This window comes from Ceratotherium simum, chromosome 27 (assembly GCF_057802395.1).
Source record: "Ceratotherium simum simum isolate JZ-2026a chromosome 27, ASM5780239v1, whole genome shotgun sequence".
Lineage (NCBI taxonomy): Eukaryota > Metazoa > Chordata > Mammalia > Perissodactyla > Rhinocerotidae > Ceratotherium > Ceratotherium simum.
In genome coordinates, this window is record NC_141926.1 from 18,594,654 (window position 1) to 18,883,011 (window position 288,358).

At 38.1% G+C, this 288,358-nt stretch overlaps 1 protein-coding gene across 1 annotated transcript; it reads left to right on the forward strand.

Moving 5' to 3' along the window:
• Positions 1-102,657: 102,657 nt before the first annotated feature.
• Positions 102,658-211,774, forward strand: CYYR1 (cysteine and tyrosine rich 1). Its single transcript, XM_004429525.3, is given in 5 exon segments — positions 102,658-102,787; positions 102,790-103,041; positions 108,460-108,562; positions 195,841-195,998; positions 209,316-211,774. Coding segments are annotated over 5 exon segments (828 nt in total). The 3' UTR covers positions 209,501-211,774.
• Positions 211,775-288,358: the final 76,584 nt, after the last annotated feature.

Here is a 288,358-nt window from a genome sequence, read left to right on the forward strand (position 1 = left end):
GTGTATATACACAATGGAATACTACTCAGCCATAAGAAACAATGAAATCCAGCCATTTGTGACAACATGGATGGACATTGAGGGTATTATGCAAAGTGAAATAAGTCAGAGGTAGAAGGTCAAATACCGTATGATCTCCCTCATTAAGTAGTAGATAATAACAACAACAAACAAACACATAGAGACAGAGATTTGATTGGTGGTTACCATAGGGAAAGGGGGGAGGGGGGAGGGCGAAAGGGATAATTCGGCACATGTGTGTGGTGATGGGTTGTAATTAGTATTTGTGTGGTGAACATGATGTAATCTATGCAGAAATAGAAGTATAATGATGTACACCTGAAATTTATACAATGTTATAAACCAATGTTATTGCAATAAACAAAAAATTTAAAAAAAAAGTTATGCAGGTGGTCAGGCAGGTGGCGTCATGGTTGGGTTCACAGGTTTGGATCCCGAGGAGTGCAGACCTACACACCACACATCAGACCATGTTGTGCTGGTGTCCCACATGCAAAATAGAGGAAGATTGGCATAGATGTTAGCTCAGAGACAATCTTCCTCATCAAAAAAAAAAATGGAAAGAAAAAGTTATGGAGAAAATATTTTGGAATATTAAGATCTGACAAAATAGGTGGGAAGTACATTGAGTATTCGTTATATTATTCTCTATATTTTTATTATTGCCTAAAAGATGTACTGCCAGCAACAAAGAAAGTCTGAAGGGGGCAAAGGAGTAGAGACAGTGAGCGCAGACAACACTTGGATAGTGTTTGGCTCTAAAGGAGTAGAGAGAATTTGCATTGGGAAGATAGGCATCAAGGGAAAGTTTATTTTAAATTAGTTTTGGTTTTTTAATACCAATGATACTACAGGGTATTTCTCTGCTGAAGGAAATTATCCTTCAGAGAGGGAGAATTTAAGGATGCATGACCAAGACACGATAGTGCAAATAGTGATGTTCTTGAGGATGTAAGAAGAGATGGAACCCAGAGCACATGTGAACGAGTAGCCTTTACAGGAGGAGAAAAAGTTTAATTAACCTGGGTGAGCCACAGTAATAATTACTTAAACATATAAAGATATCTTTGCAACTCAGATCAGAAAAAAAAGATTAAAAATTAGTTGTTTTAATACAAAATGTAAACATGAGAACTATTTGCAGATACTAAAACTAGATCTTGTTTAAAATGATTTTCACTAGAACATGAAATTTGGGGAATACAGGTTCATGTACTGATTTCTTTCTTTCACAAAACCAGCCTTAAGTAGGCAAACTTCATTATATCATTGGTTTAGCTACCCTGAAGGCGCAGACATGAGTACTTAGAATTTCATTCTAAGTGAAAAGTCGGTGTACACAAGATTATAGAAAATGAGACCAAAAAAAAAAAGATCCTAAGTAATTTTCCTGTTAGTTTCTTTCCCCCAAAAAAGAAATAAACTCCTGTCTCTGTCGAAGTCAAAGCACAGTCCCATCACCAATGTAAGATGGTTGGCAGGATAGTGAAAGACATCGTCCTGCATGATTCCCCTGCACTTGCACTGGATGATCTTTCTCCGCAGAGATAATTCAGTAATTACAACCCCATTGCTCCTTAAGTAGGAGTATATTCTCCCAAAGTAATCATAATTTTATTACTTTGCATGCGAATCAATTCTCCAATTTCCCTTGTTCTCTCAGAAATGTTGCCTAACAATCCCACCATTTCACAGCTCATTTGCACCTTTGCAAGAAACAAGCATATTGGAATTGAGCAGAAAAGGAAATTACAATCAGATCCTTTTATATTGGAATCAATTTTGCTGTATGTTAGATATGTTGAGGAAAGGTTTGTGTGGACGGAGTTTGAAAATCTTAATAAAATGATGTCATTCCAGTTCCCTGCATAGCCAGTAATAGAGTTGGCCTATTTCCTTCTCCCCTAGTATGGAAAATGAGCTTCAAAGCAATAGATAATAAAGGTCAACGAGTAGATATATGGTAGGGCCAGAAATGATTAAAACATTTCTGTAATATCCGTGTGTGGTAGGCTAAATAATGGTCCCCAAATATGCCCATGTCATAACACCTGGACTTGCGAATTTGTTACCTTACATAGAAAAAGGGACTTTGCAGATGTGATTAAGTTAAGGATCTTGAGATGGAGAAAGTATCCTTTCTTTCTTGAGATGGATTATCTGAGTGAACCCAATGGAATCACAAGGGTCCTTTCATATGAGAGTGAGGCAGGAGGGTCAAATTCAGAGAAGGAGATGTAATGACGAAAGCAGAGGTTGGAATGATACGCTAGGCCGTGAGCCAAGGAATGCAGGCAGCTTCTAGGAGCTAGAAAAGGCAGGAAACAGACTCCCTCTAGCGCCTCTGGAAGGAACACAGCTGTATGACCCATTTCAGACTCGAGAACTGTAAGATGATAAATTTGTGTTGTTTAAGCCACAAATTTGTGTAATTTGTTACAGCAGCAAGGGGAAACTAATAGAACATGTAAAAAGATCTTAACACAATGCCTGCCACAATAGCGGATATTATTATCATCTAATATTTTTCTTATTCTACCCTGGCTTTGCTTTATATATTTTGTGAGCTTGCCATTGTTTAATTCTAGGTAGTGTGTAAAAATAAACTTTCTATTCCTGTTCGTATCATTTTCAGTTATGAAATCTAAAAAGAAAACCCAGAAAACGCTACCCTGTTTTGGGAATTATTAGAAATAGAATGGGACTGCACTGCTTTGACAATTGTCCTTCTGTTGGAAGTGACATTTTTCACTGATGAACTAAAAAGAATCACTAAATTATAGTATCCGTTCATATAGAAAGTTGGACTGCTCATTTTGTGATGTATTTGGAAGCTTATGGGAGTATTGTACTTCTCAGGAGCTGAGCTGATCATGTGCATATGAGTTCCTCTTTCCTTTCCTTTTGACCCCTAAAAAGGCCAGGATACTATAATGAATTTTCTTTTTTTGAAATAGAAGCTATCCAAGGCTTTATTTCATTATTTTTCTTCTGAAGAATGCTAACTTAAACTTGTATTATAAAAATCGTAATATTGCATTTTTAACTGCTACAGCCTATTCAGAACACCATACCTATTTTTTCCACGGAATTTCTCTAGTGTTTTCAACTTGAAGTAAAGCCGTGAAAAGAAACTGAAACTAGTCCCTTAAAAGAGAATTTTGCTTTGAAAATGGCCAGGCCATTGCTCAGGTATCGTTTTTGAAACCCACGCTATCCATTTCCCTGTTGATTTAAGCCACGGGAGCTCCTGTTATCGTATAAAGTTGATTCTCCTCCCATGTCAGAATGTCCTGACTGTCCTACATGAAACTCTGCAAATATAAAAATGTGGGGCTTGGAAAATTCCTAAGAGCCTTCCCTGTCGATTCTCGAGTTTGTAGAGCCACACTCAGAAAAATCAAGCCAAATTTCACTCAGTTGGGTGGAGAGATGATTTTTTTGTGTGTGTGCAGCTAAATGCTGCATATTATATACTTTTAGACAATTTCCCAGGAAGAGATTGCCACCCATCTGAAAAATGTATTCTCAGCTACATTTATCTAGCAGGCTGCTCTTTGCTTTTTACCTATACATATATACTGCTTATATTGAGAAAAGAAAGCCTACCTTCTGTGAATAGAAAACAAGGTACACAATAAAATATTCACAATGCCAAACTTGCAGGCTTCAAGACATGCACTTTCCAGAATACCAAATATAATGAACACTCCAATTAGAACTGAGTTTTTTATCCATTCATATTTTACATCACCTGTGTGTGTGCATGCTATATATAGCTGCCCTTTCCTCATGTAACCTTCAACTGTCTTGGATGAATTTTAAAACTCCCTTTGCAAATTCTTATAGCCTTTTACTGTTAAATAAGTCCTCGCTGACATTTACAAGTCATACCATTTACAAGAGTGCACTGTGGTCTTCATGTTTATTCCCCATTCATTGCAATAAAATGTGACGTTTAATGCTCTATTGATTATTGCTGCAGTAACAAGTGACACTTTTAATGAGTGATTTTCTTTTCTAGGTTTCGTCTTGGATGCAAGTTACACGGTAAACTCTTCTGTGTTAAAAAAAAAACATTTGCTTGCATCCCATAATAAGCTTAAGTAAGCCACTCTCTTCGGTTTATGAACAAAGATAACAATAGTGCAAATAATACTACCAATATTGACATGTAAAGTGAATTGTTTTTCCAATGACACCAATTTTATGTTGGTTAAGACATTTCGTCCCTCGTGTGGAAATCATTAAAAGCTTATCATTTACTTGGTGAATCGATGAGTAGAAATTTGACATATATTCTCTATTTTTGTGCAGGTTGTGTGAGCTGTGGGGGTGGATATATTGTGTTTAGTTTTAAATAACTCCTAGCAGCAGGAATGAGGGAGAAAAGAAGGGGAAATATTTTACTGCTAATTTAGAAGTTTGTAAATTGGACATGTGCCCTTTAATTATAAGATGTTTAATTTTTTGCTAGAAGATGATTTCTTTATTATGATGATAGAAGAGGGGGAAAGGCCCTTCTAAAATAAAGGCCTTTTAGGAGTATTGTATTCATGTTTAATTAAATTTAAAATTCCCAAGAAAGAACTGAAGCTGTATCCACATGCGCAACTAATGTGACTACGGTTGTCCATTCACTAAAAAAATATAAATTGAGTCAAATAATCTTTCTGAAATGTTCACTCATTTTTATTTTATTTTTTCGTTTTGACTGGATTGTCATAAAAATTCATGGATGGGCCTAAACGGTAAAGCAGTTTAGATGTGGCCTTCTTGACATCAGGAAGCTACATTTGTTTCCAAAATCTTTACTATCCTACACCCGAGACCTTAAATACTATCATTCATTTTGTTTTGTTTTGTTTTGTTTTTCATATAACCGTTCCCAAAAGAAAACGCAAGCACTATTGTAAAGGCTGCCACATTAAGTCTTATCAGATATTTATTTTTCAGCTAATGATTCATTATTTCCTTTCTAACTTGACAGCTTGCTGAGAGCAGCTTTCTGTAGAATAGGGCCTCTGGAGAGCAGCGAGAGGCATTCAGCACAAGAGCTCTATCCATGGATGCCAAATACTATAGGAAGGTCAACAGGAGGGTTCTGCATAGCCGCCGATATGGCTATCCATATCCGTAAGCCAGCGGCGTATGGCTAGGTCTTTGGGATGGTAAGAGAGAGATGAGGAATATGAGCAAAGAGAGTGCAGAGGGCGAGGTCAGTGTGAAGGCACCCCATCAGCAGACGTCGTACACTTCAAATTTAGTGCTAGTGCTGAGGTCACAACAGAAGAGCTTAGTGCCACAGGCTAAGAAATGAGTTAAGGAGAAAAGTCATGCTGTCACAGATAGGGGGCAACAACGAACTCAGAGGAAAAGACTTAATGATTTGGTTAATTTGATTCACTCTTGTTCTGCTTTCTCTACCCACTCCCCCTAAATCATCTAAACCAATCCAAGCCAGGTTTATACTGCCCATCACTAACGTCCTGGCATCCTTGATCTGGAGGCTGTAAATAACATACAGGAATAGAGAAGCGTCTTTAAGACTTTTTGAGTGAATTATAATGATCCAAAATATGTTAGGTTCTGATTTAAGAATTCACTCAATTTTTCTATTTAAATGTAGAGTTCCTGCGTTGCTTATAAAACGAACAATGTGAAAAACAGTTGCTTAAAATCCTGTTTTTTAAGGAAAATTGGCAACCATTATATGTTCTTTGTCATCCTAGGGCTCTCTGAGATGGTATGAATATATTCATATAATAGGTGTGCATGTGAATCTCGCTCCAGAAGAGGATTGAATAAATAAATTTTCAGAAACCAAACCACATAATGGAAAATTAGATCTGCTCTAACCACATGAATGTCTGTAATAACTACGTCTTTCATCATTTCTTCAATTTGTTATAAGTACGGTAGTGCCTATAGAAAATGATTTTATGCATTTGTTCAACAAATGTGCACTGAATGCATAACAAGCACCAGGATTTGTGCTGGGTGCTGTATACAACAGTAAGCCAGACACACAATTCCTGCCTTCAAAGGGATGACAGTCTAGTGGGACATAAACACAGTCAAGGGCAGGATACCAACGAGACATGAAACCTCACTGGAAGAAAGCAAGTGAACCAGAGGCTTAAAGGATGAACAGGAATTACCTAAGCAGGTCAACTGCAGCTGGTGACAAGGACTTTGGAAAACCCAAAGTCTTTGAGAACAAGAGGTAAGAAGAATGATTCTCCTCGATAGCTTTGGCTGGTAATGATCCCATAATATTGTCAATTTTAGTTTCTACCCAGAAATCTCATATCATAAAAGAATAGAACACCTGAGTTGGTGTAAAACATTCCATTCTTTTTTTTAATTGAGACATAATTGATATTTATCATTATATTAGTTTCAAGCGTACAACATAATGATTCAATATGTGTATATGTTGCAAAATGATCACCACAATAGTGATGAGAACTTTTAAGATCTACTCTCTTAGCAACTTTCAAATATACAATACAGTATTATTAACTATAGTCATGATGCTGTATATTACCTCCCCAGGACTTATTTATTTTATAACTGGACGTTTGTACCTTTCGACCATCTTCACCCATTTTGCCCACCCCCTACCTACCGCCTCTGGCAATCTGTTCTCCGTATCTATAAAACATTTCATTCTTTGAATTACGATTTGAGGTTGTTTGGAATTGATGTACTTTCTCTATAAACATTAATTTGTTCAAGAAATATTTATTGAGGCCACACCTTTAGTCACTGAGGATGCAGTGCTGATGAGGATAGAGATGACACCCAAATCTAGTGGACATTTGTCATGCATTTTGACTAGCCAACAACTGAACATCTATCTTTCTTTGAAGAATTTTCCGGTTTTTGAGTCTTGGTGGGGCACAGACTGTCTCCCCCTAGAAGTGCTGAGAATGTTCAGTACTTTTCCAGCCTCCCTTGCAGCTAGCCACAGGCGTGTAAGTTAGGGTCTGCCAACTGAAGCTAGTAACACAAAAAGAAAGAAGAGGGAGGTCGCCTTTTGTCTCTGGCAGTGATGGCAGCACCAGTGGCTGTAGGACTGGGCTCCATGTAGAAGTAAAGGCTGCTCAGTTGGCTGCAGTGCTGACAGGAGCATCTAGAGCCCAGTGGCAGCTGGAGTGGTTTCTCAGCACAGTAGCAGAGTTTAAGGGAGCATTCCAGGGCCTTAAACCTAACTTTCCAACTTATTCAATGATTCGGTGAGCTAAATCTTCTTAATAAACATTTTTTTTTTGCTTATTCTGACCCCGTAGACTTCTGTGGCTTGCAACAAAAAACCCTGATCGACAGATCAACTTCAGAGCCAGTCAGCCATCAGAAGCAGCAATTAGAACACGGAACATATTAAGACCTAAGGGAGCAGCCTTCAGCATGCTGATTTCTCAGAAGCATTTCGCTATAAAATCTTAAGTGCACTCGTTTTGGCTTTCAGCTTTCTGTATTAAATATTTGTATTAGTCTGGTTAGGCTGCTGTAACAAAATGCCGTGGACGGGGTGGCTTAAACAACAGACATTTATTTCTCACAGTTCTGGAGGCTGGAAAGTCAAGATCAAGGTGCTGGCAGATTCAGTTACTGGTGAGACCCCACTTCCTGCCTTGTAGATAGCCACATTCTCACTTGTAGTAATATTACTTTTATATATATTTTTAGTCCTAAATGATGAACATGACATGTCTTCATCAAATTGTCTAATTCATTGCAGGCCCTTTCTCCATCAGGGAATCTTCAAGTCGTACTTTGATAAAGAACCAAACAACAACTCCCAAGATCTGCACTTGACTCTAACTTTCCTTCTGAACCTACTATTTTTACTCAAATGGACCCTCTCCCAGTATCACATATGTATGCAGCAGCCCTGGTGCTGCCCTCCATCCACAGGAATCAATACCCATGACATTTCTTGAAATTGTGTTTTGATATCCACACAGCACCTTTTTTTATGACAATGCACTTGTATTGCCTGTGTGGCTTTCCAGAGATTGGACCTCCCAGCTCTACACTGCAGGAGTCTGATTGACCAAGGGCCCCAGCTACTGTGCTCTGAATCCATCATTGTGTTTGCACTTACACTTTCCACCAGCTGCTCCCAGCCGATGACTGAGCACAACTGCTTTGCTAAGGCAGGCCCGTTCCCAGGAGACGGGAGACTCTTCTGATGGTGAGTTTGAATCGGGGACTCTGTAGAACTGTGCTGCAGTCTAAGATGCTTCCATCTCACTTCCTTTCCTTTCTTCCTTTTCTCCCTCCTTTACTGGGGGTCAGATTTGCATCATAACCTGACAGCTCTCCCACCCTCTCCCTGTTGCCTCACCATCTTCTCCCACAGACATTTCCTCTAATACATTTGTTGCACCTCTAATCCCTTCTTGGTGTCTGCTTCTCAGAAGACCCTCCACTAACACAGCCTGTATCCTAGTGCTGTTGCTCATGGTTCTGGCCATCAGCACTCATGCATTTCATCTGATTGGACCAGAAAACCAACTGAGATTGGGTTGTCTCTGATTTCAGGTTGAGTAGAGGACAGGTTTCTTATCTCCCTGCCCCTGCCTGCCATAACTTCCAAAATGTTTGTCTGAGAATCCTATCTACAAGCTCAGAGCTACCCACCCACTCTTATAAATCAAAACAGAATAAAAGTCTGAAATATTTTGAGTAACAATGCCCTCATCTTGACACTGAGCCTCAGATGTCACTCTCCTTGGTAGGCTGCTGTGCCCTTAGAATTGTGCCCTGAGCTTCAGCTCCCTCCCCAATGTCATTCTGATGACAAGACACTATGTAGAAATGCCCTGTCTCCCCACCCAGAGGCTGCACACACTTGACCCCATTGGGCCCCTTATGTGCTCCATTGTAGAGTCCTAAGCTTCCGGTTTAATCTTCATCCCAAATCCGTTTCCAATAATGTTTAATCCCAACATTTCCTCAAGAAGCCTGGAACTCATTATTTGTCTTTCCAGAGTTCCCCTAAATCTATGGCCCCTGATCCCACCAAGATGAAGTCCTTCTACCCTCAGAGAGACTTTCCAAATATAATTATCTGTGTAAGCTTTTGAATAGTGTCTCTCTACTCTACCTGTTGGGAGATCTTCTACTTGATCCTGGATTGCACATTGGCCTGATGGAACAGTGGTCACAGCTGTAACGTCGGATATTAGTCTTAATTTGCCATGCTGACCTACCTCTATCTAATGGGCTAATCTAACCCCAAACCTGCCCAGCTCTAGGGAATAATACTAATGTTAGGTCCCTGTTCCTCCTTCTGCCTGCTTTAGCAATACCTCATGGACAAATCCCAAGATATAAAACAGGAAAATGGAGTAAAGAAGTCAATTTTCTTGCTCCAAAATCTTTCTTCCTAAAGTAAATGGTATCAGGCAGAACTAAATATTCGAGACATAAACTCTGCTAGTTCATGGCAGAAAATGAAAAGAACATAAAAGAATACTACATACAGTATTTTTATTCAAAAAGTCAGAGAATAGACAAATCCATAGCAATAATTCTGGAATAAGCAGTTTCAGAATTCAAGTTCAATAAATGTATCACTAAGTATCTTTTTTGTACTTGCATAATTATGTGTTTGAATGGTGTGAAGCCCCAGAAGCATAAAACATGATGCTGCCTACAAGGCACTTACAGTCTTCTTAAGGAGACAAGACCAATACTTAAGAAAAATTGAAGAACAATACAAGATAGTTCAATAATGGCACACGTTGGTCTATAACAGGACTTTGGAGAATAGGTAACTTTCTGAAGGCAGGAGTGTTCTGAAAAGGCCCCATGGAAGAGAAGAGACTTGAGGCTGAGTCTTGATGAGGCCATATTTACAAGATGCCCACAGGACTTGGAGAGAGACAGTCTCTGCAAGAACAGAGAGTGACTTCTAATCATTTAGAACTACAGAAAATATGAGGATGCTTTGACACCCCAAGCTCAGAGCATCTGGGTGGTGATATCCAAGGGCATCGGGTGCTTAAGGTTGGCAGTGCCCAATACAGAATATTCAAGTGCTGCCCATAGAGGCAGTGAGAAGTTCTCCTGAGCTCTAGTCTGGGGTGTGGAGTCAGCTGCCTCAAGACAGAGTTTGCAGATGCTGAGAGCCTAGCTAACTGCCCTCTCAGTAATCATCTCCTTTGGAACTTTTCTTCCTCCAAACATGTATAACTTTATCTTGTCATCTTGCCTCCTCCCAACTGGATTGTAGGTGGAGATGCTTGAAGTCCTTGGGTCCCATGTTTGCCTGTCGGCCAGACTGGCTACAGCCAGAGCACTTGCTCCTTGGAAAGCTCTCTCTAGCTTATCTCATCCCACTCTTGCTCACCACGTGCTCTGCCATGATATCAGTAGTCAGCCATGGCCAGTTGAATCCTGACAACTATAGAAAACAATGTCAAGAGCTCTAAAGTATGATTTGGGGTTCTTTTATCAACCAGTCTTTATGAAATATAAAGGATATTACTAATTTAAAAAGCCAATTCAAATGCAAGCTCAAGTTGGGCATTTCCAGAACTTTCTTATAGTCCTGAAATATTGGAAACCAGTAGCCTACGACATTGGCATTCTGCCAAGGGTTGCCTTGCTAGGTAACATGTTACATGAGTAGAGAAGAGAGTGAAGGGACAGAAATATCACTGTAATTGATGGATTACTCAGTGCTTTTCTTTTACCACAACTTAAGAAAATAGGAATGCCATCCCCATTTTACAGATGAGGAAAAGGGTGTTCAGAAAGATAAAAGAATTTTCCCAAGTTCCAAAAGCCGGAATACAGCGGAGCCAGTTCCACCTCTGACAAGATGATGCCACTGTGTTGAGCTTTTGATTTTCAGTTGCCTAACAATGCACCGTTTCACAAAATGCCAATGCATGTTCCAGGCTTCTCCTCAGCGATCTTAAGTGTTTCCAGGCAGCTGCTCTGAATGAAAAGCTTCCCAGAATGTGAACATTTTTCATAAATGCATTAAATAGGAGATTGAAGGCCTTATCTTCATGCATATTTATGAGTAAAGATCATATAAGCCCAAATAGATCATGGGTCATTTTCCATAATAGATGTAGAAGAAAATACATTGCAATATGACCACCTGGTTTTCCATCTTAGATACATTTCTGCAAAACCAAGCATAAAGTGGAAAAGTGCAGATTTTATACCAAGGCATCTTTCACATATGAGGTCAAAAAACCCTGACTAAAAGGAAAAACCCATTTTTGTTTCTAAGGTAAATCCACTAAGTTATAGGCTAGTTTACAAATAAATCAAATTCTAAATATCTGTGCAAACTTTTGCACTCACGGTTTTGTATCAGAATATAGTAACCTCAATTTTGGAGTACAGCATCACTAAACCACAAGGTAGTACCTCTTCCAATGAAACATATGGAGGCCTCTGCTCCTAAAGATTCTACTGACTCACTTCCAAAGACTTTTTTGTTGTGCTTTTATCTTCCTTCAGCATTTCCAGCCCAGTTATCTCTCACCTGGAATACTGCAACCACCTTCTGGATGGTCTTCTTTTTTGTTTGGCTAACATCTGTGCCAATCTCCCTCTATTTTGTATGTGAGATGCCTCCACAGCGTGGCTGATGAGTGGAGTAGGTCCACGTCTGGTATCTGAACCCGCGAACCCAGGCTGCCAAAGCAGAGTGTGCAGAACTTTAACAACTGGGCCACGGGGCCAACCCCCTGGATGGTCTCTTTATCAGAAAGATATCATAGGTATTCTATTTCAATCTCCTCATGGCTACAAAGTCAACCCTTGCTTAAAATGCCCCATCTGTCACTACCAATTTTCAGAAGTCCAGATTTCTTAGGTTGACACTGAAGCCCTTTCCTAATATGGTCCCAGCTTGGCTGCACTCAACTTCTCTCCATTTCCAAGGTTGGCATCTCCTCGCACGCCTCCTTCCTTGGGTCATGAGTTCTCACTTCAAGGATGCCTTTCCTTGTTTATCTGCCTATCCAAATCCAATTCTTGAATTAAAATCCAGCATTGGGTTTATGCTTCCAATGTAGCACATGTTGCTTCAATTAATTGTAATTTATCTTTACACATGTTATTACACCATGAGATCTCCAGTTTCTTGAAGTCAGAGATGGTATGTGATTTCGTCCTTGTGTTCTCAGCTCTGAGCATTGGTCTGAGATGTGGTAAGTATGAAATAAGCAACTGCTTAGTGGATAAATGAATGAATGGAGGCAAGATGAACTGGTATTAATCCAGACTCCCTTAATTGGTATTTTTATTTTTTCCTTAGTTTCTGTTGCTTTTATTCTCCCAGCCCCAGTTCTGAAAAGGAACTGAATTACATGACAAAGAGATTAATTGGTATTAATCCAGACTCTCTTGTGAAAAAAAGACATATCCTTACAAAACAGCCGGCTGATTTAGAGAGGTTGAGGCAATTGTCTGGTACGGTGCAATCCAGCACATATTAGGAAAAAAAGCATTCCTTTTCTGTATTTCATTTTTTAATTCATCATCCTTTATGGTCTTATTTTTGAAGGCACAGCATACATCTTTATTGAATACCTTCCCATTTTATAATTCAGAAATTCCAGAGATGAAGGTAAAGCATTTACGAGGATAGACAGAGCTAATATTTACCAAGAATTTACTATGTGCCTGACACTGCTAGGCATTTTGTATGACTTTATCTCATTTAAATCTCACAAAAGCATTTTATGCTAGATACTAGTCACATTCCCATTTTACAGATGAAAAAAAATGAAACAGAGTAATAACAGACCCAGGAACTAAACACAGGCAGTGTCATGCCAAATGCCCGATTCCCAACTTTGGTGCTCCCTTGTTCTTTGGGGAGGAACGTATTGAATGTAAACATTTCAGTTTCCTTTCCCTAGTTGCAGGATTTGCCTCTGTAAAATCCTGTAGTTTCTGGGGGCACGTGTCAACTGTAAAGCTTATGCAATACGGAGTCTTCTACAGCTAGAATCTCATTGGCAAGTTTCTATCTCACAGTGCATTAAGCCAAGCTTAGTTATTTCTGCATCAGACCCTTTATATTGTCTCTCCTTTTATTTTTTTCCTTAGTTTCTGTTGCCTTGATTCTCCCAGCCCCAGTTCTGAAAAGGAACTGAATTACATGACAAAGAGAAAGTATTTCTTTTCTCTACTGAGCGAATAAATTGGGGCATAGCTTACTTTTTGTGTGTGTGTGTGTGGAGAAAAAATTATTTTCTAGAGAAATGCCAGGAGCTCATTTTAAAGTAAGTTGTTCATGACAACAAATGAATGCTTTACTACGGCTATCTGAGTGAAATACCTCATCGGAGGAAGGAGAGATTGGCAAGTTCGTGAACACTAAGAAAGCCTTTGGCCAAGTAAAGTCTGTTAGTTCTTTTAATCTATAATTCAATTGCTCTCCTGGCTCAGCAAAACCCTTGAGAAGGTTCTGAGACCCTTTCCTGAAGTGTTCTTTATGAGCGTGGTCTAAAAGGTGGTGAGCCGCACTGGAAAACCATTGAGTGATGCCATTCAATGACTTGTCTCAAGAATATACAGAAGCGGATACAGGATTCCTGTAGCCTGACAAAATTCCTGACAAAATCAGGAATAAACAACAAGATAGTTCACTCCTATGCAACTGTGTTTTCACAGGACTGTACAATTCTGATTTGCTCAGCAAAGGAAAAGATTCCACATTAATATGCTTGTCTTAAAAAGAATAATTTGTAAGTTTCTACTTCACAGGTTAGGAGCATGAGATGATGGGAAAAACATACGCAATTTCTGCTTAGAATGGCCATTTACGGTTGATCTAATATAACTAATATCATAGGCAGTTGTTGCATGAGAAAGAACAAACTTGGCTATATCAGTTTTACAAGGCTTTCAATATTCCCTTAATTTCATAAGCATGATTACAATAGGAATATATGCCAAACTACTTAAGTGAATATTCTGAAATATTATGAATCATTAAATTGTAAGTGATTAAGCTATAGAAATGGAAAGGAAAGCTTTTAGCAAGAATTCAAATGACTTCCAAGGATCATAAATAAAAGAGAGAAAAAACGTAAAGAAATTTTAATCACAACATGTTAAAGCTCTATAAAGTTTCTTTCTAAAAAGATTATTTTAGCTCTCTAGTTTCTAAAATATAATTTGGATTAACCAAATTGATTTTGAGCTGGCCTTCTAAATTTGGATAACTTATACAAGATAAGATGGTGTTTGATAGCATTTTTAAATCACTAATTAGCTTTGAGGGATGGAAGACTCATTTGTGTAGAAATGTAACTAAGTTTTATAAGTTGGTTTTCAGCCATATATTAATTTATATGCTACGATAGCTTATCATACGTAAGAAGCAATATTATAATATTAAGTATGTCACAAATGTAGAGTGTCTTTTGTAAGATTTCTCATTTTTATATCTACAAATTCATGCAGTGTTAAAAAATTAAATTAGGAAAACCATTTTAGCAAAGCATGCTAAAGAGCATAATGCTCTACGAAGTGGATCTTTTATAGTTTCCTTTAAAAATTTCCCTAACTGTGTAATGGAACTAGTCATGGTGCTCTTGAGTAAGTGAGATTATTAATCCCAACAGTATAGCAAGAATATCTGGATCTGAAAAATATTCCACTATGTTTTATCACAAAATTATTCTACTCTGACAGTGTCACTATTGAGGAATAGGTTATTAATTCTTCTTAAGAATAAGATTACAACTATTGAGAAGACAAACAATACGAACAGTTATACTACTATCTTAAATCTCTCTAAAAACTTTAAGTTTTTTTAATATTCACAATGAAATTTTTATTGGTAAAATATGCAACTGGTTCATAAAGTCGTTTATATCAACTGGAGTTTATGAACGTGGCTCATTATTAGAAAGGTAATAAAAAAGTAGTTTTTACTTAATACAGTATTGATTGGAGAACAAACAAGCAGAATATTGGTTCTTTCTGAAAGAAAAAAATAGTAAAAACAATATGGTTGAAAGAAATCTTTTAAGATTGGGGAGAATTTTTTACAAACAGAATTATGCTGGGATGAAGATGTCCTAAGCAACTATATCTTATCTGTGTTTTATTTGTTTTTTTGAGAATGGGTGATACTGGGTTTGGAGGATACTGAAATCTTCATAAATATCTTCAGCCTTTGACAAACAAAAATACTAAACAAAAGCAGCCACATCCTAGAGCTATCCTAGAATCATCTAGAATTTTTGAGAAGCTCTCAGTGTTGCTGACCAGCCTTCTTACTTCCTCACATCTCACAGTGGTCCTAGCTCCTGTGATTATCAGGGCTGACATGGCGAACAGAAAGTTTAATATGATTCAAAGGATCTTAGTAGGTATTCTTGAATTCAGGATCTCCAGGGGATCCTAGCATAAATTACTCTGTTCAAGCCTGACTTTAAACAAACAAAAAATTGTGACCATTTTATACATGAGTCCTGCCCAAAAGTTCTCCATTCTCTTCTCAAGATTTTTCCACATCCTCCCCGATCCATTAGCAAAACAACTTGTATGCTACCATAAACTAGAAAAATATTTTTTCTGACATTCCGTGCTCTTGATTAACTGTTCATTAATTAATTTTGGATGCAGACATTTCCCACTCCAATTTTAAACCCATACAACGCCTCCAAGATTTTATGTTAACTAAATTTTATTTATAAGCCAGGAAAATTAGATTTCTATCATAGAACAATGAAATAACGCAGATAAGAAAATGGCTGATACAATAGTCTAAAGCAATTCACTGGGAATAAAGGAATAAACAAGCTATTATGTAAAAGTTGTTTCGTGTAGATTCTTGTTTAGCGGTGACACATAGAAGGAAACAGAATTACAGCTCCAAATATTTTTAGATCTTGAACATAATTTAATCCACTTCCACATCATGGGAACATGATCCTTCCAGTAACATGGAAGCATGATCCTTCCAATGCTTAATGTCCTTCACCATTTACTCCTAATTAAACCTTTTTCTTTTTTATACCCTTAAACTGCTCACTCATTAGTTACAACAACCTACTTCCAAAAGCATCGCTCAGGAGGACACTGGATGAGCCCACCTGCCTTGTTCTATGTAGCGTTGCTCATAACCCAACGCCCTGATGTTTCGTGGAGCTTAGTATAAGACATTTCTTTAAGTTACATTTGTAATTATCTTACCTTGGTGAGGGTGGAAGGGAAACAAGCAATGCATTGATTGTGTACTCTATGGATTTGATAAGATAGCCAAAGGGGTGAGCTCACACTTGTCATAGTTCATCTCAAAAGTATTTCAATTCCTCCTGCTATTTTACTTTTATTTTCAAATAAGATAAAGACATTGAGAACACACACATGCACACACACAAACACTTGAGTATTTCTTACAAATAAAAAGGATAATGAGAAACAAAACTTTGCCTTGTTAAGATTAGCGGAGAGCACATCCTACTTCTCATTCAAGAATGTGAAGGTTGCATCAAAAAGAGGCCTGAGATATAGCCACAGCATGAGGCACCACCGGTGTGCAAACCACATTGTTCTGTCGAAATGACAGTCTGAGATCTAATTCTATTCTTTGGGATGGGGTATTTGGCAGAAACCCAATCTAACCTTGCCACAGTCTTAAACAAGATATTATTATCATTTTTCACCAGTCATGTTCTCTTTGATGGAGACCCTCCAAACCATGATAATGTCCTGGAACCAAGATAGGGCAATATGAGTTTGGGGAGAATGGGTATTTGGCACCATTGATTCTTACTTTGTTCACTACACCTGGTAAACCAGCCCTTTTTTCATTTTTAGACTTTGTTTCTGAGGATGAAATTTTATCTGCCCATGTGCATGGGTTTGAAAGGATTGGAATAAACCCTTCCTCCTTTGTCCTTGTTACTTTGCAAATATAAAAGCCATCTCACAGCAGGTCCAGATCTGGCCTAGAAGACTGAGGGCCACATGATCCCTTATCACCATGGGTAATGATTTTTGCGCTCTTACAGTCTTAGGAAGCCATTCTATCTGTGTGGGTACTTGCTGGTGGAAGGCTCAACATCCCAGCCGTGCTGAATTCACTTCTAAGGTGAGGTCAGTGTCCCAGGCTATGTTGTTGGCTTACCACACCTAACTACTACAAAGAGGCAATTTAAATCAGTTTGAGAAATTCTGCGTATTAAATCCCACTCCACAGCCACCTCAGTCCCAGCCTTCGTGCCAGGATATTCACCATACATATTAGTATATTAAGGCTTTCGGACATTTGGGCAAAGATTGCTAAATGTCTTCCAATGCCCATTTTCCCCTTCCTCATTGTAATTATAGAATCCTCTGTCACCACCTTTGCCGGAGCCTTTGTCAGTGCCTCCCACCTCTACTGCCCCACCCAGAGACTACAATTCCCAGTTTCCCTTGCATCTGGTTGTGATCGTGTGACTAATGGGATGTGAGGGGAAGTGATGTGTGCACCTTCTAGATCACTAGGAAGAAACCTGCATCCCTTCACTTCACTTTCCCCTTTTCTTAAGTCAGGGAGGAAGTAACAATTAAGCAGCTAATCTAGACTCAGAGATGAAATCCAGAACCTCCTACCTTCCCTGGATCTTCTGCGCAACTCTGAAACCAAATATGAGACAGAAATACACTCATATTTTGTTTAAGCCACTGTAGTTTTGCAGGTTAGCCTGGACCTTAAATAATATATCAAGCTGTAAAGAAAGCTGTTTAACTATTAATAGCCTGGTACGACCAAAATTTATGGTGATAGAACTAAAAGTCTGGCAAAAAACTAGCGTTCCAACAACACAATGATTTAAGGAATAAGAAAAAGTAACTAAACTGTATCTTAGAATTTGTATATTTTCAAATATATGCTAAGGTTATCATCCAATTTTATTGTTTATTCTACCCATATCTTTAAACAGACATTTTGTGTTGTTTTGTTGTTGTTTTCCTTTGCTTGTTTTAATTGGTATATATAGTATTATAAGTGATATCTATGTTGGTTATAAGCATAACAAGATAATGAACACTCATGAGCATTTTGTCCAAGCTAACAACTAGATCCTTACTGATAACTTGCTTCTACTTAAGTGTTCCTGATCATCCAACACCTCTCTCACCAGCCCAGAAGTGCTCAGGACCCTACATTTTTAAGAATATGAATCAAAAGCATGTTACTATCACTTGTAAATCACACAGAGACGTTAACTATGATACAGACCTTTGGGGTTCGTTCTGAACCTTTAAACATCCTAAGTTTTTTCTGTAAAATGCTATATTAATTCCTCCCTCACAGATCTGCTGCAAAGTTTATAAGAGAATAATGAAGGTGAAAGGTCACTGCTTGGAGCCTCATATATAGGCTATTGATTAGAAAAGAAGAGAACCAGAAGGAAAGAGGGAGGAGTAGAGATGGTGGAAAAGAGGTCAAGTCCTTCCAGCACAGCCAAAGCAGAAGGAATGTTGGGTCAAATAACCAGGGCTGTGGCCAGCATTCCTGGCTGTAAGAACTGAGTTGTGGGTGAAGAGGGTGGGGAAGACAGATTATATTATTCTATGATCTTTTTATCTGCTATAATATAATGTAATTAAATACCTTGATGCATATAAATGCTTGGAATAGTGCTGAGCACACAGTCAGCATTATTTAACTGTTTGCTGAAACTGTTACACTTGAGTAAGGTCATAGAAAAGCTACTCTGCCATATACACAAGTTATTTCTTTAGATAAGGGCCACTAAAATGTAAAGCTATCTCTTTATTTATTTACACGGAGCCATTAGGATTTAAGCCACTAGAATGTGCTTACATTATCGTAATTTACATTCTGGTGACTCAGTTTAAGTAAAGTAATCAGTGTTACTTATGTTTAACTAGTTTGTTGATGTATCCCTGGTGCCTGTGACAATGTCTGACACATAGTGGATGCATAACAATATGTGCTGAATAAATGTGTAAGAAATCAAAATCTTCTAAAAAGTCTCCCTATTAAAAGCATGCAAATTGCTCTCTGGCTCTGGAATAACAAATATACCAGTTGGCTGAAGACAGCAGATTCCTAAATAAATTATTGTGAGCCAGAAACTGTTGAATTTGACCAATGGTTCCAAAACCCGGCTGCTGAACAGAATTATCTGAAGAAAATTTATAAATGCAGATTCCTGGGCCAAACACAAGAGACTCTCAATCAGTAGATCTATATTTTATTTGTTTGTTTTACTTAGTTGGGGTCAAATCTTATCTGCAGTTTAGTAACCTGCTGTATAGATGAAATCATAAGCAATTATTAAAATATCAAGTTCACAAAAGTATACTTTTTCATGAATAAATAACACTTCATTGAGTGAATATGCCGCAATGTACATTACTTTTTATTTTCATTGAACTCTTAGGTTGCTTGCATTCTTTCTATCACTATAATATATTTAAAAGTTAACTTGTGAGGGCCAGCCCCATGGCTTAGCGGTTAAGTGCACGCGCTCCGCTACTGGCGGCCCGGGTTTGGATCCTGGGCGCGCACCAATGCACCGCTTCTCCGGCCATGCTGAGGCCATGTCCCACATACAGCAACTAGAAGGATGTGCAACTATGACATACAACTATCTACTGGGGCTTTGGGGAAAAAAACGAGGTGGATTGGCAATAGATGTTAGCTCAGAGCCGGTCTTCCTCAGCAAAAAGAGGAGGATTAGCATGGATGTTAGCTCAGGGTTGATCTTCCTCACAAAAAAAAAAAAAGTTAACTTGTGTATTTATAGATATATTTGTTGACAAGGGGTAAATAGAGTTCTTTAAAACATATTTTGTTGGGTATTTTTTTCCTGGCTTGCTTTTTGCTGAGTTTTTCTCCAGGTTTGTTTATGAATATCTGTCTCTTCATTTGTAAACTATCCAAGCAACGGTCGAGAGCTGGGCAGATTTCTCCCCAGCACAATGCGATGGGAGGGCTATGCCCAGAGGAAAGAGACTAGTGAAACAAGTAACTTAAATCTTCATTTCATCCAGTAAGTATCATAGGGTAAGTATCCTTTAACTCCTCTGTAGATATCCCAGCAAGTCCTGTTCTACTTTTGTTTTCAAAATGTCTCAGATTTTTCTACTCTTCCAAAATACTGTGGTTACCCAAATCTAGGACCTCAACCTCATACTTTGAGTACTGAGGGCAATAATTCCTTATATTAGTCTTTACTTTTCTCTAGACTTTAAACTTCTACCCCAAACATCCACCCTGCTGCTAATGTAAAATTTTCAAAAAGGCAAAATCATGACTGTCATTCAAATATAAAATGAACAAGTATCAAAGTGAGGAAATTAATGACTAAGGAAATCAGTAAGATGTTAAAAGTAGCTCAAAGGAGAACAGAATATATATATGTACACATATACATATATGTATAGGCACATATGCACACACACACATGTATATGTGTGTATATAAAATGAGGAATGCTAAACTAAAGTTGCTAGTAAATACAAAACTGCTTAATATCCTGTAAGACAGTAAAATGTAATGCTTAGGCTCATCTTTTCTACAAAGCAGAAATCAATTTTATCAAAATTTATTTGCATCACCATCAGTTTTCTACAACCTGACTTCTACCCCTTTTGAGTTACAACACAGCTTAGTCAATAGGAAAACAATCAAAGGCACACATTCCTACACAACCAGATAGACCCACATTTCACTGAAACAAAATCCAGTATTCACTTCTGCATCGAGTCACTTATAATTACTCTCTATTGCTGTTTCAGCGTTTATAATAGTCTGTATCACGCCCCTCTCCCTGACTCCAAATTAATCATTCCAGAATATACTCTCCACTCAATACAGGTCAACTTTTGCCATTTGCTGTACACTCCATAAGTTTCTTCCTGCCCTACCCAAACTTCCTTCCAAATAATTCAGCCAACCTGTGTGGAAGGTGCTTGGCACATAATAGTGAACAGATATATTTTCTACCATTATGGAATTTACAGTCTAAAATAACCTTTCTCTTTTTCTCTATGAACTTAACTACTCTTTTATCTTTCAATACTCAAAGTTCTCTCTACTCTCATAAGAAGCCTTCTTCAACTGCACCAGCCAACACTAAGCCCTTTTAGATAACTGTACCACAGATGGAACGTGTCACGTGGGCTTTTAAAATCCTGATTGGTTTACAAAGTCATTTAGGTGAGGGATTCTGCTTTAGCCTTTTATTTTGAGTAATTTCTACAACATCTGCTGCTTTTTGGTTTAAAACAGATAACTGTTCCTTAAGATGCAGGGACTATGTGTAAGGACTCAATGACTTCTCCCGTCTTTGTGTCTAAGAGTTTCTGAGCACTTTTGCTATCAAACCTTCTCGATGTAGCTAATTGAGTTTGTCCCAATTTATGATTCAAAAAGCTTTGATTTCAGAATGATAGCTGTCATATAAATATAGATTAAAATGAACATAAATATGCAGGTGCTGATCTATAAGAACATCTGTACTGTGAAGCAAACCATTTATAAAACATCAACAGAGAAAAATTTCTGGCAGAGAGGGGAGGAGTGGTTACAATCCTAGTGTTTGTTAAAGAGACTACTATCCCCTTAATTCCTTAATTTAATAAAAGCTTCCCACCATGTTGGCAATCTCATTCTCTTTTGCTAAGAATGAGTAGGTAAAAGTTATGCATCTTTATGAGGCTGTACATTTCAAAGCCAGAGGAAGAGAGAGTATAGTTCCACAAGGTTCAAATATTAGCATAAAGCAATTTCAAGTCCTTGGTTTTATTATTATAGGTCTCTACTTGTAATAGTCACAGAAAAGTGCCTCATAAACCAGATCCTGAATGCTTGAAATATTTTCAAATAGAAATAGAAGATATGATCAGAATGCAAAATCAAACGACCATCCAGCATAGCAATTTGATGTCGACATTTGTTATCATTTTCTTAATAACTCCTGACAATGAACGTGGTGCAAAGCTATGGTAAAGAAGCTACTTTTTAAGAGTTTATTTATTTATTTTTCCCCCAAAGCCCCAGTACATAGTTGTCTGTCATAGCTGCACATCCTTCTAGTTGCTGTATGTGGGACGCGGCCTCAGCATGGCCGGAGGAGCGGTGCCTCGGTGCGCACCCGGGATCCGAACCCGGGCCGCCGGCAGCGGAGAGCACGCACTTAACCGCTAAGCCACGGGGCCGGCCCAAGAAGCTACTTTTTAAATTAAAATCTCTTTCTCTATTGTAAAAGTTTCATATGAGGCATGTGCGTCCCATTACTTTCCAGTAGAAGCACACTAGTAAGTTTAGGTAGAGTCAAATTGCTTGCTTCATCAGTTAAAGGTAGATGATTAGAAATAAAATGATGATGAATTTGCACTTAGGACTGAATGGACTAGATAATCATCTAATGATGGTATTAGAGTAAGGAAGAGCTTCATTTGCATCTGTCCTTAGTTGACTAAACACCATAAAGGCTGAGTCACAATGGCTTACAGGCAAAATAGAACATATACCCAAAATGAATTCTTTTTTTTGTGAGGAAATCGGCCCTGAGCTAACATCTGCCAATCCTTCTCTTTTTTTGCTGAGGAAGACTAGCCCTGAGCTAACACCCGTGCCCATCTTCCTCCACTTTATATGGGATGCCGCCCCAGTATGGCTTGCCAAGCAGTGAGTCGGTGAGCGCCGGGGATCCAAATCGGCGAACGCCGGGCCGCCGCAGCGGAGCGCGCACACTTAACCGCTTGCGCCACTGGGCCAGCCCCCTCAAAGTGAATTCTTAAAAAATTATCTTGCTGTCTTTCTGAGCTCTCTTCCTCCCCCTCCTTGTCCTTGTTGTGAGAAATGAAAATAAATTCAGGCAAAAACAAACAATACAATTTGAAGTAATGAAAAGTAAAATTTATTTCATTTTCTGCTATTTACTGTGAAATTACAGAAATTAAAGTGTTACACTAGTAGCACTTTAATGCTTCTTATGAAAATAAAAGACCAATACTTTGAAGTAAGTTTCTGAAAGTAAAATAAAATTATAGCTGCTAAAAACAATTCCTGAAACCAAAGACTTTATGACTGACTGACATAGGTGACCAAAGAATTAGAAGATTTAACCCCAAGAAGAAACATTAAAAGGCTATGCATTTTCTGTAAGTGCAACAGCAACAAGTTGGATGGGAAAAATAGCATGGGGGGCCAGCCCGGTGGCACAAGCGGTTTGGTGCACGTGCTCCGCTGCGGAGGCCCTGGGTTCAGCGGTTCGGATCCCGGGCGCGCACCAATGCACCGCTTGTCAGGCCATGCTGTGGCGGCGTCCCATATAAAGTGGAGAAAGATGGGCACGGATGTTAGCCCAGGGCCAGTCTTCCTCAGTAAAAAGAGGAGGATTGGCAGATGTTAGCTCAGGGATGATCTTCCTCACAAAAAAAAAAAAAAAAATAGCATGGGCTTGGAAGAACACGTCATGCTAGAAAAATAACTAACATGATTTTAACAGAATTAATGTACAAGTGTATTCAGAAGCCAATAGTAAGCTATTTTTATAGAACTTACTCCACATGGAGGAGTAATCATTTTGAATTTCAAATTAAACCAATTTTTCCCTGGCACCATTTCAATGGGAAAAGTTGCTTATGTAACTACAAAAATTTAATATTCACTAGATGTATTGCAACCCATAAGGCAAAAGCATGGGTCTGTCTTCCATCACAGTCAGTGTCCTTTCTAACACACACATAAAATACAAATTAACAAGTTTTGGTGCCCCGTGATGTTCATATATTTCAGGAATGTCTGTTTCTTTATATGGCTACTTACTGGTTACATGCTGGACCAAAAGTAATTTAGAGTATTTAAACACCTTTCTTGTCTACTTAACAGAATTCCAGAATTGGTGACCAGGAAATGACGTCTTCTTAAAAGTACCCAGATAATTCTGATGAAGGCAGGCCAAGATCACACTTTAAGAAAAAGTGCTTTAAAGAATCATCACTTCATGGAAGCTGGTATTAATCTTTTTTATAAATTATTTTTTGGTGTAAGTATGATGACATTCCTCTCTCAAGTATCCATGGTAATGGAAGGAAGGGACACAACATAGCTTATCTAGAAGAGTAGATAACATAAGTGTTGATAGTTGACTCTCCAATACATTATTCAATTTCTTAACTTTGCCTATTGTAATTTTAATGTGAGATAACTACATTCTGGATAGGTTGTGAGAAAAGATGGCCCAATGATATGCTGAATCATCGAGAAGAACTCAAACGATGGTTCTCCATTATAAGCTTTTGAAATGTGGTAGATTACTGTAATATTGTAAAATATGGGATCTTGGCCTCGTGATGCCAATGTTGGATGATGCCATATTGAGAGGAATTTTCCAAACAGGAGAAAGATTCAAAATGACAGTGGAGGGAAAAACAAATGATCTCATAATTGACTAAAACCTCAGCCAGCTATGATACTTGATCCACTCTCCAAACAAAAGAATGCAAAAAAAGCATAAAAATATAGATTAGACATGGATGACCAAAATGCTTGGTGCACATGACAATGCCTCAGAAGAACCATTGTTGGTCATACACCCACATTGTCAGAACGATCCTCAAAATTATAAATTTTCAAAAATGACCCCAAGACCAGAAGCTTTTGTTTGCAGTGGAAACTATTCACCCTTTAATTTTCAAACAGGTGTTTTCTTCCATTTGTACTTCGAGGTCCCAAATAGACACTGCTATTGTACCTTTAAAAAAAAATCAGAATTTTGAAGTAGTGCATAAAACTGTAAGATCAGTTCATTAAATGTGCATCATTGGTATTGGTTTTTATTCTTAGCTTCCTTCTCCCTTCACTGGTTACACACCACCTTCATTAACATTCAGGGACTTGCACACACGCGTTAAGAAAAAGAAAGTTCTTCTGGAGTAATGAGCCCAGAAGTATATGACATGATTGCCTCTCCCTCTTGCTTTGTACTTAAATTCAATACCACTCTGCTACCCCTACGTATGCTTTCTCCGCCTTATTTTCTAAACACAGATATATAAAGTCATTCTTTGTTATTTCATAACCATTGCTACTGTAATTTTACAGAAAGCTAAACATACTGGAATGTGTATTTTCGTAACGAGAGGAAGGATTTAGACGATTTTTTTTAACATCTGCTAACTTCCATGACTGGAAATTTATCACGTTCTGCCCATGAATCTGCTAGGGGCCATTAGAGAACTAACAGAAAAAGGTCCCTGTTGTGTTTGCATTTACAATTGAAAGAAACATTACAAATGATAAAACAAGCATAATAACTTGTATTTGTATAACTTTTATGATTAACAAATTGCTTTCCCATGCCTTATTTCAGTCAATACTCAAAACTACTTTAAAAGACAAGCAATATGACATTATTATCCCAATGTTATGTATGGACTAGCTGAAATTTGTAGTTTTTAAGTTGCTCGGGGTCACAGAGTCAGGGAAGTAACAGCCTGGGCTGTGTCCATGTTTGCTGTCTCCTACACCAATGCTCTTTCCATACACCAAGTTAATGTGACTTTTGATAGTTGCTTGAATGTCCCATAGGTGGAAAGATTGCATTGCTGTCCCTTTGTGAGTTAACAGTAAAAGCCTATCTTGTACTATTTGCATAGTTTTCTGTCAGTTGATGGAGTTGAGTTGAGCCTTATATGCAGAAAGGGACAGAGAAAAACCTATTTTTAACATGACTTAAGGGAAAGTAGAAGTGGCGTGGGAATGGGAAGGCAGAGCAAAGCAAAGACTAGGTTCCCTTGAAGGGGCATGAAAGACTGTAGAGGGGACAAAAATCTGGAGGTGATTCCGCATGAAACAAAGTCACACGGAATGGTTTAGAGAGGATGATGTTTGCCATTTCTGAACTGTAAGGCAGGGCACCTTGGAGTTCTCTTTGGAGATGTGGCTTAGAAGTTAAAGTAAAAAGAAAAACCATGGCTCACAGTAAAATCTTCCCAAATCCTCTTTATATCTGAACTGAACCCAAAATGACTTGAGGTAGAAATTGAGAAATACAACTTGGCTATTGAGAAGAGAAAATGGTGAATACTTGATCTAAAGTGAAATAACGGAGAGACGAGCTAGGGAGGGAGGAAGTGAATCAACAATCAAAGATCTTACCTTTTTTTTTTTTTTTTTTGCTGAGGAAGATTGGCCCTGAGCTAACATCCATACCCATCTTCCTCTATTTTGTATGTGTGATGCCACCACAGCATGGCTTGATGAGGGATGTGTAGGTCGGCACCCAGGATCCAAACCTGCAAACCCCCCAGGCTGCCAAAGTGGAGCACACAAACCCAACCACTATGCCACAGGCAGGCATCCAAAGATCTTACCTTTTAAAGCCTGAACACAAGGATAAATAATACAATTTATCCCATGAGTTTGGAAAATGGTGGAAATAAAGCAAGAAATTTAGTGTTTCCTGAAGTCCTATGATTCTGAAGATTAGGATTTCAAATTGCTGAAGATAAAAACACAGGAGGTAGTTAATCCACATTAATTAAAATAAGACTTAGTTAAGGATAATACGTTCTGGCTCGTATGTTGATGAACCGTCATTGTTTAGTCGATATCAACCGGCACTCTGTATGCTGCCTATGTTAATGAGTGCATTCCATTTAGCTGATGTTTGGATAACAATTTACTGAAACATCTTCAGATTCTTAAAATGGAAACAATGTCTAAGTTATGATGGGAATAATAGCTCATTTTTCAAACTAGATAGGATGCTTGTCTCACCTTTCCTTAGGTTTCGCTCTTTCATTCAAGTTTATAATATTGGGGAAGAAATATTGAGATGGGTTTCATGTTCTCTTAATTATGTTGGCCTTCAGGTCAGGAGAAACCAGTCAAGCACATGTGCTCATTGAACTTCTAAGCCTGGTTATGCTCAAGAGGTTAACTTTTAAGATTAGTGAAGCAGAAACTTAACTCATTTTTACTTCTTTTTATTTAACTTAATTGGATGTGTAATTTTCTATTAGGCAAGGGAAAGAGTTTTGAAACAGCTTACTTTTTGGCTTAATTTGGGAAAACCTTTCTGTTTCACATTTCGGGTTATTAAGACAATTTTTAAATGATGTTCCTAATTATTTCGGATTCTTCCTAATCACAAAATATGCTAATTATTGGAGTTACATAGACTCTAGTTTTATGCCATAGCAGACCAACCTTCTAAGTTCTGAAGACTTCTCTTTAGCCTATTCAATGGAGAAAGTTTAGAAACGCCTAACAAAATGGTTAATACAAATGAACCGGAACAAATTTGAATAAATGTTTTCTTTTGGTTTCATATTATTTTAATATAGTGTATGCTGACAATTTTAAAGGAAAATTTTCACAGGCCTAGAGTTCTTTTTGTATATAAATAAAGTATCTATATAAGTAACATTAATTATTTTTTAGTTCTAAGGTCAGGAAAGAGGATGACATTTTTAAAAATAATATTTATTGCCAAGATTTCTTTCTGTTTATGGCATCATCTAGGAAGATCAAAAGGATGTCTTTACTGATATTTCCATTCTATTTGTGATGGGAAGAGAAAACACTATTCTGACCTTTATAGTGATATGGTTTATGATCACTACTATTAAATCTATTTTCCTACTGGATCATGTGCTTCTCTGCTCCATTTGCAGCACAAAGTGAAGTTTTCCCCCTGCCTTATTAATTTAAATTATCTGTCAAATATGCTTATGAGAACTAAGTAAAGAAATATAATTTTCATCCTGACATTAGCTTCACTGGGCTTTTCTCCCCAAGGGAGAGTGTGCCCAGCTTTATCATGAATGTTTTAAAATATTAAGTTCTTGCAATTTAGGGTTGAATGATTCCTCTACACTTTTATGCTCTCATTTTGGTGGTTTTTAAACTGTTTTAACCTACTTTCATTTATGCCACTTTTAACATGTAGAAAAATGATACAGTTGTCAGGGCCCTCTTTCAAGCTGAGGGAGAAAAACTATATTCCTTAGAGATTTAAGCAGCAATAGGCTTAAATATCTGGATAGCTGTACACTCACCCAGGTAATCCTCCAATAAAATGCTGTTCAGCGCTTGTGTGTTTGGAATAGTTTTCACCTTAGCCACCCTGTGACTTAGGGGAATAACATTCCATCATCCTCTGATTGCCCAACTGTGACAGTGTGAATGTTCTCATGACATTTGCTGGCAAACAGGAGCATTGAAACAGCAAAACAATGCAATCAACAACAGTGTGTAATAGCCAAGCTTCCTGGGCATTTGGATCTTACAAACTGAAGCCCAGAACAGATGTGCAGTAGCTGTGAGCTCAGTAATTACTGAGAGTGTTTTCTAGATAGAGCCTGCCAAGGCTTAAGTGCCCCTACTTTGAGAACATTAGGTTGAAGAAAGATATAAAATGGAGGTTTGTGGGACTGGTGAGGATGCTGAGGGATCCTAAGAGGTACTACAGGACATGTAGACTTAGCTGGTCTAGTTCCTGAATATACTTCACAAAAACACACGCATCCTTCTAGTCTCACAACCAGAACCGAGCCAGCAGTCTATACCTCAAAAGTCAGTGATGATTCCACAATCCCTACAGCTGACTTTTTGGGCAGTTTTCCAACCTACTAAGTTGGAAAAGCCACATGAGATTTTTGAAGTGGTATCCACATAGGTGAAGTTTCTATTTTCCTGGTTTCTTTGAGTGGTTTTCCACACAACCTGGAGGGAGCTGAGAATTCTTTTCTTGATATTTCACGTTGGGAATGAGGTCATCCAGTCAAAGGTAGCGGGCCTGCTAGGAACTGTTGTGAAATATCTACTTAAACCCCCAAAATATGGTTAATTTCCACAATTTTTATGGAACTGGTAATTTTATTTCAAAAGAAAAGCAAAGAATGAGAGAAAACGCCTTGACACTGGTTTTATGATGTTTTTTTCTTGGTTTATCACTGGTGATCGTATAAATACTATTCAACCTCAACAATATCTAAATAGTCACACGTTTTAAAACCTAGCAAAAAGAGCAGAACGTAGCATGGCAGAGAATGGGATGGGAGTGAAAAACAAAGAAGTAAATCTTGACGTGTAGAGGGATTTTCAAATGCTGTTTTCTCTGTCAATGAAGCAAACACCCTAACACATTTTAATGGATTTTAATAGGTAACAGTTTTATAACATTCTTTTTTAATTTCCTGGAATTCTTAGTCCTCATGAGCTCTATACCTTAAAACAGGAAATGCCTAAGGATATTGTTTTTTTTGCAGAATCACTCTAATCCTTTTTTTTTTTTCACTTCACTTACAAGTGTACTTCTTAAATAAAATCTAATATTTAACTTGATAGGAACCTTAGGGGAGGCTAGCTGGTAAGAAGAAAGGGCAAAATTTATTTTCTTTGGTGGAAGAAGCAGTAGCATCTTCCTGGTTATCTGTCGATGCTCAGAATGCTAAGCATTTATTATAATTTAGACTGACTCGTTCAATTCCACGTAATGCTGGAATCCTATATAAAACAGCAAACGTGCTAGGTATGTTTTCATGTTAATTGGGAAAAACGTTTATGGTTTTTATTAGCTACAGTATTTACTCAAGAAAATTAGAATTTGAATATTGTGAGCTAGCTAACTTATTTTAAATAAATTCTCCCTCATTAGAACATGCAATTGTACATAGAGACTCTTCGCCCACATATCCAAAGAAAGGAGGGAAAGGGAGGGAGAGAGGAAGGAAGAAAGAAAGAGGAGGGAAGGAAAGAAGGAAGAAGGGAAAGGAGAAAGGAAAGAAGGAACGAGGGAAGGAAAAAAGGTAGGAAGGAAGGAAGGAAGAAAGGAAGAAGAGTGGGGAGGGAAGAAGGCAGGGAAGTAGGGGGGAGAAAGGAAGAGTATCACAGCTAACACATATATTGCTTTCTTCCTCCAGGCAAGTGTTTCATATATTTTACCTTAATTAATCACTGCCACAACCCTATGAGATGGCCCAATTATTTTCTTTATTTTTCAGATGGGAAAACTAAAGAACAGAAGTTTAAATAATTTTTCTAGCTAGTAAGTGGAGCTAGTAACAGGACCATTTTACCTGGGTAAAGAACATGTCATGCTAATCTTGTTCAACACTGACAAAGGTAAATATGGGTTAATATTTACTAAGTGGGATATTAGAAGCTTGATAAAATTGACCCCTTCTCCTCTTCTCATTATTGTTTAAAAATTTATTGCATTTCAGATAGAAAAGTGTGACTTAGGAGAAATGGATCAAAATATTGACTGATAAAATCGACAGACACATTGATTACAAAAGCTGTCAACACTGCTGTAGTTTAATATTTCTTCCTTCATTTGTTCAGAACATCAGTCTCTAAAAAAATTTGCAACAAGAGAAATCATTTTACACGTTTCCTTAATATGTTGAATATTATTTGACTTCCTTGCATCAACATTAAAGAAGTAGACTTATTTTGACCAACAAAATCCTGAGATTGAAGAACTCTTTGACTGGTAAGTCAGCATCATGCTCTTTGAGATTGCAAATAAAGCTGAATGCGTGAAAGCAAGTACAGTAAATCCACACAAAAGACTTAAATATCCTATGATTTGCACATACTTACAAATGTTCAAGGACTGTTAGAAGTTGTCTTAGTCCACTTGGGCTGCTGTAACAAAAGACCCTTGAGGGGCTTATAAACAATAGAAATTTATTTCTCACAGTTCTGGAGGCTGGAAGCCTGAGATCAGGGTGCCAACATGATTGAGTTCTGATGAGAACCCTCTTCCAGATTGCAGACTGCCATCTTCTCTGTGTCCTCACCTGACAGAAGGGGCAAGGGAGCTCTCTGGGGTCACTTTTATAAGGGCACTAATGCTGTTCATGAGGGCTCCTCCCAAAGGCCCCACCTCCTAATACCACCACATCGGAGGTTAGGATTTCAATGTATGAATTTGGGGGGGGACACAAACATTCAGTCCATAACAGATGGATATCAGAAAAATGACACTTAAGAAGAACATGATGTGCCCTAATACATAGACTAGAGTATGAATTCTGATACCCAATTGCCTAGGTTCAAAGTCCAGCTCTGTCACTTACTAACCGTATGATCTTAGTCACATTACTTAACTTCTTTGTGCCTCAGTTTCCACATCTATAAAATGAGTGCCTCACACGTTGGTTTTAAAGATTAAATGAGTTAACTTTTGTAAATTTCCTCGTTTATAGTGAGTAGTATATAAATATTAGCTACTGTATTAGTCAGGATCCAGTTGGAAAAAGAGAAAACTACTCTAGGTATTTCAAATAGTGGGGATTTAATAAAAGAAATTGTTCACAATGATGTTGAAAAGGCTAGAGGACCAAAAAGAGTGGGAATTGTTAGAAGAGCAACAAAGAAAAAAAAGAGAGTTAGCCCAAAATGAGGAAATTGCTCAAGCCCATTTGCCCAATTGCTCAGGCTGCTAGAAGCTCTCCCCCTGCTGGGGCTGCCAGACTCTTTATTTGTCCTGGTCCTGCTGCCACTACAGCAAATGCCAGTAAGTGCAGCAGCTGTTGGAGCCAGCAGCAAAACGCTTCATCTTTCCCCTTTCCTTTCAACACGCCAGCAGTGCCTCCTGCTGGCTGAACTTAACAGGCACACAGCTGGCAATGTAGTCTGGGAAATGCAGTTTGCAGGCCCCCAGCCCCAGCAGTCTAGAAGATAATTCACTTGAAGTCCAAGTGAGCCTGACCCTGTGAGGAGCTCCGGAGCATGAATGGCACCACAGGCTTATCCCTTTGGGAGACAAAGAGGCTGGCTTTTTGTATCTTCCCATCTTGGCTGGCTGCTCCCCCTGGGGTAGGGCCTAACCTCTCAGATATTTCCCAGATAGATGAGGTGGCTCCTATCAACCTAGGGCAATTCTCAGAAGGGTGCAGCAGAGCTGTTAGGAGCCAACACTCACAAATGGGATATGGGTGCACTGGCTCCTTAAAACAAAACCCGTCCATTACCTTTCGATCCTAAAGTGGCCTTGGAAGCTTTGGCCTAAGAATTTACAGAGGGGAACATAGATAAGGGCACCTGCAGGTATCTGTGAATTCCTTAGTCTTGAAGTTTCTATAGAAAAGGGGGAAAATTCACCAAATCGTAAGAAAACTTTAAATATGGAAATTTACATTAAACACTTGCATATTAAAATTGCTTATATTGTAGAGAAATGACCAAAACTTTTATTAAAAGTACTCTTTAGAGATAATTAGCTGCTTATAAAATTTTTGTATCGTTTCTGTGGGATTTCATCATTGATCCGTCACCAACCTCCTCATACCTGGAGTAGCTTAAAATTGAACTGAAGACTCAACTCCACCCTTAGTCCTAAGACTTTGATAAGACCGTTCAGACTAATGTTCTGGAGTTCTACAAGAGGCATTCTTATTGCTCATCTGATAACTCTAGCCTCCACCTAAGAAAATTTCTTCATTGCACAAAGAAAATAGTGACAATTTTTACATGGTAGTAATTATCAGTGGCATGCTTCTGCATGAGAACTTTCTACAAGCTTCTGCTAGTGGTATTTTTCAGTCTCATATATTATGAAGGTTGGAATGGATTTTACACATCATCCAATCACTCTCCCTACTGATAAATAAGAACATTGAGTCTTATAGAAACATAATGACTTTTTCAAATTATCAAGGCTACTTAATGGTGAAACAGGAACCGAACATCAGTCCTCCTGTGAAGTAGTTTGGTAGCTTTTCCACCGCACCACACTTCTTTGCCGTTGTGCTATTTAATATAGACTAACTTCTAGATGATCTATTATCTATCGATTCCCCTATTTATCATCTATCTGTCTAACATATTTATACACCAGCCTGCTTCAGAAAGGATTTAAGTGGCTTACAAAAATAGACACAACACAATGAGATTTTAAACATTTAATATAAAAAGTAAAAGGAACATGAATTAGGGGAAAATAAGCGGAAACCGAGGTTGAGGATCAAGCATGTTGAGGGATTTTCCACTGGCTAAAGACGGGACATTAATTAGGACCTGAGATTTCTACTCTGCAAAGGAAGAAACATGGATCACGTGATCACATCAGTGTGGATCAGGTAATTGGATCATTGGTTACATGGATCACAGTAAACATAAAATAAGAATAAGCCAGTTGCTCAAGAGAACAGTCAATACTTTCTGATAAAATTGATAAACTGTTTTCTTGAAGAAAATGGCACCTCTCCAAAGATATAAATCACAAATAAAATCAGCTTGCTGGCATTGCTCTTTTCTAACCGTATGTTCTGTCAGAACCTAAAAAGAAACTAAAAGTAGAACATTTTTTCATTATAGTTTTGCAAAAGTATAAATTGATCTTTTGTAATATTACAACTTAAAACACAAATATAATTAAACTCCTGCCTATATATAATTATATCAGTATATTTAAGGGTAGTTTTATGTAAAGTCACAGTAGGTAGTAAAATTGCTTCCCTACAGTATCATTTTCCTACTGCAGCTTGAAACTCTGCCATTGTAAGGTGAGAAGTCGGAGGTATGTGTGATGTTCTGAAGGTGTGAAAGGCATTAAAAGTCTGAAAGTTTAGTGATTTAATCTGTGGTCACAGATAACAGTCATCTAAAGATTATACATTTTAGAAATAAGCCCAATTAATTTATTCAAACTCTACATAGTTGCTTTAGCCATTCTTTGAATATAGCTTACTATAGCTCCAAAAATGATTAAGAAATTTATAAAAAGGGAGATACATCTCCAATTAGATCCTTACCATCTCTAGGTCAAGCTCACTAATGTCACAGAGCTGGAGAGAAGGTTGCCTAGTTACTTATGGTGAAAACATCACTGGTTGATGAAAGCAAAAAGCCTGTAACTTTGATCACTCAGAAGCTCAATATTATCATTCCACCAAAAGATTGATTCAAATCAATCATATTGTTACTTTTTTGTGTATTAGCTGTGGCTCTCCATAGGATCCAGACTCATGTTTGGGGTTTTTTTAATGATGTTTATTTTGTGTCATAATTCATTTCAATGGTCCTTTTGGTCAGGTAAGCAAATTTCCTGTCAAACACATTCTCCTCAGAACTCATGAGATGGACTACCCCATCCAAAAGACACTCATGTTAGAATCATAAATCATAGGCCAGAAAATCAAATTCTATTTTTTACATCAACTTGGTGAAAAATTTTTCATTTTTCAAGAGAGAAAAAGTACAGGTAAAAGATTTCCTTGTGGCCTCAGTCATCAATTGTCTTCCCAAGATTTCAATTTCTTTAATATTTCCCGTTCCTCTTGAAAATAGAATTTGATTCTACGTAAACCAGTAGACATGGGGGTTTCAGTGAGTTTGTTAGTTCTCAGAAGTTTCTTTGCTGCATATCGTATTTATAGTGAGGAGACGGGTGATCTGTTAAAATGCTTTGCCATTTCTCTACCATTCCTCAGAAAATTATCACTTACCATAGTCTTCTCTTTCGTGAGAGACCAGAACCATCCTTCCTCCACCTATCAAATTGTCCTTTTTGTTCCATATGTCGTCGGGGACTACTGCTTAAGCAGCTCTGGCAACACTCTCCTTGAAAAAAAGTTCTACTCATTGCCTTACCTAGGAGTGGTATAGAACTGATAATAATTCTTCTTTTAAGCATCTCATTTTTCTACTTACTGACTTCTCGATATTGCTTTACTTTTTCAAAAATTGCCTCTTTTTGCCTTCTTTCTTGGATTATTTTTTTCTTTCTATCTAGCAACTTATCATTTTTACTAATGAGTTAGAAAGAAGAGAAGTGATCCTTGAACTCTTTCACCTTGTGCTCAAACAGATGGTCCAATCTGTTCTCATCACACCAGTAATTGGAAGCTATTTTAGTCAAGATGTCAGACAACCTAGCATATATCTGCATGTTACTAGAATAGTTCTTCATGTTTCCATACCAACAACTGGGACTCACATAAACTATAATCCTCTTTGCCTACCCTGTGTACACAGACACACAGATTTCTCAACTCCTATCTTTAAAACCCAGACAGTCATTACAAATTTACTTGACAAACCATCTATTTTTAACACTTATCCTACTGTGGTTGCATAAACCAGGAAGCATTCCTAGAAAGGAACTACGACGTTAACCTGTCAGCCCAGTCTCTTTCTGATGAACCTCTGCTAATTAGGAAAAATGTGAATAATGTCAGCCTAGCTCTTTAAGCAATCATCGAGTACTCAAAGATCTGTGAAGCAAGCATCTCAAATCACACAGTCACATTTCTGCATCTTCTTTATCATGGAATCCTTGGGCTTATAATAATACAAAACAAATCTACTAACTTGCAAGTGTGGACTTTGTAGACACATATCAAACCATAGATTTAGTTGTATCAGCTAGAGTCCTGGTGAGAAAATATGCCACGTTCAATCTGAGTAATCTAAAGAGAGTTCAATAAAGGGGTGATTTACAAAAGTGTGGACAGGGTTTAGGGAAACTTAGCAAGGGATAGAGTTGAATCTGAGGCTAGCAACTGAGAGAGCTGTTATCCCTAGGTCAGAGGGAGAAGAGTGGGAAGCAGTGACTTGAACTTGAAAAGGGCATTGGTTTGGAGAGGGATTCCTGAGAGAATCTCTGGCCTCCAGTAGAGGGAGGCAGCCAACACTTAGAGAGGGATCCTGAGGAATATGTATGCAAACCTCACTCTCCTACCTGTGCTTCCCATTGGCTGAATCCAACCTGAATCCAGAAAACAGAGAACCTATGGTCTAGATCACCATCCTGGGGCATAGAATAGGGTGGAAAAGAGTGGAAAGTGGAACTTGAGGGAATAAATGGAAAATATTCAACAGAGTTGCTACACTTGAAAATGGAAATCATGTGAGGCAACACGGCAGGCACCACATCTTTCAGTCCAAAGCAGAAAATTTGAGCTCTAGAGTGGCATTCTAGAAGTGGGATGTTACAAGTAGTCTCATTGGGATTCAAAGTGCACAATCCATCATCATATCTTTATATCAATTTCTGAAATAAGTTATCTTTGTATTTCTCATATGGCCTTATGTAGTTGTGCACATAGTAAATTCTCAGGAAGCTCATGTAGAGTCACTGAATAACTTTCCTCTTACATTCCCTACCAGTGCTGTTAGCCTTTTTATCTTGTATGTGTTTCCATCAAGTTCCAAGAACAGTCATGGATCCACATGCAATGGTATGGCAGATTTGGACAAATAATACAGAATGCTGTATTATTTATTTATTTATTTATTTATTTTTTGTGAGGAAGATCAGCCCTGAGCTAACATCCGTGCTAATCCTCCTCTTTTTGCTGAGGAAGACCGGCTCTGAGCTAACATCTATTGCCAATCCTCCTCTTTGTTTTTTTCCCCAAAGCCCCAGTAGATAGTTGTATGTCATAGTTGCACATCCTTCTAGTTGCTGTATGTGGGACGTGGCCGGAGAAGTGGTGCGTTGTTGCACGCCCAGGATCCGAACCCGGGTCGCCAGCAGCGGAGCGCACGCACTTAACCGCTAAGCCAGGGGGCTGGCCCCCCAAATGCTGTATTTTAACAGTTGGGGTCAAAGCAGTGCAATTGCCGCCATATCCAAGAGAAGTGAGATCAGCAGCAACTCCCATATGTCAAGTGAATTCATTTAGAAAAGTCTCGTGGAATAGTTTGTAGTTTTACCACGACACTGTCTCACAGAGGCAAAATGACATGGACGGAGACGTTCGGAAGAAATTCAGAGACTCCTCTTCTTCTCCATTTCACAATGAAAAAAAAAAAAGGAGTAGTGCCAGCCAGTTTCAGGGGCAAATAGATGCAAGAACATTTTTTTCTGCCCCACAAAGATGAATTGCCTGTAATGATCGCCATTTGAAAATTACGGTCTCAAATTTTAAGCATCTATCTGGTATTTTTAAAAGCAGGTAAGTCGTCTTCTGATGGAAATGCACATGCTTTGCTCTTCTGCAAAATATATTGCATCCAAGAAAAGGGTTAATTTTTCTCCTCTAAAATTTCAGTATCTTGGGTAACCTATGGAAAAAAATCTGTATTGGGTAGTGCAATCAAGGCTACACATAAGTATGTAGCTATATTACTTTTTAGGCACAGAAGCAAAGTCTTTATGTTCTAGGAGCTAATTAAGATAAAGATTTGCTTGGCATGCAATTTTCCTTCCTTAACATCTTTTATATTGAAGTCACTCTGACTTACAGAGCATCCTACATTTTAGTCACTGACCCATAAAGTACAAACGAAAGCTGGTAAAAGAATAGCAATGTGCATTCTGAATAACTTGCTGGGAAATGCCTCAAACTTGAAAGACATTTTAATAATAATTCACCAGCCAATTCCATTAGTCTTAAAGACCAGAGAAGCACAAAGAGAAAATCTGAATTACACAGCTCCTCCTGCTATAATTTAAAGATATTTCAAGCTAAATTTAAACCTTTTGGATGTGGCATCTTGCTGTTTTTGAGCCAGGAAAATGCAAGATACTAATAGTAAAACCCAATTAATGATAAACGATATTTCTGTACTTCACACTTTGCTCCTAGTGAGTGCCATTTATATTTCAACACCATATTTTAAAAACTTTCTTCCTTTAAAGAAACATACCAAGCAGGGGTATTTAAACTGGTTTTATGATATAATTGTGACATCTATTTTTTTAAATAAGGATTTTTTTCCTTTGTGTGGACTTCAGCCTTTTTGTCAATATCTCCTGTATCGTACATTTTTGTTCCAACTGTGCTATATGCATAATGCTAGCAGCATCCTCTGTGAATGAATCTGTTTTTTTCTGAACACTTTCTCAAATTACTGCTTTGTTTTTTATTTTTTTACATGTATATTAATTTCTTGGGGCTGCTGTAACAAAGCGCCACAAACTGGGTGGCTTAAACATTAGAAATGTGTTGTGTCACAATAAATTCTGGAGGCTAGAAGTCCAAGATCAAGGCGTCTGCAGAGTTGGTTCCTTCTGAAGGCTGTGAGGAAGAATCTGTTCCATTGCTCTCTCTGGGCTTCCGGTGATCTGCTGGCGATCTGGCATTCCTTGGCTTGTAGATGCATCACCTCGATCTCTGCCTTCATCTTCACAGGGCGTTCTCCGTGTGTGTCTGTGCCCAAATTTCCCTTTTTGATAAGGACCTCAGTCCTATTGGATTGGAGACTCTCTCTAAATCCAGTATGACCTTATCTCAGCTTAACTAGTTACATCTGCAGGACCCTATTTCCAAATGAGGTCATTCTGAGATACTGGAGGTTAGTAGCTCAACATATGAATTTGTGTGTGTGGGAGGGGGGTGTGCAGGACACAATCAACTTATGACAACAAGTAACATATTACAAAAGGAAGGCAGAACTTTTTAATGCTGTGTTTGAGTGGTTTCCTCCATCTTGAGAGATAGATTGTGTTTACTGGTTAAGTCTTAGGATCTTTTAATCAGCCTTCTTGATGGTCTGCTTGCCATTACATCCAACGGAGATATGCCCTTGGATACTAATTGTGTTTGTGAAACAATGCATAGTTCTAATACATTAACAAAAAAGTAGAATCACACCAAAGTGAAGGCCCCCAAACAGAGGTGTACAAAGCAACCTTTCTCATTGCTGGCTTTCGTCTTTTGTAGTAGCCTCCTTGATCAGGATAGTCTTATAAAAATATTAAAAAGATGACTTGACTGTAATCCCAGCTTCCCATCAGAGATTCAAGTGATAACTGAAGTCATTCCAATAGGTAAGTAAAAACCGTGGGTCTGTTCCTACTCTCTTCTAGCCAATAGTCTATAGTCTGCTGAAACAGCTGTTTACCGTAAAGGGTTCTGATTTAACCAACCTGAACCTAGTTTGCCTAAGATAATATAAATATGTTTTCACTCAGAAATTCACAAAGAAAACATATAAACAAACAAAAACCATATGAAAGAAATGGTAAACCAAGTAATTAGAGAAACACAAATTAAACCAAGATAACATTATTCTTTAGTAAATCAGCATAAGTGTTATTTATGATAAATAAACTTGTATGTGTGTCCTACAAGTCATTGAGGCTCTGGTCATTAATTTCAGTCATTTTTTTCTTTTAGTGCTTGAGTTTCCATCGTTTCAATTACTTCACTTTCAAGTTTACTAGTGAACTTCTACAATATCTATTCTGGTTTTAAGCCCATTCAGTGAGTTTTTTCTTGCTCTTTGTTTTATATGTTCTTTGCTCTATATGTTCTTTATCTTTTATTTCTATTCTCATTATGTTCATTTCCCTTTAATACTTGAACATATTGACTATATTTATGTAAGCTCTTTTAAAGTTCTTGTCTTCTAATTCCACAATTTTTGCTTTTTATATATCTTTTTCTATTGCCTATTTTTTCTCCTGTTAATGGATAACATTTTTCTTTTTTGCATGTCTTTGCATGTCCAGTAATTTTGGATATGGTGAATATATGTTGAAGAGGACTGGATTTTGTAGTCTTCCTTTCAAGAGTGTTAAAGTTTGCTCTGTCATGTATTTGAGTTAATTGCAAAGCAACTTGATCTTTTCATAGCTTGTGTTTCAGCTTTGTTAGAGTGACTGTAGAGTAGCCTTTATTGTAAGGTTTAGCCACATTACAGAGTCATGGCCTTTCTATCATCCTCACTAGATGCCCAGGTGCTCAACGATGACTCTCAGTCTATCTGGTTGAAACATAAAATATCTTCCAGCCCTTTGTGAGGTCTGAAAACTATTCAGATTACATCTTGCCGGTTGTTCTTTTCCCAATCCCATGTCATTTCCCCCTACACATATGAGGCTTGGTATTCATCAACAGAACCAAGGGCGTCCCTATGTGGATTTCTAGAGCTCTTTCTCCAGCAGTTCTCTCTGACCTGGTACTCTTCCTTGCAAATTGCAGCTGCCGAATTCTTCCAAAATTAGGCTCCATCTCCTCAAATCCAGGGGACCCCCATGCTTTCCTTGAGGTCCCACTCCCTGAACCATGATCCAGAAAGTGTTTCCATACAGATAGCCAGGATGTTCCTCCAACTCCCCTCTTTAGTTTCCCTTGTCTCATGGATCACAGTTCTGACTGTTCTGTTTTCTAATATCTGAAAACTATTTCAATTTTTGTCCAGTATTCTAGTTGTTTGTGGCAGGAGAAAAAACCTGGATTCAATTACTCTACCAAAACCATGGCAGGATACAATACACATTCGATAAACAATTTTTAATAGAATTTTTTCTTTAATGGTTAGTGCTGTTTTTGTCCTATTTAATCAAAATCATGAAAATAATCACTTAGGTTTCCTCTAATACTTTTATTGTTTTGCTTTTAGCAATTAGATCTGCAATTCATCTGAAAAATATTTTTTCTGTGTGGTGAGTTAGGGTCAAGATCATTTTTTTCCATGTGAATATCCAAATAGCCTAGGACTATTTATTAAAAGCATTTGCCTTTTATTAATGAACTGCTGTGTATGCTTTCACAAAAAATGTGACTGTATATGTCAGTTTATCTGGAGACTCTCTATTCTTTTCCATTGATCTGTTTGTCTATTTTTGCATCACCTCCACAGTCTTGATTACTGTAGCTCTAGAATAATCTAGATAAACAGTTTAAGTCTTCCAGCTTTGTTTTTCACAAAGTTACCTTGGCCATCCTTGGCCTTTCGCATTTCCTAATGCATTTTAAATTCAGCTTGATAATTTCTTAAATAAACAAAGAAAAAACAAAGAAAAAACAAAGAAACCCTGATGCGTTTTTTTATTGTGATCTTCTTGGAACTAAGATTAATGTAAGAATTATTTAAGTCCTTAGCTAATGAGGTTTCTAAAACCTCATGAAATATCTTTCCATTTATATAGGCTTCATTTAATTTCTGTCAATTGGTTCTTGGATTTTAGTAAAGAGATTTTGCACATCATTATTTAGATTTATTCCCATGTATAAGATGTTTTTGATGTTACTATAAGTAGTATCTTTCTTGCAACTTTTTTTTCTATTCATTTGTTGTTGGTATATAAACATACAATTGTTTTTTGTTTATAATCATCAATATAGTGACATTGCTTGATATACTATTAATTTAATGGTTTTTAAATTATTTTGGAATTTCTATGTACAAAATTGCCTTGATCTACAAGTATTGACATCTTTATTTCCCTCTTAACTATTCTTACACTTCTCTATTCTTTTTTTTCTTGTCTTGTTTTATTGGCTAGGAACTGAATTAAAATATAGGGTAAAAGAGGTGTCATCATCTTGTTCTTAATCCTGAGGGGATATTTTCAATATTTCACCATAGTGTATGACTTTTCCTATAGGTTCTTTATTGATACTCTCTGTCAGATTAAGAAAATTCTTTTCTATTTCTAATTTGCAAGCTTTGTCTGTGTGTTTTAGTCACAAATGAGTGTTGAATTTAACCAAATGCTTTTTCTATCAATATAATCATATGACCTTTACTTTTTATTCAATAATGTAGCAAATTATGTTGATTGATTTTTTTCTAATCTGTATTTATCTACCTGGAATAAACCCCACTCAGTCTTGTAGATCGAACTTTCTGATGTCTGTTAAAGAACCTTCTCAGATAAATTGATTATGAACACATGTAGGCGTTTTTCTGAAAATTTGGCACAAAAGAAGGAGCTTATAAACATGACAATTCAGATAATTCCTCTGGGAGGGACATTTTATGGAGGAAAATGGCTGCATAATAGTCATTAGATTGGATAAAATATAATGCAATGGCTGGTGAAACATAGACTATTTGGGAGATTGGGTAAAAGATGGTAGGCTCTTCTTAAGGTTGAATACTGTTAGGATTTGGGAAGGGGCTCTTAAGTTTATTAATGTCTATCAGAAAATTGCTGAAGAATTTTATCGGGAATGGTAAATACTTCCAGAAGGAACACCTAATCATGTTAGACCATAAAATTCTTCCAGTTTTTGGACAATACTTTTTTATGTCAAACAAAGGATCTATTTGTTAATTAAGAGGGTCATTAAAAGCTATGAAACCTGCCTAAGATTTCATCCAGTTGTAGAACAAAAGAAATAGTTCATAATGGAAGTTTAGAGAGATAGTGGTGGAAAGAATGAAGATATTGTTTGCTTGTGCCCTATTGAGTCCAGCTGGTCTCTATACCATATACCCTTGATTCATCACTTACGTTTCTAGTTATTCTACATAAGAGGATAATCATGTATGGATCACATATACAGCTATTAATATTTTCATCGTAACATGACTTATACCAAAAATAAATAAGAAAACTAGAGAAGGTGGGAGGAGGGGTAGAAAAAAAAGAAAATACTTCAATGCTTACTATCAAAGGAATGATTATATAATTAGGATCCATCAGTAAAACTAAATAATTCTCAGCAACCATTCAAATGACTATTATAGAATGTTTTCATTAACATTAACGTTAATCATCCATTTTAAATGAACAACAAAAATGGTAGATTACAATACAGTATGTTCTCATTAAAAATAATGTCTATACAAAGAATATATATAATAATCATGTCTGTAATAACATGGAAAGGCTATGTTAAATTATTTCTGGGATAATAGATTATTTTTATTTTCTTCTTTTTGATTGTTTTATATCTTTATTAAATGTGTTTTGCTTTTATAATAAGAAAAAATGAATCTTGTAATAATATATTTTCTTGTAGTTAGACACAAATACAACCTTTCCATATTGTCTTATAAAAGCCTCCAAAACCCTTTTAATAAGAAGCTTTCCTCTGTGTGAAGCAATTCTTTAATATACTTTACTGAATGTATATTAAAAGGTCAAGAGAGGTACTGCATTTAGCTTCTGTCTTATTTCCTGCACTGCCATATTGAGAATACAGCTTAGTATGTTTTTATGCCAAGCATGCCTGCCACAAGGAGAGCACATTATTTCACCACAGCCCATGGCATCCTTTGTGCAAATTGGCTGTCAAGTAACCCACCAAATGCAATTTATCCAGTGCTCCTTACAGTTACTGGAGGTTCTGGAATTACGTCACTGGCCATTTCATCGACAGCAATACTTTGTTACTTCATCAAGCATGAGAATTTGCCTGTACAAAAGGGACAGGCAGAAGAATGCAGTGGACCTAAGTGTCTTCTAGTCAATGATGACAACAGTCTTGAAAGCAGAGTAATAATGAGTAGGCAAGCCCTTGAGTGAGTCAGATTCCCATTATACGTTTGAAGAATGTGGTGCCAAAATACAGTAGCCAGCCGCCCATCTGCAAGCCACAGCTTCTACAGAGCCAGGCATGAGTACAGGGTGCTGGATGTAATCAGCTTCCTTTATTCTGGCAGGACTCTGATTGGAAAAATTATTGCTGCAGTGTTCCAAGCCCAGTGTGAGTCCTATTGGTTCTTGTTATCACTGCATATAATGTCTCAGAGATAATAGACAGCTGAGAAAAAGAGTAGATACTTAACCCATATGCAAGGTGGAAATCAGTTCCCAATTGTCTGTATATATCTTTTGTTTATAAATAACATATTAAATTTGGTGGTAATGCATCTCCTGACTGTTAGCCATTATTGTTTGCAATAAAATAAATCAACAGAAAATTTTCTTTCCAGATATTTCGTAATACCGCAATGCCATATACAAATACTTGCCACCAAATGATAAAATAATTATTGAATGCAATTAAAACCCCAAATATCCAATTCTCTAAGGGAATGCATTATTCTAAATAAGTTAATTGTGCAAATGATTGGGATCTCACCCTTTTTGTACTTAATTTTTCTTCGATAGCTTTTAAAAATGATTGTATATTTCTCCAACTTTCTAAGCCATCATATGAAATAGAATGTAAACATTGTTGATGTATAGTCCTAAATTTTACGATGTTCTATAGATGTGGAAATTTAGGCCATTGGACAGAATACATATGGGCCCTAGACACCTGCTTTCTTAGGGGAAAAATTTATGATTTCATTGTTTCTGTTTATTATTTGTAGCTTTGTTTTAAAAATGCAGAACTGGATCTGAATAATCTCCATAACACAGATAGTTTTCTGCATATACACACAATTTTAAAAACTGTCTTCTTGACTGGTACCGTTAATAATCTTTATAGTATTATAGTCTTCATCATATTGTTTACAATATATTTATCATCAGAACAATGTACCATAGCCTCTTTCTTATTAATTTAATCTCATTTTCTTTCTCATTGTGCCTCATTTGTAGATAGGCACTTAATTATTAGTATTTGTGAATTGTTACTTAGTGGATGGATTACAATTTTTTTCATGTAAAACATAGCATATTGCCACACATTTTTTCCAATCTAATTTCTTTTTTGTTTACCTTTCAATGGGCTTCTAGTTGCTAGCAAGGACCTTCAAATGTAACTAGAAGAAGAAAACTTCACATTCTCTTCGAGCAATAGAAGACAAGCTTGTTTCTGGTCAATACTTACACTGAGATCAACTAGAAAAACTGAAGAAGATTTAGGTAGAAATATATATACTCAAAGACCTTAGAAAGTTACCAAGCCAGTAAGGAATTATGGGACTGAGAAAATGTCCAGAGAGGTAAGCCTAATATTTAATACCTCTTTGTCCCTTGAATATTTACCTTTTGGAAAATAGTAGTTGAGGGAGTAAGAAGCTGAGCAGAGATGTTTACAGCCTCATAGATATATGGGTACTAAAGTTAGAATTCTTGTCAAGGAAAAAGAACCCTGGTAAACACCCAAGGTTTTCAGCTGGAACACCAAAGGACCACAGCCCGGGAGTATGTATATCAGAAATAGAACAGCCCTTGTAAGAACTGAAGCCCGGATTCTAACTTGTTCAATCTCTACTTAGACTGATTAGATTATAGTAACCAACAAATAGCTCAACAACTTGCCAGTAGCAAAATTAAATTCTCTCTAGAGGAAAATAAGAAATCAGAGATTCAAATTATGTTTACATTTTTATGCACTGTATTTGGCATCAATCAAAAATAACTAGGACTACAAAGACATGAAATATTTCATAAAACCAAGAAGAAAATACAATCATAACCAGAAGTGATCCAGCTATTACAATTATCTGGTATGGATTTTCGAATAACTCTTATCATTTTATTATATATTATTTATCTTTTAAAATAACTGTTATATCAAACCAAAATTCTACATCTAACAAAATTACTATAAAATTAAAAGACGTAAAGTAGAATTTCAGAGAACTGTAAACTACTTTAAAAAAGAAATGGAAATGGAAATAAAATGGAAAATGAAAGTAAAAAGTACTACTGAAATTAGTAATTCAATGGAAAAATTTAACAGCAGGTTAAACATTGCTGATATATGAAGTTAACCGGGAAGCTGAGGAAAAGAAATATCTATACTGAAGCACAGAGAGAAAAGGAATGAAAAACACACCAAAAAGAGCATAAAAGACAAATGGGATTCAAAGGAAAGGTCAACTATATACGGAGGTTAGGGTCAGAAAAAGAGGGAAGGGGAGGTGGAGAGAGCTAATGACCAAGAATATACCAAAACTCGAAAGATACATGAAGTTACAGGTTCAAGAAGTTCTGTGAACCCCGAAGAGAATAAATATAGAGAAAACAACACCTACACACATCATAGTGAAAGTGCATAAAATGAAAGTAAATATTAAAAACAGCCAGAAAAAAAAGACATATTGACATCAAACAAGAAAACAAGACTGACAACTGACTTCTTAAAATTAGCAAAAGAAGCCAGAAAACAAATGAATGACATCTTCATATTGAGCAAAAATAATTTCAAACCAAAATTCTACAGCCAACAGAAATATTCTCCAAAAATTAAGGCAAGGGACCTTCACTGCTGGCCACAATTAAGTATTATACGTGCAGGAAATCCAATATAATCTACAGATAAACTATTAGAATTAATAAAGGAACTTATTAAGATCCCTCTATACAAGGTCAACACACAAGAAGAATTTACATTTTTGTATATAGGTGACAAATAATTAGAAAAAGAAACTCTTAAAATATATTAATAATGATAGCATCAAAACCACAAATAGCTAGGCATAGCTCTTTTTAAAATGTATAAAAAATTATGAAATTATGAAACATTATTAACAAAATTACAGGTGACCTAAACAAATAGAGGGATGTACTGTGTTCATGGAATGAAAGACTAAATATTTAAAAATGCAGTTATCACCAAATGATTTATAAATCAGTACAATTCCCATCAAAGCCCCAGCAGGTAACTTTTGGAAAGTGACAAGCTGATTTTAAAACTTATATGAAACTGAAAACTGTTAAAAATAGCCAAGAAAATCTTGAAAGAACAGAAAGAACAAAACTGGGGGACTTTTACTCCCAGTTATCAAGATTTGCAAATCTGGAGAAGTCAAGACCTGAGATATTGGCACAATGAGATGCAAATAAGCAAGTAAAACAGGATAGAAGATCTAGAAACAGACACAAACATGTACGGACACGTGGATACGACAAAGACAACATTAAAGAGCACTGGGGAAAATACTGGTATTTCCGTAAATTGAATTTGATCAATGGGATATCTACACAGAAAGAAATAATCCTTGCCCTCTACCAATACCAATCTAAGGATTATAGATTTAAGTATAAAAGGTAAAACAATAAATCTTCTGGCTGGCAAAAATTTCTTATCAAGTTAGCACTAACCATTAAAGTTTAATAAAAATGGACTACAGTAAAATAAGGAGGTATGTTAACAAAAAGACATCATTAACAGAGTGAAAATATAAATTGCAGATGGCAAAAGATATTTCTAATATCTACAACCAACAAAGGGCTTGTACCTGGAGTACATTTCTTTTTTTAATTTTAAAAATCAGTAAGAGAAAGATTGAGAATACAATAAAAAATAAATGAGCAAAAGACTCAAGAAGAGACTTCTCAAATGGTCTGTAAAAATGTAAAAAGTTTCCTGGCCTCACAAATAACAAGGAAATTAAAAAGACTAGCAATACCAAGTGTTGGCTAGGATGAGGAGCGACAGCAATCATCATACTCTACTGATGGAAATGAAAATTGACACATCCACTTTGGAAAACTGGTGGTGGCTACTCAAGCTCAACAAATCCATGCCTTACGACCCAGCAGTTAACCCAACTCAGTATATAACCAACAGAATTCTATACTTCTGCGCACCAAAAGACCTGTGCAAGAATGTTCATCACAGCATTGCTGAAGGCCCTATTCTCACTCCTAAATATTCATTGCAGCACTATTTGCAATAGCCCAAACTAAATGTCTATGCATTTTGGTATATTCACAGAATGTAATACCATTCAGCAATGAAATATAAATGAATTACTGCAACATTCATCAACAAGGATGAATCTCGCAAACACAAGGTTGAGTAAAAGAAGCCAAACACAAAATAGGACATACAGTATAATTCCATTTATATACAACTCAAAAACAAGTAATATTCAATTATGGTATGAGAAATAAGGATAATAGGTAACTTGTGGTTGGGGGTAGAATTTCTGGAGGGAGTCATGTGGGGCATCTGGGATGCTTTTTCCATAGATTTGGTCACTTTATGAAAGTTTTTAATTTGTACACTTTTCTGAATGTATGTCTTAAGTCAGTAAAAGTTTATTTAAAACATTTTTAAACATGCAAAATTAATATGTGGTATTAAAAATCAGAATAGTAATTACCTTTGGGAGCAAGTCTGAAAGGGGCATCTAGGTTGCTGGTAATGTTCTGTTTGAGGACCTCAATCATGTTTACATTAGTGTTTTCACTACGATTTGTGAAATTTTTTTATATTTCAATAAAAATATTTGTTAATAATTGTTTAAGATAAATATTTGTATTTTTTGAATCTTTCTTTATGTGATATATTTCACATTTTTTAAGTATTTAAAAACAATACCACCTTCATCCAATTTTTTGCACTGATAGGCAAGAACATGTCAACTGTATAATCAATACTAAAAACTATTTCTTCTTAATATGTATTGCAATAGAATGAGGTTCTCTATAGTAAAATATATGCGTCTTTAGGCAAATAATAACGCGGTTGTGATCTGATATAGAAATCTCTGGCATCTGAAATAAGAGATGAAATTTGAGTCCAAGAAACTGATCTATTTAAATTTCAATGGCTTGAAAATAAGTTTTGCACTCTGCAACTCTGGAAGAAGGAAAAGAATCTTAATTTTAAAAACAATATGTATGTAAAAGGATAGGCATAATTAACAGCTTAAATCTAACTTGTGGGTACTACTGGAATTTAAATCTATCTTGATCTGCCTGGAATACTGGTGAGTGAGGCCAACAGAGGGCCAGAGGAATCTCCCTGGATATAACAGTTTAACTGAAGAGACCACTAGCACAAATGTTACGGATAACTCAGATTCACATTTTCTTTTGACCCAATGCCCTGCACTCTTCAGATAACTAGCTGAGCCCTGAGAGAGATGGGATAGAAGCAAAAACTGAATAAATACTCAAACTCAAACACAAAGTGTAACAGAGGTACAAACTTGCCCTCTTTCTGGAGCAACATGACTCTGATGTTGGTGGAAAAAATTTCTACTGCTTTGGAATAGAGGCACTGGCACACTGCACCATTGTCAGATGAGGACAGAAGGAAACAGCACCATGACAAGCATGGCTGACGTTCCATTATTTGCACTAGTGGCCAAAGGTGATAGCACCAGCCAATGAGGGACACTGCTGTAGTTGGACATCTCTCTTGATCTTGGAGGGTGGCCACAGCCTCAGCCACCATCAGAGACAATAGCAGCCACTGAAAGTGACTCAACAATGGGCTCTTGGGTCAAGGGTGAAGCCCCTTGTGCATTTTGACAGACTATAGGAGACACATACAATTTTTATAGAGCCTGAGAGAACTTGAGTTTATGAAGCCCACATGGGTCAGTTTGAAAAAGAAAAACTATTGAAAGAAAGTCTCTCATGAAGATAACTCTAGAGTCTCTCAGAAGTAGGTGAGGGAGGGTGGAGGGACAGAGAGGACTTTGGGGATTTCTTAATTGTGGAGAGTTGGAAGGAAGTCAAGATTATTAATTTAACCTTATTGAATCCTAAGGTCAGGGTTAAAAAAGACAGATTATATTACTAATGAAAATTAGCAACTTGATTTTACAGATTTTTCCTATTATTATCTAAACTTTGCCAATATTCTAATTGTCTAAATAAAAGTTATGATTCATCATTTTCTTACATGTTACACATAATAAAGTAGAATTCTTAAGCTGAAGCTTTTTAGATCTTTCCTCATTGAAATTCTTGTCAATTTTTTAAAGCCGAACAGCACAAAATGACATCAAATGCCCCATGCAAAGCATGATATAGCAAAGGAAGGGATTGTGTAATCCCTTCTCAAATGTTTTGCTCAGATTGAACCAGAGTCAGAAATTCGTAACATAGTGGCATTTTGGAACAAGGCTATTACTCCAGAATTTGAAAAAACACAAAATCTAATTAATATCTTGGCTCTTTTGCTTTCATTCTTTGTTACCTTGGAAATATGAATGCCTAAATTCTAAACTTCCAAAGAAATAGTAAAGAAAAAAAATTCAGAGTAAAGAGTACATCAGGGTAAGACCATGACTAGAATACTGGCATTCAACTCTTCCATCTCAGAACCTAAATGAAAGGGCTAAAAGAATGTAAAAATAAGGGAAAAATCTACATCGGCATCAGAGATGGCAGAAGTATACCAATGACATGCTATGAAATTAGTGTTATTTCTAACAGAAATAATCCTATTGGGGCTAGAATAAAAGATTTGCCTAAGATCCAACTTATAAAGCCCTTTCCCAAGAGAGCAAGGGAGTGAGCCTGGAGGAAATCCTGGCAGAACTGCAGCAACTTCCTAAAACATGGAGGAGAAAAGGCTGGAGAGGAGGATCGGCTGACAGGTTAGTGGAAGAGAATACCTCCAGGATCTTCTTCTCGTTGTGGATCGAAGCAATCGGAAAGGGATGCCATGGGAGGGCCAGTGTGGCCACAGCGATCAGAGTCAATGGCAGCAGAGCTGCCTCTTGATGCAGCAGGGCCTCACCCGACAGAGCAAGGGTCACATTTGATTGCCCCAGGAAGGGAGAAGACAGAGCTTGAGTGGAAGATAATGACGTTCCCTGGTGTAGAGCCAGATGCCCAAATTGCCCACACTCCCAGCTTCCTCTCTACTTCCTTCAGGTTAAAGACTCACAGAACTGGTCATATAAACTTGTATTAATATATGTCCACAAAAAAACTTACACCAGAATATAGCAGTCTTATTCATAATAGTCCCAAACAAGGAACGACATAAAACGCCCATCAAAAGAAAATGGATAAACAAATGGTGTTATACTCATCCAATAAAATGATGCTCATGGATACAAAAAGCATGACTATTGATACAAGCAGCAAAATAAATAAATGTAAAAACTTTATCTTACAAAAAGGTACACACCAAAGAATGCATTTTAATAAAGATATCTATATTTGTGAGGTTCAAGAGCAGGCAAAACTAACTATGGTGATGGAAATCAAAACAAGGATTGTCTCTGGGGAATTGCCTGAATGGGGGCATGAGAGAATTTTAGGGGTGATGGTAACGTTTTATGTCATGTTATTTACATGGGTATGTCTATTTGTCAAAACTCATTGAACTTAATCCCTAATATCTGTGCATTTCACAATATGTAAATTTTACCTCAATTTAAAGAAAAGGGGGGCCGGCCCGGTGGTGCAAGCGGTTAAGTGCCGTGCTCTACTGCGGCGGCCCAGGGTTTGCCGGTTCGGATCTCCGGAGCACACCCGACGCACTCCTTGGCAAGCCATGCTGTGGCAGCGTCCCCTATAAAGTGGAGGAAGATGGGCACCGATCTTAGCCCAGGGCCAGTCTTCCTCAGCAAAAAAAAATAGGAGGAGGATTGGCAGATGTTAGCACAGGGCTGATCTCTTCACGAAAGAAAGAGAGAGAGAAAGAGAGAGAGGGAGGGAGGGAGGAAAGGAAGGAAGGGAGGAAGGCGGGAAGGGAGGAAGGGAGGAAAGGAGGAAAGAAGGAAAGAAAGAGAAAGAAAGAGAGATAGAAAGAAAGAGAAAGAAAGAAAGGAAGGAAGGAAGGAAGGAAGGAAGGAAGGAAGGAAGGAAGGAAGGAAGGAAGGAAGGAAAGAGAGAGAGAGAGAGAAAGAAAGAAAGAAAGAAAGAAAGAAAGAAAGAAAGAAAGAAAGAAAGAAAGAAAGAAAGAAAGAAAGAAAGAAAGAGAGAAAGAAAGAAAGAAAGACAGAAAGAAAAGAAGAGAGAAAGAAAGAAAGAAAGAAAGAAAGAAAGAAAGAAAGAAAGAAAGAAAGAAAGAAAGAAAGAAAGAAAGAAAGAAAGAAAGAAAGAAAGAAAGAAAGAAAGAAAGAAAGAAAGAAAGAAAGAAAGAAAGAAAGACAAAGAAAGGAAGAAAAAGGAAGAAAGAAAGGAAGAAAAAAGAAATTATCTGAATACTATGACTCAATTATATGCCCTTTATTGCTTTGCAAATCCATGGGACTTCTCTAACATGGTAAAGTGATGTATAGCACGCATTTTCCTGTGTGCTTACTTTAAAGTTGGCTTAATTATTTCCATCTCCTTATTTTTTATTGGACTAATTTCTTCTTTTATTCTGCTGTGTGGTATGTGTGTGTGTGTGTGTGTGTGTGTGTGTGTGTGTAGAACTAAACGGATAATTCTGGATCCATTGTATGATGAGAGACTTTCTTTTCCATTTTGTTTTTCCAAAAGCAACTCTTTTATCCTTCAATCTCAGTTAAAACACACTACAGGGAAATTACCAAATATGAACAAAACTAGCTTTTCTGTTGACTGCACCCATCCAAAATAAAGCTGCTTCCTTTGGGCTAGACTAAAATCGCAAGATAAGAATTGTGAATTTAACTGCTCCAGTGACTTTCTATGAACTGAATGCTTAATAAACTTAGAAGGAAAAAGAACTTCTATTTTATTTTGTTATCTTATTCTTGATGTTCTAAGAAATCCATTTATATAGTGACTTTATATAAAAAAAAAGAGTAAGGTAATCATTTCAACTCTATCAACCTCAAGATAAATGAAAAAAATTCCTTACTCCTTGCTCTCATTTTATGATATTAAAAGTTTTACTCATTTTGATATTACTCTGTAACAAGTCCTGCAAGATACACATCTTCTGAAAGTAGATATCAAAAGAAAAAAATTTATGAAAAGAAATATGAGTCATGCTTATTGAGTTTTTATGTTTAAAGAAAAAGATGTCAATAAAAACTGCTTAAAAGACCTAACATGATAAGACTAAAATAAATTCCAGGAAAGTTATTCTGACTTTTATCTAGCCTTGCTAAGTCCACTTCTAAAGTGTCTATAAGGTGTAAGGTACAGTCACCATTGACTTGTTCCTGTCTGTCACCCCATCATTCAATCAGTTGTTATTTCCTATGCTCATATTTTCAACACCTTCCAGTATTTATTCCCTTTGTCCATTCCTAAAGTTGTCATCTAGGTCAGGTACATTTTTCATCTCCCCTGGATTATTCAAAAACCTTCTAGCTCATCTCCACAGTTCTAATTCTCCTAGGACTGCAGCATTAATCTTGCTAAACACTATGTCTTAGTCCATTTGGACTGAGATAACAAAATAACAAACTGGGTGGCTTATAAACAACAGAAATTTATTTCTGACAGTTCTGGAGGCTGGGAAGTTTAAGATCAAGGACAGGCAGATTCATTGTCTGATGGGAGCCCGATCCTGGTTCATAGACAGCGGTCTCTCAGAGCAACCAGGGCGAGGGATCTCTCTGGCATCTCTTCTATAAGGGCACCAACCCCATTAATGAGAGCTCAGCTCTCAAGACCTAATCACCTCCCAAAGATCCCACCTCTAAATACCATAACACTGGGGATCTGGTTTCAACATATGAATTTTGGAGGGACACAAACATTCAATCCAGGGCACACCAACACGACAATGTTTAGCCCACAACTTTCCTGTTCAAAAACCTTCATTATGTTCCCCTATTGCCCAAAACTCCATCTAGTCTCCTAATACAGATGCACAGCTGGTCCAAACTTACCCAACCACCTTTGCTTTGCCTTAATCTTCCATACATCCATAATTCCATACATTCCATACATTCCATACATCCACTTTCAAAACTTGTAATTAGAAAAGTAATCTATTCTAGCCATCAAAAAATCAAACCGTAGAGCTGTATGAGAAAAAATATGGTAAAGTGACTGTTTTCCTATGTCCCTCGCCCCATTTCTAAGCAGTAAGTGCTGTTAACATTTTGGTGTGTATTCTTCCTCCCTCAAACAAAATACACTGTATATTGTATAGGGATAGAAATATGAAAGCAGATGTATGTTTGGGGGCTTGCCTTTTTCCCATGTAATTTTTTACGTGAATATTTTTTCAACTCATTTATGACATTCATTTTATGATGTCTTTATTAATAGGCTATAGCATAATTTATTTAATTGTTCCATATTAGTGGACATTTAGACTACTTCCATTTTTAATAATTATATGCAATATTTGATTGAATATCTTTGTATCTATATCTTAGATGTACCTTTGCAAAAGGAGCTATAGAGTAGTTTTCTCAAAGTGAAATAACTGAATCAAATGCCTTGCTCATATTTATTTTGAAAAACATCACCCAATTTTCCTTTAAGAAGCCTGCACCAATTTATGCCCATTTCCCACCTTCCTGCTTGACAACAGTAAGTAATATAAACTACTTTAAACTCTCCACTTTAATGGATGAGGAATGGGATATGTCCTTTTTAAATTTCCATTTTAAAAATCATGAATGAGTTTGAACATCTTTGCTAGTATCAAGAAGTCATTATATGTCTCTTTTTGAACTGTTTATTTATACTCTACCAGAATTTATGGAATTGTTGGTCTTTTTCATATTGATTTCTATGAGTTCTTTGAGTGTTAATCAATGGCATCATTTCTCTGCTGTGTTAGATACAAATAATTTCCCTATTTTGTTGTTTGTAGTTATACTCAAATATTTTTTTGCCTGTTTTTGCCATGAAAAAATGATTTTTTTTTGTCATCAAATGTATCAATCTATAGTTTATGGAAGCAGTTCTCAAATTAGTGTGAAAAAGAAGCAGATAGAATGTCTGTAATAAACATAGATTCCAGGAAAAGAAGAAATCAAGGTTACGCCGCTTACATGAAAGAATTGGAAAGCTTTTCTTCTTTCGCTATGCTCTGGAATAGTTTAAATAGATTTAAAAGGATCTTTTCTTTAATACTAAGAAAGAATTGTCTTATAAAACCATCTGGTCTTGTTATTTTCTCATTGTGTATACCAGCTCTTTAACAAGTATCTCATTTTCTTCTATTTCTTCTCATTTTCTTTTATTTCTTCTCATTTTTTTCTCCCTTCTGATTTCAATATTGATAATTTGAATTTTTCTTAAAAAGTATACATTTCATATGAGTTTTAAATTTACTTTCAAAGGCTTGTGTAAATTAATTTGTTTTATATTTTTTATTTTTATATGTGTGTATGTATGTGTTTATTTTCCTTGTTCTCATGTCTATTCTGACTATAACTGGACTATAATACCACCAATTCATATCTCCACACTTAAGAGATGAAAGTCCCAAAAGTTAGAGATGAAAATTGACCTATATAATATGGAGATGAAAATGGCCCCACAAAAGTAGAGAGAGTTTTTCAGAATTAAATCATTTTAAGGTACTTGAATTCTTCAGGACAAAGGTACAGATGATAATAAATTTTATAATTTTTAAGCCAAATATGTGTTAAAATTTCAAGACTTACTCCTAAAATTTAGAAATGTATATAAGTTTCACACCAAAAAAACAGGAAAAGAAAGAGATAAAGAAATTTCACTAATCCAATTGAAGACTAGGAAAAGAATTACATAAGCTTGGAAAATCCAGGTAAATAGAAAGAACAAAGTAAGACAGTAGAAATAAATTCAAATATATGAATAATTACAATACTATCAATGGGCTAAATGGGCTTTAAAAGACATAGTTATAAATATAATTTAAAAACCCAGCTATACACTATTTATGAAGTTCACATCTAAAATTTAATGACACAGAAAAGTTAAAAAGAATCATGATTCACCTTTAATATCAGACAAGCTAGAATATGTGACAAAATAAATCAATAGAGTAACAATTTACTTCACAACAGTAAAAATAATATATCCAAGAATAAATAGCAGCTATAAACTTATGTACACATACTAAAGTACCCTTTATCTTTTTTTATCTATCACTCAGATTTAATAGTTTACAATATTTTATCATACCTTCATCAATTTTTTTCTGAAATATTTTAAAGCGAATCCAAGACATTCTGTTGTTTCACCCCTCCATACTTCAGTATTAACCTCTAAAAATTGTGGACATTTTCTTATATAACCACAATGCCCTTATTACCCCTTACAAAAATAACACTAATGCCTTAGTATCCTCTAATGTCCAGTCTATATTTAAATTTACCCAATTGGGGGTCTCAAGAATGTCTCACAGTTGATTTGTTAAAATCAGGATCAAAACAAGCTCTACACATAATTGATTCTTATATCTCACTCTTTTTTAGTCTAGACCCATTTTCTCCCTGTCCTTTTTTATACTATTGAGTTTTTGAAGAAACTAGTTAATTGTCCTGTAAAATATCTCATAATCTGATTTGTCTGATTATGTTCTTGTGGTGTTTAACTTTTCTATACGCCATATTTCTGGAAAATAGAAGTTGGTTCTAAAGACTTGTTTAGATTCAGATTCTGTCATTTTTACAAGAATACTTCATAGTTAGTGCCATGTATTTCATATTGCACTCCATTAGGAGAACTGTACTATCTGTTCTTCCACTTTTATCAATGCCACAGCTGATCACTGGGTTCAAGTAGTGTCAGTCTGATCCCTCCAATATACAGTCTCCCATCAACTTTCACCTGTCGGATTTTGCAGCCATTGATGATCATCACCTAGAATCCATTATTTCATCAGGAGTTGCAAAATTGTGATTTTTCTAATTTTAGCATCCTTTTTGAATTTATTAGCTGAAATTATTCTATAAGAGAAGTTTTCTCTTGTCAACTATTTGGTTACCCTGAAATACAATTTGTTCAAGAAAGGCAGAATAAGTGTTTGATTCTTTCCATTTATAAATTTTCAGAGAGTAATGAGTTGAAATCTAGCAGCTTTCAACAATGACCAATAATTTTTTGATTTTTTTTATATTTTTATTTTTATTTATTTATTTTTTAATTTTTTGTTTATTGCAGTAACATTGGCTTATAACATTGTAAAAATTTCAGGTGTACATCATTATACTTCTATTTCTGCATAGATTACGTCATGTTCTCATGTTCACCACCCAAATACTAATTACAACCCATCACCACACACATGTACCGAATTATCCCTTTCACCCTCCTCCCTCCTCCCTTCCCCTCTGTAACCACCAATCCAACCTCTGTCCCTATGTGTTTGTTTATTGTTGTTATTATCTACTACTTAATGAAGGAAATCATATGGTATTTGACCTTCTCCCTCTGACTTATTTCACTTTGCATTATACCCTCAATGTCCATCCATGTTGTCACAAATGGCTGGATTTCATCGTTTCTTATGGCTGAGTAGTATTCCATTGTGTATATATACCACATCTTCTTTATCCATTCGTCCCTTGATGGGCACTTAGGTTGCTTCCAAGTCTTGGCTATTGTGAATAACCCTGCAATGAACACAGGGGTGCATGTACCTTTACAAATTGGTGTTTTCAAGTTCTTTGGATAAATACCCAACAGTGGAATAGCTGGATCATATGGTAGTTCTATCCTTGATTTTTTGAGGAATCTCCATACTGTTTTCCATAGTGGCTGCACCAGTTTGCACTCCCACCAGCAGTGTATGAGAGTTCCCTTCTCTCCACATCCTCTCCAACACTTGTTGTTTCCTGTCTTGTTAATTATAGCCATTCTGATGGGCGTGAGGTGATATCTCATTGTAGTTTTGATTTGCATTTCCCTGATAGTGATTTTGAACATCTTTTCATGCGTCTGTTGGCCATCTGTATATCTTCTTTGGAGAAATGTCTGTTCAGGTCTTTTGCCCATTTTTTAATTGGGTTGGTAGTTTTTTTGTTGTTGAGATGCATGAGTTCTTTATATATTTTGGAGATTAAGCCCTTATCAGATGTATGGTTTGCAAATATCTTCTCCCAATTGTTCGGTTGTCTTTTCGTTTCGTTGATGGTTTCCTTTGCTGTGCAGAAGCTTTTTAGTTTGATGTAGTCCCATTTGTTTATTTTTTCTATTGTTTCTCTTGCCCGGTCAGACATGGTGTTTGAACAGATGTTGCTAAGACTGATGTCGAAGAGCATACTGCCTATGTTTTCTTCTAGAAGTTTCACAGTTTCAGGTCTTACATTCAAGTCTTTAATCCATTTGGAGTTAATTTTTGTGTATGGTGTATGGTAAGGGTCTACTTTCATTTTTTTGCATGTGGCTATCCAGTTTTCCCAACATCATTTGTTGAAGAGACTTTCTTTTCCCCATTGTATGTTCTTGGCTCCTTTGTCAAAGATTAGCTGTCCATAGATGTGTGGGTTTATTTCTGGGCTTTTGATTCTATTCCATTGATCTGTGTGTCTGTTTTTGTGCCAGTACCATGCTGTTTTGGTTACTATAGCTTTGTAGTATATTTTGAAATCAGGGAGTGTGATACCTCCAGCTTTGTTCTTTTTTCTCAGGATTCCTTTAGCTATTCGGGGTCTTTTGTTGTTCCATATAAATTTTAGGATTCTTTGTTCTATTTCTATGAAAAATGTTGTTGGAACTTTGATAGGCATTGCATTGAATCTATAGATGGCTTTAGGAAGTATGGACATCTTAACTATGTTAATTCTTCCAATCCAAGAGCACGGAATATCTTTCCATTTCCTTGTGTCTTCTTCAATTTCTTTCAGAAATGTTTTATAGTTTTCAGTGTACAGATCTTTCACCTCTTTGGTTAAGTTTATTCCTCGGTATTTTATTCTTTTTGTTGCAATTGTAAATGGGATGGTATTCTTAATTTAAAGTAGCCTTTAAAATGTAGAAAAGTCTTACAGAATTAGCAAGAATATAATGACAATCCACATAATGGAAGTTTTACACAAGTCTCCTAACAATTAATAAGTAAAGCAGACAAAATACTAGTAAAGACACAGAAGATTTAATAAAAGTATAATTAACAAACTTTATCTATTGGTCTATATACATGGTTACATCTTATAATTACAGAATACACATAAAATTTAAAAAGTGACCACATTTTAGAATTAAAAACATTTAAACAAAGGAAAAACATTGTTAGCACATAGAACATGATATTAAATTAAAAATTCATAATAAAAAAGGTAATGTGAGAAAATGCAAACATTTTGAAATAACATAACACAAATATACATAACTTTTGAGTTGAAGAAGAATTATAGTGGCAATTATAAAATCCTTCACACTGAAAAAATGGTTTCATCAAAATTAGTGGAATTTAGGGGCCGGCCCCAAGGCCTAGTGGTTAAGTTCAGCATGCTCCACCTCAGTGGCCCAGCTTTGGTTCCCAGGGGTGGACCTACACCACTTGTCAGTGGCCGTGCTGTTGCAGTGACCCACATACAAAATAGAGGAAGACTGGCACAGATGTTAGCTCAGGGTGAATCCTCCTCAAGCAAAAAGAGGAAGACTGGCAACAGATGTTAGCTCAGGGTGAATCTTTTTCAGCAAAAAAAAGAAAAAAAAATTAATGGAATTAGGTAACTCAGTTCTTAAAAATTTATAGAAATAAATTCTTGTAGAAACATGGAAAACTATCTGCAAAGCATACAACTGAGAGGTTAGAAAAAGAACAATATGGAAATCCTAAAAGAATAAGAGCATAAACTTAAAAAAAAATACAGAGAAAAAATAAAATAAACTCAATACACATACCCAAAAGCTATTGGTTTGAAAAGGCTACTTAAGTAGATAAACTTCTACCAAAACAAAAGCAAGGTCACAAATAAACAATATACAGGTGGAAATACACTCTGACAAAATAATACATTGAGCAATTTTACAACAAGAAATTTTAAAATTTAAATGAATTGCAAGATTTCTTAGAAAAATAAAATGTCAAATCTGACTGAATACTTTTAACATTCTACCGGTTATAAATTACATTTTATCAATGTCAGCTAGACTCATAAGACCAGATGAAGAAATGAGGATTAGACAGGAAGAAACCAATCTCACAAATAACACGATTAGGTACATAGAAAATCTAAGACAAACAGAAACATTATTAGAAGTAATAAGAATAGTGAGTTTGTTGAAATTAAGAATCTAACATAAAAATGACTCATCTCTCAATAATCAATTAAAAAAATTTAAAGATACTTTTTATAATTACAACACATAATATGTTTTCTATAAATAAGTGTACCAAAATCTGTAGAAGAACTATATTGAAACACTACAAAACTTCATTAAAAACATTTTTAAAACGTACATTAAATGGAAATATATAGTCATGGATAAAAAGGTATAATATTATAAAGATGCCAAGTCAATAAATTATGGACAAACTGGATGTAATTACAATAAAAATTCTAACAAGACTTTAGGTGAATTTAACAAACATTTTAAAATGTATGTAGAAGAGCAAAGGGTCAAATATATCCAAGACAATTTTTAAGAAATACTAATTTTGACCGGTGGAGAGGGTGCTTCCCTACTGAATACCAAGCTTCATGATGAAACTATTGTAATAAAGACAGTATAGTCTTGACATAGGAATAAACAAATAGACCAATTACACAAAATAGAAAATAAAAAAGAGAGATTCACATGAACATTATAACTTGACGTAAGCCGGAGATGGCATTAAAATTACAAATGAGGAGGAAATAATGGGAGCAAGCAATAAATAGTGCTAAGACAATTGATTATTCAAATTGACCAAAATAAATCCCCATAACACTTTACACAAATGCATGCACGTGCACATACACACACACACACACACACACACCCTTCCAGATGGATTAAGACTTAAAGTGAAAAAGCAAGATATAAAAAATTTTTAAGGAATATATATGTTTGAAACCAAGGTTTGGGTGGATTTTTGTGTGTGTGAGGAAGATCAGCCCTGTGCTAACATCTGCCAATCCTCCTCTTTTTTTTTCTTTGCTGAGGAAGACTGGCCCTGGGCTAATATTGGTGCCCATCCTCCACTTTATATGTGACACCGCCACAGCATGGCTTGACAAGCGTCAGTGTGCGCCCGGGATCCAAACCGGCAACCCCCGGGCCACCACAGCGGAGCGTGCACACTTAACCACCTGTGCCACCGGGCCAGCCCTGGATTTTTTTATTTTAAAAAAAGAAAAGACAAATTAAGAATCATAAAGGGATAAATTAAACTACATTAAAATTAAAAGCTTCTATATATCACAAGATACTATTTAAAAAGCAAAACTGAGGGCCAGCCCGGTGGCACAAGCGGTTAAGCGTACGTGCTCTGCTTCAGTGGCCCGGGGTTCACAGGTTCGGATCCTGGGTGCCCACCGATGCACTGTTTGTCAAGCCATGCTGTGGCCGCATCCCATACAAAGTAGAGGAAGATGGGCATTGATGTTAGCCCAGGGCCAATCTTCCTCAGTAAAAGAAAAAAAAAGAGGAGGATTGGCATCAGATGTTAGCTCAGGGCTGATCTTCCACACACACACACACAAAAAAGGCAAAACTGGGGGTCAGTCCAGTGGCATAGTGGTTAAGTTCGCTTGCTCTGCTTCAGTGGTCTGTGGTTTGCAGGTTTGGATCCTGGGTACAGACCTATGCACCTCTTATCAACCCGTGCTGTGGTAGCATCCCACATATAAAGTGGAGGAAGATGGGCACAGATGTTAGCCCAGGGCCAATCTTCCTCAGCAAAAACAGAAGGATTGGCAACGGATGTTAGCTCAGGGCTGATCTTCCCACACACACACACAAAAAGCAGAACGGCAAGCTGTAGGCATAAAGAGGATATTTGCGACAAAAATATTTGAGTACAGAATGCATCAAAAAATTAGATAAATTGATGAGAAAAGTACTAACAAACCAACAGAAAAATAGTTAATGGATATGAAAAGAAAATCCCAAAGTGCATGTGTGAAAATATCCTCAATTTTATAAAATTGAGATATACAGATTTGAGCAACATTGAGATAAGATTTAACCCGGTCAGATGCGCAAAATGAAAAAGAAAAAAAAATCTTGCCATCACAGGTGGGCAAGACTGTGGAGCACTTGGAACCCACATATATTGTTGATGGGAATACAAACAGCCTCAGCCAACTTGGAAAGCAATTTGGCAATATCTTGTAATAATGAACATGCACGTACTCTGTCCAACGACCTTAGCAATTCTACTTCAAGGTATCTGACATAGAGGAACCGTGACACTCTGCATAAGGAAAGACACAGCAGATGATGAGTTGTTCATTGCATCATAGTTTCTAGCAGGCATAAACAAACACAAACAACAAAACTGAATATTTCACCAGCAGATGAATGAATAAAGAAGTTATGGAATGTTCACACACTGAAATAATGTAAAACAGCAGTTAAAAAAGCATGAACTAGAGCTATACGTATCGACATGAATAATTGTCAAAATGTAATCACACTCTCCTAAAGTTAATAATCATCATTGCAAAGTCAGTATTTTGTGAGATAAAGCATTTTGATTTTATCTTACCACTTCAGAACAGCATGGCCCCCTGGGCAGCCACTCACCAAATTTATTGGAGTGGCGCCTTACCTCTAAGATTGAGGCAGAAAAGAGATTTTCACATTCATACATTCTACTTTTCAGTTTTATTTTGAAGTCTTAAAAATCAAAGTCCCCAAACATAGAGCATCACCAAAATTTGGCATTCAGTTGAATGCTTACTGATAAAATTTTAACAGGAGATGATCTGATTTACTTCCAAAGTCATTAGCATTCCATTTGCTTCTATTGTGATTTCTGCATCATTTTCTATGCAGTAGCACAATTGCATGGAATATAAACACAAAATTGATGAGAAAATGTACTATAGAAAAAGTCTGTTATTTCCAATAGACAAGACTATGATTATTTTTCAAAATGAAAATACACTTTTCAAAAGTATAGCATATAAAATAATGATTATTCTTTTCTATTATACATTATTCTATAGAGAGACAATGAAAAGTTAAAATATTTATTTAAACTGGAAAAAGCAGGATAATTGACACAGTGTCTTCTTCTTTCTAGAATTTTCCAGGTTGCAAAACTGCCAGAGACATTTTTAGGCTGGGCCTTTAACAAGCATAAAAGGCCATTAATCCATGATTATTATAGCCAACTTCCATGGGACAATAACCAGTCCTATAGAAATTATTTAAGTGACCACAGAAACACATGCTAATTTAGGTTGGTGTTTTACACGGTCCCTGCTGACCACTTTTCTACACATTACAGCAATATTTCAGAAAGCTCACCTTTGGAGGAGAGGTGATACATTTTAATTTTCAAACTCTCTTAAGTAAAGAAAGAAAAAAGGAACCATCACCATTACCACAAATCACACACACACACATGCACACACACAGCTCCTGGAAGATGCGTGCCTACCTTAGTTTAAAGCTTGAGCACAAGATTCTGTTACTCCATTTGAGGCCATATGGGCGAAAATTTATCTCTCTATATATTTCAAAGTCACATCCTTATTAAGTGTGTGACATTACACTTCTTTTCCCCCTCAGCTCTAACTGATAGCAAAGATGACAACCTCTCCCAGGTTTGTGATGGGGATAAAAACATGTGTCGCATTTTATGTGTGGCATCTCATAAGTGGCAAATAGTATTACATGCCCCCAAAATAGTAGCTTTTTTTGTTAGGGATTGCACAAAACACTAACATATGATGATATATACTAACCGAACATTTTTTTTCCTTCTTTAAACACAGTTCACTTAAAAAACAGTTATTTAACTCCTACGATGTATTAGGGAGTGTGATAAGTAAATAAGAATTAGTTTTGGCCCTCAAGAAATTCAATATCTGGTAGGGAAGACACAAGTAAATATAATTGCAATATAATACAATAAGTGATAAGATATAGAAATTCCCAAGAACAGGGAAACTTAATCCAATGAAGTTATAAATGGAAGATTTCAGAAAGAAAGTAACACCTTAGTTGAGTATTGAAGGATAAATTAGATTTTTTTTTTTAAACTGAGAAAAATATTCCAGGCAGAGAGAATGGGCTGAGCATATATGTCTGAGAAATATAAACTCTTTAGTTGGGTAATAAATGCAAGGAGTAAAATGCCAGGCACAAATTAAGGAAATGAAGCTCTTGAGGTGGGCAAGGGCCAGGTCACAGAGCTCTTATATGATAAGGGCAGAGAAAAGCATCCTTAGATGGATTTTTTTAAAGGTCAGATTGATTTGGGGTCACTTTTTCTGGTTGGCGGATGGATTTCAAAAAGGTCAAGCCTGGAAAATGGGAGACCAATTAAGGAGTTATTATAAAAGTTCAGGTGAGAGAGACAATGAGAGTCTCAAAGACATGGTGAGTAAGGACAAGATTCTAGAAACATCTAGGAAGTAAAATTGGGAGGACTTAGAGGAGTAGGGGAAGAGAGAAGGCTAAGGCTAAGAAGACTCTTGGATTTCAGGCTGGGGTGGCTGGGTGGAGGGAGATTCCCTAAACACAGATCTCGAGGGCAGATACAGAGAGAGAAAGATTTGGGCAGAGAGGATGATGAGTTCGGTTTTAGGAGCCTAGGGAGACTCAGGATGGCCGATTTTGAGGGTATCAGCATGTGTGCGGTAAAAAGACAAACCAAAAAAACAGAACGGTGAATGCAATACTTACGAAGAGAATTCAGAGTTAGAAGGGAAATGGATTTGAGCAGAACTCTGGGGAAATTCTGTGCTGAGAAAAATAGAACATGAAAATGGTTGAAGAAAGAAGAGAAGTCCTCTTCTAAACCCTGAGGAAGAGGAATTTTAAGAAATTAACAGCCATATATTTAATGACGCTCCACAGTAAAACAATTCACATTCCCCCCCACCTTTGCATATTTTCTGAAGTCATTTTACTTTATCTGTCCTTTAATGCGTATCTCCCAGAGCATGTATAATGCCGTATTAAAACTACAAAGGAAATTTTCTGTACTCCCAACATAATTATTTGCTTATTTGTTTGGGTTTTTTTTTTTTTTTTACTACTTTTAAATTTCTTATTGAAGTAAAACTTAAGTGAAACATTCTAATATCTATCCAGTCCCTGAAATTTTGTAGGAAATTATATGCGGTCTCACTGGAATATAAATTCATTCTATGAATAAGGAAAGAACCCGTGAGTTTAAAGTGTACATTCAACTGAACACCAGAAAAAAAACATTTTAAAGAGACCTTTCAAAAAAGAGATGGGAAGAATTCATCAAGTATTTAGTAAGGACTTGATTCGTGTTTGTTCAATAAAGACTGAGCACCTCACATTTTCCAGGCACTATGCAGTGTGCTGGGGACAGAAAGACAATGAGAACACAGGTCTAGCATCCAACATCTCACGGTCTATGGATGACATTGATAAGGAAGCAAATTATTTCCATAATGGGCCAGCATTCTAAGAAATATACAAGATGCTGAGAGAACTTAGAGGAGAAAGTGCTCAAAGTGATATTTTTATATTATTCAAATCACCAGCTTTAAAAGGGACAATATATTAAAAAATGGATGCTTCATAAATTAAAGTTGTATGCTATATTAAAACTCCAAATCAAGGAAAGATATTTTGCTCTTTCTCAGCTTGATCATTAGTGTCTTTACATTGAAGAAACAGGTTTTCATTTTGGTTTGGTTTGGGTAGGTGTGGTTTTGAGTTTTGCTCTCATCTTCCTAAACAATACAACCTGGACTGCAGTAACATTTAGAAAGAGAAGTTGGTGATTGTTTCTGGAAGCAAATAACAGGACATCTGTTATTATTGTAAAATTTAAAGAAAAAAATGTTATTGAGAGTATTTAACTCAGTGTATGCTATATTTCTTTTACATCAGTAGATCAAATTAACATGTTTAAATATTATTTATGCAATATCTCCACATAAAAAGCTGTAAAAAACACAGAAAAATAATTTTCAACTTCTTATGCTTTTTATCTTTTACTCCACATGCTATTTTTATGAATATTCTCCATATAATGTGTAAGTGCATCCTTTTCCTTGAAAATGCCAATGTCTTATCTCCATATTTTAACTTTGTTACGGAAAAGATGACTGTCCTACAGATTTACATGCCCCGCTCTGCTGCCCTAGAGATGCATATTCAACAAAGAAAAAAAAAGGTTTAAAGAATGAGAAGCAGTCTTAACTCATGGGCAGTCAAAATCAGAGTGCTACTAACATCAATTTCATTGGGATTCATAAAGGCAGTCTCCATAGCAACACCATTCTCACAAGGCACAGAAATGCTGCATTTTATTTTATTTTTTAATGGAAAAGCCGAGGATCAGATTATCATTTTTTTCCCGTAGCCCATTTATCCTCTACCCTCACATGGGTCTGAGTGCATTCAAAAGGAGCTTTATGGACATAAAAGATAGCTCCATATTTAAGCAGAATAATACTCTTAACCGAGTTTCTTATAGAAATACACAATGTTAGAGGATTTGGGATAAATCTGGGGGGAACTCCTCCTGAAATTAGAAACATATTACTTGACCCTCACTTTGAGAACTTGGGAGCTAGTTATTTAAATATGACTGTGTAAATCCAAGAGGAACTCCTTTAAGAGTCAAGTAAAATCCAATTTGTATGACCAAAAAGCTTAGGGAAACATTTGGCCTTTTTCTGTTTTTCGACTTGCTTTGAGGATTAAATTTAGAGAGAGAATGGTTATAGTTTTAATAATTTTTTCATTAATAAAATGCCTTTATATTATCCCTTCAGGTATTGTTGTTTTTAAAATGCACATTTTTTTTTCTTTCATAAAAGATAATGGTAGAAGAAATGGAGGGAGCAATTGACAATAGTTCCTTACTTACTAGGTTATTCAAGGAATTATCTCTAGAAAAAGTAAAATTCCTTATTAATTTTAAATTATCTCTTTTCAGTATTCAAGCACTGAATATCTAATACCTCTTTGATTTTAATGCCAACCTCTTTTTTCAGATTATAATAATATTACCGTTATATAAAGGCATTTAAAAAATATTTTGGAAAAATTCTAAAATAAATTTTCACCCAAGAGACTGGAATCACGCTATCACGAATAAATACCTATTTATTCAATAAACTAGAACGAGCCTCTTTGGAGCTTTCACAGTCCATCAACTAAATGCATAATTAGGTGAGAGGTTTTCTGATGTTTTTAAACCAATCACTCCACGCATCAGGCAAATCACAGTGATGGTAATGAAAATATTTTATGCTATCAGTCAAACAAATAATTCTTTTGTAGATAAAAGATTTCTAAAATTAATTTGTATCAATTACAATTAAAAAAATGAAAAGAAGGTACAATAGATAGTATAGATCTTAACAGCCCTTCCAATACTATATGTTTTTCTTTTTGTTATTTGCTTGAAAATACTGGAACTAATGCTGTTAGAAGGAAACTAATTTTTATCTCTTCCACCTATCCACCTTAGTCTCCCTCTGAACCCCATATCACTTAAACAGCTTTTTTCATCCTGCCTGCCATCTTGCATCCCTCTCTTCCTTGAAACAGATCTTATACCTCCTGAAAAACCTTTCCCAAACAACCTCATTCTTTCTTAAGCCCACCAGCAGAGTATCCATCTATGGAACTTCTTGTACTTCTATGTTTCTTTAGGCTACACGCATGCCTCCTCTCTCCCTTTATATTGTTAATTCTAAAGACAGAGGGAGCAAATATATCTGGGACAGGATACGACTTCTGACGAATTTAATGTATGTGTGTCCCTGTGGAACTTCTAATGTATAAAGTATTTTTAAATTTACCCAAAATGGCTTAATACTGTTCTTTATATACTAAGTAATTTTATAAATGAATTTTATCTTGAAGTTATATCCAATGAACAATGTGATTATGCAAACATTATCACTGGTAAAAGATCACGTTTCTGTTTACCTGGCACATGTTCCCTCATCAATAAAGGCCCAGTGGATTCAAGGGGCCGTGGTCACTGAGCATACTCCAACCTAATAGCCACTCTTATGCTTTGCTGCAAATTTTGTCTTTGAACTTATCAGACAAAACTGTAACTTCTATCAAATCTATGTGCCAGAGTTATCATTTTCACCAAACCTAATCATCTGCAGCATCTCTGGGATGTTGCAGTCTTTCTCTAGTTCAGTCACAGTTTTCTTCTGGGATTCCTTGATGTATGGCCTAAATTACATTTTAACCACAAAGGAGGGGGGTTATACATAAAATAATATACAAATACACATTACAAAACAAGTAAATAAATATGGATGCATATTACAATCCTCTTACCCTTTGATAAGATAAATCACCTTAGAAAATACTACCATTTCTTTTATTTTATTTTCTTCTTTTTCTTTTTTTGGATGTTCATCCTGTAGCTGAAAAGCTTGAAATGACCAGTCTCAATTTGAAGAAACTATTGTGTTCCATGATTTGGGCATTTATTCCTTGTTCTCTAAAATCTCCAGACCAATATATCCCAGAGTCAGGGGAGACCAGCAACGTTTTGCATGCGTGTGTAAATACGGGAATTTCCGCCTTCACTTCTACACCCTGCTCTCAGAATCAATATATTCTGGCAACGGGACAATCAGCAGTACATATTGGCTTCTGGTGCATACTGTATCTTGCAAAAATACTCTCCCAGCTGGGCTATAACTAGGTCACAATAATTCTTTTCTTTATTCTGGAAGACTGAAAGCTTCCAACTTACAGGGGACATGATAAGACTAGTGAATCCTGTGAGCCATAGCCCCATCTTCTTCTTCTTCTTCTTCTTTTTTTTTTTTTTTTACTATAAAATGAGTTCTTTGTCAGAAGCAATGCTGCATTTAGTGCTATGATGAAGCTTGTAGACATTCATTAATTTCAAGGATGAAGGTATTTATGGCATGGTAGGAAGTGATAGAAAATCCAAATCTAGGATAAGGACATAAGTCAGGGAGGATAAATTTCCTTCCATGTTGGAAGGAGCCCAAAGTAATCAACCTGGAGCCTGGGAAATTGCTGGTACCCTCCATGTACAGTTCTATATTAAATGGAGTACCCGTTAGAAAGCTTTCAAATGCAAGTGACAGGGCGCCCAAGATGATAGGCTGAATAACGGCCCCCAAAGATATCTAGATACTAATCCCTAGAACCTGCAAATGTTACCTTTTATGGTGAAAAGGGACTTTGCACATGTGATTAAGTTTAGGATCTTGACTTGGGAGATTATTGTGGTTTATCCAAGTGGGCTCTAACTGTAATCATCAGGTGTCCTTATAAGAGGGAGGCAGAGGGAGATGTGGGTACAGAGACAGAAGAAAACATGAGAAAGCAGAGAGAGATTTGAAGATGCTATCCTGCTAGCTTTGAAGATGGAGGAAGGGACCACAAGCCAAGGAATGCAAGGAAGGCAGCTCTAGAAGCTGGAAAACAAAAGAAGACTGATTTTCCCCTAGATCATCTGGAGAAAATGTGACCCTGCCTATATCTTGATTTCAGCCCAGTAAAACTGATTTTAGAATTCTGACCTCCAGAAGTGTAAGAGAATAAATGCTTGTGTTTTTAAACCACTAAGTTTGTGGCCATTTGTTACAGCAGCCATATGAAACTAACACACTCAATAAAAAGTGGCTTAAACAATAAAGATTTATCCTCTTGTGCCACAACAATCCAGGGTTGATTAATTCAGCAGCTCAAAGATGTCTAGGTCTCTGAGTCAAATTTTTCTATGACTTTCTTGGCTCTCCTCTCCAGGTGGTAACATGGCTGCCACAGTTCTGAGCTTCACGCTGTGCTGCAACAATAACCAAAGGCAGAAAGAAAGGGCAGATATTTATTTCTTACTTATATCTCTCTTCTCTCAAGGTATAACTATTGAGTAGGCAGTCAGTAACATCTGCCACATGGGCTCAGGTTTTATTTTCTGCTGATGGCAAATTGGGCCTCCAATGGTCGGATAAGCCTTGCTAAGGGGAAGTCCATATTATTAAATTTATGCATTTCTGCTGCTGTGGCCCCTTTAACACCATTGAGGAAGTGTTGGGGTTGCTGGAGAAGGAGGCTGACTGACATCCGCAGAACAGATAATCTTTTCCACCTGATTATTAAGAGCTGTCTCTTCAGACAGACCCCTTGAATGGGTGTCTTAGTCAGCTTGGGCTGCTATAACAAATTACCACAGGCTGAGGGGCTTGAACAGCAAACGTTTGTTTCTTACAGTTCTGGAGTCTGGGAAGTCCAAGATCAAGTCTCCGGCAGATCCCATGTCTAGTGAGAGCACTCTTCTTAATTTGCAGATGGCTGTCTTCTTGCTGTGTCCTCACATGGCAGAAGGCAGAGGGAGGACTGGCTCTCTTCCTCTTCTTATAAGGACACTAATTCTATCATGAGGGCTCCACTCTCATGACCTAATTACCTCCCAAAGTCCTCATCCTCCATTACATCACATTAGGGCTTCAACATATGAATTCTGGGGGGACGTAAACATTCAGTCCATAGCAGCGAGCATTTACATGGAACACAAATAACCTCATGCTCTAGGCTCATCCACGTACCTCTTCCCCAACTTTCTTTGTCCCCAATCTTCATATCCCAGACCAACCAGCAAGACCAAGGAAATAATGCTAACCTTTACTTCAGACCTTTTTCCAGGCAAAATGGACAATCCAGTGGAAAGCTCTGACTACTTTCCTTTCTCTGGAAAGAATTTCATTCACCACTGTCTATCAGAGTTACACCTGGTGAGGTTGTAAAGTTGCACACCTACTTACAGCCAATTTTAGAATTTTGGGAGCAACCATCTGTAAACTAGGATTTATTCTCTCTTTTTTCCTCAGTCAGTAGATCAAACGGAACTCCCCACGAGATGCTAGCAGTGCGTAATGCGACAGGTGGCACTTGTGCAGTGGGATGCATGCTGGGGGTGAGAACAATCTATTTCCATGGCTAAGTTGTGTGCTGTGGATCAGAGAGTGCCTGATCCTATATAGGCCACTTCCATTTTATGACACAGCGGTGCTGGGCAGGCCCTATTTTGTGGACTGGTGGATCAGATAACACCCAATTCATGAAGAGCGATATGATCCACTAGTGTTACCATCAGGGACCCAGTCTCTATCTTGCAGTTCCCAGTAGCAAGCCAAGAGCTCTTTCTTGAAAGGAAATAAGTTATTTGATCATGCAGGCACGACTTTGCTCAAATATCCTCAAGAAGTGGCTTTCAAAAATTGTGGCCTCAGGACTCTGTAAGAAATGCATTTTAATTTGTAATCCAGTACGATGCACTCAGAAGATCTTGAGCACAATAAACAAGTTTCAATAAATGTTGCCCTTACTAAAGGCAATGTACTCTGACATTTTTCTTTCTACTGTATCCTCCTTCATATTTTTTTAAATGTTGCTCAAGACTTATTAAATGGATTTCACAACTCACTAATGGGTCACAATGAGTTTGAAACATGCTGCCCTGGAGGCCCCGCAGTAATTCTTCCACTGGGATTTGCTAGAGGAACCACAGAACAATCCAATCAGCTGCAGAAAGTTCAAGCAAAATTGATTCTGTTGGTTCAAAAGGTCCAAATGGCAGAGCTGCTTGCCCTACAGGACCTGCTGAAGAAGCTTCTCTGGGCCACACTTAAGCCCAGCAGTTTACAGGGTCACCCAGGAAGTGGTCAGAGCAGCATCCCCAGTGTGATGTACATTGCCATCAAAATTAACGGGGCCCATGAAGCATTTTTCCTTCTCCTTAATATAAGATGCAGCAACTTGTCTTTCAGTTTTAAGAGGATTTAGCTACATGCTTTAGTACTGGGAATACGTTTCAAATACTACCCAAAGTATCTTTCTTATTAATAACCATCATGCCTCCAGGGAAGGTAGAAGATGAATGCCACTTTGGGAAGTGGGAGGACAGCATCAACATAGGAGAAGTTCCTGCCAGACCAAAAGGGAAGCGGGAGAGATCTTCTAGGTCCCAGGTGAAGCCTGAGGGAAGAGGAGGGAAAAAGAAGGTACAGAAGGTCAAACATTCATGTTCAGGCTTGTGCAATGGATGACTTTGCTAAAAACAACCAGACCAGTTGAGGAAGCCCAAGGCAGTAGAGATTTGTCCCCACTGAGGCCTGGAGTATGTTTATGGCACCTTAGATGAGGGCCTTAGATGACAATGTGCCCTGCAGGCTGGAAATAGCTGATTGGCATAATGAGTTGGAAGAATAAAAAGATTATCCTACTGATTTCTCTTAGACTTGAGATCAGCGTAGTGGAAATTTCTAGTTCTACATGTGCCTAGAAAAGGAAGCAGATGATTGTTCACAGCATGGGCCAACTCTCCAGACTCTTGAAAAAAATCATCCAGGACGGCAAGAGAATCCCACAGAGGGGCAGTGTTTGGATCAGTTGCAAATGATTGGGAGGTAGAGGTGGCAATCAAGACTCCGTTAAATCCCCATCTCCAGGAAGCTTTGGAGGAGATACCCAGCTAGTACCTGAAGACAATCAATATGCCTCACAAGGAACCAGCAGCCAGAAGTCACAGTTCCAGAGACCAGAACAGTGGAGCCTACAAAGTAGTTTCTCAATCCTCAGACTTCAGCAGGGGAGGAAACACAGACCGCAACACAACCAGAGCAACCGGCCATACGGCAGGAGACACCAAAGTGGGTGGCCAGCTAGATGAGAGACCCATGAGAGTCCTGAGGACACACAACAATCTCACTTAGATCTGGGCCCCTCCTCTTATCCCCATGGAAACATGTAAACTGTCTTCTCACTTGGAACGTAGGATGGGGACAGAGAAACGGACCTGAAACGGAGTTTGAATTTTTCTTGCCCTCGGAGGCAACGGAGGGTTGTTAGGAATTCTTGATCAATTATGGAAAATAATGAAACTACTAGATTTTATGACATATGAGTTTATAGGTGTACATAATTGATCCTACTACAGCTTTGAACTGGTTTTAAGTTATGAAACCAAACAAAAGTGCAATGTTTGAAACTTTGTTGAGCACCAAAGTCATCTGTGTATGCTAAACTATGGTCAATAAGGAAAAATCCATTTTCCTTGAGAAAAGGTTTTCTTTCAAAATTTCTATCTATTCATTCAGCAGACAATGAAATGGGGGCCTGGCAGTGTCATTATAAATCATGCAATCCAAAGCTACATTTTACAAATAATAAATGAGACCAAGAGAGATAAAACTTCTTGATCAATGTCCCACACAAAGTTAATAGCAGGGCAAGGACTGGAATCCAGTCTAATACACTATTTATTCCAAAAATTAACTAACATCCTTAAACTCTCTTTTATACGTATGCAACCTAGATTTCCAATTGGGGCATAAACGTGGAAGAAAACACCTGTATATTTAATTTCTACTTACTACACATCAGCTGAAAAGGTGATACAGGAGACAAGTGAAATACTTCAATAACCTACTTCTGTAATATTCATGTATTATGTATGAGCAAGAAGGATGTATAATTGCTATTATTACCTCCAAGAGGAGATTAGGGGGTAAAGAAAATTTTTCATTAAGAACTTGTGCTACACAAGTAAAACATGCATCAGGGAGATAGATAATTATCATAACAAGAGCAAATATTTAGCCACAGATCTAAAGGCAGAAAGTTACACTAGATTTTATATTAAATGGCATTTATTTCAAAAATAATAATAAATTGTGCTTGTAACATATACTTAACCATGTTCAGGTAAACCAGAGTTCCTAGACTAATATCACAACTTTAAATACAGACATGTGTATAAACTCTCATTTGGGCAAACTTCTTTTCAGACTCAGAAATATAGTTCTAGGTTCCAACCCACATCTTTTGTTCTTCAAAAGGGCAACATTACTACCTACCTCCTGTTCGTCCATTTCCCTCTTTCCTATCTCATTTTCTGCATCCCTTTAACCTCTCAATAGCCTGTCTTCACTTCTCTCAACCCCCGCTAGTGGATTCTACGATTTGGTTCATGGATCCCCTTCTGGACTGATGTGCGCCTTTCCCAGGACTGAGCATCCCCTCCCCACCTCCAAGATCTCCCATCTCACCAGCCTCCATGTAGTTACCTTCCACAGAAGAGATCAAAGTCATGTCCCAAAGGCTGCCAGCATCCAATGACTGGTGGATGTAAGGTAATGGAGGCCTGATCTCTTGGCCCTATTTGGGTCAGCCCTGATGGGCGATCTGGCTCTGGCTACCTGCCAAGTTGGCAGAGGCCTGGTTGTGGTTGCAAGAGAACTTGGCTTCTCTCTCTGCCCCATTCTACTTCCTTCCCTCTCCCACAGTGTTGATCCTAAGAGCACTCCTCGCAGCAGCTTCCCGAACTCTGAAGTCAGTCTGCCTGGGGAACCTGTCTGTGACACATCCTTCTTGCCCTGAAATCCCAAACTCTGCTGAAGCTACCCCTACTAAGGTACTACTAAGGTAGCTACTAAGGGGTTTGCTCCCTCACAGCTATTAAAACTCATATAGACAACCACCTACAAATAATGAACACAAAATGGTATTTAATACATATATTTAGCATTTTTCATTGTGGTAAAAAAAAACACACAATATGAAATCTACCATATTAACAAAGTTTTAAGTGAACAGTACAGTATTGTTAACTATATGAGCATTGATGTATAGCAGATTTCTAGAACTTTTTCATCTTGCATGACTCATTGCATAGCAACTCCCTGCTTCCCCCTCCCCCAGCCCCTGGTAACCACCATTCTACTTTCTACTTCTATGAGTTTAACTCATACTTTGACCCTCTCTTATAAGTAGAATCATACAGATTCATCATTCTGTGATTAGCATCTTTCACTAGCGCAATGTCCTCCAAAGTCATCTGTGTTGTCACATATGACAGGAATTCCATCTTTTTGAAGGCTGAATAATATTCCACTATATGTATCTACCACATTTTCTTTATCCATTCATCCATTGATGGACATTTAGGTTGTTTTCACCTCTTGGCTGTCATGAATAATGCTGCAATGAACATGGAAGCGCAAACATCTCTTTGAAATCCTGTTTTCAGTTATTTTGGATAAATACCCAGAAGTGCGTTTTATTATGAATTGTCTTGCTCACTGATTAGCCTCATATACGTGCCTTAATGTCCTTATTGATCAATTGGAAAATACATAAATATACTCATTTGGATTATGTCTACCATGTCATGATCTTTGCACATTATGCTTATATATCTTAGGAAATTTGGGTAGGGAATATGTTATTTACAGGGCTGATTTTATCTTGCCCAAGATCAAGAGCATGAACTAGATAACTTTTTACAAACTGTGACTTATGAGTGACCAGCAGCAGTGTGTCAAAGCATTCCAGAAAGTTCATGACTGTTTCCATTTCTGCCTTGTTAATTAATTCATAAAACAAAATTTAAACAGTTTATCTTTACAACAGAACATGGAGTGAGCTGATAGAGATCAGGTGAGTGATCTGTTATGCCCCTGAGCATCGCTCATGGATTTATGACTCAATTGTACCTGACTGAACACCATAGTAGTTTTGAAGGGTGTGATGGCTTCATTTTTTTTTACTACTTTTAACTTTGATCATATCCTGTGTAAGGTATACTCATATTACACCATTCATTAAAAGCAGGAAGCATAAGGAACCATGATTTTGAATTAAAGATAAGGAAAGGCATGCAAAGGACAAATATCTAAAATTTTATTTCAGGGTAATAGTTACTGGAACCAGCTGATCAAAATTCTTAGTAGCATTTTAAAATGATTCTTTGAGGTTAAAAAATCAATAATAAAAAGACAAAACACAGGGATGGAATACCTCTAATCTGACCTTTACCTTTTTGGAAATAATGATTACCGAAGCTCACAGAGCATATTTACAAAGCATGATGGGAATAATCTTAAATGACCTCTCCTGTTCATCTAAAAACAAAACAGAAAATTATGAAAAAAAATTACAAATTGCAAGATTTCCCAATAGCAGATAATGAAAGTTGCTTTTGTATATTTTCAATACCGTAGTACTTAATATTCCACATAAATATTATTTCCAAAATAAAATACATCATTATTTATTATTTATTTTGAAATCGCACTTTTTCGGTATAATTAATTTCAAATAAATTAACCACTGGATGTCACTTATCATTTGAAAAAAGGCTACAACATGTGTTATGTGTCTTAAGAATAGTCATAAAAATGTACTAAAATTTAACATATCACACTAGTTGGTCTCTGGAGACACTGTTTCCTGGTCTATTTCAGCAGAGAGAATACATTTAGATGAAGCACAGTGTGACACCCAAAAGAGACTGGAAGGCAATTTAAATTTTTACTGCTGCTTTTGGAAAACATTAAAGAGGGACTATATTTTTAACTCTGAGCAAAATGTGTTAAAATCTCTTTATCTCTGACTGTCTTTCAATATCTTACACAACGTGGTAAGGGAGTTGCCCCCAATCTCCCTTCTCTCTCCACCCAGCTCCTCCCCAATTTTTTCTCCCTAAATCTTTGCAGTTGCGTCCATTGTTCTGATCAACATATATTTTAATAAGAATAATAAAATAAAAAGGCAACTCTGGGAGTTGCTCAAGTAATAAACGACTCTTTTTCTTTATGTGGAGGTGGGGAAAAGGTTGTGGATATTCATATTCAATACTTTCTCTTTTATCTACACTGTTATTGTCTTCCAATACTCTTTTAAAAAATGGATGTATAATTTATAGTCTATAAAATGTACAGATCTTAAATGGACAGTTCAATGAGTTTTGACAAATGTATATATCTGTGTAACCAACTCCCAATGTTCAAACCATATAGAATATTTCCATTAGCCCAGAAAGCTTCTTCGCAGCCTTGTCAGGCAGTTTTCTGCACTTAAAAGAGCTGACCAGTGTGATAATTTCTATGACCTTTTTGTGATTTACCCATATTTTTATGTAACAGTACTTCATTTCTTTTTATTGCTAAGTGGTATCTATTTATCATTGCTAAGGGGTACGTATCCTCTTGTATGAGCACATTGTTGTTTGTTTATCCATTCTCTTGTGGCAGTACCTTTGGGTTTTTCCAGTTTGGGGGCTCCGCTACTACTTTGTGTGGATCTAATATGTTTTTACTTAAAACCACTTTGTTAATTTCCCATCCATCATACCACCCAAAATTTAAATGTAATGGCAGCACATGTAAGGAAAATTATGTAGCAACCAGAACTCTTATATTCTGCTGGATGGAAAGTCAATTATTGTAATCACTATGGAGAGCAATTTGGCAATATTTAAGAAAGTTGTAGAGGCACATTCTCCAATATCCAGTAATTCCACCCCTAGTGATATATTTTAAAGAAATTCTCAGATATGTGCATAAGGAGACATCTACAAAAATGATCATAGCAGCACTTTTTATAAAAACAAAAAGTCAAAACAGCATAAATGTGTTGTCAATAGAAGAATGGATGAATTGTGATATATATCCTTAAACTGAACATTATATAGCATGAAAATAACTAAATATTAGCTGCTTTATCTACTTGGATAATTCTTACAAATAAAATATTGAGGAAAAAAGTTTAAAAGAATGTTACGATACTTTTTATTTAAATATTTAAAGCAATAAAGGAAGAGCACATATTATATAGAAAAAGTATCAAGAAATATATAGAAATGATAAATATCATATGGAGGATAATAGTTACTTCCACAGAAATGAAAGGAGGATAAGAGACAGGAAGCTTCAACTAATTTGTTTAAGCTGGGCTACCAACACATAAGCAGTCATTATAATATCACTGTGTCTTGTATTACATGTGAAATATTTCATAATATAGTAGTCCTCCCTTATCAGCAGGGGATATGTCAGGGCATATGTTCCAAGAACCCCAGTGGATGCCTGAAAATCACAGTATGGTTAGTATGGAACTCTGTATATACTATATTTTTTCCCATACATACTTACCTATGGTAAAGTTTAATTTATAAATTAGGTATAGTAAGAAATTAACGACAGTTACTTCTTTTTGGCATATCCAAATTGCCAGCATCACTACTTTGTGCTTTGGGCCCATTATTAAGTAAAATAAGGGTTACTTGAACACAAAAACTGCGATACTGCTACAGTTATCTGATAACCAAAATGGCTACTAAGTGACTACCAGGTAAGTACTGTATACACTGGACAAAGGGATGATTCACATCCCTGGCAGGATGAGCAGGACGGCGCAAGATTTCATCACACTACTTAGAACAGCGTGCAATTTAGAACATGAATTGTTTATTTCTGGAATTTTCCATTTAATACTTGGACCACAGTTGACTGTGGGTAACTGAAACCATGGAAAGTGAGACAATGAATAAGGGGGACTACTGTAATAAGAAATTTTCTTTCTTGGTAGTAAACCACTCAAAAGGGAACATGATTCAACAAGTTCCTAAGAGGATCTTTCAGAAAGTATATTAGAGTAAAAAGAATTTAAGCCAGAATGTTTGGGAGACACTGAAGCAGCTGAATTTCCAGATTCTTAATTCTGTGAATTAACATCACAAACAGTTAAGCATGTTGAGTGAAGGACCAGGCAACCATTGGAGAGTGCGCGTATCTGATCTTTTCTCAGGACGAGAGAAGTTGCTTTGAAAAAATATTTTCAGTTTGATCCTTTTTACTATTTATGCTAAAGGATAACATTTAAATAGATCAGAATGTGTATGAACATATAGATAATTCGAGGACAGTGGTATGCTGGTAAATGTTTAATAACCTGCTTAGGGAGAGGAGGGCAATAAAAGCCTGATTTGTAACAATGGTCAATTACAATGGTGTAAATATTCCCATTGTGGTTGATTTATGCTACCAACTTGCCTTTGATGAATGCAAAGTTGGGAAGAGATGCACACAATCGGCTGGTACAAGTGAGCTCTGACACTTCACTGTGGGAGAGAGGTGTCACAGAAGAATTCCCCTAGAAACTGGAGAGGTCTGACACAGTGGAAGTCACCCACTGCCCAAGGTAATAATATCTTTCTTGTGTGTGTGTGTGAGGGAGATCAGCCCTGAGCTAACATCCATGCTAATCCTCCTCTTTTTGCTGAAGAAGACCGGCTCTGAGCTAACATCTATTGCCAATCCTCCTCCTTTTTGTCTCCAAAGCCCCGGTAGATAGTTGTACGTCATAGTTGCACATCCTTTTAGTTGCTGTATGTGGGACGTGGCCTCAGCATGGTCGGACAAGCGGTGGGTCGGTGCGCGCCCGGGATCCAAACTGGGCCACCAGTAGCGGAGCGCGAGCACTTAACTGCTAAGCCAGGGGCCGGCCCTAATAATATCTTTTTTTTTTTTAATAGGTTTCTTTTTTTTTTTTAATTTTTTTTTCCCCAAAGCCCCAGTAGATAGTTGTACGTCATAGTTGCACATCCTTCTAGTTGCTGTACGTGGGACATGGCCTCAGCATGGCCAGAGAAGCGGTGCGTCAGTGCATGCCCAGGATCCGAACCCAAGCCGCCACTTGCGGAGCGCGAGCACTTAACCGCTAAGCCACGGGCCGGCCCCTAATAATATCTTAATACCGGGATTTTCCCAATGATCAAACTAATTCAGAGTGATTCAATAGATCTTCTGAAGAAAGGATAGAAGAGCAGGATCTTAACAGAAAAAGTTAACAGTATTTCCCATGTTGATCTAAAAGTACAAGTTTGCAAACTTTCCTGCCATTTCAGAGGCTAAATTTTATCCTTCCAGAAAGCAGATCTGTTTCCAATAAAATGCTCCAATGTCTTGAATGCTCTGTTAGCAGTAGTGCGTTGTTATCACATGAAATGGTGATGTCCTTGATAGAAAGAAGTCAATACGTACACTTAAAAGGGCTAAGCTGACAGCAAAAGATATGGAAATACATGGACCTGGTTCCATCTGGACAAGATTACACAGAGGTACAGTTTCTCAATTCCCAGGACTATCATGGAAAGAGCTGGGGATGCACAGCTGTGCATGATTCCATCTGCAAGGAGAAGGAATACAATCAGGTTGGAAATTTTCTCATGCATTCTTTTTTTTTTTTTTTTATAATTTTATTTATTTATTTTTCCCCCAAAGCCCCAGTAGATAGTTGTATGTCATAGCTGCACATCCTTCTAGTTGCTGTATGTGGGACGCGGCCTCAGCATGGCCGGAGAAGTGGTGTGTGGGTGTGCGCCCGGATCCGAACCCGGGGCGCCAGCAGCCGAGCGCACACTTAACCGCTAAGCCACGGGGCCGGCCCTCTCATGCATTCAATTAGAGGTATCAGGCCCTCTTCTCCCTCCTTCTCCCCACTGAATTGTTGGGGAGACTCAGACTACGGCTCTGCCTGCTGAACAGGTGCAGGAATCCAGTGTAAAGCAACCCCCACCATGTTTCTAAACATTTCCTGAGAGGCAAGAGTCAATTTTCCAGACTTCAGGCCTGCTTGAGGTTTACTCCTGAAGGCAGATAAGGAATACTTTGTGATAAGATTAAAAAATCTCAAATAATGTGGGAAATTCTGCGACTAAATCAGAATTTTTGTTTTGTGTCTCATTGTCTTCAGCTCAGCACTCCAGACACAGTTATTAAATGATGGTATTCAATAAGCAAGCTTTTTATTTAACCCTAGATCAAAACTAGAAAGGTGATCTAACCTAAGAAGTTTCTCTTTTAAGGTAAAACAGGATAAAAGCCTGAACACTGTGATTTTCCTAAGAGGATTTAAGAATATTACTATGTCAGCTTCTTTGTTAAAGATTTAACATTAGATAAAATTTCCAAAATTTTCATTTGGGAATGTTCTGTACATGGAGCTGGCTTATAGTAAATATTGCTGCATATATAGCTTTAAAAATCATTTTCATTATTTCCAGAGAGCCATAAAAATAAATTTTACTCTTCTCACTGTTTAATAATAGATTTTTAATTACTGCTTATTTTTTCTTTGGGATTTGGGAGGTTTGTTTCATTTTCTGTCTACTTTATGAAGAAATAATACACTCAAAAATTTATTTTTTCAAGGATTTATGAACACATTCAAGAACTTTTTCTTATGTTGGTTTCAGGGTCTCTCCAGCTATCAGAGCTTTAAGGCATATAAAACACAAATAGTAATTCAAAAGAGAGCTGCTTTAGTTATTTTTCTCAGAGATCTCACACAATTGACTATCAAGTTATTTTCTTAACCCATCTCTACGCCCTCAACTGAAATGCTTTTAAAAATGTATTTTTTCTTAAATTTGAACTGATACTTGGAAGTTTTGAAAAACACATTTCTTTCCCTAATCTTTTGGAGTATAAACACTACTTAGAAATGTCACTCAGGCTAATCAATTAAAAGTAGCCCCAGCGTAAAAGATACTGACTTGGTGGAAAAAAGATGTGCTTCGTTATTTAATCCCTTTTTGGTTCACCCAGTTGTTGATCTACAATGGGAAACTTTTGGTTAATAACAGACCAGCTGCTTGAATCTCAGAGAGGAGTAGGTTGTCTGAATTGATCCAGGTTAATCAGATTAGATTGGAGATAATCTTCTATCCCTAAGCAATTGGCTCAGCCTGAAATTTCAATTAAGATTTATTTATTTCTTGGTGGTCTGAATGTCTTTTTGGTCTTTTAGACTCTCATTTAAAAGAAATTCTGCTATTCCTTTGTATATTTTTGTATCATTTTTCTTGCTGCCAAGACAATGTATTCCTTCCAGAGTACGAAAAAAATATATGAAATGTTCCTACATAGGCTAATTCTTTAAGCTGCTATCAACTAATGCCTTGGAGATGAACTGACAGCTGGTTAAGAAATTCATAGGTACCTTTCAAGGCACAAGTGAGACGGAAATAAAGGAGAGCGATTGCAGAGAAAGAGACAAAGAGCAAAGACTTATTTTCCTCTCGTTCAAAATACTGTCTCAGAGACATCTGTCTAAGAGTGGGGGCTTGCACAGATGCATTCTCTCATGCTGCCTTCAGGAATCTAACCAAAATGACAGTAAAGAGATAAAAAAGGGTAGAAGTCATAATCCTACAAGTATAAAGAGGGTAGTAGAAGAGACAAGAGCAGAGAGGTCAACAAACTTTTGAAATTGGGAAACAGACAAATGAGTGATAAAAGATTTAGCTGGCTGGATAAAGCCAAGAGCTACCCACTTTCCCAAAAAAGCAAATCTGCTAGGCCTACAGAACTACAAAAAGGCTGATGAACTGAATGTGGTAGGCAGATGGGTCTCAAAACACGAATAATGTGGGGCCAGCCCAGTGGCATAGTAGGTTCATGCGCTACGCTTTGGTGGCCCCGGGGTTCACGGGTTCAGATCCTGGGCACAGACCTACACACTGCTCATCAAGCCATGCCGTGGCAGTGTCCTACATACAAAATAGAGGAAGATTGGCACCGATGTTAGCTCAGTGCATATCTTCCTCAAGCGAAAAGAAGAAGATTGGCAACAGATGTTAGCTCAGGGCCAATTGTCTTCATCAGGAAAAGACAAAAAAATAAAAACAAAAAAACAGGAGCAATGTTTGAGATTCCCTATAAGAATAGGGAGTTCAGTTCAATAATAGATCCTTCCCCCACCAATGCCCCAGAATTGAGCACACTCTTGAGAAGAGGAATGTACGTTGGATTGAGAATAGTGGGGGCCATGTTCTTACCATACTCTATCCTCAGGCCTGGGCAAGTATAAAGGGGGGAGAGGAAGGAGAAGGGTAATCCTACTTTCTTTTACCCTACCCCTGGTGTCATAGTGAAGTGCTGAGGTCAGTCCTTGGATTTAAACAGACATCTCTCTTGGGAAGCTGTGGCACATAATTCAAATGAGCATATAATTAAAAAATCATTTCTATTTAGCTTTGAACTGTATTATGAGGATTGCAGCTTTTTAATTTTTTACACATTTTCTTAATTATGTTTTGCTTTGTATAATATTAAAGTGAGTTTTAATTCCCTATTCACTTGCTGACAGAGAGTGGAGAGATATAGTCTGAAAGTGGAGTGGGTGCTTAAAAATGTAGTAACCACAGGATGGATACGTGGTAAACACATTCCTGGATAAAATGTCAATGAAGTTGAATTTATACTGGATCTCTAAGACTAGCTAATAAAATTCCACGCATCTTAAGAATCAATAAAAATCACTAACGATTCTAGGAATCAAGATGATCCTTCAGTGTATATTTATTCCAAGTGAATAAAAGGCATATGACTTGGATTCACAGCAAAATAGTCACAGAGAAACTTAACTACAAGGAATGATATCATCCAAATCAGCTTCGTCTCCCAAAATAGTGGCAAAGCTCCAGAGTGTAGTCAGTAATGCATGTGAAATGCTTTATCTCTAGTTTTATTACTTGACAGATTAAAGATGCTCATTCCCACACATTAATATTGCACCATAGGTTTGATGTCAGCCTTCTTTATTAAAAAACAAAACAAAACAAAAAAGCAGGCCACAAAATTTTACCGAATTAGCAGTAATGGTTATTTGTCCCAAGTGGATTTTCATCAGTTCTTGTGGACTACTGTCTATGGCTGGCCATCTGCATGTTTCCATGAGCTATATATATCCCCACAAAGATTTCTAAAATATATGATATTACGAAATATTTTTTATCCCAAAAGAGCTTATGTCCAAAGAGACATTTTTATTTTGGTCAGAAGATGTTGATATTATGATGGAAATAGTTATAACTACCATGGAAATAGATGAACTTTCTATAACGCAGGGTTCCATTCTTTTATCTTTCTCTTGTATATCCTCCTTTCAACTTAATTCTTTAAGTTATAGGTAATTAAAAGAGGAATTAAGTATTTTATGCAGAAAGATATTATGAAATTTTTCAAATAAAATAAAGTTAATATGCTTTTCTTGACATCATTTTAATGTTCAACATGTCAATGATTTAGAGTACGATCATTATTTTTTCATTGCATATTTTCAGGGTTAGAGGAGAGAGATATTTTTTCTTGTGAAACAGGAGGGGAAATGAAGCAGTATTGAAGATAGTGCTGTATTGAGCAGGCTTAAAGGACACATGTCTATGTATGCCCCAAAGTGCCATGACTCTGAGCTCATATCTACCCTCCTAGAGACTTAATAACATTATATCTATGTTTCCTATGGTCCTTTCTAAATATACTGGCCTTCTCATGGAGCTGGCCACTGCTGCTTCAGCATAAGGTTGCCACTCTGCCAGGTTCAGCCATCCTGGCCTGGTGCCCACCACTGCTATCACCATGCTAAGTCTGTCTGACCACATCCTAAACCATACAGCCAAGACAAGGCTGGATCTTTTAACGCCTTACTAAAGATTCAGTGATAATGGGGAAATTACAACACAGAGAGTAACTATCAACCTCTGCTGTATATACATGGTCTCAGAGCCTCCAGATTCATGCCCATTCTCAGAGTCATGCAGTATTCCCAGCTGCTGACCACACTCAAAGTGCCAACTCACACCTCTACATGTGTCCTGACTACTGTCACATCGCTGAATATAGTTTCTCTTGCCCTAAGACCCTGAAAGAAAATCCTCCCTTTCTCCCTATCATGAACTGTGCTTTCTTGTCACAAGATCTCCATTTTTCCTAGTTGATTAACTGAGGGATTATCTTCTCCCATAAGGAGAGACTTCTACTCTGGCAGAGATGTAGTCTTTTCCTCTGGCCCCAACAGGACAATCGTATCTGAATTTCTAGCCCTTCATGTAGTCATTTCTCAGCATCCAAGTCATTCACTCTTAGACAACACCATTGCTAAGAAATCAAAGTTCCACACAAATGTTCAGACACAAAAACAAATGGCCTTCCTTTTCTGGTTTCTTTCCATTGTAAGTTTAAAATTATGTCTCTGTCTCTTTCCCGAAGTCCTCTTCATCTGAGATCCTCATTCCAAAAAACAGCTGCTCAAGCAAGAATACATGCAATCTAAATTACAGTATACAAGCAGGCTACATTATAAATATATTCATAAAGCCGAAACACATCTCTCAAAGAAGCAACAAAATCTGTAGAGACATAGCTTTGCCAAAAACTTATGCACAACAGTGAAAATTACCAAAGAGACTACATAGTTTCTCAGTTTATAACATCTGCAGTCATGTTTACAAACTGAGGAAAAGAGCCAGAGAAAAAAGAAAGAGATGCTAAAATGCAGAATAAGAGATACAGACAGAAAAAAAATTCTCTCAGGAGGACTATAATTAGGAGATAGGAGACAGAAGTCAGAACATAAGCAGGAGGAATAACCTTGGATAGAAGGAAAAGCTGGTTGAAGCTTGGGAGTAGAGGTCTGAGAAAAGATTCTAAACTAAAACTGAACGCTCTAAAATGATCTGGAGAATAGGTAGGATAAAACAGTAGATTTATGTCAGTTCCACAATTAACTCCTCTTCACCTTCCTAAGGTTGAATTAACTTTATAAAAGAGAAGCATTACTGCATTCCTGCTTACTTTTCACATTAGAAATAGACATAGAAAATGTGTGGTCATGGAGAAATGGGAGATGGCAAACCTGCAGTAAAGTATATAATATTTTGTTCATAATCAAAGGGAATATCTAAGCGAGGCCTTGTATACTTGCTGGATAACTGCAGAGCAGAGGCATTAATTCCAGGAGACAGAAGGTGAGACTTCCTCCTTGTCAGCTTAACTGTTCCATATTGAAGGTAGATAATCATTAGGTCTATGATATGGAGCATGGATTGCATCAGATGTTGTGAAGGAGGGTCCATGAGTGCACTAAAGCAGAAAGAATATCACCGTATTCATAACGTTGCAAAAGCTTCCTCTCTCAGAATTGTCATAATAGGTTCTAGTAGAAAGAGAATGAGTTTTGAAATCCTCTGATCTTAATATTCTAGCTCCCATTGCTTGTTAGCTGTGAATTAGACACATCTTTAACAGATGGTAATAAAAGCGGTACCTCACAGGGTTGCCAACCTTTCTCTCTTGTCTTGGTAAGGCAGCACTGGGATGAGTCGCTGTAAAAGACAGAAGCGTGAGGACAACACCAGAGGAAACCACGGTCAAGATATCTGGAGGGTCTAGGTCAGGTATCATAAGCTCGTCTATGTGGGAGGAAGCACTGAGTTATCACTGGGGTCAGAAACCAGTCAGAAATTTGAGCAACCAACATTGCTTATTTCTTGGCCCTCTTCTCTGTATATATTCTCTCCTTGAATGCTTTCACCCAGGTTCTTGCCCCTAAATAGCATCTTATAATTTCCTGGGGCTGCCATAGCCTAGTACCACAAACTAGGTGGCTTAACACAACAAAAATTTACTGTCTTACAGTTCTGGAGACTAGAAGTCCAAAATCAAGGCATTAGCAGGGCCGTGTTCCCTCTGGAACCTGGAGGGGAGAATCCTTTCTTACTTCTTCCTAGCTTCTGGTGGTTTGCTGGCAATCCTTGGCTTTCCTTGGTTTGCAGCTTCATCACTCCAGTTTCTTCCTCTGTCATCATATGGTGTTCTCTCTTATGTGTCTGTATCTCTGTCTCTTTTCTTCTTATAAGGACATCAGTTGTATTAGATTTAGGGCTCACCACACTCCAGTATGACCTCATCTTAACTTGACTAATTGCAACTGCAATGACCATATTTCCAAAAAAGTTTACATTCTAAGGTATGAAGGTGGTTAGGACTTCAACATATCTTTGGGTGTGAGGTGGGGGGAGAACAATTTAACCCCTAACACCATCGATATACTGATGATTCCCAAATTTATATCTTTAGTCTTGATCCTGAGTGATATCCCAATTGCTTACCTGGCATCTCCCCTTGGATACATGAATAAGCATCTCAACATGTGCAAAATTTGTCAACTGTTCCAATCCCCCACCTCCAAACCTTTCCTTCCTCAGCCTTCTTCATCTCAGTGAATGAGGCTAACATCTACCTCATTATTCAACTTAAAAATCTAAAAGTCATCTATTGTTTCTCCCTGTGAGATAATAGAAAATTTACATTGGTCTCTACCCCTGTTTTGGCATAGAGTTTCTAAAACCCTTGAAATTTCCTAAGTGATGAGAGCAGCAAAGGTGTCTTTTATTATGTTAATGAGGTGACTTTGGGACCACACCTAAGGATGGAGGCTGGTTGCCAGGGAAACCAACCTTGTGATTAGAGGGTTGGAACTTCCAGTCTCACCCCCCAGACCTCTGGGGTGGAGAGAGGGGCTGAAGGTTGAATCGATCGCCAACGGCCAATGAATTAATCAATCATACCTATATAATGAAGCCCTCATAAAAATTCAAAAGGGCAGGGTTCAGAGAGCTTCCAGGTTGGTGAACATGTGGAGGTGCTGGGAGAGTGGCATCCTTGGACAGGACATGGAAACTTCACGCCCTTTCCACGTACCTTGCCCTCTGCATCTCTTCCATCTGGCTGTTCCTGAGTTATAGCCTTTTACAATAAACTGGTGATCTAGTGAGTAGCATATTTCTCTGAGTTCCATGAGTCACTCTAGCATATTAATCAAACCCAAGGAGGGGGTCGTAGGAACTTCTAATTTATAGCCAGTTGGTTAGAAGTACAGGTAACAACCTGGATTTGCAACTGGCTTCTGAAGTTCAAGGGGGAGGTCTTGGGAACCCCCAATCTACAGCCAGTTGGTCAGAAGCACAGGTGATAATCTGGGCTTGACACTAGCATCTGAAGTGGGAGGTGGAGGGGGGCAGTCTCATAGGACTGAGCCCTTAACCTGTGGGATTTGACGATATCTCCAGGTAGATAGTGTCAGAATTGAATTGAATTTTAGGACACCTTGCTGCTGTCCAGAGAATTGCTTGTTGATGTGGGGGCAACCTCCCTCCCACATTGAAAATTGAGTCTCAGAATACCAAAACACTCCTTTACCCTCATCTCCCATATATATTCCATCAACACCTTTTTCTTGTTCTTTGACCTCCATCACGGGAGCTGAATCTTCTGTTCTCTCATCTGTTCTGCCGCCACACAGTTCCAAATCACCATGAAATACAAAAAAGAGCCTCAAAAATTATCTCATTGCTCATATCATTGTTTCCTTTTAATCCATTTTCTGTATAGTAATCAGAGTAATTTTTAAAAATATAAATCAAATCATGGCTTTTCTCTTCTTGAAACTCTCAAAGTCTTCCTGCTATATTTATAATGAATTTTGAACTTCTCACCATGGTCTACAAGGACTAACAGGCTGAGTCCAACACCACCATCTCATACCACTACCCCCTCACTTATATGTGCCCAGTCATGCTTGGGGTCACTGAATCCAGAAACTTGTTCACATTTTCCAGAGTCGAAATATGAGGTGCTCATGAGAGTGGGGGAAGAAGGAGTGGAGGAGGATGGAAAGGAGAAGGGAGCGTAGCAACTGGGATTTCATGGTTGCTGAGGAGACCCAGAGTCCACCCACTCCTATATACCCACTTTAAATCAATCCTTCTCATTTCACTCCTGCTTCCCACCTCTGCCTCCCATTTTGCCTGATACCTCCAAGTCCTGAGCATTGCAATTGGATTACCTTTTGCAGATTCTTAAGTTGAAGCGTCTCTTCCCTCTGCTACGACAGGTACTTGTTCTTAACTGACTTTCTTTTTTTTTTTTTTTTTTTTTATTTTATTTTTTCCCCCCAAAGCCCCAGTGGATAGTTGTATGTCATAGCTGCACATCCTTCTAGTTGCTGTATGCGGGACTCGGCCTCAGGATGAACGGAGAAGTGGTGCCTCGATGCGCACCCGGGATCCGAACCCGGGCCACCAGCATCGCAGCGCGCGCACTTAACCACCAAGCCACAGGGCCGGCCCATTAACTGACTTTCTAACTTCCAAAATTCATGGCAATTTCTTGTCCACAGATATCTTCTCTCCTATTCTCTTTGACTTTATGAATTGATACACTTCTAATCTTAATTCTTCTTTAGTGAAGTTTGAGAGGGAGATTAGATACATGCATGTAATCAATCTGTCTGGTTAATGGGAAGCACCCCTAGCATTAACTTGATTTCTCTAAGTGGCAGAAAACCCTTGGATTTGAGGCAAACACTGTACCATCTGTATAAGAACAATGAATGGGGTGATAGGTTAGAGCAGCATCTCTGAACCTTGACACTATTGACATTTGGGACTGGATAACTCTTTGTTGTGGAGAGCTGTCCTGTGCATTGTAGGATGTTTAGCAGCATCGCTGGTCACTACCCATCCTCCCAGTTATGACAAACAAAATGTCTCCAGGTATTATCAGATGTCTCCTGGGAGAGAAATTTCCCCTAGTTGAGAACCACTGATATAGAGAGAAATTGCAATACTGTTACCAGAGTAAAAAAGAGAGAGTGACAAACACAAGAAAATTCCCCTACTCCTTAATTTAGTCAACAAAAACATGACTTGAAAAACCTTGCAGCGAGATATCCTAATACTTGTTCCTCTGAATTACTGTACGATCTCAAGAAAAAGAAATCAGACCCCAGGACAAGTGACAAATGGAAGGAGCCAAGGTGGTTCTGAACTCAGCAGTAGGATCCTTTGATCTTCACTCAGGTATTTCACTATTTACAGTGTTCAGTGTCTCTGCAGTTCTCAGTATTTCTTTTCTGTGTACCAATCTTCCATTATATGTGTCATATATAAATATATACCTATCATATAGTCTTTTAACAAGCATTTGTTTCCCACCCACAGTATGTCAGGGACCATTGGGGGCACTGCACATACAGCAGTGTATGTGATATTTAGGGCCCCTATTTTGGTGGTGTTTATATTCATGTGGGGCAATTGACAGTAAGTAGCAAACTGATCAATAAATAAGTTAGTTCAGGTGGTGATAAGTGCTATGTAGAAAAGAAAAGAGTGCAATGTGTTAGAAATGAATGGTGGTGAGGGAAGAAGCAGAGAAGGCAAGATTAAACTGGGAAGTCAGAGAAGACCCACTAAAGAGATGACATCTGACTCAAAACCCAAAAGACAATTGGAGGAGATAATTAAAGGTTTCCCATACAGAGACCTAGAAAGAGGACTCCAGGAGGAGGAATGAGCTAAAGCCTTATATATATGTGGGTGTGTGTATGTGTGTGTGTGTGTATGTGGTATGGTCTGAATGTTTGTGTCCCCCCAGTATTCATATGTTGAAATCTTAACTCCCAAAGTTGATGGTATTAGGAGGTGGGTCCTTTGGGGGGTGATTTGGTCATGAGGATGGAAGCTTCATGAATGGGATCAGTGCCCTTATAAAAGGGACACCACAGAGCTCCCTAGGCCCTTCCGCCATGTGAGTACACAGTGAAAAGACAGCCGACTAAGCAGCAGGTGCTCACCAGGTACGGAATCTGCCAGCACCTTGATCTTGGATTTCCCAGCCTCTTGAACTGTGAGAAATAAATTTCTGTTGTTTATAAGCCACCCAGTCTATGGTATTTTTATTATAGCAGCATGAACAAACTGAGATAGTATGTTTACATATATACGTTTAAATTGTTTTTCTCTACTTCCTTGCTTCTGTTTATTCAGAGTTGCTCCCCCCTCATTAACCTAGGCCAGCAAATGATCCAGAAGAGTTGCCTGCTCTTTCCTAATATCACCCTTCTCCATTTTCAGCTCCCACCCTTACCTTTCTTCTTATTTTGGTATTTCCTAATGTGAATCCATCCGATGGGCCGAACTCATCTTTTTGTTCTAGGTAATGGCAGAAACTGCTTGCCAGTCTAAGGATTGACTACTCTTGGATCAGATGCCCTTTCCTAACCTAATCAACAAGTCTATGATGGGAAAGCATCAGTGAACGCCAAAATACCTGCCTGCAGTTTCCCTTGAGTGGGAGCACAGTCAAGTCAGTGTATCTTTAAAGAGTCTGTGGGTAAGCAAGCTTCCTGACTGACAGATCTCCTGAAATCTCCCTTTGCTGTGTACTCAAGGTCATTCTACCCTTCAGCTCTGCTGTCATTCATGCTCCATTTTTAATTTATCACCCAGAGCAACCCCTGGAAGATATCACAAAAATCATCCCAGCAGCAGCAGAGGTTAGAAGCAAATAGATAAGTAGATGTCTTCCTCACAACAGTGTAAGACTGAGAGTGATTTTCCCCAGAGACTGAAACGAACATATGTTTTATATTTCTTAGTTCACATTCTCTGGTGTGAATCATAAAATCATTTATTAGACCAAAAATTATTGCACAGCCCTTTGAGCGAAGCCATGTTGAAAGCTGATGCAATCCCTGCCTTTGGGAGCTCACATTGTAGTGGGGACATGCAGTGGCTATTTACCATAACTCTCTGACTGCCCAGCACTCTTGGAGTGCAAATTTTCCACCTCAGGAGGCCTGCTTCACCAAGGAAGATTCCAGAAACTCAATATTCCGGCCTGTCTGGCAACTAGAGTACAGGCATACGTCTATGGCCCTTTTAATCACATGCACTGTTAAGAGATTAAATACAGAAGAAAGTACCATGAAGAGGAAGGCACACACAGAATCCACTTTTTGTAAGGGTGGCGTGGTGTTGCAAAGTCACCCAGGCCAGAGAGGGACCAGTAACAGGGGTTCTTGTAATAGGGTTTGGTGCCCAAGATGTGGAGTCCTCAAGTAAGCAGCCTCATGGTATAATTTGGATATTTTCTAGATTTGTGCCATTTAATATGCTAGCTAATAACCATATGCATCTCTCGGGCCCTCAGAATATGACCAACACAACTGATGAACTAAATTTTTAAATTAAATTAAAATTTAGAACAGCTGCTTTATTCAGTTATTGGAAAACTTTTAAGTATATTTGGAAACACTTTGGTATGTATATCTACTCTTTCAACTGTAAATTATACGAAGTCAAAATCCAGATCAGATTTTCTCATGGAAATTTAGTATCCACATCAAGATAGACTGTTCAGTGTAAAATACATTTTGAAGACTTAATGTAAAATATCTCATTAATAATTGTTTATATTGATTACATGTTTTAACAATATTTTGGATTGATCAAGATAAGTAAAATATGTCTTTAAATTAATTTCACCTCTTTCATTTTACTTTTTTAACATAGCTATGGAAAACTTTAAATTATGTATGTGACTCATGTTGTATTTTTTTTTGATGGCAATTTTCTAAACCAATGGTTCTCAAATTTTAATATGCTTCAGAATTACCTGGAAGGCATGTTAAACTAATACAGTGTTTTAATTGCAAATAACAGAAGGTGATCAAGAAAGGAATCTGAAGATGTGACCTTTCAGGTGAGGTCTGAAGGTGAAGATTTGGAGAGAGGACTACTACAGAGAGCTGCAATAGTGTGAGCTAGAGGCAAGAAAATGATTGGTACTGCTGAGAAGCTCCAAGAGGGTCTTGTGGCCAGATCACAAAGGGGAAGGATGAAAATGAAGTAAAGAAGTCAGAAAGGCAGATGGGAACCAAATTGTGCTTGGTTCTGTATGTCTTGGTAAGGAGGTTGAATTTTATTCAAAGGGCAAAGGAAATATATGAAAGAATTTCAATCAGTGGAATATGGGGATCTGATATAATTTCTAAATGATTACTCAGGCTAATGCCTGGAAAACTGAATAGGAGCAAAATGGAAATGGGCAGAACAATAAAGAGAGGGCTAAGTAAAATATGCGAAAACAATCTAATGGAATTCTAAGCAGCTACTGACAACAATGATTATGAAGACTGTACAAATACTGAAAATGCTTAAGATACAATGTTAACTGAAAAAGAAAGCAGAATATAAAATCAAATAGATATTATTCTTCAAGTCTATGAAGTTATGTATGCATACAGACAAAGACTAAACGAGAATATGCCCTATCTACCTCAAAAAAGAAAAAAGTGGGAATATGGATGATACTTTTCCATTTTCAAAATTTAAATTAGTATAATATTACTTTAGAACAACATAAATTGGGAAACTTTCTTTAGTTAATTGAAAGATTTCTCTTGCCGATTTTCTTAGTAGGGTAAAGTATTTTTATCAGCCCAGAAAATAAAATGTTGATAATATGAGCCACATTTGCATTTGTGTGTATCACAGCAGAGTGAGTTTCAGTTTATTTTTTTAATACAAAGGGGCCTTCCATTCATTTTTCTATATCATTCTCTGCACTACAACCACAAAGAAGATATTATCCACTTGAAGAATTCCTAATTCCATTAAAAATAAATGCATCAGATCTCCAACTGGAAAACAATGGAGGCCATATGATTTCAAATCTCCCCATATAACCTCTCACCTACAAAACAAACATAATATCTTCTAACTAGTTATGATTTGTATACTTAAATGCTTAATGGTTGTTACATGCTAATTTAATATCCTGCTACTCTACCGAATCGTGCATCTAACAACAAAAAGAAGTAAATGTGTAAAATGAAACTATACACATTATTTATTGAACATGAGTTCCTCTATAACCTGGGAGTATAAAAGGCTTTCTACCCATGACTTCAAAATCCAGAAGCCAAGAATATAAAATTTAAAAATTTTACCTCTTAAAAATTAAATAATCTGCATGGCATAGGCAGCAAAAGCAAAGACAAATGACAAAAGAAAAACTTAGAGAAAATAATTGTAACATATATCACTTTAAAAGATCTAATATCCCTAATATACAAAAAATTTTTTAATTGAAGAAAAAACACCAAAATCCTACCAAAAACTGGGCAAAGATTTGAATATATAATTCACAAAAAGATTCAAAAGAACAGCCTATCAGAAGATGTTCAGTTTCACTCATAATAAGAGAAATGCAAGAGATACCACCTATCCCATCAAACTGGCAAAACAGAAAAAAATCAAAAGTCAATATATTGTCTTCTAGTAGGAAGTGCAATATATGCACTTCTAGTAGGAATGCAAAGTGGTATTGTTCCTCTACTGGAGAATTTGGCAATATTTAACAAAACTTATCATATCCGTTTATCCTTCAACCAGAAATCTCAATTCTGTGAATTTACCCAGAAGATATAGCTTCAACAACAAGAAAATACATATTCTCAAGGTTATTCATTGCAGCATTACTTATAATTTCAAAATATTGGAAACTGTCTACACATACAAACATATGAGAAAACTATAGTACACATATACAATGGAATACTATGGAGCAATAAAAAATGAATGAAAACAATCTGTATGAACTGATATGGAATAACTTCCAAGATGTACCATTCAGTGAAAAAAAACAGCGTAAAAGAGTATGCAGAGTATGCTACTTTTTGTATAAGAGAGAAAGAGAACAAACTTCCAGTTATAAAATAAATAAATCATGGGGATGTAATGTATAGCGTGGTGACTATAGTTAATAATACTGTATTGCATGTTTGAAAATTGCTAAGAGAGTGGGTCTTAAAAGTTCTCATCAAAAGAAAAAAACTTGGTAACTGAGTATGGTGACAAGTGTTAATAGACTTACTGTGGTGATCATTTCACACTACATACAAAAATTGAATGATTATGTTGTATACCTGAAACTAATACAATGCTATACGTCAGTTATATATCAATAAAGAAATTTTTTTAAAGAAAGGGAAATAATGACATCGTAACAATAACTCCAATCTCACCCCATCACTACCGTTCTTTTTTTCTGTTCCCAATTTCACAATCCTGTCATATACCTAAAATAGTTTCAGAATTGCTTTGTGCATATCACTACAAAAAAAGAAGATACTAAAAATCTGCTCGTCTTTACCAAAAAAAGAAACACATGAGAGAGAAACTAGAAAACAATGAAGCTAGTTACATTCAAGAAGGGGAGAGAATGGGATAGAAGGCATATGGCAAGGATTGACACTTCTCTGAACATATCTTTCTGTATGTTTTTGACTTTTAGAAGATCTACATATTCAAAAAACATGGTTAAATCAACAAGGATGGAAGAAAACAAAACAAACAACAGCAACAATCTCAAAACTGAAAACTGAAAGCAAATGGAAATAAATGAACCCAACTGCATTTCAATTGAATAAAATTGAGGCCGGGGAGGGGGGCGTTGACTAATTCAAGTAAATGATGAACACCATAAGCAACTATATACCCTTAGTCTTGGGTCAAGTAGGGTGGAGTATACAATGAACACAAATCCTAAACTCTTTTTAGTATTTTTTGTGTTGTTATTATTTTTGGCAGAGGTACGGACAAAGTAACTCTGAAACAATTTTAGATGTATTACAAGAGTGAGTGAACAAACAAGTTAATGTAAAAAGAGAGTTACAGATATAGAGTGGGGAAAATGAAGGAAGAACTTTATGCTGATGGATTGGAATTGGAGGTATTACTGTAGACTAATGATTTCTAGGATAGGTATCTGTATGTCTAGTGCTGAGATATTGATTTCTAATGCCCTTATCTATTGAAAGGAACCAGGACTCCTCAGAGGAAAGACTGATTCCAGAGGAAGATTCAATATGAACCTGGAACATCTTTTATATCAGAAAGCTAAGAAGTGACCAAAACAATTGTGGGGATATGTCACAAGGACACAGGAGCTATCTTGAAGGGACTCCACTAGCCAAATATGGGATATTTTGAGATTAATGAATTATAAATCCTTGAAAAAATAGGAATTCATGAGTCCTTACTGATGATCAATCAATCAACGAGAGAAGGCATTCTTGCATCAAATGCCAAGTGCCAATTGTCAAACACAGAGGCAGAGTTGAAGACATCATTTTGCAACCATCACAGTTAAGACTGCTTCAAGAAAAATCATTAATACTAAATCTAAAGAAAGAGGGGAAATGTCTTGAAGACCAGGATATTTGCACAGATTAATATATTCCCATAGATTGCATATTCCTAGGAAAAGAAAAGGCAGCAACTATTTAGCAGAAATTTCCACAAATCAACGTGCACACTGAAGTGTTTAGTGGAAAGAGCTATAATATGTGCAACTCACCCTCAAATGGTTTGGAAAAACAATAACATCTGCACATACATAGAGAAAGAGCAAATGATAAAACAAATGGGGCAAAATGTTAACAATAGGTGAATTTAGGTAAAGGATATGTGGTTGTCTTTGTACTAGTCTCACAAATTTTCTGTTTGACATTATTGCCAAATAAAAACTTAAAAAACAAGGGGCCAGCCGGTGCCATAGCGGTTAAGTTCGCATGCTCTGCTTGGTGGCCAGGGGTCCACGGGTTTGGATCCCGGGCATGGATCTATGCACTGCTCATCAAGCCATGCTCTGGCAGACATCCCACATATAAAGTAGAGGAAGGTAGGCACAGATGTTAGCCCAGGGCCAATCTTCCCCAGCAAAAAAAAAAAAAAAAAAGAGGAGGATTGGCAACAGATGTTAGCTCAGGGCTAATCTTCCTCACCAAAAAAAAAAGAGTAAAAAAACAAAACAAAAAATAAGTTTACCCAAATGCCACTCTTTCATTATTCTCTGAGTAAACACAAGTGCCACAAGTGACAGGAAGAACAAGGAAATAACCAAAAAGTAAAATTTCCATCTTGTCCTTTGTCTTTCTTTGAATTAGGGATGATTGGAGTGTTTTCCACAAACTTAAAGAAATGATGAAGAATCTGATTAAAATAGTTAAATAAAACAAGCTGCATCCCATACTTAGTAATTGTAGTATATTTTCTCAAAAACATGAAGTTCTTACACTGCACTCTTAAGAGCCAAACACTTAATGCCACATAAGATGGAATACAAGAACAAAATTACTTCCCTATAGGTGGACTTTTTAAACTAAATTAATATTTCAAAGCATATAGTTATTACATGAATCTCTCCCAAATTTCCTTTGAAAAGTTAACAGAGCCATATTGAGTGGGAAAACATGTCCACAAACTCAAATCCCGCTTTCAATTATGAGAGGCTCATCAGAAACGCTTGTGAGACATAAAACAGAGGACTTCGGAGGGCGATTTAGGGGACTGTTCTAGGTCGACCACGGTGAAAGGAGAGGAGGAGAAACAGCGGTAGACCCGAATGGGCGTGAGATCCGGAAACAGAGACCTGGATGCAAAACCTGCTTCTTCCTCTTAGAAGGAGCTCGAGGCGAGGGGCAAGAATTCCTAAGTCAGAATTTTCTAAACCAGCAGCAACAGCATCTACCGAGAACTTTCTAGAAATGCAAATTCTCAGATGCTACCCCAAACCTACACAATTGGGAATAGGTGCAGGGATCTGTGTGATAACAGTCCCTGCAGGTGCACCTGATGCGTGCTGAACCTTTGGAACCGTACTTCTAAACTATAACATAACAAGAGTAATAAAAAATAGTAATAGTAATACAATCCATTTTAGGATTGTTAGGACGATTAAATATCACACATGTGGAGATGATTTTCTAAACTGCAATAAAGATGTTCATCATTAATGGTAGATTATTATTGTGTGACATAGAATTGTGGGAGAAAACAATCCTAAAACCAATAGTACTTTGTGTTTTTATCACACTGCTCTTCCAAAAACCTTTCAAGAAGGTTATTTCCTTAAACCTTCCCACACCCACACGTGGTGCTAGGTCTTGCGCACAGGAGATGCTCATTAAGCTTTATGGATGCTAACTGAAATAATTACTGTTGAGAAAGGTCATTGGCCAGTATTTGATCTCTTGTTTTTGATGTGCCCCAACAGGGAAGCTTAAACTTGACCAAAATCAAACGAGCTATAGTTTTGAAAGACAGTTTAGCGTTTATGAGTAAGGGAGTTACTCGGCTCTGGAGTGATATGATTAGGGTACCACTCATTGCTGTGTGGCCTTGGGCAAAGTTATTTACCCATGCTAGGCCTCAATGACTTTGCTCATACAACAAGGGTGATAATATTAGTAGCCATCTCCCTGGGATGTTGAGAGTATTAATCAAAGTTTTGAAGACCTTAAAAATGGTCCTGGCACTCTCATACACTGCTGGTGGGAGTGCAAATTGGTGCAGCCACTATGGAAAACAGTATGGAGATTCCTCAAAAAATCAACGATAGAACTACCATATGATCCAGCTATTCCACTGTTGGGTATTTATCCAAAGAACTTGAAAACACCAATTTGCAAAGGTACATGCACCCCTGTGTTCATTGCAGCCTTATTCACGATAGCCAAGACTTGGAAGCAACCTAAGTCCCCATCAAGGGACGAATGGATAAAGAAGCTGTGGTATATATACACAATGGAATACTACTCAGCCATAAGAAACGACGAAATCCAGCCATTTGTGACAACATGGATGGACATTAAGGGTATAATGCAAAGTGAAATAAGTCAGAGGGAGAAGGTCAAATACCGTATGATTTCCTTCATTAAGTAGTAGATAATAACAACAATAAACAAACACATAGGGACAGAGATTGGATTGGTGGTTACCAGAGGGGAAGGGGGGAGGGAGGAGGGTGAAAGGGATAATTCGGTACATGTGTGTGGTGATGGGTTGTAATTAGTATTTTGGTGGTGAACATGATGTAGCCCATGCAGAAATAGAAGTACAATGATGTACACCTGAAATTTTTACAATGTTATAAACCAACGTTACCGCAATAAACAAAAAATTTAAAAAAAAAAATGGTCCTGGCACATAATAAGCATTCAATATTCTTTCTATGCTCTGAAAGCCACATTTAGGCCATTTCCCTTTTTCTTCATTTTTTTTCTCCTTGCTTTCTTGTGGGTTTTTTGCCTGTGTCTGTATGAACACTTTTTCTCTTGACATCCACACATCTTCTAATGAAAATGAAGACCAGACACAAGTAGAAGCCTTAAATGTACATAAAATATTTTTGTTTTATTTATTAATGAGTAACTAAACATAGGAACTTATACTGATCTGTCTGAATTTGTGGTGAAATAAATTATTTGAAGAAAGAAAGTGTAGGTGAAGAGAACTCAAAGGAAATCATCAAACGGGCAAACTCTATCATCTCATAGCAAAATCTGATATGTGATCTCTCAGCATGGGAACCTGCCCTGCCTCTAACTGACTTGGTAATTTGGTTTTAGTTTTCTCTTCTATGAAACTATGGACCTAGAGAGTCTGTGAAGTCCTATCCTATTTTAACTCTTTGGTTCTAAATAGCAATATAGGTTAAAATTCCTCAGCTGTCGTATATCATCTATAGCTTTTTAATCATCTTCAGGCCCTTAAAATATAGATGTATACATCATTCAAAGGCAGAATTATAATACAAATGCCACACCGAGTTACTCATGATATATTAATAAATGCCCACTAATAAACATGTATGTTAAAGTTTCAGAACTATGGCTGGAATTAAAATCCTCCAGAGGTGAAACCATTCAATTTTCAAAATGCAATGGTATTTAAAAGCTTTCATATTGTTAGGAAATATTCACTCTAAGTGGCATGATTTTACTTAAAAACCCATTTTTCTCCTTATAAAACAATACATATTTATCATAAAGTATTTGATAAACATCAAAACAAGAATAAAGAAGGACATATCCATGTATTTACTAAATTAGGATCTTAAAGTAAATATAGTTTGGCTTCCTCCTTAGAGAGTCCATGAGCATTTTTCCGTGTTTTTAACTATTCTCCACAGATGTGGGTTTAATGATGGAACAATATTGCAAAAGATAAACCTGCCATCTTTTTTAAAACTAGCATTTATTATATTCTAAGAGCTATGTAGAGCTATATGTGAAATTTTTGGAAAATTATCAAGTAACAATTAATTAGAATTTCAGCAATCGACTCCCACGTATGTATTAGCTCAGCTTTTAAAAAATCAACTTCCAAAAAAAAAAAAAATCAACTTCCTTGAGGTATAATTTATATACACTAAAACATACACATTTTCAGTGTACTGTGAAGTATACAGTTCCATGACTTTGGCACATGTATACACCTATGTTAACAGCCACCATTATCAAGATATAAAACATTTCCATCACCCTCCAAAAGTTCCCTACAATCAATTTTCTATTCCTACCCCCAGCCCCAGGAAATCATTCCTCTGCCTTCTGTCACTATAGATTAATTGTGCCTTTCTAGAATTTTATAAACAAAATTACACAGTAATTTGTTTCCATCTGGCTTCTTTGCTCAGTATATTGTTACAAAGATTTATCCATGTTGTATATACCTCAAACTTATTTTTATTGCTGAGTAGTCTTTCATTGTACAGATATAGCACAATTTGTTTATCCATGGGTTATTTCCAGTTTTCCTTTCCCATTTTTCCTTTCAACTGTATATTTTAAGGATTTTTTCTATCATTTTAAAGTATTGGATATTAATACATAATATGCATGTATTCTAATTTATTTAGCTGTTCTACTTCTGTTGGACATGTAAGTTCTTTATCATGTTTTAAAATGATAATAAACACTTATAAACATCTTCATGGACTCAAATATTAACGGAATCTGATTTAAGAATGGCATTCTTGGACATAGTCTTTATCTTTCAATGGCTGAGAAATATTTTCACTCTCTTTTAAATCCTGAGGTTGCAAATGAGAAACCTGATGCCTGTCTGATTCTTTTTTTTTTTAAGTAAACTTCTTTATTATATATGAAAATGTATATGATTTTAAATTACTCTTGTTTGAATAGATCTCTAGGATATATGCAGCGCTGTTTAAAAAATAATTCTTCTTGGAGCTCATCATTTTACATCTGAAAATTCAAATTTTATTATAGCTTAGGATTTTAAAAAATAATCTCTTTGATATTGGCTTCTTCACTTTTTGTTTCTTCTAAAACTGCTTCTAGCCTGCATATTATTCTCATATTAGGTCTCCTCTATGTGTCTTAGTGTTTTTCATATTTTTATTCATGGTTTCTATGTATTTTTTTTTCTGTATTATGAAATATGCTCTCTATTTGAACAGTCTAAGTTGCTTTTTACTTTGACCATTTTATAATTTTTTTCTTTGATTTTTTAAAATCTCAAATCAAGTTTTATTTCAATCAGAAACTTTTTCATGCCTTCTTAATGTTGTGTTCTTAAGGTTTCTCATATCATATATGTTTGTGTATACACGTATGTACATCTACAAAGATAAATATTCTTTTTTCTTTTATTTTTCCTTCAAATCCTTTCTTTAAGCTACCACATTTCCTTAAATGACTTGATATCGTTCCTTGCCTCTGGATGTCAATTGAGTTGAGTTTCCTAAGTACCTGAGTACTTTAAGGTGGAATCTCTTTTTGCAATGGTGAACCAGCAGGCTTGCTTGGCCAATCTGTTGAACCCTATGAGGAGAAGGCTCTCTGTTCTCAAAAGCAAGCCGAGAGAGGCTCTGGCCAACACTGCAGCTTCCTATGGCATCAATGGCAACTCAGCCTCTCCCAGAGCTGCGTGCAACAACTGGGCAGGAGCACAGTATTTAGAAATTGTGCTCCCTAGCAAAATATTGAGATCAGATGGAGAGGGACAGGACCAAGTGATAAAGTTTTTTGAAAACCATGGATCAAATGTCTGGATTTTAACCTAAGGGCAACAGAAAGCCACTAAGTTTTAAACAGGTGAATGAATGTGATTAAATCTGCAGTTTAAGAAGATATATTCTAGCTTCAGTCTGGCTAATATCCCTGGACGTAGGGATACTGGTAATAATGGAGACTCTAAAAGCCTAGATTAGGAAATAGGCTAACAGAAAAATAGAGAATAAAATGCAAATACATTTGAGTGGGGTTTAGATGTACAGTCAGTGATACTTGGTGGCATATTGGCTGTTGAAACTGAGGGATATGGAAGAATTGACCAGGCTTCTTGTTGAACCTGATGGATGGTTGAGCCTTCACTGAGGTATGAAACACACTAGGGATCTCAGGTTATATTTATTTTGGAGGTGATGAATCCTCCCATCCTCTTATACCCATGAGGCAGTATATTTATAGGGATAAATTCCTAGAGGAGGACTGACTAAATTAAATTGCATGTGCATTTGAATTTTGAAATATATTGCCACATTGCTCTCCTTAAAAGTGGATTTTTTTGGGGGCATTGACCTAATACATGAAAAAGGATGTCTCACTGTCAATTTGATTTTTACTTTTTTTCTTCTTTGATGAGTAAGGATAAGCATCTTCTTAACATTTAGAAGACTAGAAGACATATATATATATATATATGTCTGTTAATCTCCTTGCTCAGTTTTCTATTGGTTCTTTTCTTTTCCTTATTGATTTTTTAAAAGCTTCTTATATATTAAGGAGATCAGGACTTTGTCAATTCTATGCATTGCAAATATTTTTGTCAGTTAAATTCTTGGCTTGTCATATACAAAAAGTTTTAATTCTTATGTAGTCAAGTTTCTCAGTTTTTTCTTTTATGGTTTCTGAATTTTTTTATAATGCTTAGAAAAGCCTCCTCTATTCCATAATTACTTAAATGTCATCCTCTCCTTCTTCTATCTAATATTTTCATAATTGCTTCTTTAAGCTTAAATATTTTTCATATGGAATTGATTTTGATGAAAGGAGATAAGAATTCACAGAAGCCTACTTATGGCCCCAACATAACTCACCGAATAACTCATAATTTCCCCCTTTGCTTTAAAATGATACTTTTATTTTTACCATAAATTAAATTTCTGTACATACATCTCTCTATTTTTGGATTCTCTATTCTGTTCCATTGAGCCTCTCTAGTCTAGTGTTAATCAAAACTGTTTTAATTATTGTGATTTTACAATATATTTATTATCTGTTGAGGCTTATCCTATTCATCACTCTCATTTATTAATAGATATCCTTATATATGTATTTTCTATGTAAACTTTAGAATCAGATTGGTTTAAAAACAATTCATGTTCATATTTTTATTGAATTCAGCTTAATTCTCAGATTTACAGATTAATTTAGGGAAACATTATCTTTATTATGTTGAGTTTCCTTAGTCAAGAGACATGTCTCTATTCATTCACTTATTCATGTCCTTTTTTTTTTCCTTCATGCATAAAAACTGGTTTTTATTTGCACCAAAGAAAACTTAATCCCTCAACTCTAGTTAAGAGCTTTACAATTGATTCTCTTTGATTTTCCAAGTATACAAGCATATCATTTGCAAATGATAATTTTGCTTCCAATTTTTATACTTCTTTTTTCTTTCTCTTGTCTAATTGCATAGGCCAACAACTCCAGAAGTCTCAATAACAGTGATGACAGCTTGCGTCTTGTTCTGTTTTCCCTGACTTCACTGGAAATGCTTTAGATATTTAACAAATAAACATTTTATCAACTTTTAGAAGAGATACCATATGCTGTTTCTGAACTTTCCAGTCCTCCTGGCTTTTCTTCACTGACTTTCTTGGTCCAATAACTTCAACCCTGAAAATTCCCTCCATTTGTTTAAAGATAAAAAGCAAAGTTCTTCTCCAGCCATTGCTTCGAATGGAAAAATTGGGACAGGATGGAAGGGCCAAAAAGGAGCTTGCTAAACTCCATGGCAATAGCCAGAGCAAAGGGTTATGGTAAGTTCCTTCAGGAGAGGGACTCGCTCCCGGAGTCACTCTGTAGCAGGAAGAATGGGAGCGTGGGGAGGAGTCCGACAACCCCCGCCCCCGCGTCAGTGCCACCCGCGGAGATGAAATGTGAGCCGGGGTCGCCGAGGACGCCGGAGCTGCTCCCTCGCCCGCTGCCCAAGCGCCACCGGGAGACACAAAGAGACCTCGGCCCCAGCGCGGCCCGGCGCGGGCCGCCCGGGCTCCCCTCGAAGGCTCAAGGCAATGGCCAGGTCTCCGGGCGACCCCCCTCGCGGGAGCGCTTCCCTGTGCATCTGACCGCCCTCCAGCCCCTCCATCCCCTCCCCGTTCCGGGCTCCCCTTTCGCTCCCAGCGCTCTCTCCAGTCTGTCTGTCGGTCTGTCCCGGCGCGCAACCTCCGGCCACCGGCTTGGATGGACGCGCGCAGGCTGCTCGGGTGTCCAGTGGTCTTGCTTCCGAAGTTGGTCTTGCTCTTTGTCTACGCAGGTCAGTGACATAGGGCGGCGGGAGAGGGGAAGGGGACTTGGGGCTGCGCTTGGGTCACACTTCGGGCAACCCGGGTTGGGCGGGACGCACGGGGACCTCTGTGGGAGGGCGAAGACTGTGTGGTCCCCACCGGGCAGGCGCGGAGCCCGCGCGCTGGGACCCCCGGCTCATCTCCGCGCGGTTTTGTTTTGTTTTATTCTGTTCCTTTCCTTTAACTTTTCTTTTTTTCCTTTCTTTTCTTGTTCTTTCTCTCTCTCCGCAAAGCAACTTGGAAAACCCAGTCTCAGGTTTAAGGGATTTTACTCTCTGGAGAGCGTAAAATGTATTCAAGTGTAACCACGACTCAGGAGGAATCGGGGGGGGGGGGGGGGGGGGGTGAGAGCAGAGGCTGTGGGGTGGGTTGAAAGGACTTTTTTATAGCACCTGAAGTTTAGAGGTGTTGCTTAAATCTTAAACTAATGTGGTGGCTTTTTCATTTCAGTGTAGACTACTCACTGCCCCTTCACCTCCACGTTCTGAATATTCCAGGTTTTCCCTTTTAGAAATAAAAAGCCTTAGACCTTTGTTTTTATTCTTTAGATGATTCTCAAGTGTGGTAGACTGGGCAACCGGATGCTTTGAGTTCAAATATAAGGTTTTTTGAGAGGCGTAAATTCACCCAGAATCTAATCTGTGTTGGTTGCTTTCGTTAAGCACTTGTTCATAGGTAAAGGGCATCTCATTTCCCTTCTCCTATTTCTTCTTAGTGAGAATTACTAATAATTGATAAAGCAAAGCAATTTTCTTGTTTTGTGATTGATAAGGAGCCCAAAATGACCTTTCATTGGTTATTCATGTATAAAGTTAATTACACATGTGGTTTTGCATCTGCTTCCTATTCAAGGAACAAACTAAAAGCAAAGTTCTTTATAAATGTTTTCATATCTCTAATTTCCTATGACAAAATCCACAGACTTGCCCATGACCTTGCAATACTAAATTTATGCATAGCACTGTGATTTACCCTTTGGTACTTAAAAAGGTACTGCAACTGAAATGAAGATGTTCTGCAGCATCTTACCTGACATCAAAAGAATTGAATTTCTGATTCGACCTTGTCGGAAATGAGTTACAACAACTTCTAGAGCAATTTTCTGTTTATTAAAATGCAAATTAGTGGCTGTCTATCAGTTATTTTACTGCAGGGAAAATGCTGACTTTCAAATACAGAAATTCACAAAAGTAGGAAAATACTTCCTATTTAATGAGGAGAATGCACATTGTAATCTATTTATAACACATTTCTTTTACTTAAATCATATAAGATTTTCAGAATTTGAGGAACTAAGAATTAATTCCATTAATATTAGTTTTATATTAAAATCTCTTTATTAGTTCATTTGAAGTCATGATAATTCTTTCCACCTCCTCTGTTTATCAAAAGAAAACACAAATAAGAAAATAGAACATAGCAAATGAAACTGTAAAACCTGCACTTGCCCTTACTCAATCACACCGTTGAACAACTTTTTCTTATTCTTTTGTCTATTTTTAATGGTAAACTGAAAGCTTGTTATTGGCACACTTTTCCTTCCCTTCCTCCGGTTCCCCCAAGGGTAAGGACACAACCCCCAGGGTTCAGGAAACCCCACAAAGCTGGCCAGCAGCAAAGTTAGTTAGTTTAGAGAGTTTTCCTGCATTTCTTCTCTCCTTCTGCATCCCTACCTAACGAGCTACAAAGTAATCACAAGCCAATAATACTAGGTTGACTTATTGTCTTTGATAAGAAACGTTTAGCTAATGTGTTCTTTGGTGTTAATTCCTGAACTCTTTATTTCACAGGACTTGTTATGCTTGCCGTATTTATTCAACTAATATTTATTGAGTGAGATATGTTGAATACTACATAGGACAGAGGCCATGCTCTGAGTCTTGCTGGGAGATGAAGTGTGCCCGTTACTTTAACGCGTAAAAGGCTGTGTCATAGGAGAGGTACAATCATATGCTATAGGTGTTCAAAGGAGGGGACCTTATTGCTGGCTTAGGAGTGTAAGCTCCATGAAAGTGATGTCTGCTTAGATCATCATAATATTCTCAGAGACTAGCAAAACTCCTGGCCCGTAAGAGGAACTCAATAAATATTTGCTCAGAGAAATCGAATTGAGGAGGACTTTTAGGAGCTAGACCTTTGATGGATAGAGAAGCCATGGACATAGGAGATGGTGTAGGATATAGTGTGAACAAAGGTAAAAATCAGGAGATGTGTGTATGCAAAAATAGATAAGTCAATTTGGTTGGAACTAAGAGATACTGCTGGAAGTGAGGATCAGTTGAGATGGGGGACACTGCAGAAACAAAAATAGTTCAGACCCCTTGTTAAACGAATTGCCGGTTTTAATGGGACAAAAACCTAAGTAGATGCACTATCCATAATCTAAATTATTCCCCCAAAGAAAATGCATTAAACACACGTTCCATTCGTTAAGGAAATAAGAGCAAGGATTCTACACTTGAAACGTCATGTTTTACTATGGAATCACTTTTGGAAAGAGACCCAATGAAGTGTTTATATTTTTATGCAATTCCCATAGCAGGCTACAAAGACAGGATTTGGCCAAGATTTTACCTTCCCGGCCTCAGCTAGTGACTTCTGTCCCCTCCCTTTCCTTCCTTTCTTATCCTTAGCTATAGCTTACAAGAACTATTTCTGAGCAAGTGCTTAGAGCCAGATTTTGCTTTTCCTGTGCTCCACATTCCTTAAGGTGGAGTGGGCGTAGGAGACCTTCTTCCAGATCATGCCTTGAATTAAAGTCATCAAAGAAAGTTTGAACTTTCTTGGATATTATTTTACTGCAGGGAAAATGCTGACTTTCAAATACAGAAATTCACAAAAGTAGGAAAATACTTCCTATTTAATGAGGAGAATATATTAATATCAAGGATATTAATTTGAGTATGAGGAGTAATATTATTCATCTTCTGAAGGCAATTGCAATGTTCCTTTCTTTTACAAGTGAGAAAATGCTCCTGTATCATCCAAACTCTGATCTTCATAGAATTATTCTCAAATAAACTGGTGAAAGCAACTAACATGTCATAATAGGTTTTGAGGTGTGGTTGAAACCTCAGTTTGGAAATGGCATGATTGTGAATGGATTTGCCATACTATTACACCTGCTTTTTTCGTTTGTTTAATTCTGGGTAGTAGACAGGAGTGCTGGAAAATGCCATTAAAATAATGAACAGTGTGTGACATGATCTAGATGTTTGTTGCAGGTATAACCCAGCTTCTTGGCTAGAAGATTGTGGGCTTGGTTTCCTGGAACATTGGCTCAAAATATTTTGATAACACTATGTCCTTATAATGGCGGTAATTGGAGTACAAGTAGTAATTGTATCTTTGGTATTCATGGAGAGCTTAATAAGATGTCATTGTCCTGGGCATCAGTCAAAAGGCACCCCATGAAGCTACTTACACATCGGTTGTCTTGCTCCGACAGTGTAAGTATGGACCTTAGCTCTCTCACTATCTGAATGGCTTTGAAGAGCATAAAGCAAAACATCCCTGGTAAGCCCTTGAGAGAACTGACCAGTCTAAATATTTGAATTAATTAAATATCACTAAAAATGAGAGCTATAGAAATTCATTGGGAAAATGGTAAAATCAATAGCCTTAAAAAGGATGATGTACTCTGCAAAAAGCATACACCATCAATAAATAATTAGATTGTGTTTCTGTCTTCAAAATTTAAACGTGGATTTAAGTAGAGTTATTGAATCTTACAAAGGTAGTTCTTTTTCCCCCCTCATTTCTTCTTAACTGCATCCCAGAGGAAAACATCAAGGTTTGTTCATGTATAAGGTAGAAATAAAATTGAGGGAAAGAAAATATGAATTTCTTTACTTGCTCTACAAAAGCCATGCATTATTGATAAAGGTCAATGAACTTGGCTACTTTTGATCACATCCCTTTGTAAACAATCATCTTGGCAGGGAGGTGATTTAAAAGCAAAATCTAAATTTTCCTTTTTAGATAAATCAATTACATGGACATGTAGACATAAATGTAACATCTTAACGCTTTTATGTTATGACTTTGACAGGAAAGTAAAAGTCTTGTATAATTTAGACAATAGTTATTACCTTCAGAGATTGAGTTGGGTTAATTTTTTTTTTCTTTTTTTTTTTTTTTGTGAGGGAGATCAGCCATGAGCTAACATCCATGCCAATTCTCCACTTGTTTGCTAAGGAAGACTGGCGCTGGGCTAACATCTGTGCCCCTCTTCCTCCACTTTATATGGGCTGCCGCCACAGCATGGCTTGACAAGCAGTGCATTGGTGCATGCCCGGGATCCGAACCCGGGCAGCCAGCAGCGGAGCACATGCACTTAACCGCTACGCCACGGGGCCAGCCCCAAGATTGAGTTGGAAGTGACTTACTTTGTGATTCTTGACCATGTAACTTAAATTACCATATTATACTTAATGTTTTCCTAATCATGTACCTGAAGCTCACATATCTGTTATAATTTATACCAGGGCTTATAATTAAATGATAACCTTAACTTAATAAATATAAATCATTTAGGTGGAATAAAGAATTTTTTAAAGGTAGGGTAATTTTTATTCATCATTTTTGGTATAATTTTCCCTGCCAAAAACATATGGAAAAAAGACAGTAATTTGGTTTTGTCAGCTCCAACATGTCCTTTTAAATCAGAAAATACCTTTCCATCTTCACACAGTGCTGTTTCATAGCAGATTGATTCTTCAAGCTGACGTTAAATAAACTCTGAATTATTCACAAGTTAATTATCTTTGGGAACTTCTTCCTGCAACTAACTGATTATCCTCCAATCCAAATGGATTCACAGAATATGCAGACTCATTTGTGTTACCATATGTGTGCAAACTGTAATTATGAAGGTAAAAAATGGTAGAGAAAGAAAAGCACAAAATGCATTGTCATGAAAAATATACATTATTTAAAAATTAATTATTTCTATGTGACATTATCCATGCCAATAATGCTTTCCATGAAATGAAGTCAATTGGGAGTAATATGCTAAAGTCAAAAGACTTTATCATTTAAGAATTATTATAAGAACTCTGTTGACAAATTGAATGACTGATTAGTTGGATCATTCATTCATTCCTCCCTTCATTATCTCATTCAACCAACTCTGACTACCAATTACGGTTTGCTTGACGCAGGAGATTCCAAGAAGAATGGTCTTTGTCTTTTCTGGATTTATGTCTAATGGGGAAGAAAGACTAGTTTAGATGCTTACAAACGTTTTAGAATTCTAAATACATAAAATGAAAACATAAATGCACTGAAGGGTAGTCAGTGACCAATCAAGATATGAAGTAGAAGAATTTTTCCTGAAGCTGTGATTTCAGAACTCTAACCACGCATATGTGGTTTTTATTTTGTAGACGATTGCCTTGCTCAGTGTGGAAAAGAGTGTAGATCTTACTGCTGTGATGGGACCACACCCTACTGTTGCTCCTACTATGCCTATATTGGGAATATCCTTTCGTGAGTATTGGTCAAATTTGGCAATATTGACACTCTCTTTCACTTGTCCAGTTATGTTTTCAAAAAGTACTAAGTTATAAGTATGGGAAAGAAGTTTTAAGATGGGTTGTTGACATAAAATCTTTACTGGAGATACTAAACACCCATCACTATTTCGTGTGTTATGTTATTTGACAAAATGTATAAATTAGTATACAAAATAAATTGCCTTTATTAGAAGGGAGTTAAAAGGAGTATTCTTTTATTGATTAATTTTATGTACTATAATAATGTTTTAACTAGACAATATTCATATTATTGATCTTTTTTTAATATTCTGAGTTAAGTTTTTGTCTGCTTTGTTGAAGGATTTGTAAGTTAGAATTTGTCATTTAATTATAGCCAGTTTATTTTGCCATCCGTGTATTTGTCTAACTCATCCAGTAGATATCAGGGAAAAGAGATATTATAGATAAAAAAAACGTTGATATATGAAATGTCAATTTTCTACATAATTCATATAAAGCAACTTCAGGAAACAGATTTCAAGCCCAAGGAAGGCTAGGCATCAACAATGTGAAGTGATAACTAACTACAAGAATCAGTGAAACAGACACACATAGACTGTGTTAAGCATTTCTCCGTAACAAATTAAGAGTTTATTTTAGAGATGCTTGTGGGCAAAGAGAAATGGAGAAGCAGGAACTGCCTTCAGGGTTGTGTGTTGGAAAAGTGTGCAACTCTCAGTTCCTCTACACAGGCCTTCAAGTTGAGAAATAAAAGGTAGAGAATTAGGAACATAAGAATTTCCTGAGTCAAAATCACCCACGGCTTTTAGATAGAGGCAAGAGTCTAGCCTCTGTCCTCTGTAGTTTTTATTTTTCAAGTGAATATCAGGATGACTTGTGAGCTGTTCTGTTGTGGCTTGACTTGTACCCTATGAAGGCTAAAGTGGAACCAGGAAAGATCAGGCACCAAGGGATGCCTGCCTGGCTATTTTAGGGATATGTCCATGGAGATGGCTTATAACCCATCCTCCATTTCCTGAGAATAGAAAACCTGGCACCACATGAACTTTCTAGAATCAAACTTGGGGCTGATATTAGAGATCATTCTCTCTGAATAAGGCCAAAAAGAATCATACTTCAGGATAGTCTTGAAGACTAACTTTGCTGTGTAAGAAATATCAGGCTGGTAATAAAGATTGTTGAATGGAACTTCTAAGCATTCTTTGAAATGCAAGTAAACTCTACATAAAATGTTTGAATTTTTTTCTCATGAAAGACTTGGTGGAAAAGAGATTAAGTCCCCTTCTTACATTAGAGAACAGCCAGAATGATACTTACAGAAATTAATCAGCTCAGAATACCAGAAATATAAATACATAATGATGTTTCACATTTGTATATCACTTCACACTTTTAAAGTCATTTAAAATACATTAATACTAAATTCAAATATTACTTTCGAGTAGTCTCCACATGCCAGATGCTGCTGTTCCAGGCAGATGTGTGAGCAGGCCCCCCACGTGATATAGATTTGAGGAACCCGAGGTTGGTGTGATTATTCTGTGATTCTTTCGTCCTCTGGCTCCTGGCCCATTTCTCTGCCCACTACCTACATCGTGGTGTGTGTTGTGCCCCTATTTCTCACCTCATAGCTACCTCCACCCTGGTAAATATATATAGAAGGCATAATGACTTATTAATCAGAATACTTAAAAATTTTAAATTTACAGATGTGCTTTATATGTTTTATATTTGCACTCAGATTCACATTTTTATGGTACATATTCTGTCTTTTAACTGATTTCATCACTTGGTTAAAGAATTAATTGAGTTGATGTATTTATCTGGGTTATTAGGGCCATGTACTTGTTATGTTTGAAAAAAAGAATTTTGTTTTGTGGGGGGCGGAAATAAACACAGATGGCATTATATTTCAGGCAGTTAAAACTGAATTTTTGGTTCAAAATAGAAACCACTAAGTAAATTTCTAGCTAAACAATTCTTAGGGAAAAAAAGGGCTTTAAAGTGTTTTCCCCACTGGATAAAGGAGAATACATTTTCAGGATTTCCACTTATTGTTTAAGATTTGAAAAGCGTTCTCAACTCCACCCAACGCTTTTTTTTAAGTTGGGGTGGGGGGTGTAGAGAGAAAACAATCATTCCAAGAATGCTTACAAAAGTTCTTTCATGCACGTGTTTTCAAAGATCGCTATTTTGGAACTCATAAACCCGGTTCCTCTCTTCCAATCATCCAGGCACATTCTTAGTAAAATCATTTTAATCATCTTAACAGAAAATTAAATCGTCGTGGTTATCAGAGAAGTAATGGAAAAAGCAGTAAACACAATGGAATGTCATATATCCTAAATGAATAATTTTACAAATTGGTTTTATGTTGGTTTCTATTTTTGTTTGTTTGCAAAGTAGAAAATGTCTTGGCTCAGTTTAAAATGAGCCAAAAAGAGTATAAAATTGAATTTGGGTCATTCTAGACTGTTCGTAAATTGATAAGGTAAGGTATGCTTGATCCTCCTTGCTGGGGCCTCTCCTTACTCATCCTCTAAAATAATCAGAGTAGAGATATTAAGCCCTTAGTTCTGTTTACTTCAACTCTCCATTTTCTTTTGCACATTGACCATTAAGATTCATTTTTAAAGAGATCACTCCTTTTCAATTTACCTTTTAGTCGAAGAAAAGTCTTATTTTACTCAGGTCACTCCTTTTTAGAAATTTTATATTCTAAATATGAGTTATTTTTGGCATATAAATTCAGATTCTACCCCTCCACCCCTTTTTTTCTATTTTCAGTTAGGAACTTTAAAATTTACTTGTGTCTCATGAAAAACTTTAAAAATGAAACTTTTAAAATAGCGTATCTACTTTTTTTAAATTGAGACATAATTGACATATAACGTTATGTTAGTTTTAGGTGTACAACACAATGATTTGATATTTGTATATATTGCAAAATGATCACCACAATAAGTCTATTTGACATAATAAGTCTATTTAAAATAGCATACCTACATTTGATCATTATGGTCATAGATGTTGACTTCAATATAGAAAAATAACAGTATTATTTTCCAGAATTTAAGAATAATTTTTACAAAAGTCAGCATATACTATTCAATCAATTATTCACAAATACGTATTTAGTGCCTATTACCATGGCAGTACTGAGCTGGGTCCTAGAATCCAAAGATGAATAAATGATGTACATTGACCTCTAGGATCTCCCAATCTAATAAGAGAAGAGAGTGTAGACAAATAATTCTAATTCAATGAACTAATCTATAAAGTGTTATTGAAGGGCTGGGAAGAGAGAAAACAACTAAGTCTCTGTGTGTATGTGTGTGTGTGTGTGTGTGTGTGTGTGTGTGTGTAGAAAGAGATGTTCAGAGAAAGCCTCATAAACACGAAATTTGAATGTAGTTTTGAAGGAAGAGTACACATTTACATCAATGGAAGTGAGGAAAGAGAAGTACATTCCAGACAGAGAGACTCTTCGCTTAGAAAGACAAAGATGTAAGAAAGGAACTGCTCAGTTTGGGAAAACCCATGTTGTTCAGTGTTACTAGAGAGGGAATGTTAAACTTTGAATGTAACACATGAATAAGTAGGTAAGACAAAAGATAGGCCCTTACTTTTACATACTTTTATTGGTAGATTACATACTTGTATTGGACATGCCTTAACAAAACTAAAACAAAATAATTCAATAATTTTCTGGAAATAAGAAAGCTGGTTTTATAGAGAAAGGACACATCTTTAGACACCACTAAGACAAGGGACAAAGGTGAGAAGGTATCAAATGAAGATTATTTTTATTTATTCCATGCAAAAAAGATTTGGAATGAATGCTTTGAGATGTTACACTATTTAGTACCATTTATCATAGAATATGTGATCCTGGAATTATTTCTCCATTTTTGACCTTTTTGATCATGAGGGTAACCACCTGAAGATTAGAAACGTCACTGTTGGAAAATGAGAATTGGGCCAATTCAAGAAGTAAACAGTTTCTCGTCAAACTGATTTTCAAACGTTTCATTCAGCTACTCCTCTCCATGGAAAATAAACATTCTGTGATGAATATGGAAAGGGATATTTCAATTTTTGCTGCTGATGAAATTTAACTGACGTTCCCTGGAAGAAAGAATCCAGTGTTTTGTAGAGTACTCTTTAGAACTGGTAGAATTCAAGGGAATAGAGGGTACAATTGAGTGGCTAATTACTGTTACTAATGGAACAAACTAAAAGCAGGACTTTACTGAAAATGAAGGTAAACTGCTATGTGAGTAAGAGAATAATTGTACAGAATTGAATATGAACCAAATAATGACTAGTTTGGACATAGTGAGCCGGATGACAAGATCTAAGATTTAATCCCCTTACTCAAAAATAGATTTTTGCTTTTCCAGTTTGCCTTTGTAAAATGTAGATCTGTCTAGGGATTCTTCAGAGCACCATCTGGCCAGCACAAAATCCCCACAGGGAAAAATCAAGAGGAAGAACTAATAATGGAGATCCTGATGGGATTAAGTTTCTTTTCTTCTCAATGAAATGTGAAAGATGTATTGCCCGCAGTTTTGCAAAGACAGCTAATAAATATCACAACTGTGGTTTTAGAGTCATGTTATGCATGAAAGCAAAACTGAGTTAAAAGATAAAGGTTTCATATTTCCAAATGGCATTTGAGGTCCTATGCTCATTAAGTAGCTGAGCATTCTGAATAAAACACATGAAGCTATTCAAACAGGGACAGAAACATAATGCATTTTGAAGGGCCTCTGGCATTGGTAAAAACATCATTTAAATTAACTAAATTTAAATATTTTTAGTACTCAGATACGAAAAAAAACCTCTGAAAGGTACATACTGAGCAAATCAAAGTTTGTGGGAGTCTTACTTTTGCTTTAATAATGACCCAAAAGTAAGTAACTAATATAATGTTAAAATAAATATGAACTTGATTTAAAATATAGTAACAAATTATGTTTGATATAAGAAGGAAGTCATTGTTTCTCAGAAGACATGTATTTACATTTTGTGTTGTTTTATTAAGAGCAAATATAAATGTGTAGATATCTAAAACTTTTTTCAGTCAGCTGTATTCTGTTCTCTCATAATTGCCTTTGTAAATTAAGCTTAATTGTTAGAAACATAACTTGTTTTTAGCAAGGAATAGATGAAGCTTCTAGAACATGTTCCCAGCAATTTATTTCTGTAAATATGTAGAGAGAGATTGTATGTTCTACACCAGGTACTGGGGGATATAGCCATGAATCAAACATGGTTCCTGCCCTTGAATTACTTATAAGCAACTGGGGAACATAGACCTATAAACAGGTAGTTTAATAGGCTGTGGAAAGCATAAAATGCAGTGGAATCAGAGAGGAGAAGCTTTTAGTCCAACTTTAGGGCGATAAGAAGACTTCTTGAAGGAGAGTCATTCTAAGATCAATCTCGAAAGGAAAAGCAATTGATAAAATTCATCACTCACTTAGAGTTAGAAGAAAACACTTAACAAACTAGGAATATAGAAGAAAATTTCTTAACCTAATAAATATCTAAAACAAACAAACAAACAACCCTACTCAAACACCATACTCAATGGTATGATGTTATAACCTTTCCCTTTAAAGGCAACTATAAGACAAGCTGGCATCTAGCCCCACTTCTATTCAACATCATACTGTCCTGATCAGTGTAATCAACAAGGCAAATTAAAAAGAAGTAATAAGAATTGGAAAGGAAGAAAATACAGTGTTATTATTTGCATGTGATATGATTTCCTATACTACTATGACTATAAAAAACAATAAAAGAATTTATGAAGATTGCAGGATATGAGATCATTGTACATGAATTGGTGCATTCCTATATATCAGCAACAGTCAGTCAGAAAATGTAATGTGTTTCTGTGTACACAAATCTCATTTACAACATCAAAAACTATAAGATACTTAGTAAGAAATCCAATAATAATATATGCATGGCATTAATGGTGTAATATAAATACATCAAAATTTCAAGAGGTAAGAGACCTAAAGAAGTTGAGTTATACCAAATTGTGGATGGGAATATTATAAGGATGTCAATATTGGGATATATTAATTCTTCCTGAACTATATGTAAATTCAATGCAATTGCCATCAAAACCCCTAGGACCATTTTTGGTTGAGTTTGACAACTGAGCCTAAAATTTATGTGGGACAGTAAAAGGCATAGGAAAGAGAAGACATGAAAAAGAAACAGAAAGTTATGAAAAAGAACAAAATGAGAAGACATGCCTTATAACATCAAGATTTAATAAAGTTATAGAAAATAAATTGTGTGGTATTTGTTCACAGATAAACTGATAGAACATAGAGCTTAGAAATTGACTCGTGGGGCTGGCCCTGTGGCTTGGCAGTTAAGTGCGCTCGCTCTGCTGCTGGCGGCCTGGGTTCGGATCCTGGCCGCGCACCGACGCACCGCTTCTCCCGCCATGCTGAGGCCGCATCCCACATACAGCAACTAGAAGGATGGGCAACTATGACATACAACTATCTACTGGGGCTTTGGGGAAAAAAAGGAGGAGGATTGGCAATGGATGTTAGCTCAGGGCTGATCTTCCTTACAAAAAAAAAAAAAAGAAAAAAGAAAACAGAAATTGACTCGTGTGTATATGGGAGCTTGATAGATAAAAGAGATGATTACAAACCAGTGGAGGTGGATGGATTATTTAACAAATGTTGCTGAGACAATTAGCTATCCATATGGATAAACATTAAACTAGATCGTTGCATCACACCACACCCAAAAATCTACTCCTATTGGACTTAATTACATAAATGCAAGAAGCAAACATTTACATCATCAAACAAAGGGGGAGAATGGTATCAGGATAGAAAATTTTCTAAAATAAAAAAATTACGAACAGTAAGAGAAGAGATATACTAAAAATCACTGAACTGTACACTTGAAAATGGTAAATTTTATGATATATGAATTATATATCAATTAAAAAGAAATTTTAAATATGTAAGGCAACAGAATTCCATAGACAAGATATAAGACAAATCCCCAACTTGGAGAAGATTCTTGCAGTCCATACGATTCATAAAAGATTAGTATCCGGAATGCCTCCATAAGAAAATGGGCAACTGGTCTTCCTCAGCAAAAAGAGGATTGGCATGGATCTTAGCTCAGGGCTGATCTTCCTCACGAAAAGAAAAAAAAGAAAAAGAAAATGGGCAACATGGGTGCACGAGAAAGTAATAAAGCAGAAAACTGGAAGGGGCAATAAACATATGGAAGATGCTGCACCTGGCTAGCTAAAGCAGGGAAATGCAATACCATCTCACACTCGTCAGGCTGAAAATGCTCTGTGAGTCTGATAGTACCAAGCAATGTGGGCCAAGGTGAAGGGGAACTCACACAGCTGACGGCAGAGCATCTACCGTTAGAATCACTTGTGACCACACGCAGTAAAGATGAAGATGGGCATGCTTTAGGACTTAGCGATACCTCTTCTACATATGTTCCCTAGAAAAATTTCAAATATGCACAGAGATAATTATAATGTTGGTTGATATATTATTTAAAATAGCAAAATGTTGGGAGCAACCTAAATTTCCATCAGAGGAGAATGGATAAATAAGAGTATATTCACACAGTGGAATGGGATACAGCAATTAAAATAAATCAATGCGTGTTAGTGTATCATTATAGTAAACCTCATAACTGGTAATGCTGTGTAAAAAAGAGCTAACGGAAGAATGTGCAAAATATGATACTATTTGTGTAAAGTTAAACACATAAAATAATTCTGTGTATTACTTAGGGAACATGCGCATGTGGTCATTGTGTAAATATCTGAGGAGGAGAAGGGTCCATGTGAATTTTAGGATTGCCCAGGACTGAGGGGTTTCCTAGGATGCTGGCCTTTCAGTGCCACAATCAGGACAGTCCTGAGCAAATGGGGACAATATGGTCATTCCAGGGAGAAGAGCAAGGAGGAGGCCTTGAGCTCTAATGCTTTATTACTTATCTGAAGCAAATATGATAAATTATTAATATGTAATAAGTCTGGGTGGTGAGTATGTGAGTGTTTTATATTATTATCTGTAATTCTTATATGTTGGAAAATCTTTATAATTTAAAAAAAGAAAGCAATGAAAAAGGTTGATGATGACTGTTGGAATCACCTGGACACCTACGAATCTGAGACCAATTCTGCTGTGTAGGTTTTCCAACACCACCAGGCAATTAACTCAATTCTGACACTGTCTATGTGGAGGTAGCATCAGATCCCACAGGTTAAGGGCTCAGTCCTACAAGACTGCCCTGCCCCCCTACTTCAGCCACCAATCCCAAGTCCAGGTTGTCACCTGTGTATCTGACCAACTGGATATAAATCAGAGTTTCCTACAACCCCCTCCTTGGGTTCAATTAATTTGCAACCGCAGCTCACAGAACTCAGAGAAACATTTTACTTACTACATGCTGGTTTAGTATAACAGGATACAGGAACAGCCAGATGGAAGAGACGCCTAGGACAAGGCATGGGAAAAGGATGCAAAGCTTCCATGCCCCAGGGACACGACTCTCCCCAAATCTCCATGTGTTCAGCAACTTGGAAGCTCTCCAAAACCTGTCCTTTTGGGGGCCGGCCCCGTGGCTTAGTGGTTAAATGCGCTCGCTCCGCTACTGGCGGCCCGGGTTCGGATCCTGGACCCGCACCAACGCACCGCTTCTCCGGCCATGCTGAGGCCGCGTCCCACATACAGCAACTAGAAGGATGTGCAGCTATGACATACAACTATCTACTGGGGCTTTGGGGAAAAAAAGGAGGAGGATTGGCAATAGATATTAGCTCAGAGCCAGTCTTCCTCAGCAAAAAGAGGAGGATTAGCAGGGATGTTAGCTCAGGGCTGATCTTCCTCACACACGCAAAAAAACCTGTCCTTTTGGGGTTTTATGGAGGCTTCATTACATAGGCATGATTGTACTCAATCTCTAGCCCCTCTCCCCTCCCTGGAGGTTGGGGAGTGAGACTGAAAGTTCCAATCCTCTAATCACATGGTTGGTTCCCCTGGCAACCAGTCCCCATCCTCAGGTGCTTTCTAAAAGTTACCCTATTAACATAACAAAAGACACCTTTAGGAAATTCCAAGAGTTTGGGGAGCTCTGTGCCAGAAATGGGAACGAAGACAAAAATGTATTTTTTTTTTATTATAAATATCACAACACCTTGTTAATAGGCAGATTCTGATTCAATAGGTCTGGAGTGGGATCTGAAATTCTGCATTTTTAACAAACTCCCAGGGGATGCTGATGCTGCCCATCCTCCAAGCACACTCGAGTAGAGAGGGCTGGTGCTATTCGACAACGTCCTGTGCTACAGGATGAAATGATAAAAGAGATTAGGGCTTGAGGACTACTGGGATGTGGGGCTAGCGATTGGGGCTAAAAGAAAGGACCAAGTCCAAATTAATTCTGAAGTTTCTACTTTGGACGATTGGGTGGATGGTATGCTTGGAACTAATGGGGAATATTCAAGAAGGTTCAGAGAGGGGAATGAATTCCATTTTTAATATGTTGAATGCTGGGGGAGTAGGGGGCTATAGGCTCTATAGCCTCTGGGCCAAATTCAGTGGGCCTTCAATTTGTGGAATGTACCAATCTGAACTCTGTGGAGAGCCTCGAGCATCACATATAGGTTTGGGAGTAAAAAGCCTAGAGGCGCTGATTGAAGAGGGTGTGTGGGAGTGAATGAGATCATCTGAAGAGGTGTAAGAAAGAGAACAGCAAGCCAATGATGGAGCCCCAGGGAAATTCAGGAATACTGTGGTTTCTCTCCTTTCTACATTTGATCAGCCTCCTAAACAGTGTTCTCCATCTATTTTAGCCTCCTTTAAAGTGTTCTCCATCCCTTCAAAATTCCTTCACCACTATGAAAATGGATCTGTCCTTCACTATTCAGCCTGAATACACCTCTCGTGGTGGTGGGGACGGTGAATGCCTTTATTTTCTTCTATGTGCTTTTAGTGTTTTATATTATATAAAAGATAGGATTCATGATATTTCAGTTCATTCTGAATTGAATATGTTGTCATAACAAAGCAGTTTATGTGAGAATCCATCTGTATTTACTCGGATGGTGCCTGAACCAAATCAGCTCACATCTCGTCATAAATTCCAGGTTTTAGGGGCTACCTTAATTAGAGAGAAATCAAAGTTGGGTATTATAGGAGAAAGTTTGTTTGGTGATGGCAGGGATTGTTAGAGTGAAGGGAACTATCATTTATTTAATGCGTTCTCTGTCCCAGATGCTTAAAATATATTATTAGTTTATTAATCCTCAGAATAGCCCTCGTGACCTAGATATTATTATTCCTGTCTGTACAGATGAGGAAGTTGAGGCACAGAGTTAAGTAATCTGTCTAACTTCACACCGCTACCATGTAATGAGCTGGTGTTTAAAACTACATGTGCTTGATCTCTTTCTGCTACTCCCCACCAGCTCCCGAAGATCTGAAGAAGACTTCAAGATGGATGAGTGGAAACTATTCATTAGTATAAGACCTTATGAAACCTAAACATCATATTTTGGGGTTTTCTTACTCTTGATATCTAGATTATATTCCCTCCTATAAGGTGCCATAACATTATCCTTTCTCTACCCTGTTATTATTTATCACTTTATTCAAGTTCCTGAATTCTCTCTCTGCCCTTCCACACTTTAGACCCTGAGAGGACAGGAAACCAATCTGACAACTTACCATTGGGCCTAACCAACTCAATGATCCATAATGAATTGTTTATATGCAAGTCAATCCTCCATTTAAACATGAAAAACCTCACATTTTGTGAGTTCTAAATAAATATGTATCATCTGGATAAGTATTTTCTTAAGAAATCAAATCATAATTTGAATGCGTTATTGATTTCAGAAAATTTCTTTTCATGGAGTATAAATCAGGTATCTTTACAAAGTAGAAGGAGTGATTTCTATGTAGTCAGCCATCACTTTCTGGCACGCTGTTTGTGATAAATTATAATCAGATAATAGAGATTAGAATTCAACCACCAATTTGATTATAATGATTTCACCTCTTGTCGTATTTCTGGAGTGAATGTGCTCTATCGATGAAGCAATATGATCTGCTAGCCTATGACTGTTAAGGCAACAGGCTCTTGGGCAACTCTATTCACTTGTATAATTTTTGCAGATGCAATGTTTTACTGATAAAATTGAGGAGGAAACAATTATGCACACACAATGATTTTTACTCCATTATAATGGAAGAATTCTGGCGGGCAGCTGCAGGCCAGAACACACTGTCTTCTAGCTGCCTCCCAACTACAGAATGTCAGGATGAACACACCCATAACTAATGAAAATTTCAGAGGGCAATGTTAGCCTCATAAAGTGTAATAGGACTCCATCCAAAAGTGCCACGGGTGAAAGCTTTGGCTATTTAACCCATGGTAACTCAGAGATGAACAGAATTTGTTTCAATAATCATTCTTAAGGAAAGAGGAAGAAGAAAGAAGATCTTACAGGTAACAAGAAGAATGTTTTTTTTATGCTTTTGCACAAATCTGACAAAAATAGAGAGACACATGACAAATTACTTCGAACGTACTCTGTATGAATTCACACTGTCAAAAAGATAGGCAGAACTGTATCTCTCCATGCTGCATTTTGCAAAAAATAAGTGCTACCTGTGGTTGCAAATGACCAGCTGTACAATGTTGATACAACATTTTTCATCTGCAAATACCAGAAATAATACCAGATCAGCCTCCAAAGTATTACACATAGGGAAATATTGGAATTTAAATTTATCAAATAAATGGTGAAAACTCTACTTTGTGGTTGCCATCTCGAGTAATACCCATCCTAACATTAATAGAACTTCTCGCCCTTTGCAAGGTGAAATTAAGCAGGAAACAACTCTTTGTGATTCTTTTCTTAATTAATAGCAGTTTTAGCGATAGGAGGTTGTAGAAAAACGACCAAGAATGTTTGGATTCACAAAAATTGGGTTTGAGTTTCTCTTCTTTTATGCTGTGTGAACTTTATTCACTGAGCCTTAGTTTATTAATTTGTAAAGAGGGAATAGTGCCTAGATCTCAGAATCAGGTTGAAGGATATATTTTTACATAAAAGTACTTAGAAGGGTTTTGCAAATTTTTCTTGTCATTAATGAAAACATTGAGCTTTGAAACCATCTGGAGTTTGGGCAAAGAGGAAACAGATGGGGAGAAAAGTGCCTTCTCCAAGGTCATTTGGGACGCCCGTGATTGAGCTACAGAGCACCACTTTGGGTGCGAGGCTCTCTCCCTGGTCCTCTGGGCCAAAACATGGGCATCTCTCCTCCGGAGAGCATTCTCAGCCTTAAGTGAAATAAATGGCCTTCTTAATCAAATGTGATTGCAGTCTGATAACTTCAAAGGCAGCTAATTAAGTTCTGTATCTTGCTGCCCAGCAGTTGCTAAAAGCATAACGCAGACCAAAAAGTCATGTGCATTAAATAGACAAATCTGCCACGTTGCCCTAGGCCGACCTGTGTGTTAGAGAAGCCAACTCAAAAATGGGGTAAACACATCTAAATAAAAATATGTAAACATGATTTATGAAAAAAATCACACGTGTAATACCAAAAATCAGGGGCAATGATTTGCTTTACAAAAGGATTCATGATAGAGTTCTAATTAATTCCCCTTTCAAAATGTATTTTATTCACAACTTTTCAGAAATATATATTGTGCATATGGCTGGTTCATCTCTGTCGAGGACGTGTCAGTAATTAATGCACGAAATAGTGTTCTAACCGCTGGCCGTTTCAGCAGAGCAATCACAGTACTCTGCAGATTTGAGCATGCCTTTGCATGTAAAAGTTTAGAATTGCCCTGATTAGGCTTTTAAAAAAATGTGTTAATCAGCAGTTCTCTCAATATGTCAGTGCTTTTAAGACTTACAGGAATAAAAAGGGTAATGTGTTGCCTCTGATGATGATGTACATAACCTACATTTGCAACATTCGTCAGATTGAAAGTATTTTCAGGGGTAGCAAATAAATGCCAGATGGCATGTGAATAAAAAGTCATTGATCATAGCAAGGATCAGCTGAGGTCTATCAATTCTAAAATGAGTTGCTTTTTATTCAGCTTGTTGGCTCTAAACAGCCAGCCTATTGTACATGCTATATATTTTGCTTAGTATTTACGGTAAAAATGTTTGTCTCATTATCTTTAGTTGGAAGGATTGCTTCCAGTTCTGGCTAAGATGGAGAAAGCACACTCCACTCTCTGCCTCCCACTGAATGCAACTATAGAATTTGGGTGGAATGCATAGAACAGATATTTCTATTTCTATTTCATAGAACAGGCCTATGAAAGCAAATAGTAGCAAGCAGATTAGGGAACAAGACCAAAATTTGAAGTACTGCTCACCAGCCTTGAGTTCACGAGTTCTGCTCTGTCTACTCCACTCTGGACTAAACATAGCCCAAAACACATAAGTAGGCTCCAGGACACAAACACAGAGAGCTGCAGGAGAAGCTCTCTAGTTCTGGGTAAATAAGTAAAGTATCTTCGTGCTCAAAGACAGCAGGGGAATTACCTCGATATTTTTCTTTTCTCTGTTTTCTTGTGCAGCTTCCAAGTGGGGGCAGTGGCAGTGATAATAGCAACAACAGGACCCAGCAGGAGCCTAAAACTCTTTCTGGTCAGATTGATGTAATACTAGGAGGATGGGGTGAATCCCCATTGCTTTTTTTCTGGCTCTGTCCTCCTACTGTCCACTCCCGGCTATGAGCCCATTTATGGAAGTATATAAAGAGCAGGGTAAATAAAGCCATCTTTCTGACTAGAAAACCAAAAAGGCTTGCCCCCAGGGAACCAGAAAGTACTGGGGAAATCATCAAGATGGAGGAAATCAAGAAAGTGACTGCTAAAGTTTCTTGTGAACTCTTGGGCTCATCTCAAGTTGCACATGCATGGATCTGACCCTAAATAGGATACCGTAGACCTTGAGGACTGAATACGGCATAGACAACCACCCATGTCCCAGATTGGCAATTGGGTGGTGTACACATGGGACAGAGCCAAACATGACTGCAAAGGCTTTGAAAAAGGAACTTATATTGAAACAAAAACCCACAAAGTCTGATTGGAACTTGCCTAAATTGAACCTGTTTGATCGTCTGCTAAAACAAAAATATCAAAATTCTACATAAATTTAAACAAAACCCAAAGTCTGATAACATAATATTCAAAAAGTCCATGATACAATCTATAATTACATTAGCGTACAAAGAACCAAGGAAATCTCAACTGATAAGAGAAGGATGATCATCAAGCAACAGAGGTGTTGGAATTTATCTGACAGAAATTCTAAAGCAGCTATTATGAAAATGACCCAAGAATTAGGGGCAAACACTATTTGAAATTAGTGAAAAGAATGAAATAGAAAAAAAGAAATAGAAAATATGAAGAACCAAATAGAAATTTCAGAACAAAAAATACAGTAGCCAGGGTTTAAAAAATTCACTGAATGGGCTCAATAGCAGAATAGAGATATCAGAGTAAAGAATAAGTGAACTTGGAGACAAATCAGTAGAAAGTATCCAATGTGAACAACAAAGAGAAAATATATTGGGAAAAAAAAGTCTCAAGAATCTGTGGGACAATAACAAAAATATTCATGTCATCAGAGTCCCAGAGGAGAGGAGAAAGAGTGTGGTGCTAAAAACTTTCCAAGTTCGGTGAATGAGAAACTACAGATTCAAGAAGCTCAATCAGGGGCCAGCCCGGTGGTGCAGTGGTTAAGTGCATGCACTCTGCTGCGGTGGCCCAAGGGTTTGCTGGTTCGGATCCCGGGCGTGCACCAATGCACCGCTCATCAAGCCATGCTGTGGCGGCATCCCATATAAAGTAAAGGAAGATGGGCATGGATGTTAGCCCAGGGCTGGTCTTCCTCGGCAGAAAGAGGAAGATTGGCATTGGATGTTAGCTCAGGGCTCATCTTCCTCACAAAAAAAAAAAAAAAAAAAAAAGCTCAATCAACTCCAGAAAGGATAAACTTAAAGAAATCCACACTCGGACACATCATAATCAAACTACTGAAAACTCAAGAAAAACATCTTGAAAGCAGCCAAAAAATAAACAACAGATTACCTATTGGGGAGCTAAGATTTGAATGACTCCACATTTCTCATCAGCAGCCATGGAGGTCGGAGAAGTGGCACATTATTTATGTGCTGAAAGAAAAGAATTTTCAATCCAGACTTCTATAACCAGCAATAATATCTTTCAGGAATAAAAGTGAAACAAAGACCTTCTCAGATTAAGAAAAACTAGGAAAATATTTAGTGAGCAGAATTGATCTAGAAGGATTGCTAAAGAAAGTTCTTCAGAAAGAAGGCAAATGATACTGGAAGGAAACTTGGAATATCTGAAAGGAAGGATGAGCAATAAAATTGGCATATATCTGGGTAAATATAATAGCCTATTTTTCCCCTTTCGAGTTCTTTAAAATGTGGTAGACTGTTGAATGTAAAACCGTATAATATTGTATGTTAGTGTTTTCAATGAATGTAGATGTCATATATAACCCAACTATAGCATAAAGAGGGAAGGGTAAAGGGATCAATAAGATGGAGAGGCTCTATATTCCAACTAAAGTAGTACAAAAGTGGTTCTAAGTGACGATGAAAAGTTAAGTCTGTATTCTGTAATCCTTAGAGCATCCATTAAAAAGAAAAACAAAAACAAAGAAACAAAGAAACCCAAAAAACCCTACAGTGCAATATATGTAGTCATCAAAGGAATAAAAAACAAACAAAAAAACAAATAGGAAGCAAATAATAAAATGATAGACCTAAATCCAAACGTATCAATAATCACATTTATCGTCAAAACACACCAACTAAAGGACAGAGAATGGATTTTTTTTTAACTGACAGAAATGTATGCTATTTACATGCAACTCACTTCAATGACAATGATGTAGGTAGGTTAACAGTAGGGGAGGAGGGGAAAATGGGGAGATGTTGGTCAATGGATACAAAATTTCAGTTATGGAAGATGAACAAGTTCTGGAGATCTAATGTATAACAATGTGATTATAGTTAACAATACTATATTGTGTACAGCCATGAGTTGCTTAAAGACAGGGATATGCTCTGAGAAACGTGTTGTTAGGCCATTTCGATTTCGTCATTGTGTGAACATCATAGAGTGTGCTTCCACAAACCTAGATGGTATAGCCTACTACACACCTAGGCTATGTGGTACTAATCTTATGAGACCACTGTTGTATATGCAGTTTATCCTTGACAGAAACACCATTGTGTGGCACATGACTGTAATTGAAATTTGCTAAGAGGGTAGATCTTAAGTTTTCTCAACACACACACGCAAACACGCACACGTGCGCACACACAAGAAAAAGGTAACTATGTGAGGTAATAGATATGTTAACTACTTTGATTGTGGTGATTATTTCACAATGTATACATGTATCAAATCACAAGTGGTACACCTTAAACATGTACAATTTTTAATTGTTAATTGTACCTCAATAAAACAAGGAGAAAAAAGAAATGAGTTATCAAGCCATGAAAAGAAAAAAAAAAGTAAAAGACAGAAAAAGATATACCACGCAAATGTTAACCAAATGAAAGCTAGAGTGGCTCTATTAATATAAGACAAAGCAAAGTCCAGAGCAGAGAATATTATTAGAGATAAAGAGTGATATTGCATAATGAGAAAAGGGTCAATCAGCCAAGAAGACCTAACAATCAAAAGGAGATATTCAAAATTTTGACATTTCATTTTTATAAACTGCAAATAAAGGAAATAATTTTGTTTGTTGAAACTCACAAGGGAAAAAAACCAAAATATGTATGTTGACTTATATAAAGGATTGAATGAAATAATTTGCATTTTCCTTTTCTTTTTCTTATTTAATTTTAATTATGAGTCCTGTCAGTGAATTGCAAATAATACCAAGGAAGCTTACTGTATTCTAATTCAAAACCAAGCTAAAACTTGATAATCCTTGGGATATTTTATGTGTAAATACCTCAACTAGGAAATGTGGTTTTTTGTAGTGCACCAAAAACTCATTGCAGTGATGGTAGAAATATTAATTAAACATACTGGATAGAGTGTGCGCTGTAGGTAACATGGAATAAAGACAAAGATACAAGAAACAGAAATTGAGGGTCGATAATTAAATTTTGTGATAAAAATGACTAAAATAATTTCAACTTAAATTTATTAAGGGAAATATATTGTTTCATGAAATGTGGAAGGGACTTTTGGAAGGGAAAAGAATATAGTTATAAAACCAAGACTCTTTAATCACTGGCGGGCTTTTCCAACTATGTTCATACATTTTTAAAAATTCATTACACTTTTTAAAAGAATGATCCTGGCTTTTTTCTTCTAACCTAAATATTTATGAGAAGGGAGAGCTCACACAGAACTGTGAGACCTAAAAATTCATTCCTTTCCGGGTGCAGGAAGAAAGTAGTTCATAAGGGAAAAGAGCTTATCCTGAAACGATTTATCCAAAGCCAGTAAAATCTGTTCTGTTTTTCAGATTATGCTATTAAGAAGACTAACCCCCAGGTGTTTCAATTAATCAATGATCCGATTTAAAGATCTGCAAAACCTTGTAGGTTTTTTTTCCTGTACTGCATCATTTGTTTCAAATAACACTTTTAAGCTTATATTAGCACACAAGAAACAAAAACATATTTATTCATTTCTTAAATCACAGTCAAGCTTTTAAATGTCTTGTGATTGTAAACACCAGACATTAATTATGTCTGTTCTGCAGAAAGTAGAGATTTCACAGCATTTAAATGAGTTTAAATTAGAGGTTCCCAAACTTTAGTATGCACGAGCATTGCCTGGGAGTGCTGGCTAAAAATACATTTTCCCAAGACCTAATCTTGAAATTCAGGTTCAGGAGGTCCAAAATGGGGGCAAGAAACCAATATTTTTATTAACCACCTCCCACTAGGCAATACTGGAACAAATGGCCTTTGGACCACACTGGTCTGTATAAATTGTACCAAAAAACGTTTCATTTTGAACTCTTATTATCCTGTTTAGTTATCAAATTAAGACATAGAATCAAACTGTCATTTTGTGAACTATAACTTCTTTATACTTACATAGACTTACATAAAGGCTTATTTCAAATTACTATGGTAAATATATTCAGAAGTATTGAAAATAAAATGCTATAAAGATTTATGTTTGATCAAAGTAATTGAAGAGAGAGACCAATGAGTTCTCAGTAAGCCCATGAAGAGTGAAATTTACAAAGCTTTTACCTCTACCAAAAATAGGGTTGTAAAATGATGTTAACATTAGAATCTCCCATAGGTGGCTGCAAGGAATAAATTAGTTAATACTTATGAACCACTTAGAACAGCACCTGGTGCTCGGTAATTAGCCACCACCTATTCTTTTCCAGCGTATGCTTCCATTACGTCAGTTATCGCATCGTGATGGGTAAATAAGGGAATGGTATTTAGTGTAACAGGGATGTTGTGTTGCTTCAAACACGATTTTTCCTTGGCAAAGGGAACCAAAAAAGTGGAAATGGAATTACAATCTTCAGCCAGATAGGACAGAACCCTTAACTCCAATGTTGCACAGGCTGGACCCTTTTTTGCTCTATTTTGAGAAAAATAAAAATGAGTGCTTGCACCTGGGGCTCCTTAACCAGAAAAATGCACCCTCCGCCTTGCTCAGCTCTTGACTTCTGGCAAATTGTACTTCCATCTGCATTGTCTCAGTGCTGGGAAGCTGGCATTTCCACTAGGTTGTTTTTTTTTGCCTTTTTAATATCCTCAGAGGCAGCCTCTGGACACAATGAGCTTCCTCCCAGACCTGGGCAAGTTAGTTCCTGAGTACCCATTATTGTTGCTCCAGTGCTCTAAGCCAGTAGAATCTACTGTGGTGTTAGTGAAGCTTCCTTTTCAGGGCTCCTATCTTGTGTGGGCTCCTTCATTGCATCTAAGAGGGTGGGTGCATTCATATGGTCATGCATTTTTGTAACATTTACAGAAGTCAGATATTTTAACTGTCTCTTTTAAGACTATAGTCTCTTTCCATTTCAATTTCTTCTCCTAAGGGGCTTTGGAATGGCTGCACCATTTGGGGATCCAGTTGGGGGAAGTGGAATTGTGGATACATTTAGTCTAAGTTTAGTAAATATTTATGTGGTTCATAGTCACTTCCACATATAGTTAAGTTATTGCTAGCCATTCCTATATGGTCACTTAAACGTATAGTTAAGTTATTGCTTAGAGAGTGATGGGGGTGCTACTTTAAACTGGATGGTCAGGGCTGAGCAAACAAAGGACCCCAAGGAGGTGACATTTGAACAGAGAACTGAACCAAATAAGGAAGTCAGCTGTACCAATATTTTGAATACTGTTCTACCAGGTGGTAGGCCAATCCAGAAACTCTAAACAGAATGTGATAAATGAGAAAATTGAACCTTAAAAATAAAATATTTCAGGGGCTGGCTCCGTGGCTCAGTGGTTAAGTTTGGCATGCTCCACTTCAGTGGCCCAGGTTCACGGGTTTGGATCTCCAGCATGGACCTACACCACTTGGCAGCCGTGCTGTGGCAGTGACCCACATACAAAATAGAGGAAGATGTTAGCTCAGAGCTAATCTTCCTCAGCAAAACAATGAATAAGTAAATAAATAAATACTAAAGTATTTCAAAATAGCACAAATATATTGGTAATAAAATATTTAATTTTAACATAAAATAATTTGTCAAATTAGGAATTAAACACAGCCTAGCATTTACAGTAGAGAAATTTTGTCATTATTGTTTTCTGAAAGATTTAACCTGTTCTGACACGGGTTTGGTATTTAGTTAAATTATCCTTTTCATGTCATTTTATACTCAAATTATAATTTATCTTATTCTCTAAATATTTAAACTTATGTCTCCATAATATAAAAAGATATGTATGTAGATGTATTTTAATTATAAAGTTATCCTTTAAAATTTATTTAAATAATGTTAAGCAATTTTAATAAAATTATCTTTCCTTCTGACATTATCATTAATCATTGCATCCGAAGGTCACCAGGGTATGTCACAATGGATGCCCATCCAAAGTGTCATTAGACATGGACCCTGACTACAAAGAGTTTATAGAATTTAGCTTTATAAGTCGGAAAAGAGATTTATAAACATTGCATTTGTATGATAGACATTCGGCTAATAAATCCTAAATAAGTTTTGATTTATAAGTCCTTTTATTGCTATTGGGATTCAAGTGACTGATTTATGAGCCCATATGCTAAAATCTATAATTTAATCAGACATTAATCTTACTCTGTGATTTCTGTTTTAACGTGTAATTCATAAATCCTGGTCAGTGTAGGTTTTTAGTTTTCTAAGTGCTCTGCATTTAGCAGTGGGTCTCATAAATATCTATTTTAGGATGTTGATGATTAAAAGTGATAATTTGCACAATTCATTTTAAAAAAAACAGCAACTGAATAGAACTTTCTCTGTATTCTAGTGGGTGGGTTGGTAGAAGCGAGCTCTAAACTCATTGATGATCTCAAAGTATTTTAGCTTTAAGAACAGTAAAGTATTGTAATTAAAATTATTGTTGACCATATCCGCCAGGTTAGGAATGATGTGCTAGAACTACTTGTTGTCTTCTAATATCCAATCTCTGTTTTTCTATAGTAATATAATTTTCATAGAGCACAATATCTGCCCAAGATAAACACTAAATGTCCCAGCCTTCCTTGCAGTTTCCTTGTGTGACCATGCAACTAACTTACAGCCAATGGTATATGAGCAGAGATGATAAGCACAACTTCAGTACATTTTCTGTATTGAAAATAAAATGCTGTCAATATTTATTTATGTTTGATCAAAGTAATTGAATAGAGAGTGGAGACCAGTGAGTTCTCAGTAAGCCCATGAGCAGTGAAATTTACAAAGCTTTTATTTACCTCTACCAAAAAATAGGGTTGTAAAATGGAGATAACGTTAGAATCTGTCCCATAGGTGGCTATGAGAAATAAATAGTTAATACTTAGAAACAATTTAGAATAGCAGCTGGTGCTCAGTAATTATTAGCTACCATCTATTCTTCTCCAATGTATGTTTCCATTATATCGATTATCGCATCATGATGAGTAAATTGGGGAATAACAGGGAAGTTGTGTTGGTTCAAACATGATTTTTCCTTGGCAAAGGGAGTCAAAAAAGTAGAAATAGAATTACAGTTCTCAGCCAGAAAGGACAAAATTTAGCTCAACTTCAGTACATATATATTACATATAATCTGGCTGGAATGCAAAAGTTGCTCAGATCCAAGTGGGGAAGGGAAGGAGTGTAGGCCCCTGACATGAGGGTGCCATCCTTGAAGCCCCAGTGCACTTAGGCTGGTGACAAATAGATGAGGAAGAAAACAACTTCTAATATTTTAAGCCATTAATTTAAATCTCTGTTATAGCAGACAAACATTCTTTGGTTTTGCAACAAATTTTAAGTATATTGTTTGTCAGGAATTGTGTTAATCATTGTGAAAATAAAGGTAAATGTGTTTCAGTCCTTGCCTTTGTTCAATTGATTTCTAAGTAGTAATTTGTGTCTATGTGCTCAAATACATAGAATTGTTTTTAATTTTGTTTCTGTTTGCTGCTAGAATATAAAAATGTAATTAGTGTTTGTATATAAATCTTGTAAACAACTTTGTTAAATCCACTTAGTACTTCTAGTAATTATTTTGTATTTTAGTTAGAATTTTCTATGTAAAAAATTTTCATCTGCAGATAGAGTTGTATCTCTTCCTTTCTGATCTGTATGCCCTTTGTTTCTTTTTCTTACCTTATTGCCTTGGAAATATTGAATAGAAGTTGTTATAGTAGACATCTTTGGCTTGTTCTGGAACTTAGGGGAAACATTCCCTTAAATGTGACAACTATAATTTTTTTCATTGATCCTCTTTGTCAATTTGAGGAAATTTCTTTCTGTTCCTAATGATTGGGGTTGAATTTCTTCAAATACTTTTTTGAATCTATTGAAATGATTGTTATGTTTCATTCCCTTGCAACATGAATTATATTGATTGATTTTCAAATTTTTAACCACTCTTGCGTTCCTGGGAGAATCCCCACCTAGTTATGATTTTTCTTATCTTTTTAATATATTTCTGAATTTAATTTGGTAAGATTTTGTTATGGATCTTTGCATCTAGGTTCATGAGGGATATTGGTCTGTAATTTGTTTCCTTGTAAATGTCTTTAGTTTTGCTCTCAGGGTTATACTAGCCCCATACAATAGCCGTTTTCTGAAAGAATTTGTGTGAGGTTGATTTATTTCTTCTTTAAAGACTGGATGGAATGCATCAGTGAAGCCATGTGCATCTGGAGTTCCCTTTTGGGGAATATTTTTGATACTGACTTTAATTTTAATTTTTCATAGATATGGAACTATTTAGATTTTCTATTTCCACTTATGTGTGTCTCAAAAAATTGTTTCATTTCACCTACTCTTCAAATTTAATTTTATTAAATTGTTCATAATATTCCCTTATTATCTTTCAATATCTGTATGATCTGTAGTGATAAACCCTCTTTTATTCAAGTATTGCTAATTTCTATTCTTGTTCTTTCTTTCTTTATCAGTCTACCTTGTCTAGTGGTTTCTTGATTTTACTGATATTTTCAAAGAAACAACTTTGGGCTTTGTTGATGTTCTCTGTTGTTTGTTTTCTAACCCAGTGATTTCTGCTCTTTATCATATCCTCCTATTTATTTTATGTTTGCACTGCCCTTTTTTTCTAGCTTCTTAAGGTGGAAGCTTAGATCATTGATGTTAGACCTTACTTCTTTTCTAACATAATCATTTAAAAATATAAATTTTCTTCTAAGCATTGTATAGTTATATCCCACAAATGTTGCTGTGATGCACTTTCATAGTCATTGACATGAAAATCTATTCTAATTTCCTTTATGATTTCTTTTTGGACCCATCAGTTATTTAGAAGCATGTTTCTTCCATTCCAGATATTTGGGATTTTTCTCAATATCTTATTCTCATTGATTTCTAATTTAGTTCTGTTGTGGCCAGAGAACATACTCTGGAATATTTCAAATTTTAAACTTTATTGAGATTTATGTTTGGCCCAGTATATGGCCTATCTTGGTTAACTACCATGCGCACTTGAAAAGAATGTGCATTTTGCATTTGTTAGGTGTACTGTTCTGTAAATGTCAGTTACCCAAGGTGGTGTATAGATGCTGGTCAGAGTGTCTGTATCCATACTGACTTTTTATGTAGCTGTTCTGTTAATTGCTGAGAGAGGTGTTAAAATTCCAACCATAATTGTGAATTTGTCTATTCCTCTCTTTAATTCTATCAATTTTTGCCTCATAGGTTTTGAAACTCTTCTTGTTCCTAGGTGCAAATACATTTATGAATGTTGTCTTCCTGATGAACTGACCTTTTAGCATTATGAAAACATTTATATATTTTCTTCTCTCCCTTTATTTAAGTCTTTGAATTTGGAGTGCATCTAACTGAATTTTTGTATTTAAAGTACCTCTCATGTGGACAGCATATATAGTTCATACCTTTTTATTTATTTATTTATTTATTTGTGAGGAGATCGGCCCTGTGCTAACATCTGCCAATCTTCCTCTTTTTTTGCTGAGGAAGACTGGCCCTGGGCTAACATCCGTGCCCATCTTCCTCCACTTTATATGGGATGCCGCCACAGCACGGCTTGACAAGCAGTGCATCGGTGCACGCATGGGGATGCGAACCGGCGAACCCCGGGCCACCACAGCGGAGCGCGAGCACTCAACTGCTTGCGCCACCGGGCCGGCCCCTGTAGTTCATATCTTTTAATTGGAGTACTTAATTTCTGACTAATATAATTATTGATGCGGTTGGATTTAGGTCTGTGAGCTTACTATCTGTTTTCTATTTTTGTCCCACTTGTTTTGTGTTCCTCCATTCCTCCTCTTCTATCATTTTGAGTTCATTGAAATTGCTTTTAGAATTCCATTTTAATTTATCTATTAGTTTTTTCTCTTACATCTTTGTATCATTTAGTGGTGCTCTACAGATTACAATTTGCATCCTTAATTTTTCAGTCTGTTGAAGGTTAATGTTGTCATAAAATGTAATAACTTTGCAACCCTTTTTTTAGTACAATGTTATAGTTCTTTTACTCCCTGTAATTTATGATCTGGTTTTCATATTTATTACATAGTATGCTATACATGCTATCATTTTTACTTTAAACAGTCAGAAATATTTTAAAGAAATTAAGATCCAAATTTTTATCTGGCATCATTTTCCTTTGGCTTGAAGAACTTCCTTTAGCTTATCTTGTAGGGAAAGTCTGCTGGAGAATTATCTCTGTTGTTCCTCTGAAAATGCCTTTATTTCACCTTTATTCCCAAAAGTTATTTTTGCTCCATAGAGAATTCTGAGTTGACAGTTTGTTGCTTTCATTTGGCACTTTAAAGATGCCATTCCACTGTATTCTGGCCTCCAGTGTTTCTGCTGAGAAGTCATTGGTAACTTGATTTTTTGTTCTTGTATGTGTAGTGTGTCGTTTTTCTCTGTATACTTTCAAGATTCTCTTTATCTTTTGTTTTCATCAGTTTGTCACATTTCCAACAGTTTTTGTTTGTTTGCTTTTTTTTTTTCTATTTATACTACATAGCACTCTCTGAGTTTTTTGTAAAATTTCAGAAATTTTAATCCATTCATATGTTGGGATTTACCCAATTCTGTCTCTCGTCTCCTGCTAAAATTCCATGTGTATTTGACTTTTTGATATAGTCCCACAAATCACTGAGAGTCTGTTATTTTTTTCTTTTTTTCTCTCTGTTCTCCACATTATATAATTTCAAGTCACTGATTCCTCTGTCACTTCCAATGTGCCATTAAGCCCATCCCATTAATTTTTTCTTTCAGATATTTTATTTTTTATTTCTAGAATTTCCACTTGGTTCTTTTTTATAGTTACTGTCTCTCTGCTGAGATTTACTGCTTATCCATTTATCACAAACAAATTTTCCTTTGTAACCTTGAGCGTAGTTATAATAGGTACATTAAAATCCTTGTTTGCTAATTCTAGCATCTGGGTTATCTCAGGATCAGTTTCCTTAATTGCCTTTCCTCTTAACTGTGTATCTGGTACAGTCACGCACCACATAACATTTCAGTCAACGACAGACCACATATACGATGGTGGTCCAATAAGATTAGTACCATATAGCCTAGGTGTGTAGTAGGCTATACCATCTACGTTTGTGTAAGTACACTCTATTATGTTCGCAAAATGACAAAATCGCCTAACAACACATTTCTTATGGAGTATCCCCATCGTTAAGTGACACATGACTGTAATTTGACACGTATCCTAGACATAGTGAAAAATGCAACAGACTGGTTTCTGTTATTTCCCCAAGTGTTGATTTTTTTGTTTGTTTATTTTATCAGATAGTTAATATGGCAGGACTCAAGTCCCAGTCTTTGTCACCCCTGCAGTGGGTAGCAGCTAAAATCTCCGTTCACTTTTTTTTAGGTTTAGCTGGGCTAATGGCAGTTTGCCGCATGCTCACATAATTCAGAGGTCATCCCGAGATTTTCCCAGAATTCATGTGCAAAATTTAATGTCCCTTTCCCTGCAAAGTTTCTCCTTTTCCTGATTTCCCCCCTCACTTTCCATCTACTTTCATAGTCCTAAACTCTTAAAGCCAGCACACTGCAGGGAGTTCTAGCCTCTAGCCAAGATTTAGCTAATTTGCTTGATCTGACGAGGGCATGCCCTTGAGCAAAAAGTCTTATCAACAGGAAACTCACCCAGTGCTATTTCCTTCTTCCAAGTTGTGACTCTCCTCCAGTTTATGCCTGCCTTGGTTTCTCTCCAGTGACTTCAGGGAGTTGTTATTCATATCTTGTCAAGAATTCATTGTTGTTATCTGTGATAAGTTTGTACCCATAGGAGCTACTGCACTTTTACCATTCTACCAGAAGAAGAAACTGCCCACATCCTTGGTCATTTCCTTTGAGGAACTCATTGTCTAGAGTCCTAAGCAGAGACACTAAAAGCATCTGGGGAGAGTCTAAGAAAAGTTCTTTTAAGAAATTATTTCCTTAAAACACAAAATAGCTGTCTTCCTTAAAATGCATTGCCTATCAACCTTGTTTTCTCGCTTACTTTTATATTAAATCAAAGAGAAGGAGATATGCTATTATGAGGGGGGAAAGAGATGTGAATCCCAGACATAATAAAATGCTACTTATGAATTTATGAATGCATCAAAGCTTCTGGTTAAACAGCATAGATTGAATGCAAATGTCTATCTGTACTTCGTCCTGAAGCCTCACAAAACAATGACAGTAAAGGAATTAAGAAAAAAAAACTCACAAGGACAAAGACAAAAAGAAGACAGCGGACAAGAAAAGTAACATTTTGAAATCTGGGAAAAAATAGTTTAACCACCGGTAACTGCTTTAGACTAGAGAGTGCAGTGATCCCACTCTGTTGAGGCAGAAAACTAAAAAGTCAGCCATTTCCACATAAAACTACAGAAATCCTCAGGGACTGGAGACAACTGATGCTTGAAAGGCAGGTGTGCAAAAAGTGGGACTGAAAATTGGAGTGTGGACTGAACATTTTTAAAAGAGAAGTTGGAGTTCCAACATTCCCTCTCCACCCCTGCTCCATTAAGAGAAAACCTGGGGTCAGTTTTTGGAAAGGTTTTATGTACAGCCTCTGGATTTGGAGACAGCGAGTATAGTTGAGGTTGTAAGGTGAGGTACTGTGCTGAACTCAGAGGGATTATGGGAAAATCTTCCCATTGAAGAGTGATTTCTTCTCCACACGGCTTTGAAGAGGCCTGTAGCCAGGCATACATACTTGAGATTGGAGATTGGTAAACTGCCCTCTGGAAAAAGATCGATCCACCCAAAAGTGTAAACCTACAGTAGGGATTTTTAACCAGAAGGTCTATGAACTTGAATGAGAACAATAATTCATTTTTGTTTTCACAAACCTCTGAAAGTTAGCACGTCTGTCATTTCTGAATGTAGACAGCAAACGATTGTTGTATTAGCAGTACCTGCAACTTTGTCACAATAAGAATCACAATTATTTTCTTATCGCATTACTCATTGAAGATGTCTTGAAATAGTATTTACACTCATCATTTCAACAGTTGTTATAATAACAACTCTAAAGGTTATTATATGATGCATTAATCAAGAAGCACATATTATTGTATCACGAATTTATTTTTATTATTTTTATATAATTGGTTTCATACATTTAAAAAACATTATTCTGAAACAGGGTCCACGGGCTTCACCAGACTGCCATGACACAAAAAAAGTTAAGAACCTCTAAACTATGGATACAGGCATTTGGAGATTCTTCCAACCAAACCAATGATCCCACAGTAGCAACCCTACAGTGAGACTCGCAAATTGATAGCCACACTCATGCTTCCAAATCGGGATCTTTTGGGCCTCACTGTTAAATATGATTTGGCCCTAAGGAAGACCAGACATTTGAGGACAGACTCTACCATGAAAGGTAAAGACAGAAAAAAACAAAATAGAATCAAATAAGGAACAAAGAGGAGAAAGAAACAAAGGAAAGAGAAAGTAAACACACGAAAGAAACATCATAATTAATAATCCTAAGAGAAATAAGGGACTATATTGCATCCATGAAGCAAGACCAGGACACTCATACAAAGGAACAAAGAACACGAAGGAGCTCTTGGAGATTCAATTAAGACAGCTTCAATAAAAAGTTCAACAGACATGTGGAAAATAATATTAAAGACGACATTATTCTTTTCCTTCTTCTAGGAAGTAGGGGAAAATTCAAAGAGATGGAAATGGTATTTTATCTGCTCTACCTATCGTCTATTTACAAAACATCGCACTGCTTAGTAAACACCTTCTGACCTCCACTTCTGCACACTATCGCTCCACTGCAGTGCCCCCACCCACGCCCGTTCACCTCTGCAGTGACAGATGGTTGGAAACGAGGTTAGAAAATGGGTTGATTGCAGGCAGGGCACCAGTAGTTTGGTCTTTCCATAGACTGCAGTTTCTGATAAATGAAGGTTCATCTCTGTGATGATCATTACTGTTGCTCACCAAATATTTCTAGCTTTCTACTTACCAGCCTCATGGTAGTAGGCTCCTTTCTCTCTGCTATGGTTTGAGGTTAAGCATTGCCCTTTGGCTTGCTTTGGCCAGTGAAATGTGCAACCCTTCTGGAGAGAAGCTCTCAGAGCCGGTTCGCTATTTGGCATATGCTCTTCTCTCTTTCTCAATAAAGCCTCTGCCAGCCTGGGTCACTGAGTACTGATACAGGACAACTCCCTCCTGCCAACTCACGGCGGACATGGAGCTTGAGCACAAGATAAACCTTGCTGGGACCAAGCGCTGAGAGCTTGAAATTGTTTATAGTACAATCTAAACTAGAATCTCTACTGTCTACCTCCCTGCACCTACTCTTTATGTGTTCTGAGTTGTGAACCAAGGAGAATGTCACACAGAAGAAGAGGATAGAGGAAGCTGACTTTGACCGTTTAATATCTGAGCCTTGATCCTATGTATGAGTTACCACTAGTTTAAGTCAAACACTGCATATATCCATACCTGATTTCAGCACCACACAGTCTCTGAGTCTGTGCATATGCCATCCTTTCTATCTGATAAACTCTTCCTAGACCTTCTCCTGTACTCTTCAACTAATTAACTTATGCTCATCCATCACAATCCCCTCCAACGTCATTCTCTAGGAAAACTTCTCTAAACCCAGATGCCAGGGAAGGTGCCCTGGCTTTATGCTCCTGCACTTGTACTTTTCCCTGACGGTGTTTACAGTTACAATAGTCCCCCATTATCCACTGGAGATATGTTCCAAGACCACCAGTGGATTCCTGAAACTGCGGATAGTACTGAACCCCTATATATACTGTTTTTTCCTAAAAATACATGTTTGGGGTGCAACAGCAAAACTAGCATAAATTTCTTTTTCCTTCACAATCTCATGGATAGAAGATTCATTCTGACCATAGATCTTAGTAGCCTCAGCGATTTTTTTTTCTTTCCTTATTAAGTCGAGAAGTTTCATTTTTTCACTTAAAGCATGCAGTTTATGGCTTCTCTTTGGCAAATCTGAATCGCCCGCATCACTACTCTTGCACTTTGGTGCCATTATTAAGTAAAATAAGAGTTACTTGAACACAAGGGAACACAAGTACTGTGATACCAGGACAGTAGATCTGACAACCGAGATGGCTACTAAGTGACTTGTGGTCTGGTGGCATGTACAGTGTAGACAACCTGCTGGAGAAAGGAATGATTGACGTCCCACGTGGAAGGGAGCGGGATGGTGAGAGATTTCATCATGCTACTCAGAGTGGCACACAATTTAAAACTAATGAATAGTTTATTTCTGGAATTTTCCATTTAATATTTTCAGACCACAGTTGACCGCGAGTAACTGAAACCACGGAAAGCACAACCACGGATAAGGGGGGAGTACTGTATCAGTGTTGACAATGACAAATTCTTGGCTCTTTTGCTTGACTCCATGCGTGCAGCGTCTCTGTCTGGGCCTGACACACAGTAGGTGCTCAATAAATATTTGTTGAATGAAAGAACAAGCGAATGTAGCATCAAGAAGGCTGAGCATAAGTCTGGAGAATACAGAAATGATGTGGTAACAGGGGATTGCAGAAAGAAAGATCAAGGCATGGAGGAAAACAGAGCCAGTTACAGGACTGCACCTTAGTGGTGCCCAGGTAACATCAAGTAGAAGGTACATTTCCATTCTGGTGTCTCAGGGCTGCTAGTGTTATAAAAATAGTGACTAAAAATCAAAGGGAGAAAGTTATCATTTTCTTTCTCCCTAAGTATTGAATTTTAAAAGCAAAGCTTCAGGCCTTTTATAATCACATTAGAGTGACTCCTGCCATGCTGTTCTAGAACAAAAACCTCTGAAGTGCAGAAGAAATGGTGTTTGAAATGTACTAAGGTGACTTACAGCTTCCGAGAAAAGGCTTAAGTTTCGGCCATATCTGATTTTGAAATGTTATAATCTGACATTGCCTTCCTTTGATAATGTACACTATTTCTTAATTCATATAGACTATACATATACCTTTTCATGAAAAGCCTAATAAAGCATCTCATAGAAAAGCAGAGCTTAATATCTGTGTGGCTTTCAACAATATGTTACATCTCCCTTCTTTTTCATGTTTCTCTGGAAACTTAAGGCTTAAGTGGCAAAAGAGACATACAAACTCATTGGTGGTCTATTGGATGGGCAAGTTACAAATATCCTCTGGTGGAGGTGCTCCAGAGTTCACTCAACTTTTGAACCTGATGGAGAAACTGAGGCAGCCCTTGGCGAGTGGGATCTGAGAGTGGCCACTGATTCATTGTGGAGCACATGCAAGGAAAAGAACCTCAGAATGCAGACATTGTGTATAAAACAAATGAAATTAGAGAGTCCCCTAGACTTTAGAGGGTGCTGTAATAAAATGTAGTATGTATTTCCATCATAGCTATTCTGTAAAATGAGAATAGTTCTATTTTCCTTGCAAGTGCGAGGAGCAAAATTAATTACGTAAGATCTATGCAAGCAGCTATTATGGTACCTGGCAGGGTCCCAATAGGAAGCAGCACAGGCAAACCAGAAATTGAAGAGAGTTTAATAAAAAGGCTTTATAGAAAAGTTGCAGATAGGAACTGGAGAAACTAACAAAAGACGGTGCAGTATTCTGGGCTATCAACAGCACAGAGCCTTTACCATCCCTAAGCCTGAAAGGGACAAGGGGAGGGAGCAGTTACCAAAATCCAGTGAGAGCAGCTGTATAAAATGGGCCTCGCACCAGAGCTATGGCTGTCTATTGAAGGCAGCCAACTGGAAGCAACTGACTACATGGGGAGCCAGAGCATCATAGGTCTCATTCTCACTTTCCTCTCAACCTCCAATCTCCTGCATCAAGCTTCCATTGGCCAAACCCCAACAGAAGTCAGAGGGCAAATTGGTCTGTTGATGCAGTCAATATGGGTCAGCCTTCCCGATTACCGAGCAAGATGGAAAAGGGAGGAGGGTGGGTCAGGAGGGGCAAGAAGAAGATATCCAGCACATTGACACGTAGCAGAGATGCAATGTGTGGCCACTAACTCTGAATCTGAGTGCAATGAAGTGAGAAAATATCAACTCATATTCATTGATTCATTCATTTAACATTAACTGTTTATTAAGCCCTTATTATGTAAAGGATCTCGGCCAGTTCCTGAGGATACAAAGAAATAAAACATCATTTCTGCCTTGAAAAAGGTGTAATGGAGAAATCAGACAGGTAAACAGGCAAATGACTGTACATCATAGTGATATTAGTGAAATGTTGACAAAGTATTTTTACAAGGCCATTATTTTGAGATTCTGGTGGACAAATTGCTTAAACTGATTTGGAATAAATGCTGATATAGTGCAAGCAATACTGGTGAATGGCATCCCGTGTGAGTGTAGAACTCCATGTCTGCAGTGGAATTAGAATTTGCTACTGAATTTTATATTATTTGGATCAATCTTCCTGAATTCTTAACAAAAGCTTCTAGGCCTTTTGGCACGAAAAAATAAGTGGCTTGGGCTGGCTGTGTTATGTAAACTAGTGTTTGCTAACCTTCCCATTTTTACGGTCTTTTCACTCTCAGTACCAATACCAAGCACTGAACACAAAGCATACACACACACACACACACACACACACACACCACCAGCAACGGCAATAGCAACAGCCTAGTCAATGTTTTGTAAAGAACATGCATCTGCACTGTGGCCAAAATAACAGGATACTCAACTTCTATATCCCAGTAAAATTTCTCCATTAAAAAAATATCATTTTATTATGGCAAAAACAATCCTGCAGGCTGCTTGTGAGCAGCTTGACTTTCATAAGCAGTTTCTCACTTTTGATGACTTTCATAACACACAAATACAAGCCAATAGCTGACAAATCTAAGCCTCACAGTTCACCTTGAATGATATAGCTTGGGTTTGCTCTAGTCTCCAACGGCAGAACTTCATTTATTTACCATAGTTGTGGAGTTGCTTACCAATACTTATATGTCAATATTCCTGTTGATATTATTTTAGTGTTGCTACACAGTTCATCATGGTCACTAGAGAATATGGGTTGGGTAGCAATGATGTAAAAATGTCAAGAAAGAAGCCTTCAAAGATCCTTTGTTTCTTTCATTTTGAAGATGCATTGTTACAAAAGGTCTAAGGGCTAACTCCTTAACCTCTCCAAGCACACCTCTGTCCCTCAGTCATTCTAGCAAACAACTTAAGTGCTTAATAAGATAAAATCCAATAGCATTGAACCACAGTGACCTCTGTCAATAACAACACTACCTGCAGATGATCATTTTAAATTAAGTGAAATAGAGACTGATGATATTGTCCCTGACTGTTGCAAACCCTGTTGCCCTGTGCCTTCAGGATCTGTTTGTACATGCCATGCAATTGGTCCAGCCAGCCTCCCAGTCTGCAATAGTGTGCACTTATTCCCAAACCATGCTAACAGCTGCTGCTGGCTCCACAAAACCATGTTTTGTATAGATTTAAACCATTTTAGGCAAAGCCAAGAGTGATCATTTGTATTTAAAATTTAACTTAAAATTGTGGTTACTTGTATTCTTCAGGAATTGTATACTTTATAAAGTGTAATGCATGGCACTTGTTGAATTAATGGGTGCCTCTTAGATACATTAATACATGACTCAATCTATAAAAGGTAATTTATAGCCAGCTTATCAGAGACTCCATTATTTCATAAAACTCTGTATATCTTTCTTAAAATATGCAAAAGGAACATATGTAAGAAAATCTGATGTGATAGGCACAGAATGGGCTTTGAACTAAACCTACTTCTGTTCAAATTGCTACCTCTACCACTTACTAACTAGGTGACATTAGGCAAGTTACTAAACCCTTCTCAGCCTTTCTTTATATGTTAGGTAGCAAAGACAATACACATCTATTGAGAAATAAGTAATGCATGTGACGAATCTTTGTAAAGTGTAGAGAGGAAGGATGCGATAATTATTTTAATTCCACCTATGTCCCTTTGTTTACTGTTAATAATGGACTAGGTGTGTGTGAAATGGATACTAAACCAACAGAACTTTATAGTGTTAGCCTGCCTGCTCCAGAAAAACCCGTGTGGAAAAGGCACATAAAAGATTTATTTGAATGTTCTCCCTTCTCTTGTACATTTCCTTCTTTGATAGCCACACATCATCAGTAACCAAGCTCCTCAATAACAGTAGGTCAAATTGATTTCCGATCAGGAAATTACTCCTCTCTGAGTATAGAAATAATGGTACCATCCCAATAGACTGAACTGAATCTTTTTCAGTTCAACTTTTTCCTCCTTTTAAGGTCTTTCCAAAGTTGCATCAACAAATTTCTGGAAACTACTATTTAACAGGAATTTTTAAAAATACACCAAAGGCTTTTAAATGCAAACCTTTTGAGCTAGAAGCAGAAATGTAGTTACTAACTGAAATGATAATATTTTGGCATCAAATAAATATTTCTATTTCTACTCTGTCAAAATAGTTTTTCTGTAGCAATGTTTGCTTCTCTTTGATTGACAGTTGACCAGATTTCTACCAGAACATTTCTGGATTTTTACTCATTTTAAGTGTTGCTGATTTTTTTTTTCCTTTACCCTTTCTTTATAGAATTGCAAGAGCTTATTTCTTGAAGTTTCTATATGATGTATTTATAAAACAGTTCACTCCTTTGTCTGAACTTTTTTTTAAAAAGGTAATAATAATGCCTTAACCTTCATTACCTCTGACTTTGTAGACTATCATATTTCTAGAGACCCAACAGGTGAACAGAAGCTCTGATCACTGAGCTGGTATAGTGAACAAAATATTCTCCTGGGATCCATAAAAGATTCTGATACCTCCGACCTGAATTTAGCTTTGAGTTGGGCAGCAGAGCTCTTTGTAAAATAGCAGTGTTCTGGAGGAGCTGAGCTACTTTATATATGATTCCTCTGGCCATATTCATGCAAAATGAAAGAAATGTACAGACGCAGCGTGAAATGGAATATATTCATCCCAACATAGGCCATTTTGACTTGATGATGAAAATAGAACTTTTCAACAATCAGTAATTGTCCATAAAATGAAAGATTCCCAAATTCAGGAAGAATATAAAAAGCCACCTATTACATATTCTTTTTTGGTGGACTTTCTAACCTTTGAGGTTTATACAACCTTCATTGCGAAAAATAAAAGTGATTTCACTTTATTTGGTTATGTAGGTTGGATTATTTTACATAATTAAAATATATTGAGGTTACACAACTTCAAGCCTGCAAAAACAAAACAAAAAGCCGTAATATTTTAGAAGTTACATTTGGTTAATTCCAAATTCCAAGCCCCAGTTTATTGACAGGACTACTTATTTTGATAATCTTTTGACCTGTGGAGAAAGAAGAGAGGGAAAATGGCAGTGCTTCTGGCCTTTGCTATGGCTCTAATTTGCTCCAAATGTCCAAATCCCCTTTGATATGTTTCCTGGGCAGAATAGAGTTATACGAGGGCAGCCATTCCTGTTCCTGACTTGTGATCATTCGTGTTATGAACACACCAGTATATTTGCAAGAAAAATATACAAGAGTCCAGACCCTCTTCACCTTCGGGGTCGACTTACTTTATTGTCTAATTCATCATGAGTGATTGACTTGAACTCTTGGCTTCTTTCATGCAAGGAGAGGAATGCTTTCTGTCAGGCAGATATTGAGAATTAACAGGGCCATAGTGTTTGGAGGACATGTGATGTGTTCCTAAATGGAGTTCTTGAATTTTAAAACGCTTTCACTTTCCTTATTTCCTTTGATATCTAGAACCCTGAAGTAAGGACAAGAATTATTACATCACTTTAAAGACGAAAACAAGCAAACAAACAAATAAAACCAAGAGTCAAAGTGGTGAACATATGGTTCACACAGTTACTTAGCTAATTAAACGTTGTAGTAGGACTCAAAAATGTGATAAATATCTCCATGGACCAAATAAAGGAATAGAGAGGGCCAGCCCGGTGGCGTAGTGGTTGAGTTCGGCACACTCTGCTTCCGTGGCCTCGGTTCATGGGTTTGGATCCTGGGCATGGACCTACACTATTCATCAAACCATGCTGTGGTGGCGACCCACATACAAAATAGGGGAAGACTGGCACAGATGTTAGCTCAGGGACAATCTTCTTCACCAACAAAAAAAATGACAAAAAAAAAGGAATAAAAATATGCACGTGTTAGTCAAGACAGAAGCTTCTGGAGAGGGAAGCAGGCAGAGAAGGCTAGATTATTGAGCTGAGATTGGAACTTGGTTTTCTGAACCTTACAATAGGATACCAAGGTGGAATGTGTGTTCTTGGAATCCTATAGTTGCAACTGGAATTCATTTTTTCATTTGAAATACTATAAGTTATTTTAAGTACAGCTGATATTATCATATGCATCAAATAAATATAATTTAAATTGGCTGTTATGACCTTAACATGGAAGTAGCTTCTACATTACAATAAGATATTTAAAATGTAACTTATGGAAAACAGTTTATTAGTAAATTAGGACTGCCTATAGTTGACTTTCATCAAGTTAAAGAAAAACTCTTCAACCAATGGGAACTACCCACAATGTTAGAAGAGTAAAATTGTTTTAAATGTAGGCAGTGATTATAGAGGTTCATGGGAGTCACATAGCCTACAATAGCTTTCATTAATACGTGGATCCCTTCAGAAAAGAGATGAACTTCCATTTAACAGAGTGCTATAAATTCACTCGCTAAATATGCCATATGCACATGAGAATAACAATTCTTTAATTAAAAAGTTGTAGTAGGGCTCAAAAATAAGATAAATATCTCCATGAAAGCCTCTGGGGAGGGAAGCAGCCAGGGCTGAGAGTTGGATTCCAAAGTCTTGCACTCATTGTAGGGGTTCCACAGGGCTGGATGCTAGAACCAGACTCACTGCTTGAACCTGCAGGCTATTATGAGGCTGAGGTCAGCTCACCTACCTATCAGAGAGGCTGAAATAACTGCAACAAAATAATATGATAGAGTTATTGAAAATTAGTTCAGAATAAATATTTTAAAGATTCTCAAAAACATAAAGAAAGAACTCCATTAGAAAATTTGAAAAAGCAACAAAGAAAAACAGGCAAGAATGAAAAAAAAAAGGGGAGGAGAAGGAAAAGAAGAAGAAGAAGAAGGAAGAGGAGGAGAGGGAGAGAAAGGAGGAGAAGGAGGAGGAGAGGAAGAAGGAGAAGGAGAAAGAGAGATAATTAGAAATCCTAGAAGTAAAAAAAAGTGGCATTGTGATAAAAGAAAAATTGCATAGAATAAGATCTATGTATGGTTGAAGAGAGATTTAGTGATTTGGAAAATGGTACTGAGGAATTCATAAGAGGCATCAGAAAGGGAATGACAGTGGGAATGTTCTAAAATCTCCATGCCATTATCAATTTATTTCCTCTTAGCTCCAAATTCACCCTTCAACACATTTTCTGTAGGAACAGACAGAATTTCTTTAAGCAATGCTCTTACAGAGTGAGCAGGATGTTAAGCTTTCTCGGTAGAGAGCACTGGGGATACAGGAGGGTTGTAGATGGTCAGCAGTGTGGGTGTGAGGACATCAGGAGGAACTCTGCTCCAGCCACCCACACAGAATGCAAGATCTCTCAAAAACCTTGCAGCTTTGGCCTGACAGTAACATTTCCTAGGCCCAGTAACCATGGAAACCAGAGCCCTGAAGGCTTTCTGCCTGCACCAAAGGCCTCCTGCCCACACAGGCACCTGATTTCCTCTGTAGACCCTGTACTTGGTAGAGCACTCCCACCAAAACTCCACTCCCTCTGCAGATGCCCATGCAGCTCACCAGCACCCCATAGAATTCCCACTGAGCTGTCACTCACTCTGCAGGCTCAAGCCACTGGTTTCTGATCGCCTGCTCTCAGCCTGCTCTCTGGAGGGTGGGGTCCTGCTTGCCTAGTGACTGCAGACCACCTCTGGCCAAATTCCAACTTCTCTGCTATTCAGTCGCTGAACTTAACCTCCAGCAAGTGAAACCTTCCCAGTCTGACCTTCCTTGGGTTCTCTTCCTCAGTCTTAGCATACCATATAGTTTCCATTTATATTATAGTTATTATTTTACCAAATTTAATAATTCTTTATATATGATCTTCCCCTGTTTAAACTACAGTGTGGTTTCTATCTCCTGATACAATTGCTGCATTGTTGGAAAGTGGATGGGGATACGAATTAACTTTAGACTTACTTATGCCAACTCTACATGTTAAACACACTGAAAGAATAAAAATAGAATGTATTTTTTCTGAACTAGCACCAAGAAAAAGAAAATAAATTGAATCATTTTAACCAACCTAGTAGAAAATGAAAAGGAGGGGAAAAAAAGCAAAAGGAATCCATGGTTTAAAACATACACACAATACTACAGTAGAAAGGTCCAAAATTATCATAATCACAATAAAGGTAAATGAACTAATTCACATATTAAAGGACAGAGATGTTCAGGTTGGATGTTTTTCATTTAATCCAGCTATTGGATATTTACAAGAGACAAAATGACATAGAAAAAGTTTGAAAATAAAGGAAGAAAAAAGATAACACCACACAAATATTAATCAAAAGAAAGCTTGGCATTGTAAATTTGATCAGACAAAAAAAAAAACCTTTAAAACAAAAAGCACTATTAAGCAAACTTGAAAGCAAAAGGCACTATTTTATAAATATGACTATTACTTATGGAAAGAAGGAACAATCCACCAGTTCAGTTATCATGGGGAAGATACACAATTCTAATCCTATGCATCTATGAACACAGCCTTAAATTATATAAAACAAAAGTTCACAGAACTACAAAGAGAAATTGATAATGCCCTATAATAACAATAGGAGATTTTAACACTGTTCTCAGAAACTAATAGACCTTTCAGACATATAATTTGTAAGGATCTAGAAGATTATAACACAGGTAAATATGTCATCAAAAATCCTGCACCAAAAAATAGAGAATTCACTTTCCTTTCAAGAATATAAGTGACATTTACAAAGTGTGACTACAAAGAAAATTTAAACAGATATCAAGAAATAATGTCATACAGACCACCAAAGATACAATTAAAGTTAAATATCAAGCATATAAAGATAGTTAAAATACAACAACCTAAGTTTAAAAACTGGAAAAAAAAAATATCACTCAAATAAATTGTGAGTTAAAAAGAAAATCTTAATGGAAATTACAAAATGGTTTATACTCAATAGCATCAAAAGCACTATATAAAGTTTTCTTATGCAAAGTAAACTACTTAGAGGAAAGTATATAATCTTAAAAGGATTGAAAATACTTGGGCCGGCCCTGTGGCTTGGTGGTTGGGTGCGCGCGCTGCGATGCTGGCGGCCCGGGTTCGGATCCCGGGTGCGCATCGAGGCACCACTTCTCTGTCCATCCTGGGGCCGAGTCCCACATACAGCAACTAGAAGGGTGTGCAGCAGTGACATACAACTATCTACTGGGGCTTTGGGGGCAAAAAATAAAATAAATAAAATCTTTAAAAAAAAAAAAAAGAAAAGAAAATACTTGAATTAAGCATTCAGTTCAGGAAGTCTGAAAACAGCAATAGTTTCAAAGAAAGTAGACAGAAGGAAATAATAAAAACATCTTTTTTGTACCACTAATTGAAATGTAGATCTCTAGAACCTTTGACACACAGAGAAAGGGGCATATTCAAAGATGTTCATTTATTAGTCATGAGAGAAAAAAAGCCCTAAATAAACCCCAAAATATTCATCAAAGAGGGAAAAAATAAACAAATTATGGGATGTTCAGGCAATGGAATACAATACAGTAGTTAAGAAGAAACAATATTGAGTGAAAGAAAATGAGTTGTAGAAGAATATACATATGTAAAATTTTAATAACAAAACACTCCATTACTTATGGATCATATCTTTAGAAAGATATAAAATACAGCCCAGCTAGAGCCCAACTTCATACAGGGGTTGCCTTTGGGGAAAAATAGAAGGAAATAGACTGTGAAGTTTATATAATAGACATTATCTATAATCGTTCATTTTCTTAAACAAATGTCTGAAGCAAAATGACAAAATGTTCATGGCAGTTTATTCTGGGTGATGGGTACATGGTTGTTTAAGTGACTCTCAGTATGTTTAGGTAAAATGTTTTGTTGTTAGTGCCATGGAGTGGATTCCAACTCCTAGCGGCCCTGTAGACAGCAGAGTGGAACCTTGCCTGGTCTTTTTGTGCCATCCTCTCACCTTCCGGCACTGTATCAGACAAACCTCCACTGCTATTCGTAGGGTTTTCATGGCCAATTTTTTGGAAGTGGGTGGCCAGGCCCTTCTTCCTAGTCTGTCTTAGTCTGGAAGCTCTGCTGAAACCTGTCCACCACGGGTGACCCTGCTGGTATTTGAAATCCTGGTGGCATAACTTTCAGCATCACAGCAACACACAGCCATCACAGTATGACAACTGACTGACAGACAGATGGGTGTTGTGGTTCCCTGACCAGGAAATGAACCCAGTCCACAGCGATGAGAGCACCGAATCTTAACTAGTGGATCACCCGGGCTGGCTAGGCAAAATGTTAAATTGCTAAAATTAAAAAAAAAATTACAGAAAGAAAGAAAGGGTGGGGAGAGAAGGAGGGAGGGAGAGACTGGGAGGCTGGAGGGATGGAAGGAGAGAGAGAGAAGAGCAGGGTGATGCTGGGCTGCTGATTTCCAGGTTGGTGACCAGGCACGGTCAGTTTCCAGGCATCTGAATGCGACAGAACTGCCTAAACCTCTCCACCTTTAAGCCTTTATTTCTCCACCACACAGTGCTTTGAATGTCTTATAGAGTTTGCTGCTGAGGAAAGGGGGTTAGGATTTTATACATACAGGCCAAAGAACTTTTTTCCTGCTTTCCACAACATCGACTTTGATTGGCGTGGCCAAAACATTGAATGTAAGTGGTCTTTGAAATTGTTGAGTTAAATTCAAGAGTAGCAAATTTGGATATCCTAGTGAATTCAAGTTGAGAGTAAGTACTTTTTAATGATACTGAATGGCGTTTAATGTCAGTACAAACATACAGTTTGAGAGACAAAATGGTTAAAGGAGAAGTCTTACAAACAGACGATACGTATATACATACATTGTTCAAGCTCTTAGAATACGGAAAACACAAAACAACCCTCAGTATATGAAATGTTTAAACAGAACAAGTATAGGCAACCTACAAATGGAGTACGTATACATATGCATATATTTGTCTTATTGTCAAATCTGGACCCTAGAACTAAGACACCAACTCACAAAGTTTTTGCCAATATTCATTACTTTTGGAGTCCCTGCTAGCCAAAGCAATGAATGTTGGAGAAAACTGTGTGTTGGTGTCTTAGTCAGCTCAGGCTGCTATAACATAATACCGTAGTCTGGGTAGCTTGAACAACAGACATTTATTTCCCACAGTTCTGAAGGCTGGAAAGTCCAAGATCAAGGTGCTGGCAGATTTGGTTCTTGGTGAAGACCCTCTTCTTTTGCAGGAGACCATTCCTGCTGTATCCTCGTATGGCAGAGAGGGGAAGTCTGGTGTCTCTTCCTCTTCTTATAAGGACACTAATCCCATCACGGAGACCTCAACCTCATACCTCATCTAAACCTAATTACTTCCTAAAGGCCCTACCTCCAAATACTATCACATTGGGCTAAGGCTTCAACATAGGAATTTTAGGGGAACACAAACATTCAGTCCCTAACAATTGGATATACATATCTTAAAGTTAATAATACTAGAATCTTACAGAGTTTTTCTTTTTTTTCTCATTTAAGTAAGATACAGAGTTTTGATTAGTTTTTGTGAAATGAGTAGCCACTTACAGTGAGGTCAAGTTGAGGTAGGTGGTAGTACTTTACATTTCTCATTCAACAATTTGTTCATTCCACAAATATTTACTCATCATTGACTATATGCTAGACCTTTCTGTAATGATGGAAATGTTCCATATCTACTCTGTCCAATATGGTAACCACATGTGTCTATTGAGCACCTGAAGTGTTGCTAGTACAACTGAGGGACTGAATTTTTAACTTTAATTAATTTTAACTAAAATTTAAATAGCTACTTCTAGCTGGTGGCTGCTGTATGGGAAGCACAGTGCTAGACATTCTGCCAGAAATAGAGCAGGGAACAATACAGTCAAGATTCCCTGCTTGTTGTGGAGCATGCATGATTAGGGGGGCAACGGAGGGAGAAGAGTAGAGATATTAAACGTGTACGTAAATAAATACATAAGAAAATTATTGAAGGCAGGATCACGTGATGAGATTGGGCAGTTACATTAGGCTGAGTGGTCAGGAAGGTGTCTCTGACAAGGTGACACTTGATCTGGAACCTAAAAAGTCAGCCATGTGGAGTTCCTGAAGGAGAAGAGCATGTTGGACAGAAGATTCAAGGCAGGAAAGAATCTGGAGGGGTCCAGGAATGGGAAGACTACTGGTGTGGCTGGAGCATCGTGATCCAGTGCAGGAGTAGTAGGGAATGAGGAAGGAGGTGTAGGATACATCGACGTGGGTCAAATCGCAGAGGGCCTGCCAGACCACAATAAGAAGTTTTGATATGGCTCCTAAATGCAGTGGGAACCAATAGGGAGTTTTAAATAAGAGAATGATTTGATTTGTATTTTATTTTAAAAGGTCACTCCCTGCCATGTGGAGAACAGACTGAGGGGCAGAGAGAAAGCTGAAACACTCCATAGGATCTCTCTCAGGGTAGTGGGGGAGAGAGGACGGGGGCTTTTCCTCAGATAATGGCGTGGGAATAAAAGGAGTGGACAGATCCTGAGTATGTTTTGGAGGTCGAATCAGTAGTAATTGATAATAATTGCTGATGAATTGGATGGAGGAAGTTCGAAAAAGAAAACTTCTAGACTAGTGCTTTTCTAGACTTCTGAAATGAAAACGAATACATCTCAATCTAAAATAACAATTTGAATGACCCCAATGAAGCTAATCTGGCCCATTCTCCTACTTGGTGGGCTCTCTCTCTGGACCATGGAATTGTTTTGAAAGCAGATTGTGATCTATATATAGGCTATAATGAAGAAAGTTGTGTATAAACAAACAAACAAATAAGCAAGAATAACTATATTCTTTTACTAATTCAACACGTTTTCTTTTTTCAGCAGCTTCCTAACTATTTTTGGTCTGTCCTCATCATCCACCAGTCAGACTTCTAAATTAATCTAGATTCTGTCTCTCTATCTTAACACTTTCAGTACTTCGTCATCACCTTACATACACAAGTCCAGACACTTAGGATGGTCCCGAGGCTCTTGGCAGTCTCCCCTCAGCTTCCCCGACTTCCCTTGGGCCGAGCCCCCTCCAAGCCTGTGTTCCTGCCAAACTGAGTGGCCACACTTTCATGCCTATTGTCTTTTGTGCCCAGAGCACGCTAGCTTTCTTCCTGTGCCTGGAAAAACTTAGTCATCTTTCGAGTCCCAGTAAGCCTTGGCAGAATTCAGTTTTCCCGGGGATAAAACTGCTCTTGCATTCATTTCCCTGATAATGTTTTTCACCATATGTGATCAATATCTGTGTCTCCTTCTTTCCTGATAGACCGTGAGATTCTCAAAAAGACCAGGTCTTTTTATCTTTTTTCATCATCGTGTCCCCCAGTGTACAGTGGGGGACATACATGTTGGTTGAAATAAATTAAGGTCTGTCCCACTATGAAAAATTATAATGGGTACATTAAAATATTTTCTCTGGAAAATCAAGATGTAAAAGCAAGATTTCATTTTGATCAAAACAGAATTAAATCTTGTGAGCAAACTGTTCATAAATTGGGAGAGTACTCTCCTGATATATAAATAACCCTTAAAAAATACTATTTGTGCATTTTTCTAAGTTGGTGTTTTTTAAGTTCTTTTTTTTTTTTTTGATCCGAGGGAGAGTGCCATCACAAGTGCCTTTAAAATTGTGATTTGGGCCAGCCCTGGTGGCCTAGTGGTTAAGTTCAATGTGGTCCGCTTCGGCAGCAAAGGTTTGGTTCCCAGGTGCAGACCTACATTGCTCTGTTAGTGGCCATGCTGTACTGGCAGCCCACATACTAAAACAAACAGAGGAAGATTGGCACGGATGTTAGCTCAGGGCAAATCTTCCTCAGCAAAAAAAAAAAAAAAAAAAATTGTGATTAAAAACTGTTAGATCATTTAACAGATTCATATCAATACACAACTTTGCAAATCATTTTAAAGGCTTCCCAGCCCACTAAATCCTGCTCATGGAATAGATCAAGATTAGTTACGTATCTTCTGTAAGGTTTTAAAAATAATATACAGTAAATCTTCTCTATAGTTGGAATATTGCCCACATTGTCAACTGTTATTTTTCTCATAACATAGGTGTCTAATACTGTGGTTGGTCTAATACTGCGGTTGGTTTAAATTCTCGTAATGGAGGTGCCTAAATACTGTGGTGGTGATAAATAAAGGTGAAATCTTTGTTCCAGATGGCATATCGTTTTGACAGAATACCACATAGAACAATAAAACGTCAATGTAAAACTGCAGGTGAATTTTCACTCCAGATAGAATTCATTTGTACATTGATGACAGTGTAACCTTTTCAATCCATTCCACAACAGATCCTTTACTGAAACAAAACAGCTAACAAGGAGCTCCAAAAAAGAGAAAAACATTATAAACGCTACCTTAGCCTGTTAAAGAAATGCATTGAATTTCTCCCTGAACATAAGCAAATATTTTATTCGATCTCATCATACTTTCTTCTTTGAAATATGATGGTCCTTTCCTCAATTCAGAGGCTATGTGACAGATAAGTTATGTGTAGGTGTATTGCAATGTATGGCATGTATCCAGGAGCCAAAGAAACAACATTTTGTTGATCATTCTCTTTGGAACAAGATACATTCAAGAGTTCAATAGAGGTAGTAGTCCTTCAGGAATTCTCTTAAAAAAAACGGATGGAAATGCCATTACTTGGTCAAAATTAGAATAAATTGAAGGAAGCCATTATTTGCTATTATTGATTGATATGAATTTGAATGCTTCTTTCAGGTAAGCTAGTCATGATGGTTTTTATTGGAATTTGTTTTTGAATTCAGTGTCTTCTTGGCCTGCCACTGTTTACAAAACTTAAGAATTAAGACAACACATGAGCATATCTCCAGGTAAAAACTTACTGGCAGTGCTGTTTCCATTTAACTAGATTTCTTTAGTATATATATAAAGCAATTTCAGTCTGGGCTAAAGATCATGATAGGTTCGTCCACGGGGAGACCAAAGTTGCTAATTTAATCTCTTAAAAATATCCCTCTCCTGGATTAGTGCAATTGCCTCCTACTTCATCTCCCTACTTTATTCTTACTCCCAGCGTTCTCTTCTCAGTCCAGCAACCAGAGCGATTCGCTTCAAAACTCCGAGGTTGGATTATGTCACGTCTCTGCTCGAAACGCTTGAGCAGCTTCCCATTTTCATGCAGAGTAAGAGCCAAAATTCTTAAATGGCCTACAAGTCCCTGAGGCCTCTTAACCTCTGATATCATCTCCCCCTATGTTACCTCTTAGGCGCTCCACTTCAGCCGTACTGACACCCTCGCTTGAATATACGAGACATGCCTTACGCTCCTGCTCTGGCTGTGCCATCTGCCCCGGTGTCTGCTTGGCCAACTCCTTCACCACCTTCAAGTCTTTATTTCTCAACTCATCTGCATCCCTTCCCTTGATCCTCCTTATCCTGCTAATTCTTTTATTCCTTGTAGAATTTAATACCTTCAGACAATATTTATATTTATTTATTTGTTATTTTTATTGCCTGTTTCCCTACTCCTTCCAGAATGTAATCTCTTCAAGGATAGTTATCTCTCAATAATGTATTCCAAACATCTAAAGTAGAACTTGGCACATAGTAGGCTCTTAGTAAATATTTGTTGAAGCAAAGGAATGAATGGATTGGCTCTACAGCCTAAGATTTATGTATTAATTCATTCTGAGGCTACAACAATGAATAAGAAGACATGATCCTGTCCAAAACTGAGTTGGCTTCTAATTTGAGGAACCACATTAAAATGTTTGCCACTGATCACAGACAGACCTGAGTAAAGGAGCAGGGATGGTTCTACCAAATTTATTCAACTTCAGGAGAAAAGATCTGTTGCAGGGACTTCAGTGATACTCAAAAAATGTAAATTACTGCCTAATTTTTTAACTCACGGTCACGCTCTGATCCTGTGCCCTTTCCCTTTCTTAAGGTAGTCCATTGGTAAGGAACTAAATTGAACCACTGTTTAGTGAGTGCGAAGGCTGAGCATTAGGAAGATAGGAGTCTGGGGGCATCATGAAGTATAGAGCTATAAGGAATAAAGTAGCATAATTTCTGCTTTTCACAAATGAGGAGATTAAAGCAATAGGTTCAAGAAGTTAGTGTCCTGGACAACCATATTGCTGGGTCTAAGTTTGGATCTCAGATGGTTGCAGATACATCGGAGCTGATTTCTGCTTTCATAACCCAGACACTGTCTCAGCACTGCCCTCCCAAATGCTCAGGGAGTACCCCACCCACATTTGAAATCAACTCTTCCTTGTTAAAGATCCAGTGTCTTCATCATGGCTGTTTACAGGCAGCGTAGGTGCTGAGACACACAGACTCGTTGACGTTGTGTGCCAAGACTTCAGGACTGCGTGAGAAGAACACTGATACACCCTCATGTCACGGTCCATTCAGGCTGCTATAACAGAATACCACGGACTGGGTGGCTGAAACAACCAACATTTCCTTCTCACAGTTCTGGAGACTGAAAAGTCCAAGATCAGTCAGCATGGTTGTGTTCTTGGTCAGGGCCCTCTTCCTGGTTTACAGACAGCTGCCTTCTTGCTAGCGAGATGCAGGGACGGGCAGAGAGAGAGCAAGCTCTCTGGGCACTAATCCCACTGTGGGGCCTCCACCCTCATGACCTCATCTAAACCTAATTACCTCCCAAAGACCCCACTTCCAAATATTATTTCATTGGGATTAGGGCTTCAACGTATGAATCTTGAGGGAACACAAATATTAGTCCATAGCAGTCCCCAAGAAACACCTGTTTGTACCCGTGTGGAAATCTTCTGGGGTCTCTTACAGGTTTAATGGGGAAAGGTCTGGGCTCCCCCCTCTTCCACCCCACCCTACTCCCACCTCTACCAGTATGTCTGATTCCTCATCCGCCCGAGTCTTCTCCTTTTAGACAAAAGAATAAAATGGAAAATATTTTTATGTAAGCTAAATATATCTAAATGGATGAATAAGTTTTCTGCTGCATTTTTCTTTCAGTTGCAAGCGACTTCTGGGAGATAATTAGGTTTATCTGACAGCAGTACTTGAAAGATTAGAAGTAATGCCATATTTAAACTGTGTATAATAACATGAAAAATTTTTTAAAATGAATTCTGGAAGGAATAGGCTCAGATAACCTAGAATAGGGTGTTCTGTTTCTTCCTTGTAATTCACTTTATTGATAGGTACATTATTTTTAGCCTTGATCATAGTCAAAATTATAATTGGATAGATTATCCTAGTGAATTCTTAAATCCTGGCTAAACATTTCTTTTATTATTCCCCAGAATCTCTTCATTACTTGTTAGCTTATAGAATAATTTTAATATTAAGTTAAGCAAAGAGTTTTGAAGCAAATGTACCTTAAAATATACAACACATTCTAGAAGCCAATATAAGTGGCTTTAAATTTGACTATTATCGTACATAATATACACAGCTACTATTGTCTATTTACACAGATAATTAAAAATTGATTATATTTTGGGAAGCCTTGGTAAACCTATGAAAACTAGGGAACTTATCATCCAGCAGAATCCATCAGTTTGATATTCTGCCATCAAGATTTTTTTTTTTTTGGTGAAGAAGATTGGCCTTGAGCTAACTAACATCTATTGCCAATCTTCCTCTTTTTGCCTGAGGAAGATTATCTCTGAGCTAGCGTCTGTGCCAGTCTTCCTCTACTTTGTATGTGAGACACCACCACAACATGGCTTGATGGGTGGCATTGGTCTGCACCCAGGATCCAAACATGAGAACTCCGGGCCACCAAAGCGGAGTGCGTGAGCTTAACCACTACACCACCAGGCTGGCCCCTATTCTGCCATCAATATTTTAAGGTGCAATTTTCAGAAGAATGTATTTCATGTTTTTAGCTTAATAATGGTGAATTTTCTTATAGTCGCTGCAAACTCCAGATTATTTTTTCATAATTTAGTATCCTTTGGTTTGGTTGTCCATTAATAAATGCATTCATATTTATCAAATGAGACAAAAAGTCTCTTTATGTTTTTTAAATGTCCTAAATATAAGTTTTGCCCTCTAATCCAAACTGACTTTCAAAGGGCCCCTGTGAACTATCAGACTGTCACATTGATGTAAATTATGCAGTAAAAAAAATTATGCAGTTATTTAAATAGAACTTCTTATAAGGATATGTGATCATAGGATGCAAATCAGTATATTTCATTAAAGACTTTGAAAAATAGATTGTATGCCAATAAATGGAAGGTATTTTTACACATTTTACAGATCCTCACCTTGGCTTTGCAAATAGTATAAAACAAACAGCCATCGTCTACCTTCAGTATGCCAACTTCTTCCATTTCATACAACGGCTTCTTTCTAAAGAATTTCAGTGACCAGAAAGAATTGTATTCTAGAAAGAACCAAGTCAAAAATAAGGGGGTGTGGGGCTGGCCCAGTGGTGTAATGGTTAAGTTCGTGTGCTCTGCTTCGACAGCCCAGGGTTCTCCGGTTTGGATCCTGGGTGCAGGCCTACGCGCCGCTCATCAAGCCATGCTGTGGCAGCGTCCCACATATAAAGTAGAGGAAGGTGGGCACAGATGTTAGCCCAGGGCCAATCTTCCTCAGCAAAAAGAGGTAGATTGGCAGTGGATGTTAGCTCAGGACTAATCTTCCTAACCAAAAAAAATAATAATAAGGGGGTGAATGTGGGAACAAACTTCTAAGGGAAAAATTACCCACATAGAGGAGTCTAAGAAAGTGAAATTTCATTTATACATTATTCTTTAGCACTTATATTTTAAACACCTCTTTTGTGTGAATGACTTGATAAGGCACTGTGGAGGATAAAAAGATGTGTGCAAACTCTCAAGTTCTTGGAGTTCATAGTATGCACACAAGTATTATTTCAGATCAAGTACAGAACCATGTAAATATAGAAAGAAATGCTGTAAGAGTGGAGGAAAGAAACATTTCTGAATGAAGAGATCAGAGAGGGTTTTATTGAGGAGATAACATTTAACATAGAGGGGACAAGGTATACAAGGTGCATTGGAAGATGGTAAGTAGCCCAAGAGGACTGAACAAAGTAAAATAAGCCTCGAAAGGAAATTTGCACTAGTTTGTGAAAGGTTTGGAAGGCCAGAAATCTAAAGCAATTGCTTAGAGCAACCAGTATGTTCTTAGATTATTTCATGTACCTGTTGGCATGTGGGACATAGTATCCATGAGTTGTGTGTTCAATAAGCCAGCAATAGAAGAGACAAAAGCTATCTAACTTACAAGGAAAAAACTAGAGAAAACATGAGAAAAATTAGTACTATCACACTTACCATATTGAATTGTAAAAAGATTTCCCTTTTATAATTTTTCTGTCTTCATTATTCATTTATAAATACTTATTGAAGAAGTGTGATGCAGTGGTGGGGAGCAGGGGAAATTGGTTTGGGTTCACTTAGGCCTGCCTTCACATCTCAGCTCCACTACTTATTTATAGTCTCTCTAAGCCACAGTTCCCTCATCTGTAAAATGGGGATAATGCTGTTCCTTGCAGAGCTCCTATGCCTGCTAAATGAGACATTGTAAGTAAAAGCCTTATCACAGGGCCTGATGGGTGGTTAGTGCTCAAGAAAAGTTAGTTCCCTCTCACCCTGGCCCTTTTCAGTCTCTGCTCTGTCCCTTTCTCTGAGTCCCTTGTCTTCTCTGACAGCTAGGGCCACTTAATCCTTCTTCATAGGCTTCTCTGCTCTATAGATCCTAGAATTAAATCTAAACCTAAGCAAGAGTAATTTAAGGAGCCCCTACCCAATATTTGGGACTCAGCTCAGGTCACCAACTTGGTAATAGTTTAGCTCTGATCTTGAGTGTTGGTTCTGCCTTTGGACTTCTGTCCAGTCACCTCCGTAGAACCCCAGTCTTTCTAAGGAGCCTTTATCTTCTTGCCAAACAACACAGCCCCCACTTTATCTCCTTTTCTATTTACTCTGTTGACCTGGACCCCGGTCTGGTTCATGGAATTTTGCTACTTGTAATGAACATGATGTTGTTTAGGGCCTGAGTGGTCTTCAGCATACTGCCTGCTTCTGGATTGGGTCTTGGGCTTGTGCCCATCAAAGCTCTTGTTTTTTTCTTATAGAACTGAGCCACCTCTACCCACAGCAGCTTTATTAGAGCTCTCACTTGGGTCTTTTGCCATGCCACTGGAATTTCCTCTGGATCCTGCAACTGAGGAAGTATGTGATTGTATGTGTGCTGAGGCCTGGCACAGTTCCTGACACTAGCCCCTCAGTCTGCGGGGATCTGTACCAGGCTTGGCCACATCCACACCATTCTTAAAGCTACAGAGATGACTAAGATAAGTCCTTATACTTAAGGACCATATAATAGAGTAGAGGAAATGAGACAAATGCAAGACTAGTATAGTGCAAGACAGGAGATGGTGAGTGTGTCAGAGAAGGTCAAAACACTGTGTGAATTCACAGAAGCAGGAAATCACAGTAGGTTGACACATGTCTGAGCTGCCATGTTGCAAGTGACATTTGAGCTGGGCTTTCACTGTTAGATGAGATATCAACAAACAAAGAAGAACACACAGCTAGAACAAAGAAGCAACATGAACAGAACGGGGTACTGAGGAAAGAGTAAGTAGTAGAGAGAATTCTCTAGAGAGAATCTGGTCTGGATCTAGGTTATGGAAAATCTTAAATGCTTGGCTAGGGAAAAAGTCCTTAATATGATGAGAGTTAGGGATGAGGGCTGTAGTATGCAGCCACACAGGCTGTACACCGCTCAACTCCAGGGGTCCCGTGGTTATACACTGGGGGTTGGAAAACTTTTTCTGTTTTATCTGGCCAGATAGTAAATATTTTAGGCTTTGCAGGCCATGTGGTCTATGTTGCAAATACTGACCTCTGCCTTTGTAGCCCCAAAGAAGGCACAGACAGTATGTAAACAAATGAGCATGGATGTGTTCCAATAAAACTTTATTTATGGACACTGAAATTTGAATTCACAAAATATTATTCTTTTGATTTTTTCAATGCATAAAGATACATGCACCCCGGTGTTCATTGCAGCGTTATTCACAATAGCCAAGACTTGGAAGCAACCTAAGTGCCCATCAAGGGACGAATGGATGAAGAAGATGTGGTATATATACACAATGGAATACTACTCAGCCATAAGAAACGATGAAATCCAGCCATTTGTGACAACATGGATGGACATGGAGGGTATTATGCAAAGTGAAATAAGTCAGAGGGAGAAGGTCTAATACCGTATGATCTCTCTCAAGTAGTAGATAAAAACAACAACAAACAAACACATAGAGACAGAGATTGGACTGGTGGTTACCAGAGGGGAAGGGAGGAGGGAGGAGGCCGAAAGGGATAATTCGGCACATGTGTGTGGTGATGGGTTGTAATTAGTATTTGGGTGGTGAACATGATGTAATCTATGCAGAAATAGAAGTATAATGATGTACACCTGAAATTTATACAATGTTATAAACCAATGTTACTGCAATAAACAAAATAAATAAATACATAAAAATGTAAAAAAATGTTCTTAGCTCATAGGCCATACAAAAATGGGCAGCAGGCCAGATTTGGCCCACAGGTTATAGTTTGCCAACCCTGATACAGACTCAATGTGAATGATACTCCTGGAGCTATAAGACACAGGGGCCCTGGTGGAAAGCCATCAATGGTGTTTATCAAAGACAAGCATGATACTGTCAAATCTGAATAAGAAATACATTAGTGGGAAGAGAGATGTGAGATAAGAAACCAGTTCTGAGACTACTACCATAGTTCAAGCTGTGTGTGTGTTTGTGTGTACGCGCATGTGCTATTTTTGACACATTTTTGAACTGCCAAGTAGAAAGTGACATTTGACCTGGACTTTCTGTTTTTCTACCCTCTCTATTCCAAAACATCTATGCAATGTATGACCCTCAACTTGGTACTGTGACCAGCCCTCTGAATGTCTTTTATAAAAGAGAAAGGCAGAAGTATCTAAAGAGAAGAAAAGGAAAAAAGCGATCGTTCTCATGGTTGTAATCTTTGGGGGGCGGGGAAGTAACCCAAACCCTGGAGTCAAAGCAGTAGTATAAGTTGTCAGCAAAAGGAAACAAAGGAGCATTCACTTTTCAATAACCTGGTCCTATTTTATCACAACATCGCATAAAACATCTTACAAAATTCACTGTGCTTTCTGTTGCTCTCCGTTTTAAAAGTCAGCACTTGAGTGTGTGTCGGAAATCTTGGTTCGGTGACCTTCTGCTTCAGGAGGCTTTATCTCGTTGTTGGTATGCTGTCTGCATTCCAGCATGTGGCGTGGGTGTCTATTTGTGGCTGGGCTTATTGAATCCTCTTCTTTTGCTCATCCTGGTAGAGTTATGTGGGCCAATGACTCGGCAGGAAAATTCCGTGACAAGGTTCAATTAGAAGATTCTCACATGGATTTTTGTGTGTAATGGATTTTTGTGTGTTAGTTATGCTAGTACTGACTGCTTTCTGGTCTCTAATATTTTAGGCTGTCAATCTATGACCTTAAATGACAGTAAAGATGTTCCTGAAGTTTAGTATCTGTGCGTACAGTACTATTACTAGCAACAAGAAACATCTTCTGAACTAGAATAATGGGTGGAGGTTCTACAGAGGCAAATATCTGCTTCATATAGGAAATACTTTTCCGTCAGATATAGATACATACAAATAGAATGAGATTTTTCATAGATAATAAATAGCATGTTAGGTTAATAAGAAATTCTCCATAGGGACAATTTGTTAATATGGTAGGGAATTGGAACATGTGACTTGGACTCCTTCTATCATCACGTTGTAGGATTCTACTGAGTTTTCCAGAGAACCCAAAGCACAGTTTAATAGTAGAATCCACATCTTTGAGTATTTTGCATTAAATGTATTTAAAAGATTAGATTTTGCTACTTATGAGATTTCTTTTCTTTTTTTTTTTTTTGTGAGGAAGATCGGCCCTGAGCTAACATCTGCCAATCCTCCTCTGTTTGCTGAGGAAGACTGGCACTGAGCTAACATCCATGCCCATCTTCCTCTACATTATATGGGACGCCGCCACAGCATGGCTGGATGTGCGGTGCATTGGGTGTGCGCCTGGGATCTGAACTGGCCAACCCCGGGCAGCCGCAGCAGAGTGCGCGCACTTAACCGCTTGCGCCACCGGGCCGGCCCCGAGATTTCTTTGAATATAGAAAACTGACAAATAGAATATTATTATCATTAACATTTTATCATCATCAACAATCTTGAGATGACGAACAAAATAATTATGTATAAATTTAGTATCTTTTTGAAGTCTGACAACAAATCTACTCATTAATTACCCAAATCTATAAAAACTAATGTTATTAAAAGAATTTAATATATTCTTAAATATATTCTGGTGAGATTTTTGAAATAGCTGATATTTGGTCAATATTACACCTTGTCCTACATACACATCAATCCTTGGAACATATGGTTGACTTCGTTGCACAATAGCTGATCCAAGAGGATGCCCTCCAGCGGTGGAACATAAGACACCCAACAAGCTGTGTGTATTGGACTCATTCACTCTTGAAGGCAATGATAACACAAAAGTATCTTCCTAGTCTGCAAACTCAGGCTTTCGGTAATCTTTAATGTTTGTTATATCTCTGAATTTCCTTGACATTTTCTTCATGCTCCATACATAGAAAAAACACCAATGCTGATACGTAAATAGCTCCTTACCTCACTGCTTAGGTATCATAGCCGTTAAGCCAGCAGATCTGGAAATGGTACCATTCTCTATGGCTCTAACAATAGGATAACTTATCAATGTTGATGTAAAATAGGAGTATACTTTATTTTATCTCATTCAGGCAGGTTTTCTATGCTTTATACTGAATTATTTATGTACTTACATTTGAACATAATTGAACATTTGAACTTACATTTACATAGCCTAAATTTGGTAATTCTGTTTGCAAACTTTTATAGTTGGAACTCACAAATCCCTCTGATGTAAATAAGCAGGATATGTATTATTTCCCTTATTTTGTGGATTTGAAAACAGAGTCCCAGAGGTGATACCTGACTTACCCAAGGCCACATGGTTAGTGATTGGTTCAACTGGATCTTATGCCTAGCTCTGCTGAAACCTACTCCTTTGCTCTCTCCATTGCATCACGCTGCATCTTAAGAAGATCATTCCAAAGTTGGCTGCTGTGGTAGACCTGAGAAGTGATCCCCAATATCCAGGTCCCCTCTCCTTCTACAGCACTTAGAAGACTATACTTCGTAGCCAACCCTCTTATAGTTAAGTGGGACCATGGACTAGCTCGGACCATTGGACCATGAGCAGAAATGATGTATGTCACTTCTGGCCTGGATTAGGTAACAGCTTCTGTGGGACGTTTCAACACTCTCTCTTGGCCTTTGGTGGTAAGCATGGAGACCGTATGTTGAAATTGTGGAGCCGTAGATGCAAAGAGCCTGAATCATTGAGTCACTGCATGGAGGAAAGCTGTCTTGGTAAGTCGACTGACTTAAGCAGACTTTGATTGAGAAAGAAAGAACTTTCTCAGTTAAACCATGGAGATTTGGCAGCATAAGCTCGGCCTATCCTAATACAACTCATCTAGATCCTTTCTACAGCTGCTATCAGTGCTTTACCCATTATCTCCCAATATACCATTATCTCCCATTAAGATGTTTTAAGAAAGGAGAAAAACTGCTCTTTGGTGCTATGGAGAAAACAAGCAGAAGGTGATAGGGATTGGTTAGGTTTAGGTGCCACAATTTTACATCAAGTTTGAAGGAAGGACTCATTTAAAGGATAACATTTGACCAACAATTCAAAGCCATGTAGACATCTGCAGGAAACGCACTCTAGGCAAAAGGGAATTGTCAAGGATCAGATGTTTAAGGAGGAGCAAAGAGGCCAGTGTAGCTGAAATACAGTGACTGGGAGAGGGGGACAGTAATGAGAAATGAATTCAGAGAAATAAGAAGGAAGAGGCACTTCAAGGAGGGCCTTGTGGGTTATTATAAGGACTTTGGCTCTTACTCTGAGTGAAATCAGAAGCCATTGGGAAGTGTGGTGAGGTGTAGTGACGTGGTTTGATTATATGTTTAAAGGATTGTCTTCCAAAAGCATATTCATGATACTAAACAGTTATGTACAATGGATAATGTCATTGCAATATAATCCTGGCTTTGCTCAATTGTCGTTGTGATCCATGAGTAATTCTCATCAAACCAATGCTGGTGGTGTTAACTCACAGTGCAAATTATATTGATGACAATCAGACTTCTGTCTAAGTTTCCCAATGACACTCTAGGCTGCAGTGCCCTGATTTGAAACACTTGCCATAAAGCTATCAAAGAAATCCTTACAAGAGTCTTTATTTTCCTGAACCTCCACTGTAAATCATCAAAAAATAGTTGGATATAATTTCATATTTTTATGAAACCAGCACTTGGAGTGTCCTAGGTATTGACAGAGGGAATGTATTGATCTCACCAACTGTTTACTTTGTCATTTCCACCTGGAGACCCAGAAGACACGTTTGGCTCAGTATCTGCAAAAATAAAACCATTCCCACCACCATCTACCTACTTCAGAACTTATGCCACTGTATTTCTTTTCTCAGTTGAAAACTCCATTACCACAGTAACTCAAGTCAGAAACCCCAGAGATTGGTAACCATTTCTAAAAGTTCTTTCTCCTACATACCTCTCAAATCTGCCCTTTCCTCCATGTTCCTCCAACACAACTTCAAATCTAGCCCTCATTCCCTCTCTTGTGATTGCTGGCACAGCCCCTAACGGGTCTCTCAGGCCCCATTCTCTCACTGCACACTGCTGCAGGGAGCATCTTTCTAAAACACAGATCTGGTTGTGTCACTCCCCTCTCTGCAAGGAATGAGCTAAACTCTTTGGGCTTAAAGGTCCCTCATCACCAAGTTCCTGCCTGCATTTTTAGTGACATCTCTTGCCACTTCTAGATGGCGACTTTTGCTGCAGCCACGCAAAGCTGCTTGTTTCCCAAACATCGTAAGCTATTTCACACATCTGTGACTTTGCGTATGCCCTCTGCTGCAATATTTTTTCACCTTGTCTAACTGGCAAATTCCTACTGCTTTCAGCCTCTGTATATGTCATGCCATTTGTGAAGTCTTCTCTGATCTCCCCTCCAGGTAACTTTATTTCCACGGTGACTTTGAGCTTACACCTGTCACCCCCATAGGACAACTCTTTGTATGCCAAGCCCCTAAGACAGAGGCATAGTAGATACATAGTAGGTGCTCAGTCCATGTTGAATGAATTAATATTCTAAATCCCATCTGGCTCTGTTGCCTGGTGTTAACATAATTAAGAGTATGTCACGTCTGTATCTCAAGATCCATCCTGTGATGCTCAGTGGGTAGAAAGTGGCATTGTGTTGCCATATCCTTTGTGAGGGAAACTGTAGTAATTTCTTTCAGCAGCTTGCTGGGTAAGTTAAATGAACAGTACTTTAATATGAAACTTGCTCTTACTCAGGATTTGGATTTTTTAGGCATTTTGTTGCTCCACATTGATTTATCTTTGTAATTCTTCTTTGGCTTGCCGCCGTTGTTGTTAAATGATTACCATTCTTCTTAGGGCTGTCCGCATTTTCTTGTGCACTAGATGCTTTGGCTATGAAGGGGAAACCTGCTGAGAAAAATCAGCCTCTAGTGTCTTGATTCATACGGGGATCTGAAATTTGTGTAAAAATAGATTTCATTAAAGAGCGCAGCTATTCTAAAATTAATAATCAAATAATGGGGAAAGTAAAGACGCCTGATTTTTTTTAAGGGATCGCATTTCGGGGATACAATCTTGTTCAGTATTTATATTTGGCTTTTTTCTTATAACAGGACAGCATATGTTCTGAGTTAGGACATTGCTGTTCTTGCCTCATCAACTTGAAAACACTCTCTAGTCAGCATAAGGCATGTTTGGTTGAATACTGCAATAATATGCTGTTATAACTGGTGGCTGAGTCATTGGTTTGTACAGGATTGGTACTGTAAAGAACTGAGTCATATGTCTCGTGTCAAAATGGACTGTGAATTTTAAAGCCGAAAGTAAAATGAATTCTTGAGCATACTCAAGTGAAAAATCACAGCAACCTGTGGGCTGAGGGTTTTTGTAGCTACTATTTGATTTTTTTTTCCAAGTTGCATTATTATAATCTTCATATTTTCATGCAGCAAGTGGAAAAATCCAAGCTCAGAGCTCGCTGGCACTGTTTTGAAAAGGATGATATCAGAAATGATTCTAGTTTCTCTGTGATCAGGTATCAACCTTGATCCTCTGTTCATTACGGGCTTCATTTGCTTGGTAGAATTACCAGTGTCAAGTGCTCAAATGAGGGGCCAGGGTCATTTTAGCAAGTAGGCATCCACCTAGATTGGGTAGGGGGTCTCCAGAGGTCCATGCACTTTATGATCCTGTTTCTGGAATGTTCACAGCATGGGCACCTGGATCAGGTATCCAAGGTAAGATTCAGGGCATAGGAAACACTGATGATAGAAACGCATGGAAAGCTGCTTCAGACCAGGAACACTGAGCTCATTCTTCTGCTGCATTATGATTTAATTATAAAACTGGAGCCAGAAAAACCTTCTTTGGGAGAGTTGAGTTTGAGAGTATAGCTGCCCCTACAGTTCACCTTCAGGTCTTAAAGCTCATTTTCTCTGTCTCCTTACTTAGCCTTGGCCCAGGATGCTTTGGAAAAAACACAATACAATGATGGTTGAGAAAATAACATTGATAGAGTTTGTGAATCAAAAAATGCAGTGAAACATGGTTAACATAATAGGGGGAAAGCCCCCTAAATGTCAGAAGGATGTCATAGTTCATAAGCCGTTCATGTCTGGAGAATACTCGACATAGTGCCGATTAATTAGATTAGGGGCATGTTAATGATTAGATGACTGTAGGTTAGAGGCACGGTGACGTAGAATGTGAGTAAAGTAAGAGCAATGGGTCAGGAGTCAAGTCTAGCAAGGGAAGAGAATGAGGGCTTCAAATTTCTCAACGGTCCATTTTCTAGATTACGAAGGGAATCTGAAGCCTCACGTCATCAACAGAAGAGTGATTGCCTTTGAGGGGTGGGTGGTATATTGACTGTGAATTCTAAATTCTTAGAGTTGTGGGCGCAAGAGGGCTTATTGAGGTAATGGATAAATTCTATACATTGGTGGGATGGTGGTTACATGGCATATGCACAAAATCTTAAAATTAATCAAGCAGCACATTTAATATGCATGTACTTTACTTATGTAAATTACACCTCTATAAAGAATAAACAAAGCAGAGATGGGGAAGAACTGGGCAGGACCTTGATTTTATATTTCTCCCAAGAATAAATAGCTCCTAATGCAACCCTGTGTCTGTTTCTTCTCTCATACCTATGAAAAGCATTTGTTGTTAGTGCCATCAGGTCTATCGACTCCTAGCAACCCTGTGTACAGCAGAGAGGAACCCTGCGTGGTCTTCTCGTGTTATCCTCTCACCGTCTGGCACTATATCAGACAATGCTCCACTGCTATTCATAGGGTTTTCGTGGCCAATTTTTTCCAAAGTGAGTGGCCAGGTCCTTCTTCCTCGTCAGTCTTAGTCTGGAAGCTCCACTGAAGCCTGTCCACCATGGGTGACGCTGCTGGTCTTTGAAATCCCAGTGGCATAGCTTTCAGCATCACAGCCACATGCAGTCATCACAGTGTGACAACAGACGGTGGTGTGGTTCCCTGACCGGGAGACAAACCTGGGCTGCAATGAGAGCACAGAATCTTAACCAGTAGACCACCAGGGCTGGTTATAAAATGCATTAAAAACCATTTTTTTTTGTTTTTTTCCACATTAACCTAGTTTCTTCAGAATGTGCCCTTTGTATGGTGTTATGTAGACAATAACTTCCTGTCATTTTCTTAAACAGCAGTTCATGATTAGCGATATGGCTCTGGAACCGCACTCAAATTCAGTCTCGGAACATTATGATCATATTGATTTAATTTAACTTAATAAGAATGGTAACGATAACAGCTCATATTTATTAAGCACTTGTAATGTTCCAGACACTCTGGTTACATACATACTCATTTTGTTTCCTAACAACCCTATGAGTTAAGTACAATAAATATTTTTCCCATAAGAAAATTGAACTTTAGTGAGGTTGAGCAGCCAAAGCATGGTCACGTTGTGAAACGTGGCAGAAATTTAGGTCTGTCTGTTATCTCAGCACAATCCCAGCCTTCTGGAATGTACGACCTTCCTGCAGCCTCCAAATTTTCGTGTAGAAGTACATCTTTATTTGCAACTCAAGATTTTATTGCTTTTTACATGCTTAGGGATAAAAAGTTTGGGAGGAAATATTAATTCTAAATAATTTACCATATCTTGGTGACCATGAGGCATCATATGCAAAACAAAATGTACTCAGAAGCATCAAAACCATAAAAGTTTAGCGAAGAGGGGTCATTTTTTCTTTCTAATTTTATTTCTGAGCTGTGTTTTAATTCACATAAAATTCCCAGTTTACAGAATTGTTTTCCTTTGAGCATAAACATTTTAAAAATCTTTTAGCTATCTTTCAAAAATGCAAAATATATCCCGAATACAATCCTTACTTTTAAACAGAGCACACCTTCCACCATATATGAATCTGTTCTTGATCCTTGGACATTACTAGACCTCTCAGACCCTATTCAGAAGATCCCAAGTTGATAAGGAGTTCTTTTTAGTTTTTTTTACTGTTTATCTGTATTATTATATTCCAAAATTGTTATTATATTGTCATTATTTAGAAGGCATCCTGATTTTTTCTAAGTTTAAGATGTACAGCATAATGACTTGGCATATGCGTATACTGCAAAATTATTGACACAATTAGTTTAGTTAACATCCATCACTTCATATAGTTACCAAAAGAAATTTTTTTCCTTGTGATGAGAACTCTTAGCATCTACTCTCTTAGCAACTTTCAAATATACCACACAGCATCGTTAACTAGAGTCATCCATCATGTTGTATGTTAAATCTCCAGTAGCTATTTATCTTATAAGTGGATGTTTGTACCTTTTGATCACCTTCACCCAATACCCCCCTCCCAACCCCCGACTCTGGCAACCGCAAATCTGATCTCTTCTTCCATGAGTTTGCTTTTTTTTTTTAGATTCTACATATAAGTGAGATCATATAATATTTGTCTTTCTCTGTCTGATTTATTTCACTTAGCATAATGCCTTCAAGGTCCATCCATGTTGTTGCAAATGGCAGGGTTTCCTTCTTTTTTATGGCTGAATAGTATTTCATTGTTTGTGTGTGTATATATATATATATATATATATATATATATATACACACACACCACATTTCCTTTATCCATTCATCTGTTGATGGACACTTGCATTCTTTCCATGTCTTGGTTATTGTGAATAATTCTGCAACAAGCATGGGAGTCCATATATCTCTTCCACATAATGATTTTGTTTCCTTTGGCTATAAACCCAGAAGTGGAACTGCTGGATCATGTAGTAGATCTATTTTTAATTTTTTGAGTAACTTTCTTACTGTTTTCCATAGTGGCTGCACCAATTTACATTCCCAGCAACAGAGCGCAAGGGTTCCATTTTCTCCGCATCCTCACTAGCACATTATCTCTTGTTTTTTTGATGCTAGCTAGTCTAACAGACGTAGGTGATATCTCATTGTGGTTTTGATTTGCATTTCCCTAATGATTAGTGATGTTGAGCATTTTTTCATGTACTTGTTGGCCATTTGAATATCTTCTTTGGAAAAATGTCTATTCAGGTTGTTTGCCTATTTTTTTTATTGGATTATTGGGGGTTTTTTTGGTTTCTGGGGTTTTTTTGCTATTGAGTGGTATGAAGTCTTTATATATTTTGGATATTAACTCCTTATCAGATATATAGTTTGCAAATATTCTCTCCCATTCTGTAGGTTGCCTTTTCATTTTGTTGATTCATTGTTTTTAGATAAGGAGTTCTTATAACTGCATCTTATTTCATTTATCATGGACTTTTTTCACACTTGTTCTTATGCCATTTTATTGAATTTGCTGCTTCAAAACTCCTTCGGGCTAAAGAGAATGTTAATAGACAAATAATAGACCTAAAAACACAGATAATAGAGCTTTTTAGAATAGTTCTTAAAATTAGAATAAATAAGCAATGTAGGAAGACCTGAAATGTCCTATTTTTTTAAATGTGCCGATTTTATTTTTTTGTCTCCTCTCCATTCTGCATGGATTTGTAAAATTTCAATTTTTCCGAGGGTATTTTTTGCATCCTTTGCTTCCTATACTTTAGTCGTTATGATTACCTGAATAGGTAATATCCAGACAGGTGTCTTATTGTGACTTTAAAAAAATGTTACTTACTTGGAGCAAGCTGATGATTTCTGTCAGCTCCTCATTAGATGTCTTAAATCTCCAAGAGGCCACAGCAGTAGATGTTCTTCAAGAGTGGTCTCCAGGCAACAGGATTCCAGGCAGATACTGCAGAGGACACAAAAGTGAACAGAAATAAGATGAGACAGTGAGTTGGAAAAAGGAAGAATTCAGAAGAAGTGTAGACATATTCGATATATATATATATCTCAGAACATTCTAGTGTCTTGGAGAGAAGAGTTAAAAGGAAAATTTTCCATCTACCATTAATTTCTTAAATTAGAAATGGGATTTTTAGTTATTTATTCAGGACTTAATAGAATTTGAATTTTTATCAATAAAATGTAATGTTCAATAACATACTCTTAAAATATAATTTTGATTGTATACCTAAATTATTTTCTTTTTTAAAGAGTGAAATAAGTGGTTAAGAAAGACAGAACTTAAATATTTGAAAACATGTCCCACCACTCAAGAACAGATTCATTCCAGATTATCTCACTAATATCTTAAATAAATGAGGCCCTCCGAATATTCTCTCCATTATGATAGTACCTCCAAGTGTTTTTAATGGTGATAAAATTACCCTACTGAAGTTAGAATTAAAGTAATAGAGATTGATTTTTTGCGGACTCCAGTGCAGCTCTAAAATTGAACCTTGTGAAAAAAGCAAAAAGTATTTTAAGCCTATTATGAAGTCCACCCACTTTTATTTTCCTTGTCCCACCTCCCTCCAGAATCAAGTATAAAAGACACTTTTGACTACAGCACATACACTCAGACCATATCGACAGGGCAGAATAGAAACATTTAGGCAAAAATAAACCAGCACATGTGACTAAGAAATAAAAAGAAAAAAATTCATCATCAAAAATACTCATCTACAGGAGCAGAGCACCACCTGCTCCACATATGGTATTAGAGATAAGAGAACTTAAAACGTCTTATCTTCCCTTTACTGTTAGTGACAGCTCACTGGTGTATTACAACATGGAGACAAACAATATGAAATAGAAAATATATTTGGAGTTAAATATGTTATAAATAGACTTATGACACGTGTTTTATGTATACAAGGAAATCAGAGCCCTCTGAAAGAAAAGACAGCCGCTGTAATATCTCATCCTTGTAGGTGCAAAGACGAAGAGAAATTGTAAGGTAAAAAATAATCTAACTAGGGGCCAGCCCAGTGGTTAAGTTCGCGCACTCCACTTCAGCAGCCCGGGGTTCGCAGGTTCAGATCCCGGGTGCAGACCTACGCTCTGCTCATCAAGCCATGCTGTGGCAGGCGTCCCACATATAAAGTAGAGGAAGATAGGCACAGGTGTTAGCCCAGGGCCAATCTTCCTCAGCAAAAAGAGGAGGATTGGCAACAGATGTTAGCTCAGGGCTAATCTTCCTCACACACACAAAAAATAATAATCTAACTGTTCTCTATTTGCTGGAAGGTTTACAGACTGAAATAATTAGTGTACAGAAAGGAAACAGTGAATTTAACTTTCTCTAAAAAGTGTTTCAATTCATAAATAACTTATCCTTCTCTATAAATGTAACTTACTCTTCCTGTCAAATTTGCTATGCATTTTCACCAGTTCCCTGACTATCCTCCAAAACAAGTAACATTCATATCTCCATTTCATCTCTTCTTGCAAGACCCCCCAAAAAAATGCAGTTCTCAAATTTATACCTAGTGAATGAATTCTACCCCTGCTGCATTTTGAATTGGGGAAGAAAATATCCTTGATGTCTTTGCCTTGGTTTTATTTCTGAACTTCTCTATCTTTAGTCCTTTGCCTTCCTATATAGACTATTCTAAATTTCCAAGGCACATTGTTTGAGTCATTACATCCTTGGTATATAAATCAGTGCTTTATTTTAAAAATTTAGCTGGAGTTTTTAGGATGCAAAGAATATTTCAGTATGAATGTGTTTATGGTCTTGGATTGTCAGGTTTTGTCTTTGCTTTTATTTTTCTACTCGGATGTTATGCATATTCCTTTCTACTCTAAGGCACTGAGCTACTATGGCAAGCAAGCCAAGATCCTTTGCGGTATGTTTTTTCCCACAATCATTAAAATATACTTATCTGTTGACACTTTTAATAATACTTATCAGCTCTCTCTCATGGTGTGCTCTTCATCTTCAGTACATTTTGCAGACTGTCGTTAATTCTTACAGCACTTCAAGGAGGTAGATAAGTGGGCATTACTGGTCAGATTTTCATTTGGTCTAACTGTGGGAATCCTTCCATCGAGATAACAGAATGAAATTGGGACCCATTATCTCTACTGTACAGTTGAAGAAAATGAGACCAAAAGATTAAGTGATGAACCAAGGGGAAAGAGAGAGTCTGTGTGAACAAAGTGGAAAATATTTTTCAATTTCAACTCTCAATCCTGAGTCTTTTGTATTTACCTTGTTACAGACCTCTCTCTTGGCCAAAGAAAACAAATGGAACCTGTGTGTGATGTTCTAGAAACTTCTGTATAACACTTCTGAGAATTATAAGAAGTGATAAAATTAAAGGAAAACATTATTTCATAATCATGCCATGACTAGGGAATTGGGGAAGCATCTATTCAGAATGGTCCTTTGCCACCTTACTGATTGTGTTTTGAGAAAGTATGTCAATTACTAGGATTCCTTAGACGAAATGTCTGTCTTTTTCTTTGACTGTCTAAACAGTGTATTGAACAAGCATATTGCTTCATAGATAGGCAAAACACAACTCTGTCCCACTACCGTTTTACAGGAAGCTTTTCCCCTCTGATGGCTGAACATTTTGCAGATCTGTGACTTTTCTGCTCAGTCTTAGTCCTTACATCCTCTAAGTTTCCAAACCCTCTCATTCGGAAATTTTAAACGTCTAATCTAAGATGTCAGCAAACATCTCAGACTTCATGCCAAGCTCCTCCCCATCATCTAGCGGAGGACAGTAGTAGGTGGGTCACCTGTGTTCAGGGAGAAGGGTGTGGCCGATCGCTCTTTTTCACACCCGTTTTCCCCCCAGCAGGCCCATCCTCCCAGTGCGCCCCCACCAGTGTGAGAGCGGGAGGGAAGAGAGAAAATGAAGTCATAGGAAAGTTCTGGCTCAGCTCCTGATACGTAACTAGCTTCCTGCCTTCTGCTGGGCCCCTCTGACAGCAGCCCCCAGGACTTAGAGTTTCTCTGCTGCTGGCTTGGTGGCCTTGCTGACATCTAATTCAAGTGACTGCTGTCTCTTCCTCCCTACACCACCTCCTGGCCTTCCATCATCCACTGCAGCCCCAGACTCAGCAGTCTTCCCTGTTGCAGCCACATTGCCCCCAAGATGGTTCTCTCAGGACCTAGAACAGCTCCCAGCTGCCTTTTTATCCCGCATAGCCCACATCTGGTCCACAGATAGTCAAATTCCTTGCCTGTTACGTACTGAATGTTTATTTCCCCCCCAAAATTCATATGTTGAAGCCCTAACCTCCAATGTAATGGTATTAGGAGGTGGGGCCTTTAGGGGGTGATTAGGTTAGATGAGGTCATGGGGGTGGAGCCCCCATGATAGGATTAGTGCCCTTCTAAGAAGAGGAAGAGACACCAGAGCTTTCTCTCTCTCCCATGTGAGGATACAGAGAGAAGGCAGTCATCTGCAAGACAGGAAGAAGGCATTCACCAATCTGCTGGCACCTTGATCTTCAACTTCCCAGCCTCCAGAACTGTGAGAAAATAAATGTCTGTTGTTTTAAGTCACCCAGTCTATGATATTTGTTGTATAGTAGCCTGATCTGACTAAGAAATTGCCCTATATTTGGCTGGGGTTTAAATTCCCCAGACCCAGCCCTTTCCCCTCCCTCCCTGCACAGCCATAGATCTCTCCTCTGGCCAGAAAATATCACATTCTGTTCATTTTTCCTCCTCTTCCTATTTTCTTTCCCATTGCTTAAGACCATAATTCTTCTCCTTCAGCCAATCTGATCCACTCACTGATGTTTTGGCATTCCATGTGCATTCAGACCCAGCAGATTTTCACTAAAATAACTTCCAGCTTGTCTGTCCAACCTCATTTCCGGCCTCACTCATGAATGCCCTTAGATCCTGCTCTACTGGACTTCTGCAATGTCCTAGATGTGCTGTGTTCTCTCCCTCCTCTGGTGTCTTTCTCTTGTCTTGCTGTTAGTTTCCTGTGGCCACCATAACAAATTACCGAAAACTGTAGCTTAAAATAACAGAAATTTGTTCGCATAATTCTGGGGGCCAAAACTCTGAATACAAGCTGCCAGCAAGGCCATGCTCCCTCTGGAGGCTCTAGGGGAGAATGCTTCTTGCCTCTTCCAGTTTCTGATGGCTGTTGACATTCCTTGGCTCATGTTCAAACCTTGCCTCTGTGGTCGCATTGCTTTCTCCTGTTCTATCTGTCAAATCTCCCCAGTGTGTCTCTTATAAGGACACTTGTCATTGGATTTAGAGTCCACCCAGATAATCCAGGATGATCTCTTGATCTCAAGATCTTTAATTTAATCACATCCGCAAAGACCCTTTCCAAGTAAGGTAACATTTACAGGTTCTGGGAATTGGGACACGGACGTGCCTTTTGAGAGGCCACCATTCAACCCACTATATTTGCCAATGCCTTTCCTCACCTCTATTGCAACTTCCCAGTTGGTGTCTCTGTCTCCATTCTTGCTTCTTACAATCTATTCGTCATTCTACTGATGTCCTCCTGAAACTCTATTCCTGCCACCAATCCCCCTGCTTTGCAGTCTCCTTTATCATGGCTTTCAAGGCCCTTGACAAGCTCATCCCAGTCTAGCTGTCCTAACCCATCTGCAACCATTAGTCAACCACCTTCCTGCCATCAGAACTATATACAGTACTTGCTGGACTGAACTTTTCTCTCTTAAAATATGCCCTGCTCTCTCTCACTTTCCTACAGGTTGGTTCCTCTTCTTGAACACTCTTTCTTTTCTTCCTTGACTAACTCACTTTTCAAATCTCGTTTTGATTACTGCTTCCTTAATATTCCTTAATATCTTGTTGTCTCACTATCTTTCTTCCCTGGTAGAGGTCAAAGCAGATGCCTTCATGATCACTGTTGTATCCATAACTCCTAAACAAACACCTGACTAGGTACTTCATCTATAGTTGATGAATATATGAAGAGATATGTTCCTCACTCTTATTTGAGAACTTATCAAATGTAAAAGATGGAAATCTTGTAAAGCTGATGTCAAATTTACCTACTCGAAATTGCAAACCAAATGAAAATATATGATACAAATGAAATATGGGAACTCAATTTGATACTCAGTTCAGACTTTTTAATTCATTGGAGGGCATAAAATCAATATTTACACATGGGTCTCCTGAAAAACCCATGTTTTGCTTGCCTTTCAATGTAGAAAAGAATGTGTGTTTCTTAGGTGTTTTAAAACATAACATTTAGCCTTGATCTTAAATTGATTGATCCCCCAAAAAGCAATTAGTTTCACATTGTCACAATATTGTTGTCAGAGGCAGTATGTATGACTATTTCTCAGATTGGTCATACGGACATGAGCCACACTTCACTGAGTCCGTGGCATTTTAATAACTTGAACTTAAAGTAGTAAAAGACCAAATTATATTTCTTTGCCCCATGTGGTGCTAGAGCTTCCCTTAGAGAATAATATAAGAGGCAAACTATCCACTAGTAGTAGAAGGAAAAAATAAAGGTTAAGATTTATGGAATAGAGCCGAAAGGCTCTGTGACCATTTTTGTTTGTAGGCATGCTTCTCATAGCCCTCCTGTTAGCTGATTTGCTTTTTTAAAAATTACCTTGTCTTTCTTATAGAATCAAATCCAAATTCTTGTTAAAGGGTTTATTTTGTGTTTTATGACTTGAATGATACAAGATTGATGAAACAGTCTTTGAAATCATGAACTGGTGAATTGATTGGCATAATCCCAAGCTGTTTACATAAAATAAGTTATTGGTGGTGTTCCCTGGAATGTTTATGGTTTGAGTTTCCTGATGAGGAAAGGTGGGGAAGGGGTCATTTGCAAATTAAATCTGAACAAATGTAAGAATATTTCAAGGACCCGTCAAAGTTGTTAAGACTGTTGACTTTGAATTCAAGTAAAGAAGAAAAAATAAAAAGCTTTGGTGCCAGCACAACTTAGTTAGTGTAACTAAGTTGAGTGCCCCTTAGTAATCTTTCTACATCATCAAAACCAAGTAATTAGTATGTTACTGTCCAATTAACACTTTTCATTACCAGCAGATATTTTCAAGGTTGTCATCCCACTGGACTTTAGTGGTCCAAAAATGGTTAGGAGAAATTTGAGCAACAGTTAAAAATGACTAGAGGAAATTAAGGTTCACCTTTCCATTAAGATTCACTCACATCTGGTAGGAAATTGATCTTCCTTGCTGAATGTGGGTTAGATTGGCAATAGAACAGGGCATTACATAAATAATGGGTCTGAATCAATCTGGCAATTTCTAGGTTGCTGGAGTAAATTTTTCCCCATTTGGGAAGCACTAATCTGCCTATTTTCATAGAGTCAATCATATCTTTCAGTGGCTATATATGAACAGAAAAAATTGCAAGCAATTGTTCAGTTTCTATATTTCTCTAACATTGTGTTAATGTCTTACTAGTTTTGTATATTACCGATCAGAAACACTTTTTCATGTTGAATATTTGTTTTGTACATCCATGATTTCTTCCCATATGTTAAATGCGTTTAGTAGACTCAGAATATGAAATAGAATGAGGACTGAAAGGAATATAATAGTAATATTCATACTGATATTTCTTCCATGTAATCTCTGTAAAGGGAAATGTTTTGACTTAAATGACTGTCTCTTTTTTTGGATCTTATTGGACCTGCTGCTAAAATCACCTGCTTTTGCAGTTCCACATATGTGAGTCCACCTGCTGTTTCTTTCCCCTGGGCTCTGTCCCTCACCTCCTGAACAAATTTCAACTGAAACAGGAAGCTCTTAATCAGCTTTAGACCTTTTTGTTACCCCAACTAAGTGATTCTCAACTCTGGTTCTATATTAGCACCACCAAGATAACTTTGAAAATATAACAATATCTGAATCTCATTTCCAGAGATGCTGATTTAATTGATTTGGGTTAGGGCCTGGGTGTCAGTATTTCTTTGATGATTTAATTTTAGTCTACCATGAAGCCAGAGTTGAGGACCACAGCCTTCACCCTGAGGCTAAATGGGATTGGCTCTCATATTCTTTACCAAATCAGCTACCCAGGGGGCCCATTCAGCTCTATAACTCAAGGAACCTAATAGTCACACCTGAGTCCTCAGAAGTTTCATCTGTCTTGGCATGTAGTATTTCCAGGGCCCACCACTGGACTTCCATGTCGTTTTCTGAGTTGAAACCCCTTACAATGTCTCATTCTAATAACAAGATTCTTGCCCCTAAAACTGAAGTTCAGAGAGGTCAAGTCACAGAGCTTGTTAGTGGTAGAAACTGGACTTAAACATTCATTTGCTGAATCCACATCCTGTGCTCTGAATCACACCATTGCATTAATCAAGATGGTTAGGCTATGCTGCAGAAACAGGTAAACCCTGAAATCTCAGTGGCTTAGCCCAACATGGTTTTATTTCTTGATCACATCAGCAGCTCGCCTCTCTGGCTTTCTCATGCTGTGACTCAGTCCCCTTGCTTGCCATCCCAGAATCCTTTAGTTCTAGTCACACAGACAAGGTTAGGTAGTAAAAGGTGAGGAAGAAACAACGAATCTTAACTGATCTTGGCAGAAAGTGATGCATAACTTCCTTTAATATTCTGTTGGGGAGAATTAGTCACACAGCCCCTCCCTTCCAAGATGCAGAGGAAGCTGGGAAATGTAGAGGACCATGTGACTTTTACTGTCTCTGCAGCTCCCCTGTTGCCAGTATTCACCCACCTTAGATGGATGTGCAGGACTAAAGATGATTACTCCCTTAATTCCTTGCTACTGTGTTTCTCCTTATTGGGTCTGCCTCTCTCTGCCCAATCTGCATTAGTTTGATAAGATAGTGATCAAGCAGACTTCCCTCCCTGTAAGTTGCATGGCTGTAAGAGTGAGTAGCCCCCCAGTCTATTGGAATTTCTAAGAATACAGTGAAACACTCAAGCACATTATAATAGCTGCTCCTAAAAATGAACAGAATCCACCTGATTTCTGAATCTTTTATTCTCTTTCTAAGAAATATCATGTAAGATATTTTCCACACCAACTGTTGTGTCATGGTATAGTCATGTTTGCTAAGATCTTTGAGACAAAACTATGTCTTTCCAAACTAGCAATAATTAATAAAGAGCTGGCTTGATAATGTGAATGAGTACATATAGTTATAATAACTTATGTAAAATATTTAATGCTGCCTTGATGATTATTACATGAGCATGCACTTGAGATTGTTGCTTATATTGCCAATAAACAAGGTAAGAATTATTGAAAAGAGATATTCTCTTTCCACCTCAGAACTGGAGGTGATGTTGGAGGAGATATTTGTCTAAATAAATATAACTCAAATTATAATTAATGAATATTCATAGAACTTTGTTCTTGTTGGACTGTAATTAACTATCACACTGAAATTTAACTCTCTTCTCATCTTTCTTCAACGTTCATTAGGCTGATATTTCCACCTCTGCTTTGCTTTCTTTTCTTGACCTGCAGCAGCTGTATTATTAAAGGGGGATTTCTGCTAATTAGCTGTGGTACTGGGGAGCTGGAGGGGACCTCGGGCATCATCTGATCCAATTAGATTCTAACTGTACAAAGACCTGGCTCGGAAGATCAGACTGCATGAAGCAATCTATGAATAACTCAAAGACTATTATTTTTAATTTATGTTTTCCAGAGGTTTAAGAACATTAGTTTCAGAGAAGGACCATTAAGAGTTCATTGATTATACAAATAAAGTGAACCTCCTATCTATGCATGCTCATTATGCTAAAAGTTTATGTAATACAATATTAAAGAGTAGATGTACCTTTTATAAACATATTCATCTTTGGAGAAAACATATGGTTAAAGTCAGACCAGTAGGCAACAAGGATAAGCAAAGTTTATCTCCTGCCCTCTCTATTTTCTCTATGACACCATCTGGGCCGGCCCTTTCCCTTCTTTCCTATAAAGATCAGAGCCTTCCCTCTGCAAAAGTCCCTTCTTTGGGAGGGATAAGAGATCTGGTGAACTAAATCACACTGGAGTGTCACACACTTATAGGGTACTGTTCTGTTACAGAAGAAGCTGCCTCTAGACTTAGTAACTTTTAAGTACTGGGAGTGTCCAAAAGCTTTGAGTGAGTGGGTATAGCGTAGAGTTATAATAATACTTTAGGAGTTTGAATTCGATGAGCTTAAAGCACTGCTGACTTTACCTTCTACGCTGTTCTTGCACTCCTTCCTCCCCACCTTCTTCCCTGTCCCACTGCCATCGTCAAGTTCAGTCTTTCGCCATGTTTTGTCCAGATAATTACAATGGCCTTTTAATAGGACTACCTGGGTACAGCCTGGTACCCATCAAATCCACTCTCCATATTACTCTTAGACTGATCTATGCTTAGAGCTTTTCACTTGTTTTCCATAAACTCCAATAGAAAGTCTAAGTTCTTTACAGTGTTACTGAAGCCCCTCCTAATCTGCCCCCCAACCCCTGCTTATGCTTCAGCCTCACCTCCCTCTTTTCTATTCCAGCAGTTCTCGACTTTTCATGGTCCCTTAAACACATCACGATATATCACATTCCTATGGCATTTATGTTATTTCTTTAGTCTGAAATGTGCTTCTTCTTGAAGCCCCTCAATTCCTTTTGATTAATTCCTAATCTTACTTTAAGATTCAGGAGGGGTTACCTCCTTCAGGAAGCTGTACTCAAGCACCGCCCAAACACACATATATACCCGCGCCCTCTTTCACTCACGTACACTCTCACATATACACTCTCTCTGCTCACACACACTCACTCTCCTCTCACATACACACACCCACACATGCCTGCACACATGCTAACACATTTGAATTAGTTGCTGTCTTCTGCTCTCATAGAAGCTAGCCCATGCCTCCCCCATCTGCACTTAACGCTGTGCGTTATAATTACATGCATGTGTGTATGTCTTCCCCGGCCTCTGTTTTCCTTGAATCTCCAACACCATATCTAGGCCAGAGAAGATACTCAAAAATGTTTGGTGTTACGTGATTTATGACACTCTCAGACCTTGAGATTAGATGATTTTTTTGAAATAAGGTCTTTCAGAACAGACGGCTGCTAGAAACCCTCATAGTCCCACACTTGCCTAAAGTTACCTTTCTGACTTTGTGGTACCCCTTATATATTTAGGTGAAGGATGAATAGAACTGAAATTTGGGGGCATTTGTCTCTGTCCTTCTTTCTTTATAATTCTAGCTTATATCCATAAACTCAAATTTGGACCTGAACTCCTAATAATGTCAACTATACGAAGTTATAGCATGTGTGAATATCTGGGTCATTGTTTGCCAAAACCCTTGGCTCTGCTCCTAAAGTGACCACCTCTGTCTACCCCGGGTATTTCCCCACTGGTCACACATAGCAGGTCTGGGGACAGGCATTTGACCCAAGCTGGGCCAATGACGGTATTCCTGGCCTTGGCCAAGTGCACTGATCTAGAGGTGGGTCCCCAACTCCAGCTGGAGCAATCAACATTCCTTCTCAGGGATTGTATCTACTGGAATGAGACATGACTGAAATCAGTTTTTCTCTCCTGGATAATTGTAAGGCATAAAACTCAGAAACTTTGGAGCTATGTAGGGGCAGCCATCTACAGTGAGAGAATGATGTTGATGCTATGAGGAGGATGTATTGCTTGTGAATGACTTCAAGAATCATTAAAAATGGGCATGAGGCTAGGTCCTAACCTGAAGCCAAAGTGTGACACTTCTGATCAACCACAGAGGCTAGCACAGGTGAGGTTATGAGCAAGACTTTCTGAGAGGTGTGATCAGGCAGGAGCTCTTGGGTCTGGGCAGCCCCAGGCTCGTGAGAGTTGTGTGCAGATAATAAATGCCAGAACTGAGCAAATCATGGGCAAGTCTAGAATAGAGACCTCCCCATCAGTCGGTGATCAGTTGCAGACTTGTCTCGGCAAAGGATGGGGACTTGCTAGGTCCAGGAAGAGGATAGCAATTGTTTGGGTGGGCAGGCCAGCTTGTAATATATAGTCTAGCAGGTAGCAGAGCCACATGAGAAAACACTGAATATTAGGAGGCACGTCGGCTCACTGCCAGGGGTCTGTTACACCATCAAGGTCTGTTACCTGCTTCAGCAGTTAATTTGGAAAGGTTTACAACCTCCAACATCCACCCCAGTCTTGTGGGAACTTTATTAAATTTTTAAATGTCTAGGCCTGAAAGGTAGCTGCTATTCTGCCGGGTCGATAACTCTGTAAGCCTCCATACGTATTTGAAGCTCTCCATGCTGGAGTCAATGGAAAGGAAAGCAGATTACTCTGAGGCCTCTGAATTTTCATAATCAGATTCAATCTCTTAAGTCTTACATGCTCTCAGGACTTAAATCTCGACAAATAGACTTTCCATAGAAATCCTTATAGTCACTGTTAAAAAACTGGTTTGTGATTTTTTGTTTTCCCACTCAAAAGATAATAAAAAGGTACAGAAGGAGAAAAAGAAAGTCCTTCTAAAGTAATCATCAGAAGCAAGTTAAGGTAATTAGCTCAGTGTGAAGTTTCAGCAAAGGTTACTTCAAAAGGGTGAGCTGTGCCAAAGCAATGTAAATGAGAGTATTATATCTAGAAATAATTGGGCCTTTTTTAGGTTTGGAAGGCAGAAGGCAGGGAAACCTTTGTGCAGTGGCTGTATCTATTTAAATCTAGTTTATGATTGCATGTCTCATATATTCTTGATTTCAATACATTTTTATGAACTGTATATTAGGCAGCAAGGTGTAGTCACCCACATGGAAGACATTCTACACACTTGCCTCTGACTCCACAGTTCAATCAATCATCAGGTCTCGGAGCTTGAACTTCCCAAACATTCCAGGAATCCTTTCCTCTTCTCTGCTTCCCAACAAGACTTTGTTCATCCTTATATGCCTAGTGCTTCATAGAGTGTCTGGCACAGTGAAGAGACTCTGTAAACGTTTGCCGAGAGGATGAGAGAATAAGAGCAAGGCAGTCCACTGCAGTATAAACAGGTCTGCGGTGGAAATTAAGAGCTGAGCTCTGTTCTTTACCAGGAAACTCACTAGAAGATCTTTACTTTAGCTTCTCTCAGACTTGTTTTTCTCATCCGCAAAACAAGTGGATTGGATTCTATTTCACAAAAGCATCCTCTGAGTCAAAAAACTGTTATATGTGGGGCCAGCCTGGTGGCGCAGTGGTTAAGTGCGCGCACTCTGCTGCGGCAGCCCGGGTTTGCAGGTTCAGATCCCAGACGTGCACCGACACACCACTAGTCAAGCCATGCTGTGGCGGCGTCCCATATAAAGTAGGGGAAGATGGGCACCGATGTTAGCACAGGGCCAGTCTTCCTCAGAAAAAAAAAAAATAAAGAGGAGGATTGGCATCAGATGTTAGCTCAGGGCTGATCTTCCTCACACACACAAAAAAATCTATTATATGCAACTAAGAAGTAGTGTTAAGAAATCATTACTACTCTCTTTAATTTATTACATTCATGTTGTTTTTTAAAAAACAATGCTCTTTTACTGAGTATGATCAAATTCTTTCATTGTTTTCTTGTCTTAGTCTTCTATGCTTGGAGATAGTTGACCTTCAAAATCTCTCTCTTTGCTTACTATCCCATACATGGGTCTAGAATCCTTGAAGGCAGGTACCATGTATCATTCAACTTTGTATCCTAGAAACCCAGAACAGTACCTAGCACACGGTAGATGTGCGGTATATACATTTCATGAATGAAGTAAAGAATGTTGCTATCTAGTGGTAGCTGTTTAGAATTGCAGGCATAATGACAGGAATATAGCAAGAACCTTGAGGGCATGACAGGAAAATTAATCCAATTTAAGTGTGGGTCAATACTACTTTTCCAAATATTGCTGTTAAGTAAACAATGAAATGAATTACATTCATGTATATTGCACAAAAAGTCTCTGGAAACTTCTGTAACTATGAATGACTGCTTTTAGATTTTGACTTACAGTATGTTATGTTGTGCTATCTCAAAGCTATACTGACAGCTAATCAGATAATACCATTTAGAATCCACACAGTATACAGAACGTATCAAGTAATATAGTTCAAGGAATCTTCCCTCAGATTCCTGTTTTCCTAAATAAAAATCAAGTATATTCATATATATATATATATATATATATATGGAAAACAACATTTAATTGCTATTCTTAATATTACTATTATTTTATTACATGCATTTGCTCTTTACTGAACTCACTTTACGAATCTAATATAGGAATTGGGCATTTGTTTAGAAAATTTGATCAGTGGCTATAAGTGCAAACCAACCGATTCTCAAAGGGTACTTTTTGGCTTGAATTATTCTTGCTTTCTTCATCAATCAAATCATCTACTATTGAACTCCAGTGATAAAGTGTTATTGTGTAGGTCACCCTACCATCCACAACACATGCAAGATCATTTTTTATTCTCATTTTGTATACCTCTCTGACATGCAGGCAATGTAGAGATTTCTTGAAGGTCTCTCACTGAATCATAAAAATTTAATTCTACATAAGATGGAAGATGAATGATCCCTATTTACTAGAAGTTGGATGCAATCTCCTACTTCCTTGGTTTGGATATGCTTTCTCGGATCCTCTTCACGGGGATCTCAGAGTACCTGTATGCTCCTTAAAACTGCTGTTTCCACATTAAAGATTTCTTTTTGTTTACGCTGTGTACTAATCTTGGCAAAGGAGCTATATTAAGATTCAGTCAAGCAGTGTGTCACACACACACACTCAAACTAAAATAACAGAGATTTTAATGAAATTTTAAAAAAATAGTTTGTTTCTCTCTCATGTAAAGGAAATCCAGCGATATGCAGCTCCAGGCTGATATAGCATCTCCGTGTGGCTATTAGGGATGCACACTCCGTCCAACTCATACCTCCTCCATCCCTAGGCAGACTGTCCTCATGGTCCAACATGGAGACTAGAGCTCAGCCATTACACCCATATTTCAGAAAGCAGGATGGAAAGTAAGATGAGGAAGAAGGGACAAAAAGCCCATTCCAGCCATCTTTTAAGGAGGTGTCTTGAGATATGTCACAAAGTATTTTACTTACAACTTATTTTCCAGAACTTCATCACATAAAAAAGACTAACTTTAAGGGTATCTAGGAGATACAGCATTGATTTCAGGTAGCCATGTACCCAGTTAACCATCAAGAGTTCTTTTATCAAGGAAAAGGTAGAGGATAGGTATTGAAGCAAAAAAGGTCTCTACCATAGGAATAGAGTCAGTAAATCAGGTAAATTTATTCATTTAGAGAAACATTTTTAATGTTATTACTCTGAAGATAGCAGAGAAGTTACCTATAAAGCCCTTAAGAAAGAGGATATGTTGAGTGAAGTTACTAGAGAGAAGGACTAACATGAAAAAAGGCAAAATAAATATCTTTGGCATATCTGAATTTTACAGAATTTTTTGCAAATAATATAGACTCATTGAGAAAATCATATGGATTGGTGTTTATACCCTCCATAAGTATTTCACACATGGAATTTTGATGATATTTAGTAATAATTTAACCACTTGAAATTATAATCATCTTATTTGATATATATAGATGTATATATAGCTAGATATAGATATAGATACAGACACAGAGACACAAAGACAGATACAGATACAAGATACAGATACAGATGCAGATACAGATATAGCTATAGATGTTGACAGATTTCTTGGGTCCTATTGCTAATAATGGAATTTACAGAACTATCTACTCTTAATATTGAAAACCATACTCCATTGAGTTTGTTTTTCTATTCCTACCATTCTGTAATGATTTATTAAAACAATAGAGAGGAAAATGCATCCTTTTTAAATTAAGCAAGTCAGAATTTTACTAAATTATGTACCTTATAAATTGCCAGTAAGTTTAGAATAAAATATTGGTTTTGAGGAACTGATGAACACAAAAATATTATGTTACCATATTTTAATGCATTGGCCAAAAGAAAGGATTATTGACCGAACGGAATAGTTAGAAAAAGAATTTCACCAAGTGTTATTTTTCTCATGTGTGCATTTTACTTTCATCTCTGCTGTTGGAATAATAGTTTTTTCATTGTTGAATTCCTCACATAGGGATTATCATAAATAAATGATTATTTAATTGTCACTTTAATAAAAAGGTAAAAATGCTTTTGCTACACTTATAGTTTATTTTTCTTTGTAATAGGAAATGAACTCATTTTAACTTTATTCTTTTGAAATTGCGGTCATTTTTTCCAGAAAACTCTCTTCTAAAAATTTTACCACTTGCTTACCTACTTCCTAAAAACTCTTATGTCCATGTGAAAAGTTTCTCCTAATGGAAACATTCTATAATTCTGCCTGCATCTTATATGGGCATCAAATATATCTATGGTCTTTTTTTATTTTCCTATTTTATTGGGACTGGTGTTACATAATTATTGCATATAATATTCATAAATCCTTTGTATTATGCTGTTTTATAAAATGCATTTGTAAATTGGTCATGTCAGAGAAGAAGGGAAATAGTATAATGGTATTCTTTTCATATCTACTATTTACCTTCGACATTATGTAATAGTAAGACCATGTCAAGCTATATATATTAAGTTATTGTATAGCAGTGCTGAGCCTAAATGTGTGTTGTAAATATTATTGTAACAATTGCAACATTATCAGAATCTTTTTTACTTATGAAAAGCTATTTATGGAATGAAATGTGTTATCTCTGAGCCTTGTTATAAACCACAGTTTCATAGTATCATTAAAGCCACTACAAATACATTTAGTATCTTACTTATAAAGTCTCATTTTGGTATAAATTTTCAATCCATAATTTTGTTCAAAATTTTTTTATTATCAGCAAGTGGTCAGTGTCTACCCATGGAGCTAAACAGTCCACACTGATACTTACAGGCATCTACAAAGATTTTTGGAGAACAGAGAAGGGAGCACATGGAGTGTTTTCCTCCTGACACTAACCAAGTCTTATATCTACTGGGTGTCCTACAATTCAATTCAATTCTGACACTAACTACCCGGAGTTAATATCAGACTCCACAGATCTAAGGGCTTAGTCCCACTAGAGTGCCTTCACTTCAGATGCCAGTCACAAGTATGGAGTCCCCAGGTAACCCACACTTCTGTCCAACTTGGCTACAAAGTCAAAGATTCCCACAACCTCCTCCTTCAGGTTTGATTAATTGCTGGAACAACTCACAAGACTCAGGGAAACACTTTACTTACTATTACCAGTTTATTATAAAGGATACAGCTCAGAAACAGCCAAATTGAAGAGATGCATAGAGCAAGGTACAAAGGAAGGGACATGGAGCTTCCAGAGCTTCTATTCCCTCTTTAGGTGCTCCACCCTCCCAGCAGCAGTGTGCTCACCAACGCTGAAGCTCACTGAACCCCATCATGTAGGGGTTTCTATGGAGGTTGCCTTCTGTAGGCATGATTGCTTAAATCATTGGCCATTGGTGATTAATTCAATCTCTAGCCTTTGCCCTCTTCCCTGGAGGTTAGAAATAGTTCCAACCCTCTATCATGGTTTGGCTTTTCTGGTGACCAGCTCCCATCTTAAAGCTGTCTAAGGGCCCCCAGTCACCAGTCATCTCATTAGCATACAAAAGACACTTCTGTCACTCCAGAGATTCTAACAGTGTTAAGAGCTGTGTGCTAAGAACCTGGGACAAAAACCAAATATTTATTTTTTGTTATGCCACAAAGCTTGAGTAGTTTTTGTACTGAAGTAACATCAGAAATGTACCTCAGTAAATAATATTGGTAGAGATAATCAACCTTGCAGCTTTTGTGAGTTTCCAGTTAATGGAATTAAAAGAACTTCCAAATATCATAGAATGTCAAATTTTTAGTACGAATTGCCCTGCCTATCCTACTGCTTGCTTTGTTACAATATCATTAGTGGCATAACTTTTTAGAAAAAGTCATCCAGGGAAAGCAACATTTAATTTATTCACAAGTGAATTAAATCAGAGATCAGTACACTTTTTTTATAAAGGGTTAGACAGTAAATATTTTGGGCTTTGTAGGCCATGTGTTCTCTCTCACAACTGCTCCATTTCGACATTTAGCACCAAAGCAGTCAGACAACATGGAAACAAATGGGTCTGGCTTTGTTCCAAGAAAATTTTATTTACTAAAACAACTAGTGGGCCCCATTTGGCCTATGGCCTTAGGTTGCCTACTTCTGGACTAAACTGACTGAAAAAGCATTTGTTAATATGAATAGTTAAAAAAAATTATTTGCTGGGGGCTGGCCCAACGTTATGGTGGTTAAGTTCACACACTCCATTTCAGCAGCCCGGGATTCACAAGTTCGAATCCCGAACGTGGACCTATGCACTGCGCATCAAGCCATGCTGTGGCAGCATCCCACATACAAAATAGAGGAAGATGGGCACAGATGTTAGCTCGGGGACCATCTTCCTCAGCAAAAAGAGGAAGATTGGCAATGGATGTTAGCCCAGGGCCAATCTTCCTCACCAAAAAAAGAAAATATTTGCTTATACAACCTTGGATTTTTTGCCCGTTGATTGTTGTATTCTAACAAGAAAACGTGTTTTTTGTACTAAGCTCCACAGAATTATTAAATACCATGAAAAGATAATCATATCTGAAATTTTGTAGAATTCATAAAAAGGTTTTGCAGTAGCCTCCTGAAAACAGAAAGTTCTCTTTGCATACATATTTACCCAAATTATGCCTTATAATCCAGAAAATCAGCAGTTAAAACTTAAAAACTTAACAGCATCAAAAAGAAGTTGTATTTCTCCCTTCTCTGGAGAAAAATTCCCTTTCAGGTTTCATTTAAGAATTAAGAGGTGCCATTAAGAAATATTTTCATTACAGAGAAAGAATTTGGGGGCGCCAGCCCCGTGGCTTAGCAGTTAAGTGCATGCACTCCGCTACTGGCGGCCCGGGTTCGGATCCTGGGTGTGCACCGATGCACCACTTGTCCAGCCATGCTGAGGCAGTGTTCCACATACAGCAACTAGAGGGGTGTGCAACTATGATGTACAGCTATCTACTGCGGCTTTGGGGAGAAAAAGGGAAAAAACAAAGGAGGAGGATTGGCAATAGATGTTAGTTCAGGGCCGGTCTTCCTCAGCAGAAAGAGGAGGATTGGCATGGATGTTAGCTCAGGGCTGATCTTCCTCACAAAAAAAAACAAAGAAAGAAAGAAATGGATTTAAAAAAAAGAATTTTGTGAGTGATAGTTCCATAATAGTTTAATAAATGTGAGTGAAGTAGCTTAATTCATGTATTTATTACAGATTTTTTGAGCATCTTCAATAGGCACAGGAAAAGATTTGGAATCATAGGATGTATAGATAGGTCAATGACATTGTTTTTGTGCTAAAAACCTAATTAATATTAAAAGCTGTGTCTTTAAAGATATTTATCACAGTTTTCACCTCTTCTATAAAGGTGTTTACATATTGTGCTTTAAAAAATCACTTTACAATGATTTTTAAAAAATACCTTTTATTGCAGTATTCTATTTTTCAAAAACACATTACCAGAGTAGATGTACTTTTCCCTATTCCTCCCTCTAAGTATAACTTAAAAACCTCGACATTGTATATAAAACAAACAACAAAACTCTGAAAGGTTAAGAGAAGAAGGCAGAGCAGTTAGGAACCTCGTGGGCTGAAGAACAACACAATAGTGAGCTCCCTGGGTTTTCTTTTTGCCTCATTTCTCCCAAAGTTGCAGGTAAAGGAAGCTGGCAATCTGGAAGCACCAATGGGCACAGACAATTAAGCCCCAACAAAAGCCTGATCTCTCAGCCAAAGGACCCAGAGAGAGTCAGCCTCGCAAGACGGGAAACTTTTAGGTGATGACAATTTGACTACAGCCAAACTACAGAAAAAACACACAGCCCACCTGAACGCCTACCAGCCAAGGTCCAGTGGGGAGCCCAGACAGAACAGAAGAGCTCCAAAATATGTGGAGCAAAACTGATAAACTTGAAAGGAGGACTAGACGAATCCACAATTATAATTGGAGACTTCAACATCCCCCCTCTACAATTAGAACAACTAGACAGAAAATCAACATGGATATAGAAGAACTGAACAACATCATCAATCAACAGAATCTAATCAACATTTATAAAACGTTCTATCCAGCAACAGGAAAATATACAGAACCCAGAAATAGTCCCAAACAAGCATGGCCAACTGATTTTTGACCAAGGTGTAAAAGCAATGCAAGGAAGAAGGATAGTGTTTTCAGTAAATGGTACGGGAGCAGTTGGATGGATATCCGTGAGCAAAACAATCAACCTCAACCTATCCCTGACACCTTATACAAAAGTTGAACCAAAATAGATCATAAGTTTAAATATCGAACATAAAACTGTAAATCTTATAGAAGGAAGCATAGGAGAAAATCTTCAGAACCTAGGGCCTCATGAAGAGTTCTTAGACATGACACTAAAAGCACAATCCATAAAAAAAGAAAAAAATTGATAAACTGGGCTTTATTAAAATGAAAAACTTTTGCTCTGCAAAAGACTCTGTTAAGAGGATGAAAAGACAAACTATGACTTGGAGAAAATATTTGTAAACCATACATCCGATAAAGGACTCATATCTAGAATTAATAAAGAACTCTCAAAAGTTCAATGGTAAAGAAACAATTCAGTTAGAACATGAGTAAAAGACATGAAGAGACATTTCACTGAAGAAGATATATAAATGGTAAATAAGCTCATGAAAAGATGTTCAACCTCACTAGCAGTTAGGAAAATGTAAATTAAGATCACAATGAGATATCACTACACACCCATTAAAACAGGTAAAATTAAAAAATAATGACAATACCAAATGCTGGCAAGGATGCAGAGAAACTGGATCTCTCATACACTGCTGATGGGAATGTAACTAGTACAGCCACTCTGGAAAACAATTTGGCGGTTTCTTTTAAAATCAAACATATACTTATCTTATATCTCAGCAACCCCACTCTTGGGCATTTATCCCACAGAAATGAATACTTATGTCCACACAAAAACCCATATATGATTGTTCATAGCAGTTTTATTTGTAAAAGCCAAAACTGGAAATAACCAAAATGTCCTACAGTAGGTAATGGTTACACAAACTGTGTTATATCTATACCATGGAATATTAGTAATAAAAAGGAATGTTTTCATATACACAAAAGCTAGGATGGATTCCAGGGGCATTATGCTGAATGAAAAAAGCCCATTTCAAAAGGTCACATACCATTTGCATTCCATTCTTGAAATGATAAAATTACGGAAATGGAAAAGAAATTAGTGGTTGGAGGAGTTATTGATGGTGGGGAGCAGGGTGTAGTTTGACTATGAAGGACTGGCACAGAAGAAATATTTTGTGGTAATGGACCAGTTTTGTATCTTGCTCACTGTAGTGATTACATGAATCTCTGCATGTGTTAAAATGACATTGAACTGTACACACACTTTAGACCAATGTCAGTTTCCTGGTTTTGATGATGTCCTATATTTACCTAAGATGTAACCATTGGGGGAAACTGGGTGAAGGGTTCACAGGACCATTCTGTACTATTTTTACAACTTCCTGTAAATCTATAATTATTCAAAATAAAAGTTTTAAAAAAGGGAAAATATGCACACCCTGCAATGTATTCTTTCAAAAAAAATACATTCCCTACAATTTTTTCGAGGTTTTTATGATGCCAAATTTCTCAAATTAATAGCTTCTCTCTTTCAAATAGTTGACTAAACTAAATTAGTTATATGCAGAAAGGTTACTGTTTGTTTATTGTTTCTTTTAATTAATAACAAAGTAAATAATACTATAGACTTTATACTTGCTGTATCTTAAATAACTAATTTACAATTGGGTACAATGGGTATCAAAGGATTAAGGACACCAAAATCATGATTTAATCCAAAAACCTCATTTAACACATTAGTTACAACCTCATTATTGACCTCAAGAGCAGGCACTTTTGCTGGAGCTGCCAACAAGGAAACAAAATGTGACTAATTTTCACATTTTCCTCTATGTAAAAAAGTAATTAATGAATATAAATATATCCCAATTTGATATCTTAACAGCTTCCATAATACATGCTTTGGAAACTCTATGCCTGCATAATTGGGCTATTGATTATTTCTGGAACATAAATTAAGCCCTCCAGTTTAATGTTGTTTTGACCTGAAAATTACAATAAAAAGGAGGTTTCCAGATTAGTTTAGTTTTCTTATTTAAAATTATCTCCTTTAGAGGATGTGGAGAGAAGGGAACTCTCATACACTGCTGGTGGGAGTGCAAACTGGTGCAGCCACTATGGAAAACAGTATGGAGATTCCTCAAAAAATCAACGATAGAACTACCATATGATCCAGCTATTCCACTGTTGGGTATTTATCCAAAGAACTTGAAAACACCAATTTGCAAAGGTACATGCACCCCTGTGTTCATTGCAGCCTTATTCACGATAGCCAAGACTTGGAAGCAACCTAAGTGCCCATCAAGGGACGAATGGATAAAGAAGCTCTGGTATATATACACAATGGAATACTACTCAGCCATAAGAAACGACGAAATCCAGCCATTTGTGACAACATGGATGGACATTGAGGGTATAATGCAAAGTGAAATAAGTCAGAGGGAGAAGGCCAAATACCGTATGATTTCCTTCATTAAGTAGTAGATAATAACAACAATAAACAAACACATAGGGACAGAGATTGGATTGGTGGTTACCAGAGGGCAAGGGGGGAGGGAGGAGGGTGAAAGGGATAATTCGGTACGTGTGTGTGGTGATGGGTTGTAATTAGTATTTTGGTGGTGAACATGATGTAGTCCATGCAGAAATAGAAGTACAATCATGTACACCTGAAATTTTTGCAATGTTATAAACCAATGTTACTGCAATAAACCAAAAAATTAAAATGAAAAAAAAAAAATTATCTCCTTTGATAAATCTTTTCTCTTGAAAAGACTTATATGTTAAACTGCTAGACTCTGCCATTCTTTATTTACTAATATCAGGGCAATCCAAATATGTCTCTCATTCTGCTTTCATAATTTACTAACAAAGTTCAAATGCATGTAGGAATATCTTAAAGGAGTTTGTTGGAATTCTTAATGGTGTTCTGGTTTTTTAAGTGAATGCATAAAAGTCTTAGAGAGAAAAATCTCTTCTGAAAGTACAAATGCATGTTCACAATCTCTTATCTGCAATCTGAAATCCTCAAAGCACTCTGGAAAGCAAAAGGTTTGGTATACTCAATTGATGGCAAGACTGGACCTGAATGAACCTGGGACTTTCTTCTAGTCTCTGTATAATCCACGAGTGTTAATATTCCCACTTTTACTGCAGAAATGTAAACTTGTTGTGTTCAGGATGCTGGCCCTGGGATTATTATACAATATACTGTGTGTGTACTGTATCCCATTTCCAAAGTCTGAAAATTCATGACTTATGAGACATGTTTGGCCCCAAGGGATTAGGATGAGAGATTATGGACCTGTCCTAGAAAAGTATGGGATAGATATTCAAACAGCACTGAGAATAAGAACGTATTTATCTGGCAAGTGAGCCATGAGCACAGATATTTCGTGACGTGAAATTTGGGAGGAAAGTCAGATAAGCACCAAGCTGACCTTCATCTCATCAATAAGGAAACTGAAGGTTGAGCAACTTGCCCAAGGGTACCCAGCAACAATTGGAACCCAGGTAGTCTGGCTGCAGAAGTCATGCTTTTAAACCACAAAGATTTTATTTCTGAAGACTATCCTGAAAGCCTCCACAGTCACAGCAGAGAAACTGAGTCTCTGAGCTGAAAACAGGAGGATTTTGTGAAAGTTCGTACTCTTATGGTTAAAACCCCGGGCTCCAGGATACTGGCAGCCCAGCTCATGCTTCCCAAGTGTGACACTGGAGGATCCTTTTATGGAGAAAAATGAACAGCCCCAAAGAAAAGAACTATGGGAACTGATCTCAGGTGATCCCCTACTGTGGAGTTCACCTGTCCAATGCTGGCCTTGTACAGTGGACTTTCAAGCAACTATTTAGTGCTTCTTTTTTAAGTAGGAGGAGGTTCAAGGATCACCAGACATTTAAAGGAAATGTCAAATATGAAATAAGTCAAAATAAACAAAAAAGGAACCTAGACAGGAGAGAGGAAATACAAAGAGTAGAGAAAGTTTCAAAAAATATATCATTAGGGGCCGGCCCCCCTGGCATAGCGGTTGAGTGCGTACGCTCCGCTGCTGGCTAACCCGCGTTTGGATCCCGGGTGCGCACCAAGGCACCGCTTGTCAGGCCATGCTGTGGCGGCGTCCCATGTAAAGTGGAGGAAAATGGGCACGGATGTTAGCCCAGGGCCAGTCTTCCTCAGCAAAAAAGAAGAGGATTGGCATGGATGTTAGCTCAGGGCTGATCTTCCTCACAAAAAAAAAAAATATATATATATATATATACGTATATATATATATATATATATATATACGTATATATATATATATCATTAGTACCTTCAGAAGTTAAGAGAAGAAATTGCATCCATGAAAGCAAAACAGGACACTATAAAAAAGGGGGGGAGGGGAGATGTGAAGGGGTGTAAGATAGAGCACTTGGAAATTAAAAATATGATAGCTGAAATTTAAAAGTTCAATAAAACTTTGGAAGATAAAGTCAGTGTAATTCCCCAGAAAGTAATTCAAGAAAACAGAGATAAGAAAAATTAGAGAAGCTATCCAGGAGGTTCAGGGACTTATTTCAGAATAGGCTTCCAGAAAGAGAAAGTGGTGAAGAGGAAATTATCAATTTATGGAACAGTTTCAAGAACTGAAAAACATGAGTCTCTGGCATGAAAAATCCTAAGGGCCTGGCAAAATAACTTTTTTTAAAAATCCAAACGTATTGTGAAAAAGAAGATGCTAAGAACTTCCAGAACAAAAGAAAAGTAAAAAACAGTATCACACAAAGGAAAATAATTAGAATGCCATGGGATTTCTCTACAGCAATACCAAATTCTAGAAGACAATGAACAACGCCTTCATATTTCTGAGAAATAATATCCTTCAGCTTAGAATTCCGTACACAGCCAAACTGTCAATCAGTGGGGGTGTAGCATTAACTCATTTTCAAGAATACAGAGACTCAAAACGTTTCTCTCCCCTGAACCTTTCTGTAAGAAGCCATTCAGGAACGTGCTTCGGCAAACAGGGCAGTTCACCAGGTAAGAGCAAGAATGGGGTCCAGAAACCAGAGACCTGAGGACCAGCACACAGATCTAGAAACAGTTCCAAATTCCAGAGGAACCACTGGAGTTGGCAGCCTATAATACAGAAATCTCCACAGGGACAAAACAGAACTGATAGGTGATTGTTACTGTGTTTGAGTGTTTGAAAACATTACCGGTAATTGTTTGAAAGATTTCTAAGAATTTTTCCAGGGAAAGGGAACAGCAATAGGTATATTAAAAAAAAAAAAATGGGAACTCATGTAAATTTCCTAAAAAAAAATAAATGTAAGAGAAATGAAAGGTAGCCCTAGTATATTGCTTGGCTCAGCAGCAAGCAAGGTCATGGTAATATAAATAAATATTACGGATGACTGATTTAACCAGGAATAAAGTTTGTCTAAGGGATCTACATTCCCAAATACTATTAGAGGAGCCAATAGATAACATGTAAAAATAAAAATTTAAAAATTTAAAAATAAAGGAATGTAATAATATTGAGAAATGGGGAGAAAAATACTAGAAAAAATTGCTGTAAGAGTTGAAAATGGTTGCCTCTGGAGAGTATTCAAACTAGAAAGTGAAATTTTTCTTATTTTTTTTCCATATCTACAAGATAATCACTTGTATATGTGCATTGAGTATACATTCAAAAATTTTATATATAAAAATATAGTTTATGCCATTGCAATCCTCTGTTAATACTTGCTTTTTTTCAGTCATAGTATTATTAAGTTAACCATGTATCATGAACATTTCACCTCAATCCATGTGGACCACTTCACCCTTTTTATCATTGTAGAGGATCCATTCTCTGATGTATCATATTTTTTTCTTTTCTGTCAATCCCTGTTTTTTTTTTTTTTGGTGAGGAAGTTTGGCCCTGAGCTAACATCTGTGCTAATCTTCCTCTATTTTTTGTATGTGGGATGTCGCCACAGCATAGCTTGATGAGTGGTGTGTGGGTCTGCACCCAGGATGTGAACTCATGAACCCCGGGCTGCTGAAGCAGAGTGTGTGAACTTTAACCACTATACCACCAGGCCAGCCCCTTGTCAATCCCTTTTTTATGGACATTAGGGTGATTCTGATGTTTTGCTATTAGCAACAACACTTTGATAAATATTCTTTTTACATTATTTGTGCACACATGTGCTATATTACCTTAGGAAGCATTGCTAGAAATGATACTGAATGGTGAAAATTTACATTTTGATAAAGAATTCCCCCATTACTTTCCAAAATGGTGGACAAAATGTAGACTCCTACAAATCATATTATCTACACACAATGATAATGTTGACTCTTTCATGCAGTATTTTTTTCTTTCTATGATCTTGTTGCATGAGATAAAACTTTCTGGAAGAAAACATTAACATTAATAGAAATAAAAGCTTTGCTTATATTGTTCTTAAATTTAATGGGAATACTTGTTTGTCATAACTGTTCTGTGAATAATAAAAAAAATGATGTTTGGTTTGGTTTTCTTTATCTTGTTAAGAAAAAAAATATTCTAGTTCTACTTTATGAAGAGTTTTAATCAGGAATAAATGTTAAATTTTATTTAATATTTTGGCATTTATCAAGTTGTTTTCATTAAACACACATACTTTATGGACAATAGATAAATTCTTTGCTGTTTAAGTACACAGCAGAATGTTTTTTTCAGTATTATTTTAAAGAGCATGTCTGGAGAATCGTGCTTTGGATAAATATATGAATTTTTAAAACCAGAATCTGAATGATGGGTTAATTGTGCTGGAAGACGATTCCCTAAAGGTTGATAACTTTTTCATATCCATTGAAATACAGAAGACTGTTTACTTGACCGATTCAGGGAATTATCTTTTCTTAACATTATCCTTAAGAACATTTGTAGAGAAGCACTTAGATAGTTACAGAGCTGTATTTGAAAGGATGAAGAATCTTTAAGAGCCTTTTCAATAAATGGAGTTTTGTTTTTCTATTTTAGGGGCACAGCAATTGCTGGCATAGTGTTTGGAATTGTATTCATCATGGGGGTCATTGCTGGAATTGCCATATGTATCTGCATGTGCATGAAAAACAACCGCGGGACCCGGGTGGGCGTCATCAGGACCACCCACATCAATGCCATCTCCTCCTATCCTGGTAAGCAAAATTGCTTACTCCTTCTGAAGGAAGAGTCAGATTTGTTAGTTATGCTCTACTCCTTGGAAAGAGGAAACATTAAAGACTCACTAGAAAAATCTCCAAGTGTATAGGGTATTTCTAAGTAAATGTAGATTGAAGCTCTAACTTTGAATGGAGATAACTTAGATCTAAGTAATAAAATCCGTCTCATGTTTGAAGATAGTCATATTCCTAATGGTTGGCTCATTGTCTACAGTTGCCAGTCAGCCAGAGTTAAGAAAAATAGACAATTCACACCAACAGTGACTATTATCCTGTGAGTTCTGACAAATAGTTATCTAGAGAAAGTACAAGTTATGTGTCTTAATAAACTGGCCTCTGATTTGATAGGTTCATTTGTCTTGAGAAAAAGTATTGAAGAAAATTTTTGTGTGTCCTCTGTAGGCAAAGAAAACAGTTTTAACACAATATTAAAATTCTCAACAAAGAGCAAAATATAGATGAACAATTTGACAAGTATTTGTTGAGAAGCTGCCAGAAGTTCCACATATAAGTATATTGAACACATAGGATGCCATAAACAAAATACTGCATTTTGCATTAGATGATTTCAATAGTGCTTTCTAAGTCAATCTGTATGTGTACAATTTGACATATAAAAAGGAGTCAAGCTCTAAATTTAACACATCATTAGGAAGATGATTTCCTATCCACACTCATGTCCTCTCTCTCTGTCCCTGTAGAAAAGGAAGAGGGTACCTTCTACATGTAATCTGCCCTGTGTATCAATTTCCTAATCCTTCCTTCCTCTCTTAATCTTTTCCCTATCTTCTTCAACTTGAGGGAGCAAATTTCAGATGAATTTGAGAATGATCACTTCTCCTGTTCCTCTTTTGTCAGTTCCCCCTCTTCTCCAATATCTTCATGTCGGGCTGCCTCAGGGCTCAGTCTTATGTCTTCTTACATCCTGTATCTACACTTACTTCTTTGGTTACATCGTTTGGCCTTGTGGTATTAAGCACCATTTATATACTAATGCCTCCCAAAGTTATATATCTCTATTCCAAACCTCTTTCCTGAATTTCAGATTCATTTGATCCCACTGCCTGTTGGACATCTGCACCTGGAGGTCCAATAAATATCTCAAATTTAACATATTTAAAGTTGTACTTTGGGGCCGGCCCCGTGGTTGGCGGTTAGGTGCGCGCGCTCCGCTGCTGGCGGCCCGGGTTCGGATCCCAGGCTCGCACCGACACACCGCTTCTCCGGCCATGCTGAGGCCGTGTCCCACACACAGCAACTAGAAGGATGTGCAGCTATGACATACAACTATCTACTGGGGCTTTGGGGGAAAAAAAATAAATAAATAAAATTTAAAAAAATAAATAAATAAAGTTGTACTTCAGATCATCCTCCAAAATCCTCCTCTATTCATAGCCTTCACCATCTCAACTGATGGCATCTCTAGCCTTTCAGTGGCTCAGGCCAATTCCTTGGAGTCATCGTGACTCCTGTCTTTCCTTCATACTTATGTGCAATCTACCAAGAAAGCTTCTCAGCTCCATCCTCAAAATATATACAGTATCTGACTATTTCTCACGGTACCTACTCTTATTTCCTGGTGGGAGCCACCATAAGCTCTCCCCTCCATTTATGCAAGAACATCCTAACTGGTCTCCCAACGTCCACTCATGGACCCTTGGGGTCTATTCTCAACACAGTAGCCAGAGTGAACCTTTTAAAGTAGAGGTGAAATCATATCATTCGTTTGCTCAAAATCTCCAGTGGCTCTCCATTTCCCCCAGAGGAAGAGTCAATGCCAGTGGTTCCTCATTTTACCCAAAGTGAAAGGCAGATTCTTTACCAGAACCTGCAAGGCAATGCATGATTTGGCTTCTCTTTTTGTTTCTCTGACCTCACTGCCTTCTACTCTGCCTCCTGCCACTCTGGCTTAGTCATACTTTTTCCCTTGCTGTTCTGTGAACACACAGGGTGCACTCCCATCTTAGGGCTTTGACTAGAACACTGACTCCCTCACTTAATTCATCTTTGATCAAAGGCCACCTCCTGAATGAGGCCTGCCCTGATCACCCTGTTTAAGATTGTAATGTGTCCCTCCCCACAGCACCCCAGTCCTCATAACTCTACCCTACTTCCTTTCCAGAGTGTTTTAATTTTCTAAGATATCATATAGTTCACCTAATCATTATGTTTATTGTTTATTATCCATCCTCTCCTAGAATATTAGCTCTATGAGGCAGAGATCTGTGTCAATTTTGTTCATGACTCAATCCCAAACGTATAAGACCAGGACATAATGGGCACTCAGTAGACATGGCTGAACAAGTGAAGAACACAACTCATGACAAGATCTGATTTAGTTATATATCAATAACAAGGGAATTGACCTTAAATTCCACCCTGGAATATGTAGCTTTTGTTGTTAGTGCTGTCGAATCAATTCTGACTCCTAGTGATCCTGTGGACAGCAGAGCAGAATGCTGCCTGGTCTTTTTGTGCCATCCTCTCACCTTCCAGTGCTGTATTAGACAATGCTCTGTTGCTATTCATAGGGTTTTCATGGCCAATTTTTTCAGAAGTGGGTAGCCAGGTCCTTCTTCCTAGTCTGTCTTAATCTGGAAGCTCTACTGAAACCTGTCCACCATGGATGACCTTGCTGGTATTTGAAATGCCGGTGGCATAGCTTTCAGCATCACAGCAACACGCAGTCGCCACAGGTTGTCGCCAGTCTGACAAGTGACAGACAGGTGTTACGCTTCCCTGACTGGGAAACAAACCCGGGCTACAGAGGTGAGAGCACCAAATCTTTACCATTAAACCTCCCGGGCTGGCTATGTAGCTTTTACTCACTACAAAAGCAATTCACAATTTTGAATCTACCCAACTTGTTGGGGTTAGTGTAACAATGTTAGGACTAGGGTATAAGGAAAAAATAGGGGGAATTATTTTTTATTCTTCACATCTCCTCATTTTTATCTCGTTCAACCCGTAATCCAGGAGAACAGAGGAGAGTCATACCAAGACATTAACTGGGAAGGAGGCAAGGAAAAGCACTCTATTGATAACATTCCTGATATACTTTCTCTTGATCAAAAAAAGTTTAGTTAAAATTAATTTTTAAAACATTTAAAAATATTTTTTATAAAATTAGAATAGAAGATACATGGGCCGGCCCTGTGGCTTGGTGGTTAAGTGCGCGCGCTGCGATGCTGGTGGCCCGGGTTCGGATCCCGGGTGCGCATCGAGGCACCACTTCTCTGTTCATCCTGAGGCCGAGTCCCACATACAGCAACTGGAAGGATGTGCAGCTACGACACACAACTATCCACTGGGGCTTTGGGGGGAAAAATAAAATAAATAAAATCTTTAAAAAAAAAAAAAAAAAAAAGAATAGAAGATACAAAATATTTTAATGTAAGGTTTTGCATTTTCTTGGGTTTGAGGTTTCTATTTCATGCATGGTAACATGTTTTTAAAACTTTTTGGTGGCATCATTTATATTGGAAGATCACAGGGGCATGTTGCACTTTCAGTAAATGCATTGTTCTAGGAACTGAATAATGCAAGAAACATAATGAACCTTACGGTGGAAGTATTTTTACTGCAAAAAGACTAGGTCTCTGAAAACTTAATGTGCTTGATTACTTCCCATTTCCTTCTCAGTTACTAATTAAGTTTTTACTTAAAGGATCAGGAAACAGCACAGAGTAGTAGTGAATGCTTTTCAAAATCTTTCATCTGTGGAAATAGAAAATGTTTTTAACTACATGAATTAATTAACCCTGTGATAATTGAGATAATGACCCAACTTATGGTATAGTCCTACAGCCTGGAGGCACATAAATGAGGAAAAAATAACTTAGCCAAGGTTATCTTATCCCTTGGTGAAAGCGCTCCATAGGGAACCCTACAGTGAACATTATTACTCTGCACTGGGGAGAAGATTACCAAGAACAGGTAATCTGCCACATCTGACCCTTTCTTGGACAGTGACCTTCCAAAGCAGTTCTTTATTCCTGCCATGTTGGGTAGAATGAACGATGCCCTGTTTAATTATAATTATTTTTAAAATCATCAGTGTGAAAATAAGAATTATTTATCAAGTCTTACATTTCCGTTACTTTTCAGAACTTCAGTCTAAAGAAAGGAAAGTGATCATGTTAATGCTTTTTTAAAAAAATAGGTTTGGGTGATACACACCTGAAAGAAAATAATACAGAAAGACAATAACAAAAGACTTGGCAAAGATATAAAAATCAAATGCCAACAAAGGGAAAACAAGGGATTTCAATGCTATCAAGAAAACTGAGATTTGAAGTACATTACTGAGTCGTCTGATGATAGATGATAGATAGATAGATAGATAGATAGATAGATAGATAGATAGAGATAGATAGATAGACAGATGATAGATGATATAGATAGATAAACAATGGAGAATGAAGGGAGGCTCTTGCTGATAGAAAAAAGTCAAGGAATACACGTAGACAAGAGTTGTGGAATTGGAAAAATCATCATTTAAAAAGCATCATAAGAAAAGTTTAGGACAAGAATCATCAATTGATGCTAAATCTGGGGAGAAAGTTTGCTGAAGAGCAGGATATTTGTGTGCTCTCAAAGTGTCTACCCCCAGATTTCTTATTAGTTTTAAGGAGAAAAATAGTAACTACACAGTGAAGAAACAAGACAACATCTTGACCAGGCGGTAAAAATTAATACCACCAAAGAGGGGCAGATGGATGTCTTGCACCTTTGGGTATCACTCTGAGGATGCCACAGCTTCATCTAGTGTGTAGTGTTCTGGCTGGAAGTTCGCAGCCTGAATCTTAGCACGAAAAAACATTTGACAAACCCGAGTTGAGGAACAGTGTATAAAATAACCAGCTTGTAGTCTTTAAAATCTCTCAGAAATATTTCATTAAGGACTCAAAACTCCATTTTCATCATGGAATTCACAAATGAGGGGAACCTTATTAGTATATATACTGAACGTAGGAAGACTTTCATGTACTCGTCAGAAGATTTGGTGATATGAGGATGGTCTTTTCTGATTGTGCCCATTTTCTTAGTGAAATAAGAAGCAAGTCTTATGCTGAAAGTGGGTTGAGGATGTATTTGTAGTTAAGGAGAAAGAAAAAAGCATGAAACAGTAATCTCAGAGAATGGAAGGGTGGCGAAATGCCTAAAGAAATGTTTAATTTCTAAGCAATGCCAAGGGCCTCCACATTTAAAAATGTGGTCATTCATTTAAAGTGAGATCAGTCAGCATGACTGTGCATATTTCTGTAGCCACATTAAGCTCCTAGAGACAGATCTGGGGTAGCCAAAGTATTGGATTTAATCAGGATTGGGGTTTTGTCAGGCAATAAGTAAAGAAAGAGGTAAGAAAGTTGACAGTAGATGCACAGAAGTAATTTTACTGATTGACCATAAATCTAAGCTGAATAAAGAAAGGCATGAAGATGGGAAAGAGGTGACATCAGTTTAAATTAATTTTTTAAAAATGCAATCACTAAATCGGAAATTCAGGTGAGATCCAAGATGTGCTGGAATGAGTATTCTAGAAAGATAAAGGGTAGTGGTCAGATTTACAAAATGGTACTGTTAATTGGATACAACAAGGGTGAGGAAAAGATTTTTGAAGGCAAAAATGTCCAAGGGACTGAGAGGTAGGGTTACATGGATGTTGAAATCACTGAGAATGATAATAGAAGTAGTGGTGGAGAGAAAGACAGTGGGCCTGCTGCTAAATCTTCAGCGGATGAGAGTTGGGGCAGAGAGGACCCCAGATAATGATAACAAGGAGGAGGAGAAAGTACTATAATCTCATGGATGTGCTACAGAAGAGCTCAGGTTTTGAAAGAGGGAGAATGGACAATGGTGTGAAAAATGGCTATGAGAGTCACAGAGAGCACCCAGTGCACCTTCTGGCCCTGTGGTTTGTAGGATGTGGGAGAAAAAGAACAGCTCTGATTTAGTAGTGCTGCAGAGGAAGCTGTGCTCTCGTGGAAAATCAGATTTTAATCAAAATAAGAAGGTAACATGAATGTTCACTTCCACTCCCTAAGATAATTGTCTCATGCAGTCTTCTGTCTTCTCAAAACTCACAAATAGGGGGACAGCCCTGTGGCTTAGCAGTTAAGTGCGCGCGCTCCGCTACTGGTGGCCCAGGTTCAGATCCCGGGCGCGCACCAATGCACTGCTTGTCGGGCCATGCTGAGGCCGCGTCCCACATACAGCAACTAGAAGGATGTGCAACTATGATGTGTAACTATCTACTGGGGCTTTGGGGAGAAAAAGGGGGAAAAAAAGGAGGAGGATTGGCAATAGTTGTTAGCTCAGGGCCGGTCTTCCTCAGCAAAAAGAAGAGGATTGGCATGGATGTTAGCTCAGGGCTGATCTTCCTCACAAAAAAAAAAAACAAAAAAAAAACCCTAAGCCTTTCTCACTCTCAGCAGATGATTTCTCAATAGATCTTATTTCTCTGAGAAAACAGACACCATCAGAAGAGAAGGTCCTCATATTCTGAGCTAGAGTAATGTGTAAAGGGATGAAAAGAGGGTGAGGCTTTTCTGATGACAGACTTGGTATTCTACTGAGCACAGTGAAAGTGGGTGGGGAAAGCTTGGAAAATTAACAGGATTAGATGTGCAAAGTCTTCCAGAGTTAAAGGTCTACAGTGAAGGATGTTCTGGGAGCTTGTCGTTCTCATAGTGACAGAGGGATGTAAAACATGACTGGTCTTGTCTTGATGTTATCTGAGGGGAAGGGGAATGATAGGTTCTCATGATACCATCCTTTCAGGGATTGGCAAATTAGGCCATTGTCGAGGAGAAATGGGCAGGATTGTGTTTCTATGGTGTGAGGATGGGGTCAGTGGAGGTCTTGCCAGGAGCTCTGTGGACCTCTGCTCTGAGTGGGGGTTTAGGCGTATTGTGAGTAGTGGGCCTTGTGAGAGGGTAGAGGAGAAGTTTGCTCCTAGCAATACTGTTAGAAGTTGTCTTTAAAAATAATGAGTGGGGGGGCTGGCCCAATGGCACAGTGGTTAAGTTCGCACACTCCACTTCAGTGGCCCGAGGTTTGCTGGTTTAGATTGTGGGCGCAGACCCACTTACTGCTCATCCAGCCATGCTGAGGTGGCCTCCCATATAGAAGAGCTACAACTCTACAACTATGACACACAACTATGTACTGGGGCTTTGGTAAGGAAAAAAAAGGAAAAAGAGGAAGATTGGCAACAGATATTAGCACAGGGCCAATCTTCCTCAAAAAAATAAAATAAAACAATGAGTGAGGCCAGCCCCATGACATAGTGGTTAAATTCAGCGTGTTCCACTATGGCGGCTCAGGTTCGTGGCTTTGGATCCCGAGCACAGACCTACACCACTCACCAGCCATGCTGTGGTGGCAACCTGCATATAAAGTAGAGGAAGACTGGCACAGATGTTAGCTCAAGGCTAATCTTCCTCAGCAAAAAAAAAAAAAAAAAAAGTCATGAACGATAGAGGTGTTAGCCAATGCTAAGGTGTGTTAAAAGATAAACTGAGGCATACTAAAAATTTTAAGAGTTTATTTGAGCAAAAATCTATTCGAATCAGACAGCACCAAACCAGGGGTGGTTAGGAGCGCCCCACAGAGAAAGTGAGGAAGCAACGAAAATAAATTATTTGATTGGCTGTACCTTAAAGCCCAATTGGCTACTTGTGATTGGTTGTCCTCAGCATTTTGACTTTTTAACTTTGAGGCATTTACGGGCTTAGATTTTGCTTTGCTTACGTAGGCACCACGGCCTTAGAGCCATCTCAGTCTAATGGCCTCCATGTTTAATTAATTTAACGGGCTGTAATCATGTTGCAATATATAAATGTATCAGATCAATATGCTGTACACCTGAAACAATGTTATATGTCAATTATATCTCAATAAAAAAGCAAGTTAAAAAAACTGTAAAAAATATAATGTCATGGGATTCATCTGTCCTACCAGATAGTAAAACTGTTTAAAATCAATAATAATTACAATGAGGTGTTTTGTATGTACCAAAGTATATACAAAAAGATATACTTTGGTCATTGGAATAAAACAAGTAGATTAAAATTTTACAAATTTAAATTAATTAAAATTTTACAAATCTCTCTGAAGGAGAGATAACAAAACCATGTGAAAAGTGAGGATAAGAGGCCAGATGGGTAATCTGAGGCCAGTTTAGATAATTTGGCTTAACCAAAATTAAAAACTTTGAAAAAATTAAATTTGATGCAAAAATGCACCAAATAAAATAACAAATATAAGGAAGCATTAAATATAAAAAATTTCAATGGAAAAACTCAGAAATAGGTTGGTTATGTGTTAGAGATCTGCAAAAGAAGACGAATTTTTAAGTTTGGAAACCACACAGAAGAGACAAAAAAGATGAAGAACATATATTTTGTTATATACAAGTTTTAAACTTGAATATGTCAATAAGGTAAAAATAATAAACCGTTTTGACAAAGAGTTATTCTTAGAAAGATATGTAGAAAGGATGTATAATTTTGTACACTTCTTAATTCTTATCTTAATTATATCTTAATTCTAATTAAGATCTCAGTTTATAAATTATTAGTCCAAAACAAAATAACATCACCCAATATGAATTGCAAATAGTAAACAAGATATAGAACCATGTCAAATGTAGCTACTATCAAAGAAAGGTAAAATAAAGAGCTATATTTTTTTCACTACTGAATGACTAAAATATTAAATGATAGCGCACCTATATGCCTTGCTGGTACCATTATAAGGTGAAACAATTCTGTTTGAAAACGTGCTCTCAGCGCCAAAATGTACATGTTATTTGAGCCAGTTAATTCCTGGAATTTTATTCTAAAGACCTGTTTCAAAATAATAAAAAGTCTATGTGTAGGAAGATATTAATCACTCCATTACTTATAGAAATAAAAAATTGTTAATCTCAAAATAAGTGAATGTCAGTGGAATGATATGCAGCCATTAACAATAAAGTTAATTAAGAATATGTGACAGAAACAGGGCAGGGGGTGGGAGAAATGGCTAAAGGAGGTATAAATATATTATTATTAAGAATTCTTGTTAAGAATATGTTAGAGGTGGAGGATGGGGAGTTGGGAGAAATGGGTGAAGGGGGTATAAATTTATTAAAAATTTTTAAAAATAAAAAAGTTTACTAACATGGAACACTCAATGCCTACATCTTTGTCTGAGATGCAGAGCAACATCATTCATTCATTCATTCACTCACTCATTTAATACATGTTTATTGAACACCTCTGTTTTCAAGGCACAAAAAAAAGCCATTCCTATATTGGAGAATCATGAGTTCTCTCCATTCAACAAGTATTTTTAAATGTCTACTGGAAACTCTGCTAGATGCTTACACAGACACAAGAATGAAAAAGACATGCTGTGGCCTCCAGCATTTAAAATCTAGCAGGCAAAAAAGTAATTATCGTAGGAGGCAAAATGAGAGATAGAATATGTTTGTTACAGGTGTTGAGGAGAGAGAGGAATAGGGAGAAGGGGAGAGGGAGAGAGAAGGAATGTTCTCTTTGAGACATCAGAACAGTGCTGTATGTATTTCACCCTCCTGACAGACGTGCAAGGGTAGACATTCTTATTCACATTTTATTGATGAGAAAATGTAAAGAGATGAAATCCCCAGCCAAGTCTGCATCAATCTGTGTCTCTGAGAGACTTGCTGGGGCAAAGTACTCCCTCTGCCAGCCTCCTGTCCCCCACCCCCACACAAACATTTTCATAAGGAGTTATCAAGAAATAGACTTTTGTTCGGTTATGTCACTTAGTTTGCGGCTGTTTGTTACTGCAGTGTAGGCTATAATGTACCCTCAATCAAAGGCATTCTGGGTAGAGGAAACAGTCAATATAAAAGTCTAAATGAGTACGTCCAGAGTGTAGGATGGTGAGAAATTTAGTTTGGAAAAAAAAAGAATATGTAACAGAATGAAAAAGAATATGCTATAATATAAAGTGAAAAAGTATATACAATTTTACATGACCGCAATAATATAGAAAATACAAGTGACTAGAAGATAGTAATATAAATATATAATAATATAATGATATTATTTGGTAAATTGTGATGACAAAATTATGGATAATTTCCCCTGTTTCCGAATTGTCTAAAATAATGTTGTATAGTTTTGAGAACACCATGCATCTTCCCTGTACATTCACTTTACAGATGTTAGCCTGAGTGGGTGAAAAATGTTAAATTTCTTCCATGAATTTCAGAGCATCCCTAAATTTTATAATTTTTTGGGTAACTATAATGACATTAAGGATAAATGGCATATTTGCCCTACTTCAATTAGAATTGTAATATTGGTTATGAAAGAATTTCAAAGGCACCATATCTCCTGCTGCATCATACACCTTTTAAAGATGATTTGACCTGTAAGAAAGAACAAAATCTCTCACGGTTAATCAGGAATTCTAAAATTGATAACTTGAAAAGTTTACTTCCTAATGAAACCTTATTACCTGCAAGAAAGAAAGATAACACAGTTCACAGTTATACAAGTATTATTTTAAAATGTCTTCCAGTAGCTGGTACTATAAAAGATGTGCCATGTTTATTTCATGATGGATAGTCCACAAAATATCGCTCTTCGGCACGATATTATCACTTTATCAAAACTCAAAGCCTATAGAATGAAAGAACACTGTTTCATATCTTAGATTTCCATGTTCACCATGCAGCTGTATAAACCGTAGGGATTCTCACTGTAAAGTCCTCCAGCAGTTTTTATGCAGATGGCAAACTATAAACACTTTGTTACTGAAGCATAAACACACACCATGGCTTCGTGACGGAGAATGATGCAGAGCCAATCTGTAGAATCAGGCGGCGTGTGCTCCTCAAGTGGGAGGCAGGGAAAAGCTTCAACATAAAAACAACTTAGAGGGGCCGGCCCGTGGCTTAGCGGTTAAGTGCACATGCTCCGCTACTGGCGATCCCCGGCGCGCACCGACGCACCGCTTCTCCAGCCATGCTGAGGCGGTGTCCCACATACGGCAACTAGAAGGATGTACAACCATGGCATACAACTATCTACTGGGGCTTTGGGGGAAAAAAAGGAGGAGGATTGGCAATAGATGTTAGCTCAGAGCCTGTCTTCCTCAGCAAAAAGAGGAGGATTGGCATGGATGTTAGCTCAGGGCTGATCTTCCTCACACACACAAAAAAAACAACGTAGAACCACGTGTTATGAGAAAAGTTCCATGAGTATCCAGCTGTAACTTCCTATTTCACAGGGAGGCTGTGTTTCATTTCTTGGCTTGGATGAAGTTTATTGTAAATCTCTTTGTCTCAGTCCTCCTAGATATAATGAAGCAAAGGCGTGGGCGTAATGCAGAGGGAATGTGTGGTTAGACTCCACAGGAGGTATTCCATTTTGTTATAGAAAACAAAGCTTGGAGGGGCCCAGCCTCTGAGGGTCTAAAGCAGCCGTGGAGAAGCTGTATACACCATTGCTGCTTTCTCTACAGACCTGTGTCTTCTGCTGTGAACCCTCAGCCTACTCAGCCCACTAGAGACTTATAAAGCCTTTGCTCACCAGAGCAGTCCTTGACGGACCTCCCACCCAATTCTGTGTCTCCATCTTCCTCTTTTCTTGGGTGACTCAATTCTGTCTCTTATCCCTGAGTATAGACAAATCAGTAAATGATAAATCATCCAGCTCCTGGTAGAGAGGCAAGTTAAAGGGATCCAGAAGAAAACATAGTTTGTGTTTGCATGTAGGGGGAGCACTATGTTTGTACATGCATATTGATCAGAACACTATCATATTCTTATTGGTAAAAGCACAATTGAAAATACATTTTAGAAATAAATTTGTTAATTTAAAAAAAAAAAAAAAAAAAAAAAAAAAAAAAAGAAATAAATTTGTTGAAATGTTGCTTGTTCTTCTCTGCCATTCTAATGTTAAAAGCTTGGCCATTTATTTGTGTTATTATGACACTAGTCTTGTATTTAGGCTACATTCACAGTAAGCAGTTAAGGCATGTCAATTTCCAAATAGAATCATGATCTTGATGATGATTCAGCTACTGACAAATCATCAGAGGGGTTGCTCAGATGTTGCAGAATGATTTGGTTCTTGAAGACGTGGAGAACTCAATGGGTATCACTCTTTCAACCTGGAGATGGGCTTGAAATCGCTATAAAATAGACATCGATACATAGTCATACTAAAGTGTATTAAAAGTGACTTAAAAACACACTGACGTATATTACAGTAAAAAAATTAAAGAAAAATATTCAAATAAAATTTAGACAACTAAATTCATTGTCCTCGTTCCCAAACCCACTGGTCTTCCATTTTTTTTCTTATTCCTGTAATGGCTCCATGACCCTCCGAGTTTTGGGAGCCCAGGACCTGGTACCCAATACCTTGACACCTTCTTTCACTCTCTACCCCTTTCTCCACCTACTCAGTCATGACCTAAGAACTCATATGCTCAAGGGCTCTTAGGATTTTTCCCGCTGTGAGTCCGTTATAATCCCTTACATATGCTATGACATCATCCCCCCTTTTCTTTGGTCTACCTCAACTCATACTGCTAAGAGAGTCATCTTCCCAAAGCATATTCACTAGCATTTTCCAAAACCCTTCAATAATTGCGTATCACACACTCCTTATGTGATATTGGTCAAAGCCCATCATGACGATGATACAACCAGATTCCTCAACGTCTTTTCCCATTTCTTCCCTCCACGTACTTTCTGTTTGCACAAAAGTGTCCTGCTGCTTCTGTGCTTTTGCTCAAACTTGAATTATCTCTTAGCCCCTTCTCTATTTGCCCCTTCCGCATCATATTTCCAAGGAACTTTCCCTAAGCCACCAATTCTAGATACTTTGGCCAATGGCACCACTTCTTATAGCATTCATTCTTTTTTTTTTTAATTTATAATTTTTTTTAATTTATTTATTTTTCCCCCAAAGCCCCAGTAGATAGTTGTATGTCATAGCTGCACATCCTTGTAGTTGCTGTATGTGGGACGCGGCCTCAGCATGGCCGGAGAAGCGGTGCGTCGGTGCGTGCCCGGGATCCGAACCCAGGCCGCCAGTAGCGGAGCGCGCGCACTTAACCGCTAAGCCACGGGGCCGGCGCAAGTATTCATTCTTTCATACTTGTGTGCTCGACCTGATAAAACAAAGATTTTTGCAGGCAAAAATTATGTCACCTCCCAAATCACCCAGCCCAGTGGCTTCAACATAGTAGGCGCTCGAATATTTGCTAAATGCCTGATGTCCTTTTCATTTTCTTTTTCAGTGGCACCACCCCCCTATAGTTACGACCATGAGCTAGAATACTGTGCAGACTTGCCTCCTCCGTACTCCGCGACCCCACAGTCTTCAGCACAGCGCTCTCCACCCCCTCCTTATCCTGGAAATTCAAGGAAATAATCCTTCTCCCAGAAGAGAATATGTGCCAGTCATAGATCTTGCCCAGAATAAAATGCCTCTACTCGGAAACAGAACATCCCAGAAACAGGAAAAGATTGCTCTAAGGAATACTCTATTGGGCCAGGTACTACGTCAGGTGGAATGTCCAGGCTAAGAGATACAGGGCTTCTCCTCTACTCAGAGCTGACCCCATCTGGAGTATTATGCTTGGTTGGACGGAACCACATTTGAAGAGATATTCTGATCAACGTAAGCACATTCAGAGAAGAGTAACGAGATAAGCAAAACATCTGAAAATCATGTTGCTTAAGGAACAGATGAAGGAAATTGCAATATTGATCCAGGAAAAGAGAAGATTTATGTAAGACAGGAGAATAGCCTGGATTACGTAAGAAACAGCTGTATTCTGTGTGGCTTTAAAAGTCAGAACTAGAATTGTTCATTCTTTCGTTGGTCAATAAATGGAGATCAAGTGCCTGAGGGCCTACTCTGTGCCTTACGCTGTGTGACGCACTGGTCGGAAGTTACAAGGGGGAACTTTGGTTTATGAGAAAGAGCACCTGGAGCTTTCTTACTGACTAGATTGCTTTGTGAAGCTCCCTGTTACCAAGACTTCAGACAGAACCTGGCTCACTATCTGGTAGAGACATGCTCTAGAAGGGATAGCTAAATCAAACGGTAGATGGGTCCATTAGGCCCCAAAAGTTCTGGTCATGTCTTAGGTAGATGTGAAGTGAATTTCTGTGCCTCCCAGGATGAAAACAACGGGAATAGTTGCATCTTACCTATTTAATTTGAGAGTTAAAACAGGATCAGAGGGACTCACTAGATGCTTGAAACCAAGAACTCTTCAATGCTAGCTACTGCCGCCTAAAAATCATCTGATTTAGTGTGTTATGACCAAGGTCATTCCAATTGTGAAAAAAAATTGTATCAAGTTCCACAAGCAACAAATACTTCACTTCAAATTAAAAGACAAGAAGCTAAATATTCCCAAGGGACTTTATATCAGGGAGTAAAATCTCAGAACTTGATAACGAAGATATACAGGAGCTTACAAAAAAGAGAGGGGAAAAATGAAGTGTGGATTTCCTTCTGTGGAATTCTATTCATGTATAGCTTAGACAAATTTATGTTTCTCTTTCATAATATTTTGATAATCTCCTCCCTTGAAAAAGTAATACAGTTAATGGAAAGGTTAAGATATTGACATCAAACCAACGCCTTTTGCCAAAACCCAAATTTTATGAAGTGCCTACCTTTAGGTATAAAAGCTCTTAATAAATAATTCTAACCTGCCATACTTTGCCGCAAATGACTTTAACATTTATATATTTATGTGGGTTCTTTCGTGTATTTAAAATTGCACGTTGAGCAAATATTGGGAATCGATGATCAAATTTTTGTGTCACCTTGCAATTAAATCTAAAATGTTTAATCTAACATCATCATCATAATTCAGTGAAATCCCAAAATGATGCTCAGAATTTTGCTGAATAAAACAATCAACAGAAATGTCTTGAGGTATAAATTATAGTTGCCCTACTTGTAGTTAGGAAGCTTAGTAATTAATATAAGTAGCATATTTTATTTTCAAATACATCGATCTGACTGAAATACGGTCTCACTGCCAGTGAGATCTAAAAGCTAGATTTGTTTCGAATGACTTGCTTGATTTTTGAGCACTGATGACTCTTACTTATGAAGACACAAAGCATCGAAGAGTTCCAGCCTATTCTAGTGACTGAGATTTTAGCACAATTTTAACAGTACATATGCTTTAATTTATCTCTCTTCTGTAAGTGTGATCAGACCAATTACACTGCAGCTATGCAATTCAAAGGGCCAGGGTCTCTGTGACTTCCAGAATGTTGTTGCAAATTCACCATATATTCCTTAAGAAAAATGAAGGGAAAAAGACCAGAGGAAATTGAATTCTCATCATCTTCACCGTCAATAAACATTTATTGCATACTTCTTATGTCTTGCAAACATTACCCACATAGGAGCCATTTGAGTCCACACTATCTCTCTTCTTCGAGTTGTTTTATGGCCTCCCTTAAGGAATATCACAAACCCATAGACCAACAATAGATGAGTATTTTTACTATTTGTATTTAGTGTCATGATAGCATAAATGTGCACATTATCAGTATAGACTTTCAGAGTTCATTGATTATTTTCATTGAAGATAGGGGGAAGATAGTATATGATGTGAAAGCTTTGAATTATGGTTATTTAAAAACTAACATATTTGCTGTGGCCAGAGTGTTTATAATAAGCAATAAAATGAAATAACCTATTATAACAATGGTTATATTTTAATTGACTTGTGTCCATTTTATTTCACTCTCCATTCCTGCTGACTTAGCCTCATTCTTCTATATGGGAAACACAGGACTGGAGCCAGATAGACTTTATTTTGAATTCTGTCTCCTGCCTGTATGATTTGAGGCAGAGTACTTCATCTCTAAAATTCAACTTTCTGCTCTGGGAAATGTAGATAATATAATCGGCTTCATCAAGTTTTGTGAAAATTGGATGAATACATGCAAAATTCTAAGTATAGTGCCTGGCACATAGGAAATGTTCTATAAATATTAGCAAAAATAAATTAGCAAAAGAATAACATAAGGATGGAAGCCTCTATAATGGCACAATCCAACACATTAGCTACCAGCTACATATGGTTTTTTAAATTTAAATGAATTAAAATTAAACTAAATGAAAAATTCAGTTCGGTCTTATTAGCCACATTTTTTTTCAATTATTCCTTTTTGTAATTGAAGTATAATTGACATATATAAGAGCCTATTAGTTTCAGGTGTACATCATAGTGATTCGATATTTATATACATTATGAAATGATCCCCCCAATAAGTCTAGTAATCTGTCACCATACAAAGTTATTGCAATATTATTGATGATATTCCCTATACACTAGCTGCATTTTAAATGCTGCATAACCTTATGTGGCTAGGGGCTACCTTACCGGGCAGTGCTGCTCTAGAAAAATCCTCTACGCAAAATGGAATGAGGTAACTGGAAGGAGTTGAAGAAGAAGCCACTACAGTCACCTTGCCCAGGAGAAACTATGACCTTTGTCAGTTAATTGTGATGTCCTTCACAAATATGTGAAGAGGTCATTGCTCTGGAAGTAAGGCTGGGACCAGCAATGAGCAATGAGAGACCCACCCAGGCCCTCCTGGCCCGCAGTGGGGAAGCTATTGCCAGAGCTGAAGGGCTGATGGTAGAAAGAGATCCTGGACCTGGCCCAGGAGCTGGTGAAACAGGACCACAGCCTGTTCTTAGAGTCTAATCAACGCTGCAGCTGCCCTGCTCAGCTCTAGAAGCCAGTACGGGAGTATCCAGGGCCACCCCCATCTTTTTAAGATGCAACGTTGATACGTGCTCTTCCGTGGTTTCATAATCTTCTTCCCACCACCAAATGAAAGCAGCACTCACCACTCATCCACATTCACCATTCATCCACTCTACTCCCAACTTGTCCTTGTTTAGCCAAACCCATTTCACCAGCTTCTGGCCATAGGTGAGGTAGAGTCCGACACACGTCAGACTATATATTGAGCCCATCAAAGAGTGGAGCTCTGGGTGGTGGTGTTTTATTTTTAGCTTAACTAAAACAACCTAACACCAGAATGCTAAAGTCACATGATCACCTTCCTCAATACCTTGGAGGCGTCTAAGGACTACCAGACTCTCAATCAGAACCTGCTGGAAATGTGCAATTTTTATTTTCTGATTACCGGCCCAAGCTACATGGGATATAGCTGAACTTGTGTTAAGTTCGACGCTCTTTTGGTGCAACCTCTCTGTGTGGTGTGGTTCAGTTCAGTTCAAATTGTGTCAGGACCTCCAGAAAAGAAAGTGACAAAACTAGCTTTAAACAGATCTCCAGTGGGGGCCAGCTCCATGGCCTAGTGGTTAAGTTTGGCGTGCTCCGCTTCGGCGGCCTGGGTTCAGTTTCTGGGTGCGGACCTACACCACTCACTGCAGCTGTGCTGCAGCTGTTGCAGCAACCCACATAGAAAATACAGGACGATGGGCACAGATATTAGCTCAGGGTGAATCTTCCTCAGCAAAAAAAAAAAAAAAAGAAGATCTCCAGGTGATTCTGATTTCTACCCTACCCACAACCTCACCCCTACCTCTTATGACCTGTTAATGCAGAGGAAGGACCAAGGTTTTAGAGTAACAGAGATTTTAGTTTCTGTCTCATCTCTGTTGTCTTTTAGCTATGTGTTCTGAGTCAAGTAACTATGCTTCCATAACCTCAGTTTTATCCAAAATATGTGAATAACACCACCCTTGCCAGGTTGTTGCAGTGATTATAAACAGTGTATGTAGACCATCTGTCACGAAGATCCTGTCTGGGTTGGTGACTCAGACAGACACAAATGTATATACGCATTCTTTTTCCAACCTTTGTGCTCCCACTCACAAGCCTTACAACTTCTATAAGCAGGTGTATTAGTTATCCATTGCTGTGTAACAAATACCTCAAAACTTAGTGACTTGAAACAACATTTGTTATCTTGGTTTCTGTAGGTCCAGAATCTGGGCGTGGCTTAGCTGGGTCCTCCAGCTCAGTGAGTTTCAGAGGCTGTAGTCATCTCAAAGTGCAACTGAGGAAAGATCCCCCTCCCAGCTCACTGACATGCATGATCATTAACAAGATGCCATTCCTTCCAGGCTTTTGGACTGAGGGCCTCATTTACTCACGGGCTGTTGGCTAATTCCTTACCATATGGACCTCTCCATAGGGCAACTTGAAATATGTCAGCTTGCTTCCCCAGAGCAAGGAGATCCATACAGTGAGAAAGAGGGCTAGCAAAAGATCATGCTGGCAAAAGCGGAGTCACAGATTTTTAAAACCTAATCTTGGAAGCGACATCCCATCACTTTTGCCATATTCTGTTCCTTAGAATCAGGTCACTAGGTCCAGCTACACAAAAGAGGAGGGGATTACAGGAGATCGCAAATACTAGGAGGCGGAGAGCATTAGGAGTTATTTTAGCAGTCAGCCCACCATAGCAGGGATATTTCATCTCATTCTCCTTAAGTCCACTATTTGGAGTTTAGGCCATCTTCCCTCTAACAGGAATGTACCAGCTCAACAGCTAAAAGAATCCCAGGGCTATACTTGGCTGTGATCAAATTGCTTTTATCCAACTGATGGGTGGAATGGAACCGGTAACTTTCCCAGGGCCATGCTAATTGGATAAGAGCTGCATTCCAAAGGGAGACACACAGTGTTTGAGTTTCTCATGAACTTTACGAGCTGCACTAAAGCACACCTCATTTGGACAGGGTATGAAGTATACCACATGCCACATGCCTTATAGACAAGTCTTAACGTGGCCCCAGGTCTAACCTTTGTTTCAACTTTGTTCCAAGAAATTTAATCTTCATCAGAAAAGAATTCCAAGACAAGTTTCCAGGTGAGTATTCAGTGGATCAAGTTGCTACCCTGCCTAATCCTGAATACCTTCACTAAACGTGGAAAACAAATCCCACGAAATGTTGGGAACTGCAAAAACATGTGCTGGGAATGTTTGCCTGCTCTAGAGGCATCAGGAAGCATTGGTTTAAAAAAATTGTTCACAGTTAGACTCTTTGATTCCTATTTCTGCTCTGCTTCTCATCTTCTAACCCAGTCATGAGCAGTTTTTGAGTGTGCGCCACCTGCCATTTCTTAGTGTGAGGAGGAGGCTGGGGAATCATTTCTGAATCTCATTTGGTCGTGGGTGATAGGTGATTAAGACATCTCATATTGATTCCATGGCCTACAAGATGGATAATTTAATTTTTTTCTGACTACAAACCAAAAAGAGCCAAGTGATCTGATTTTCCCACTTTTGTATTTTATATGTTAATTTCTTCATTATCACCCATCTTGTGTAGTAACTTCTCTGTTGACTGGGAACAGCTTGAAAGCAGTTCAGAAGGATTAAGGAGACAGTGTTCCATTCTTTCTGCTTTGCCCGTGAAAATGCCTTCGGAGACCCACACCCTGGGTCTCTCACCACCACCTGAACACACAACACAAACTCCCTCATCTCCTTCCCTGGGGATAAGTCTCTCACTTCTACTGTGGATCCTCTGCTCATCTTTCCAGATGTAGCTAAAGGGCTTATACTCTGAGAAGAGGTCTGATAATTTCTCCAGTCAGAATTAATTGCTTCCCACCTCTGCCCTTTTTTGTATCTATTTTGTACTCCTATTATATCCGTTGTCACAGATTTGTTAAATATCTGTCTCCCCTATAAGACTACAAGCTCTTTGAGACCAAGTACTGTCGCTAGGACATTTGTAGTCCCCAGGAGGTATCTATACGATATTTGGCACATGAAACAAATGATTGAATATATTAAGTCAGCAAATCATATTTTACGTTAAAGAATGTTAAAATAACTTTAAGAATTAGAGGGAGGGAGTTTATAGTGAGTAGCATATTCTAAGTGGGGTCCCTAATCCAAGATATGGGTCAGCGAACTGGACAAAAGGCTATAGTTTCATAGTTTTTAATTGATGATGTATGTGAGTTCAGATTCAGTTGGATTGTGTCATTAAGCACAGGATGAACACATGTCTGTTCAAGAAAATGAGCATGCTCATCTTGACTGACTCACTTAGTGGGAAGAGGCCAAAACATGCCATTTTGAGAGAGGCACTTCTATAATTCTTCAGATTAAAACTGAGCTTCTCATTTTTTACACAAAAAGAATATCAACCAAATTTCAGGAAAGAATTGCCTCATAAATCACATTTCCATAGAATGAATTCTAATGTAATTTAGACTTCAGAAGCAGTGTCCAAAGGATTCACTAAAGGCATTTTTACTAAAATAAGATGCCATAGTTTTCATATTACCGTTTCTTCAGGGTATGTTGAAAAACCACTGAATATTCTGAAATGAAACAAAAAAGACTAAAACTTCTAGAAATGGGTAGTAAAACGGCTACCAGCGTTTGTGCTATTATTATTTAATAAGTATAGAAAGCAATAGTGAATTTATCCAAGTCCTGAAAAGCAGTAATACCATTGTAAAAAATTGATTCTTAATGGAATCATCCCTAGAAATATGTTACTTTAAATCATAACAACAACAATAGTTTTTTTTTGGGGGGGGGGGGGGTGGTACCAGGCACTGTTCTAAGCACTTTCCATTTAATAACATTTACTCTGCCACTCCCATAGTATAGGTATTATTATTATCCCCATTTGGAAGGTTTAGAAATTGCAAATGTGTTGCTTCATACCCCGAGAAAAATATCTTTCAGTGAGAATAAACTGTTAACGCTGCAAAGAAACATACCCATATCTACTCTTTACTTGCAAGAGCTACCTATGGCAATCTTAGGACTGATCATAGAAGCTGTCTTTCCATGGCTTGAGTTCCAAGTGGATGATTATACGTGTATGAACAATCTTAATGATTCATATCCTTTACTCTGTCCTTCTGCTGCAATTCATCATCTAGCCTTCATCTGTTCCAGTTTTTATGTACACCGTGAATGACATAGAGTGAAAGGACCCTTTTATCTCTGATACAGCACCTGGTCTCCACAGACACATTCACCTGATTGTCTCCCAGGTCATGACTTCACCAATACAGGGACCACAATGAATTTTCTGTGGATGCTCTATATTTCCTTTGGATCAGGACAAAAGAATGAGTCAATATCTATGGAACAGGGATAAAGGAAGGAGACACACATAAAACGTCGTGAACTTTTAACTAATTTTGAAGGGACAGTCATGAATATTGGTAAGCATGAATGAGAACTGTAAAAATTGGTATCTACTTTGTACATATCTCAATATTCCCATGGAATTCATTGTTGGTTTTTTGTTACACATTTTTTTAGAAGCTCAAGATCTCTGCAGAATTTTAAAAGAAAAAATACACACAAGCAATAAAATATTAAACTAGACAATAATAATGTTAGAATAGTTAGGGAAGAATTTTAAAATGAGAAAAATGTAATAATAGTCTTCCAGATAATTCTGCATAAACAGCAGAGTTCTATAGTAATCAAGGAATAAAATAGTTTTTGCCGAGCACAAAGCTAAATATGCATGTATGTCAAAATGAAAATATTTATGAAGTCTGTCTTTCTGTAGGCCAGTGTAATCTAATAAATGATATTTCTCCATCTTGGGTCTCATTTGCTACAGCTGGATTTCTACACTCCTGCAAAGTACAACATATAATTACATTTGGGAGTCCCCAGAGGGTATTTTTATGGCCTCTCAGTTACCAGGTTGTATCTTCCAGTTTCTTTCTCTCCAGCTCCTCTTTAGTAATGCTATTGGCTAGACATTTGCCAATCACTAGATTGCATGAGGGTCATTTGGCATTGCCATGCTGCTGAGGACCACTGTGAAGATCTCTGAATTGGTTTGCTCTGCCCAGCCACCAATATTGCTGTTCCTGCTGCGGGTTATATGTTGCAGTGCCATTGCCTACTATTGCAGTGGCAGCAATAGTATCATGGAGAATGACCCGGGTGCTCTGTCTGCCTCTGGCTGTTGTTGAAAGCTACTGGCCCCAGGTGCCATTAGAGTTAGGACACACACACCCTGAGGCCTGAGACACTGAAAGGGGAGGGTCTGCAATACACTAGAGCTTCCGATGTTCTCTCCAGCCTTCAACGAACCAAGAAAATGTTGCATTCTGAGCTAAATGGAAAAATATCTCTTTTTCTTTTACTGAAGGCATTAGGCTCAAAGCAGCAATACCTCATGTTCCCAAAATCTCAGGGGCTATTTAGTGAAAATAGTTCTTTCAGCTTTGACCTAACATCCTCTCCTCTCCCTCAAACTTAGACATGGATCTATAAGGAAAGAGCTTTAGGCAAATTCTAGTGATAGACATTGTGCTTTTATTACGAAAAAAATTCCACTTTCCTCTGAAGACTGGGACAGTTTTATGGGAACATAATTCTGGCTGTTTCCTCCCTTAAGATGAACCTTGCCCAGGAGACTTCATAATCTCTCATGCAAATAAAATCTTGGTGGACTTGCTCCAACACTCACTCTTTCAGACATGCCATGAGTGAACATTTTAAGCTCAACATGGGCAACTGCAGTACATACAAAATACAATGATTCCAACGACTAACCCATTTCTCCCAGTAAAGTAGCCCAAAAGTAGTACTTACCTGAAACTATTATTGGCCAAATTCAAATGAATTGAGAGAATAATTTTATCAAACTCTTTAGATAGACTTATTAATTTCAATTTTTTATGTGAATTGACTGTCATTTTGGCCATCTGTAGACAACTTCTTAAAGATATGCCAGTAGAAACCAAAATAAGAGCCAACTGTCTCAAATGATTTTTGAGCAAATATATGGCATGACATAAGATGCTTAAAAGTGTTGGATTGATACCGGCTCAAGACAAGGTTGACATGAGGGAAGCCATGTTGTAGAAAAGAAACCCTATTGTAACTTTGAATGACCTCTGACAAACTAACCAAGCTGGATATGCACCCTCCAGGAGATCTAACTGCTATGTTGATTTTTCAACCCCTGCCTGATAAGATGATAACTTTGTTCTTTTGAGTTCCTTAGGAATGTGATGACCCCCAACAGAGAATCTACGCTAATAGCCATCATCAATGAAAACCAAAAGATCTGGCATGGTGACTCTCAGTCTCTAACACTAGAATGTCAACATTCCTAACCCCCTCCCCTATAACCCACCGGCACATATAACTGCTGTAAGATTTTGTGCCCTTTTAAGATGTTTTTTTTTCAGACATTAGTCAGCCATCTTCTCTCTTGCTAGCAAGCTGTAATTAAAAAAAGTCCTTTTTCTCCTACCACCTTGCCTCTTGACTATTGGCATGTCTTGCGGCAAGCAGAAGGCTCCACGTTGGGTGGTAACAAGATGAACAAAATGTCAAACAGAAATAAAAGGTAAAAGGACTCTTTGCATTAAACCTTTCTGTACTGCATACATTCCTCCTTGCATTAAACCTTTCTGTACTGCATACATTCCTCCTTGCATTAAACCTTTCTGTACTGCATACATTCCTCCTTGCATTAAACCTTTCTGTACTGCATACATTCCTCCTTGCATTAAACCTTTCTGTACTGCATACATTCCTCCTTGCTTCTCCTATCCAATCTCTACCCCTCCGCCCTCTCTCTCTGCCCCAGGAATCTACACTGCACGGAGTACATCAATGAGCTCCCTTGTTTATTGGGCTTCTGGTTGACTTCAGCCAACTCAGGAGATAAGAAGGAAAAAGGAGAATAAGAATAGGGTATTTACTTGCGGTATTTATTTGGGCTGTGCCTCTCAAACAAGTCTCAATTTCCATGGGATGCCTTCTCCAAACAGCTATTTCTGTTAGCTTCCTGCTTTGACCCATTCAGGCCTAGGGCTGGTAATACTTCCCCATTAATACTAGCCTGGGGGCACTGCCTTACCCCTTGTAGTTTCCCTGCACTTTACCCACATATTTCATTAAACTCTCTTCAAATTACCCAGTTTGAGTGTGCCATTTATTTCTTGCCCTGAGTGAAACACTCATTCTAAAAAGAAAAATCTATATATGAGTCATTTAATATATTAAAACAGACCAGAGTCTCTTCTCAACTGCTCTGGATTTCATCACATGTTTATTTGAGAAAACAGGTAGGAGACGTGAGTTCTAGTCTCAACTCTACCACTAACCCTTCAGGATAGTGAAGAATTCTCCAGGGCCATGTTTTCTTAAAAACAAAATGAAGGTGTTAGACTTGATCTTTAAGGTCATTTCTAGCTCTGTGATCCTATGAGGAACTAACAAATTACTACATGGCAGCTGTCAAGAACAAATGAGCCAATAAAACAAATAGCGTAGACTCAGAGCTATAAGGCACCATTGGAATATTTTTAGGTAACACCCTTATTTCTTAGGTGAGGAAACAGACACAGAAGAGAGAAGAGACTTGTTCAACGTCACTGGTGATGAGCGAACTTGTTGGTGGCAACCAGTGAGACCCTGAAGTCATTACTCTTATCCACTGCACTATGACACTTCTCCACACAATTGTTGGTTCAGGCTGTTGTTCCCACACTTTTTCCAACCTCAGGGCCTTTGCACATGCTGATCCCTGTTTTTCTCACTGTTCAGATCCCAGTTCAAATACCAAACCATAAGATAAGGCTTCTCTGACAACTTGATCTGATCTGAGTAGGATTCCAGCTACCCCTTATCCATTATTCTGCATCACTACTTCCTGTGTGTTGCCTTCCCAGCACTTAGCCCAAGATGTAATTAAATATTGTTTACTTGTCTCTGTTCTGTTCTCTTTCACCAGTAGACTGTAAGCTCCCTGAGACCAGGGCCGTGTCACTTTAAGGCATAGCTCTATCCCCAGTATGCAGTAAAATGCCTGGGGCAGTATAGGCACTCAATAAAAGTATATGTTGAATTCATTATTGAATGTGTTGTATAGAACTACAAACTAGGGTATAAAATGTAGTTGCTCAAATGCTCTAATAAGAGAAAAGTAAAGTTAGACTTAAGCCTGAAGTTCTTAAATTTGAAGTGATCATCTCAGGAAGCTATCTCCCTCCCCCTCTACTCCTTTTCTATAGTGCCTTAGCTAATGGGCATGATTCGCAATGCGGAGTGGTACCCATACCACCACCCAGGGCCAGGAGGTCTTTGGAACAGTGTGGTAGCATCTTGGTTGACACAATGCCTAAGGAGATGCCACTGGCATTTAGTGCATCACAGAAGACAATCACATAAAACAAAGAATTGTCCTGCCCTAAATGCCACAGGGGCCAACATTTTTCCCAAGATCTTGCTTCTTTAGATACCTCAGAGTCAACCCAAAAGAAAAAATCCATAATTACAGGAAGTATCATTAATTTTGAAATATTTCCAATGCTTAATGACCCTAACACATGCCATTAGCAGTGAATTGCTCAGCTGACTGTGCTGGTCTGAGGAACAAGGGAGTATTAACACATGTTCCACCTCCATTCTCTTCTTTGAACTTCAGAGACCAGTGGTTAAATAGCAAGAATATCTCAAGTAGTGTTTTGGCCTCTCTCGCTGCAGTTTTTCTTTGACAGCTATGTTTCACCCAAGTAATGGCCACGTGTAGCTGCCTCCCAGGGATGGATGCAAATATCCATTGTTCAAATCAGGATATATTTTTACCCGACAGCAACCTGCGTTCTACGCAGAGCGAAGCTGCATTTTATTGTTGGTGAAGAGGCGAGTGGCAACTTGTGGATGCACAAGTTGTTGGAGTATGAATAATTGATATGAGACATAAGTCCTTTTTATGGTCTCCATTAAGTAGGAGAAAATCCAATCAGGCAGCACTGTTTTCGTGTCACCAGACTTGAAGTATGTCTTTGGAAATAAAAATATTGGCTTTTTACATGTCCTGAGCATGGATTTAAGTCAGTCAGGCCCTGTAACTGTGAGATAGCACTAAAATTAAAGTGTTAGAGGCAGCATTTCTACTTATATCAAGGAGAACGAAACAGAAAATTACTAAAATGGGTCAATTGATATAATGACATCTCCAGGCCTAAGTTTAAAAATAAAATGAGGTTGGTAGATTTTCCTGGAAGGAGACAATAACCTCTTCCAGGTAAGTTATCAAAAAGTAAGCCTGGCACATTTGTGAACATTCTCTTTAGAATCACTTTTATTCACTTATTCATTCATGCATTAGGGCATTTATTCAATCAACCAATTTTTATTGAGGACCTATTTTGTAGTCAAGCACTAAATGCTGGGTTGATAGCAATGAAGAAAATGGACATAGTCCCTTGACTCAGAGACTACAGGAAATCTCAGTGCACTGTACAGGAAAAAAAAAACTCACTACAAAATTGATTTGTAGAGGGGCCGGCCCTGTGGTGTAGTGGTTGGGTCTGGCATGTTCCACTTTGGTGGGTTCCGATCCCGGGCACAGACCTACACCACTTGTCAGCCACACTGTGGCGGTGACCCACACATAAGGTAGAGGAAGATTGGCACAGATGTTAGCACAGGGCTAATCATCCTCAGCAAAAAATATATATATATATATATATTTTATAGAATTCAATCATAAGAAGTTCTGTGAAGACACATCAGTCCAAGATGCAACCTTAGAGGTCATTAAGCTTGAACCTGCTACCTCAACAGTGGGAATGCTGAAACTGTGGGAAGTGAAATGACTCAGCTGAGTGTAGACAAAGGAAACAGAAGGCCTGGGGCTCACACCAGTTGACACAGATGCAGTAAATGGGATCTTCATCTACACATAAGGCTGACAGGACCACTAAAAGGCAAAATACAGCTGTGTATGTGCTTTAACTAAAATCAGGCTCATAGATCATGTATCTAAACATTCTTTATTAAGAACAATTGTCCACTAAATGAGAGTTTTCCTTTTTTATTGTTTTAATATGACCAAAACTGACTGTTTTCATTTGGTTTTGTTTATTAAGCCTATTGGTTATGTATCTATGGTTTGTTTGCTTGTCAGTTGGTTGGCTGGTTGGTTGGTTGGTTGGTTTCAGCAAGGCTCAACTATTTTACAGTTGTAAAAAGCCCATTATAGAAGCCAATCTAAAAAGGCTACATACTGTATGAATCCAACTATATGACATTATGGAAAAGGCAAAACTATGGAGATAATAAAAGGATCAGTGGTTGCCAGAGATTAGGAGAGAAGGAGAGGTGAATAGGTGGAGCACAGGATTTTTAGGGCAGTGAAACTAGTCTGTATGGTACTATAATGGTGGATGCATGTCATTATCCATTTGTGCAAATCCATAGAATGTACAGCACCAAGAGTGAACTCTAATGTGAACTGTGGACTCTGAGTGATAATGATGTGTCAATGTAGGTTCATCAATTGCAACGAAGGTACTACTCTGGTGCAGGATTTTGATGGTGGGAGAGGCTATGCCTGTGTGGGGATTGGGGGTATATGGGAAATCTCTGTACCTTCTGCTCAGTTTTTCTGTGAACCTAAAACTGCTCTGAAAAATAAAATCTGTTTTTTAAAAATCCCTTTATAAAGACACAGATCATGAGTCCAGTAAACAAAGAGGAGAGGAGTAGTGCTACCTAGGCCTACCTTTACTAATATTCCTTTATTCGTTTATCAGACATTGATTGCACATCCACTAGGTGTCAGTCACAATTCTAGGCACTGGGGATTTACCAAGGATAAAAACTCCCTGGAGTTTCATTCTAATGGGGGAGAAGGACAGAAAATAAAAACAAATCAATAGTGTATCAATTGTGGAAAAGCTCTGAAAAAAACAAGCAATGTAAAAAGAGAGAAGGACAGAGTTGGGGAACGAAAGGCTGCATTTGTGATAGGAAGATGAGGGGTCTCTTGAGTCAGTGCCATTTAAGCAAAAAATTTAAAGAAGGGAAGGGGTGAGGCTTGCAAATATCTAGGGGAAGAGTGTACCAGGAAGAGGGAACAGAGAAAGCTAAGAGCCAGAGATGGGAGAACACTCAACCTATTTGAGAAAGAGCTAGGAGGCCATTGTGGCTGGAGCAGAGGGAGCAAAGGGAAGACTAGGTCACGTGAGTATCGGAACAGACCAGGTAAAGCCTTGTAAGCCATGGTAAGGATTTTGGATTTCATTCTGAGTGAAATGGGAAGTCATTGGAAGACTTTGAGGCATGCATATACACAGTGTTACTATAACGTAAGTGTTTAATTCAAATGACAAAATTGTGTAATATATATTCTACCCATTTGCTATAATATTTAACACTTGTGTATACTGCTCTTTAGATTTCAAGGGCTTTCATCTGTATAACTGCATTTTTATCCTCATAGGGGTGCTCAGTGGTGGAGTGTGAAGGAGATCCATAAAATGGAGACATATGGGTTAAGGCAAATATGCAAATATGCAGCCCGAGACCGTTTCAAATTAGGCCACCATTATCTGTCCCATCATAGCATGCATTAATTTATCAGCACAGGGCTTCATCTAGCACATCCCTAATGAATATTCATACCCTATAGAAGAAACAGAAAATTTTGGAAATTGGGTCCCTGCCGTGGATCTTGAGGAGGCTGGGAGCACGGTTGGGTTGTTGGGTAGCAATTGTGAGTGGCTTTCAGAAAGGTGGTACTGGAATAAAATCAGCAGTACTTCAAAGTGGAGAGTTATGGTTCCCCGAAGTTGTTTTTTCACTTCGAGATGTCCCCTAACGCCTGGAGAACACTGGACAAGCTCTACCCAGCGCTTCTTAGCCTGCCCACCAGAGGCACACCCAGAAAGAAAACTTCCCAGCACAAGATTAGGTCTTGAAAATTCATCTTCATTTTAAAAAGCTCTTAGGTCTTCTCTCTGAAATATTCTGCCACACTATTTGTTGTTTCCTGGACTGGAGAATTAGGTTCTTTGTGTGGTTCTGTCTGTGCTTCTGAATGTTTATCTCTATGATACTACACAAAAATACACGTCAATGTTATTCATTTTATAGCCAGCGGATAGGGACAGGAAGGGTTGTGTCAGACAACTAAACATGTATGAGGACTGCTAAGTCCTTGGTTCTTAGGAAGGTTCTTCTGGAATGTTGTACCAGTTTTCTACCAGAACTGACAAGTAACATGGGGCCTTTTGCTTCTTAAAGGTATTGCAATTTGTGGGGTATATTTAGTATCCTTTGTGCCTGCCTTTGGGCAGATATAAAGTAAAAATGGGAAATATTATTTCGCTATTCTTCCCCTTTAAAATGAAATTAAGGAGTGTGTACACTTCCAAAAGTAGAAATTTTTGGTTTATTGCTATGAATTTTCAACAGTCTCTACATTTCCAATGATGAGCAATTTGGTGTGTGTCTGATGCTCATTTAAGCAGTCACAGTAGCAGATGGATGTGGAGGTGATGTCAAAATCTAGAGAATCCATCATATATTTATGAATATAAATCATTGTTCATCCCCAAATTAGTCAACTACAAAATAAAATGTATAAACAAATCAAATGTGTCCTACGTCAATTACCAGATTTTAATCCCATATCTACATAAAAAACTCAAAGGAAGACCTCAAATTTGAAAATAGCTACAGTGTTTTTCATTATAAGATTAGCATTTTCCTTGAGTCAATAATTCATGGCATTTTCCAGCTTTCTCTCAAAGCTATCCGTATAAGATGAGTCAAAGGAAAGAAGATAAATGTGGACATTTTAAATAAAACTGCTATCTGTGTAATCAAACTTCTTTTTCTGAAATAACTATACCGCCTCCTAACTCAGAGCCAAAACATGATAATTTAGGGGTTGAATGATTATATTCTAATGAAGTAACCCATTTGATTTTTGACTTTTTAAATTTCCCATTTTATATTTCTGAGTGGCATGACAGAACATGCAAGCTCTTCAATACATACAGAATGAAAATTAATTGAACTCAATATTGAAATTGCCAAATCACCCAATTTCCTAAGATATAGCTGATGAAAAACAGAATATTCTAATTTTCCTGAAAAGAGGGAAGAGGGTAAGAAAGGTATCTGAAAAGCTCTAAAATGTTGTGTATATACAAAGCACTATTGTGTATGTGTGTGTGTATATCACACACACACACACATCCTATGGTTCTGTCTTCTGGAAAACCCTGACTAGTATACTATCTCACGTTGTTGTTATGAAGATGAAATGAGAAGTTCCATACAGTGCTAGAATATTGTAAGTGTTCGATAAATTTTGGTTTCTTATTCCATTACCCCCGCCTCAAAAAAAGTTACAGGGAGTCCACTCACAAGGCTAGTTCTGAAAGCAAATTGGCTTTGTCCTTTGGGCTTTGTAGAAGAATCAGGGAAGGGGGTAAGAGAGAAAGTCACAAGGGATGGACTCTCCCACAGGAGCTGCCTGGGACAATAAAATTGAAGTCCAGTGTGTCATTGGCTGCCATTCGGCCCAGATCCAGTCCGAGGCTGGGTCTCACTCCACCAGAGGAGAGGGCCCTATGCCCAGCTAAAGTCATTATCTTTTAAATGAGAGCTGTGGGCCTGGTTTCTGGAAACCATTTCACATCAAACCCAGAATCAAACTGTGTTTCACTTGGACTCTGGCCTCTAAAAAGCAAGTAGAGAAAAAGGATTCAAAAATAACTCCATCAGAGGAAGCACTATAAAGTGAGGCTGAGGTATTTCTTTGTCACTGAATGTGATAAAAATAATGTAATACTTTAATACCATCATTGCTCTTCATCAGAATTTCTAAGGGAAAAACTTAAACCAAAGCGGTTCAGTTATAGAGTTGACCTATTCTCATAAGGTAAATTGACACAGTCGTTTTTCTCAATGGCCAACATATATTTCACTCTCTCATCTCTCTCTGGACTCCCTGACAACCTTTGATTATGGGTTAAGCTGATTTCACCTGGGAAGATGTTGAATTTTATGATCATTGCTTAATAAAACACAATCACAAACTTCTACAGTCAAACTAGACCAATTCAAGATTTCAAAATTTTGGTGGCTTTCTTAACCACCAAATAGGTATTGAAAACCTATTTCCAAAGATATGTGTCTAGTAAAGATGTGGGGAAAAGGCGCATTCATGTCCTAATAGAACGTAAATTGGGCAGATCATCCTGGGGAGCAGTTTGGTAACACGACACCGAAATGCGAAATGTGTATATCTTTTGACTCGGTGTTTTCACTCTGAGGAAATGATCTAAAGGAAATAATAGGACAAATATACAAAGATGCATGCACGAGAATCATAATTGCAATGTTGAATATAACATAAAATAAAATCACTATAATTATACGTCAATAAAGCTAATTGCATAATCATCATCCATACAATCAAATACTCTATAGCTACCACCAATGCATCACACAAAACTATTTTATGTCCGTGTTATATTAAGCAGAAAAAGGAGAATTTAGAGTGTGCTCCCATTTTGCTTTTAACAAAAATATTATCTGTATATAAAATCCAGAAGAATATATAAAAAAGATTGAAAATTGTCATCTCTGGGTTCTTAGATGAAAGAGTACTATCATTTCTTTTTCTTTTATTACTTTCAGGATAAATAGTCCATGGATTTTTATAATCAGGAAATCAGGAGTAGTTATTTAAAATTTTAACTATAGAGAAATCAATAAATAATTTGATTAAATAACAATAAATTTATTTATTAAATAACAATTTAATAAATAAATTTTTAAAATGAATAAAATATTTGTTTTCACATATTTTAAGTAAATTTTTTTAGCTTTTTCTTTTTTTCCCCCTCTGAAGAAAATTGACCCTGAGCTAACATCTGTTTCCAATCTTCCTCTTTTTTTTCTTTTTTCTACTCAAAGCCCCCAGTACATAGTTGTATACCCTACTTGTAGGTCCTTCTAGTTCTTCTATATGGGATGCTGCCTCAGCATGTCTTGATGAGCGGTGAGTAGGTCTGTGCTCAGGATCCAAACCGGTGAACCCCGGGTCACCGAAGCAGAACACGTGGACTTTGCTGTGCCACCGGGCAGCCCCCTTAAGGAAATTTTTTAATGTTCAGAGTTTCAGAAAATTGGTCAATAATTCTTAGTGTAAGGCATAAGCAGAAGTGGATTTTTTTCAGATTCAAACAAAAGAGAATTCTTTGAAATCCAAGGAACCCACAAGAAAATATTCAAATGCTCAATAATCCTATAAATAAGAATATAGGCTGAGATCCGTGGTGACTACTGAATAAATACACGTGTCAGTGTCTGCGGATCTGTGGACGAGCAGGAGCCACTTGTCAATGAATGACTTAAGTATCCTGCGGATGGATTCCAAGCACGGTCTATCATTGACTCTCTTATGTGCAAGCTCACACAGCTTTTGGTATCATCTCAGCTGGAGTTATTTTTACATTGTAAGTTTGCCTAGCAATTTCTCTCTGAGTGTTTTTCCATTGATTCTCAAAACAAGCCCATCTTAGAACCAAACTCCAGCCGGAATATGGTTTACCATGCAATCAGCGTAAGGAGAGCTCAGTCATCTTCGAAGAGGGATAATGTGTATAACAGGGAAATATATTGTATTTGTCTATCAAGACAACAAATTAAAGGAATTAATCTAACTTTCTGTTCTAGGACTCGAATGTAAACTGAGAGGTGTGATGGGCCTCATTGCTTCTGAGTTGTATGAAGGGGTGACAACAAAAGAAATGTAAATAATAAAATCAATAAATAATAATAGATAGATAATAAAATTTAACAATAGAAAAGGCAGATCTTGGAGTCCCCTCGCCATGCCAGTTTTAATCCTTGAGTTTCTACATAGTGGGGAAGTGGGAAATGGGTCACGTGGAGGAGACAGAGGGCAGGAGAAGAATTTGGAGGACTCGGAATAGCACCTATTTAGCAACTGGTATCAAATTATTTCCAGTGGTTCTAAAAAATGTGGGCATCTTTACCTCCCAAAGGACATTTGGGAACATCTGGAGACATTTTTGGTTGTCACAACTTGGAGAGGAGCTCCTAGCATCTAGAGGGTAGAGGCCAGGATGCTAAACATCCTACAGCCCCCACAATAAAGAATTATCTGGCCCAAAATGTCAATAGTGCCAAAATTGAGAAACAGCGCCTTAAGCATTGTTTATAAAAGTTATAATCAAGTCTTCTAATAATATTCTTTGACAGAATTCATTGCTATTTCAATGGCCAAAATAAAGACTCTAATCCACGAGACATAACACAGAAATAACTTGGGAGATGCTAATACCTGTGCTCCTCATAACATGAAGCCTATTTCTCTTGATCTTTGGTAAAACATAAGAAATCTCAGACACAGTAATGTCCTCAGATTAGTTCAGACATGCCAAAGGCATTGAATAATCATACTTATGCTCCATTTGTATAGTCAAAACTACTAAGCAGATTCTTTTTTGTGTGTGTGTGAGAAAGATCGGCCCTGAGCTAACATCTGCCAATTCTCCTCTTTTTGCTGAGGAAGACTGGCCCTGGGCTAACATCCGTGCCCATCTTCCTCCACTTTATATAGGACGCCGCCACAGCACGGCTTGCCAAGCGGTGCTTCAGTGCGCACTGGCGATCTGAACCCGTGAACCCCGGGGCCGCCGCAGCGGAGCACACGCACTTAACCGCTTGCGCCACCAGGCCAGCCCCCTAAGCGCAGATTCTTTAAGAAAGGCCACATGTTCAGAGAACATGGTAGCAAGTTATTTCCCCAAAGAGCTCGAAAGATTAGACTATTAACATGAGCATGTGAGATGAGTAAAATTTTGTCATAAGTAAAACCCCCAAGACAAGATGCTTTAAGAACTGCTGTAGACTGAATGTTTGTGTCCTACCAAAATTCAGATGTTCAAAGCTAATCCCGAATGTGATAGTATTTGGAGGTGGGGCCTTTGGGAAGTGATTAGGTCATGAGCATGGAGCTCTCATGAAAAGGATTAGTGCTCTTATAAAAGGGACCCCAGAGAGCAACCTTGTCCTTTCCACCAAATGAGGACATAGCAAAAAGAACCGTCTATGAACTAGGAAGCAAGCTCTCACCAGACCCCAAATCTGCTGGCACCTAGATCTGGGACTTCCCAGCCTCCAGAACTGAGAGAAATAAATTTCTGTTGTTTATAAGACACTCAGTCTATGGTATCCTGCTATAGCAGCCTAAACAGGCTAAGGTAGGAACCTGCAATTTTACCTCAATTCTTATAAATTGTTGTGTATGCAAGATGGATAGAAGTCTTATTTATAATTAGAAAAGACATTTGACAAATATTTTCTGTCAAGACCCTGGACTAGTGATTTGTATGTATGAATGTGTCTTTGTACACATGCTGAGCGCGTATGTCTACCAATAACACAGACTAGACGCTGCGGAAATATGAGTTTACAAACGTGCAGTGTGGCACCATTAGAGAGGAGTTTCATCCATCCTGGTGAGAGGAAGGTTCAAATGCTTCTTAAGAAGAAAATGCTTCACACTCTTAGAATTTACTATTCCAGTATTAAGTATTCATTGCATTAGAAATAGCCAATTATTAGAAACCATTTAGGCATTTTCCCAAGGCATGTTTTAAGAAATTGTAAATTTAAAGGAGAAAAATAGTGTCTATATCAGCCAGTACACAAACTCACTAAAAGATAGAAAGATACATTTTTTCTAAGGATTATATAATCAAAAGACACATCCTATCTCTACCAATTGTCATCAACACAATCTGAGGTTGGTGTAGTAGTTCATAAAGAGCTTATCCAAGGCCAACTCCAGCTGTGGATCAACCAATCACTCTTTTTGTTTAAGAGAAAGATCTTTGCACAGTTTGGCAGTGCCCAGACTTAGCAATAGCACCAATAATGCACGTCCAGACACTTCAAAAAATGGCACTTCTCCAAACAATGAGTAAAATAACGGCCATTTTAAATCACTTTTGCTCCTGGAATTTTTCAGCCATTTCTGGAGTTTTAGAATTCCAGACATAACACTATCTTTTAGTGAATTTTCATGACATTGGATCTGCAGAAGGCAAATTCACAAAAAGGCTTCAAAGTCATACATTTTTCTCTTATATGGGTATTCTAAGTAATAAAAATAAGGTATAAAACAGCAACTTTCAACATGAGCAAAAATTTGAAAATTTCTACCGTGCACTTCTTCTACAAAAATCTACCAGGTTGCACAACACTGTGAATATACTTGATGCCACAGAACTGTACACTCAGAAATGGTTAAAATGGTAAATTTTATGTTATATGTTTGATGAAAAAAAAAAAGCCTACTAGGAAAGCCTAGTAGGAAAAGCCAATCCATGGAGTGAAAATTCTCAAGATGAGTCTCTTTCTAGAATTATAGGAATTTATTAAAATCTGAGTTCATGCTAGAATCTCAGTACCAACAACTGTTTCCTGTCCTCTCTTTAACTATGATGGTCTGTGCATACTCAGTCTGTGTTGGACATCTCTCATGCATTTTCTCATGTCCTCTTGGCTCAAGTTGTTTATTACAGGCTGTCACTCAGGAACCACATCAGCATAAGTGTAGCTTCATGGCATCTCTCCTCAGCTGTACCAGCCACCTACCACTTTCCGCCCCACGGTTTCTCTGCTGCTACTGCCTGGAACACCTGTGGAAACCACTCAGTCATTCTGCTGCGTGCACAATCCGGAAGTATGAGGGAGTTAACACCACACGGGAAGTCAGGCAACTATGAGGCACATTCTACAAAGCTCTTTAGAGGGTCCCCAGCATATAGCGTGCCTATATCCATAGATGCATATTTTTGTACGTGCAGCATAGACTCTCTGGAAGGACACTCAAGGAATAAGTGGCATTGTTGTCCCAGGAAATAAAACTGGGTGGCTGAAAGACAGGGATGAAGAGAGAATTTTCAATGAATATTCTTTTATGCCTTTTGAATTTTGAGCCATATGAATATATTGCCTATTTAAAAATTAAATAAAATTAAAATCAAAATAAATAAAATTATCCTTCATTAATGTTAGAACATCTTATTTGATGTGAAGAGACCTAACTATTCGGGCTGATTCCAGTCACGTAGATTGGGGGAAAAAAAATAATAAATTAGATATGGCAGGGTTGTCACTTTGAGAAATTACCTAAAAAAGTCAAGCTTGTCACAGATTATCTGCCCATAAAGGGTGCTTTTTATAGAGGAAATAGTAGTTCAGAAAGCAATCGTCATATTATCTTGGTCCCATTTTAGACAGCACATGTCAGACACGTTGGAGTGAAACTGTTGGTTAGAAGCTATTTCTGGTGACCTTAAATTGATTACATATCAAAAGCAGAGGAGGGGGGCGGAGTCAAGATGGCGGCGTAGGCAGACTCTGAACTCACCTCCTCCCGTGGACACAGCCAATTTACAACTACTCGTGGAAAAATTACCCCTGAGACAGAACTGAAAACTGGATAAGAGGAACTCCTGCAACAACGGACAATCCTAACTGGGGTAGAAGAGGCAGAGACTCCCTTCTGGAGAGGAAAAACGCCACCTTCACAAGCCGCCAGCTTCACGGCCGCCGGGAGCAGCTCACAGGTACGCAGCCTCCCTGGAGGCGCGGGGTCCTGAGCGGGGGAGCGCCCCCGCTGTGGGCATTTTGTGGACCCAGCACAATTGAGACCAGCAGCATAATATCTGACTTTGCCTGCTACTAAAGCATTGGGTAGCACCCCCAGAAAACCCGGTTCACAAAGAAACTAAAACTGGCTCTTAAAGGGCCCGCGCACAAACTCACCCGTTCCAGAAAGCATCCTAAAATCACCAAAAAGAAAGGTGCACAGTGCTTCGGTGACAAGAGACTCACCTAATAGGCCCTGAGTGCATCTCGGTGAGGGGTGAGACCTCTCCAGGGACTGGGACATTGGCGGCGGCCATTGTTGTGGCCTGGTGTGGGCGTGCTGACACAGACGCCATTGGAGTTCTCCCTGAGACCTGCTAGCCCAGGGTCTGCTCCACCCGCTAGAGCACCGATTTAATCCAGCTCAGCCAGGGCAGGCAGCCCACCCTAGAGACTAGCCCCACCCAACAACAAGCCCTCAGGCAACGTGTGGGCCTGCATAGATTGGTGACTGGATTCTCTGCAGCCTGGCAACTGAGCTGACTTGAGCTGGGCAGGGTGTGCACAAGGAGCGGGTGGAGAGTGTGGGGTGGTGGCAGAGTGTGTGGGGCTCCCGCCGTGGAGAGACTGGGTCCACTTGGGGAGGTCGGGCGCCACACGGGCAGGACTGTGTTGACTGTGTGTGTGGACCTGTGGGCGGCAGGGCTTCTCAGCCACAGAAGACTTGTACTTCTCAAAGACCCACATAGGAGGTTTGCTCCACCTTCCAAAACCTGAAACAATTGGGTGCTCCTGTGCCTGAGGCCAGCCCCACCCAGCTGCAATCCTCAGAGAGCTGACAAGAGACCTAATAGGCTAGAGGCTTACAGCAATTGTAAGGCCCTGAGCCTAACAACCTGCCACACTGGGGGCCTACTCACTTAAAAGAAATACTGCAACACAAATGTGGTATTAGAACTTGCAGCCAACTGTGCTGGGGCTCCCCACAGCTGATAAAGAGACTGAAGGGCCCACAACAACTACAAGCAGCTGAGCATTACAACAGCTGGCCAGGAGCATAACTCAGCCTCCCTGGGCGCCTACAGGGAGAGCAAACAGGCCACAGCAGAAGGATACACATAGCCCACATAGGGGTCACCCCTGGAACATTGAGAACTGAGGGAAGCACACTGGAAGCCTCCTAAGCCATCACTTACATAAGGTCACCTATCCAAGAGCAGGAGACGGAGCTGACCTACCTAATACGTAGACACAAGCACAGGGAAAGAGGCAAAATGAAGAGGCAAAAGAATACATTCCAAGTAAGGGAACAGGACAAAACCCCAGAAAAGGACCTTAGTGAAACAGAAATGAGCAACCTACCCGACAGAGAGTTCAAACTAAGAGTGTTAAGGATGCTCACTGATCTGGGAGACGAATAGATGGACTCAGTGAGAATGTCAACAAAGAAATGGAAGATATAAAAAAGAACCAATCAGAAATGAAGAATACAATACTGGAAATGAAAAACTCATTAGAGGGACTCAAAAGCAGAGTAGAGGATACAGAAGAACGGATCTGTGAGCTGGAAGAAAGACTAGAAGAAATTACCCAAGGTGAACAGGTAAAAGAGAAAAGAATTCAAAAGAGTGAGGACAGTCTAAGGGACCTCTGGGACAACATCAAGCGCACTAACATCCGTGTTATAGGTGTCCCGGAAGGAGAAGAGCGAGACAAGGGGGCAGAGAATCTATTTCAAGAAATAATAGATGAAAACTTCCCTAACCTAAGGAAGGAAAGAGACATCCAGGTACAGGAGGCACAGAGAGCCCCAAACAAGATAAACCCAAAGAGGCCCACACCAAGACACATCATAATCAAAATGTCCAGAATTAAAGATAAAGAGAGAATCCTAAAAGCCGCAAGAGAATGTCAAGTTACATACAAAGGAAACCCCATAAGGCTATCAGCTGACTTCTCAGCAGAAACCTTACAGGCTAGAAGAGAATGGCATGATATATTTAAAGTGCTAAAAGGAAAAAACTTACAGCCAAGAATACTCTACCCAGCAAGGTTATCGGTCAAAATGGAAGGAGAGATCAAAATTTTCCCAGATAAGCAAAAATTAAAGGAGTTTGTCACCAAGAAACCAGTGTTACAAGAAATGTTAAAGGGACTGATTTAAGGGGAAAAGAGAAGACCACAAATAGGAAAAATTATCTATTTCCACGATTAGAACGTAATGGATACAAATGCACAAAAAAGAGGTTGGATATGATATCAAAAACATAAAAGGAGGGAGGAGGGTAGTTAAAGAGTACAGCTTTCAGATAGAGGTCAAACTAAAGTGACCATCAATTCTGTATAGAAGAAGGAAGGAACAGAGAAGGACTACTAAAACACTGAGGAAAAAAAAAAAAAGTTAAAAAATGGCAGTAAGTACATACTTATCAATAGCTACTTTAAACGTCAATGGACTAAATGCTCCAATTAAAAGGCATAGGGTGGCTGACTGGATAAAAAAACAAGACCCATATATATGCTGCATACAAGAGACACACTTCAGACCTAAAGACACTCACAAACTGAAAGTGAAGGGATGGAAAAAGATACTCCACGCAAATGGCAATGAAAAGAAAGCTGGGGTAGCAGTACTCATATCAGACAAAATAGACTTTAAAACAAAAACTGTAAAAAGAGACAAAGAAGGGCATTACATAATGATCAAGGGAACAATCCAACAAGAGGATATTACACTTGTAAATACCTACGCACCCAATGTAGGTGCACCTAAATATATAAAGCAATTATTAACAGACATAAAAACAGAAATAGACAGTAACACAATAATAGTAGGGGACTTTAACACTCCACTTACACCAACGGATAGATCATCCAAACAGAAGATCAATAAGGAAACATTGGCCTTAAACGACACACTAGAACAGATGGACCTAGTAGATATATACAGAGCATTCCATCCAAAAACCGACAAATACACGTTCTTTTCAAATGCACATGGAACGTTCTCCAGGATTGATCACATATTAGGCCACAAAACAAGTCTCCATAAATTTAAGAAGATTGAAATAATACCAAGCGTCTTTTCTGACCACAAAGGTATGAAACTAGAAATCAACTATAGGAAGAAAATCAGAAAAGCCACAAATACATGGAGATTAAACAAAATGCTACTGAACAACGACTGGGTTAATGAAGAAATCAAAGAAGAAATCAAAAAATACCTGGAGACAAATGAAAATGAAAATACGACATGCCAGAATTTATGGGATACAGCAAAAGCGGTTCTAAGAGGGAAGTTTATAGCAATACAGGCCTATCTCAACAAACAAGAAAAATCTCAAATAAACAATCTAACAATGCACCTAAAGGAACTGGAAAAAGAAGAACAAACAAAGCCCAAATCAATAGAATAAAGGAAATAATAAAAATCAGAACAGAAATAAATGAAATAGAGACCAAAAAAACAATAGAAAAATTAATAAAACCAAGAGCTGGTTCTTTGAAAAGATCAACAAAATAGACAAACCTTTAGCTAGACTCACGAAGAAAAAAGAGAGAAGGCACAAATAAGTAAAATCAGAAATGAAAGAGGAGTGGTTACAACAGACACCTCAGAAATACAAAAGATTATAAGAGAATACTATGAAAAACTATATGCCAACCAATTCGACAATCTGGAAGAAATGGATAAATTCTTAGAATCATACAACCTTCCAAAACTGGATCAAGAAGAAGTAGAGAATTTGAATAGACCAATCACCAGTAAGGAGATTGAAACAGTAATCACAAACCTCCCCAAAAATAAAAGTCCAGGACCAGACGGCTTCCCTGGTGAATTCTACCAAACATTCAAAGAAGACTTAATACCTATCCTTCTCAAACTCTTCCAAAAATTTGAGGAGGGGGGGAAGCTCCCTAACTCATTCTACGAAGCTGACATTACCCTGATACCAAAACCAGACAAGGACAACACAAAAAAAGAAAATTACAGGCCAATATCACTGATGAACATCGATGCGAAAATCCTCAACAAAATACTAGCAAATCGCATACAACAATACGTTAAAAAGATTATACACCATGATCAAGTGGGATTTATTCCAGGTATGCAGGGATGGTTTAACATTCGCAAATCAATCAACGTAATACACCACATTAATAAAATGAAGAACAAAAATCACATGATCATCTCAATAGATGCAGAGAAAGCATTTGACAAGATCCAGCATCCATTTATGATAAAAACTCTGAATAAAATGGGTATAGAAGGAAAGTACCTCAACATAATAAAGACAATATATGAGAAACCCACAGCTAATATCATCCTCAATGGTGAAAAACTGAAAGCTATCCCTCTAAGAACAGGAACCAGACAAGGATGCCCACTGTCACCACTCCTATTTAACATAGTATTGGAAGTCCTAGCCAGAGCAATCAGGCAAGAGAAAGAAATAAAAGGGATCCAAATTGGAAAGGAAGAAGTGAAACTGTCACTATTTGCAGATGACATGATTTTATATATAGAAAACCCTAAAGAATCCACCAGAAAACTTTTAGAAGTAATAAACGAATATGGGAAAGTTGCAGGATACAAAATCAACATACAAAAATCAGTTGCATTTTTGTACACTAACAACGAAGTAGCAGAAAGAGAAATTCAGAATACCATCCCATTTACAATTGCAACAAAAAGAATAAAATACCTAGGAATAAACTTAACCAAAGAGGTGAAAGATCTGTACACGGGAAACTATAAAACATTTCTGAAAGAAATTGAAGAAGACACAAAGAAATGGAAAGATATTCCGTGCTCTTGGATTGGAAGAATTAACATAGTTAAGATGTCCATACTTCCTAAAGCCATCTATAGATTCAATGCAATCCCTAACAAAGTTCCAACAACATTTTTCACAGAAATAGAACAAAGAATCCTAAAATTTATATGGAACAACAAAAGACCCCGAATAGCTAAAGGAATCCTGAGAAAAAAGAACAAAGCTGGAGGTATCACACTCCCTGATTTCAAAATATACTACAAAGCTATAGTAACCAAAACAGCATGGTACTGGCACAAAAACAGACACACAGATCAATGGAATAGAATCGAAAGCCCAGAGATAAACCCACACATCTATGGACAGCTAATCTTTGACAAAGGAGCCAAGAACATACAATGGGGAAAAGAAAGTCTCTTCAACAAATGGTGTTGGGAAAACTGGATAGCCATATGCAAAAAATGAAAGTAGACCCTTACCTTACACCATACACAAAAATTAACTCCAAATGGATTAAAGACTTGAATGTAAGACCTGAAACTGTGAAACTTCTAGAAGAAAACATAGGCAGTACGCTCTTCGACATCAGTCTTAGCAACATCTTTTCAAACACCACATCTGACCGGGCAAGAGAAACAATAGAAAAAATAAACAAATGGGACTACATCAAACTAAAAGCTTCTGCACAGCAAAGGAAACTATCAACAAAACGAAAAGACAACCTAACAATTGGGAGAAGATATTTGCAAACCATACATCTGATAAGGGCTTAATCTCCAAAATATATAAAGAACTCATGCATCTCAACAACAAAAAACTACCAACCCAATTAAAAATGGGCAAAAGACCTGAACAGACATTTCTCCAAAGAAGATATACAGATGGCCAACAGACACATGAAAAGATGTTCAAAATCACTAACTATCAGGGAAATGCAAATCAAAACTACAATGAGATATCACCTCACGCCCATCAGAATGGCTATAATTAACAAGACAGGAAACAACATGTGTTGGAGAGGTTGTGGAGAGAAGGGAACTCTCATACACTGCTGGTGGGAGTGCAAACTGGTGCAGCCACTATGGAAAACAGTATGGAGATTCCTCAAAAAATCAACGATAGAACTACCATATGATCCAGCTATTCCACTGTTGGGTATTTATCCAGAGAACTTGAAAACACCAATTTGCAAAGGTACATGCACCCCTGTGTTCATTGCAGCCTTATTCACGATAGCCAAGACTTGGAAGCCCATCAAGGGACAAATGGATAAAAAAGCTGTGGTATATATATACCATGGAATACTACTCAGCCATAAGAAACGATGAAATCCAGCCATTTGTGACAACATGGATGGACATTGAGGGCATGATGCAAAGTGAAATAAGTCAGAGGGAGAAGGTCAAATACCGTATGATTTCCTTCATTAAGTAGTAGATAATAACAACAATAAACAAACACATAGGGACAGAGATTGGATTGGTGGTTACCAGAGGGGAAGGGGGGAGGGAGGAGGGTGAAAGGGATAATTGGGTACATGTGTGTGGTGATGGGTTGTAATTAGTATTTTGGTGGTGAACATGATGTAATCTATGCAGAAATAGAAGTACAATGATGTACACCTGAAATTTTTACAATGTTATAAACCAATGTTACTGCAATAAACAAAAAATTTTAAAAAAATAAAAAAATAAATAAAAAAAAAAAAAAGCAGAGGAAAGGTGTGTACCATATATCAGACTACTAAACTAATTGACAAAGGAATTTTACTTTTCTGTGATATTTTATGCAGAAGCCTTGATCTAGAAGCACATTCAGGCAAATCTGACAAATTTTGTGAGATCATTTCAGAGGAAGAATTCCTTTATGTGGGTAGACTTCTTCTCAAAATGGCCCCAACTGCTTGTAGCCAAACTTTGGCTACAAAACAGATTTTCATATCACAAAACATGGAAACTCTATATACCCTCATTTAGTCTATTACACAGTGCTTTCTTATTGATGGTCTCTGCTCTGCTTTAACCATGAGATATGAAAATCTGTTTTATAGGAAAATTAATCAATGACATTTCAAATAACCAGTTCACCTAGTGAATTAAATTTTCTATTTACATAATCTAGATTTACAATGAAAACTTTCAGGAATCTTTTTGTGGATAAAACATGGCTATAATATTTTATTTACATTATTTTAGGCATTTTCTTGCTATTTTTTTTGTAGCATCCTTCTAAAAGTAGCATTAACTACAATTTTTCCATTTTTATACATGGGAAAACTGAGGCTAGAACATCGGTTTGGCTTGCCTGTCTCACATGCTGTGACAGTACAAGAAAATATATAAAGGTTTTCAACCTCCATAGTGTCCACAAAAAGGAGGTGTTGCTCATTCACGCATGGCCAAACCATAGGATGTGTTCTCCCTACTTTCTGTATTTTAATGATTAGGTAGGGATTTATTCTTGATAAAATCACAAAATCAAATGTGCGTTGAATCAAATTAAGGCAAATGATAACACTAGGCATTCTTAAGCACAATGGAAAAGCAAAAGAACCACCATGCAATGAGACTACCCTAAAAATTACAATGCTGGTTGCCATCCCAAGTGTTTGCCCACAGTAATTCATGGGAAATACTATCACATGCTGGAAGAAAGCATAATTAAGACTGCCTGCTGGCATTGTCCTACATAACATAATCTGTTTACTCAGAAGCTCCACTTTATCTTCCAAAGGTTGATTCAGGAGCTTCGTAATCTGAAAAGATATGTTTTATTATGTTTTCTTTCATAATGAATATTGGAATAGTTAATGTAGGGACTGACTCTTTATTGAAAACAATATATTATAGAGAAAAACTCTTCCTCTGTTGGAGAAAGCAATCTCCCAGTTCCAAAGTGGGTTTATTTACCATCTAAATTTGATCTTCTCATGAAGCTAATTTTTAATTGTCTTCAACAAGTACATGCAAAATCTTTTATACCAGAAAACAAAAAGGTGACTATTTTAAGCTAAACACTTATTAAGTAGCAAAAGCAATGAACCTCACTTAGTTTGTATTTAATAGGCTTTATATTTACTGAAGCCTGAATCTCTTGGCTATTACCACTTACATAACATTGAACTTGGTGCTTATGTAAAAGCATGACAGAGGTGACATTAACCAAATTGAAAAAAAGAAAACTCCCCATGAGAGATTATCTACTGGTCATCAAGGGACATTTTAGAACTTCCTGGAGATTTGTAATACTAAGGTAAACTTCTGGGGTGGTTTAGAAAAATATTCCCTGGAATTTGGGACTGAACCATTCAATTTTAAAACATCAATTTCCCTTCCTATGACTCGATGCTGTTATGGGGCAATATATTTTTAGTCCCAGATATTCTGGACAGCTGACAACAAACATTTTCTTTCTTCACTATTCCAAAAATCCATAATTTTCCTGGGAACAATGAGAAGTTTTTTCTCACAAAAACAGTGTCTTCCAAAATAGTCAGGGCATTGTTTGAGGAAATAAATCAGCCAGTTCAACCAAATTAAACCTGTGATGTCACATAAACAAAAACAAAATCATTGGTGATGATATTTAATTATTTAGCCTGATATTTAATTATTTAACCTGTCATTTGATATTTTATAGGCTCAAGAGCCAAAATATGAATTTATATTTTCAAATTTTAACCCAGATCAAATTTATCCTCAATCCAACCTTGAAGGGGGCCAGGTGAAATACTAAGGAACTATTTCAAAAATAGTCTTCTAGAGTACATTTTAAAGAGTGAAGAATCTGGACTCTTTTTTTCTCCAGAACTCATCCGCAGCACATTTAAAGTATGAATATATCTTATCCTTGGACCTGTTCAAAACATTCTTCTATTTGTGACTCTCAGTAGCAGACAATCCCCCCACGAGCTACTCTGGGCATGTTAGACATGATGGACCTGACAATATATGGAATGAAAAACGACAGGCTGATCTCCCAGTTGAAATCGATCTGTTCCCTTAAACTTTGAAGCTTAAAGAGTTATTTGTCATTTTCACTCGCTCTGCAGGTATGGAATTCTCTTATAACAGTTTACAGGGTCGCAGCTTTGGTCACTGGGCACTACTCTATTTCTTTTCCTACTGCAGGGATGCAAGGCCGGAATATGTCTTAGAGCTTAGGCAGTAACCAAAATGACAACATGTAGGAAACAGTAAATTGACTGACCCCAGAGCTAAGTATCCGTCTCAGAGATTTACAGTAGGGACCATGAAGAGATATCTAGTAGCCAAGAAGTATTGCTAGGCTCCTTGAGTTCATGGTGTTCTTCATTTCAACCTACCTAAGAAATTGGGGTTGAAACAAACATTGTCTCATATTCCCCTCATACTACAGTAATGGTGGTAATGGAAGTCATGCTATTAGTAGTAACAGTATTAATTGTCATAGAAGCATTACAACCTGATATCCTTAGATTACTATAGTAGATTTTAGTATAACCTTCTGAAAAAGGCTGACTGAATCTAACTGAAAAAAAAGAACAAGTAGCCTATGTGTAGCAAAGGCTATTTTTTTTCCAGTTTTATTGAGATATAATTGACACACAGCACTGTGGAAGTTTAAGGTGTACAGCATAACAATTTGACTTTCATATATTGTGAAATAATTACCACAATAAGTTTAGTTAACATGCATGATCTTATATAGATACAAAAAAATGTTTTTTTTCCTTGTAATGAGAACTCCCAGGATCTACTCTCTTAAAAGCTTTTGCCAAGAGGAAAAAGAAAAAATCTTTAGGTGATGCAGAAAAAATTGATGAGGCAAAGCAAAGAATTTGCACTCAAAAAATTATGCCTTTAAGTAGCTACCCAAACTTGAGTTATTTATCTAATCTCCCTGGCTCTCAGTTTTATCACTCACACAATGAAACATCAAGTGATATCTAATTTCCATCTCAATTCCGAAGTTCTAAGATTCTATGATGAAATATGTTAGTAACAAGTAAGTGAATATTAGTTTCTCACCAAAATTACTACCAAGCCCATATTTCACATTTTGTATAAACATAAAGAAGTGTTTTTTTCATATTTAACTCTGTGCAACACTTGAGGAAGCATTTGACCAAGGCTATCAAATACATTTCCTCATAGGGTGACCAGCAGTTAAAACAAGACTGTCTCAGTTTTACAACTCAGGGGCCATGTCCCAGGAATCCTCTCAGTCCCAGGCAAACCGGGAAGGCTAGTCACCCTGTCTCAAGACAGCTCTACACCAGTCACTCCCAGCCACAGCTTCCACAGCTCCTTCTCCCGCAGGAACTAGTTCCTTCCATCAAAAGATTCAATTCCACCCAGCTACTGATTCAATCTCAACTGAGACCTTACATAAGGAAGCATAATCTAGAATTGTCTTGGTTCTATTTGTCAGCTGCCATCTAATGTGCCTGAGGAGAGCTTTGATCAGCTGCTTGCCCACTGAGAATTTATTTCTGTACTGTTCTGAAATCTTGCTATAACACCCTGACCTCTTATCTATGGCCTTGACAATTTGCCATGCCCTTCCCCCATTCTCACGTGAGAGCCATACCTGTGGTTTGTATTTCTTCATGGAGGCCAGAGTCCTCTTATGAACCAACTCAACTCTCCACCTGACAGTGAGTTCCATTACTTCTTTCATTTCTGTGCAAACACTCCCAGACTGGACCGTCCTCTCACTGTTCCAACCCCCCCATCCACTCCTGAAAGAGAATCCAGGCCAGCCCAAATCACGCTGAGATGGTCATATCCCTTTGAGCACTATAATTTGTGCCAACAGCTACCTTTGCAACCATCCCTGGTTCCTCTCAATCTTGGCTTCCCCATTCTCCCACTAGCCTGCCTTGTTAGAGATTTCAGTATGAGGTGTGCGGCTCCAGCCCGAGTTATGGCCGAGCTCACTAACATTGGGGTATGGCCCTCCCATCTTAAACATGGCGTTTCTCATATTCAACTCCTTCAGCTTTAATTCACTGCTGAAATGTGTTGTGAAACAGGTGGTGCTAATGCTCGAGGCTCTGCTCCTCTCCCACACCCGTACCAGCTGTCTCAACATTGCCGGAGCACGGCTACAGAAAGGACTGAGTCAGGAAGAGAATGAGATCCTAACCCATCTGAGTCTCTTCCAATACTTGGTGGACAACTAGAATTTCACGCAATTTTTTAATGTACATAGATTATATTATTTTAACATGGAGAAAGTGTTCTAGGTGAAGAATCAGGATCTTCACCTTCAAATGATGTCTTCAGAGGATATTGGATAGGAATCAGACCTGCTGTCAGTTGTCAGTCAACAGTCCAACCAGGAATATCATTAGACTCTAATTCACACTTCCTGGTGGAGCTCTTTGATCCTTAGTAGCAAGCCCCGGGAATAATGAGCACAAGCTCTGGGAGGAGCTAAGACCACCCCCACCCAGAAGGTTAAGATGGTGGCCATGTGCAACCTTGAGGAAAGTAAGATCCTCACTCTAAGCTAAGACATGGACCCCACAAAAGGCACAGTCATATGTGGGGAGGGGAGGAAAAGCACAATAATAAGTATTGTCCACTAGCCCTTTCCCCAAGAGCAGTTTCAGAGGATGGGATCCAAGTGCCTCAAAAAAGGGGCAAATCTTAAGTTAAAAAGAGCTAAAAGACCTGTGCTTGCTGCCTACTAGATAGGGAATGCCCTATGGATTGGGAACTCTGGGGTAGAACAGAAGACAGAAACAGAGGCAAATTAAGTAGCAACAGAGAGATGAGTGGTCATGGGGCAAGAAGCCAGGAGCTGCTGGAGCTAGAAACTGCTGAAGAGGCAGGGTGCAGCAGCTCTGGAAAAGGGCAGCAGAGCAGAAGGGAGAGACAAAGAGAACCAATCAAGCCAGAGCAGCAGCCAGCTGAGTCAGGGAAAAGCTGAGCTCTGTCTGGACAAGACAAAGCCAGCCTGGGACTCAAAGAAGTGTCACAGAGGTGACTCAAAAATAGGACAGGTGGGAAACCATGGAGATGGGGAATTAGTGGGTCTGCTTTTCCATTATGACTTCATTCTGAAAACTCTTGAGAAAAGGCACACATCGTCAGGTTCTTGTTCTAGATTTTCTCCACCGCCATCATTACTTTCCAAGTGCCAGAAGAATCAGGGGTGTGAAACCACTCCAGTGACCAACTAGATATTTCAATAGTAAACTAAGATATACCCAAGACTGGTACAGTCAGGGACAATGGAGGAAAGAAGTGGTGACAGAGACCTGCACCTGCTGAAAATTTATGCAGAGTCTGATGCTGATGGAGTTTGGTCAAACTCACTTTGTACAATAGCTCTCACCACTGCCGTTCAATTTCAGGTGTGTGAGATAGAGTATAGGAGAGGCTATCAGCTTAGAAAAGGACAACATCTTTCTCTACTAATCTTTTTTTTTTGCCACCACTACTCGCCCCCAAGAAAAAAAACACACTGAAATAAGAAACCCTGACTAAACGGTTAAGAAAGGAAAGGCCAAGATAGGGACAAGCGACTCATAAATTGTAAAATCTTAGACATTACCTCAATGTTCAGGGACTCAATTCCTTTATCTGTAAAATAAGGAAGATAATGTTACCTTCTCAGTCTTATCATAAATATAAATTAGGAAAGTGGAATGTGCGGAGAGTAAGGTGTTACAAATGTACACTACAATTATGACTATATAAGGATAAGATGAGCCATTTTCTGTTTCTATTTCATTTCATGTCTTCCTTGTTTTTCTTTTTATTTCTCTACCCAAACATACAGGGAATACGGTACTTCCAGATTGAACAGCTTTCCGATCATAGTAACATATGAGGAAGTACAGAGAAGCCAAATGGAATTTGGAACATCAGGCTCATCAGAAGTGCTATTTATTAAGAGCAATTGTTAGATAATGTCTGCATACTGATCACTGACAGGAGATTAGCATCAGCTCAATGGCACTAAGACATTACCCACAGTCCTTCCTCTATATTTTCCTTCCTTTCCTTCCTACATTGTACATTTTACTTTGTTCTCCCTCAAAATTGGTGTCATTTTCCTGATTTTCAGCCAAGTAAGTCTTCTTGTCCTTGTGTATAGAATTTAAAGTCACTTGATTATACATTGAAACATTATTAAAATAAACCTTATTTTAAAATATCTACATTGGGCCGGCCCCATGGCTTAGCGGTTAAGTGTGCGCGCTCTGCTGCTGGCGGCCCAGGTTTGGATCCCGGGCGCACACCGACACACTGCTTTTCTGGCCATGCTGAGGCGGCGTCCCACGTACAGCAACTAGAAGGATGTGCAGCTATGACATACAACTATCTACTGGGGCTTTGGGGGAAAAAAAATAAATAAATAAAAATTTAAAAAAATAATAAAATAAAATATCTACATAATATGGTGACAATGTCTATTATTTGTCAAAGTCTCTATCTAAAGGAGACAAATTCTGAAGCCACTGTTCTGGCTTTCTTTACACTCTAAGAAAAGGGAAGGGGATAGGGAAAGTGAAATGAAGAGAAGTTGGAGAGTTGGGAATATTGGCAATATTTTAATTTAAAATTCTAAGTTGTCTTGTGCTATGCAATGAATATCTGTGCCCCCCGAAAATTCGTATGTTCAAACCTAATTTCCAATGTGATGGTATTTGGAGGTGGGGCCTATAGGAGGCAATTAGGTCATGAGGGTGGAGCCCTCATGAATGGGATTAGTGCCCTCATAAAAGAGGCCACAGAGAGACCCTTTGCCATTCCGCCATGTGGGGACACAGCAAGAACGTGCCATCTATGAACCAGGAATCAGGCACTCACCAGACACTGAATGTGCCAGCACCTTGATCTTGGACTTGTCAGCCTCCAGAACTGTGAGAAATAAATTACTGTTGTTTATAAGCCATCCAGTCTATGGTATTTTGTTGTAGCAGGCCAAACAGACTAAGACATTCTGGAATTCCTTCCTCCCTCCATCCCCTATATCCAACTGGTCAGTAAGCCTATCTTTATTTATTTTTTTTTTTTCAAGGTGGTATATTGCTTTTATTTTTTTATTTATTTATTTTTTAATTTTTTGTTTATTGCAGTAACATTGGTTTATAACATTGTAAAAGTTTCAGGTGTACATCATTGTACTTCTATTTCTGCATAGATTATCTTTAAATATACTTCCATTCTGTCTCTGCACTCTGTTATTGCCATGTCCCTATTCCAAATCCTCATAATCAAAAATCTTACAGTACTCTTTTAACTGGTTCCTTCTTTCAGTCCTTCGTTCCTCCAGTCCAGCCTCCAACTGTCCTCAGGCTTCTCTGTTTAAAAGCCTCTAGCGGTTCCCTGTAGCTTATAGACTGACATCAAATCTCCAGAGCCCCACCCCAGATCACACATCCAGAAGACCATGTCATAACACTTTTCCACCATGCATCCTTCTCTTCAATCAGAATAGACCATTTGTCAATTATCAGTAGGGTGTGATTTTTTTTAAATGAAAGCACACAAAAAATAATTTTTGAATGACCATATTGATCATTCAGCCCATTCAGATCATTCAGATTTCAGCCCTGAAGACTAGCCTTTCATTTAAAAGATCCTTCTCAGGAAATTACCATTGTCCTCATAGAACTTAGAATTGGGGAGAAAAACTTGACCAAATCTAAGTTCTAACGTACTGATGTGATTGCTAATTTCTTTTATTCTTTCAACAAATATTTACAGAGTATCTGTCGTGTGTTCTCCATACTGCTTGGTGCAGTGACCAAGTAAATGATCACTGTCAACTGGGATTATTAAGGAATGCTTTGTAGAAGAAATAGAAATCTACTTAAGGCCCTGTATATAGCGGGGAAAAGAACACACCAAGTGAAATAGTCTCATATGTACACATGTATGGGGAACAGGTTGAAGAATGACATGATTATAATGGGCAGAGTATGTTGGAGAACATAAAATCAAGATACGATGCCAATGTCTTGTGCTACTTAAATGTTTAGGAATTTTTATAGCAACTTTTGGAGGTAAGAGTCATCATTACCTGACTGGAAGTGGACAAAAGTTAAGGATAAGTTTCATGATATTTTATAAATATTCAATGGATCACTTTCAACACTTAGGCATGACAGGGATCATTGTGCAGAGGATTTTTGGTAAAGCATGGGAATGGATAAAGATGAAACAAAAGGAAGGAGCTTCTCAGAATGGGCGTATATGTCAATATTTTCAAGTACTTGGATCTCATACAATAGCCAAAATGGTACCATTGAATGGCCCCTTTGATGACATCATTTGCTATCTCTGCAATGAGATGTGTTTATAATATTAGTTTTGTGTGATTGACTGACTTACTGGGTCAAACTATTTCACTCCTTTTAGGACTAGAGTTGAGTTTCAATAATTTATTTGGATAACATACTAAGTATTTATTCTCGTGTTATGGTTGGAGTAGCAGAACATATAATACACTGTTTCAAAATAGTTGAGGAACAGAATAGAAAGTCCAGAAATAGACTCATACATTTATGATCAGTTGAGTTGCAACAACTTGGGAAAAGGAGAGTAGAGAATACACCACAACTGTGGAGTTGATTTGTGAAAGCTTGAAAAACACAGATGATTTTTGTCTTAAATGGTTCTCAAACTACAATAGGTATATTTTTAAGAGCTCATATCTTTGGTTAATTAAAATGCACTCGTGTTTTTCTTTCAATTATCAAAAGTTATTTGCCTTTAAACCTAGCTAAGCCATAGAGAATGTCATAATCATTCTAATACTCACATAAAGCAAAATGAAGTGTTTTATTTGCCTCAAGTAATATTTTTAACATTAGAGGAACAGTTGTTTCAAAATGAAAAATTATCTGAACATCTAGTAATTTGTAACATGATCTCTTATACATGTACTTTTATTCATTCTTTCATTTATTAACTCATCTATGAAATAAAAATTTGTTGAACACTTATTCCAGGCCTGGCTTACCACCACAGGTTTAAAACATAAATATAGAAAATGTTTAAAGTGTTCTCTCTGTTTCCTTATCAGAAATATTCACTTAGACCATAACACCTGTTAGAACAAGAAAACAGAGCATCCAGAGCATCTATCAAATGTTTACCATTATTAAAACTCACCCTGGAGGAAGATGCAACTGTGGCTCACCTCACCAGAAGTAATTTAATTTTTCCTAGGTTCTAAGTGTTCTAGGTGCCCCAGACACAACAGAGGAATAAAATAAAGTCCCTGACTCCAGGAAGCTTACATTCCATTGGAAGAAACAAAAATGAACAAATAAATATAAAATATAATGTCAGGCAGTAACGAGTTCAAAGAAAAATGATAAAGCCTAGTAGAAAGATACCAAGTAACAGGAGTGGGGAGTTACTATTCAAATAAGATGGTCCAGAGAGTCCTCTCTGAGTGGATGACGTTTGCACAGAAACCTGAATAAAATAATAAAGCAAGCCTGTGTATATCTTGGGCAAAAGCATTGCAGCCAAAGGAAACAGAAAATCTAGGTAGAAACACATTTAGGATGTTCAAAGAACAGCAAGGAGACCAGTGTGGCAGGGTGCATGGGAAAGCAGGGAACGTGATAGAAATGTAGAGACTTGTCTTCATATTTTATAGTCAATGTGATGCAAAGTCCTTTGGAGAATTCTGAGATAAGAAAGGACATAATCTGATTGGCATTTCTAAAAGGTCACTCTGTTTTCTGTATGCAAATTAGACTCTCGGAGAACAAGAGTAGAAGACGAGTTATAAGGCTTCGGGCAGCAGTGCAGGTAAAGGCTTTGACAAGGGCAATAATGATGAAGAGCTTAGAAGTAGTTAGATTTTAGACATATTTCAGAGATACAGCCAAAGGAATTACAAATGTATTCTGGGTATAAGGGAAAGAACCACGGTGGTTGGAGCTTAGCAACCAGGTAAATGGCAGTATCATTCACTGAAATGGGGAAGACTGGAGAGAGGAAGAAATCAGTGTTCAGTTGGGGGCCTGGTAAGTTTGAGATGCTCACTAGGCATCTACAGAGATGTGAAAGAGTTGAATACTTGAGTCTGGAGTTCAGGGAGAGCTCATAGCTAGAAAGAAAGATCCAGAAAACATCCTCCTACTGATAATTTTTAAAACCAGAGGACTGGATGAGATCACCTAAGAAATGAATGTCGATTAAGAAAGAGGAGGGTGAAAGACTGAGTCCTCAACATCTTACGGATCTGAAAGAGGAGAAGGCCAGCAAAGGAGTCTGATGAAGAATGGCCAGGTGAGAAGCAGAAAATCCTGGAGAATGTGGGATCCAGGCAGGCAATAGAAGAAAATATTTCAAGATGGAAAAAGTTATCAATCGAGTCAAACATGATAAGAGAACAAGGTGAGAGCTAACCATCGATCACATGGAGATCAAGATGGAGGCTAAAAATTGACAACCCAGAAAGCATTAATCTTCTTTAAGAACAGTATTAGGACAACATCTGAACAGAGCAGGTGGTGAGAGAGCGTAGAAGGTAAGGGTAACGTAGCTACCAAGTATAACAACATTTTCCAGGAATTTTGCCATAAAGAACAGAGATATGTGGGAGTAGCTGGAGGAGAAGCCTGGTTATATAGCCTAGATTTTCTGGTTATACCTATAGGATAGCTTCTGCCCTATAATCAATTTAATGTTCATAGGTGGGGGTTTCTAAATGCCTTTTCTTAAATTACAAATTTTAATGTTAATAATAGCCATAAATAAAACAAGTTTAAGCTCAGGATGCACTTTTGAAAAATGCTGGAAATAATGCACGTATTATCTGGAAATATTCAGCAGAAAAAAATGCTCAGAAATGCAAAGCGATATTTAGTTTCATTTAAGCTACCAAGCAGCTTAGAGTTCTTCCGCATCTCCCAGAGGCCATAACCAATTACCGTGCACACCAAAAACACTCAATAAATACAGGTTGGATTGACTTTTATGCCACCAAATCCAGAGAAATTATAGTTTAAAGGAACACCAGAACAGGATATCTGAGGCTGCCTACAGATCGGGGTTCTGCCAAGAAATCTTGATGGCCGTGTTCACAAAGTGTAGTCCACAGCCAAAGCAACTACATGGGCAATTTAGATAAGAAACATTTAAAAAAATTTTTTGTAAAAGTTAGAAAAATGAAACCAAGTTAACCAACTAAGATATAGATAGATACTGGGAATTCCCTTACATTTTTATTTCATTGTTTATGTTTTATATACCAGAGAAGGAGCGCGCCCTCTCCAAAATGTTGCATCAATTCTCCATGTAATCATTTGAGTTTCTTTTATCTGAGTCTGGCAACATTTACAAGATTACAAGATTTAATTAAAATAATTTTGGCTGTACACTCCGAGTTAAACATCCCCTCTCCATACACTCAAGACTCCATTTTCAGGAGACAGGAGAGAGCCTATATCCTCAGAGAAAGATCACTCCTCCCTGGCCTCCACACATTGCTCAGAAGCCATGAAGCAGGTGTCCTCACTACCTCTCAATATTCAGACTCAACAGCATTCTCTGCTTTGAGGCCAACAAGATTCATCAAATTACGCCCCTTTCCACTATTTATATGCATCATCCCAAGTGCAAGACTCCCAGGTGACCCTTCATCTTCCCTAATCCCCCACATCTCTCCATATCCCTGAGTTTATCCCAATCTCTGATATCTCCCCAACTCCTGAAACTCTCCCACAGTGCCCTCTGGAACTCAAGCCAGACATCCTTAAAACACCCACACTACTTCAACCTCTCCTCTTGAGCCTTACTGTTCTTAGTCTAACAGATACCCGGATCTCCCTGAGGGTATGCTGCCCCTCAAACCCTCTCAAGAGGTGGTTGTTTTCTCCCACAACCCCATACCCTGGATGGGGAGCTTGGGAAGCGTCCTCCTTGCTTCTCATTGCCACTTCCACACCATTCTACCTTCCTAAAAACCCCAGCTTTGAATCCCTCTTCTTTCTCAAAAACCTTAGCATCCAATTTACTGTTACTCTCTTTCCAAAACTACTTCTATCTTTAATCCTAGTGATTTCAATATTCATATAATGATTTTCCCAACACCTCAGCCTCTTGGAACATTAAACTCCTCTCCTCCATAATCTTGATCAGAACAATTCCTCAACCACAAACTCCCATGGTCATAACCCAGACCTTGTCATAATAAATAAGTGCAACTCCTCCTCAATCTCAAATTCAACAATTCTATTCTCTAACATACAACAATCCTTCTGCTCCAACAAAACTTTCATTCCTTTAACCTTGCCCCTTTTCCACTCTTTCTCCTAGTGTCTTTCTTTTCCTCCTTACCCAAACTTAAATTCCATTTCAATCATTATAAATCCTCTCTTGTGAACATTCTCAATCCCTTGCTCCTCTCTCACTTTGTAACACTCTTTTAGCAAAACTTGAACTCTGGTCAAATTCATCTCTCACTTTCTGTACACTTCCATCTAGTGCAACTAAGTGTGGCTAGAGTAAAATGGACAGCCATGCTGGTTGGTCTCAATTTAAATTACTGACTTCCAACTTCAAGTGGACTCTATTGCTGCCCAAAAATTATGCTACATTTCCTTAGAACCACCCATTTACTAAATGATTATAAGATACCTTCTCCTCTCTCCTTGAATCTTTGACACCTTCCAACTCTTTCACACGCCCGAATTATGACCTTGCTTTCCACTTCACTGAGAATAATTAAATAATCAGAAGAGAACTTCCTCAAGTTCTGCCCACCACTATATTGACCCATGTACAAGCACTGGCCCTCATACACTGTAACTTTGTTCCTATTACTATGCAGCAGTGATCCTTAAAGAGTGGTCCTCAGCCCAGCCGCATCAGTATCACCTGGGATATTAGAAATGCAAATTATCAGATGGACTCAGACCTATTGAATCAGAAACTCTGGGGTGGAGCCCAGCAATCTGCATTTTACCAAGTCCTCCAAATGATTTTGATTCATGCTAAAGCTTGAAAGCCATCAGGGAAACTTTTTTTTTTTTTTTTTTTTATGCTGGGTTCTCTCCCAGATACACTTTCTTAATTTTTAGGGGATAAGAGGTGCACATCAGGAGTTTTAAGAATTCCCCAGGTGATTCTAATATGCAAGTTTGAAAACCACTACTATGAATGAACTGTCCATGCTCATATCTAAGGACAACCTCTCAATTTGATCACTAGCTTTCATCACTTCAAAGCTATTGCTCCAGAAATTCTCTTCTCTTCTCTCTCTCTCGCATCTTCAATTTTTCTTCTCTACTAGATCATTATCATTTTCCTAAAACATGCTGTTCTAGCTCTTGTTAAAAATTCTTGACTCTCCTCTCTCCAGTTACTTTCCTATTTTTCTATTCACTTTAGAGCAAAACACTCTCTTTTTTTTTTTGAGTGTTTCTCTGAAGAGAAATCTATACTCATTATTTCCAGTGCATATCTTTCCATTCCCATTTTCATTAAACCCACTCTAATCAGTTTTTCCCCCCACTAGTCTTTGAAATCTAGACTTGTCAAGGACACTAATGACCTCTATGCTACTAAATCCAATGGGTAAGTCTTAATCCTTATTGTACTTATCAGCAACAGTTGACACCGTCGGTCACTCCCTCCTCCTGGAAACACTTTCTTCACTTTGTTTTCAGGAACCCAATTAAAAACCCTTACCTTCTTTTTAATTTTTATTCCCTGCTACACTGGCAGCTCCTTCTCTGTCTCCTTCGTTGATTTCTCCTTAGTGTTGGAGTGCTCCTTGGTCCCCCTCTCCTTTCTCTGCACACTCACTCCCTTGGTGATTTCATGATGTTAAATACTGTCATTTAATGACTTTAAATATCACCTAACATGAATATCTACAAAATTTCTATCTCCCGGTAAGACCTTCATCCTAAACTCGAGACTCATAAAGCAACTGCCTATTCACTATGTCCTAACAGTCACTCAAACTCAACATGTCCAAAACTGATTGTTGAGCTTTCCTCAAACACAGTGCTCCTTCCACAGTCTTCCCCAAATCAATCAATGACAACTGTGTCCTTCCCACTTGGAGTCATCCTTGATTCTTTGACTCCTCTCCTTCTCTCTCATACACACACTCCAATCAGTCTGCCAGCAAATCCTGCTGGCTCTACTTTTAAAATTTATTCAGAAATCCACCATTTCTTACAGCCTCCTCTGCATCCATCTGTAAACTACCATCTCTATTGCCTGAATTAGGCAACAGCATCCTCACTGGTCTCACGATTCCACTCTTGTCTTTCCACAGTCTATTCTTAGCTCAGGAGCCAGGGAGATACTTTTAAGATATGTCAGCTCATGTCATCTTTTCACACAGAACTCTCCAATAGCTCCCTGTCTCACTCATAGTAAGAGCTTAAGGACTTTACAGTCCCTGACAATGCCCATCAAATTCTAGTCAGCTATTTCTCTGACCTCATTTCCTGGTACTTTTCTACCCAATCTCTCCTCTATAATCACAGTGATATCCTTGCTATTCCTCTTCATGTCAGACATAATCTCACCTCAGAGCTTGCACTATATGTCTTCAGTCTGCCCCTCCAGACCCACTCTCCACCCTTCTCAACGCTTCTCTGTGCCCTGGAAGGATGAACCCTATGATGGACCTCAATGGTCTCCCTGGCCTTCTGCTTCCAGGTGGATTCGGCCAATGGGGAGCCCAGCAGAAGATCTGAAGGAAGGGTGGGAGTAAGGTTCGAGTCTTTCCTTTTCTCTCCTTTCTAGGGCTTCCTTCTTACGGTGTTGGTGTAGGTGCTGCATCCATCAACCTAAGGTCACAGCTCCTGTCAGACACTCTCAACACAGCTGTCTCTGACTCCAAGTTCCAATAACCACTTACCAGTCACCCACTCAAGCCTAGTGATGATTATAGCGCCCCACTGTCTCTAGCTCCTGAACACTATGCTGTCCCTTGTCATTTCCCTACCATCTGCCCCAATCTTCGTAAATGATCACCTTTTTCAACTCTCCTAAAAATATCCAATCCAATGATGTCATCAGTCTTCTGCTCTGACTGATGCAGGGCCTTTGCACTTGCTCTTGCCTCTACTTGTAACATCCTTTCCCAGTATGTGCACATCACTCACTCTCAAGCCTCTTTCAAGTCCTTGATCAAATGTCACCATCACAGCAAGGCCTTCCCTGTTCTATCAATTTAAAATTACACTTCAATGTTACCTCAATAAAAAAAACAAAATCGCATTTCTCCTTGCCCTCTTTTCGCTGTACATCTTTCCTACTTTATTTTTCCATGGCACTTACCATCCTCTCATATACAACTTATTCACTTATTTGTTTCATTTATTGCTTATCTCCCCCTAACCCACTAGAAGCTAAACTCCTCAGGAACAGGAATTTTTATTTGGTTTTATTCACTGCTATATCATGAGCACTTAGAACAGTACCGAGCTGCATGTGGCCAGCAAGCAATAAATGTTTCTTGAACACATGCAAAAAAAAAAAAAAAACAAACAAACAAAAAGCTCTCCTAGATTCCTCAAAAAATTAAAAACAGAAATACCATATGATCCAGCTATTCCACTTCTAGGTATTTATCCAAAGAACATGAAATCAACAATACAGAGAGATATATGCACTCCTGTGTTCACTGCAGCATTATTCACAATAGCCAAGACTTGGAAGCAACCCAAGTGCCCATCAACAGATGAATGGATAAAGATGTGGCGTATATATACAACAGAATACTACACAGGCATATAAAAGAAAAAATCGTGCCATTTGCGACAACACGGATGGACTTTGAGGGTATTTTGCTAAGCAAAATAAGTCAGAGAGAGAAAGACAAATTACTTATGATTTCACTCATATGTGGAAGATAAACAAACAAACACATAGATAAGGACAACAGATTGGTAGTTACCAGAGGGGAAGGGGGGGAGGGCAAAAGGGGTAAAGGGGGAGGCTGATCCCGTGGCTGAGTGGTTAAAGTTCCATGCACTCTGTTTTGGGGGCCCAGGTTTGCAGCTTCAGATCCCGGGCATGGACCTACTCCACTCACCAGCCACACTGTGGAGGCATCCCACATACAAAATAGAGGAAGACTATGATGTACACCCGAAATTTATACAATGTTATAAACCAATGTTACCACAATAAACAAAAAAAAACAAAAACAAAATTCCAAAAAAAACAAAATAGAGAAAGACTGGCACAGATGTTAGCTCAGGGCTAATCTTCCTCACCAAGAAAAAAAAGAGGGGGGTAAATGTGCACATATGTGTGGTGATGAACTAGATATTAGTGGTGAACACAATGTAGTCTATACAGAAGTTGAAATTTAATAATGTACACCTGAAATTTACACAATGTTATAAACCGATGTGACTTCAATAAAATAATTTCTTTAAAAAAAGCACTTCTAAACCCCCACGAGATTAAGAGAGCTTGACAATCTTGCCAAGTTTTAGTAAACTACTCTGTGATCAGTTTAGCCTTATCCAAACCCAGGTGAGTTGTTAACTAGAGATTTTATTGAGTCTCACCCCTGATGTCTTGAGATTCCTATTTGAACAGGTAAAGTCTAGAAAGACACATGTACCCTTCAAAATTCCACTTTTTATTTGTTTGTTTGTTTGTTTTGTGAGGAAGACTAGCCCTGTGCTAACATCTGTTGCCAGTCCTCCTCTTTTTGCTGAGGAAGATTGGCCCTGAGCTAACATCTATACCCATCTTCTCCTACTTTTTATGTGGGACACCTGCCACAGCACGGCTTGATAAGCAGTGCGTAGGTCCACGCCCAGGATCTGAACCTAGGAACCCTGGGCCTCCGAAGCACAGCGTGCAAACTTAACCACTATGCTACCGGGCTAGCCTCCAAAATTCCACTTTTAAAGTAAACGTTAAAGTCCGTGAATCATTTCAGTTGCTTAATTAAACACAAAGCTGGGTCTCAGAAGTGTACAATAAGAACAGCTTTATTTTGATACATGTGATTACTCAGTGTTTTCTATCTCCTGGCAGTTTATTGATCTATTTTGTGAGTTTGTAGGAGAAAGTAATTTTTTACTCAAGTAATTTTGTATGGATGAATTCCCAACACCTAATGTAGTTACTCCTGACAGATGTAGAAAAGCCGACAGTCCTCCGTGTCTCTCAGCCCTTGGGTCTGTAATTCTCTTGCTGCCTCAGTTAATCTTCCCCTCGCTGAAATTAGGAAATTTTTGTTCTTTTGTGAATAACGGCCTCTTGACACCAACCTACCCGGGATGCAAGTATGTAACCCATAAATAATTTAAAGTTAAAAGAGCCATCGCTCTGATGATTTCGCTTGCATCTTGTTCTTAGAACCTTCCTTTCATGTGCAGATCTGACAATTTTTAACAGCATTGTTGGATGATGAGAGCTGTCTTCCTGCTTCCACCTTTGCCAGCTCTGGAAGCCTCCACCACTGCCTTTAGTCTGCTACAAGAGCTCGATTGTTTCAACAGAATTAAGATGATGCTTTAGAAGCTCGTGTATTGAGGTTAATAGCTTTGCAATGATCCATTTGACTGTCTTTTACACTCTGGTAGAGATACAAGACAAAACTAAAGTAGGCGATATCTAAAGTTGATGTCCATTTCATATGCCAATATCAAAGTGACAAGTATCAGCTAATAAGGCAGAATAATCATTTTCTTTCAGCTTCACAGGAGGATTCATAACTCCTTGGTTTATTATGATGAAATGTGTTTACCTGGTAGGGTTCTGCACATAATAATCCGCAATGCATATTTAATAAGTAAGTAATTGCTTAACAGTTAAGATTACTGGTTTCCATATATTATAACAACATTTCTTTTCTGGTTAAAAAGTCACCTTTATTCATTGTTAGAAATGTGGAATACACTGAGATGCAAACCAAAGGAAAATAAAACTCACCCTTATTCCCATGTGGCAGAAATGGAGATGCATCACTCATTCCTGTTCAAAGAAGGAATCACCGCCCAGCTTCGAGGAGTGTGCCTGGCTGACAGCCTCCAACTGTTAACTCCTTCAGCATCTGCCTCAGCTTTCAAGCTGGGGTCCTGCTCATCTCGGGGCAGCCCCCAAACAATGACTGAGCGAGGCCATAGTAGCCAAAGTCATCGTAACCAAAATCAAGGAAGCGATGCAAAGGCCTAGCCATCTCCGCCCAGTGTGGCCCCTTTTAATGGGCAATCTTTGCCGCTGAGCTCCTATGGGCCTAGTTGAGACTGTCAGGTCTACATCAAAATCTGGTAGTTCCCCTGCCTAATCCTCTTTCCTCCCCTTTTCTTCCCCTGCCTAATCCTCCTTCTTCTCCTTTCCTTTCACAGGTGTTACTGTCCAGTAATCCTTTTCTATTTATTGTGGTAAAATACATATAACATACAATTTACCTTATCAACCATTTTTAAGTATATAATTCAGTAGTGTTAAGTCTATTCACATTGTTGAGCAACCAATCTCCAGAACTTTTTCATTTTGTAAAATGGAAACTCTGTACCCATTAAACAACAATCCCTCATTCCCCCCCTTTCCCACCCCTCGGCCACATCCATTCTACTTTCTGTGTCTATGAATTTGACCATCTAGATAGCTCACACAAGTGGAATCATACAGTATTTATCTTTTTGTGACTAGCTTATTTCACTTAGTATAATGTCCTCAAGGTTCATGCATGTTGTAGCATCTGTCAGAGTTTCCTCCCTTTTTAAGGCTGAATAATATTCCCTTGTATGTATATACCACATTTTGTTTATCCATTCATCTGTCCATAGACACCTGGGTTGCTTCCACTTTTTGGGTATTATGAATAACGCTGCTATGAACATGGGTATGCAAATATCTCTTTGAAATGCTGCTTTCAATTCTTTTGGACATGTACACAGAAATTGAACTGCTGTATCATATGATAAAAATATTTTTAATTTTTGAGGAACCACCATATTGTTTTCCATAGGGGCTGCACCAGTTTGCATTCCCACCAACAGTGTACAAGGATTCCTCCACATCCTCATCAACACTTATTTTTTGTTTTTTTGATAGCAGCCATCCTAATGGGCGTGAAGTGGTATCTCATCATGCTTTTGATTTGCATTTCCCTACTGATTAGTGATGCTGAGCATCTTTTCACGTGCTTCTTAGCCATTTGTATATCTTCTTTGAGAAATGTCTCTTCAAGTCCTTTGCCCATTTTTTAATTAGATTGTTTTTTGTTGTTTATATTTTAGACATTAACCTCTTATCATATATGATTTGCAAATACTTTCTCCCATTCCATAGATTGCCTTTTTGCTCTGTTGCTTGTGTCCTTTGATGCACAGAAGTTTTTAATTTTGATATGATCCAATTTATCTATTTTCAGTTTTGTTGCCTGTGCTTTTGGTGTCATATCCAGGGAATCATTGTCAAATCCAGTGTTATCAAGCTTTTCTTCTAAGAATTTTATGGTTTTAAGTCTTATATTTAAATTTTTGATCATTTTGAGTTAATTTTTGTATATGGGTATTAGGTAAGGGTCCAACTTCATTCTTTTGCATGTGAATATCCAGTTTTCCCAACACCATCTGTTGACTCTCCAATAATCCTTTGGCACAACTGTCACAGTGTCTGCTTCCCAGATAACTCAATCAGCACATCCTTGAACCAGAGGTAGCAACTGCTAAGATTCTGTATCTATCCCCCCAGTACTGTTCCTCTCTCTCTCCCTCTCTCCCTTCGTACACACACACACACACACACTGCTGTATATACTGCTTTTTTTTTTTAAAGATTTTATTTATTTATTTTTTCCCCCCTAAGCCCCAGTAGATAGTTGTATGTCATAGCTGCACATCCTTCCAGTTGCTGTATGTGGGACGCCGCCCCAGCATGGCTGGAGAAGCGGTGTGCGCCTGGGATCCGAACCCGGGCTGCCAGCAGCGGAGCGCGTGCACTTAACCGCTAAGCCACGGGGCCGACCCTATACTGCTTTTTTAACATAGCAATATATTGTGTATGTGTTTCTGTTTCATTAGATATTTTCAGCACCATCAAGTTTAAAACCTCTGTAGTGATTCATTGTGTGTATATACCATTATTTACTTAACAAATGCATTATTTTTAATGACCATATACTAAAAGATTTCTTTATTTTTTAAAAATCTTGTTTCCTCTAGAAGATTGACCTACAAAAAGTTTTATGCTTGAATTATAGAAAAAGCTTTACTGGAAACTTATTGATTATTGTTCCAATTATTCTTATTTTCATTCTTCCTTTACATGCTTTTGTATAAAATATGCAAAAGGAAATATTTAGGCTTCCATGCCTTACATAAAAATACAATTTGCTAGACCCTTCATATGATGTTCCATGAGACCTAAGAACGCACTTTATCCAAGTTGACTTGGAGCTGACGGGGTTTTAATTCCTAGAGGCACAAGATGCCCTAGGATGGAAAAGCTATTTAATGCTACTATTATTGCATTTGACCTCCAGGTTAACCAATGCTAACAAACCCTTTCTCCAGCAACCTCCTAGCTCTTTTTGCCCTGGAAACTTCTAACCCCACAAAACCTACTGACTTCAAAGGCTGCTAAAACTCTGAAAGATTCCTGACACCGGGACAGAAGCAACTACAGGCAGAGCAAAGCCATGGCAGACAGGACACTAACCCTTCTCTGGCCTCTTACTGGCTCTGTGACTTTAGCTATAGCACTTATGCATTCGGAGCCTTGCTTTCCGCATCTCTAAATTAGCAATAGTAATTACTTCCTGCTCAATGTTGTTATGAGCTTCAAATCAGGCAACATGTGGGAAAGTAATTTATAAATAAAAGGCATAATACAAATTCAGTTGTTATTCTTAATAACTAGTGATTGTGATGCAAGTGTGCAAGTAACCAGTGACTTCAGAGCCCTAGGCTTCTTGGGAAAACAGGAGGGTAGGCAAACGTCAATTCTCACACATAACAAACAACTTAACTCACTTCAGCTGGGCACACTTTTGCCAAGTTGTGCTAAGACTCCCAAACACCACTCACTGATTGACTGACCTGCAGAGTTCAGCCCAGTCAGTAGCAGCTTTTCAACTACCACTGAGTAGCCACAGCAGCCAGTGTTGGAGATTTTGTTGAGTACTTAGACATTCAATGGTGCCCAGCTGGTCTAAGTCCTCCTTACATAGATTCCAGGTAGAGTTGGCATGATCCCCTGGCAGAACAAGCAAATGCCATTGGTTCCAGGCCATTTGATATTGCCCGAGAGTGAAGTCACTGGCACCCAGATGCAAAGAAAGCACAGATTGCTTCACCTATCTTTGGGAAAAGTTAAAGCCTACGTACAAGTACCAAAGGGCAGAGCCAACCGGGAATTCCACGTCTTCCAGCATCCTCAGTCTCTGAGATGTAAAAAACAACTTCATCTGAGGAAGCTTCCCCAACCATTTTACCCCCACTATCTCCACTCCCTCCTCCACCCACCCCCACTGCAGTCAAATCCTTGTGAAATCAATGAACTCCAATTTATTTAAAGTCTTCACTTTGGAACTAAAGATGAAGAGAATGTTCACCATGGTCCCTCTATATGATTATAAATGTCTGTACCTCTGCTCTAGTGAAGAAAGGAAGAAGCTGTTTTCTAATTCTTGTATTGAAACAACAGAAATAGCACATGGTTTAGTCTTTCAGTCAAAGGAAACTAAAGCTGAAATGGAGGGTCCAGCCTGCTTCTAAGGGAAGGATCAAGACATATGGAAATAGAAAGTCAGCTTGACACTGTTGATGACTCTGGATACAGCACTGTGCCCAACAGGCATACTAACCCAGCTCAAAATCTTCCCCTGGCAGCAGTGTAGTGGGGACTGTTAATACTAACTTACTGAAAGAAAAAAATTACTGGTGGTGAATTAAAATCAGAACTTCTCTTCTCCAAGCGCCTGTGCTTCAGTAAAGAGGTAAAGAGGGAGGAAAGAAAGAAAAAAAACCTATTTTATACTTAAAGACTAACAGTATTTGTGCAGGTTGCAAACCTTAATAAAGCTAAAAAGGATATATGTAAATAGCATCTCTCTTCCCCTACCTCACACGCACATTTGAAACAAGTCAAAAACCTATTTCTGAGATCTCTCAACCTAATTGTTATTCAAGAAAAATTTTTCCAATGTTTCCTTGGATTCTATCACCTCCCAAATCACTTCCATACACCCTCCCCAAGATCCTTCTCCCGACCCCCATCCTGCTCTAGCCACCATCCCACACCTCCCTTAGCCTCCACCTTGGCTGCTCCAATCCCTCACTTTCCATCTACTCCTCCATCCGCTAGATGGGCCCAACTTCCTTAACACGGAGTAGATTTCTTTTGATAGATTGAACAATGACCCTGATATCATCAAACAAAGTGGGCATATTTCTGTTCCTACCTTACTTGTCCTTATTGTGATATTTTCCATCGTTGACCATCTCTTCACTCTGGAATCCCTTCTCCTCAGTGTCTGGGATTTCTCTCTATCCTAGCATTATTCTTATTTCTTCTTCTGTTCCCTTTCACACTCCTTTTGCAGGTTTCCTTCCCCTTGTAATCTACTAAGTGTTTAGGTTTCCATGGCTCCATCCTATACCTGCTGCTCTAATCAGTCTACCAACCATCCCTTGGCCAGTTTATTCATGTTTATGAGCTGATGGTTTTCCTCTAGTTCATAACCCTCTACTGGGCTTCAATCCTGCACGTTCAACTGTCCATGTCCTACAGGGCCGTCAAACTCAACATATCTGAGTGCTTCCAAGCCCAATCTTCTTACATTTCTGTGAATGGCCCTACTTGCCACCCAGTTACCACTGCCATAAACCTCACAGACATTCCAAACATTCTCCATTTACTTGCTCTTCTACATCCAGGTAGTCACAATCCTATCAATTCTGTCTCCCTCAGTTGTCTCAAAATCATCTTTTCCCTCAATCTCCACTGCCATTGTTTTCATTCCCACTCTCATTTCACTCCAGGTTTAATGAAACAGGGTACTAACTCATCTCCCTGCATCTACCGTGCCTCCCTCCCCCTTCAACCTCGATTCTAGTCAACATCTATGATAACAGTGATTAACAATTTCAGGATTTTGAGTCAGAGATCTGAGAATTCTGATCACGCACTAGCCATATCCCTAAGGGAAAGTTCTCTAAACTTCCATCTCCTTAACTCTAGAATGAGTCTAATAATACTTTTTTCAGAGGTTTGTTAGAAGAATTAAATGAGATACCACGTAAGTAGCTCTTAAGCATTGCCTGGCACATAAAAAAATCCTCAATAAATAATGAAACCCTCACTTTATTAATGTTACCTTACTACAACACAAATCTGATTTGTTATTTTACTTTGCTGATTATAATCCTAAATTACTTCCCAGAGCACCCAGAATAAGTTTAGACCCCTCATTTTAGTTTCTATGAACTTCATAATTTGGCTTTCGCTTACCTTTAGCTTAACCTCCTTTATCACCCTCACATGTCGTCTCTTCCCTAGACACATGGGACAATTGTAGTTTCCAAAATATACTCTGTTGTATCCTCAGTATATCCACATTGCTGTCACTTGTGTCTAAGATGCCTTTCTCCTTTTTATCAGCTAGAAGATTCCTATCCATTCTTTAAATCTCAGATTAAATCTCAAAATCTCCTGGGAAACGTCCTCTTTCTCCATAGTCTCATTCAGAGTCTCCTCCGTGTATATGGGAATAACACCTCAAGTGTATCTACATCTTCGTGTAACTACATCAAAGCTTTTATCACCTTGTTCTGTCTGTGCCTTTTTAACTTGACTGCCCCCGCCAGCCCCCAATCCAGTACCATAAACTCCACAGGGACAAGGATCTTGTCTGTGTCTTCATGTCTTCATATGCCTGGTCCATACTAAGTGCTCAGTACAAGTAGATGAAGGAAAGAAAGAAAGAAGGAATGGAGCAAACAGGAAGGTGAGAATGAATGGATGAAAGAAGGAAAAACAAAGCTGTTTTTGCTCCAGTACCAGGATATTATTTCTTCAGCTTCTGAAAGCTCAGAGACCCCCATTATCCTGCAGCAAGAGGTGTTATCCTCTCCCACGCAGAGAGCCTGGGCCTTCCTCTCCCTGCAGTCTCCCAGGCAGCTCTGCCTCTGTGCTTTCTATTCTGTCAAATCCCTCCTCCAGCCCTTTTTAATCCACTGTGATCTGCATATCATCATCCTAACAAATATCGTTTATTAATTCTGGAGAGATTTATCCCTTCGACTTTTTATAGTGCCCTTACAATGAGGGGAACAAAAAGACAACATGTAAAAGGAACTAGAGAGAGGAACTTGTGCTTTACTTGTATTACTCCCCAGTAACTCAGGGATTCATTGAACAAATATGCGTTGAGGACCTGCTCTTTGCCTGACAGTGCATTGTGCACAAGAAATACAAAAGTCGATACGCCAAGGTCCCGGATTGGCAATGAGCTCACGTGAAGATTAGCAAATTCTTTCAACTAACATTGTTTTGAGCACCTACTGTGTGCCAGGCTCTGTACTAGGTGCTGGGAAAATAGCAGTAAACAAAACAGAAAACGTTCCTGCTCTCATGGCAGGGATACTCCAGTAAGGAAAGCAGACAATAAACACTTGGGCTGCTCTGAGGATAAAGAATGAGGAGGAGCAAAGGTGGACACTAGGAGACCAGTTATCCACTTGAAGTTGTCCAATCAAGAGGTGACTGGGCATTTCTTGGCATAGGGTGGTAACAGTGCTGAAAATTATTGAATTCTGTAGAGACAACTGGATCTGCTGACAGATTAGACATGAGTTCTCAAAAAGGAAAATGAGTCAATCCTGACACCAAGTATTTTTGTCCATGTACCTGGGAGAAAAGAGTTGCCTTTACTTGAGTTGGAAAAGTCAGCAAGAGGAGTAAGTTTTTTTCAGTGAAATAAGAAGCAAGATCATGATCTGAGAGTAAAAAATGGAGAGGAGATGTTTGAGGCTGAGAAGTGAGAACTAAGTGTCTAAGAAAGTATTTAATTGTCTATACTCTCCATGGTTTGAAGGTGAGAGGAAGATGAAAGATAAAATGTTTAATTTTAGATGTGGTATGTTCGAGATGCCTAGAAATAATAATGGCAAACATTTATATAGTAATCACTATAAGATGTAATCACTAAGAAATGTATGGTGTGAATTTAAATCAGGATGTATTGTGTTGGTAGACCTGTAACGGTAATACAACATCATAAAGTAGGTGTTCAGGACATCATTCTCCTGCATTAGAGTTAAGACAGGGGAGTGTTCTGTGTTTTAGAAAAGAATTGCTTTATCCTGTGTGGATTAGGATAAAGGACCACCAATCCTTTAAGAGTATGATACTTCTTTATGGCAGCAGGAGTTCCAGATCATGAGTAATGGTTTATGTGGTACAAATAAACGAATATTCACAGATATCAGAAAAAACTTAACTCCTCTCTGAAGGGACATTGGCTTATTGTACATCCAGCTTCATGAAATATTTAGCCTCAGTTATAAAAACTGTGGAAAGTACAACTCTCAGTTCATATATCAGAAGAAACAGAATGCATCTCAAATGTTTATTGTCTGTATTTTGACCAAGGAGTATTTAGTGGATTTGAGGAGAGGTTTATGTAGAATATGTGTTGAGTTCTGACATTTTAATTAACAAAATTTATTCCCTGCTTACATGGTTTAAAAAAAAAAGTGTCTTAGGAAAGAAGAAATTAACTGTGGCAAATGATGCTGATAGTTAAAGTAAAATGAAGACTGAGATTTACGTTTGAATTTGACAACTTTAAGTCATTGGTGATCATGATAAGAGCAGTTTTTGAGAAAGAGCAGGGAAGAAAGCCTGACAGGAGGAGGTTCAAGAAGAATGAAAGGAGAGTAACCAGAAATGTAGAATATAGACAACTCTTCTAAGGGGGTTTTTCCAAGAAGAACAGAGAGATGGAGTCATAGCTGGAGGAACATGTGAGTCAAACGAGGATTTTTTAAATGGAAGATTTTATGGTTTACTTGTATGCTGATGGAAATTATACCGTGAGAGAGGAAATAGATGATGCTGGAGGAGAGAAGTCCTGGAGGAGCAGAGAGAAAATGGGAACTAATGATGAAATAGAGGAATTGGCTTTATATAGAATGAGGGAGGACAGATCAGCCATGGTTATTGGAGGCAAAGAAAAGATGCAAGTATTGGATTTACTAAGGAACATGTCAAATTCTCTTTTGATTGCTTTTATTTTTCAGTGAATAAAAAGCAAAGTTGAGACTGAGACATGGAGACGTCCTGTTGGAGGCTTTAGAAGAGAGTAAAAGGTATGAACCGGTTGCCTGGGAGAGTTTCTAATTATCTATGCTCTCTGTGGAATGTTTAATACAGAAGCCCCCTATCAAAATTACATGACCCTATGTCATGGTCACAGGTCATGATGGAGCAGTGAGCCCTTGTTCTAAATTTGGTTAACTCTTTCTTCCCTAAGACCTCAATCTTCTGGATAGGTCTAGGAGTGAGAACTTTACCCAAGGTGGGTGAATACTGATTCCTTCCATGGGAATTTTGGACCTGGAAGTGAGAGAATGAATTTCTCTTGAGAGGTTTGATTTGTGCAAACATAAATGCATGTTTCATGCTATGGGGGAAAGAGAAGCACATCTGTGGGGAAATAAGAATATAAGAGATGTGCATAAACAAAGCAAGCGAGTCCTGAGAGTGTTGCTAACCCTAATTCCAGGCATTCCTGAATCCTAGATGTTGAGTTACAAGAGAATCCTTAACACTGTCCCATGCCCTTTTTGCTTAACAAAGCTTGCTTTCATTTTCTATCACACGCAGCTGTAAGATTCCAAAATAATCCACCCTCCACCATGGCTGGCTTTGTGAATAGGCAGAATAGGCACTAACAAATATGAAGTGAGGGATTCAGGAAAGTGAACCTTCTTGAGAAAAGCATCTTCCCTGATTCACCAGCTGTGGTTTATGAAATTCCACAATGAGGGTGGAAAGGAATCATCATTTACAATGTACCTTCTAGATGTCTAACCCTAACCTAGGTGTCTTAAAAATATTATGTCGGGGCTGGCCCGGTGCCGCAAGCGGTTGGGTATGCCCGCTCCACTGCTGCGGCCCAGGGTTCGCTGGTTCGGATCCTGGGCGCGCACAGCTGCACCATTTGTTAAGCCACGCTGTGGCAGCGTCCCATATAAAGTAGAGGAAGATGGGCACGGATGTTAACCAAGGGCCAGTCTTCCTCAGCAAAAAAGAGGAGGACTGGCATTGGATGTTAGCTCAGGGCTGGTCTTCCTCACAAAAAATATATATTTATATTATCTCACTTAGGTAGTCCTTTGGCACTGGAGAAAAGCTTATTCTTCCAGAACCCATGGAAGAAACATCTCTTCCCAAAATATATACGTATATGTCCAAAATATTATTGTCTATACCTGTGCTCCAGCATTAGGTGGAAGGGACATTAATTATAAATATGATATTTAGAAAAGTTAAAATTATGATTGAATGACTGAGAAGAAATAAATGAGGCAAGAAAATGTGAATACTTGAATTGGAGACCAAGATACAGGAAATAAGATTGGGGACAGAGGACAGAGGGCACGGAGTGAAGTGGAAATCACAAACAGTACAACAGCAGACAGAAGTAAATCACAAAAGCTGTAAGCAGCTGTTGAACAAAACATGTCCAGACAGATTAAAAAATGTCTGGAGAAAGAGAGAGACTGGTTCATGGAAATGCCTATTAAGGGAATCATTTATTGCTCAATATGTCAGATGGGCCTTCTCAACTGGATTATAAGGTTTGAAGAGATTACACAGAGAGGAACAAATGTCCTTAGTTATCAAAAGTTCAAAAAATAAAGACCTGCCTGGATTCAAATCAGAAGTCGTGTAGAAGAAGAATGTGATCTGGAAAATACTAAATGTCTGTAAAAGCCAACACTATTACTTGGAAAGCTTTTCATTTCCAGCTAGAATAAGTAACAGGATGTTGTACTTACTGTAATTTAGCTACCCAAAGAGAGAGATCTCTAATGCATATATATTTATATAATATATATGATATATATTGAATATCTCTCTGATTTGGAAGCTAAATTATAAATACATAAATACAAATGCAAATATATATATATAAAATGTTCTACCAAACGTATTATTAAGGAAAGATTATGGCGAGGATTCAAGGTCAAAGTGACAAAGTTATCATTTGCAATGGAGAAATCCTTAGCATTGAGTTCACTGCAGTGGAAAGGACCGAGAAAAGACTCCTCCCTTGCACTCATTCCACTTTTGGAACCAGGAAATCTACCCAATACTTAGTTAAATTCTTTGTTCTACAATTTTTCTTTTCCAGCATTCAGGGCCTGCTGGAGGATAGCTGCTTACAATCTGTGAAGTGTTCATACAATTATTTGAAGTTGATTCTCCCTTCTCCCTTTTCTTTTCCTATCTGACTCTCATTTCAGAGATCTTCCCCTGAGCAATTCTCTAATCAGGGTGTGGAAAAAACAGTTATGAGCAAAAGGAATTGTAATGCTTTTCAAAATGCCATATTCAAATGTGATTTGAAATGTATAACCCAAAACTTCAAAATGTTGACCATCATCACAGACACATAGAATGCTAGATCTGGAAAGGAATTCAGAGGTCATTTGGTACAAAATGCTCATTTTGTTCATAAATAAACTAAGGCCCAGATAGCCAAAGAGATGGGATCAAGGCCACACTGATCAGATCACACAGCTGGAAGGAGATCAAAGGTATTCCACTCACAGCCCCAACTTCTTTTGAAATATAGCTTCTGGGGCTTTTTAAGAACTTGCATAAACTCCTGACAGAATCTGAATCCAGACACTAATAGCCAATATAAAGGAGATCACTAAAAAGATGATTAACTAATTCAAGAATCTCAACAGCATATACCTTCTTTGTGAATGAAACTAAGCAATTCAGTAAAAATTGGAAAGGGAGGGAAAATTATAAATAATAAAAATAATGCTCTATAGTTAAATTATCCACGTACCACATAGATTACCATAAATTTACCCCCAAATCCCATTCATTATAAGTTCACCAAAAATGACTCCGGGAAAAAAAAAAAACAGTAGAATCCTAGAAGAAGAGGTTAAAGGCAGAGGGTATCCAACTGAGGGTGCCCTGGTCCTTTTCCATCACAAGTGTTGGCAGCAGAGCACAACAGGTCTTCAAGCAAGAAGAAAGCTGAGAAAACATTAGGCTAGCTGGACAGGTATGGCAGACCTGTGAACTTTCTCTATTAAATTCAGGAACTTTTTTAAAGAGAAAAGAAGGTTTGTTAAATTATGAGAATGGAGGCATTGACTAAACGGACAAGTAAAGTAGATTTCACTGAAGTCACGGGGGATTTAGGGGAGCGCTTACTCCTGTCCAGCTCTACCCTCCCCTTCCCGGAGAGGGGGCAGTACTCAGAAATGGATGATGTCAGCTGACTGGAGTGAGGTCCAGAAACTCAGGGAAGGTCTTTTCCAGGGCAGTTAAGGAAGGGTGGAAAGATAGGAAGCTCAGTGTAGGAAGAAAGGTACAAGATGAACCCTGTGGGAACGTGGAGGAAATGGGAATAAAGTTGAGTCAGGCACCAACAGAGACTGTGGCGAAGGAGCTGATGAACGACACGGTTGGATGAGTAGGCTAATGGGTCATCAGCAGCCCTGCCCAGTGGGCAAGAGACCCAGCAAGGCTCAAGCAGCCAGCTGGGTTCTGTCTTAAAGGACCCTTTGATGAGGCAACTTCGGCATTAGCTTAACCCGCACCACCGGTGACTATGAATCATGTGTTTCCGTACTAGGCCATTTTAACATAATGCCAAATGAAACTAAAGAAAATAGGGTGCCTACCCAAAAACGCGGAAATGATAGACCTGCTCTCCCTTTGGTGTATTAACCTTCAGGGAAGAAAACAGCTTTAAGGACAGAGGAAGCAGCAGCTTCTGAGGCATTAAGAAGATTAAGGGAAATAGTATTGGACTGGAGCAGAGAGGAAATTATTTGCCTGTCTCGGAGAGGACATTTCTGTTGTTATTGCCCCTATAAACTATCTTTACCCTCAGTTCCAAATTGGGCAGGGCTAATGGAATTTGTTGAGGCAATATATCAAATTAGTCCTGCTGAGGAAACTCCAGAGGGAGGCCTGGAGCCAAGGAGTGTCCTGAAATTTATCTAAGTGACAAGACACTTACAGGAGCCAGGGAGCCCCTAGCTTGTCACTGTGGACATTAAAGCCAAAATGATGCTAATTAGAAGAAGGCCTGTGCCTTTAGTTCCGAGGAAGAAAAGAAGATTTGGAGAATAAACCAATGACCCCCTAAAGTCTTTATTACCCCCTTGAACTTGGAGGAAAATGAAAGAAAATGTCATGAGCACCATTAGAAGTTCAGAGATTTCGAGCAATCTTAGGAGAATGCATGAAGGCTATGATGATGCATACCTGCCCCATTCAAAAATATTACAAAAGCAAACAATCTACTTAGCTTTAAAGGAAGAGGATGTGGAAAGATATTTGGCAGCTGAGTGAACCCTGAGAGGCCCCAACGGGTCCTGAGGAGTCCCCTCTAGACTGTGTGGCTTCCCTTTTATCACCCTCAGGGTGTAGGAGCCGTAAATGATGCTTAGCAAAGCCACAAGGCATATCCATACATTCTCCACGTAATGGAGTCACCTCGAACAGACCACAGCTAAACACATTCCACTTCTTTATGTTCTCGAGGGTTCATAGAGCGTTCATCTCCTTCACATGACTGATAAGCCCTCCCTCCCCGTCAATCCCCACCAACCTCCTCTGTCTCAAGTTGGGTTCTGCAGGAAGCAGATTCTACGACAGAATTTAACAGGCAGAATGGTTACTTAGGAGATCCCTGAGGTTCAACATCTGAGGAAGGAAGGAAAAGAAAGTAGAATCCGGCAGAAGAAGTTGGGTCATGATGCAGACTCACAACAGCCTCAATCAACTTCATGGGCAGCTCTGATGGAAGATGCCCCTTCAGAGTTGTCCTGAGTTGGGCCAAGACGGCCAGGACTTTAAACCCTCACTGATCAGTCACTGGGTGTGGGCCACTCCAGGAAAGGGTGTGACCCTAGGGCAGGGCAACTCACTGTAGCTCAGGCAGTCCCTGAAGGGACTGAGAGCTGAAGGCATCCCAAAAGCTGAGCAACAAATCCTTCCTTAAAAGAGGATCTGGAAGGCAATTCACAGTGTCTACCACATGCTCTCCATGTATTTTCTAGATATGCACAAAACTCCAGGAAGTGAACATGGAATTGAAGTTCAAACCTCCCAACATTTTTCAATGTAGAACCATAGCAGGGAAAGAAAAATTGCTAAGCACGAGAAACGCTTTGATGCCAAGCACCCTGAAGAATTAAAGTAACAACAGTCTCCAGTATTACAATATTGAGACAAAGATAGAAAAGTTGCTCTGCTTTAAAACAGTTCCTTCCCTTTGTCTCCTTCTGAGAGATGTTTATGAGTTTCATTCACTCAGTGACTTCTTACTGAGGGTCAGCTACGTGCTCAACATTACACCAGATCTAGCTATGGGAGAGGCCAGAGAAATATATAACATGGTCTCTAACTTTGAGGATATTGTGGTCTAGATGGGAAGAAAAATAAACACACGAGACCAAAGGAGAGCATCTTTTTGCTCAAACTGCATGCTCCTGGGAGGTCGAGGTAGCATAGTATAGCAAATTTTTACTTATTACTGTATGAGGTTGGTCACATTATTGACGTGAGGTTGGTCAAGAAACCTACATCTCTAAGGATTCGTTTTTTTTTTTTTTTTGGTAAGGTAGGTCAGCCCTGAGCTAACATCCAATGCCAATCCTCCTCTTTTTGCCGAGAAAGATTGGCCCTGGACTAACATCCGTGCCCATCTTCCTCTGCTTTATATGGGACGCCGCTACAGCATGGTTTGACAAGCGGCATGCCGGTGCGCGCCTGGGATCCGAACCGGCGAACCCCGGGCCTTTGAAGCGGAGCACGTGCACTTAACTGCTGCGCCACCGGGCCAGCCCATCATTTTCTTATTTTTAAAGTGGATCTGCCATACTTAGCTTACAGGTGTGTTGTGAAAATTAAATAAGGCAAGTGTTGTAAACATGCTTAGTACACACCTGTAAGCTAGGTATTGCAGATTCATAAAGAACAATGCAAATGTTTGCTGCTCTTTTCATACCTGACTCTTAGTGTGTCAGGGAAGGGAGAGAAAAACTGATGAGAGATGGAGAAGTCAGAGATGTCAGAGGAGGGGTCTTGAACCTTTGAACAAGGGCTGTGAACTGGAAATGCTCTGCTGGCCCAACGTGCCCACAGCCTCTGCGAAGCGTCCTGCACGATGTTACGTTTTGAATATTATTTGTATTATTGTATATTGAACATTATTGTATTATTTGAATAATATTTGTATTATTTTGATTACCTTTAGAAAGGGCACATCATTCTAAACACATTCTAGTGGTAGAGCCAGGCACATCATTCCTACTGCCTGTAAAGCCCACTAATGAAAGAGCATCCGGTGCAGAGCTGGATCAAAGAGTTCCCCTTACTGAACTTGCTGCGGCACAGGAGAGCACACACCCAAGGAACCGCGGCCATCTCAGGGCAGTCGGAGGAGTCGGGAGGAGCTTACAGGCTGTGGACCTGTGTGGAGGATTCTGAGGAGAGTTTAAGGAAGCCAGGACCAGATGTGGATTGGAGGCTGTCAGGAAGTGGGGTTTTTTCATGACTGGTTAGCTCATTAATTTTTATCTAGGAGGCAGGAGGGTTAAATTGAGGTTTAGAGTTGTCATGGGTAGAGTAGCAGAGAGAAGAGGGAAATCTTTAGTCATTTTTGTGTTTGCAGCATGGCTTGTCTCTGTCTTATCCCAAACACTGTCACAGTGTAGCCCTGTCTGAACAGTGTATATATCCTGTGAACATGATTATGACCCATTGGAAGGTCATGGCCTAGCTGCCAGCATGGCCATTTTTCATTTCTCACATCTTACATCTCACCAAATGCACACATTTGCATAACCCTCTGGGCCCCTTTAGATATCTGAGTTTGCTACTCTTATGGACTGAATTGTGTCTCCCTAAAATTCATGTGTTGAAGCTCTAACCCCGTACCTCAGAATGTGACTATTTGGAGATAGAACCTTTAGAGAGGTGATTAAGTTAAAATGAGCCCATTAGGGTGGGCCCTAATCCAATCCGACTGTGTCCTTGTAAGAAGATAAGATTAAGACACACAGAGAAACATCAGGGGTGCAGGTGAACAGAGAGAAGACCATGTAAGGACACAGCAAGAAGGCAGCCATCTGCAAGCCAAGCAGGGAGGCTCAGGAGAAACCAAACCTGCCGAACTTTGACTGTGGACTTCCAGCCTCCAGAACTGTGAGAAAATAAATGTCTGTAGTTTAAGCCACCCAGTCTGTGGTAGTTTGTTATGGCAGCCCTAGAAAACTAATACAGCTACCCTGCCTTCATTGAGGTAGGACATCTTGTGAGTGAGAGTATAGGCTGAGAGAAGCCTAACTCTGTCAGCAGAAAGCCTTCTTGGAGGAGGTGATATGGAGAGGAGTCTTGAAGAATGAGTTAGAATGTGGCAAGCAGAAAAGGAGGAAAGGACGTTCCCTATAGTAGAGATTCTCGAAGTGTGGTCCCTGGACCAGCAGCATTGGCCTCATCTGGGAACTTAGAAATGCAAATTCTCAGGCCCCTTCTCACACCTACTGAGTGAGAAACTCCGGGGTAGGACCCAGCCGTCTGTGTTTAACAAGCCCTCCAGGTGGTGCTAATGCAGACTAGAATGTGAGAACCACAGCCCGACAGCAGGCGAGAAGGCACTTAAGTGCAATCATGAGTAGCTCAGTGTGGCCAGTAAACACGGACGTGAGGGGGGAAGGTTTAAAGGGAGAAGTGGGTGTTGAGTTGGGCCTTGAAAGAGGTGGGAAAGTGAGTGGGTGTGAGGAGGAGGAGAGGCAGTTGGAGAAACAGAAATTACAAGATGGGAGGCTCCTACCCCTGGCTTAATCCTTAGCTTAGGACTTGAGGTCCAAACACCTTAGTGCACTAAGGTCAAAATGACCTTAAAAATAAGATGCTTAAGACCAACGATACATTATTCTGGATTTTCTACGAAAACAAAGAGTTAATGAAGTACTTTCTCCACATTAATCTGAAGTGGTGAAAAACGCTTAAAACAGCCCATCCAGAAAAGTTATCAGTCAGAGAATTATGGTCATTGAAAGAGATACTTTAGAGCCAAATTGAAGAGGATGTAAAAGTTACATTAAGCGTCCAGAAGGCATCCTTTGTGTTGAATGTGAGAACACAACCTCAGCTATAGGCTTTTAGTGCAATTAAATCTCTTCACACCTCACCAAACTTGTCACTTTCCGGGATGAGGGACTGGAGCCTACCTCCCGGAAAAGGATTGCTGTAATGCTCACCGGTCAATGCCTAACCAGAGGCGGATGTGATGCAGAGGCTGAAAAAGAACAAAAACCATGATCCCCGAGAAGAAAAGACAATCTCCATCATGATACTTTCAACTTAATAAAATTCCATATTAGCAAATTGAGTCATTCAAATCTAAGATTGGAAAGTTTTAACTAGTCTTTCATTCATGCTGGGTTGGTTTTGTTTTTCATTTTTACAGAGTTGCTTGAGTTGCTTTTGCATTTCCGTGCCACATGAATGCACCTGACCCATTATTCAGCCTTTCTACCCCTTTGACAGGGATAAGTTTGTGTTCTGTAAATTGTCTCCTTCAGCTTATTTGCTTGGAACTTGGACTTCTGCGTTGACAGTATGTGACTAATTTGCATGCTTCTATCTCCTCTCTTGCTCCATACCTCGCACAGATGTTATCATTTATGCTTTAGCTTTTTCGGATCTCTTTATAGCATGAACTAGTTTCTTCAGGTTCATTTAACTGCAGCCTGAGAAATTATCTAGCCACATACTCAGTGGCAAAAGACAATAGCAGATGGCTCTAAAACTGAAATAGGAGTTCTTCTGGAAATTTAAAGGGAAAGATTGTGTTCAGGGATTGGATTATGTGCATTTCACATTTTTAGTTCCCATAAAAAGCATTGACTTCCTCAAATCAGATACAGATTTGACAAAACCATTTCTTCAGCAATGGTTGACTTGCCCTTCTTCAACAGTGACATAAAATGGCTGGCTTCTGGGAAACAGAGCATTTTCTTTCCTCACTGATAAGAAAACTGTTCAAATGCACTGCCATAATATTTATTTAATTAAGTTGCTGAAATCTTTCAGTGGAGAAATAAATGCAATTCTTCACTCTTTTCTCTTTAGACCTATAAAATAAAGCTGACTTTCAGTACTACGATATTTTAGTGTGATTGGAGTCTTCTAAAAGATGAAATTTGGAAAATACAAATTTAAAAGAAGCCTCATATAAACTGTACTGTTATTTTAATCATCACTTCTATTCACTTTCCTTTTTTTTACTTGCCAGCTTTCCTTTTGATTGTATCATAATAACTGTCTAGACTCTGTTCTCCACTGTGATGGATTTTAGGAGACTTCGTACAAATGATGCCAGAAAAAAATAAATTAGCAGTACTGTGCATTAAAGTGCCACAGCTCAAAAAGTTATGAAGAGCAAAATCATTGACTACTTGCATACTAGCCAAGCTAGCCTGCTATCTATTCATTTTTTTCAAGATTATAGCTTGTGATTAGAAAGTTCTTATCCACCTTGCTGTCAAAATGTATAATAAATAATGATCTACAACAATAGGTAGGTTTCTGTGTTCCTATTTAATTTTTTTTGTACTAGATGCAAAAGTTTCATGGGAATCTTGATTTGGGGTTAAGTTACAGCTATCATTATAATTGTATTGGGGACTGCTCTTATGAGTTTCTGTGATTCAAGGCACTACTATAAAGTTCAAAGCCACAGTTATTAAGGTTTTACTTAAAGCAACACAACAGTTACAATGACAACAAACAATATCAGAAACAACTCTCCCAGGTTGATATGTGGTCAGCAGGAAGTAACATAGCCGTAATGAAATACCTCCCAGCAGGTTGAAAGTCGGCTTATGCCGTGAGCATCCCTCGACCCAGTGTCCTACCACCTCTGCTACCTCAGCCCCTCCTCCAGCACCCCCATCCTTTAATGAGGTGACAATTAAAGGTTAACACCTGGCTCAGAACGGACTCTCCATCCATGGTATGTCCCACTTGGCCCCTATTGGTTGATAAGCATATATGCCACAAATACTTTTAATGTCATTCCTGATTAAATCTTATCAGTTACCATTTCAGGTAACATCTTAGCATCCAGTAAAGCCAAATAGGAATGGGTCTCAGAACCACACCTGGATGTGTGAAGTCAAATGGAAGGAGATAGAGGAAATCAGGAAGGGGCAAAAGAGAGGTTGGATAGGTAGAGGGCTTCTGATGGAAAGCTTCCAAAGACTGTTGTATTTGCAAGCAAACCTCTAGTTCACAATTTTCTTTCAGGTCAACCTTATCTATGCCAATTACCTAATTGCTCTATAGGATTTTCTCAGAGACAAGATGATTGATTGTATTGTGCAATGTGATAAAAGACATATTCAACCCCTGAAGTTAGAACTTGGGCATATTCGTGGGTGGAAAGGATTCTGCCTATAAGCTTACATGTATCTAGTAGATGTGATGCTCCACCGAGATCTCCTTCACTGGGCTGGTGCACCCATAACCCAGCTGCTGTTGTTGGTTTCTAGTGGCTGACAGATGCACCCGCTTCTGGATAATTGCCATCAGCCAAGGAGACCCCTCTTGCCAAGAGATGTCTGGAAGGTACGCTTCCACCACCACCAGAATAACCTGCTCCTAGGGACTGATTCTATGCCTAGCAGTATCTCCCGCCCCAGAGCTCCCACGGAATCAAGCTGAGCCTAGATAGCTGTAACCACGCCTTTGTTTAGCTTCTTCCCCTCCACTATCCTGGAGTGGATATTTCTTCATGTCCTTAAAGATTTCTCCCTGAAAGAATCCCTGGACCAGATTCCACTTTTAGAGAACCCAATGCATTTTTTTGAAGACTTTTTTTCTTTCTAAATATAAATGGCAAAAAATTATATGAAAAATTTTTAGACCTTTTATCAAACGAATTTGAGGGGCATTGATACTGTTTCACTTTGATTTTCTACAAATTATGCTATTAGGAGTCTATAATAGATGTACTATTTTTCTTTTCTGTTGCAATTTTTTTTTTCTTTTTGTTGGACTTTCATAGCTGAAATTCATGTTTTCCATTATGTTTCCCCTATTTCTGATTATTCTGCATATATAGAGATATGAAGGAAAGTGTCAATACTTTGTAGACCACAATTAGCCACCTAAGCTAATAGAGAAGGCATCCAGGTATTCTTGGTTTGCCCCTCCAGATCCACTCTCCACCCTTCTCCATCCTGCTCTGAGCCCCAAGACTTTAACCTCTAGGGACTGTACCAACAGGCTTCCTTGCCCTCCAGGTTCCAGCTCAGCCAGTGGCAGAGATTTGCCAAGAAATCGAAGGATTAGTGGAGAATGAGGCAAGCATTTTTATTCTAACAGCAACCTCCCTGCCAGGTCATCAAAAGTCAGCTCTGACCCTCTACCCAAAGCCACAATTCCTATTTGGGCAGCCCCCTCCGTCCTGCTACTCTCTCTATCTTCCAGTAACTAACTGCTTCCCACCCAGCCCCCTCAGAACCCCTGCTTTTTCTGGCTCTAGGGTACTGCATTATCCTTTGTTGTGACAATACACTTACTCATGCCCACATCATTGTAAACACTCCTTTCATTAAACTCTCTTCAATGGCCTCTTTGAGTATGTTGTTTCCTGCCTGGACACTGGGTGAAACAATAGGATATCCTAAGTTGGCTAATATTGGAACTGAAAATATTTCATACTTCGAAAAAAATGCAATCTGGCAAAGAATATATAAGTCATTCCTATGGTATCTGATTATCTGTAATTTCTACACTCATTATTGCCCATTGATTTTTTGGGTTATAGCCATTCAATCATTCTTTCATTCATTTTTTCCCCAACCAGTTATTGATCACCAACTAGGACTGGTGCTCTGTGAGCTATGGTAACCATGCAAGGCACAGGACTATAGTATAATGCACTACATCATAAGTTTCTCCCTGTGAACAATTTCCAGGTTACCTTTGAAGAGTGACTGTAGGCAAGTGAAAATGCTAAAGAAAGGAAGGAAAACACTCTGACCTTTTATTGGGACTAAAATGAAAAAATCCATGGATTAAAGGAATGAAAGTGACTTTGAAGACCATTTTTCTTACAATAACCAATTGAAGTACCATTCTGGAGAGGACCCGATGGATAACGAAGGTGATCAACTCTTTGTAGGGAAAAGTCTGTGCCCTGGAAAATGCTTGGTAGCTCAGTGGATGGTCCTGATGCTGTGCTGAAAACTGGGGTGAAAAAAGCTGTGAGTCCCAAATGCTTTGGAAACAATTTCCCAGGCTGTCCTACCTAAGGGGCACATCATTCAACAGTGACTAAACAGTCAATTTAGTGAAAAGCAGTCAAATAAACTGTTTGATATTCTCAAGACTACAAAACCAATTGTGTGACTGAATTTTTCATTTTTCGAGGCAGTCATTGTAGAGAGAATCTAAATTTTGCAGATGATTGCTTTTAGAATAACACTGATGTTTAATCTCTGAGTCGTTCTTTCTGCTACAGACATCTTGAAACAGAGGAAATAAATGCTGCAGAGTGAAAAAAAAGTCCTTAGGGCAAAAGCCCAGTTTAAGGCACCACTTAGAAAATATCTCTAAACTTTACCTCACATTGCTATATTGCTGAATCATAACTAAATATTTTTTCTAAAAATGTATTTCTTTAAATAAAAAGAGCTGAGAAAATGCCGATATAATCAAGAAAAGATATTGAGCTTAACAAAAGTATGGAGGGTGGCCTTCATCCTAAACCTCTACCACTTGATCTAGTTCCTGGCAGTTCTGACTGTGCTATGCAAATTGTTGAATGACTGAAAAAGACCAGAAGTTACTTGTAGATGGCAATACCCCCATCTGTTAAGAGGATGAAGAGACATTTGACAAAGATATTGACCAGTATAACAAATATTTAGGAGATGGCAGATCCATGTAATGTAAATTTGCTTGAAATCAAGTTATGTGGAGATCCGTAAGCCCATATTGAAATATAAAGATTTGCTGATATTTTTGTGAAATACAGTCTTATTTATAGCATATGCTCATATTCATCACACCTGCTATATGCATTCTGAAGACTTTGGTGGGAAATGGGAAGTATTATCTACTCCAGGTGCAAATTTATCTTCAAGAGGAGTGGGACTAATGAACATGCACTTGGCTAAACATTCAAATGTGGGACACTGTTGGTTAGCTGATGGTTGTTAAATTCAAGGGTTCCCTCAAAGGGTAAGAAATTTGGGAATGAAGTAGATTGTCAGCGCAGGGCCTCTGAGTGCCTTGGGAGCTGGACTATATGCATTTATCTTGATATTCCAAAACCTAGCTCAGTGCTTGGTGTATACTAGACACATGTATGTAAACACTGGTTGTAAACATTTGTGGAGTGAATCAGTGGATTTTGAGTTTTAGCAAAAAGTAATGCTCACTGCACCTCTCTAAGGAATGAAAGTGTCAAAACAATAAATGACCTCATTTGGCAGGGTAGGAAACAGATATAATATGTGGACAATTTGACATGAAGCAACTTTGTGGGAGATAAATATAATAAGCGTGGTGTATTTATCTTCCTGAAAAACCAATGGCTTTCATTTATATTCATACCAAAAGGTTTGGCTCTTTATGTATAATCCTCAATGGTCACCTGTGGTAGAGATGAATTTGGTCCACACTAAGTGGAAGAAATATCACTTCTTTATTTCCTTAAATAAACTTAGTTCAACTGTGACCCATCCCATTGGAATTCCCACTCATGCTTGGCCCTATCCTCCAACCCCCACCCCCATGCATATGTGCACGCACGCGCGCATACACATACACACACACACAGTCATGGGAAAGGCTTTGATGGGCAAAGATAGGAACAGAACAAAGTTCTAGTCTTTGGAAAGGTCCTTCTAAGATCCTTCGATTTTCACTCTACTTCTGAGTAGGATTAGTAGTGTCTTTTTGTCTTGTAACCCGGCCCTTGGGTCACACTTATGGCACAGAGATTTGGGTGAGTCTTGGAAAACAGAGCCACTCCTTTTGAGGGCTCCCCACTCTCTCTGGTCCTGACAGACTGCAGGGCTTGAGTCCACAACATAAGCCTTGGGATCCTTTCTTCCCTTCCCATTCTGACTTAGCTCTTTTCCTGCTTTCAAATCCTCTCCCTGGTCTCTCACCAACTCTGGGACTCCATCTCTTCTAAAGGCTGTGATTTTTATATAAAACAAAAAGGAAACTTTGGATTTGGGATTGCTTATGTTTTCTGCCCGGCTAACAACACCCATGCAGCAAGGAATTTCAAAGCCTGGATTCTGCCTTGAAATAGAGCAAGGAAAAAACAGAGGTAGAACAAATACAATTTAACACCTTAAACTGTCTGCTGCAATACATATCAAAGCATTTGTGGTGAAATTTATGGGGACTGTAAATGGATATCTGTCATATCAAAGTTGGCTGAAAATACAGATTCATGAAAGATGCATTTAAAACCCCTATTTTAGGAATTGTTTATTAATTAATCACAATTTTGAAAGAATCACTTTAATGCTACATTTTCACTCACCTCACTTGAACTTCTAGTAGACTATTGGGCGGTGGAATTGCCCTCAGTGTGATTTGTGAGGGAGTATCTCTGTGTGTTTCCTTATAAACACTTACCTTGCAGTATAATTTCTCTCCCAGGAGCTTAGCTGCTTTAAGAAATAAATTTAGAACTCAGGTGGGATGTCTGTTAAATAAAACCACAGAAATCCTGGAAAACAATTTTTTTCTAACATTGGAATCTACCTCCAAGTGGCATGATTAACCACAATGTTATTTGAGCTTGACCCAACCTCTCCATATATATTTTTCATGTGTGGCATATTTTCTCAAATATTTTATTTTAAATACAAAGAAAATTTCTCTGTGAAAAAATATATGAAATCTTTTTTCTGAGATGTTGGTTTAAAGCAATTTTTAAAACTAATATAGAATTCTTTATTCTTTTTACAAGATCACTAAGATTAATCTTTGCCTAAGAAAGAAAAAAGGAATATTTGTAGTAGGTAGTAAGAAAGTGGGTAGATAGATGCACTTTACATTAGGAAAGAGTAATAAATATTCAAGACCCATAGGCATATCACTGAACTGTGCTACATGAGTTTGTGTAGAGTATTTTCCTAAAATTTTGACCACCCACCATTTTTTGAGAAAAAGGCCCAGGTAATGTAGTCACTAAAGAGACAATTAGATATCTGTTTTCAAGGAATTACACATATGGTATGTTTGCACACATTTATCAAATTTTTCCAAAATGCTTTGGAACCCAACACACTCTAGGTATTAGCGCTATTCTCAAAGACATCAAGGGCTCTACAGTTCCCAGTAATAATCTGGATCACAGGCCATTACTGCATCCCCAGCTAGGCTCAACCTCTGTTCTGAATGTGTATTTACTGGTGAATACCTAAAGAATTTAGAGACTAATCTTGAAGGAACAGATCAACTCGACCTGTGTTTTAACATTCCTGTGTTCAATGTGAAATGTATTTAAACTCTTTGCTGTTATCTCTACACTTTTTCCTTGAAGTTCCTGTGTACTATTGAAGAGAAAAGGTGTGGGAGGATCCTTTTTTTATTATTTGTTTCATTCGGTTAACAGATGTAGTTTGAGACAGGAGCCTTCACAGGTGAAAATGATCTCAGATGTAGGCTCTTTCCTTGGCTCTATAAACTTCATCACTGCTTCTGAAATGGACTCTCAAACTATTATAGGCAAATATATTTCACTACGTAACTTAAGGAGGAATGCTGGTTGTCTTCAGGGCTTTTATTTGGGTGATATCACAGGTCATTAAAATACTGAAGTCCTTGGGTACCCTTAGAATTATTCCAAAACTCTCTCCCCCCGTCACCCCTTCCCTCACCCCTAGATCCTTCTGACCTTCCCATGACCCGGCAAATACTCTAGCTCTCGGACTGTCTGTTCTGATTGCTTGGTGGCCATTCCATCTAGTTGTGAAATATTTTTCACATTATCTAATTTCTCTTCATTACACTTGCTCTTCTGTGCTTAGAGACAGTAAGCCAGATTGATGGTAGGATTACCAGAATATTCTTTGTTGAGTGAGCTGTTCTCCATTATGAAGTGAACTTTTTAATTCAAGCAGTGTGTTACTTTGGAAACCCTACTAATGTTATCAGCAGGGCAGGCAGGAGTTGGAAATTAGATCATGTACCCAGTACCCCTCTACCCCTAGGTTCTCATGATGACCCATGGAGCCGGTCCTCTCTGCTCTCTTGTTCAGTGTGTGTGTCTTCTTCCCTTTCCACCCCCCATACACCTCAGACTCAAAGTGGTTTTCCTCGTTTAACTTGCCCTACCCAGGACATCCCATGTTCACCTTCACAAATTCCTCCCATCCTTTGTACACACTCCCTCCATCCATGTGGCTCTATGTTCTCATCCTTGAGACTCTGCTTTTGGCATTCAAAGGAATCAATTAGCTTAACACTTCACTGCTGTTGTGATCATTACTATTGCCATGAGAAGGAAGGACTTGTACCTAATAAACTGTGTTTTAATTGTGACATTCTGGAGGCAGGGTCCTCACTTGTCCTTTGTTAGCCAACCCAAAGGACACTCTCAATCAGTGAGTCCTACAGGCCTGGAGAGGGATGCTGACTCATAAGAAGCTAGCTGAACCTTGTGGGGCCACCATTACTCATGTCTCCTTCCCATCTGTGCAGTCCTTTCCAGGAGAACAAGTATTTTCTAAAACTGTACTTATAAAGCCCGAGTGAAACAGAGTTTTTTAGACCATTATTTAGTGAGGTTAAGAGACTGTTCACACTGCCTGCTTGCGTGGGGCAAACAAGGAAGAATAAATCAGTCTGCTTTAATTTTCAGAATGGCTGGATTGGGTCCCAGATAATCAAGTTGTTATGGCACCTTCGTCTCACTTTGGCTGTGGAGTCATTGCTGGGCAATATTCTCTATCCCAATTATACTCACCCTTCTCTCAAATCCTCTTGAGTTCAACATGGATAAACATTACTCAATGGTATATTACTTTTAAAAAAGGTTTCACACACCATGAATATTAGACCATTTCTTCTAGCACAATCCATTAGCCACATCTCACTTCTTGATACTTCATACTTCAAATATTTAAAATCTACTCTCTATTCTCTCAGTCTAATTCATCTAAGAATCTATCATGCCAAACAAAATTTATCTCATCTTATGCGTTTTCTGTGAAAAAGTTGTAATATTCTGCCTCTGTCTATATTCTACAAGGGTATTTATGAAGTACACTGTTCCTGTTCTGATATTTAAGAAAAATCATCAGAATATACAGGTTTGCTAAAAACGACCCAAGCCACTTGAAGGAGAAACAGTAGCCAAGAGCGTGGGGGTGGAAATGGCAAAGATGTTGCTGGTTTTCAGAAATATCAAGACCATCTGCTATGTCAACAACATTTCTGCCACCGTGGAAACCAGCTGGTAAGAATAAAGGCTCCACGGGATGGCAGCCCCTGAGATGAGAAAGGACGGCCCTCCCTGACAGGGAAGAGCTCGCTTTGGAAGGGGTTTGACAGTCAGTTAGAGGAGACAGCCAGTGGGGAGCTGCAGGCCACGACAAGGTCTGTGTTTGCAAACAAAGCTTAGAGCATTCCACTGATGAGGGCTGCTTTGTCCTGGACATGTCTCAAGAATGAATTAGTCACACATTTGGAATTTACAGAAGTAAGGTGCCCAATTACTCATTGGAACTCCATGTCCACACCTTGACTGGAGATGTTATGGGGCATAAATAAATTTGAGTCTCTACCCTTCTTGTAGTTGTCCTGGGAGAGCATGAGAAAGCAGTAAAAGGAGGCCGGGCATGATGGGGACTGTCTTAATATTCTGAGCAGTGGCACATTAGCCTACATGAAGAAGTAGTGAGTCAGATGACTCAATAGGGGAAGTGAAGAGAGTTCTCCCAAGAGAACACTCCTCCAAGCTATGTTTACGCAGAAAACAAGTCATTTTTGCCACTAGTTATTTTCTCCTGGCCCCAAATATCCATCTACTTGTCAAGCTCATGATTTGGGTTAATCTGATGGCCTCATGAAGAATACCTTCATCATTTCAAGGCAGACAGAATGTAATTTGATAAAAAGTATAACAAAGACCTGCATTAGATCACATAGGTGTTATCATTAAGGTCTGATAAATAAAGTGGAAAAGATGTGACACACTGTCAAATGTTAGCGTTGGTGTGATCTTGCCATTTATAGGTCTAATCTTTTACATCATAATAGTAGTTACCTTTATCCTCTTTCAAACCTCTATAGACATAATAATTTGGAATATGTTGTGGAGTCTTTACGTGTGTGTGTGTGTGTGTTTGTGTAAATGTTCGTCTGGCTTTGAATCCGACTATTGACTGGTAACATTTTGTTGTACTGTACTATGGCAATGATTTTTCAAGAAAATAAGCAAGTGATAACCTCCATTTTAGCACATCTTGAATACTCTCCTAAAATCTCAAATGACTTTTCCTATGTAAGGAGAGAATGGCCCACCCTTCCAATTTGACTTTGTTTATATAGGAAATTCTCACCATAGTAGCCAGTTCCCAAGACATTTCCTTCGAATAATCCATAAAGTCACCTTGATTTCATTGTAGTCCAAATGTAAACCTTGCAGAGATTCTTTTTCATGGCAGTTCATAAACATTCTATGTCCTTTTTAGCTAAACTTGTCATTAACAAAGCATTTACAGTCAACATTTGTGAGGTGGCTATCAAGACTTAATTCTGTTTCTCCAAACTAAAAATATTTATGTACTTACGAAAACAGCTACTCAGATTCATTAAGTACAGCTATAAATCTTTCTCCTAAAATGGTGATTCTGCTCTCTCCAGGTCTCTGCAGTAAGCACAGTGCTAACTATGCAATAGGATAACTTTTAGGCGGCAGGTAGACTGCTACTGACACATCACGCTCCGGTAGATGCAGTGTGAAAACAATCCATTCCCACGTTCGGCCCTGAGGTCCCAGGCGACCTTGAGCAAGTCACTTGGCCTTTTCTTTGCATTTCAGAGTTTCTTTCTACAACAATGGAAAAATCCTTGCATCTTTTCTCTTTGCAGGGAGCATTCTAATATTGCCTTAATTTCTTCCTATTATATACATTCTTTTTAACCTTGCTTCTCTATTTAATATCCCTTATGATATGACCATCTGACATTCGTGGGTAACTGTGTGATCATGTCAGAGAGTTAGAGGAAATTTTTGTTTTGGGCAGAAAGTTGAATTAGAATGTTAGGTAACTGTTAAGGCCTATGTTCCTCCTTCATTTCTCATTCTCCATTGAAATCTTATGTACCATGAACTATATTTGCTTCATTGTCTTCTTTCTTTCATATCTGCTCCCTTCCCCAATCTTCTTTTATATATTCCACATTTGTTTTTAACATTCCAAACTTCCTAAACAAAAGAAAGGGCCACATATTACTGCGTTCTAGTGTTTAGGAGATGATTTATTCATTCAGCAAGCATGTCATCAATAATAAAGTTGAAGGACTGTCAGACAAACACAGGACAAAGTTAGGAGAGTTTCAAAGAAATAAATTTTGATAAGTGTTTTTCTTCCCATATAGACTTGCTTAAACATGAGACATGTAGGATGGAGAGCATTGCATTGCTAGCAGAAGGCCATGTGCTGAAAAGGAAGTGAATTCTGGTCACCACAACAAGCTGCTTTTAACTATGCCAGTTGCACAAGCTGGGCCAAGAGAATCACTGGCTTGTCTAATGGGGTTTATCAGAACAGGCTTGATGAAAGAAAGAGGTGATACCAGTGGGCCCAGTTCAGTTATTGTGAAGGAGGTTTGACAAGGAGGAACCGAGGTGGCAGGCTATGATGTGAAGTCAGATTTCAAGGTTTCAGAACATTATCCCATCCTCAGCAGCACTCTAACCAGTAGTAGAGAACCACCACCACGCCACCCTCACTCTGGGTAAAAGGGACTGCCTAGAAATGGACATGGTATTACCCCCAACATACCTGGATCTGACAGTGCCCTGGTTTTAGAAAGAAACCAAGATACTGGGCAGTATAACAATGCAGACTACTTTGAAAGGAAAAGGAAAAAAATAGCCTCTGACATCCAGAAGCTGACCTCACACTCACAGTGAGGCCATGTTATTCTCCTGTTGGACATAAACCATCTCACAGAAGACCAACATCAGACAAGGTTATTGTGCGACTAGGATAAAGTGAGACGAAACAAGTCTACTTCATCATTTTGTCTAAGCACAGATAAAACCAAGGCCACTGTGCCACCCATAGAAGACCAAACACCCCCTCTCTTAGTCAAAATGAGTGACTGCTACTTCTTTACTAGTGTGCCCTCTCTGTAGATAAGACTTATTGATACCCAATCATAGAATTGCCCCTGCTCTCTAACAGCAGTGGATCTAGAATAAACTCCTGCTTTCTTAGACCCTCCCCCATATCACTCAACTAAACGCCAAATCCCCAAATCCTGTAAGAGGGCCTTTCTAATACCCTCTTACTGAGACACCCCATGGTTTCCTATGGTGTGTGCTCTTCCTCACTGAAATAAGCAATAAACCCAACGTGTTCAATTACTTGTGTGTTCCTGGTGGTCCTTGGCTGGAGGATATTGCCACTGCAAAGTTGGATTCAAGAGAGAAGCCCAGTTCTGAGGAATGGGCCAACATTTAGAGGATGAGCACTTACTAAAGATGCAACAAGTTATGAGCTACATGGGCAGCCCAGACTTGCCCCAGGGCCCTGGATGTTGGAGCAAGTTCTCACCGTAAGGTAATTCTAAACCACTCCAGAAAGTAGAGATGATGTCACAGTTCTGGCTGAAAGTGGAATCTTTAGGGCAACAGGAAACTCTTGTACCTACTATCGGGAGTTAGGGAAAGAAGCAAAGAGGGAAGGGAGCAGCAATTAGTGAGCTGAGCTGTTTTTAGAAAGCTCTAAAAGCTCCGAAATATTATAGACCAAGACCTTTATGATTGGAACTGTCAAATCTGTCAATCACTCAGAGACACATTAAAGAAAACCAAAGTTGCTAGAACCCAGGAAAATCTTAAAGAAGTCTAGCTATGAGGCCATTTATACCATCTCCTTTTTATTTAGTTTATGCTCTCTCACTCTCTTTCACACACACACACACACACACATACACACATACCTTGTTATCAAAATATCTTTTTTTTTTCTATTTTCTAGGCTTTTATACTTATTCCCAAAGCTAGATGATCTAACTTGTTTTATTCTCTGCTTAAAGCAGTGGTTCTCAACTTTGGCTGCACATTAAAATCCCCTGGGGACCATTAAGAAAAAAGAGTTCAGTGTCCAGGACATACCCCAGATCAATTCAATTAGAATCTCTGGAGTAAGACTTCGATATCATTTTTGTTTGGTTGGTTGATTTTTTTTTATCTTTTTCCTTATGTTCAGGTGACTCCGATATGCAGCCAAGATTGAAACCCACTGGCTTAGAGTTTCTTCCTCAGCTTTGACAAGACTCTTGTTATTTAACTGGTGAGTTTCTTTCCAAAGAACAGGCCATGCGCCGGCCTGGTGGCTTAGCGGTTAAGTGTGTGCGCTCCGCTGCTGGCGGCCCGGGTTCGGATCCCGGGCGCACACCAACGCACCGCTTCTCCGGCCATGCTCAGGCCGCGTCCCACATACAGCAACTAAAAGGGTGTGCAACTATGACATACAACTATCTACCGGGGCTTTGGGAAAAAAAAAAGGAGGAGGATTGGCAATAGGTGTTAGCTCAGAGCCGGTCTTCCTCAGCAAAAAGAGGAGGATTAGCACGATGTTAGCTCAGGGCTGATTTCCCTCACCAAAAAAAAAAAAAAAAGAAAAGGCCATACCCTTCAGCTATGTTCCTCTAGCACAATGGTTCTTAACCCGCCTACAGATCCCGCCTGAGGGGCTTTAATTTGAGAATTCTGGGGTAGGCTCAGCCACCTGTATTGATTCTAAAGAATAATGGAAGTTTGAGAACACTGCTCTTCTGCCAGGTGGACAGGAGTAATATTTAAAACAAGAAGAGATTGGCACCAACCAACCAGAATGAGTGATAGTAATCATGCTGAGTTGGGGAGTGGAGGGTCAGAGAGACCTCCAACTGTGCCAAATTTCAAATCTGAATTGCTGGATGAAGGTGAGGCATAGGGGATCCTAAGAAGGGCCTGGGAAGCTAGGGCAGTGAAGGGTCATTTGGGGGACCTGCAACAGTGACCATCAACCAGTAAAGAAGCATTTTAATGGTTTTAACATCTGGTGCGGGCTTCCCTGTGTGTACCTCCAGAACATCAGCCCTCCGCGAGCCTGCAGCCAGGGTAGCACCTATCACTCTTGTCTTGCAACTATATATTTGCATGTTCACTATTTGACAACACATATCCTGTGCTCAACAAATGCCTGATAAATGAATGAATGAATGAACTCTGTCTAATGCAGAGAGCCCATTTAGTCTCTCTCACAATCTGTAAAAATATTTCCTCTTCTAGACCATAGCCGCCATCTTCCTGTCTTTATAATTGCGGTGACTGTGAAGAGTTCCATAACTGCATTTTTTCCAATATTGAGCATACTGTGCCCTTACCATAGTGTTAGGTATTATAAGGAATAACAGAAAGTATAAGATGAAATTTCTGAATTCTGGGTGCTCACGGACCCCTGTGCCTCCAGGTTAGGCCCTGGTGCCACTTCATCTCATGGTCCTACCAGGCCCTATGGAATCAGCACCCAGAGGAAGCGTCTACAATGACAGCATCTCAGGTCCCGCGTCTGGTTACTGGAGAAGTACATTTGAGGGCACGAAGACTTTTACTCTATTCCTTACAAATAACTTCCTACTCAA